Source organism: Ranitomeya imitator, chromosome 7, assembly GCF_032444005.1.
Source record: "Ranitomeya imitator isolate aRanImi1 chromosome 7, aRanImi1.pri, whole genome shotgun sequence".
NCBI classification, from domain to species: Eukaryota; Metazoa; Chordata; class Amphibia; order Anura; family Dendrobatidae; genus Ranitomeya; species Ranitomeya imitator.
In genome coordinates, this window is record NC_091288.1 from 36,955,776 (window position 1) to 37,244,133 (window position 288,358).

General features: G+C 42.0%; 1 protein-coding gene across 1 annotated transcript; it reads right to left on the reverse strand.

Moving 5' to 3' along the window:
• Window positions 1-3,248: 3,248 nt before the first annotated feature.
• On the reverse strand, window positions 3,249-222,487 carry LOC138644540 (sodium channel protein type 2 subunit alpha-like). The gene is made up of 27 exons (XM_069733064.1): window positions 222,252-222,487; window positions 171,760-172,074; window positions 142,893-143,011; window positions 136,864-136,953; window positions 136,645-136,773; window positions 130,632-130,723; window positions 129,093-129,356; window positions 124,892-124,955; window positions 120,366-120,507; window positions 118,505-118,711; window positions 116,917-117,219; window positions 115,623-115,997; window positions 107,325-107,457; window positions 100,988-101,226; window positions 83,184-83,357; window positions 80,949-81,308; window positions 78,473-78,958; window positions 42,949-43,072; window positions 33,608-33,762; window positions 30,251-30,424; window positions 26,437-26,559; window positions 15,918-16,199; window positions 15,041-15,094; window positions 12,055-12,192; window positions 10,568-10,672; window positions 10,200-10,470; window positions 3,249-8,072 (listed from the first exon to the last, which is right to left on the reverse strand). Exons 2-27 carry the CDS (start codon window positions 172,024-172,026, stop codon window positions 6,877-6,879), a joined length of 6,066 nt encoding a protein of 2,021 aa, XP_069589165.1. The 5' UTR covers window positions 172,027-172,074; window positions 222,252-222,487; the 3' UTR covers window positions 3,249-6,876.
• Between the last annotated feature and the right edge of the window lie 65,871 nt (window positions 222,488-288,358).

Sequence of the window (288,358 nt, forward strand, 5' to 3'; positions counted from 1 at the left end):
GTGCCACCACCCTCCCATTTAAAGGGGTTGTCCACTCCCCTTCCTATTCACTTGAATATACCAAGATCAGCTACTGTACGGCTCTGTACACTTTATATCCTGTGACCGGCAGAGTTGGTAACAGCTAATTAGTAGGGGTGCCAGTTATCAGATCCCCACCGATTTAATATTGATGCTATATCCGACAAATACAATAGATCATCATAAGTAATTATGTTGAGAATAAAAAGCCAAAAGAGGAAAAGAAATAACACAATGGGATAGATTTGAAGAATCCTGAATGAGTGTAAAAATGTAAACTAAATTTACACATACATTTCCAGAAAGTTTTCCCCCTATTAGTGCATTCTGAACTAATATAGGTAGGAGGTCCCTATTCCAGGACCCTCATCAATCAGCTGGAACCGTAAGAGGCTACAGCTAGATCTATCTCTCCGGAGGACCTGACGTGTCCATTAATTATAAAGACATTATTACCAATGAGAACTGTTTTAAGTTATGTTTCCTCTGTTGTGGAGCTGCAAGAAAATGAATCTCACTCCAGGCTTGTTGCCTAGGAGACCGACCGCTTTTGCTGTCTAGCTTGTAAGCACTGCACTAAGGCTGGTCGCGATTAGGAGGTACCAGCAAACGTCAGTGATCTTAAAAAAACAACAACCAAGCAAACTGTTCTTTACTCCCTCCCCAGGTCCATCGCTGAGTCTCCACCTCTGCTTCTGGTGTCTGTTATCATTTGCTGACTTTATATTGACAGTGGTACATCCAATAAGTCAGCTCAGTGACTCTGAGCATCATGTGCCGTCAACTTGGGCAGAGCCGCTGAGCTGAGCTATTGATTGCAGCACTGACCATGTGACATCAGCCCTGCAGACAACAAGAGACACCAGAATCAGAGGCGGAGACTCATTGATGGACCTGGGGAGGGTGAGTAAGGGACAGTTTCAATTTTGTTTTTTTTAAACAAACTGTAGCTGGGAAACAGGGTTTTCCCCAAACCATACGATCCTAGTAACGGCCAGGGTCAATGGGTGTAAATTTACAATTTAACTGAAGGAAGCGCAGACTGCACATATATTCATTTGAAGGCACACAATTTCACCTCTATGAAGACATCTTGCCTTAGCTTAAACAGATTTTCCCTGGTAACAGTTTCCCTTCAACCACAGTTCTTCACATGCCTGTTTAATTAGAAGCGGGTATGTAATAAATAATGAACATATGTCTACGAGCAATAAACTGCATGAATATTAAATCATTGACTTGTTTCAGTGAGAATGTTATTTGAAAAGACAGAATTTATTTTCTGAGCCCAGTGCATGGAGCTTCTAACGGGAGGCTTTATGGCTTTTTCGTTTGGAGCCATACTAACCCTCCGTGCACGCCAATACAGGCTCCGTTGGGTGCTGTATGTAAGTGGATATTCTCTTAGAAGCAATGCCTTGTTATATTTTCATACATACGGAATTCAATGCCATGATTTTTTTTTTTTCCTGTATCCAACAGAAAATAACAGAAAAAACTCCATATGCCACAGTATGAAATCAAAGGCATACAGAGGTAGAGTGGAGGCCTCATGCATCTCATGCAGCCCTGTTATACTGTAATACATGACAAGTCTGTGTCTCACACTTTGTCCTGCAAGGTTATGACAATTCTGATTTATTCTACAAGTTGCAAGAGAGTGGTCACACTATGCAACTCCATATAGCTACTAAGTAGATTGACTGATATACTGATGGCTGCCTCTTTATTATACCATAGCCTTGCTTTATAGCAAATGAAGAGCATTGCTGAAATAAGGAACCGATCCAAATCCAAATATATCCAGCAATCCAAGTAATCGGCACGACCATAGCTATAGAGCTAGCAATCGTTCCTGGGCACTGGTGCCACTGTATAACATAAGAATAATACAGTTTTATAATCTGAATATAGTAGGTGGGGGCTGATTTTATTACTGATTTTGCATTGTGACCCAGAATCTTCAAGGTATACTGTGATTTGACCATATTAAAGGGGTATTCCCATCCTAAAAAATGATGGTATACTATTAGCAGAGGTGTCAAACTGCATTCCTCGAGGGCCGCAAACCATGCGTGTATTCAAGATTTCCTTAGCTTTGCACAAGGTGCTGCAATCATTATGTGTGTAGGTGATTAAATTATCACCTGTGCAGTGCAAGGAAATCCTGAAAACATGACCTGGTTGCAGCCCTTGAGGAATGCAGTTTGACACCCCTGCTATTAGGATATGCCATCACATAATGATAAGTGGGGGGTCTGACTCTTAACTACTGGGACCTTCATTGCTCCTGTGAATTAAGAGCCGCAACACTGATTCTGTGCTGTGACACCTGTTTTTCTCTGTGCCTCCGTCATACAGCTATGTAGGGTACTGGATCCCACCCCATTCACTTCAAGTACCACTTAAGTCTATATTTTTTTTAAATTTTACCATTTACTAGATATCTGTAATATATGCTTAGTGAATGCATTAAAATACTTAACAGTTGCCACCTTCTGCCGTTTTCAGCGCTGCTCCAGTCCTCTTCTGGATCCTGGGATCACAGTTGTAACCTGCCGGCTTACAACAGAATTTTTCGGTGGTTGGAAAGTCACTCTTAGTGTAAATTTATGAGAATCAGAATGAGATTGTCATAGACTTACATTGGGAAAGAAACGAATGGTCCATGGTGTGAGCCGGCATAGAGGAGCTGCGGTCAGATGATGCAGGAGAAGCAATGGAGCAGCGCTGGAAACGGCAGAAGACAGCGACGAGAAAGTTTTAATGAATACTCTGAACATACATTTCTGTTAGCTGCCAGATGGAGTAACAAAAAAAAAATCATTGTGATACTTTAAATGGAGCAGTGCTGTCCTGCCCTTGCATTGAGGGTGGTTAGGGTGCAAGTACCAGGAAAATGTGTAAGAACCGTAGAACTACTTAAGCACCGCGGCCGCTTCATTCTCAGAATCGACAGACATTCTAGAGGTTGATCATAAAGTGATGGCATCTTTTAGTAATCCACTATCAGATTGTCAGATGGGAATATTCCTTTAATGCACTGACAGCTACATTTCTACAAAGTAATAAGAGGGACTGAATTATTAATGAGGCTGCACAGCTAATTACATGGATCACTGCCCAGTCTGTATAATTCTTGATGTACAGTATAATAGTGCAATGAAATGCCAGATAAAATATATATAAAAAAAATGAAATAATAAAAGAGAGCCAGAACACAAATATACAATACAAAATGTAATCTTTATTCTTTTGGCTTGTTTGTAATGTAGTTAGCTGTAATTTTAGGTAATAGCATTTTCCTGCATGCAGTTCACAGTACACTACAAGTCATTATTCCTGGAAAGCAACGGATTCTACATTAAACGTCTGCATGTGTCCGAAACAGAACTGAAGTTGAACATGGTGTCATAAGCAAATTCATTTTTTTTTCTTTGGAAAAAAAAAAAAAATGAAGGATGTGGATCCCACATATTGGCTAAAACATTCCAGTGCAGCATGAACAATAGAATGAGTAATTTAGACTCTAAAAAGGAAATGTAAACCAGGCCTATACAACTTGTGGCTTACCAGCGACTGATCCACTACAATCCTGAGAATGCCGTACCAGCCAGTTAACCGATGACGCATGCTGGAAGGTGCAAACGTTGAAGCATACGTAAGACATTTTGTGGGCTTAAAGGAAATCTCCATAAGTGTAGAAATCTACCTATGGCTAAGTTCACGCAAGCGTGTCCAAGTTTCATCCAGGAGAAATGGATAAAACGATCATCTGAACAGCCCAATTGAATAACCTTGGTCCGAGTGCTGTCAATTTTTTTCCATGAGCAGCATACGAACTGAAAATCCGGTCGTGTGAACATAACCTTAGGAGTATATAACATTTCAGCAGGCATCCGTACACAACTGTCTGCCATCAGTTCTCACTGTATTACTGATTTAGTTGAATGCACTCATTTCATTGTTAATGTTTCGGCTTCAGAACTGCCGAAAACAGAAGAACTAGTACTCGAAGTCTTAAGGGGTATATCCACCATTGCAATCAATTTTTTTTGCATTATCCCCAAATATATAATATAAAAAGAGAAACTACTTTGCCTATGTTTACAGCTTTTATGAAAAACAGATTTCCACGTTTCCATGGTTACAGACTACAAACAGACCCAATGTAGTCGGATCCTACTAAACTCCCTTCTAGCTGTTCACTACAGATCACTCGAGTGTGTATATAAGCAAGAACTGAAGAAGAAGCGAGAGGTGGCATGACTAGAGGATCAGACCACGAAGATTTTATCTGTAGTCTGTTACCGTGGAGACACATAGGTTTGCATGGGAGCCGTAGACCCAAAATGTTAAAAAGCTTTTTATTGAACAAAGTAGATCCACTTTTTTTCATTTTAGATGCTTGAAAGCTATGAAAAATAATTGTAATAGTGTATTCCACCCTTGCTAATAATATAATCACAAGGTAGTAGTGTTCCTTAAACTGATATTTCAAAGAAAGTAGATTACCAAATCCATTAGTCACTTTAGATATCACTCAGGAAAAGAGGGTTTTTTTGTGCTCAGTCTTAGAAGTGCCTCTTACCAATTGGTATATAGGTCTTTACTCGACCTCTCGTAAGACCGGTGGAAAAGGTGACATCAAGCAGCACTTAGGAAATCGGTAGCCTACAATTCCCTGGATGCCGGAGTTGCCCACAAAATGACCAACGTGCCCAACGTTTGCTGTTTAAGACAGCTGCCAGAAAGCAACAATATGTCTAAGCCTTATGTAAATGAATGGAAAATAAAATATATATTTATATATATATATTTAACCCTTTCAGCTAGCCCTTCCTGAAATAACTTGCTGGTCAAGCATTTTTGGGGGAATCTGTGTTGAAAAAGGTAAATCCCTGATGCAGGTATTTCTCACAGTTCCTGTAAAATGTTTTGCCCGGTGTTACATCTGTCATCAATATTCATATGGTTTCATTGTGCGAGCTGTGGTCCCAGACTTTACACATTTACTACCGCAATCAGTGCGGGTGCACCCAGAAAAAAAAAAGAAGTAAATAAAGCAAAAAAACAACAACAAAAAAAAACAGAATTATAATAAAATAGCAAATTTACAACTCAGTTTGTCATTTTTATTTGCAAAGGTCTCCAATTTAATAGTGCTAAGCATGGGCAAGTAACAAAAGTGACCACAACATTAACCCCTGAAGTTTAGGTTTTGTTTTTTTTTTTGTGTTTGTTTTTTTTTTTTCAATCTCTTCTCTTATGTACAAAATGCTGAAAAATAAAGCTAAATGAATATTTACAGTATTTATAGATTCTTATTTTTTTTTTCCCCTAAAAACTCTGTATCCTTTTATGCAGTTTGCAACACGTCCAATCAAATCTGGATTAATACGATTAACAAAATAATGCCACGAAAAAAAAAAAAGTGAACGAAAAATAGCTGCAAACTATTCCTTAACCCTTGGAAGACTGCATAGCAGAAACAAAAAGGGTTAATAAAGAAACGAGGTCTTTTGAAATATTTGTCTTACTGAACCATTGACATATGGCTTTCCATAATATACTGCTGGACAGTGGGGAAATAAAATATCATAAGCAGCCCTGGCAATACAAACATGCACCAGTGACAGCGTCCAAACTATTTATATTGGTACAGAATATTTCTATATTTTTTTTTTCCAAAAGCTTGCAAACTACACATATTGTGGTACATATTTGATGCAATAAATACTGTGCCCAAATCATTATTTTCTTGCTCAAACATCCACCAACGTAGTAAAGGAACTATTTACACACCATAACATAGGCATTTCCATTGGCTTGTACAATGTCAACCTTGCTGACAAGCTGAAGATGGCCAAAATAATCATAACAATGCAGGAGAAAGCCTAAAAAACTGTATTTCTGGGGATCAACCTGTACTACCGGTTAAAGAAGTTTTATATCGATCATTGATACCTTCTGGCACTGATATTTCTGAATTCTCGCTGATCTGTAACTGGTGGTTGCATAAAAAGTGAATCCATCTGTCTTTTGATGTGGGATTTCGAAGGGACAAAACAGGCACATATTTTTTTTTTCCCGGATGTGACACAGCATGAACAATTAAGCACCCCAACAATAAGTGTCACTTGATAATGAATTTTTTTTTTGTATCGCTATTTTTTTAATTATTTTTTTTCCCATGCATGACCTATGAGCCTGGCATGCTTTCATGCAATCAGTTTTCTTCATATATGTAATAGAGAAAGATATTGAAGAACACCTGGTCCTCATACCTTTAAAGTGGTAATTATCAGCTCCTTCCCAACATAAAACCCATTTACAAAAATAGTTCGCATATAATCGTAGAGAACCTATGAATTCAAAAAAATGATGAATCCATAAACATAGAACTTGTAAACATATGGCAAATATGGCAGTTGAAATGCAAACAGTGGATACAAGTAGTTTACTAAAGTGTTCAACACACAAAAAAAACAAGAGGTTTTTTGTATCCCACAAAATGGTCCCCATTCCGGACAGTCTGAGTAGCCATTTTGACTATCCCCTTCAGCAGTGTCAGCTGGGAAATTAACCCCTTTACTTCCGCAGGGACCGGCAAAGCATCCATGTGATGCCTTTGCGAGCCTCTATAGCAGTGAAGTGGTTAAAACAGTAACCTCCAGTCAAGGTTTGTTGAGCAGTCTTCGGAATCCGATCCTGACAGGGGGTCACTGTCGAAATTGTAGGCACTGACCAAAAGTACATAATTTTAAGAACTGTCAGTTTGGCATAAATCTCTGAAAGGAGTCCTGCTGACATCAAGAATGTTCACAGGCTGTAAACAGTTTGCCACGTTAAAAATTACTTTTTACGCTCCCTGATGTCTTTTCCCCTGTCTTCTTTCTCTATTTTGTCTTTTTCATGTTTTTCTTTGTCAGGTTTTGTAACACTGTCATAGGATGGGGGAGAAGTAGTGGAGGGAGTGATATCTACTTTATCTGTGGTGGAGTTTCCATTGAGTCGGTCACTCAGCATGTCTTTCCGTGTTATTAAACTATCTCCATCTTTTCCCTTCTCTTGATTGTACATAAAGGAAGCACGTTTTAAGGTTTTCCTCAGAAGGTAACTCCGGAAAGCTCGTTGGATAACAACGGCAGACTGTTCCTCTTGTTTTCTACGTAATGTAGAAGTGATTGGTTCGTAAGAGGCTTTGGAAGGGTTGGAGGCCATAAACCTTTCTTCCATCGGTTGTCTGAGATTATCCATTTCATCTCCTTCACCCAACACACGCTTTGTAAAGGCGAAAAGGACGTCAAGGCAGTGAATTCTGTCACCGCTTACCATGGGAAGATCCATTGCAATAAGCTGTACATAATTTGGTTTTGGTATACGAAGAGGTGGATCCAGTGCATCCGCAAAGTCAGTTAACTTAACATATTGAATAAATTGTGTTGCACCCGGATCAAACTTTTCCCAAACTTCGTAGAACATCTCAAAGTCATCCTCCCCTAGAGGTTCTGCGCTTTCCTCAGTAGCAACACCAAAATTCTCCAAAATGACAGCAATGTACATGTTTACCACCACTAAAAATGATATGATGATATAACTTACAAAAAAGAAAATCCCAACAGAGGGGTTACCACAATCACCTTTGACAGAACTTCCTGGATGTTCTGCTTTTGGGTCACAGTCTGGTGCTTTACTATTAAGAATTGGCGCTAATAGTCCATCCCACCCGGCAGAAGTTGTGATCATGAATAAACAAATCATGCTGTTGCCAAAAGTTTCAAAGTTGAACATGTCATCGATGCCACTTTCTTTCTTCACATAAGCAAAGTTGGACATTCCAAAAATGGCATAAATGAACATAACCAGGAATAGCAATAAACCTATGTTGAACAATGCAGGAAGTGACATCATCAATGCAAAAAGCAAAGTACGAATCCCCTTTGCTCCCTTAATAAGACGTAGGATACGACCTATTCTGGCGAGTCTTATGACCCTGAAGAGGGTGGGTGACACAAAATACTTCTCAATTAGATCAGCCAAAAACATTCCTGTGGGTAAAGAAGAAAAAGCAATGAGAAATTTCAGTGAGCCAATTGTTTGCCATGCTTAGATATTTATTCCACTTCCAATCAGACAAACTGAAACTGACTTAAGCCCATCTGGATTTCTAGGTCATCACAAAGTCAGTCTTTCATCTCATATTTGAATGCATTTCAAAATATTTCTATGTAAACTATTACAACTCTTCCTGAAATGGTTCATGTTACATTTTACCTAAATTACCAATGTTAATATTATCCTTCCTTTTACTTTACACAATTTACAATGTTTATAAAATAGATACAATACATTATAGATACATTTACACATATGAGATTAGTACTTTATTACCTGTTAAAAGTCAATAGGTAAAGGACCACCGTACCGGCCCTGCTCAAGAACCCTTTAGAGGGTTATTCCAAACTTCATAGGTGTAAAATAAACACTTTTGCAATTTACTACTTATTAAAATTTACAGCCATTCTGAGATATTTAGTTTACTCTGTGCTCAAAACAGTGCTTACAAGTTCAATAGAAAAGAGCTTGTAAGCACAGCACAAGTTCCGCTGTCTAGCAGTGGTCAGTCTCCAAGGCAACAAGCTGTAAACAAAAGAAATGTGTTGAAATCTGAAGAATGGCTAAAAATTGTAATAAGCAGTAAATTGCTTTCTTTGCAAACACTATCCAACAATATTCATATATAAAGGTGGGAACAACCTTTTAAGAGCAAACTAACCAATTACCAGAAAAGCAGCGATATTACGGAGTTCTTTGATGATGATCAATTTTTTTAAACAGTGATCTGGATGATTTGCTTGAAAGATATCATACAAATTAGTGACTAGAGATGGGTTGTTGATGTTGGATTATTTTTGCCCCTAATATTGGGCAAGTCTCATAGGGATTATTTTTTACACATTAAATTTGATGGTCTTTTTTTGCTGCCTTAATGTAATGAACATTTTATCTAATCTTAATCAGCCCACTTAGCTATTGAACTCCTTCAATAGCATTTTTTTTATTATAGTCCATATATGTTGGGCAAAAATAAAATAAAAAATAGAAATAAAATAAATAATGAGCATGTTTTGATGTCTGATGATAAACTTTATCTGTCCTGAATAATCTCAGCAGATTTGAAAGTTTAACTTTTAATTTGATCATAGATAAAGCTTAAGAAATAGTTCAGGGAAGAATAAGGGTTAGAAACCCTGCCATCAGGGCAGGTCAATGATGGATCCACTATTTACTCATTTTGTAGTCTGCCATGACCAAGGATACATAGAGGTTATAGAAGTCAGAATTATAATGCAACACTCTAGCCAAAATGCATGCATTTGAAGAGGATCTGTCAACAGTTCAAAAATGGCCAGTTTTCCTTCTATTTTGTTCCCACTGCTCCTCTTCATATTCCTTTGTTTTTTAACTCCACCATGCATTTTATGAGATATTTAGTTCAAATTTTTATTGTCTTTAACAAGAGTGCATGACTCACCGGATCCTCTGGGGCGTGTCTTTATGCTATTATGCTATTATTATCACCCTGTGAGTAAGGCACGCCTTGTTAAAGGGCAACAAAAGTAATTCTAAATGAAAAGGTCCATATCTCTAGAACTGTATGGTGGCTTTAAAAAAACAAAAAATGGAATACTCAGGGCAACAGCGAGAATAAAATCAGGGCAAAAACTGAACTCCTTTGACTTGGTGACAGGTCCTGTTTAAAGTCGTTGTTCGGGACTTTAACTTTGATGGCCTAGGCTTAGAATAGGTTATCAATGTATGATCGGTGTAGGCGCGATACCCAACACCACTGTCTATCAGCTATTCCGGTGCCAGAAGTGGCTGGAACTGCTCAGTTGTGGAAATGGATGATTGGTGGCCGTGTTGGGCAATAAACCCTCACCAATCAGACATTGATGACATCTTAATAGGCTAGGAATGTTAAAATCCAGGACAAACCCTTTAGGTACAAAAAATCTTGCACCTGAATGTGTCCAAAATTAAATACCCTTCACTCTGTCTTATTATATAGTATATACCTATTAAAATGTTTTGTCATTTTTATAATTCTTCAGGAGGCAAAAGTAGCTTTCTGAAGTCCTACATAGAATCTTATATATAGAAGATATACCTACCTACTATAGAAAGAATGACAACCACAAAGTCAAATATATTCCATCCCATTGTGAAGTAATAATGCCGTAGAGAAACAAGCTTGAGCACACATTCTCCAGTAAAAAGAACAATGAAGACTGCATTAATCCAGTACAGGTTGTTCTCCATATCTTGACTTTGGTCATCAGTTTCAATCATCATCGTTACCATGTTTAGGCAGATAAGAACCATGATGGTGATGTCAAATGGTTGCAGGGATACAAAGTCAAAGACTGCACCTTGAAATTTGTTCTGAAATAAGCAAAATGTTGTAGAATGATTATCACAGATGGAAAATAATATACTGTAACGTTCTGACTTTCTATGTTTACAGTGGTGGAAGCCGCACCTGAGGTCTTGGAACAGGCTTTTGTGGTTTTTTTGATCCTAACTTTTTCATGGCATTGTAATATTTCTTTTGTTCTTCTGTCATAAAGATATCCTGACCTCCGAATTATAGGAAAGAAAATCAAACATGGTTATGACAAAAGAAGCCCTTTGTAATTTGGCGAGTTAACTATGTAGCATGCACAATATTTGTTACAATGTAGTCTCTCAGCTCTCACTCCACATTCCGACATGGGTAATACATTAGGTTAAAAGGATCTGCCAATTCTTTCTGACACATCTGTTTTTAATAAATGTTTGCCTTCCTCGCAAAATAAAAATTCTGGAGCATCTATTCTTAGAACTCTGCATTGACTCGTTCTTCTCACATTGCTCCTGGAAATGACAACTAGGAGTTAACATTATCCCTACACAATCTGACACGGTCAACACTGATTGGACTTTACCAGTAAAAAAACACTCCCTTTTAAGAAGTGAAATACCCAGTTGTCAATTTATTCAAAAACATTTATGAGGAAAAACAATGGAGTAGCACAATGCAGAGCTCAAAATTCAAAGCTAAGTAATTTTCAAAATAGTTATTAAAAATGTTCTACGATTTTTGTGCTGTTGCAGAGCGTCTGTTAGTAGGGATGAGTGGACACGTAGAGGTTTGGGTTTTGGTACCCAACCCGAACTTTATTCCAAAGTTCAGTTTCAGTACTAGAACTGTACCTAAACTTTAAACAGGATCCGAACCCTGTTGAAAAGAATGGAGACCGGAACTTTTGAGCTGAACAATTCTATCTCTTCCTAGAACTCCAAACGTTGCAACGAAATTCTGGTATGATCCCCAAACTTTTAAGTTCGGGTTCAATCATCTCTATTTGTTAGTCATTGATCTAGCTGAGTGCTTTGCAAATCCATCAGAGCCTATGTCTGGGTACAGGAAATTCTCAAATGATGTACAGTATGTCTAAAATTTCCATGACCAAACCTATACTAAAACAGAGAAATGTTGGTATTGTGTCAACACTATAGAAAATTGTTGCTGACTTCACGTTTCAATGCTACTGTGTGCAGAAAAGGTATTTTTTAATGGATGTCAATGACATACTGTGCTTGGAAGGAGTATTTGAAAAGTCGGAATGCAGCGTAAACATAGGCTTGATTGTAGGGGTTTGTGATGATATTTGGTAGTCCCAAAAACCCTCAAACATTTGGACAGTAATTAGTAATGCTATGGCCAGTCATATTCTATGCATAGGATATACAATGTATTTCCCCATTATATGCTTTTTTTGCCTATTAATAATCTTTCATATATTTTAAGTCATACATTGAAAGTGTTTTTAAACTTGGGCTAAGTGTACGGTTTTTGGAAATAACAGCCTAATTAAAGTGAGGAGGGTGTGCAGTATATTCATGTACGGGAAAAGGTTGGAGAAACAGGAATTTAAGAACTGGTAGAGTTCAATAAGAATAATATGTTAAGCATGAAATACTTATCTTCTTTTTCTGTTGATTAAAATTATCAATGATGACACCAATGAAGAGGTTGAGTGTGAAGAAAGATCCAAAGATGATAAAAATAACAAAGTAAAGATACATGTACAGATTGTCTTCATACAATGGTTGCTCTTCCACCTGAAAAAAAAAAACAAATAAAGGAAAAAGTGAAAACTGAACACATGATGTAAAAGCTGGAAAGCTTTATGGGGAAGCCCCCGCAGTCACAACAGAGGTCATATGATCCTTCCCCGGTTCATGCAATCTTCTAGTTTCTGTAAGGTGGAGGTGGGCATTTTTGGAGCAAATCAAATTACAAATTGTTCAGTTTCGCTAATTTCCTAAAATGTGGTACAAATTTGATTGGCATTGAATCAATTTTCTCATCATATCTGCTTGTGCTTGCTAGGGTAAATATGACTTTACTACTTTGCTATTTCACTATCTTAAACACACACATACATATTAAGTCCAGTCACCCATAGACACTCATGTAAAAAACAACAACTATGCCTTAGCTCAGGGGTGGACAATTAATTTTCTTGAGGGGCCACATGAGAGACATGACTGTTATTGAGGGCTAAACGGTTGAAATTAATTCTGCTTAAAATTAAAATTAATTGTATAACTTAAAATCGAACAGAAGTAAGTATGCTGATATCCCCTATATACTTTAAGAACCTATGCACAGCCCCATACTGTATATACATTATGAGCCCCCACATAGCCTCCTATATACCATGTAAGCCATAATATAGCCCCCTATATACAGTATCAGCCCTCGCATAGCCGTCATATATACAATATGAGCCATCACATAGCCTCCAATATACAGTATGAGCCCCCACATAGCCCTTATATACAATATGAACCCTCACAGACTCATGTATAACGTTTCAATTGCCACAATGGCCTCCTACATTCAGTATAACCACACATAGCCTTCTGTTTACAGAATGATCCTCACATAGCCTCATACATTCAGTATGAGCCCCATATCCCCTCTTATATTCAGTCTGAGCCCCATATAGCCTCCTATATACAGCATGATCCCTCCACATAGACTTCATATATACAGTGTGAGAACCACACACCCCTCCATATATACAGTGTGAGCCCCATATAGCCTAAATATATACACAAGTATCTCTTTGCTCCTTGTTTCTACATATGTTTCCTCATGGTAGTGCTGCCTTCAGTCTGAATCTACAATGAGCACATTACAATAAGAAGAAAGAAAACCATTGTATCAACACATGTCAAAACTTTTGACCAGTACTGTATGTTAAAGGATTTTATCTTTTTTTTTCTACTGAAGTGCACAATTCCTCCCGACTCCTTGTGTGCTGGGGCTGGGCGTTCCTGATGATTGACAGTTCAAACTGGAAGCGAGGCTGCACCGCTAGCTCTAACTATTTACTCTCATGGTGCAAATGTGTATGCTTAGGCAATGCATCCTATCGAAGAAGCACATGGGCAGTTAAACTGGCTGGTGTTAAGTCTGTGGCCGGCGCCCCCACATAGTTCCCCCCTTCCTCTATGCAGGGACCCCTATGTACTCACCACCCTCCCTAGTGGTCCTCATCCTTCCTCAGTGCATGCTGCACTGTCTACTGGTCGCATGTGCTCACCTGCTCTTAAAGGGGAAGTGCACATATATGGCAATGCCCTAAGAGTTGGGAGGAATTTAGTTAAGTAAATACCTTGAAGGCATCTTGTATAAAAGGCACCCTCCAAAATATGGATGTGCCTGAGCAACCCCTATAGTTTAGTCTTAGTGGCGTTAGTGTGTGCAATTGAGTGTTGTCCTTAGTCTGTTAAAGTTATTCCCGTATCCTGTGTTCCCTTTAGTCTAGTTTAGTTTGTGTTCCTCTGACCACTTTGGTGGTATTTTAATCCTGAAACTGCATCTGCGGTACATATACTCAAATCCCTGGTACTGGTGTGGCCAGTGTCCTGAACCCGAATCCTGGGTCCTGGTGCAGACAGCTCCAGAACTGTTTTCTGTTAGTGCAGTATGTCAACAAGAACCTATCTACTTGATCCCAGTTGCCCGTACTGTTTGTCAATCTCCATATCCTGCCAGTCAATCACCTCGGTCACGTTTACTTGTGTCAGCTAACCCGACCCTGGGATCGGCAGCTGCAGTACCAGGATCTGCTTAGGAGTGGTACCTGGCGGCTACCTGCAGTACAGTCTGTCTCCACCATCGGGAGCTCCAATGAACACCAGGTAACTGCTTATCTACACCCCGTCCTAGGCAGAGCCGGCCCTGTGGCACAGTGCGCCACCTGTGAGCGTGACAGTGGAATTGCAATCTGTATGCAAATAGTTTGCAAATGTTGCTTTCTTTGCCTAGGAGACTGACCACTGCTAATTTACTACAGAGGTGTTTGGTATTCTAGGCATTGAGCTGTAAATAAGGCAAATAAAAATTATTATGTACTTGAAAACAGAGGATATTTAAGAAGTAAATTTTAAAGTGGCTTGCTTTTAAAAGTACTTTTCAATTCTACCCACATGAGAAGGCTGGGAAATTCGATTTGCATCCAATGTTTTATATTTTTATGATCAAATATGATCTGTTTGCCATTTAAAAATGTGCTTCTTATGCCCTGAATGAATGGCTTGGAAAAAGTTTCAAAAACAATACATCATATTCGCCTCATCTAACCTTTCCCTAGCTCTGCAGCTCCCCACCAGTCCTCCGCTCTCTCCCAAAGTCACCTGCTCCAGTCTTCTCTTTACTATTGGCTGGACAGCACCAAAAATGGCAGCAAAAAATAAAGAGTATCAAGGCCATGTGAATCTACCAAATGGTAACTCAATTGCAGCCATTTTGCTGGATTTGGTCAAATATAATCCTCCAAAATTTGGATTTGCTAGATTAAGCAAATTGTGGCAAAATCAAATGATTTGAATTAGAATTAGTTTGCTCATCCTTAAAATATATAAATTTATGTATCCAAAGTTAGTAAAAACTCACCTTTCGCGAATCAACTGCAGCATACATAATGTCCATCCAGCCTTTAAATGTTGCCTGCAAAAATTGATGTTGCGAATTAAGATATAATACTTTTAAAATATAAAGATCTGAATTCAAACGATGAGTGAAGCATCACCACAATAGTGAACTATAGACTTTTTTTTAACAAAATGTATTTAAAAAAAATTGCAAAAAGTAATAAAAAGAGGTCTGTATGTAGCAGACTTTACAGACATAAAACATAGTACACCAGAAAACAGACTGATCAGTGGGGTCTAAATGCTAGCATGCCCACTGACCATAAATAACAAACAAACAATACCTAAAGTACAAATATGATAAAGTATAATTGATTGCATGCTCAATTTTTTATACAAATTGCCTCTGCAGAGAGGAAGTGGACCAGAACTCTATAGCATCATCTGTTGGAAGCAGTGATCCTACAGTCTATTATCGACCCTTTAACGAGCCTTGCAATATGACTTAGGATAAAAGCCAAATCAGAGTCTCAATTTGCAGACACGGTGTTTTGGGGTATTACCCTTCATCAGTGCAAAGTATGAAATCTGATTTGGCTAGGTGAAAGGCTCTGGACTGAGGTCTAAGGGTTAATGTTTCTCCTTGTGGAGAGTGGCGTACCAGCCATGGCATGCCAATGTAAGGAGGCTTATTCGCTGTGCAATGCTCTTCTGGGAAATTACATATGCAAATTGCCTCTTCGGAGAGGAAGAGGACTAGAACTCTATAGTGCCACCTACTAGAAGCATGCATTGTTCAATTTTTAGCATTAAAGAGGGCACTCCTGTGATGTTTGCATGTTCTGATGTTTCAGAAGAAATGGGGTTATGTAAAGCAAAAAAAAAGAAGGACGTCTTACCACTTGAAGCAAAGAAAGGTAGCCAAAGCCAACATTGTCAAAGTTCACTTTGACGGTTTTCCATCTCGCTGATTCGTTTTGGGCTATAAGTGCGAGACAGTCTGTCATGTTATTAACTATGTCAGTAGAAAAGTATTCCTCTGTAGTGACATTTATGCAGTAGCCATATTTGCCGGAAAACATGTTGACTCCCATAATGCTGAAAATTAGCCAAAAAATTAGACAAACCAGCAGCACGTTCATGATGGAAGGAATGGCGCCTATAAGGGCATTAACAACCACCTGGTATAGAATTGAGAGGGGAAATAGATATTAGTATGGGTTTCCATTACTTGAGTTAAAATGATAGTGGGACAGAAACATAAGTGAAAAAAATATTGAAAAAATGTTTTAAATAAAAATAAAATTACAAGGTTTGATGATAAAATGAAACACGAGAAATGTATAGGCAAACAAATATTTTCACCTAAATCATTCATAGATAAATGAAGAATGTAGAGAATTTGCAAAAAGAGCTAAAAAATATTTTTGATAAAATAATCATTGTTACGGATAATGTTTTCAGAGGAAAACACCACAAATTATTAAAAACAGATTTGAAAACAAAAAAAATCAAATAATGGATGAAAAAATGTTAACACATATGCAAATATATTTGAAAACAAAGTGTAAAAATGAAATAAAGTGATGAAGTAAATAAACATATCTTGTGCTTTAAATACAGCATTATAAGACATGATATGATTGATAGAATATTCTGTAGATGGAATAATAGGTTAAGAAATTAGAGAAACATGCAAGAGATAAAATGTCAGGTCATCAAACTTCCTAGTGCAAGCAAATTTGTAACATAATCCATTTGCAAACCACTAAAACTAGTAGCCACTAATGATGGATTGGAAGCTAGGAAGGCAGCCGTGATATATTCACAAAGACTATTATTCCATTCTGTGCATGGAAACATTCTTAGCAAAGAGAACCATTTCCACTTGGTGACTTATTTCACCAAACTACATTTCAAACTTCAGTCATCAACCATTTTGCCTAAATTTCATTACAAAATTCTATGCAAACGTATTTGATTCTTTTCACTTCCTTTTGTGTCTTGAAATTTGAATTTTGGAATTATTAAAAAATGTGCTCAGTTTACATGAATTCAGATCAAGAGTAACAAAGCTGATCTAAGCAATTATATTAGATATGAAAATGCAAAGGTTAAAGGGGTTTTCCAAAGTTGTAATACTGATGGTCTATCTTTGGATAAGCCATAAATATCAAATCGGACAAGGTCTAACTTTTGGTATTGAAGTGAATAGGACAATGCTGCAGAACTTTTCTATAAGGCAAACCTAGAACTCCACAAAAAAGATGATCATAAGGCAATTTTCATATATCAAAAACCATAATTTTATTAAAGCACTACATGATTTAAAATCATACTGCCAGATTTAGGGAGTGGAACAACGAATACATCCCACACTATTACCATTGTTGACGCGCAGCGCCAAGTGATAGACAAATGACTCGCATATCAAATATTTGGTGGGGGACTAACGATAACCATAATAAATCAATAAATAAATAGTTTTCCTCTTTCACGTTAGTATACAGGTATAGCAAGTCTAAGACAATATGTGCCCTTATATTAAATAATCCTGTATAACACCACCATTGATCAGCCCTATTCCACTACCTTCCATTCTCTATCTGCCAACCCAAACCATACTAGGCAAGCGGTCAGTGAAACGGTATAATTACCTTTAAGAAGCTGAAATGTGGACTACCCGCTATCACCTGGGCCTGCACGTCCGCCCCGACGCGCGTTTTGGACTCTTTTCTCAAGAGGCAAAAAAAATCATTACTGCTAACCTCTCCGGCTCCTCCGCTCCTCAACATCACTCATCTGGTCATCATCAAATTTTCTTATCACTGCTGCATGAGCTAAAATCTCCGCGCCTCTCACGTGAGGTTGAGACTTCTAGTCCTGATGAGGCCTAGAAGGTCGCAATATCTAAACGTCACGGTGTGTGTCAGGAGGACTTTTTGGCAATCAGAAGATGCAAGGACAGGATTGGTGATGAGGAGGAGCAGAGGGACCAGTGAAGTGAGCGATGAGGTGAATGCAAGTATTTTTTTTATTTTACACCATTTGCTGGCCTTTTATGCTTCAGAAAAATAGCATCAAGCGGCCGCCACTTTGGCAAATGGCAGTTTATGTAAAATTCAAGTAGTTCCTCTTGATTATGTTTTCTCATCTCTATGCAGGACCCAAGCAGAAATCATGAAAAGGCTGAAGTTTGAATGATCACCATCTTTCCTTCAATCTGCTGAGTGGGCATTGTTGTATTATACTATGGACGCACTTAGCATTTCCACTGCAGATCTCCAGCAGCGCCAGATATGATTGCGAAGAATGATCAGAGCAGTGACACATCTGATACATTGCATTGCAAAGAGTGAAATTTGCATCTGCATAAATTGACATGCTGCAAACCTGTAGCTCCTGTCGATTACACTTTGGATATATTTTGTAGCAGGAGCATGAGATTTTTTTAAATTTCATGCACTATGTTGGCATTGTAAAATACGCAGTTTTTTTTTTTTTGTTGCTAGTGGAAACTTAGTTGGAAAATCCACCACATTAGTGCATGGTGGGAACTTAGCCTTATTGTGAAAGGCCATCAATATTGTTATAATGGAAAACCCTTTTAATCTATGTCGAGGATTATGATGCCACCATAGAGTGTCCATGTACAGTATTTCCGTATTAGAGTTTCATACTATTTACAGGAATGATGTAATATACTTACTGTGTCTCACGATATGTATTTTATAGAGAGGAAATCACAGAATTCCAGGCTGGCATACTGCATATAAAACCATCAGTCTTAAGCTAAACGGAAAGCCCAGAATTCAAACAAAACAATTCACGTAATAATGTCCGTTTACTTAGGTCCTATGTTTATAAGGAAAAAAAATCTGTTTTGCTTTTTTTTCAGTAGATGTTATTGACTGAACAGAAAAAAATGCAATACTTAAAAATGTGATCATGTGCTTCGTCAGGGATTTAAAAAATAAATTGCATTATCTTATTCTTATTTTTTTAAATCTTTGTTATATGTCAGTAATCATATTAAGTTTACATGTTTACATTACCAATACACTTAATTCACCTTAGTGCGTAATCTTGCACTTTAACCCCTTTACTACCTATGCCAGTTTTAGGCCATGTGCACACGTTCAGGTTTATTCGCGTTTTTTTTACGTTTTTTCGCGCTAAAAACGCTATAAAAACTCATTAAAAACGCATACATTATGCATTCTATCATTTAGAATGCATTCTGCATGTTTTGTGCACATGGATGCATCGCGGTAAAAAAATGAGCTTGTTCATTATTTTTGCAGATTTTCTGCGTTTTTCCCTCAATTCTATACATTTGGGAAAAAACGCACAAAAAAAGCGTCAAAAACGCGTCAAAAAACACGAAAAAAACGCATGCGGATTTCTGGCAGAAATGTCCGGTTTTAGTCAGGAAAATTTCTGCAAGAAACCCTGACGTGTGCACATACCCTTACACTTTCCTGACCAGGTGACATTTTTCAAATCAGACGTGTAATTTTTCTATATAACCAAGTGATTCTGTTTCTTTCATGACAAATTGTACTGTATGTTAATTTAGGTCACTTTCAGATACTTTGTTAAAAATAATATTTTAAATTTGGTGAAAATTTGTAAAAATTTTCACATTCTCATTTTTTTTATTTTTATGGCATTACAACACATACTCAAACCACATAAAATATTTAATAAGAAATGTCTACTGCATGTCTAGCCTACATCAGCATCAATTCTGAATCATCCTTTTAGTTTTGTAGGATGTTAGGAAGCTTTAAAGTTTAGCAGCATTTTTTTTATTTTTTAGACAAGTTTCACAAAACCGTTTTTTTAAGGACAACTTTACATTTAAAGTGACTTTGAGGGGTTTGTATGTTATAAAACCCCTAAACAATACCCTATTTTAAAAACTGCATCCCTCAATGAAATTATAAACTGCATTTAGGAAGTTTGTTAACCTTATAGGTGCTTCACAGGAATTAACACAAAGTGAAATGAAAACATGAAAAATTTAATTTTGTTCCATTAAAATGTTGCTTTAGCCTCAATTTTTTTCATTTTTTTGCAAGAGGTAATAGGAGAAAATTGACAATACAATTCGTCAAACAATTTCTCCTGAATGCGGCAATATGCCATATTTAATCAGACACTACAGATTTGGCATCCAACAGGGTTCGGTAGAGAAGGATCGCTATTTCTTTTTCTTAGCACAAATTTGAATGGATTAGATTGTGGTTGCCATGTTGCATTTGCAAGGCTCCCGACGTTCCAAAATAACCCTCAACGAGTGACCCCATTTTGGAAACTACACCCTGTAAGAAATCTAACAAGTGATGTTGTGAGCACTTTGAACCTCCAGGTGCTTCACAGAATTGTATACTGTCTGACCCCGAAAACAAAAGATGAATGTTCTTTTCATTACATGTTATTTAATCCCACTTTTTTATTTGAACAAGGGGTAATAAGATAAAATAGACCCTAAAATTTCTCCCAAAGTTGACAATAATCCACATTGTTTGAGCATTCAGAAGGGAAGGAACCCTGTTTTACTTTTGGTGCACAATTTGGATGGAATAAATTGTGGACACAATGTTGCATTAGTAAAGCTCCCAGGGTGCCAAAACAGCAGAAACCCTTTAAAAGGGGTTCCATTTAACAAAATAAACCCCTTATTGAATTAATCTAGGGGTTTAGAGAGCATTTGGAACTCACAGTTGCTTTACAGCATTGTATACCATTGGAACATGAAAAAATAATAATGTTTTACACTAAAATGTTGCTTTAGCCCTAAACTTTTCATGTTTTTGCAAGGACTAGCAGAAAAAATAGGTACCATAATGTGTTACACAATGTCTCTCAAATTAGACAAGCCAAATGTGGTCGGAGACTACAGTTTGGGCACAGGTTAGGGCTCTTTTGGAGTAAAGATTTGCCTAGAATTGATTGTGGGCATTATGTTGCTTTTGCAGGGTCCCCAAGGTTCCAAAACAGCAGACATTCTACACCCCAAGGAATTCATCTAGGGGTGTTGTGAGCATTTCGGACCCAGACGTGCTTCACAGAATTATATGGCATTACACTGTGAAACACGAAAAACTATGTTTTTTTTCCACTGAAATGTTGCTCGATCCCCAAATTTTTCATTTTCATAAGGGGTAATTGGAGACAATAAATTCCACAATTTGTAAAACAATTTGTCCTGAGTACGTCAATTCCCCGTATATGGTCAGCAGCTAAAACTTTTGCTGGAATGTTCTATGGGTGCCATTAGCAGAACTCCTAAAGTGCCAAAAGAGCAGAGCAATGACAGTTTAGGAAAAATGTGGGTGGAGCTCAGAAGGAAGGAAGATGGGATCATCTGGCTTTGAAAACATGTATTTTACAAAATGTTTAGATAGAACCATGCCACTTTCTGGAGACCTTGGATGACCAATAATGTGGAATTCCCTGTTTTTCAATTGACAGATGCTACATCTAAATGGTAGTTTGTCTTTTGTGGGATGAGAGGAAGTTTTTATTGGTAATATTTTAGATCAAATTTAAGACCAGGTTCACATTTATCCTGTGTCTATGCAAAGCATTTACAAAAAATGATTCAGGCAGATCTGTTTACTGTAATGAGGCAGCTGAAAACATTTTGGACCATCATTAAGTAGGTGGGTCGATATTTTTGGCACCTGCTTATACAATGAAGTTAACTTTGATTTCATCACTTTAAGTGAGATTGTGCACACTAATAAAAAGTAATAATCTATGGATTAAAATGTCCTGCACTGACTATGTGTAACAACTGTGGAGAGATTTTGTTAAAACTATGGAGAGGTTTTTATAAGTAATCCTATCGTCCGCATACTTCGTGTTTACATTTAATTTAAAGACAAACTGTGGTTTACGTGTTTTACTTTACTGAGATAGGAGATGTAAGTTGATGCTCATAAAGTTTTATGGATAACTGCAAATGTCATTTCCCGTGAACTTGCAGCAGAATGACTCTGTCTGCCTCTAGCTCCTCCCTACGTCCTTGCCCCCTCCCATTTCCATAGAATCTTATAAGTAAGTGCCAACTGTCATCTCCTATCTCAACAATGGGAAAATCTGTCTTCACTGAATACAGATTTCACCCATGAACTGAGAATTAAAGATCATCAATCCAGGAGGAGAAAGAAGCAGATTTCATTAAAAACCTATATTCCAAAATTGCTTATTTTCATGCGCACTATTGATTTAGCAATGAAAAATTAAAACAATGGTTTTTAGCATGTTAGATGTAGGTTAATTCTAAATTAAGCCCTAATGCTAACTACCCATGTTAGGAAGGCTCTACCCTCAAGGCATTTTAACTTCAATTTGTAATACCTCTTTTTATTCGTATAAAATCATGTGTTGAATTAAAATTAGGAACAATCAATTGTAACTTCACAAGTTACAGTCCATATTTAAAAAACAAACAAACACATCATTTACATTAACACTCAAGGGTTGGAAATGCATTTTTGTTACAAAGGTCTCTTGACAGCAAACTAATCACGGGATGTCCTAATGCTGTAACGTGCAGCAATCAGTTGTAATTTGTGCAAAGTCTTCACATTCAACACCACCACATGATTGAAACATTACACAGTTCTTTTTTTGTCCTCCAGATCAAGAGATGTTCTCTGTAGACACTCTATTCTAGATACTAAATAAGGCTCCTACTCAAGAACCTCAATAGTAAGCCAGAATTCCCTAATAGGCCCTTGAAAATAGTTATTTAGACCAGACATTCTCTTCCTTTGGAGTACATTTTTTATATTTGTCTTAAAGGAATCAGTATGTCAATGGGCCAGTGTTCTAACATCTCAAGCCAGTGGTTTTCAGTAGAACAAATCACATATTTGTTCCCAAGAAGAACTCATACATTGTGAAGGACATCACCTCTGGTGAAAATACAGCTCTCTGCTAAATATACTTATTTCTCACCACAATACATCTATGTGATCCAAGACAATAACACAAGATTTCTTCAATATTAAAAATAACGCCTATAGTTATCATATATGAGTCGTTGGAAAATACTTATTGTGATTGGATTGTCAAATGGACAGGAAGTTTGAAATACCATTTAATTTTGAGTGCAATTCAGTGAGCATGCATATCTGACACGTCAACTTTAATTTAATTTTTTTTTTTTTAAAGTTGAGTTGTCTGTTCTCTTTCAATCCAAGCAATGTGTGACATGCTTACGTGTCTTACTGTTAAATGCATGCATTGAAATATTGTTGATTAAATCAATGGAGACTTTTGCTGCACAGTCAGATAGAACTACACAAAAATCAAAAAATATACAATCCTATGTCACATATCCCTTAGTGTGTTTTGTTGTTTTATTTGAGGTTTAACCTAAATTCCTTAGTAACTATGTCATACAGATGCAGCGTTTCCGAGCATATCTTTATGCAGGAAAGTCTAAGTCGACGTACTCCTTGACATGTTCACTTGGTTGTGCAAAGTGAAAGACCTGACAAGAGGCATTATTATCTATCTTTTTTTTACTTACGTAAATGCCCTTGTTCTCCTGAATTTGGCATTATTTTTCTTTTGTTTCTGCACCTGTCAGTTCCTTAGATATGGCCCTGTATAAAAATATAGTTTTGTTAGCCAAAGGAGTGTGGTCCTCAAGTAGATGCCTACAGAGAAAACTTGAGGATCACGCCCCCTTTGTTAACAAGAATCGATTTACATACAAGGTAGAGGAGGCCTTATCTGGAACAGAGAGACGCAGGAGAAAAATAAAACAAAGAATCAGGAGAACAGCGGAACCAATTTTAACAATTACAGAACGAGTTATTGTCAAGTGACAGGTTCTCTTTAATGCTAAGTTGCATGTTAGGTTAAAAAATGCTACATCTGGACAATTAGTTTTATCTGTTATTTTGTTTTCTAATTTTCCTTGTACAAATAAATTTATAGGTAATTTTATCAGAAACTGACATAGCATAAAATATTTGTATTATTAATAATAATATGCCTCCACTAATATTACTAAGAGAAAGAAACATTATTATAATAAAACAATTCACCTGTTAAAGTACTTTAAACTTTAAAAAACATTTTTTCTAATATAATATTGCCGTACTTAACCCTTTTATTTATTATTTATTATACGTTGCTTATATAGCGCTATCTTATTCCGCAGCGTTTTACATGCATTATAGCATATACGGTATGTATATTATATAGTGTATGTAAAAAAAACAAACTGTAAAAAAAAAAATAACCTCGCCATAGTCCAATGTTCTAAAACAAATGTCTGACATTTTTATCACTTAATAATTTTAAATATTCTTAAAGGAAATGCTGTATATTTATTCTTTCTATTTTTTTGTTGTACAAATTTGGAGAAAAATAATGTGATTTTTTTTAAGATTAAGTAATATTCGCATTTAATTCTACCTTCGCTTAAAAAAAAAAAATAACCCAAAATAAGTGATGTCAAGGCAAAGAATGCAGTAACCTATATCTCAAGTCAATTTGCAAATAAGTTCACACCTATGGGAAATAAAAAGAAGAGACTATATGTATTATGTATTTAATATTGAATTTATATTCTTAGTATTATATATATATATATATCTATATATATCTATATATAGATATATATAGATATAAATATATATAGATTGTCAGTCATCAGATATTTACAGAGAATGAAAAAATGAATTAACGTAATAGTTATTTGATCAGTTTTAAACTATACCAACAGTGATTCACCACATATGACATGGCGACAGACAGTGGTCTGGGAATATTTTCATGTATTTAGGAGCCATTCAGGTTAACATCAACGATGTATCCATGCTTTGGATGAAATACATTTACTTTCTGATAGCTGGAAGACTTAGATATTGAATTTAAGGGTCTATTAAACAGAAATGTTTGAAGATATGGACCTTACAATCTACTCTTAGGACAAACTGTATTTTGTGCCATTTATCAGAATGTACGGCTCAAAGAATTTTTGCAATACAACCAATGATTCTTGCGTAAGCATAATACAATATCCTCGTATGGACCTGCTACTGGCACACGAAACTGGGAAGTTTCATATTTTTAAATACTATTAATAACAGTTTTATCAGCTCATCAACTAAGTTATTATTAAGTTGTATTTTATAAATTAAAATACTAATCAGGGCTTTAAAAAAAAATTTATCTGAAATATTCCTTTTTTAGGGCTATCTGTTCATACTACAAAAAATATAACTAAGATATGTAAAGTAACTAATTGTTCCCCTTTTTTTCTATGCAGTGAAATGTTTTTTTTGTTTTCTTTTAACAAAATACCAATATACTGTATCTGCTGGGAATCTCACTGGCACTATGAATGGCAGTGCTCCGGCCAGGGACTCACAAGCACTGTTACGGTATGTTCACATTACGTTTTTTTACTGATGATTTTTGAGAAGGTACTGCTCCTAAAAATGCTGGAAAAAGCAATCACAAAACGCTGAAAAGAGCTTCCTCTTTTTGTCCTATTAAAAACGATTTGCTGTTCACATTTTCAGGCTTTTCAGCATTTTTTTAAATACTTCAGATTTTCCAAAACACCAAACGTTTTAAAGAAGTGACATGTTCATTCTTCAGGTATTTTCCGCTAAGGAGCCATTCCATACTTTACAATAGTCTTTGTAAAGGCTTAAAAAAAATTGTCTGTAGGCTTTTACGATTCAAAAAAACACCAGCGTTTTATCCACTGCTTAATGGAAGTTAAAAAACATCCAAAAAAGAGCTAAAAAATTTACTGGAGAAAAAGATGTTTACAGAAACCACTACGGAAATATTAACAAAATGTTAACAAATACATCGCAATGTATGTATTTTCTGCAGTGGTTTCCCCATGAAAAGTTTGACCTTTTTAGCTGCCGTAATAAATTGCAGTGTGAACATACCCTACTCTCAATTCTAGTACATAGGTCCATGTAATATAAAAACAGCCAAGACATGGCCATATCTCACAAGGAGGAACAGGTCTAAGACAACCTTTCATAAAAAGAAAAAGGTGGTTGTCTCTTTGGATGAATTGTTGGCTTCTGCAATCTAAAGTGTGCCCAAATAAACCAAACTAACAACAATATTGTCTATTTTCTATGGACTGTTAGATTTAACATAAGTTGTGTGATTGAGGAAAGAAATAAATACTATTTCTGTTGAATAGACTCAATCATGAGCAAAGCCGGTACATGTGGTAGCATATGATTTTTGCGATGTGTTGAAGCATCCTGTCCAATATCTATTAATAGCGAACAGTACTTATGAGGTTATCGCAGCATCTCTGCATGGATTTATCATTCCTTGTGCTTGTTCTCACATGCATGATTTATTTCTATGCATGCATTAATTTCAAGACCTTTAAGGTTATCTTACCCTCATCCCTTCAAACCGTGACAGGGCCCTCAGAGGTCTCAATGCCCTTAGTGTCCTAAGGGACTTTATAGCCCCTAATTCTGAGTAGCCCAAGGCATTAGCTATTAAGCTAACCAAAGATACCTATACAAAAACACAAAAGTAATAAACTCATTGGTTTTCCCAAATCTTAAATCATTCAGTGCGTCAAACACAGAAGATGATGCCGGTAGTCCTCTCTGCTAGATACCTAAAATCTTCAAAAAAAATGAAATATTGTGAAAATTACAGCCCACCTGTTGGTGAAATATTGGTTAGTATTCTTACCATATTTTGTAAATTGAATCTTGAATACACTAAAACAGGAACCTAGAGAAAAAAATAATGTCCCTATCTGTGTATTCGATCTTACCCTTATGCCTTCAAATCTTGATAATGCACGTAGAGGTCTCAGTGCTCTCAAGGTCCTTAGAGACTTAATAGCGGCTAGTTGATCATACCCGAGTGCGACCGCCAAAAGGGATATGATTGAAATCTGTTCAGAATTAATGGCATTATTAATCACGGCCTTACGGAATTGTTATAGTTGGCCTGAGTAATATATATATTTTTTTAAATATATGGCATATTTTGTTGACTATTTTGATATTTGTTTTGTATCATGTTAGTCATAAAATAAAAAAGGTTTATAAGGAAACTAAGTAAAACCAGCAAAGGTTTAGCGTGAAAGAGGCAAAGTAATGAAAAAGCTTATTTTTGTTTTAATATAGCCACTAAGTAAATTTAGCTACTATTTTTTTACTTTGTGTGCCTCACCATACCCCTCAATTTTAAGATTTTTTAAATTTAGTAAAGTTAAAATGTAAAATATCCCACTGACAGTCCTGTTTTAATCTGTTAAGATGGACTCTTTCACTGTAGTTTTTTAAATTTAAACTGAGTACTTTCTCCATTTGGTGCTGCTCCATTAATTCTGTAACAGATCTTGTTTTGTACCCCTCCGTTCCAAAGATAAGCCATTCCCCAGTAATAACAAGCTTCCAATATCTGAATTTTCCATTTTACTAATTAGATGTATAAAACAGAACTTCTCTGTTGGCATTTGCTTTTTCGACTCTAAGACATTGATCAATTTAAATATGGCTGCGTCGTTAAGGAGAAAAAGCAAAAGTCCGCAGAGAAGGTCAAAGCTGCAATCTGTCTCATTATGCTCTCCCTAGATGAGACTTGTATCAGGTGAATATTCTGAGAACTCTGAAGTCATTGTGTTCCTTACTGGTATTGGAGCACCGGAACCCTGGACAGCAGCTGTTCTGGACACCCGAGAGTGTTAGAAGATGCTTCTCAACTGTGCCACGGCTCTACAGTGTTGCTGCTGTCCTGTGCTCAGTACTCCAACAGAAGGAGTGCACAGCAACTGTGGTATGAGAACAAGCTGATCCAGCCTGCAGCTTTTATCTTCTCTTTAGGTATTTGCTTTTCCCTTCTATGCTATGGCTGTATTTTGATTGGCCAGCAATGTAGAGGAGAAAAAGGAAATGCCCACAAAAAAGTTGTGTGGTATATGCACAGTTGTTGGAAGGAAAATTTACATATTGGACATTCTTAATGGCTGTGAAGCTTAACTTTGGAATAAAGGGTCACCAAGAATAAGAACAATTTTTACAGAATTAGTGGCCAGCGTCAGTTGAAGGAGGTATTCACTTTAAATTAAAAAAAAATCAAGAGAAAGATACCCTAAATATATTGTGGTCAAAACTGTTTTTCAAAATTATTTTTTAATGAAAGGTTCCCGTGCATGTATCTTACTAAGGAGTAACTATTTGGGGCGTTTGATAAACGTGATTAGACTAGATATAATTTTAAATTATTCTACTAAACCTTTTTTTTTCTGTATAAGAAAATGAGAGATAATTATTCAAAAGGAAAGAAAATTTGTCCTTTAAGGTTAAGACACCATATTATTTAAAATCAATAAAATAGTGGAAAAATCTGATTTACTTTTTAATGCCTGGATAAGATAGTGGGAAAGATGACCCATCTAAAACCTTTAACTAGGAATATTTATTGGGCAATTCTACATTATTATTTTATCCCTATCACAAAAGCAATGAAAGCAAGCAGTATGAATTCTAAAATCAAATGATATAAAGATAATATTGTTTTTGCAAAAAAAAAAAAAAGAAAACAAATTATTTGCGTATTTTCACAGAAAAAAAAAATTCAATTCTAATGAAAGATTTGGTTTTACAGATGGAACACAAATCGGAAAACAAAAATAATAATAAAAACAAAATATAAATAAATGAGGTGCACCACAATAAAACCACATTTTAAACAAATCACAGCACTCTCATAGTTCCTTTCATTAGAATCATACTGCAAGCAGTGATCGAATGTGCAACTAATATTTTACAGAAAAACATATTTCAAAAAAATAAAATTCTCTCCTTATGAGATAATTAATATTAACTTTTTTATATATATTCTTATAAGTTATATGTTCTATTATTTTTTGGGTTGAGTAATAGTCATAATAATGTGAAATAGTAAATATATATTCGACCACTGCTTGCCACATACAATGGTTTAGGGCCAATAATGCAGCTGATTAACATACCCGCTACTGAAAAATTTTAGCACCATTGATTCCTTTGCAACTGGCACTCAACCTTAATGTTTCTGATTACCCTTCAGTCTTCTTCATATAGCCTTGATGAAAAAGTATGTGTTGTTAGTCACAGTACTTACCATGTACTGTTGATGCAAAGGGGGGAATACCTGAAGTATTTTAAAACGTAATTTTCTTTATTTTTTTAACCAAAACATTTATAGCTTTTTCTTGTCAAACCTTAAATCCCACAAAAAACAATATAAATATCTTATAATTCAGAAAACACCGACTGACCATATCTTCTAGGCCGTGCTTAGTTTTTTTGGTTAAAGAATTCAGTTATGAAATGCTTTTTAAGTGCTCAAAAATTTTACTTTTGTGCTTTGTAGTTTATTTGCTCTCTATAAAATGCTTTAAAAGAAACATCCCAATGAAATCTAAGAAAAGGTGCAGATGGCAAAAAATCTTTCAATGGTAAACCCAAGGAATATCAAAGATTTCAATGTTAAACCCAAGGAAGCCCCTTTAAAACTATTTGTGGCATCTTTCATTTGGCAAGTAAGGGAAGATTTATTAATCTGGTTACAAAATGTTAGCATCTAAACCGATATAGTAAATTTTCATTTCATAATCAAATTCATGTGAAATCTTTTTGCCATTCACAGAAAAGGACATCAAATCCAGATCTTTTTGGTGTACATCACTATAAATTGTTGAAAAGTGGATGGTGATCAACTGTAGCAGTGTACAAGAGTGGGGAGAGAGCTGCCTTATAAAAATTTACATAAATGTAAAAAATATAAATAGAAGCAACAAAACTAGCAGAGAAACATAAATTTCCAAATAAAGGGTCATTTAAAACCTAAAAATTGAATTTAGAATTTTAAGTATTACGTGCGCAAAAAAAGGTCACGCGTGAAATTTTGTAGAAATAATAATCAAATTCTCACAATGTGACAAATAAACAAAAACAATAAAAAGTAGTGTACCGTGTACATTGCTACATGTATATAAAAAATATCTATCAAAATCAGATTAGAGATATAAAACTAGTTTACACTTTTTATAGATTCAGGTCTATTCTATGCATTTTTCTAAGCATTATTCCTATAAGCATTACTTTTTAAATTAAATACAACATTTATTTTCAATATCTTTTTATTTGGTTATCATACGGATTTGATAAAGTATTTGGTGTAATTATATATTATTGATACCTACATCAACAATCAGGAAGTCCAGCCAGCACCAGGCATTGGTGAAATATTTGGCAAATCCATAGGCTACCCATTTCAGAAGCATTTCAAGAATAAAGATATACGTGAACACCTTGTCAGCATATTCCAGCATGGTCTTAATTGTTTTCCGCTGCTCAATGTAAATGTCTTCAAAAGCCTAAAATTTATAAAGTAACAATAAATTCCGCTAAACGGCATGAACTATACTTTACGTACATAAAAGTGAAACTTCAGACAAAAATTAAAAAGTCCACTTTTAGGCTATGTTGTGTTTTCGATGTTGTAGATTGTCTGCACCATTTCTGCACCCATTTAGTAAAATAGGTTAATGGCATTTTTACGAAAATACGCAACTCATCAAAATGTCCCATAAAATGTTACTTATCTTTTAGGGGTTGTCCCCTACTTATATATTGTTGACCTATGCAATAGCATAAGTCATGATTTTCAGATAAGTAGGGGTCCAATTTCCCCAACAATCAGCTGTTTGCAGCTCTGGTGGCCTTATGTACACAGTGTATGGAGCCAGAACATCACAGTTTCACACACTGTTTATATACTACATCCAGAGCTGTAAACAGATCGGTGGGAAAGTTGGACCCCTACCCTGTCATTCTCAGGTGCTACAACTCAACTACTTTTGAAATGAATTGGAGCGGAGTTATATTACCTGAGATTGGCCACTACACAGTGTTTGGAGCTGTGCTGTGTCGTCTCTGAACACTGTGTACATGCGGTCACCACTTGATAGTTGTAGTTAGAGTTAGTGTGAACCGTTTTGCAGGACCCAATCCATTGGCCACAACAGTGATCTATGGCCAATGGACAGGAGTCTATACAACCGTCTCCTACTTGATAGCATACACAGATCTTCTTATGAGTAGCCGGCCAGGAACAATTTCATATGTGTGTCATGCCACAACAATGACGTTGCACCAAATTAATCAAAAGAAGAGCTGTGGAAGTCTTCAAGTAGAAGGCGGTTCTCATTACTCCCATCCAGAGACCCAGAATACTACTGAGGCCAATCAGCAGGTACTGAATATCCATCTGCACCAAGTCTATATGTATTATTTTCCATGGTGGCTGCTCAAGTCAGCTCTGTGCAGTGGTGAAGTTGTCCTGGTCAGCTGAGGCCTTACAGAAAACAAAACGTCATGGTGGTAAAAACTTTCATCGACTGTTTTAGGTAGAACCAGACATAGAATGTAAGGTCACCGACACAAAAAGAGGACTTAGAAATCCTCAAAAAAATTGAAAAAAGTCACAGAGAAAAAAGTAGAGATGTTTACCTGCTGAAGCCTCCAACCCAATGCACTAGCAGGGCGCAGCGGACCCGATTAATGATGGCAAACACACAGGTGCAAAAAAATACCGATGAAACAACCACTTTCAATCCAGTGTTGGCTGTTTGGTATTAGTGCACAAAAAGATAAGAGATAATAGTCTGTATGTGGCATTGTTCACACAGGCAATGCAGAGCATCTGGTGTACAGCCTATTACTAACGCACATACAGGCGGGCCGCCCAGTGCTACAAAATGCATGTTGTGCGAACAGAGGCCAACAGTTTACAGAGCCTTCATTGGTCCAACTGCACCCTGCAAGATAAAGTGCAAAAAAAAAAACCCACGTATCAATGTATGTAAGGTATTAGTTTATATTGGGGCCTCAATATGTAAGCTGGCAACCACGTCAAGGGCCCTTACATTTTGCCAGTCCTAACGCTAAACATAGAATAAAAGATCACTGACACAAAAGGAGGACTTAGAAATCCTCCAAAAAATTGAAAAAAGTGGGTGGGGGGGGGTTTGCACTTTATCTTGCAGGGTGCAGTCGGACAAATAATGGCTCTGTAAACTGTTGGCATCTGTTCGCACAGCATGCATTTTGTAGCACTGGGCGGCCCGCCTGTATGTGCGTTAGTAATAGGCTGTACACCACATGCTCTGCATTGCCTGTGTGAATAATGCCACATACAGACTATTATCTCTTATCTTTTTGTGCTCTAATACCAAACAGCCAACACTGGATTGAATGTGGTTGTTTCATCGGTATTTTTTGCACCTGTGTGTTTGCCGTCATTAATCGGGTCCGCTGCGCCCTGCTAGTGCATTGAATTGGAGGCTTCAGCAGGTAAATAGCTCTGCTTTTTTCTCTGTGACTTCAGACATAGAATGTACTAGTGGCTACAGAGCGGAATAAAACATTTTCATTTTTTTCCTTCTATAACTCTCCTGATTACGGAGTGTGTTAATATCATACTTATGCCTGTTGTGTTCAAACAACTTGTATTCATTCTGCAGTACTATCAAGCTGTCATATGTCCCACACAGGCCGATAGAAGGGTTTTTAATATGACAGCTAAGCTCAGCTGCACTGTCTTTTGCCTCGCAAGGACCTTATCTGAAAGTCTTAGCCATCTTTACTTTCTAATCATGTAGGAGGTTAGACCCGGGGATCAGGGCTATATCATTCCATCTTCCACAGTAGAATCTTGCTCTGGTGGGGACCGAGTTCTTAATTTGAGTGTTGCTGCCTGATTATGATTTGTCAGCCTCAAACAAAGAGAAGACGAACATGCCACTCCAGAGAAAGCTGTCAAATAGCACCCACTTGGACTTAAAAAAAATGAATTCCTTAGATGCCAAATATTTTAATTACTAATATCTCCGCAACGGAAATGCAAACATAAAAAAAGTGTTTCATTATTTTATTCTGCTCTGCAGCCGCTATTACATCCTGTGTGCAGTTCAACATAAAAATTTAGTAAAGGGCCTCTTTAAGCAAAAGATTAGCTATCGTTTTACTTAAAAAAAATGTTAATTAATTGTACACATTAAATTATTTGTACACATGGAAATAAGAAACTGATTTTGTAACTGAATGATCAGATCAGGAAGCAAAATAAACAGATTTCTTTAAATCTATCTCACAAAATGTCTTATTTTTACTGATTTTATGAAAAAAACAGTTACTTTTTAACAATTTGTGAAGATGTAAAACAACATGTGACTGGCCAAAAACTGAGGCGTTTTTGCCTGTATTTTTGCTTACAACAGAAATCACTGTGAAATACATTGTGCATGAATACATTTTATTACGAAAAAATATGAATATTAAAACATGACTCCAAAAATATCCTCTAGTGAATAATCAGTATTTATTAAGCAACGCAAAGGGTTGAAATAAAAAGCTCATGTTTTCTCGTTACAATAAGTGGAGAAAGACTGCTTCCCAGGCTTTAAAGACTCTTTGGAAATAACAATTAAAGTAGATAATTAAAGTGATATACTGTAGATAGAATAGAAACCACATGGGGGAAGGTTGTAGACACTTACCAGAGCCCCGCTGCTAAGCAAAATCATGAAGATAATGAAAGTCTCAAACCAGTTATGCTCTACAATCCGGAAGCATGTTTTCCTGAGGTTCCACCACTGCTTTCCTCTTCCCTCTAATGTACTGACATCGCAACACGGGAACTTCTTTATACACCCTGCAATCACAAGAGGCAAGTTACATATTCATCTGTGACTTAATCTGTTTATGACACTCAATCATATCTATATATCTCATATCTATCTTCTGTCTATCTATCTATCTATCTATCTATCTATCTATCTATCGATATTTCTTGCTATCCTAAAATAACTTCCCATAACTGTGATCCTTACAGATTCTAAGAACAGTATGTTTTTTGTGGGAAAAGTTTCAGAAAAACTTGCACTTTAATCATGGAAATCACTGGTGTTTGTATGCATATGAGTCCAGTGGGCGGTCCTACTCAGTGATTGACAATCTTCCCTCTGTGACTTTACATGCAGTGATAACTGCCAATCACTGAGTAGGTCCACCCTACTGGACTCATATGCATACAAACACCAGGAATTCCAGTGAATAAAACCCCAGTTACACTGGTTATAAAGAAAATTTTCCAATCAACTGCTCAGTTTTCCCTTTTCTATACATTGCTGTCCAGTACCCTTCAAGACCCATTTAGTCAGGCAGATCATTGGGAACTAGAAATTGTAGGATAGCTTGTTTTCAGATTATTGGCCCGTCAAAATATGTCTGACATAAAGCGGGTAAAATAAGTATTAAACGCGTCATTAATTTTTAAACTAAATATATTTCTAAATGTGTTATTGACATGAAATTGTCATCTGATGTCTTTAACAACCCATCTAATCTACACAGGCAAAGAAATCAAACCATAGACATCCATAAATTAAGTTATGATTAATAATGAGAAATGATACAGGGAAAAAGTATTGAACACATGAAGAAAAAGAGTTGCAAAAGTAATGGAAAATCATGACACTGGCTGAAATCTATAATTAATTAGAAAGCAATCTTGCCCCTTAGAGAAAAATAATATCAGCTGGTTCAACTGATGGCTATAAAAGAAGTGTCTCATTACCAATATGCCACACAAGAAAAATCTCAAGATGGGTAAAACCAGTGAGATGTCTCAAGACGTTTGCAACCTTATTGTTGCAAAACATACTAATGGCATTACTTACAAAAGAATTTCTAAACTATTGAATGTTTCAGTGAGCACTATTGGGACCATGATCCGGGGAAGTGGAAAGAAATTAATTTTACATTTAACCTGCAATGACCAGGTGCTTCAAGCAAGAATTCAGTTACAGAAGTGAAAATAATTATCTAAAAAGTTGTCCAAGAGCCAAGGACCACCTGTGGAGAGCTCCCGAAAGACCTGGAATCAGTAGGTACGATTTTTTCAAAGAAAACAAAGATGTATATTTGTGTACTGTGTTAGCAAGTAAATAGAATAATATTAAGATTCGAGAGTCCTCAGTGGTTGATACCTTTTAATGGCTAACTGAAAAGATAATAACAAATTGAAAGCTTTCAAGACTACTCAAGCCTCTTCATAGATGATGCCTGATAAAGAGACATGAGTAGTTTCAAAAGCTTGAAATTTGTTATCAGCTTTTCAGTTAGCCATTAAAAGGTATAAACCACTGAGGACTCTTGAATCTTAATATTTTTCAAAGAAAACAATAAGTACTGCACTGAACCTCCATGGCCTGTATGCACGCTCACAAATCAAGATTCCATTGCTGAACAAAAATGATTTTCAATCATGTTTAAAGTTTGCTCAGCAACATTTAGACAAGCCTGTGAAATACTGGGAGAATATATTCTGATCAGATGAGACCAAAATTGAACTCTCTGGATGCCATATTACACACTATGTTTGGAGGCCAGAGGGCACTGTATATCTCCCCTAAACACCATGTCAACAGAGAAATTTTGGGGGTGGAAGCATCATGATATGCGGTTGTTTTTCAGCATACATCACTGGCAAGCCTCATATGATTGAAGGAAGTCGAGTTTCCTCTGCTGCACAGGGGGAATCTCGATCCGTCTCCGCTGCGGTCTCCCATTCTCCTCCAGCCGCAGTGGAGTCTGCTCAGCAGGGACGTCGCTCCCAGTGTCTTGCTCGCTCTCACTCTGTACAGAGAGTTACTGCTGCTTCTTCAGCTCCTGCCATTAAAGTCAGTGCTGGTCAGCGGCGAGCGGACTTCCCTGGGACTAAGTCCTTGTTTGCGCACACTGAGCATGCCCAGAGCAAGATCTCCCGTTGGAGATCGAGGGTCATGTGCTCTGGCTCTGCAGTGCATTCCATTGGTCCTCTTGGCAGGTCTTGGAAGGGCAAAGTTTCTGTGGCCACTTCCTGTCCTGCAATTATATAAACTGCACATGACCGCACGGCCATGCGCTAGTGCACAATTGAATACGTGTGTTTGTTGTGAGTGCAAGTCGTTCATTAAATACCCCTACCCTATTGTATGACTGTTCGCGTATGGAGTATGGCTGCTATCTAGCGCCCGACAAATCACTCAACGTGTCACACACGTATCAGCGTCTATTGCTGTGACCGCCAGTGCGGCGCCACGCGCCAGCAGTGCGCTTCCTGACCCACGTCTGGGTGCTTAGTGGTGCCTGCCAGCACGGCACAGTTCGCACTTCGGTGCTCTAATTATAAGAGTTGCCTAACACACCCTGTTGCGGTGTTGTGCCAGCAAGGGTCTAATCGGACTTCAATCCTAGTTGGGGTTAAGTTCGCTGACTGCTTGCTCGCCTTCTATGTGCGGTACCGCGACCCTGTGACGCAACAGGATCGCTTCCTTCATGTTGGGTGAAGTTTAACCCACGCGATTATACTTATGAGTACCGCCATATAGTCCGTTATTACTCAGCAGCAGGTTCCATCTCTGCACGGTGGACCCCGGGCTACGAACGCACCGTACACTATCAGTCTTATTATTTGGTGCGTTCCGCTAGCCCTAACATTACACTAGCGCCAGGGTCTGGCTAGTGATGACGGACAAACAGCAATCCCTGCGGTATATACAGCAGCTGGAGGGTAGGTTGGCGGCTCTCGAGAGCGCAACTTCAGCTGTGGATGTTACCGCAGTTGCTGTACAGGCTGCCAGCGTGGCTGCAGCAACTTTGTCCATTGCCACCCCTGTTTCGACATTTTCTCGCCTCCCGCTGCCAGAAAAATTTTCTGGTAATAGCAAATTTTGTAGGGGATTCGTGAGTCAGTGCTCTATTCATCTCGAGCTTCTGGCTGCACGTTTCCCCACAGAGCGGGCTAAGGTGGGATTTATTGTGTCTCTATTGTCGGACAGGGCGTTGGAATGGGCTACGCCGCTGTGGGAGCGTGGCGATCATGTGGTGCAGAGTGCTCCTCTGTTTTTGAGCACTTTAAAACAGGTCTTTTTAGGACCTCAAGTCACCCATGACACTGCACTCCAACTGCTGGCATTAACTCAGGGTGAGTCCTTGGTCAGTCATTTTGCCGTCCAATTCTGCACTTTAGCATCTGAGCTGGAATGGTCGGATAAAGCTCTTATCCCCATATTTTGGAGGGGCTTGGCTGACCATGTAAAGGACGCTCTGGCCACTAGGGAGATTCCTGCCACACTGGAGGAGTTAATAACAGTCTCCACTCGAATTGACCTCCGTTTTAACGAGCGGAGGTTAGAGCGAGCCCAGTGTAGGCAGAGGTTTCGGCTGGCTCCTACTTTCGCCAAACTTCTGGAATCTCCGGTCCTGGTTCCTGAGTCACATGAGGCCAGGGAAGAGTCACAAGAGGGACCTAAGTCCCGGACCGCTTGTGCACTCAGGGTCTGTCATGTTTGCCAGCAGTCTGGACATTTAGCCACCAGATGTCCTCAGCGGTCGAGGAAACGTCAGCGTCTAGTGGTCGTAGGTGGAGGTACACTAGACACGGTGACGTTTGCCTCTAAATTGTCCTTTAAGGGGACAATTACTATAGGCTCATTCTCCCACTCGGTAGAGCTCTGCGTGGATTCTGGGGCGGAGGGCAATTTTATGTCTTCTGCCTTTGCCCAACGCCACGCAATACCTCTGGTTATGCTAGCTCAACCTGTAACGGTACGAGTGGTGAATGGGTCGACTCTGCCCTCACAGATAACTCACCAGACCATCCCTTTTACTCTGTCCATGTCGCCATCTCATCAGGAGATTATTTCCCTGCTCGTCATTCCAGAGGGAATTGATGAAGTCCTGTTGGGAATACCTTGGCTACGGTACCACTCTCCTCATATCGAGTGGTCCTCAGGCAGAATTCTGGGATGGGGTGAATCTTGTGGGGGTAGGTGTCAGAGGGAGTGCGTTCAGGTAGCTACAACTGAGGTACCCGCAGATCTTTCCTCTCTCCCCAAGCAGTATTGGTCGTATGCAGACGTATTCTCCAAAAAGGCGGCGGAGACCCTTCCGCCCCATCGCCCCTATGACTGTTCTATTGACCTCTTGCCTGGTGCTGAGCCTCCCCGGGGTCGAGTCTATCCGCTATCTCTCCCGGAGACGGAGGCAATGTCACAGTACATCCAGGAAAATCTGGCAAGAGGGTTCATCAGGAAGTCAGTGTCACCTGCTGGGGCAGGGTTCTTCTTCGTGCAGAAGAAGAGTGGGGAATTGCGTCCATGCATAGACTACAGGGGTCTTAACGCCATCACCGTTAAGAATAAATACCCTTTGCCTTTGATATCTGAACTGTTCGATAGGCTTCGGGAGCAAGGGTATTTACTAAATTAGATCTGCGGGGTGCTTACAACCTGATTCGCATTCGTGAGGGGGACGAATGGAAGACGGCTTTTAACACCAGGGATGGGCACTATGAATATCTGGTGATGCCCTTTGGGCTCTGTAATGCCCCAGCCGTTTTCCAAGACTTTGTGAACGATATCTTCCGGGATATGCTTTCCACCTCGGTCGTAGTCTATCTGGATGATATTCTCATCTACTCTCCAGATATTGACTCCCACCGGAGAGATGTTTGCAAAGTCTTCGACCTCCTACGGGCAAACTCCCTCTATGCCAAGTTGGAGAAGTGTATGTTTGAGCAGGAGTCCTTACCTTTCCTAGGCTACATCATCTCAGCCCAGGGATTGGCTATGGATCCTGCCAAACTACAGGCTGTGATGGACTGGCAGGAACCCCATTCTCTTAAAGCGGTGCAGCGCTTTATGGGGTTCATCAATTATTATCGCCAGTTCATCCCGCATTTCTCAACTTTGGTAGCTCCCTTGGTTGCCCTCACCAAGAAGGGGGCGAATCCCAAATTGTGGTCTGAGGAGGTCTCCAAGGCTTTTATCTCTATAAAGTCACACTTCGCTAGCGCTCCCATTCTTCATCGCCCCGATGTTGATAAGCCATTTATCATGGAGGTAGATGCCTCTTCTGTTGGTGCTGGAGCAGTCCTCTTCCAAAAGGATGCTCAAGGTCGGAAGCATCCTTGCTTCTTTTTCTCCAAGACCTTCGCACCAGCAGAGAGGAATTATTCCATCAGGGACAGGGAGATGCTAGCCATGAAGTTGGCTTTCTCGGAGTGGAGACATCTCTTGGAGGGAGCACGTTTTCCCTTCCAAGTCTTCACAGATCACAAAAATTTGGTGTATCTGCAGACAGCTCAGCGGTTGAATTCTCGCCAGGCCAGATGGTCCTTGTTCTTCTCCCGATTTCATTTCACCCTCCATTTCCTTTCTGGGGAGAAGAACATTTGGGCTGACGCTCTCTCTCGCTCCGTTGTGTCATCTGCGGAGGAGGAGGAGGAGCCTCGGCTTATTGTCCCCACCGAGAGTTTGAGAACCGTGGCCCCGGTTTCGCTGGAGTCTGTGCCTCTGGGCAAGACTTTTGTTCCATCTAGTTTGCGACCGGAGGTTCTCTCTTGGGCGCACTCGTCCAGGGTGGGTGGACATTTTGGTACTAAAAGGACATCAGAGTTACTGGCGAGGACATACTGGTGGCCGCATATGGCTCGTGATGTCGCGGAGTACGTTCGGGCGTGTGTCTCTTGCGCCAGGAACAAGACTCCTCGGCAACGGCCAGCTGGGTTGCTTTATCCTCTGCCCGTGGCTGACAGGCCCTGGGAGATGGTCGGGATGGACTTTGTGGTTGGCTTACCCAAGTCTCGTAATTGCACCATTATCTGGGTGATCACCGATCATTTTTCCAAAATGGTGCATTTGGTGCCTCTTCCACGGCTACCATCTGCACGGGCGTTGGCTGTCTTGTTTATCAAGCATATCTTTCGCTTACACGGTATGCCAGCGGTATGCCAGACAAAATTGTTAGTGACCGGGGTCCCCAGTTTGCGTCTCGATTCTGGAGGGGGCTATGTCGTCTACTCAGTATTGAGTTAAATCTCTCTTCGGCATATCATCCCGAGACGAATGGGTTGGTAGAAAGGGCCAACCAGACCTTGGTCACATATCTGCGACATTTTGTTTCTGCCAGACAGGATGACTGGGCATCCTTGCTACCGTGGGCAGAGTTTGCACTTAACAATGCCGTAGCCGACTCTACCGGTCAGACTCCATTCCTCTTAAATTACGGCCAGCATCCGCGTGTTCCTGTGCCCATGCCTGTGTCTTCCGCTGATCCCAGGGTGGCAGACTGGGCTGTGGAGGCACGGGACATTTGGGATCGCACGCAGGATGCCATTCGGGCCTCCAAGGAGAGAATGAGGTCCTCCGCCGATGTTCATCGGCGCCCCGCTCTGACTTTTGCCCCTGGCGACTTGGTGTGGCTCTCCGCCCGTAACATCAGGCTGCGAGTTGAGTCCACTAAGTTTGCTCCTTGCTACTTGGGTCCCTTCAAGGTTCTCGAACAGGTTAATCCTGTGGTTTACCGCCTGGCTCTTCCTCCACGCTTGGGTATCACCGACACCTGTCATGTGTCCCTCTTGAAACCCGTATACATGTCCCGGTTTTCCGAGTCATCTGCCGGGACATCAGGTTCGTCTACGGACGATTACGAGGTGAACGCTATTTTGGGGTGCAAGGTGGTACGCGGCAAAAAGTTTTATTTGGTGAATTGGAAGGGTTATGGTCCAGAGGACAGGTCTTGGGAGCCTGCTGAAAACATTCGGGCCCCACAGCTCATTGCTGCCTTCGAGCGTAGCGAGGCCCAAGGAGGGGGGGTAATGTTAGGAGTCGAGTTTCCTCTGCTGCACAGGGGGAATCTCGATCCGTCTCCACTGCGGTCTCCCATTCTCCTCCAGCCACAGTGGAGTCTGCTCAGCAGGGACGTCGCTCCCAGTGTCTTGCTCGCTCTCACTCTGTACAGAGAGTTACTGCTGCTTCTTCAGCTCCTGCCATTAAAGTCAGTGCTGGTCAGCGGCGAGCGGACTTCCCTGGGACTAAGTCCTTGTTTGCGCACACTGAGCATGCCCAGAGCAAGATCTCCCGTTGGAGATCGAGGGTCATGTGCTCTGGCTCTGCAGCGCATTCCATTGGTCCTCTTGGCAGGTCTTGGAAGGGCAAAGTTTCTGTGGCCACTTCCTGTCCTGCAATTATATAAACTGCGCATGACCGCACGGCCATGCGCTAGTGCACAATTGAATACGCGTGTTTGTTGTGAGTGCAAGTCGTTCATTAAATACCCCTACCCTATTGTATGACTGTTCGCGTATGGAGTATGGCTGCTATCTAGCGCCCGACAAATCACTCAACGTATCACACACGTATCAGCGTCTATTGCTGTGACCGCCAGTGCGGCGCCACGCGCCAGCAGTGCGCTTCCTGACCCACGTCTGGGTGCTTAGTGGTGCCTGCCAGCACGGCACAGTTCGCACTTCGGTGCTCTAATTATAAGAGTTGCCTAACACACCCTGTTGCGGTGTTGTGCCAGCAAGGGTCTAATCGGACTTCAATCCTAGTTGGGGTTAAGTTCGCTGACTGCTTGCTCGCCTTCTATGTGCGGTACCGCGACCCTGTGACGCAACAGGATCGCTTCCTTCACGTTGGGTGAAGTTTAACCTACGCGAGTATACTTATGAGTACCGCCATATAGTCCGTCATTACTCAGCAGCAGGTTCCATCTCTGCACGGTGGACCCCGGGCTACGAACGCACCGTACACTATCAGTCTTATTATTTGGTGCGTTCCGCTAGCCCTAACAGGATGAATGGACAAATATACTCAGACATTTAATTAAAAAAATGCTGCCATCTACTAGGATAATGAAGATTAAATGAAGGTGGACATTTCAGCAAGACAGTGATCCCAAACACACAGCTATGAAGTTGCTAGAATGGCCCAGCCATTCTCCTGAACTGAATAAAACAGAAAATGTATGGAAGGAACTAAAGCTCAGAGTTCAAAGAAGGAGCCCATGGAACTCTCCACATGTGAAGAGGGTCCGTGTGGAAGTATGGGCCAACATCACACCTGAGCAATGCATGCGACTAGTTTCTCCACACAGGAGGCGTCTTGAAGCTGTCATCACAAACAAAGGATTTTGGAAGAAGTAGTAATTACATTTCAGTAAGCATGTTCAATACTTTTTCCCTGTGTCATTTCTTGTTATTACACATAACTTAATTTATGGAAATTTATGTTTTGATTTCTCTTCCTATTTGGATTGGATGGGTTGTTAACGACATCTTGTGAGAAGTTTATTTCAATAGCACCTTAGAAAATTGGTGATGAGTTCAATACTTATTTCACCCACAGTTTGAGCAAAATGGGATAGAAGATTTGAAATAAGGCCCCATATAAGCAGCTGATGTGGTGCCAATAACATGATATTCAATGCACACAGAACAATTGCATTAACAATTATAGTTTCTGTAATAGATACTTGCAGAGGTTAATGTGAAGTCTGATTTAAGGTGTTTTTTTCTATTTGAATATAAAGAAGGCTATTTGGAGAATTAATTGTTTTTACTCCTTGTCATATTTTAAGAATTAAAATAGATAAATAAATACAAAATCCAAATGCACATGCAAATATGATATATAAGCCCTATCTAGACTTAAAAAATGCAAAATTACTGCAAAAATAAAGTGATATCACATTACCCAGCAGGCACAAGTAGACAAATGTAAGGCTTATAAATGTTAATACTGGGAATTTTGTATTTCTTTCAATCAGAATTTTACAGCTTTAGATTTTTGTTTGCATTGTTCAGTTATGTTCCTTAAGTTGTAGTTGTTTTTTAAGCATCTCATGGGGAAATGTATAAAACACATGGAGGGCAATTATAGTTCTGTAATATACCTATTGAAATAGTAAACGGCTAATTGAAAGATTAATGTTTTGTGCTGTGAGTAAATGCATAGAAAATGACAAAACTAAAAGCGTGGAGGACAATACTGTCCCAGCGTGAAGAAAATACCTTCTGTGAAGCAAGCATCTGGTTCCATGATTTCCTCTTGCTCTACTAAAGCTACGGGTTCTCCTTCCCCTACAGGCCTGATATCAACAGTACTGCCTTCTGACGAGCTTGATAGGGTCAACTTCTGCAAAAGAAATGATTAACAAGTACCGTTAAAGACACATTATCCCTTAAGTTGTAGCTCCTCTTAACACAAAATTGTAATTCATGATTTGATTACTTGCAGTAAAGCTATATCGTAACACGACTATTGACCATGAGGGCCGTCATCTTGACCAACAGTCTCAAACCACCATCTCTGGCCTGCATACTACCACGGCACTGTGATAATGTCTTAGTGGGTGCCTCAATGCTCAGTTTGTTAAAATCATGGTAGTAAACATGCCATAAATGTCCGATAAATGTGGGTACAACCTTTGGGATCTGCTCCTTTCTTGAGAGAATGGTCAAACGACCCCCTTCTAGCAGCAGCTCAGATGAATGAATGACTGAGCAACATACTTCAAAGAGAGTTCAAAAAGTAGCTGAGCAAACTGGCTCAATTTACTCCTGCTGTAATTAAGCTGCAATTTACATTGCAACCGTGCACACATTGACTCATATAGCGTAAACACCTCCAAACAGAATATTACAAACCATGTTTTTTCTAAACAAATGACAAACATCTCAAGATTTTTTCAGCCAAGATGAAATGTTAGTAAGGCCACATCTGTATCTAGTAGAATTGGTGCAAATTAATTTGTAGGACCCGGGTCATTGACCAATCAGCACTTTGATTTAGGAGCAGAATTTATTCCACACAATGACATAACTTGAGACCCATTACAAAATCTCCAACGGGGCCACCAACTAACATGGGACTTTAATTGAATTGTTCTTCTCATATGTGCCAAAGGGATCTTTTGGGTCCCTCTAGGCTTTAGAGCATGGGTGCGCAGAAGCGCCTGAACCTGCGATAGTTACGCCTTTGATACCTCTAGGACCATCTTGGTCATTAGGTTTTCTTAGTATTGTGATTGAAAATAATATGTCACTAATAACTCAGAGCGTGAGTGTAAGTTGACTTTTGAGTATTCAGGTCTTAACAGTCATCTTCTTTCTTTTCTACTGTCTTCTCTGTTCTTCGATACACAGCATGAAACTAGGCAAGTGATCAGCCACAGTTGTCACATGACTGATCGTGTGATCGCTGGGATGCAATACAGCCCTAGCAAAGCTCAAAAAGTAACAATCATCACTGAAACTGGGCTGATTTCCTTTACAATACAATCTAAGTTACTGTGGAAATATGCACTTGAAAAGTGTTTTTTACCCCTTAGGGACAGACCATAAAAGTAAAATATTAAAAGAAAAAAATAATAAATAAATCGAAGGAAAAATATATATGAAAAAGAAAATTTGGAATATAAATTAAAAAAAAACACCATGGCCCCATCCTAGTTACCCTAAAATAGACATGTAATATATCAAAATTATTGATATTCAGATGCAAACAAAAATATTCAACCCACGTAACAGAATAAGTTTGTTTCCTACTGTGTGATATATAACATGTTATATAATTAGTGGTTTCTTCAAAATGCCAATTATAACTCATCTTTTGTTTCATGGTCCATGGAACAGAATCCCAAAATGTTTGTACCTCATTTATGCGGTTTTGAGCATATTGAAGCTGACTTTCCTTGTGCTTTTGGGGCTGTAGAGGTGACATCTTGGAGATCAGGCATAGAGGCCTTCAGTGCTTAGCAATTGATTTACTGTGCAAACTGAAACCTCAGAGTCTGCTGCCACAAAATCTTGCTGCAGGTTTTTTAAGACAAGATAGGACAAAAAACGCTAGGACTGCTAAAGAGATGATGAAGAGGGTCCAAGGTGAGTATGCATATAGAGAGTATACATATATTCACCTTGGACCCTCCTCATCGTGTATTTGGCAGCGCTTACTCAGTCTGTGTTTTTTTGTTATATCTTGTCCTTCAACAGTCTTGGCACTGGGGGGCCCAGAATTCGGTGGACGCAGCCGCAGCCCACTGACAGGGACACTCTTATGAGAGCAACGGTGTTGTGCCTGATCTGCACAACATGAGTAGATGAGGGCAATAGCTCACATTTTTCTATACACCCCTTTGACTTTCTCCACTAGGAGCGCTTTTGAGCACTTGAGGGTAGTTGACCACTTGCCTCCTCAAAAAAATGGTGGCAAACCGTGATAGTATCCTCTTTTTAGCATGTCTGATTAGTACAGCCAGGGTTTCTTTAACTTTGATCTTGTGAACTTTGCTTCTAACTGTATCTACACTGTGCAGAATTATTAGACAAGTTGTATTTTGATAACATGATACTTTCTATACATGTTGTCCTACTCTAAGCTGTTCAGGCTTGAGAGCCAACTACCAATTAAGTAAATCAGGTGATGTGCATCTCTGTAATGAGGGGTGTTGTCTAATGACATCAAAACCCTATATAAGGTGTGCTTAATTATTAGGCAACTTCCTTTCCTTTGGCAAAATGGGTCAGTAGAGAGATTTGATGGGCTGTGAAAAGTCCAAAATTGTGAGATGTCATGCAGAGGGATGCAGCAGTCTTGAAATTGTCAAACTTTTGAATCGTGATCACTGAACAATCAAGCGTTTCATGGCAAATAGCCAACAGGGTCGCAAGAATCATGTTGGGCAAAAAAGGCGCAAAATAACTGCCCATGAATTGAGGAAAATCAAGCGTGAAGCTGCCAAGATGCTGTTTGCCACCAGTTATGCCATATTTCAGAGCTGCAACGTTACTGGAGTAACAAAAAGCACAAGGTGTGCGATACTCAGGGACATGGCCAAGGTAAGGAAGGCTGAAAAACGACCACCTTTGAACAAGAAACATAAGATAAAACGTCAAGACTGGGCCAAGAAATATCTTAAGACTGACTTTTCAAAGTTTTTATGGACTGATGAAATGAGAGTCACTCTTGATGGGTCAGATGAATGGGCAAGAGGCTGGATCAGTAAAGGACAGAGAGCTCCACTCCAACTCAGACGCCAGCAAGGTGGAGGTGGGGTACTGGTATGGGCTGGTATCATCAAAGATGAACTTGTGAGACGTTTTTTGGTTGAGGATGGAGTGAAGCTCAACTCCCAGACCTACTGCCAGTTTCTGGAAGACAACTTCTTCAAGCAGTGGTACAGGAAGAAGTCGGTATCGTTCAAGAAAAACATGATTTTCATGCAGGACAAAGCTCCATCACATGCCTCCAACTACTCCACAGCGTGGCTGGCCAGGAAAGATCTCAAAGAAGAAAAAATAATGACATGGCCCCCTTGTTGACCTGTTCTGAACCCCAATGAGAACCTGTGGTCCCTCATAAAATGTGAGATCTACAGGGACGGAAAACAGTCCACCTCTCGGACCAGTGTCTGGGAGGCTGTGGTGGCTGCTGCACGCAATGTTGATCGTAAACAGATCAAGCAACTGACAGAATCTATGGATAGAAGGCTGTTGAGTGTCATCATAAAGAAAGGTGGCTATATTGGTCACTAATTTTTTTGAGTTTTGTTTTTGCATGTCAGAAATGTTTATTTCTAAATTTTGTGCAGTTATATTGGTTTACCTGGTGAAAATAAACAAGTGAGATGGGAAAATATTTGGTTTTTATTAAGTTGCCTAATGATTCTACACAGTAATAGTTACCTGCACAAACAGATATTCTCCTAAGATGGCCAAATCTAAAAAAAAACCACTCCAACTTCCAAAAATATTAAGCTTTGATATTTATGAGTCTTTTGGGTTGATTGAAAACATAGTTGTTGATCAATAATAAAAATAATCCTCTAAAATACAACTTGTCTAATAATTCTGCACACATTGTATAGGGACATTTAATGCCTTTGCATCTTTTTTGTATCATTTTCCTTGTTTGTGCAAGGCAATGATCTATTCTTTTTATTTTTCGGAACATTCACTTGACAACTCAAGAATATTTTTGAATTTCATGTTGGAGCAGGCTAAGACTCCTCATTATTGCTGTGAGAAGCTAGTGTCTGATGCATCATGTTTGCAGCAGGTTACAACTGCCAAAAATTCTCTACTAAGTGCTAAAGACGCTTGTCATGAAGGGGTAATTATTAGACTGCAGAAGTCAGTAAAAGTGGTATTTTGTGTTCAATTTGGAGAAACCACTTGTTGTATCTTTTGTTTTAAGATATTGAGATTGTTCTTGTTTCATTGGTTTATTGCAAACAGCAGAAAGTTTGTTATTTTTACTAATAACCTTAATAATCTTAATTTGCAATGGGGGTTGAATAATCTTGATTGAAACTGTACAATTACAAACATAAAAAATGTATATCGCTAGAGCAACACTATATAATTAACTGAAAAATTAAGTAGAATTTTTGGCATTTGATTTAAGACTTTGAATCATCACAGCAGGATGATATATAACTAGGACTTCATGAGTTACTTAATTACTGTAGATGAGTAAATCAAGCAAAATTGGAATTTCTTTTGCCTCTACAGATCCCAGTGCATAATAGATATAAGAAGTAAAAAATAAAAAAATCCATATTCTCATCTTACCCCTTAACTTTCCAGCCCCTTTTCTCCTCACCGTCACCTGCTCAGCCCTTGCCATATCTTCAGACAACTGGCACTCATGATGAAATTCCCCGGTCTTTGACACAAGACTTTCAGCCCTGAGAGGGTTTTGGGTATGCATACGGTAGGTCACGGCACATAGCATCATGACACTGTAACCTTTCACACACTTGCACAAAATCCTCTTTGGCTTTATCAAAGCTGGAAATCCCAGGGAAATCAGCGCGAGCGGTAGCGATCTCAGTATGTGACAGAGATGGGCAGCGGTGAGGAAGGGGGAGAGATGAGTATAAGGAATTTTTTTTTATTATTTATTTATTTTTATTATTATTATTATTATTTTTTTTTTTTTTAACATTTTGATGGCTTTTAATGGTTCAGAAAATAGTGGCCAGTGGTCGTCATTTTTCTGAATCATTGCAGAAACAAATGACAAAATAAATCCACATTTATTACTAATGATACCGTAAATGCAAAGTCTGGATCCAAATGATTTTCTACAAAGATGTATCACTATGATCACACAGAAGTGTTATCATGAGATCACTGGAACATCGCAGCTGCAGATCTGGGCTTGTATTTACAAGCACTGGTAACACAGTGTTAGGGCTAGCGGAACGCACCAAATAATTAGAGAGAAGGTATGAGGTGCGTTCGCAGCCCGGGGTCCACCGTTCAGAGATGGAACGTGCTGCTGAGAAATGATGGACTATATGATGGTACAATGTGGATACACACATGGGTTAACTTCACCCTGTATGAAGGAAGCGAACCCTGTTGCATCACAGGGCCGCGGTACCGCACAAAGAGCGTAAGCAAGGAATCACAGAACTCGAGTTCGTGTAGACCTCTTGCGCTCGACACCACAATTGGGTTATCAGAGTAACTGAGAAAGTAACTTAAATGCACAAGAGTGCGTGCTGTGCCACTCTGGCGGATGCCACTAACCACCCAGACTTGGGTAAGGAAAGCGCTCTAATAGTGCACGGCGCCACACTGGTGGTCACAGCAATTAGACACTGTTTTGTGTGTTATTGTGCTGATAGCTCAGCCGGGTGCTAGATAGCAGACATCCACCTTACATGGGCAGTCATACACAAGAGAGGAGATGTTTAAAGAACGACTTGCACTCATCAACACACACGTTTTCAAATGTACACTAGCGCATGGATGAGTGGCCATGCGAACCTTTTATAGTGGCAGTGCAACAAGACCTTCCAGATGGACCAATAGGAGCAGCAACAGGACCTGAGCATGTGACCCTCGAACTCCAATGGGAGGTCGTCCTGTTGGCATGCTCAGTATGAGAAAAGCAGGACTTAGTCCCAGAAAGACCTGCTCACTGCTGTTCACTGCTGGCTACAAAGATAGAGCCTGGAAGGGCAGCAGTAACCAGTCGTCCAGTATCAGAGCTAGACACTGGGACTGATGTCTCCGCTGAACAGGCTCCACTGCGGCTGGAGAAGAATGGGAGACCGCAGCGGAGATAGTTTGAGACTCCCCCTGTGCAGAGGCGGGAACTCGACACCTAACATTACCCCCCCTCCTAGGGCCCCCCTCCTTGGGCCTCGCTACGCTCGAAGGCAGCAATGAGCTGCGGAGCTCGAATGTGCTCAGCAGACTCCCAGGACCTGTCCTCTGGGCCATAACCCTTCCAATCCACCAAGTAAAATTTTTTACCACGTACCACCTTACACCCCAAAACAGCGTTCACCTCATAATCGTCCGTAGACGAACCTGATGTCCCGTCAGATTACTCGGAAAACCGGGACATGTGTACGGGCTTTAAGAGACACATGAAAGGTGTAGTTGATACCAAGATGTGGAGGAAGGGCCAGACGGTAGACCACAGGATTAACCTGTTCGAGGACCTTGAAGGGACCCAAGTAGCGAGGTGCAAACTTAGTGGACTCAACTTGCAGCCTGATGTTACGGGCGGAGAGCCACACTAAGTTGCCAGGAGCAAAGGTCGGAGCGGGGCGCCAATGTTCATCGGCGGAGGACCTCATTCTCTCCTTGGAGGCCCGGATGGCATCCTGAGTGCGGTCCCAAGTGTCACATGCCTCCACAGCCCAGTCTGCCACCCTGGAGTCAGCGGAAGACATGGGCATAGGCACAGGAACCCGCAGATGCTGGCCGTAATTAAGGAGGAATGGCGTCTGACCGGTGGAGTTGGCTACGACGTTTTTTAGCGCAAACTCCGCCCACGGTAACAAGTACGCCCAATCATCCTGCCTGGCTGAAACAAAATGTAGCAGGTATGTGACCAGAGTCAGGTTGGCCCTCTCTACCAACCCATTCATCTCGGGATGATATGCTGAAGAGAGATTCACCGCAATGCTGAGTAGATGACAAAGCTCTCTCCAGAACAGAGATGCAAGGTGGGGACCCCGGTCACTGACAATTTTGTCCGGCATACCGTGTAGGCGAAAGATATGCTTAATAAACAATGCTGCCAGAGCATGTGCAGAAGGTAGCCGTGGAAGAGGCACCAAGTGCACCATTTTGGAGAAATGGTCGGTGATCACCCAAATAATGGTGCAGCTACATGACTTGGGTAAGCCCGCCACAAAATCCATCCTGACTATCTCCCAGGGCCTGTCCACCACTGGCAGGGGGTAAAGTAACCTAGCTGGCCGTTGTCGAGGGGACTTGTTCTTGGTGCAGGAGACACACGCCCGAACATAGTCTCTTACATCACGGGCCATATGCGGCCACCAGTATGTCCTCGCCAGCTGCTCAGATGTCATTTTGGTCCCAAAATGTCCACCCACTCTGGACGAGTGAGCCCAAGAGAGAACCTCTGGGCGCAAATTAGTTGGTACAAAAGTCTTGCCCGGGGACACAGACTCTAATGAAACCGGAGCCACGGTTCTCAGGCTCTCAGAAGGGACAATAAGCCGAGGCTCTTCTTCCTCCTCATCAGATGATACAACGGAGCGAGAGAGAGCGTCGGCACGAATGTTCTTCTCCCTGGACAGAAAATGGAGGGTGAAATGGAACCGGGAGAAGAACAGGGACCATCTGGCCTGGCGAGAATTTAGCCGCTGGGCTGTCTGTAAGTAGACCAAGTTTTTGTGGTCTGTGAATACTTGGAAGGGAAAGCGAGCCCCCTCCAAAACGTGTCTCCACTCAGAGAAAGCCAACTTCATTGCTAGCAACTCCCTGTCCCCGATAGAATAATTCCTGTCCGCTGGTGTGAAGGTCTTGGAAAAGAAGCAGGGATGCTTCCGACCTTGAGCATTCTTTTGGAAGAGGACTGCTCCAGCACCAACGGATGAGGCATCCACCTCTATTATAAATGACTTATTAACATTGGGGCGATGTAAGATGGGAGCACTAGCAAAATGAGACTTAATAGAAGTGAAGGCTTTGGAAACCTTCTCAGACCACAATTTGGGATTTGCTCCCTTCTTGGTGAGGGCTACCAAGGGAGCTACCAAAGTTGAGAAATGAGGGATGAACTGGCGATAATAGTTAATGAACCCCATAAAGCGCTGCACCGCTTTAAAAGAATGGGGTTCTTGCCAGTCCATCACAGCCTGTAGTTTGGCAGGATCCATAGCCAATCCTTGGGCAGAGATGATATAGCCCAGGAAAGGTAAGGACTCCTGCTCAAACACACATTTCTCCAACTTGGCGTAGAGGGAGTTTGCCCGTAAGAGGTCAAAGACTCTGCAAACATCTCTCCGGTGGAAGTCAATATCTGGAGAGTAGATAAGAATATCATCCAGATAGACTGCGACCAACGTGGAGAGCTTATCCCGGAAGATATAATTTACAAAGTCTTGGAAAATGGCTGGGGCATTACAGAGCCCAAAGGGCATCACTAGGTATTCATAGTGCCCATCCCTGGTGTTAAAAGCCATCTTCCATTCATCCCCCTCACGGATGCAAATCAGGTTGTAAGCACCCCGCAGATCTAGTTTACTAAATACCCTTGCTCCCCGAAGCCTATCAAAGAGCTCAGATATCAGGGGCAGAGGATACTTAAGGTACCTTCACACATAACGATATCGTTAACGATATCATTGCTTTTTGTGACGCAGCAACGATATCGTTAAGGAAATCGATGTCTTCACTGGTAACCAGGGTAAACATCGGGTAACTAAGCGCAGGGCCACGCTTAGTAAACCGATGTTTACCCTGGTTACCAGCGTAAAAGTAAAAAAAAAACAAACACTACATACTTACCTAACGCTGTCTGTCCCCGGCGCTCTGCTTCTCTGCACTCCTCCTGTACTGGCTGTGAGCGTCGGTCAGCCGGAAAGCAGAGCGGTGATGTCACCGCTCTGCTTTCCGGCCGCTGTGCTCACAGCCAGTGCAGGAGGAGTGCAGAGCACAGCGCTGGGGACAGACAGCGTAAGGTAAGTATGAAGCGTTTGTTTTTTTTACTTTTACGCTGGTAACCAGGGTAAACATCAGGTTACTAAGCGCGGCCCTGCGCTTAGTTACCCGATGTTTACCCTGGTTACCCGGGGACTTCGGGATCGTTGGTCGCTGGAGAGCTGTCTGTGTGACAGCTCTCCAGCGACCAAACAGCGACGCTGCAGCGATCCGGATCGTTGTCGGTATCGCTGCAGCATCGCTTAATGTGAAGGGGCCTTTATTCTTAAATGTGATGGCGTTAAGACCCCTGTAGTCTATGCATGGACGTAGCCCCATTCTTCTTCTGCACGAAGAAGAACCCAGCCCCTGCAGGTGACACTGACTTCCTAATGAATCCTCTTGCCAGATTCTCTTGTATGTACTGGGACATTGCCTCCATCTCCGGTAGAGATAACGCATAGACTCGACCCCGGAGAGGCTCAGCAGCAGGCAAGAGGTTAATAGGACAGTCATAGGGGCGGTGAGGCGGATGGGTCTCCACAGCCCTTTTGGAAAATACATCCGCATAGGGCCAATATTGTTTGGGGAGAGAGGATAGATATGCAGGTACCTCAGTATTAGCAACCTGAACGCATTCCCTCTAACATCTACCCCCACAAGATTCACCCCATCCCATAATTCTGCCTGGGGACCACTAAATATGAGGAAGTGGTACCGTAGCCAAGGTATCCCTAACAGGACCTCATCAATTCCCTCAGGAATGACTAGCAGAGATGTAATCTCCTGATGAGATGGCGAAATGGACAAAGTAAAAGGGATGGTCTGGTGTGTTATCTGTGAGGCCAGTGTCGACCCATTCATTACTCGTACGGTTACTGGTTGAGCAAGCATTACCAGGGGTTTTGCGTGACGTTGGGTGAAGGCAGAAGACATAAAATTGCCCTCCGCCCCAGAATCCACGCAGAGCTCTACCGAATGGGTGGATGAGCCAATTGTAATTGTCCCCTTAAAGGACAATTTGGAGGCAAACGTCGCCATGCTAGTGTACCTCCACCTACTACCACTAGACTCTGACGTTTCCCCGACCACTGGGAACATCTGGTGGCAAGATGTCCTGACTGCTGGCAAACATGACAGACCTGGAGTGCACGAGCGGTCCGGTACTGAGATTCCGCTCGTGACACTTACATGGCCTCATGTGAGTCAGTGGCCTGGACCAGAGATTCCAAAGGTTTGGCGAAGGTGGGAGCCAGCCGAAACCTCTGCCTACACTGGGCTCGCTCTAACCTCCGCTCGTTAAAACGGAGGTCAATACGAGTGGACACAGCTATTAGCTCCTCCAGTGTAGCGGGAATCTCCCTAGTAGCCAAAGCGTCCTTCACATGGTCAGCCAGCCCCCTCCAAAATATAGGGATAAGGGCTTTATCCGACCACTCCAGCTCAGACGCTAAGGTGCGGAAGTGGACGGCAAAATGGCTGACCAAGGATGAGCCCTGAGTCAATGCCAACAGTTGGAGCGCCGTATCATGGGTGACTCGAGGTCCTAAAAAAGACCTGTTTCAGAGTGCTCAGGAACAGCGGAGCACTCTGCACCACATGATCGCCACGCTCCCACAGCGGCGTAGCCCAGTCCAACGCCCTGTCTGACAGGAGAGACAAAATGAATCCCACCTTTGCCCGCTCTGTGGGGAAACGTGCAGCCAGGAGCTCGAGGTGTATTGAGCACTGGCTCACAAAACCCCTACAAGATTTGCTATCACAAGAAAATGTATCTGGCAGCGGGAAGCGAGATAGTGTCAAAACAGGGGTGGCAATGGACAAAGTTGCTGCAGCCACGCTAGCAGCCTGAACAGCTACTGCGGTAACATCCACAGCTGAGGTTGTGCACTCGAGAGCCGCCAACCCACCCTCCAGCTGCTGGACGTACTGCAAGGATTGCTGTTTGTGCATCATTACTAGCCAAACCCTGGTGCTAGTGTAATGTTAGGGCTAGCGGGACGCACCAAATAATTAGAGAGAAGGTATGAGGTGCCTTCGCAGCCCGGGTCCACCGTGCAGAGATGGAACGTGCTGCTGAGTAATGATGGACTATATGGCAGTACAATGTGGATACACACATGGGTTAACTTCACCCTGTATGAAGGAAGCGAACCTGTTGCATCACAGGGCCGCGGTACCGCACAAAGAGCGTAAGCAAGGAATCACAGAACTCTATTCCAGGACATAGGATTAGAGTTCGTGTAGACCTCTTGCACTCGACACCACAATTGGTTTATCAGAGTAACTGAGAAAGTAACTTAAATGCACAAGAGTGTGTGCTGTGCCACTAACCACCCAGGCTTGGGTGAGGAAAGCGCTCTAATAGCGCACAGCGCCACACTGATGGTCACAGCAATTAGACGCTGTTTTGTGTGTTATTGTGCTGATAGCTCATCTGAGCGCTAGATAGCAGACATCCACCTTACGTGAGAAGTCATACACAAGGGAGGGGATGTTTAAAGAACAACTTGAACTCATCAACACACACACGTTTTCAAATGTACACTAGCGCATGGCTGAGCGGCCATGCAAACCTTTTATGGCGGCAGTGCAACAAGACCTTCCAGATGGACCAATAAGAGCCGCAACAGGACCTGAGCATGTGACCCCCGACCTCCAATGCGAGGTCGCCCCGTGGGCATGCTCAGTATGAGAAAAGCAGGACTTAGTCCCAGAAAGACCTGCTCGGTGCTGATCACTGCTGGCTACAAAGACAGAGACTGGAAGGGCAGCAGTAACCAGTCATCCAGTATCAGCCTGAGCTAGATGCTTGGACTGACGTCTCCGCTGAGCAGGCTTCACTGTGGCTGGAGAAGAATGGGAGACCGCAGTGGAGATGGTTCAAGACTTCCCCTGTGCAGAGGTGGGAACTTGACACCTAACACTCAGCATTGAAGTTTTTCCCATTTTAATGCACTGAGGGGCATTTTCTGCATCACATTTAATAATTCTTATTTTCAGATGACTCTGCTCTATCGAGAACACTTGAGCATTCTAATTTTGGCATACAGCTGCAGCATTTTCTGGTCTCAGACTGTACAGAGATTAAATTACTAACATACGGATCATGTTTTATTTTCTTCTTGAGTCTTTTCTTTATTCGTTGCTTGTATATGAAGACATATTACTTGGCAGTCATTGATGATACAGATTTCCTGTTGTCTTGTCTTTATAGTGGACCTGTCACTGAGTCAAAGTGGCCAATTTTTGCTCTTATTTTATTCCTGCTGCTCTTATGAGTAAGTCATTTGTTGTATTTCAGAAAACTAAAATATGGTTGCTTGCAGATTGGCTGGGGCTACATAGCCTATGCTTTATACTGAATCTGTAAACCACTCTGTGTGCACGCTCAGACAGGAGCTGTGTGCTCCTGTCTGCTAGGCTGTACAATATTTGGAAATTTATTAAGCAATTGGTAGGGGTCTATTGGTATGTTTAAAGTTTAATTAATCTAAGAGCTGAAGGAATATTTTTAATTTTGTCTATCCACATTCTAACACTTTGGACCTGATTTATTAAGGTGGTCATGCCAGAATTTGTAGGTAAAACAGTATGCAAAGAAGAGGCAATTTGCATATTATATATCCCAGAGGAGCATTGCACAGTGAATAAGCCTCCTTACCTTGACAAGCCAGAGATTGTATGTCACTCTTCATAAGGAGAAACGTTACCCCTTAGATCCTAGGTAAAACAGAATATTTTTGTACAACTCGGAAATTGTTCAAAAATATTGTGACATTTGGCATTTACATGCCAGTCTCCAAAAGCTACACCAATATGGGTGTCACATGGATGGTACGTAGCCACGTAAGCCCATCAAATTCATAAAAGGTTCCGCCAGTGGTGCAACTTACTACAGAAATGCACTTCAGTCCCCTACTGCCGTACATTTCCAGTTTTGCAAGTTAGTTAACAGATGTACCTAATTCATTAACTATTGTGAGCCTCTTAATAAAGTACTTCAGCCAGCTTATTCACGAAGACTGGTGAGCACAACACCAATCTTAATGAATCAGCTCCTTGGTTTTTAGGTGCCATTTTGGGATACTTTAGAGTGTAATTTTTTATAGTGGGGGGAAAAGCCTCTTTAAGCTCAATGGTGTTTAATTAGACACAATGGCAGCCATGGACTAGCACAGGTCATCAAGTCATCTACCATGTTTGAAATTGTTGCTAAGAGAGAGTCTAATAGGCTGCTAGTGCATTTTATAGAAATATTGCAGTGTGTTTTGTGATCAACCAAGGGATAACATGCTAAAATCCCCTAATCGGACTGAAAGTATCATGGAACTCAAAACTGTACTGCATGCTGAGCAAAAAAATAATGTACCCAGAGATGCCATTACAGTGTATGTCACAAATAAAATCAATTAAGGGGAAGTTATCATCAGAAAATAATTAGGGATGAGCGAACATGCTCGGTGATCACTCAAGAAGCTGGGTGCTTGGATGTGCTCGATGCGCATAAGCCACTGCTCAAATTTGAAATTCGTATCCCTGCCCCCATGTTTGGCACCTGTTACATAACCAATAAGCATGCAGGGATTGCCTAAGAGGCATTGTAATGCCATAGCCATCTTGGTAGTGGCATTACTGTGATTGGCTGGCTATATGACATCATCAGGGGTGATAAAAGGACAGGTGCCACCATGCTTGGCACACTGATGACATTACACAGCTCAGGGACAGTTCTTATTGGAGGGAGAGAGAGGGCTGTGTGTGCTCAGTTGAATGAATCCAGGGCTGTGTGTGCTCAGTTGAATGAATCAGAGTCCTCTAGCATTGAAACTTGTGCTTATTCTGAAAAATCATACTAACTTCTAACTGCATTGTGGAACATTTTGGTGGTATATAATACTCCAAAAAAGCATTGAAAAAAAATCTGGATTCAATTCCTCATGAATACAGTATTACATGCTTTGTGGTACATTTATGTGTTATGTAACACTCCAAAAAAAGCATTGAAAAATTGATGGGGGTATAACAAAGAGTTTGGGACTTGTCATCAGATCTCGTTCAACCATCAGGCAGTAGAGATGGAACACTTGCCTTGAAGGCTTCAAGAGCTGATGGCTGGAACCAGGGTCATGTTCCTCAAAATGGAGGGGCAACATTGCTGCTATGCGGTGGGTGTGATCCAAGAAGGAAGGGAGCAGGATGAACCTTTCTTGAGGAATGAACTGGCCTGGAAGAGGATTGCACTTTGCAATCTGTGCAGAGCATTTATAAGTGTAGGAGTACAGCAACTACACTTTAAAAATATTTGAATGGGGTCTGCCAGTTCTTTCCTTTCTAGGGTCTATAGATGACTGGATGACCCTTCTTATATTTTTTCCTGGCTTTGCACTTTTTGAAAAGCCTTTATAAGTGTAGCAGTACAGCAACTACACTTTAACAATATTTAAATGAAGCACGCCAGTTGTTGCCTTTCAGGAGTCTATGGATGACTGGATGACTCCTTATAATTTTTTCCTGGCTTTTCACTTTCTGCAATGCTTTTATAAGTGTAGGATTACAGCAACTATACTTTAAAAATACATGAATGAGGCTTGCCAGTTGTGGGTCTATCGATGACCCTGATTATAATTTTTTCCTTCCTTTGCACTTTCTGCAAAGCCTTTATGATTGTATGCATACAGTATAGACCAAAAATTTGGACACACCTTCTCATTTAAAGATTTTTCTGTATTTTCATAACTATGAAAATTCTACATTCAAACTGAAGGCATCAAAACTATGAATTAACACATGTGGAATTATATACCCAACAAAAAAGTGTGAAACAACTGAAAATATGTCTTATATTCTAGGTTCTTCAAAGTAGCCACCTTTTGCTTCAAGAGTTAGTCACCGGGAATGGTCTTCCAACAATCTTGAAGGAGTTCCCAGAGATGCTTAGCACTTGTTGGCCCTTTTGCCTTCACTCTGCGGTCCAGCTCACCCAAAACCATCTCGATTGGGTTCAGGTCTGGTGAATGTGGAGGCTAGGTCATCTGGCGTAGCACCCCATCACTCTCCTTCTTGGTCAAATAGCCCTTACACAGCCTGGAGGTGTGTTTGGGGTCATTGTCCTGTTGAAAAATAAATGATGGTCCAACTAAACACAAACCGGATGGAATAGCATGCCACTGCAAGATGCTGTGGTAGCCATGCTGGTTCAGTATACCTTCAATATTGAATAAATCCCCAACAGTGTCACCAGCAAAGCACCCCCACACCATCACACCTCCTCCTCCATGCTTCACGGTGGGATCCAGGCATGTAGAGTGCATCCGTTCACCTTTTCTGCGTCGCACAAAGACACGGTGTTTGAACCAAATATCTCAAATTTGGACTCATCAGACCAAAGCACAGATTTCCACTGGTCCTTGTGTTCTTTAGCCCAAACAAGTTTCTTCTGCTTTTTGCCTGTCGTCCTTAGCAGTGGTTTCTTAGCAGCTATTTTACCATGAAGGCCTGCTGCACAAAGTCTCCTCTTAACAGTTGTAGAGATGCGTCTGCTTGTAGAACTCTGTGTGGCATTGACCTGGTCTCTAATCTGAGCTGCTGTTAACCTGCGATTTCTGAGGCTGGTAACTCGAATAAACTTATCCTCAGAAGCAGAGGTGACATATAAGACATATTTTCAGTTGTTTCACACTTTTTTGTTAAGTATATAATTCCACCTGTGTTAATTCATAGTTTTGATGCCTTCAGTGTGAATGTACAATTTTCATAGTCATGGAAATACAGAAAAATCTTTAAATGAGAAGGTGTGTCCAAACTTTTGGTCTGTACTGCATATCAACTAAACTGTCAAAATATTTACGTTCAAAGATTTAGTCATCCATACAGTTTAAAATGGTTCTTGTTACATTACAGTGGTATGTAACACTCCAAAAAAGCATCAAAAAGTTTTTCTGGATTCAATTACTCACCATACATTATTACAAGCTTTGTGGTACATTATGGTGGTACATCACACCCCAAAACAAGTTGAAAAATTTGTCTGGATTAGTCATCCATAGAGTGTTAGACGCTTTCTGACACTCTGAAAAAGCATTGAAAATTTTTTCTGGATTCAATTACTCATCCATACAGTGTTATGTGCTTTATGCTAACATTTGGTGGTATGTAACACTCCAATAAAAGTTACAACATTTTTTTAAGGATGCAATTAGACATCCATACAGTTTAACTTGGTTCTTGTTACATTACAGTGGTATATAAAACTCCCCAAAACACTTCAAAAAAGTGTTATGCATTCAATTATTCATCCATACAGTCTAACATGGTCATTGTTACATTACGGTGGTATATAAAACTAAAAAATGGTTACATTTTTTGTGGATTCAATTACTCATCCGTACAGTTTAACGTGGCTCTTGTTATATTATGGTGGCATATAAAACTAAAAAAAAATTACGGTGGGTTAAAATTTTTCAAAAACACTCGAGCTGGTGCAGTTCACAAAATATTTTTGTTAAAAAAATTGGCTATTGTCATATATACTGTAGAACCTGCTTTGTGTTCAATTTTGTTAGTTTGAAACAAAAAAATTGGCCGCCTACAGGTGTACAAATTTGGTTGTTAAAAAATGTACTACTGTCATACATACTGTTGCACTTGGTTTGTGTGCAATTTCATTTGTTGGAAATAAAAACAAAAATTGGCCTTCTACAAATTTGGTCCCTCGATACTCAATCACCAGCCGCCCCTATTTCTCCTGGTGTGGCATCCCCGCCTTGTACCAGCACATGCCCAGGAACATCACCCATGTCTTTACCAATGAAGTTACTGGGATTATCCACTTAACGGCTGACAATTGGACAAATGCTTGGGGCCAGAAATGCTACATTTCACTTACAGCACACTGGGTTAATAATGTGGAGGTCGGAGCCGAGTCCCACCCTGGCACGTCACACGTGATACCGATGTCGAGGATTGATGGCCCTACTTCTATTAGGGCTTCCTCCATCTCCTACACAAGTTCCTGCAACCACTCCTGCTCCTCTTAATCCTCCATTTCCGGCATGCTATCTCAGAGCACACATCAGCTGGAAGCTCTGCAGCACTGCTTCAGCGAAGTGGCAACAAGCTCTACTAAAGCTAATGTGTCAAGGAGACAAACTGCACACCACAGCACAGTTATTGAATGGAATAACAGACCAGGCAAATATGAGAGACCTGGAGCAGTTTGCAAAAGAAAAGTGGTCCAAAATTCCAGTTGAGAGGTGTAAGAAGCTTCTTGATGGGTATAGGAAGCAATTGAATGCAGTTATTTATTCCAAAGGGTGTGCAACCAAATATTAAGTTGAGGAAGCCAACAATATAGTCCAGACCATTTTTGGAGTTTTGTGTGAAATTATGTCCAATTTTCCTTGTTTTTTTGTGTTGTTTCAATACATACAAAGGAAATAAACATGTGTATAACAAAACATGTGTAATTGCAATAATTTTCTGAGACAAATATCTTATTATATAGATTTGCTAATATCTCAAGAACGGTTGAACAATTTATTAAGTAGTAAACTGGAAACATTGCTTGCATTTACAAGCACTATTCTACATTAGAACCACAAGAAAAAAATCTCCACTGAAAAACATGTAATTTTATGAGTTATGCATTAAAAATATCACAAAAGCAAATAATGGCACCCCCCCCCCCAAAAAAAAAAAAATGAGCAGAGTTTGGTGTACATGCATCCAAATTCAGCATATACAGGACATTAAAGGGGCAGCTAGGGCAAGAAATAAAAATTAATAGGGTCATAACCCCAATCTCAGCAAATTAGCAATACCAGTCAAAGATACACTGACATACGAGATGTTAATTGTGCAATTGCTATTAAAAAGTATTATTATTGCCCCTGGCTAGGTAGATAGGACTAAAGATGACACACTTGATAAAAATGCTGTCCCTGCTTTGCCCTATCGGTGCTCTAGAAAGATGTCACTCTTCTTGCCTATTCTTTTGAGGAGCATTTAGACTTGGTGCCTAGAGCAACACCAGCTGTACATTCAACCTTGTGAAGGTGCGATTTCTAACAAAGGACTGGCAGGGTATCCTGTAGCCCATAAATTAAAAGGGATCTGCCTTGGATAAAAAAAAACACCACAGGAAAAAAACAAAACCTGCAAAATTGGATTATAACTAATCAGCAGTTGCTATCCTACAGCCAACACTACAAGACAGACAGTAATTACCTTATAATACAACAGCATTAAAACAGCTCAGAAAATGTGCTCAGAGGATTTTATATTAACTTGGCAGAGAGGATAGAGCAGTAATCCACTTAGAACTATCTTATAGAGTCCCCCGGTCTGGGTGTCTGACATACTCTACACATATATCTATTCGAACTCAAATGGGTCAAAGTAAAAAGGTAAAGGTCAGAAAAGTCTAAGTGTACTATTACCCAGTTTGACCAATAGGTTTACTAATAGTAAATATACTGTTTATGTCATGGAGAACTGTGCGTGGTAGCTTGTCAGCCTGTACATGGATTTGAACTTTCACGGGGGCCACTGGGTTGGGACTACAGAGTAGCTGCTGGCCGGTAGAGCAGGCTATCAAAAGATAGTCAGGAAATCGAGTCAATACCAGGTCAGAAAAAGGAACAAAACTTTCAAGCAGCAGAATAGTCAAAAACTTGCACCAAGGACAGAAACAGCAATCAACCCAGTAAAGCTGAAGCAAATAAACCAGTAATGAACCAGAATAACATGAACATGCACTGGAAACAAGAAGCTTGTGGTTTATATAGTGTGAAGCCTCTCCTAAGGTTCACAAAAGGGAGGAATTAGAAATCAAAATGAGTAGAAAGTGGATCTAGCTCAATGCATACAATTTTTTTTTACATTTTGTTAACACATTAAAACATTTTCACAGGCATCTGTGGTACGTAAATTGGAATCTCAAAACATTAACACATAAAGAGTAAAGGCCCCTTCACATTAAGCGACGCTGCAGCGATACCGACAACGATCCGGATCGCTGCAGCGTCGCTGTTTGGTCGCTGGAGAGCTGTCACACAGACAGCTCTCCAGCGACCAACGATGCCGGTAACCAGGGTAAACATCGGGTAACTAAGCGCAGGGCCGCGCTTAGTAACCCGATGTTTACCCTGGTTACCATGCTAAAAGTAAAAACAAACAAACGCTACATACTTACCTACCGCTGTCTGTCCTCCAGCGCTGCGCTCTGCTTCTCTGCTCTCCTCCTGTACTGGCTGTGAGCCGGAAAGCAGAGCGGTGACGTCACCGCTCTGCTTTCCGGCTCACAGCCAGTACAGGAGGAGTGCAGAGCACAGCGCTGGAGGACAGACGGCTGTAGGTAAGTATGTAGCGTTTGTTTTTTTTTACTTTTAGCATGGTAACCAGGGTAAACATCGGGTTACTAAGCGCGGCCCTGCGCTTAGTTACCCGATGTTTACCCTGGTTACCAGTGAAGACATCGCTGGATCGGTGTCACACACGCCGATCCAGCGATGTCAGCAGGAGTCCAGCGACGAAATAAAGTTCTGGACTTTATTCAGCGACCAATGATCTCCCAGCAGGGGCCTGATCGTTGGTCGCTGTCACACATAACGATTTCATTAACGATATCGTTGCTACGTCACAAATAGCAACGATATCGTTAACAATATCGTTATGTGTGAAGGTACCTTAAGGGTGCAGAGTGCACCAGAAACATGTTAATGTTTTAATATTCCAATTTGAGGACCACAATGCTTGTAAGCACTGACACATGTGAAAATCTTTTAATAATGTGTTAATAAAATTGAAGATTTTTTTTATCCGTTAAGCTGGATCCCCTTTCTAATTATTTTCATAGCTTTCGTCTTTGGCAGTGATGTTTGTTCCAAGCTCTGGAAGGATCAAGCAAATACAGTGAGCTTCCTTTTTGTTTTTCCTTCTTTTTAGTAATTAGAAACCCAAATTCAGGAAATACAAGAATACATAAAGGTTATATAGGTGCGCTGCCAATGATGTTAGTGAGGATGCGGTAATTAAAATAAGTACCTTTTATTTAGGATCAAAATCACAAACCAATTTTCGGCTCCGGAATAGAGGATCATCAGATGTAATCAATGATAACACCTGATGAAGGCTCCGGTCCGGATCTGAAAACTGGTTTGTGATTTTGATCCTAAATAAAAAGGTACTTATTTTAATAATCGCATCCTCACTAACGTCTTTGGCCGAGCACCTATATCAGCTTTATATTTTTTTTTCTTTCCCGGTTCCCTTTGGTGTACCATGGATATTGCTGGTGTTGCACCTCACTTGGTGTTACACTCCAAGTCCTACAACCCAGCACCACTTGAAGTAACAAGCCATTTTAGCTCCACCTTCCCAACCTGATTTCATATTCATGAATTACCGTAACTATCAAGCTCCCTGTCTGGAAAGCACCATAAGTCCCAGAATATAAAACAGAACAGCTGCACTGTCACAGTGATAGACCTGCAGCAATGTTATAAAATACAGTAAATGAATGTGAATGAAATACAGTAGTCACTTGTCAAATGACGACAGACCCTTCTTCAATGAAAGCCACCCTCCAGAATGGTCAACAATGTAATCCATTATCTTGACCTTTCGGCCTATGTCGGGCTGGTACTGTATATGGTGGATATAAAATGGTATGAAATAGCATAACAGACTACACTAATTTTAAGGACTATATATGACAAATAAAATTTTTTTTTTACAAAAGATATATATGGTCAAAGTATCTAGCTGTATTCCTATACAATGGGACTAATTACAGCCCTATATGGGAGCACATAGGTAGAATAGAGAGCAATTGCGTGATGTCAACAAAGTCTTACTTAGCAAATGATGAAGCCCCCTTTATACGGTACAGTCATATTCATGGGGACATGGACTGTCTTGATGAATGTCCAAGTCAATTTATCGATATTAAACAAAAAATTTAAATATACACATATTTGGTAGTGCCGTGTTCAGAATTGCCCGATCTATCAATATAAAAAAGAATTAACCCGATTGCTAAACAGTGTAACAAGAAAAAAATTTAAAACGTCAGAATTACGATTTTTTTGGTCGCTACTACATTGCAATAAAATGCCATAACAAGCGATCAAAACACTGTATCTAAACCAAAATTATATCAGTCAACTCAGCGGCAAAAATAAGCCCTCATTCAGTCCCAGATGACGAAAAATGGAGACACGACCGGCCTCGAAAAATGGCGCTTTTTTTTTAAACTCAAACACTAAACTGTAAGCTTGCAAGCAGGGCCCTCATTCCTCTTGGTATCTATTTTGAACTGTGATTTCTGTTATGCTGTAATGTCTATTGTATGTACAAGTCCCCTCTATAATTTGTAAAGCGCTGCAGAATATGTTGGCGCTATATAAATTAAATTATTATTATTAATATTATTATTTAAACAAATTTTGGAATTTTTTTTTCACCACTTAAATAGAAAGAACCTAGACATGTTTGATGTCTATGAACTCGTAATGGCCTGGAGAATAATAGTGGCAGGTCAGTTTTAGCATTTAGTGAATATAGTAAAAAAAAAAAAAAAAAAAAACAACTGAGGAATTGCACTTTTTTTTCCAATTTCACCGCACGTTTTCAAGTACATAATATGATAAAACCAATGGTGTTGTTCAAAAGTCCTCACAAGGCCATACTGACCAAAAAAAAAGTTGGCTCTGGGAAGAAGGGGAGCAAAAAACGAAAATGCAAATATGGAAAATGGCAACGGGGATAAGGGGTTAATACTTTAATTTTTACTCCCTTTAAAGTACAGATCTCTTGATTGCTTGTTCTGTGTACTGCAGTATGACAGTTTTGCAGTGTATATTGTCATCCGTGATCTTCTATGAAGCCCAGCATATCTCTGAGCTTCACAGGAATACTAATACTAATACTAAGATAGCAGTCATGGGGACCTTCAGAAGCACCTCAACTGCAAAGGTAACCCATTGCTACCCTTTGATCGCATTGTTGAGCACTTTATTAAAAGTCAATGTCAGAAATTGAATCTACATGGTTAAACATTAGCAAGTGGAGCAGAGACATGTGGAGCAAGATCAGCTCCTGAGCCTCTTCCACACTTGCAGACCCCAGCATGGACACACTGTTAAAATTATTTGCACTAAGAGATTAAGGAGCTACTTTTTCACCTTTTCACCCTTCTTCTGCACACTTAGAGTACTCATGGACTAGTGACACAGGATTGGGGAAAAAAATAAACAAGCCAAGAATCACTAAAAAGGGCAAACCCAAACTCAAGAAGGCTAAGCCTGAATGGGATGCTGACCGCTTCAGCCATGATCCTCCTAGGTTTCGTTCCAACCCCGCCAAGATGAACCGAAGAGCGGCAAATGGCAATGGAAAGCAATGTAGGAATGTGGATAGGTAAGTTGGTATGTTTTATGGCATTTTCACATACACAAAGGTATGCGGTTTATAAACTTAAGCATACAGAACTTACATAAGCCTGGCGAAATACCTGATCTCCAATTAACAGCTGCTACAGCAGAATGTTGACAATGTGATGCAGCTGGCACCCACTAATGACGGGGTGAGCACAGCGCCTGTGCTGCTTTACCACTATCAGCTATTTTTGATACTATTATGGTACAAGGCTTGGATGCGTTAATCATTGTTAGCGATCCACTCTTGCTCCTATGCAAACATTAGGCTATTTTAGATCTCGGAAGAACATCTCAGTCACATGCTTGGTTGCTAACTCGATTGATAGTGCCACACGATAGTAGACTTTCTCTAAGAATGCCATACTTGGTGCTGTTGGTGCGACACAAATTGATCCTTTAGTGCCACTGTTGGAAAAATACGTGTGATTTATGAAGTTTTGCTGAGCTGTTTGTCGATTTTATTGTGTTAGCACAGAATGACTCAAACCTCCAAAGCAATCTTGCAGAGTTTTATGTTCAAACCCCAAACCAGGTTTGGTAAATTGTGGCAGCCATTTGACTTTGTTTGTTAAAGTTCATTTTCCCACAAGTAAAAAGAGTTCCCATGTTTACTAATCTCTTGTAATCACAATTATGAGATTACAGGAGATCACATTTCCACGAATCTATCATTTATGATACAGGTGGTAGCAGCTTTTAAAGAGGACCTTTCTTTGGATTTTTTTTAATTTAAACTGGGGTCCTCCAATTTGAGTTGCACCACTGATTCTGGAATATATTTTCTTTTTTTTCTGTGACCCTCCATTCCAAAGTTATGTCTCTTGGTAATAAAAATGCAAATTTTGGTACCAACCAATTGAGCATACACCACCAAACTTCTCTTTGTTTTGATTGGTCAACGTCAGAGAATAAAAAGCAAACGCCCACTGAAAATTTCTGTGGAATATCCCAATTGGTTGGCGGGAAAAATGACATCTTTTTTTACTGGAGAAGAGTAGCATAAATTTAGAAGGAGGCACACTAAAAAAGAAAAACTGTTCCAGAATCAGTAAAGCAGCATTAATTGGTTGAGGTATTCAGTTTAAATGAAATATCCATTGAAAAGTCCTCTTTAAAGGAACAGTAAACAAAAAAAAAATTTCCAGAAATTCCTCCCTTGATCTTCTAATTTTCTTGGATTTCTAAAAACTGAGAAAGTTTTGGAGACATCTTATCTGGTCTGTCTGTCACAAGAGATCAGCAATGTCTCTCTCCTCTACCTCACAACCTTATATTTAGCTATAACATAATTGTCTGCAGCAGGAACCTCCCCCTTTCTATCCGGTCATACAATAGGAAAAAAAGATTGCTAAACCGAACCCGCCTTTAACAAGCCTCACCTCGCAGTTGGTCTGCAGTGTTGTGAATTCTGTGGCAGAGCTCCCTCCTGTGGTCACAAGTGGTACTTCGGCTGATTCTCTCTGGGAGCTTCCATTTGTGGAGGAAAGTGGTACTGCGGCTTCTGAGTTTCCTCCCTCAGGTGATCTGGTGAGGTCGTTAGGTGCTTCTCTACTTAACTCCACCTAATGCTTTGATCCATGCTTCCTGTCAATGTTCCAGTGTTGGACTTGTTTTTCCCTGGATCATTCCTGTGGCCTGCTGCTCTGCATAGCTAAGTTCTTCTTTGCTATTTGTTTGCTATTTTTTCTGTCCAGCTTGTCTAATTGTTTTGCTGGAAGCTCTGGGACGCAAAGGGTGTACCTCCGTGCCGTTAGTTCGGTACGGAGGGTCTTTTTGCCCCCTTTGCGTGGTTTTCTTTAGGGTTTTGTGTAGACCGCAAAGTTATCTTTCCTATCCTCGCTCTGTTAAGAAAGTCGGGCCTCACTTTGCTGAATCTATTTCATCCCTACGTTTGTCTTTTCATCTTAACTCACAGTCATTATATGTGGGGGGCTGCCTTTTCCTTTGGGGTATTTCTCTGAGGCAAGGTAGGCTTATTTTCTATCTTCAGGCTAGTTAGTTTCTCAGGCTGTGCCGAGTTGCATAGGCAGAGTTAGGCGCAATCCACGGCTGCCTCTAGTGTTGTTTGGAGAGGATTAGGGATTGCGGTCTGCAGAGTTCCCACGTCTCAGAGCTCGTTCTATTATTTTGGGTTATTGTCAGATCACTGTATGTGCTCTGACCGCTATGTCCATTGTGATACTGAATTGCCTATCACAAGAGTACAGGAAGCCCAAAGTGCTAATGATTCTCAATAGAGGGAAAAAAGAAGTTCTGAGACCATTTTTTTTTCTTTGCACTGTGTTTTGCCTTTTTTTTCCCCTAGACATTTGGGTGGTTCAGGACACAGGTGTAGCAATGGACATTAAAGGTCTGTCTTCATGTGTGGATCAGCTCACGGCAAGAGTTCAAAATATTCAAGATTTTGTGGTTCAGAATTCTTTGTTAGAACCGAGAATTCCTATTCCAGATTTGTTTTTTGGAGATAGAACTAAATTTCTGAGTTTCAAAAATAATTGTAAACTATTTCTGGCTTTGAAACCTCGCTCCTCTGGTGACCCAGTTCAACAGGTTAGGATCGTCATTTCTTTTTTGCGTGGCGACCCTCAGGACTGGGCATTTTCTCTTGCGTCAGGAGATCCTGCATTAAGTAATATCGATGCGTTTTTCCTGGCGCTTGCATTGCTGTACGATGAGCCTAATTCAGTGGATCAGGCAGAAAAAAATTTGCTGGCTCTTTGTCAGGCTCAGGATGAGATAGAGGTATATTGTCAGAAATTTAGAAAGTGGTCCGTTCTCACTCAATGGAATGAATCTGCGCTGGCAGCTATATTCAGAAAGGGTCTCTCTGAAGCCCTTAAGGATGTCATGGTGGGATTTCCTATGCCTGCTGGTTTGAATGAGTCTATGTCTTTGGCCATTCAGATCGGTCGACGCTTGCGTGAGCGTAAATCTGTGCACCATTTGGCGGTATTACCTGAGATTAAACCTAAGTCTGTGCAGTGCGATAGGACTATGACCAGAGTTGAACGGCAAGAACACAGAAGTCTGAATGGGCTGTGTTTCTACTGTGGTGATTCCACTCATGCTATCTCTGATTGTCCTAAGCGCACTAAGCGGTTCGCTAGGTCTGCCACCATTGGTACAGTACAGTCAAAATTTTTTCTGTCCGTTACCTTGATCTGCTCTTTGTCATCGTATTCTGTCATGGCGTTTGTGGATTCAGGCGCTGCCCTGAATTTGATGGACTTGGAATATGCTAAGCGTTGTGGGTTTTTCTTGGAGCCCTTGCAGTGTCCTATTCCATTGAGAGGAATTGATGCTACGCCTTTGGCCAAGAATAAGCCTCAATACTGGACCCAGCTGACCATGTGCATGGCTCCTGCACATCAGGAGGTTATTCGCTTTCTGGTGTTGCATAATCTGCATGATGTGGTCGTGTTGGGGTTGCCATGGCTACAAGCCCATAATCCAGTATTGGATTAGAAATCCATGTCGGTGTCCAGCTGGGGTTGTCAGGGGGTACATGGTGATGTTCCATTTCTGTCAATTTCGTCATCCACCCCTTCTGAGGTTCCAGAGTTCTTGTCTGATTACCGGGATGTATTTGATGAGCCCAAGTCCGATGCCCTACCTCCGCATAGGGATTGTGATTGTGCTATCAATTTGATTCCTGGTAGTAAATTCCCAAAAGGTCGACTGTTTAATTTATCCGTGCCTGAGCACACCGCTATGCGCAGTTATGTGAAGGAATCCCTGGAGAAGGGGCATATTCGCCCGTCATCGTCGCCATTAGGAGCAGGGTTCTTTTTTGTAGCCAAGAAGGATGGTTCGCTGAGACCTTGTATAGATTACCGCCTTCTTAATAAGATCACTGTTAAATTTCAGTACCCCTTGCCATTGTTATCTGATTTGTTTGCTCGGATTAAGGGGGCTAGTTGGTTCACCAAGATTGATCTTCGTGGTGCGTATAATCTGGTGCGAATCAGGCGAGGCGATGAATGGAAAACTGCATTTAATACACCCGAGGGTCATTTTGAGTATCTAGTGATGCCATTCGGACTTGCCAATGCTCCATTTGTGTTTCAGTCCTTTATGCATGACATCTTCCGAGAGTACCTGGATAAATTCCTGATTGTGTACTTGGATGACATTTTGATCTTCTCGGATGATTGGGAGTCTCATGTGAAGGTCAGAAAGGTTTTTCAGGTCCTGCGTGCTAATTCTTTGTTTGTGAAGGGATCAAAGTGTCTCTTTGGTGTGCAGAAGGTTTCATTTTTGGGGTTCATCTTTTCCCCTTCTACTATCGAGATGGATCCTGTTAAGATCCAAGCCATCCATGATTGGACTCAGCCGACATCTCTGAAGAGTCTACAAAAGTTCCTGGGCTTTGCTAATTTTTATCGTCGCTTCATCTGCAATTTTTCTAGTATTGCCAAACCATTGACCGATTTGACCAAGAAGGGTGCTGATTTGGTCAATTGGTCTTCTGCTGCTGTGGAAGCTTTTCAAGAGTTGAAGCGTCGTTTTTCTTCTGCCCCTGTGTTGTGTCAACCAGATGTTTCTCTTCCGTTCCAGGTCGAGGTTGATGCTTCTGAGATTGGAGCAGGGGCTGTTTTGTCGCAGAGAGGTTCTGATTGCTCAGTGATGAAACCATGCGCTTTTTTTTCCAGGAAGTTTTCGCCTGCTGAGCGAAATTATGATGTGGGCAACCGAGAGTTGCTGGCCATGAAGTGGGCATTCGAGGAGTGGCGTCATTGGCTTGAAGGAGCTAAGCATCGCGTTGTGGTATTGACTGATCATAAGAACTTGACTTATCTCGAGTCTGCTAAGCGTTTGAATCCTAGACAGGCTCGTTGGTCACTGTTTTTTGCCCGTTTTGACTTTGTGATTTCGTACCTTCCGGGCTCTAAAAATGTGAAGGCGGATGCTCTGTCTAGGAGTTTTGTGCCCGACTCTCCGGGTTTATCTGAGCCGGCGGGTATCCTCAAGGAAGGAGTAATTGTGTCTGCCATCTCCCCTGATTTGCGGCGGGTGCTGCAAAAATTTCAGGCTAATAAACCTGATCGTTGTCCAGCGGAGAAACTGTTTGTCCCTGATAGGTGGACGAATAAAGTTATCTCTGAGGTTCATTGTTCGGTGTTGGCTGGTCATCCTGGAATCTTTGGTACCAGAGAGTTAGTGGCTAGATCCTTTTGGTGGCCATCTCTGTCGCGGGATGTGCGTACTTTTGTGCAGTCCTGTGGGATTTGTGCTCGGGCTAAGCCCTGCTGTTCTCGTGCCAGTGGGTTGCTTTTGCCCTTGCCGGTCCCGAAGAGGCCTTGGACACATATCTCTATGGATTTTATTTCAGATCTTCCCGTTTCTCAAAAGATATCAGTCATTTGGGTGGTCTGTGATCGCTTTTCTAAGATGGTCCATCTGGTACCCTTGTCTAAATTGCCTTCCTCCTCTGATTTGGTGCCATTGTTCTTCCAGCATGTGGTTCGTTTGCATGGCATTCCAGAGAATATCATTTCTGACAGAGGTTCCCAGTTTGTTTCGAGGTTTTGGCGAGCCTTTTGTGGTAGGATGGGCATTGACTTGTCTTTTTCCTCGGCTTTCCATCCTCAGACTAATGGCCAGACCGAACGAACCAATCAGACCTTGGAAACCTATCTGAGATGCTTTGTTTCTGCCGATCAGGATGACTGGGTGTCCTTTTTGCCTTTGGCTGAGTTCGCCCTTAATAATCGGGCCAGCTCGGCTACCTTGGTTTCGCCATTTTTCTGCAATTCTAGGTTCCATCCTCGTTTCTCTTCAGGACAGGTTGAGTCTTCGGACTGTCCTGGTGTGGATGCTGTGGTGGACAGGTTGCAGCAGATTTGGACTCATGTAGTGGACAATTTGACCTTGTCCCAGGAGAAGGCTCAACGTTTCGCTAATCGTAGACGCCGTGTGGGTCCCCGACTTCGTGTTGGGGATCTGGTTTGGTTGTCTTCTCGTCGTATTCCTATGAAGTTTAAACCTCGTTTCATTGGTCCGTATAGGATTTCTGAGGTTCTTAATCCTGTGTCTTTTCGTCTGACCCTCCCAGATTCTTTTTCCATACATAACGTATTCCATAGGTCATTGTTGCGGAGATACGTGGCACCTATGGTTCCATCTGTTGACCCTCCTCCCCCGGTTTTGGTGGAGGGGGAATTGGAGTATATTGTGGAGAAGATTTTGGATTCTCGTGTTTCAAGACGGAAACTCCAGTATCTGGTTAAATGGAAGGGTTATGCTCAGGAAGATAATTCCTGGGTTTTTGCCTCTGATGTCCATGCTCCCGATCTTGTTCGTGCCTTCCATGTGGCTCATCCTGGTCGGCCTGGGGGCTCTGGTGAGGGTTCGGTGACCCCTCCTCAAGGGGGGGTACTGTTGTGAATTCTGTGGCAGAGCTCCCTCCTGTGGTCACAAGTGGTACTTCGGCTGATTCTCTCTGGGAGCTTCCGTTTGTGGAGGAAAGTGAGGCAAGGTAGGCTTATTTTCTATCTTCAGGCTAGTTAGTTTCTCAGGCTGTGCCGAGTTGCATAGGCAGAGTTAGGCGCAATCCACGGCTGCCTCTAGTGTTGTTTGGAGAGGATTAGGGATTGCGGTCTGCAGAGTTCCCACGTCTCAGAGCTCGTTCTATTATTTTGGGTTATTGTCAGATCACTGTATGTGCTCTGACCGCTATGTCCATTGTGATACTGAATTGCCTATCACAACACTGCAGCTAAAAACAGAACAAATCAGCATGCCATTATCACTCTCCTGGATAGTTGAACCCCTCCAAACTTTAACATGTAATTTACAGAGTTAAGCAATAAGATTTGCAGGACTCTAGTACAGTGGCCGCAACATTAGTTCGTGAATGCTGGACCAAAGCTTTGCAAACCTCATCCTAGCCGCCAGCATTCCTGGCACTACTGAATAGTAGGCTTGGCGTAACGCCTTGCTCGCATCATGCTTCAATGATGACCCCTTACCAAGTCTGCAAAAAAGTGTGGGAACCCCTCTATTCTTGATAACCAGCCTTGCTAAAACTAACAGCTGAGGGTTGCAGCCCGCAGCTGTCAGTGTTGCCTGGCTAGTTATCAATAATACAGGGGAACCCACATACAGTATATCAATGTCACGATAAAAGACACCTTTATACAACAACTTTTCCATTATGGCACATCTCTAAACAAAACTCTTAACACACGAGCGCTATGTGGTGCATTTCATCCACAATTATGGAGGTAGAGCTGTACACCATATTTTACTTTAGGGCAGTTGCAGGCAAGCGTATTTACTGACCACATCAACAAAATGTTGGATTGCACTTGTCCCTGTGTTATTCTATTTGGCCGAGCACATGTCCGCTTTTTTCCTTTGACAGAGTTGGTCCCAAGAAAAAGATCACTGCAATCTGATCTGATTCACATCACGCTTGGCCATGCAAGTCAATCAGTGAGTGGGAAACATCAGACTGCATTATTATGACATCTGAGTGCTGTCCAATCTCCATACACTTACACACTGTGATCACACTCTGATTAAACTCTGATCAGAGTGTGATTTGCTTAATTGATCCAATTTTATCTTGTTATATTAGCCTTAGTCAAAGGGTTTGCTGACATCTGAGTATAAAATAAATGACGTGGGGTCCTCTCTATTTTTGATAACCAGTAAAGATAAAGCAGACAGTCGTGATCTGATCTTATCAGGCTGCGAAGGTCCCTTATTATTGTGCCCTTCCCACCCTAGAAATACAAGCCGGCAGCTGACCCAGAAGTGACACATCACATGAGATGAGCCAACTCTGATGCTTTGCCTTCCCGATTGCCCTGGTGCGGTGGCAATCAGGGTTATGGTAGTTGGGGTTGATGTCAGCTGTGAATTGTCAAAAATAAAAACATACACACAAAAAATATTTTATTTGAAAAAACACTCCCTGTCTTTTTCCCTGGTTCACCAATTTCTTAAAAGAAAAAAAAAAGCTGGACTGCGTTGGACCTGCGTGGGAACTTATTTTCTAATAAATTGGTGAATAAGGGACAGTGTCTTGTTTATATTTCTCTCTTTTTATGTTTTAGATGTTTGAAATGATTTTAAATTATTTTTAGCATAAAATACATGAATTTAAGTAAATAAAAAGCCAAAGTAGTTTATATCATTTAAGTCACAGAGTAATTCCAGACTTACCGTATTTTTCGCTTTATAAGACGCTCCGGATTATAAGACGCACCCCAAATTTTGAGAAAAATAGGAAAAAAACATTTTTAATAAAATGGTGGTGCTTCTTATAATCCATGCATCTTATTGCTTACCGGGGTGGTGGCTGTGGTGAAGTGGGGTCTCAGCATTGCTGCTGCAGGAGGTGGGTGTTGCCGTCGCACTCTGTCCCATGCTGCCGTGTGCTGCCGCCATGCTGTGTCCCCGAAGCTTGCCATTGCACTCTGTCCCTTGCTGCCGGGTGCTGCCACCATGCTGTGTCCATGATGCTTGCTGCCACACTTTTTTTTTACTGGATGCTTCTGCCATGCTGTATCCCTGATGCTTGCTGCTGCGCTCTTTTACCGGGTGATGCTGCCGTGCTGTGTCACCGATGCTTGATGCCATGGTCTGTCTAATGCTGCCGGGTGCTGCCGCTGCTCTCTGTCCCGTGCTGCATGGGGAAGCCATCAGTTCCATCCATGCTTTCCTGTTCGTTGGATTCCTTCTGGGAAAATGGCCGCCGGGAGGTGGCGCATGCGCAGATGAAGATCTCAGCAACAAGATCTCGGGAGATGAGATTTCAGCACTGAGATCTCATCTCCCGAGACCTCCCGGCGGCCATTTTCCTGGAAAGAATCCACTGCACAGGAAGGCATGGATGGAACTGGAGAGCCCCCCCATGCAGCACGGGACAGAGAGCGGCAGCAAGCACCTGTGACACAACGCGGCGGCAGCAGCACAGAGGACACAGCACGGCAGCAGCACAGGGGACACAGCGTGGCGGCAGCAGCACAGGGGACACAGCGCGGCGGTAGCAGCAGCACACGGCAGCATCGGGGATAGTATGGCGGCAAGCATCGGACACCCGCAGCGGCAGCACAGATAAGGTATGTCCGCATTGTAAGACGCACCCCCCATTTTCCCCCCAAATTTTGGGGGAAAAAAGTGCGTCTTACAAAGCGGAAAATATGGTATATTAAGGGCTCATACCCATTACTGTAAAAAAAAACCTGGCTGATATCAGTCCAGAAAAATCGGACAAGTGTCAGTGATTTTATTGCGAGTACAATGCGATTTTTATCACCTAGCATCCAAATGACATCCAATGTACATGAAAATATGATTCGATTGCAATGCGATTTTCACATGAGCTTTTACATAGAGTAATTCTCCATGTCATTTAAACAAAGTTTTCAAAGGAAATATTCTTTATATATATATATATATATATATATATATATATATATATATATATATATATATATATATATATCAGATACATACAGTGGGGCAAAAAAGTATTTAGTCAGTCAGCAATAGTGCAAGTTCCACCACTTAAGAAGATGAGAGGCGTCTGTAATTTACATCATAGGTAGACCTCAACTATGGGAGACAAACTGAGAAAAAAAAATCCAGAAAATCACATTGTCTGTTTTTTTATAATTTTTTTTGCATATTATGGTGGAAAATAAGTATTTGGTCAGAAACAAAATTTCATCTCAATACTTTGTAATATATCCTTTGTTGGCAATGACAGAGGTCAAACGTTTTCTGTAAGTCTTCACAAGGTTGCCACACACTGTTGTTGGTATGTTGGCCCATTCCTCCATGCAGATCTCCTCTAGAGCAGTGATGTTTTTGGCTATTCGCTTGGCAACACGGACTTTCAACTCCCTCCAAAGGTTTTCTATAGGGTTGAGATCTGGAGACTGGCTAGGCCACTCCAGGACCTTGAAATGCTTCTTACGAAGCCACTCCTTCATTGCCCTGGCGGTGTGCTTTGGATCATTGTCATGTTGAAAGACCCAGCCACGTTTCATCTTCAATGCCCTTGCTGATGGAAGGAGGTTTGCACTCAAAATCTCACGATACATGGCCCCATTCATTCTTTCATGTACCCGGATCAGTCGTCCTGGCCCCTTTGCAGAGAAACAGCCCCAAAGCATGATGTTTCCACCACCATCCTTTACAGTAGGTATGGTGTTTGATGGATGCAACTCAGTATTCTTTTTCCTCCAAACACGACAAGTTGTGTTTCTACCAAACAGTTCCAGTTTGGTTTCATCAGACCATAGGACATTCTCCCAAAACTCCTCTGGATCATCCAAATGCTCTCTAGCAAACTTCAGAGGGGCCCGGACATGTACTGGCTTAAGCAGTGGGACACGTCTGGCACTACAGGATCTGAGTCCATGGTGGTGTAGTGTGTTACTTATGGTAGGCCTTGTTACATTGGTCCCAGCTCTCTGCAGTTCATTCACTAGGTCCCCCCGCGTGGTTCTGGGATTTTTGCTCACCGTTCTTGTGATCATTCTGACCCCACGGGGTGGGATTTTGTGTGGAGCCCCAGATCGAGGGAGATTATCAGTGGTCTTGTATGTCTTCCATTTTCTAATTATTGCTCCCACTGTTGATTTCTTCACTCCAAGCTGGTTGGCTATTGCAGATTCAGTCTTCCCAGCCTGGTGCAGGGCTACAATTTTGTTTCTGGTGTCCTTTGACAGCTCTTTGGTCTTCACCATAGTGGAGTTTGGAGTCAGACTGTTTGAGGGTGTGCACAGGTGTCTTTTTATACTGATAACAAGTTTAAACAGGTGCCATTACTACAGGTAATGAGTGGAGGAAAGAGGAGACTCTTAAAGAAGAAGTTACAGGTCTGTGAGAGCCAGAAATCTTGATTGTTTGTTTCTGACCAAATACTTATTTTCCACCATAAAATGCAAATTTTTTTTTTAAAAAAACAGACAATGTGATTTTCTGGATTTTTTTTTCTCAGTTTGTCTCCCATAGTTGAGGTCTACCTATGATGTAAATTACAGACGCCTCTCATCTTTTTAAGTGGTGGAACTTGCACTATTGCTGACTGACTAAATACTTTTTTGCCCCACTGTATGTATACAGACACATAGATAGATACAGATAAACAGACATAAATATGTAATTGAGCTATATAGTCAGTGCTTTGCCAGTGTAGCTTACTGTACATGTATTTTATTAATAAATTATTTTCTGAAAAAAATGACGTGCGGTCCCTCAAAATTTTATTAACCAGCAGAGGGAAAGTGGACAGCTGGAGACAGATTTTTATAATACCCATGGAGCTTCCCTGGCTATTAATATACGTTCATAGCTGTATACTAAGCCTTTTCTGGTTATTAAAATGGGGACACCAAATAAAAGATGATATAGTTTACCTGTATCATTAATAACCAGCAAAGGCTAGGCATACAGCTGATATTAATAGCATAGGAAGTTGCCATGGATATTGGCCCAGTCCCAGACTAAAAATATCTGCTCTCAGCCACCACAGGAATGTATGTTTAGGATTAAATTTACAGGGGTGCCTGGCTTTGGGGTACAAGTCTGCAATCCCTCTATGTGACTGCTCACTTGCGAAACCTCACATCATGTGCACTGTGCGCTGTGAGGATTCCCCGATCACAGCATTGGGAGCAGCGGGCACGAAACTGCAAGTATGTGATTTGCACACATGTGGTCATGTTCCAATTAGATGGTCGTGGCCTCACTCACTGCAAGTGCATTGACGTAGGCCGGACACAGTCTAGTAGGAATGTGGCCAGAAGTATGCAAATTGTGTACTTGTGGTCACATGACTGCCCGCTCTTGGCACTGGTGCCGGAGAATGCTCACATAGAGTGACTGCAGACTTGTAACCTAAGACTGGACAACCCATTAAGTCTGATCTATAAAAGATTGAAAAATAAAAGTTTAAAAAAACAACGTAAGAAAACAGTAGTATTTCAACCAAAATAGTTTCAATAGGTTAATGTTATTAAACGAGCACTGACTGCATTAGTATATGATTGATCACCGCACATTGGGTGCAGTATATGTGTCTATAAAAGGATTTGGATGTGACATAAGTAAATCCAAGGCAGACACCGATATAAAGACAGACTTCTATCAGGCTCTGGGGTCAACATCAATTACACAGGTAACGGAGGAAGAGAACTGAACACATCCTATCAACTATGGAAACCATCCTCACAATCCAACAGAACCCTAACAGTTATGCCCTCTACACTGGAGTCTACTTCCTTCCGATCACATGTGTAAGCTGGATGCCTGTGGCATTATGCCCTTAGTGTGGACTTGTGGAAATAGCTATGGATGGACATAAAATTGGTGTAACCTTTGAAGCCGCCCAAAGATCAACAACCAAGAGGGCCCACTACCACCTCCAAAGGATATGGAATAGCATATTATGATAAGCTATTGGACTGCTAAAGACCCATATAGTGTTCTTGCACATGGGCCCTCTTCTGTCTGTGTCCATTCCTCATAATACAACAACACTAGCAACATCGCTAGTACTACCAGGCCACATGGTTAAAAAAATATCTGGAATAAAAAACCATGGGCTCCCAAGGGTGATAATATGAACTGCTCACCACTGCACACAACCTTTTAACAGGCCAAAACGGTGCACGGTGAAGGAATGCAAATCTGGTCAACACACAATTACCTCTAACCTCCAACAAATCATCTATGAAGGAATATTCACAGACCCTAACCCAAAGAGCAGAAAAAAATCTACAGAAGCACAGTGGGAATCCCTCAACTGGTCAATGAGGTGCACCCTGAAGCAACCCAAAAATGATATTCAGGAAGAAGAGGAGGAAGTCATCCTCCAATCTGACCTACAGAAAAACCAACAATTCAGTGAATCATTGAAACCTTGCAAGCCTGGATATGACATTGATCACGTGTCAAGACAACAAACCCTAAAAGGCCCAAAAATGAGGTTCAGGAAGAAGAGGAGAAGATCAGCGCCCAGTTGTTTCACCCTTCTTTAAGCGTAAAAAAAAAACCCATCCAGTAACTAAGAATCAGCTTTGGAGATTAACTTACACAAAAATCATTGGATGATTAAACATGTCTACTGAAAACTGCATATAAGAACATAAAATACATTACAATAGGATTGTTTCAAACTAACCACTATAAGAAAAAGAAAATGCCAGTCTTACATCTTTGCTCTCTTCCAGATCTGACTCGCTACTAAATTCCTCTGTATTCAGGTTTTCAAAATCCGATTCTCCCACAGCGATAGGTACGGTTACAGTGAGGCTTGGGTTGTGTATGAAGGACATGTAATCACTTTCATCAATGATGTATTTCTCAACGCTGCTACCGATTCCACTTGTGGCAGTAGTTCCATTCCCGTCTTTCAAGTAGTCGAAATCTTTGCTGATTTCCACAGTGGTGTGATTGGATATGCAGCTGTCTTTTTGGTTTTGCATGTCATCTAGGGGTTTGTTTTCCTCTAATTCCTTCTTCTTTTTGACAAATGCATTTTGGATAAACTCGCGTACGCTCTTCTTGACGTAAGCTATCCCAATGTGCATTCTGGCCACAGCAATTTGCAAATTATTCATTTCATTATCATCGTCTGTAGCAGCAAGATTGTCAGAGCTAAATGAGCTCAACAGCAAAGCTAAGAACAGGTTTAACACCTACGGAAGCAATTAAAAGATAAGACAACACATCAGGAAATTGCTAAATCATTATGAATATAAACTAAATGCTACTTTTTCACTCAGGTATTGAAATTGGAAAAATTACCCTTTTTAATTTAAGGCCCAACAAAAGTTGTGGGGATTCTTCAGTTGGCCCTACTCACACCTGATAATTTGGACCTCTTCTAGGAGATTGACATAATCTTAAGCCCTGTTCACATTAGATTTTTTTCTTTGTTTTGCGCTACTATTGTACAGTGCATGTTAAATGTATCCAAAGAGTTGTATTGCCAGACAGAGGCCAAAAGTGTGTCCTTTTAACTTCCATATATATGTTGGCATAGTGCAAAAAAAGTCCAGCAAAGAAAAAAGTATATGCTAAAGAGGATCTTTCACCAAATGTTTCATGTTGAGGTGGACAAAGTATGTAATACTGGCTGCAGAGTAGAATAAAGCTTTTATTTTTTTAATTTCACCTATAGATATTAGCAATCAAAGTATTTGCACCTAATGAGTTAACTTTAGTTAAGTCCAAGGAGATGTTACAGATAGTTTTCACTTGGGGCTTGCACTTTGATGAGACCCACTTGTTAGCAGCTCATACAAAGGTAAAAACTGCACGCACCAAGTGAAAACTATATGTAAAACCCACTTGGCCTTAACAAGGGTAAAAAGTGCACAAACCAAGTGAAAAGTATATGAAATACCCACTTGGACTTAACTAAAGTTAACTCATTTGGGGGCCAATACTGTGATTGCTAATATCTCCGCAACGGAGAGGTGAAATTAAAAAAAGTTTTATTCCACTCTGTACCCACTATTACATCTTGTATCCAGCTCAACATGAAAAAATTGTTGAAAGGTCTTTTAAATGCATATGCCATTTTAGAAAATTCGCTGTAAGCATTGATTGAATTGATGCCACTTTAGACTATCTGGATCCATTAATTGACAGTGACATGCATCACCCATAGACTTTGATGGTATCTTTTTAATGGTTTTGTCATGAAAAATTCACCGAGCATCTGGTAAATGGATCTCACATAAGCCCCATTTCAAATTATGGGAAAGCTTCCAATATATGTGTTAAACATGTCTATTGGATTCTATTACCAGATAGTCTTAGGCTGCTTTCACATTAGCGTGGGTACTGGCCCGTCGCAGTGCATCGGGCCGATGTACCGACGCATACTGTGAAATAAAATCACAACGGGGGGCAGCGGATGCAGTTTTTCAATGCATCCGCTGCCCCATTGTAAGGTCCGGGGGGAGGGTGCGGAGTTCCAGCCGTGCATGCCCGGTCGGGAAAAGCGGAACCGACGGACAAAAAAACGTTGCATGGAACGTTTTTTTTGTCCCGACGGACTGCAAAAACACGACGCATCCATCGCACGACGGATGCGACATGTGGCAATCCGTCGCAATGCGTCGCTAATGAAAGTCTATGGAGAAAAAACGCCTCCTGCAGTCAACTTTACAGAATGCATTTTTTCTCCAAAACGACGCATTGCGACGGAGGCCAAACGACGCTAGTGTGAAAGTAGCCTTAAAGGTGATTGGCTAAGCAGCATGCCACCAAAAAAAGTATGGAACAGTGTAGTAGACAATGATTTTCTAGTAACGATAAGTATCTGTTAAAGGGTAATCTCATGTTCATAAATGGGTAAATTGTGTAATGCTTGTAAAACAAGCTAATTTGCAATGTACCCTTGCTGACCCAGTGTGGCCGGTTACTTAGGCAAGGAGTGCATAGCACAGGGAGACTCTATGTCAGCCTGTTACCAACACTCGGAAGCTAGCTGGATCCGGCCAACTTCAGTCTCCCTGTACTTTAAAATCACATGCCACACTAAGACATAGAGTTACTTCTCCTCCCATGGCTTGCTCACTGGAAAGTTGATACAGAAATAACAACTTTTCACATGCACAAGCATACCTAAAGCATCCCATTACATTTTCAGGAATATTCGTCAATGACATAACTTACCACTAAATTTCCGATGACCATCACCATTAGAAACACTGTTAAACACATAGATTGTCCTGCCACCTCCATACAGTCCCACATGGTCTCGATCCATTCTCCACATAGCACTCGGAATACAATCAGGAAGGAGTGGAAGAAGTCATTCATGTGCCAGCGAGGAAGAGTACAAGTATCGGGAGCAATCTTACAGACACATTCCTTGTAGCTTTTACCAAACAGCTGCATGCCAACTACGGCAAAGATGAACACTATGATGGCCAATACTAAGGTCAGATTTCCCAAAGCTCCCACTGAGTTACCGATGATCTTGATCAGCATGTTGAGGGTTGGCCATGATTTTGCCAATTTGAAGACACGAAGCTGAAGGAGAAAAAGAAAAGTGTTACTCTTAAGTTTTACTTGCTTTCAGCTGCATTGCTTTCATGTCATAAGTAATGTCTACATTGAATTACTTTGGCCAAGAAATAAAATATTCCGAAAAGGATTCAGAAAGGTATTAAATTAGAAAAAAAGTTATTACTGTTCTTACACCCAGGCAATCCCCCACAGCTCCAGCTCTGATGCTTACCTTGCCCGCACGGGTCTTTACTTTCGGTACTATCTTACCCATTCAGCAAAACATTAGCTGAAAAAAGTAACTGATTTATCCAGTGATTACAAGCAGAGATCAGTGGGGGCTGGGTAAGTGCTGAAATGGGATCTTGTAAAGGGAGGCATTGGTGGTAAAACCCCTTCAAAAGGATTGACTCACATCTGACCTGTCTGCTGAGGCGTGTAATTGGCTGCAGAGTTTAAAGGGAACCTGTCAAACCCAAAATCGAAGATGAGCTAAGCCCACCGGCATCAGGGGCTTATTTAAAGTATTCTGTAATGCTGTAGATAAGCCCCCGATGTATCCTCAAAGATGAGAAAAAGAGGTTAGATTATACTCACCCAGGGGCGGTCCCGCTGCGGTCCGGTCCGATGGGCGTCGTGGTCCGGTCTGGGGCCTCCTATCTTCTTACGATGATGTCCTCTTCTTGTATTCATGCTGTGGCTCTGGCGCAGGTGTACTTTGTCTGCCCTGTTGAGGGCAGAGCAAAGTACTGCAGTGCACAGGCGCCGTGCCTCTCTGACCTTTCCCGGTGCCTGGGCACTGCAGTACTTTGCTCTGCCCTCAACAGGGCAGACAAAGTATGGCTGCGCCAGAGCCGCAGCATGAAGACAAAAAGAGGACGTCATCCTATGAAGATGGGAGGCCCCGGGCCACGACGCCCATCGGATCGGACCACCTCACAGGTGAGTATTGTGAAGTGAAGATAGGAGGCCCCAGGTGAGTATTGTGAAGTGAAGATAGGGGGCCCCAGACCGGACCACGACGCCCATCGGACCGGACCGCAGCGGGACCGCCCCTGGGTGAGTATAATCTAACCTCTTTTTCTCCTCTTTCAGGATACATCGGGGCTTATCTACAGCATTACAGAATGCTGTAGATAAGCCCCTGATGCTGGTGGGCTTAGCTCATCTTCGATTTTGGGGGTGACAGGTTCCCTTTAAGTGACTAGCACATGAAGTCATCAGGTGAGCCTCGGATGGCATTATGTTCCAGTTACCTGACCACTGCAGCCAATAACAGAATTTAGTGGTCAGGTGAATGAACTTCTTTGCTTCCTGTCCAGAAGTAGCCTTCACAAGATCCACAGAAATTGATGTGGGTGAGTATGCATCATTTTATTGCTTTAAAACCATTCATGCTGTTTCCAAAAAGTTTTTAGATATCAGAAAACTCCTTTAAATTAGTTTTACAAACATCAAAAATGCAATATGTCATCCTTCTAACTAACAGAAATGTCAGATCCTAGATTTGCATTCTTACATCCTCACAATGCCCAATTTTGGTCTTATTGGAGTATTTTATTCAAATTTGATGTCAGAAATTAGATGTCATATGTGTTTTTAAAAACGATTACTTTTTCTTTTTTCCACTCTCCTATAAAACTCTGACTGGTGAAGTACCCTAAGGACATTTTTTCTCCAGTCTCTCTAATAACAGCCCTGGACTTTAGGGCTATAAGACTTTTATTGGTGGCCACCTCAATACTGCCCTTCTTGAACAGTCTCTCAATTTTTAAGGATTACTCTCGCAAATTAATGACTCTGCCTTAGTCTTTACATTCATTTACATTTCCATCATATCACTAGTAACTGTTTGATAATTATTCCAAACAATCATTTGCATACATTTGATACACTTACCAATCTGAATGATCTGAGAACTGACAACCCTTCGACGTTTGAAAGACCGAGTTCCATCAAACTGAGGGAAACAATAATACTATCAAATATGTTCCATCCGACTTGGAAATAATAATATGGATCAAGGGCAATCAGCTTAAATACCATTTCAGCCGTAAAAATACCTGTAAAGACCTTTGAAGGAAAAAAAATGGCACATTTAAATATACAAATATATATATATATATATATATATATATATATATATATATATTTCATACATTGATCCAAACACTTATAAAGCCTAATAAGCAAAAGCAAGATTTTACTATGACTCTACTAAAAAAAATGTGACTGTGTCTTTTGTAGCAAAGATGGAAAAAAAGAAGCAATAAAAACAGAAAAGAAAAGCAATCTCTGCATTTTCTGTTCCGCACTGTGCCAGAACATAATGTTAACACCGTGGTCTCTTCTCAGTTCTAAAAATGGAAAATGCAATGTGAAATTGCATAATGAAAGTAGCACTTGGACATAGATGGATTTATTATGGCTAGGGTTAGTACAAAAGAGAAAATCTTATATTCCATGTATAGCGTCAGCCTTTGGTAGAGTTGTACTGATTTCTAAAAACTCTATGGGACTGGTGGAGGTAGGAGAACATTTTAGTCGCCTAGTCCCACAGATTTTGAATGGAGTGGTGATGTGTACATATGTCTACTCTATTCAAACTGGGACATGTGTCCCATGTTCTAGTGACCGTGGTGGTGGCCACAGAAGACTGTGTATCAGCCAAACAAACAGATATACCCCTAGTCCCTGCGGAGATCATAGGCTTGAACAAGATAGCCTTGTAAAAAATACACCCTCGACAACCCATCGGCACACCAAAAACTCATCGTTGGAGAGTCAATGAATATGGGAAGCAACAACATCCCCCATTCCTATCCACCTATATTCTGATGTAATGATTGACAGCGGCATCTCATAGGTTAAACTGTTGTGATCGGCCCAGTTATTCTCAGATACAATAACATAGCTCCAACCTGCGCATGATGGATCGGTCTTAATTACTGAGCCCACTCCTGTGCACACATCCTTCCTAAATATATATTAGATTTTGACAAAAGATTGAATACTTTATTCACATTGGCAGTAATATTCCATTATTACAATTCAACCTAAATAAAATTCCATTTTTCTGGGTACAGGTCCAATGCAGAGCTATGTGTCCCCATGGTAACAAAATATGAACACATTGTATAATTAGACTCCAGACATGTGTTACTCAACTTTCACAGATGCGTCAATCAGCCAATCACCAGTAGAATTTCACCTTGAAAATGGAATGTTATTTATCTGACAGCCTATTTCAAAGGGTTGACTCATGTACTGAAGCTAACCCATTATCGGGTATGAAAAGTGAATTAAAGAGGCCATGTCACTTGCTCAAAAAATTGAGTTAACTGCCTTGTAAAAATCCCTGAGCTCTCCTGATCATGCCATGCTTTTCCATTTTGCGGTGTGTCACTCCATTGCAGAGCTATTCACATTTTTTTAATCTGTAGCGCAGTATGAGAAATCTCTGCTTTGTAGTCCAACAAGGCATTTTTTTCAGAATCTTCTCTGGGGGCGTGCACTTTCACCACACTCTCCCATATGCTGCCAATCACAGCTCTGCAGCTAATCTAGCAATCTATCAGTCTCAAATGCTGCAGTGTTGTTATTGGCAGCATCTGGAAGGAAGGGGAAAACGCGCAGGCCTCTAGAAAAGACGGTGAAGAATCTCCAAGCAGAGATTTCACATAGTGCGCTCCAGAAGAAACAAATGTGAATTTCTCTGCAATGGAGCAATGCAACGTAAAACAGAAAAGTGAGACAGAATCCGGAGCTCAGAAATTTTTTACAAGGTATTTTTTTTAAGTATGTGACAAATTCTCTTTAAAATTGTAAGATAAATGTTTAAAAAAAGGGATTCCAATATATGGGGCACTCTATAAATATTTCTTTGATTCAGAAGTCTAAAAAAGTTCTGCAATTGTAGCACAGGTCACTTAAAGGGAACCTGTCACCTGAATTTGGCGGGACTGGCTTTGGGTCATATGGGCGGGGTTTTCGGGTGTTTGATTCACCCTTTCCTTACCCGCTGGCTGCATGCTGGCTGCAATATTGGATTGAAGTTCATTCTCTGTCCTCCATAGTACACGCCTGCACAAGGCAAGATTGCTTTGTGCAGGCGTGTATTATGGAGGACAGAGAATGAACTTCAATCCAATATTGCAGCCAGCATGCAGCCAGTGGGTAAGGAAAGGGTGAATCAAATACCCGAAAACTCCGCCCATATGACCTAAAACCAGTCCCGCCAAATTCAGGTGACAGAGTCCCTTTAAGTATTTTGTGATTGTACAAAAATAGAAGAAAATGTAAATTTTTTTAAATACCGTATATACTCGAGTATAAGCTGAGATTTTCAGCCCAAATTTTTGGGCTGAAAGTGCCCCTCTCGACTTATACTTGAGTCAAGATCGGCGAGTGAGGGGGAGAGAGGACTGTCATATACTCACCTAGTCCCGACGCTCCCCCTGCCCGTCCCATGGTCTTCGGTGCCGCAGCACTTCCCCTGTTCAGCGGTCACGTGGTACCACTCATTAAAATTATGAATATGGACTCCAGTCCCATAGGGGTGGAGCCGCATATTCATTCCTCTAATGAGCGGTAACGGTGACCGCTGACAGAGGAAGAGGCTGCGGCACCCGGAGACCAGCTGTCCGGGGGAAGGAGCCAGGGACGCCGGGAGCAGGTAAATATGTCATAGTTACCTGTCCACATTCCACCCGCCGGGCGCCGCTCCGTCTTCCCGTCCTCTTGCTCTGACTGTTCAGGTCAGAGGGCGCGATGACGTACTAGTGTACGCGCCGCCCTCTGCCTGAACAGTCAGTGCGGAGAGACGCCGAGACGGGATGCTGAGGAGCTGCGGGCAGCAAGAGAGGTGAGTATGTCATTTTTTTTATTGCAGCAGCAGCATTCTATATTGCACAGATTTATATGGAGCATCTATGGGGCCATAATGAATGGTCCAGAGCATTCTATGTGGCACAGCTTTATGTGGAGCATCTATGGGGCCATAATGAACGGGGCAGAGCATTATATATGGGGCAGCTTTATGTGGAGCATCTATGGGGCCATACTGAACGGTGCAGAGCATTATATATGGCACAGCTTTATGTGGAGCATCTATGGGGCCATAATGAACGGTGCAGAGCATTATATATGGCACAGCTTTATATGGAGCATCTATGGGGCCTTAATGAACGGTGCAGAGCATTCTATATGGCACAGCTTTATATGGAGCATCTATGGGGCCATAATGAACGGTGCAGAGAATTCTATATGGCACAGCTTTATATGGAGCATCTATGGGGCCATAATGAACAGTGCAGAGCATTATATATGGCACAGCTTTATGTGGAGCATCTATGGGGCCATAATGAATGGTGCAGAGCATTCTGTTATGAACAGGTAATTCAGAACCACAATAGACCTTGAAGTTCAGAGCACACAAAGTGACCTGACAATTACCAAAAAACATAGGACGAGCTCTGAGACGTGGGAACTCTGCTGACCGCAATCCCTAATCCTACCCAACCACACTAGAGGTAGCCGTGGAGCGCTCCTGACCAGTCCTATGCGCCTCGAGCACAGCCTGAGAAACTAGCTAGCCCTGAAGATAGAAAAATAAGCCTACCTTGCCTCAGAGAAATACCCCAAAGGAAAAGGCACTGTGACTGTGACTGTGAGTTGAGATGAAAATACAAACGCAGAGATGAAATAGATTTAGCAAAGTGAGGCCCGACTTACTGAACAGACCGAGGATAGGAAAGATTGCTTTGCGGTCAACACAAAACCCTAAAAACAACCACGCAGAGGGGGCAAAAAGACCCTCCGCACCGACTAACGGTACGGAGGTGCTCCCTCTGCATCCCAGAGCTTCCAGCAAGCAAGAAAAACCAATATAGCAAGCTGGACAGAAAAAATAGCAAACAAAAAACAACACAAGCAAAACTTAGCTTATGCAGAGCAGACAGGCCACAGGAACGATCCAGGAGGAAGCAAGACCAATAATAGAACATTGACTGGAGGCCAAGATCAAAGCACTAGGTGGAGTTAAATAGAGCAGCACCTAACGACTTAACCTCAACACCTGAGGAAGGAAACTCAGAAGCCGCAGTACCACTCTCATCCACCAAAGGAAGCTCATAGACAGAACCAGCCGAAGTACCACTCACGAACACAGGAGGGAGCTTGGCCACAGAATTCACAACAGTACCCCCCCCTTGAGGAGGGGTCACCGAACCCTCACCAGAGCCCCCAGGCCGACCAGGATGAGCCACATGAAAGGCACGAACCAGATCGGCAACATGGACATCAGAGGCAAAGACCCAGGAATTATCTTCCTGACCATAACCTTTCCACTTAACCAAATACTGGAGTTTCCGTCTCGAAACATGAGAATCCAAAATCTTCTCCACTATATACTCCAACTCCCCTTCAACCAAAACCGGAGCAGGAGGATCAATAGATGGAACCACAGGTGCCACGTATCTCCGCAAAAATAACCTATGGAATACGTTATGGATGGAAAAAGAAGCTGGAAGAGTCAAACGAAAAGACTCAGGATTAAGAACCTCAGAAATCCTATATGGACCAATGAAACGAGGCTTAAACTTAGGAGAGGAAACCTACATAGGAATATAACGAGATGACAACCAAACCATATCCCCAACACGAAGTCAGGGACCCACTCAGCGCCTGCGGTTAGCGAAACGTTGAGCCTTCTCCTGGGACAAAGTCAAATTGTCCACTACATGAGTCCAAATCTGCTGCAACCTATCCACCACAGTATCCACACCAGGACAGTCCGAAGACTCAACCTGCCCTGAAGAGAAACGAGGGTGGAACCCAGAATTGCAGAAAAACGGCAAAACCAAAGTAGCCGAGCTGGCCCGATTATTAAGGGCGAACTCAGCCAAAGGCAAAAAGGACACCCAATCATCCTGATCAGCAGAAACAAAACATCTCAGATATGTTTCCAAGGTCTGATTGGTTCGTTCAGTCTGGCCATTTGTCTGAGGATGGAAAGCCGAGGAAAAAGACAAATCAATGCCCATCCTAGCACAAAAGGCTCGCCAAAACCTCGAAACAAACTGGGAAACTCTGTCAGAAACGATGTTCTCTGGAATGCCATGTAAACGAACCACATGCTGGAAAAACAATGGCACCAAATCAGAGGAGGAAGGCAATTTAGACAAGGGCACCAAATGGACCATCTTAGAGAAGCGATCACAAACCACCCAAATGACCGACATCCTTTGAGAGACGGGGAGATCCGAAATAAAATCCATAGAGATATGTGTCCAAGGCCTCTTCGGGACCGGCAAGGGCAAAAGCAACCCACTGGCACGAGAACAGCAGGGCTTAGCCCGAGCACAAATCCCACAGGACTGCACAAAAGAACGCACATCCCGCGACAGAGACGGCCACCAAAAGGATCTCGCCACCAAATCTCTGGTACCAAAGATTCCAGGATGACCAGCCAACACCGAACAATGAACCTCAGAGATAACTTTATTCGTCCACCTATCAGGGACAAACAGTTTCTCCGCTGGGCAATGGTCAGGTCTATCAGCCTGAAATCTCTGCAGCACCCGCCGCAAATCAGGGGAGATGGCAGACAAAATTACCCTCTCTTTGAGAATACCCGCCGGCTCAGACAAACCCGGAGAATCGGGCACAAAACTCCTAGACAGGGCATCCGCCTTCACATTTTTAGAGCCCGGAAGGTACAAAACCACAAAGTCAAAACGGGAGAAAAACAGCGACCAACGAGCCTGTCTAGGATTCAACCGTTTGGCAGGCTCGAGATAAGTCAAGTTCTTGTGATCAGTCAAGACCACCACGCGATGCTTAGCTCCTTCAAGCCAATGACGCCACTCCTCAAATGCCCACTTCATGGCTAGCAACTCTCGGTTGCCAACATCATAATTTCACTCAGCAGGCGAAAATTTCCTGGAAAAAAAGGCGCATGGTTTCATCACCGAGCAATCAGAACTTCTCTGCGACAAAACAGCCCCTGCTCCAATTTCAGAAGCATCAACCTCGACCTGGAACGGAAGCGAAACATCTGGTTGGCACAACACAGGGGCAGAAGAAAAACGACGCTTCAACTCCTGAAAAGCTTCCACAGCAGCAGAAGACCAATTGACCACATCAGCACCCTTCTTGGTTAAATCAGTCAACGGTTTAGCAATACTAGAAAATTTTTGATGAAGCGACGATAAAAATTAGCAAAGCCCAGGAACTTCTGCAGACTCTTCAGAGATGTTGGCTGAGTCCAATCATAAATGGCCTGAACTTTAACAGGGTCCATCTCGATAGTAGAAGGAGAAAAAATGAACCCCAAAAATGAAACCTTCTGAACACCAAAGAGACACTTTGACCCCTTCACAAACAAAGAATTAGCACGCAGGACCTGGAACACCATTCTGACCTGCTTCACATGGGACTCCCAATCATCCGAGAAGACCAAAATATCATCCAAGTATACAATCAGGAATTTATCCAGGTACTCTCGGAAGATGTCATGCATAAAGGACTGAAACACTGATGGAGCATTAGAAAGTCCGAATGGCATAACCAGGTACTCAAAATGGCCTTCGGGTGTATTAAATGCTGTTTTCCATTCATCGCCCCGTTTAATACGCCCAAGATTATATGCACCATGAAGATCTATCTTGGTGAACCAACTAGCCCCCTTAATCCGATCAAACAAATCAGACAGCAGCGGCAAGGGGTACTGAAATTTGACCGTAATTTTATTTAGAAGGCGGTAATCAATACAAGGTCTCAGCGAACCATCCTTCTTGGCCACAAAAAAGAACCCCGCTCCCAATGGCGACGATGACGGGCGAATATGACCCTTCTCCAAAGACTCCTTCACGTAACTCCGCATAGCGGCGTGCTCAGGTACAGATAAATTAAACAGTCGACCCTTAGGAAACTTACTACCAGGAATCCAATCGATAGCACAATCACAATTCCTATGCGGAGGTAGGGCATTAGACTTGGGCTCATCGAATACATCCCGGTAATCAGACAAGAACTCTGGGACCTCAGAAGGGGTGGATGACGAGATAGACAGAAATGGAACATCACCATGTACCCCCTGACAACCCCAGCTGGACACAGACATTGATTTCCAATCTAATACTGGGTTATGGACTTGTAGCCATGGCAACCCCAACACGACCACATCATGCAGATTCTGCAACACCAGAAAGCGAATATCCTCCTGGTGCGCAGGAGCCATGCACATGGTCAGCTGGGTCCAATACTGAGGCTTATTCTTGGCCAAAGGAGTAGCATCAATTCCTCTCAATGGGATAGGACACTGCAAGGGCTCCAAGACAAACCCACAGCGCCTAGCAAACTCCAAGTCCATCAAATTCAGGGCAGCGCCTGAATCCACAAATGCCATGACAGAATAGGAAGACAAAGAGCAGATCAAAGTAACGGACAAAAGAAATTTCGACTGTACCGTACCAATGGTGGCAGACCTAGCGAACCGCTTAGTGCGCTTAGGACAATCGGAGATAGCATGAGTGGAATCACCACAGTAGAAACACAGCCCATTCTGACGTCTGTGTTCTTGCTTTTCAGCTCTGGTCAAAGTCCTATCGCACTGCATAGGCTCAGGTTTATGCTCAGATAATACCGCCAAATGGTGCACAGATTTACGCTCACGCAAGCGTCGACCGATCTGAATGGCCAAAGACATAGACTCATTCAGACCAGCAGGCATAGGAAATCCCACCATGACATCCTTAAGGGCTTCAGAGAGACCCTTTCTGAAAAAAGCTGCCAGCGCACATTCATTCCATTGAGTGAGCACGGACCACTTTCTAAACTTCTGACAATAAATCTCTATCTCATCCTGACCCTGACACAGAGCCAGCAAATTTTTCTCTGCCTGATCCACTGAATTAGGTTCATCGTACAGCAATCCGAGCGCCAGAAAAAACGCATCAATATTACATAATGCAGGATCTCCTGGCGCAAGGGAAAATGCCCAGTCTTGCGGGTCACCACGTAATAAAGAAATAATGATCCTAACTTGTTGAACTGGGTCACCAGAGGAGCGGGGTTTCAAAGCCAGAAATAGTTTACAATTATTTTTAAAATTCAAAAACTTAGCTCTATCTCTAGAAAATAACTCAGGAATAGGAATTTTAGGCTCATTCTGAACCACTAAATCTTGAATATTTTGTACATTTATAGCGAGGTTATCCATCAAAGAGAACAGACCCTGAATGTCCATGTCCACACTTGTGTTCTGAATCACCCTGATGTAAAGGGGAAAAGAAAGACAGAACACAGTGCAAAGAAGAAAAAAATGCTCTCTCTTTTCCCTCTATTGAGAAGCATTAGTACTTTAGGCCTCCAGTACTGTTATGAACAGGTAATTCAGAACCACAATAGACCTTGAAGTTCAGAGCACACAAAGTGACCTGACAATTACCAAAAAACATAGGACGAGCTCTGAGATGTGGGAACTCTGCTGACCGCAATCCCTAATCCTATCCAACCACACTAGAGGTAGCCGTGGAGCGCTCCTGACCAGTCCTATGCGCCTCGAGCACAGCCTGAGAAACTAGCTAGCCCTGAAGATAGAAAAATAAGCCTACCTTGCCTCAGAGAAATACCCGAAAGGAAAAGGTAGCCCCCCACATATAATGACTGTGAGTTGAGATGAAAATACAAACGCAGAGATGAAATAGATTTAGCAAAGTGAGGCCCGACTTACTGAACAGACCGAGGATAGGAAAGATTGCTTTGCGGTCAACACAAAACCCTAAAAACAACCACGCAGAGGGGGCAAAAAGACCCTCCGCACCGACTAACGGTACGGAGGTGCTCCCTCTGCGTCCCAGAGCTTCCAGCAAGCAAGAAAAACCAATATAGCAAGCTGGACAGAAAAAATAGCAAACAAAAAACAACACAAGCAAAACTTAGCTTATGCAGAGCAGACAGGCCACAGGAACGATCCAGGAGGAAGCAAGACCAATACTAGAACATTGACTGGAGGCCAGGATCAAAGCACTAGGTGGAGTTAAATAGAGCAGCACCTAACGACTTAACCTCAACACCTGAGGAAGGAAACTCAGAAGCCGCAGTACCACTCTCATCCACCAAAGGAAGCTCATAGACAGAACCAGCCGAAGTACCACTCACGACCACAGGAGGGAGCTTGGCCACAGAGTTCACAACAGCATTCTATACGGCACAGCTTTATGTGGAGCATCTATGGGGCCATACTGAACGGTGCAGAGCATTCTATATGGCACAGCTTTATGTGGAGCATCTATGGGGCAATAATCAACAGTGCAGAGCATTATATATGGCACAGCTTTCTATGGAGCATCTATGGGGCCATAATGAGTGGTGCAGAGCATTATATATGGCACAGCTTTCTATGGAGCATCTATGGAGCCATACTGAACGGTGCAGAGCATTATATTTGGCACAGCTTTCTATGGAGCATCTATGGAGCCATATTGAACGGTGCAGAGCATTATATTTGGCACAGCTTTATGTGGAGCATCTATGGGGCCATAATGAACGGTGCAGAGCATTATATATGGCACAGCTTTATGTGGAGCATCTATGGGGCCATACTGAACGGTGCAGAGCATTATATATGGCACAGCTTTATATGGAGCATCTATGGGGCCATACTGAATGGTGCAGAGCATTCTATATGGCACAGCTTTCTATGGAGCATCTATGGGGCCATAATGAACGGTGCAGAGCATTATATATGGCACAGTTTTATATGGAGCATCTATGGGGCCATACTGAACGGTGCAGAGCATTATGTATGGCACAGCTTTATGTGGAGCATGTATGGGGCCATACTGAACGGTGCAGAGCATTATATATGGCACAGCTTTATGTGGAGCATCTATGGGGCCATAATGAACGGTGCAGAGCATTATATATGGCACAGCTTTCTATGGAGCATTTATGGAGCCATACTGAACGGTGCAGAGCATTATATTTGGCACAGCTTTCTATGGAGCATCTATGGAGCCATATTGAACGGTGCAGAGCATTATATTTGGCACAGCTTTATGTGGAGCATCTATGGGGCCATAATGAACGGTGCAGAGCATTATATATGGCACAGCTTTATGTGGAGCATCTATGGGGCCATACTGAACGGTGCAGAGCATTATATATGGCACAGCTTTATATGGAGCATCTATGGGGCCATACTGAATGGTGCAGAGCATTTTATATGGCACAGTTTTATATGGAGCATCTATGGGGCCATACTGAACGGTGCAGAGCATTATGTATGGCACAGCTTTATGTGGAGCATGTATGGGGCCATACTGAACGGTGCAGAGCATTATATATGGCACAGCTTTATGTGGAGCATCTATGGGGCCATAATGAACGGTGCAGAGCATTATATATGGCACAGCTTTATATGGAGCATCTATGGGGCCATAATGAGCGGTATGGAGCATCTATTTTTATTTTTGAAATTCATCGGTAGCTGCTGCATTTTCCACCCTAGGCTTATACTCGAGTCAATAAGTTTTCCCAGTTTTTTGTGGCAAAATTAGTGGGGTCGGCTTATACTCAGGTCGGCTTATACTCGAGTATATACGGTAGGTTTCCTCCAAATCTTTGTAAATCATCATAAAAACCAGTAAAACATATTCAGAAAAACGATAGTCTGAAGAAAAGAAGAATCTCATACTGTAAATACTGTAACTGCTAAATTTTGCAATAAGTGTGTTGATCTGTCATTTGGATATTTTCGGAGGTACCGTACTAAATGACAATCTATTTAATAATTCATCTCTTCAAAGTACACGAAAGGGAGAATAAACAATGAAACTGACAACCTCAGCCAAAGTGTGGTTGCTAATTACTCGGCACACAAAGTGCACTGCGGTCTATTAATTTTTCATGCCTTTGGTATAAAAGGATAAAACATAGCGCAAAATATTTGCTGGCAGATGAGGAAATGAAAACTTTTAGAGAGGATTCTGGATAATCCGGAGACATGATCCAATATTACAGGGGTCGGAGCTCTGCTTTACTACTTTTGTGCTCCATTACCCACACAAATAAATAGCAGAATTTTAGGAGGACGCAGTAACTAATATAGAAAAATATTTATAATTGAGAGTCCTCAGTGGTTGATACCTTTTAATGGCTAACTGAAAAGATGGTAACAAATTGCAAGCTTTCGAGACTAGATACGTCTCTTCATCAGGCAAAGTCTTTGCCTGATGAAGAGACGTATGTAGTCTCGAAAGCTTGCAATTTGTTACGATCTTTTCAGTTAGCCATTAAAAGGTATCAACCACTGAGGACTCTCAATTCTAAATATTTTTCTATCTACTGGCTAACACGGTACCAAGATATATTTCTTTCCTGTAACTAATATAGGTATTGATCTCAATTAAGTCTCTAAAGATATCAATAAGAGCAGCATACACTTCAATGGATTAAAGGACCTTATACAAAAGCAACCCTTTTTCGAATGTGCCGATGCCGGTGATCAGTGGATCTCTGTGGGCAGTGGCGTAACTTCAAGCTCATGGGCCCCAATGTAAAAACTCTAACGGGAACCCAAATAATTATAAGTCTTTAATAGTATTATTCTTTTTATATAGGTTCCCTAGGCTCCAGGGCCCTGGTGTGAACCTCTGCACCTATTGTAGTTACGACTCTGTGTATGGGTCCTCTCCTGGTAACCCCCCGGCACACAGGTTATTCTGCCAGTGGAAGCTAAATAAATGGGTGTCTATATAATTCAAAGATTATTTGAACCTGCCAGAGTGGGAGCTTTGAATCCAGACAAGATCTCTGGGCTCATAAATGGGTTCTTGAGTTGGGACTTATTGTGTCCAGCTATCTGTATAGCGGAAGGGGAGTGCGATCTCGGTTCTCTATTTGTCCATAATGATGATCTGAAGTGTATACTCTTATACTTCAGCACGAATCACCAATATACACAGCATCTTAGCTAAGCAGTATGATCGGGATACAACATTGTGCTGCATACCAAAACTTGTGGCAAGCAGGTAAAGGATAGGTAAAAGCTCATGGTAATTTGAGTCAGTACTTTTATCCCATATATTCCACCTATTCTTGATATACTACCCATCTGCCTCCAGCCCCTTCTCTTCCCTTTCATATTTTTCTATAACCACAATCTGTCACTCAGCTCTAAGCGGAGGCGGGTCCATTTTTTCTGCTAAGCTTGTAACACAAGCTATAGTTACACCCCTGAATAAGCCACAATCAGCAATCGGAAAGCATAAGATACAAACATAATATCCCCAGTCAGAGCTCAAACAACCAAGTACCAAACTTCTTCTAGCAACATCAGTATTAGAAATAATTTTATTGCAATACTTGGTGAATTTTTGGAGAAACATAGGGGTATTGCTCTAACATGACATATTTGGGAGCAATGAGCCTCTGTACTGTTTACTTTGAGTTCAGTCAGCGCTTGTTCTGGGAAAGTAAGTGCTGCCAAACAGAAGCCAATGCAGTTCCCAAAATGCTAATTGATTGGGGCATAATAATCAATTGAGCCCTTAGTCATCTCAAAGGTTTCCCGATTGAGCCCTTGTCATCTTAAAGTTTTCCCGATTGTGCCCTTGGCCCTCTCGAAGGTTTCCTGATTGAGCCCTTGGTCATCTCAAAGGTTTCCCAGTTGAGCCCTTGGCCACCTCAAAGGTTTCCCAGTTGAGCCCTTGGCCATCTCAAAGGTTTTCCGATTGTGCCCTTGGCTATCTCAAAGGTTTCCCAGTTGAGCCCTTGGCCATCTCAAAGGTTTCCTAGTTGAGCCCTTGGCCATCTCAAAGGTTTCCCAGTTGAGCCCTTGGCCATCTCAAAGGTTTCCTGATTGAGCACTTGGCCATCTCAAAGGTTTCCCAGTTGAGCCCTTGGCCATCTCAAAGGTTTCCCAGTTGAGCCCTTGGCCATCTCAAAGGTTTCTCGATTGAGCCCTTGGCCGTCTCAAAGGTTTCCCGATTGAGCCCTTGGCTATCTCAAAGATTTCTCGATTGAGCCCTTGGCCATCTCAAAGGTTTTCTGAATCCCCTCATTTGCATGTGGGTTAAAAGTGATTTATTTTTCAAGCACTCTACCACTGAAGTATAAAGTGCTACCATGATTGTTTTAAGTCATAAATCCCCTATATCACCGCACAGAAAGTTTAATATGCATTGTGGGGGTGACAAACTACCTTTAAACATGTAAGCCAGTGTGAACTGTGCACTATGCAATATTACATGCAGACATAAAGTATTGTAGAACAATATTTTGCACTGGCGATACATGGATTTGCTGTTAGCTGACATTTCTCTGTGCACAGCATCAAGAACTGCAGGATCTGCCATATAAGCACTTTGTGCCTTTCTACATGTCATAATTAAAGGTGACCTCTGCCATCCCAATACAGCCACTGAAATAAATTGGGCAATATTCTAGATAACAGAGCTCATCCAGTGCTGCGCATGCAATAGAGAGTAAATCTGTATCATTCCCTGTTATATCGGAACATTTAAAAATGAGCTAATAATTTGCCAAGACAGCAGTAAGAGATGCTTAAAAGGGTATGGGTGATTGTGTTTTATCATTGCTCCAATGCACCTAAAACATAAAGCGTACGCTAAATTGCATCTACAAAAAGAAGGGAGCTTTAAAAATAGTTTTATTTATTTCTAATATTTTACAGTTTGGGGTATTTGGCTCTTGTGCAGTTATGTGTCTCCGTGCCATGTCTGATTTTGAAGTCCTGTGTTTCTCTGTTCTGTTTGCCCCTCCTGTCTGTAGGTTAGAACAATAGGGCAGGCAGAAGTCAGTGAGTTGTGAGTTGTCAGACTACATTTAGCTTTGTTTGTAGTCTGTAACCATGGAAACACAACGAGCAGAATAGTAGATGTACACACAGTAGAATGTTATATATCACAACTATTTGCAAAGTTGATTAATTCTTTTTTTTACTTTTTATTATTATTGCACTGGAACAAAAAAAAATTGCAAAAATACTCAAATCCTTAGCAGTGACGGACCCGGAAATGCTGCAGCCCGCGTCTCAGGGTCCATCACTCAATGATGGCCCATGGCTAGCGCATGCCCATTGTGGGAGTGCGCTAGCGATGCGTCCTGCATAGGAATTAATGGCGGCGTTAACGGACTGCATTACACTGCATTATGTCGCGGTGTAACGTAGTCCGTCTAACGGACGCCAGCAACGCAATGTGAACCCGGCCTTATCTTCAAGTTTTGCATCTAATTACCGGTATACTGCTGATTCTATTTTATTACATGGGTAGGTGCTAGAGCTTTAGCGCAAAGGCAACCTTTATATCATATTTGACAACTTTTCAGGAACATCGTATAGGCCTCTGTAAAATGAGAAGATCTTCTAAATTCTTGGAAGAGTTGAAAATCTCTGAGTCATTGCAGGAGCCTCTAAAGTCAGAACTCCCTGACTGTGTCAGCAAACTCAACCCTGGCATCCAATCACACAGTTAGGGGGTTGGGAACTGGGCATGGTTTGAAAAAGGGGAGTGTTCATGCCTTAAAAAAATGTTAATTTTTCCATAGGAAAATGTTTGAAAGTTGGATAGTATGCTTTATGTTATGGCAAATTTGCACATAGTGATGCATATAGATCACTCTGTGAGTTCAAATAATGGGTGCAATTCACATTGAATTAAAGGGTTGATCCCATATTGGGAATCAATGGAATATCTACAATAAATGTGGTTTCATAATCTATTTTAAAAATGGTGGTCCCATCTTGGTTCAATCCTCTTATATGGGAAGCCAGCATGCAGGGTAATTTTCGGAACTCCCACACAAATTAATGGAGACCTGCACAAGCACTGAAAAACTGACCATTCTTAAAACCTGGCTCCATTTTTAAACCAGATGCAAGCCCCAACAGACACATATATCTGCTATGGATGAGTTATAAACGTCCCAGAAAAAAATACAATCCCATGAAGATTTTAGTGCATTTGACATCATGGTGGCTCAGTGGTTAGCACTGCAGGTTTGCAGCGCTGCAGTCCTGGGTTCAATTTCCACCAAGGACAACATCTGCAAAGAGTTTGTATGTTCTCTCTGTGTTTGCGTGGGTTTCCTCCGGGCACTCTGGTTTCCTCCCACATTCCAAAGACATACTGATAGGGAATTTAGATTGTGAGCCCCATCGGGAGACAGCGATGATAATGTCTATAAACGCTGCGGAATATGTTAGTGCTATATACAAATAAAGATTATTATTAGTGATGAGCGAATATACTCATTACTCAAGATTTCTCAAGCATGCTCGGGTGTCCTCCGAGTATTTTTTAGTGCTCGGAGATTTAGTTTTTCTTGCCGCAGCTGAATGATTTACAGCTATTAGCCAGCATAAGTACATGTGGGGATTCCCTAGCAACCAGGCAACCCCCACATGTACTTATGCTGGCTAACAGATGTAAATCATTCAGCTGCGGCAAGAAAAACCAAATCTCCGAGCACTAAAAAATACTCAGAGGTCCCCCGAGCGTGCTCTGGAAATCTCGAGTAACGAGTATATTCGCTAATCACTAATTATTATTTATTATTATTACATCCCAATTTAAAGGAGACAAAGTGTATTTTTTTTAAAGTGAAATCAGTGATGGAACAAACACATACATGGCTTCCATATAAGCACATAGCTCCTTCACAAATAAAAAATGCATCTCCCCCAACCACATTGACCAAGACTAAGGGTACCGTCACACAGTGCAATTTTCATCGCTACGACGGTACGATCCGTGACGCTCCAGCGTCGTAACAATATCGCTCCAGCGTCGTAGACTGCTGTCACACTTTGCAATCTACGACGCTGGAGCGATAATTTCATGATGTATGTGCGATGTAGAAGCCGTTGGTTACTATGCGCACATCGTATACGATATATGTTACACCATGCAATCATGCCGCCACAGCGGGACACTAGACGACGAAAGAAAGTTTCAAACGATCTGCTACGACGTACGATTCTCAGCGGGGTCCCTGATCGCAGGAGCGTGTCAGACACTGCGATATCGTAACTATATCGCTCGAACGTCACGAATCGTGCCGTTGTAGCGATCAAAATTGCACTGTGTGACAGTACCCTAACATATCTCAAATATCTCAACCCAGGCACAATGAATAGATGGGATCCACAGGCTTTCCATTTCTATGTAAATGAAGCCTTTATTTGAAATAAAAGATGCCTGCTTTTCATTTGTGCCAGCTCAGCAGCGTCCATTCTGCAGAGTCAGAGCTTCCACCCAGTAAACAGCGCACCGAACCTGCCCATACTGCAGTATTTGCAGCTTTTTAGACAGTAGATCAATGTACGGTATGTTCTCTCATTTTTATTGGCAAATAAAAACGAAGTTTGCCGTCGGTCCTTACTCTTTAAAAAAAAAAAGAATATTCATTTACTTTGTTGATTGTCATAAGCTATCGAGAGGTAACATAAGCAAAGTGCCCAGGCCTTACAGTTCCTGAAGTGTAATTGCTTAAAAATATAATGTAGCAAAAATGTGTATTTATAAGCAAAAAAAACAGTAAAAAAATGACCCCTAGATTTTTTTTTATATTTTTATGGTCTCTGCTGAGGACCATGATATACGGTAATTTAGCTGAAAACAAGTCCAGGCTTCTGGTTCTCTTTTGTTTTCAAGGAAAAAGGGAAATAAACAGAACTTGTCTGATATGATTGATAATTGACATGACAATGCTGACCCTGTCCCAGTCTACACAGTAAATCTGAAAAATAAGATGCAAAAAGCCAGAAATTTCATCCAGGCCAGCAACATATCTTTCTGTGGAGACTTCCTGAAGAAGAAGCCATGAGCTTCGAAACGCGTTGAATAAACCACCTGAACATCCTATAACTATATCTGGATCCATTATTTGTTGCAGCAGCGCGGATTTTATCCACATTCATCTATTATAACAAAAATTACGGATAAGACATGAATGAAATAAAATGTGTGAAATCGGCCTGAGCTTGTATCAGTCTGTGTCATAGTGAAACAGATCACAAGGTATTAGGTAAAGGAGTATGCAAAAACATGTTTTAAAATAAATATAGAAAACAGTAATATGCTAATGGTATTAAAAATGTAATAACACATATAATCAAAGTATTGAAAAAATCTACCAAGAATAAAAAAAAAAATAATTAACAATTTCAGAAATAAAATAATTACTAGGTTTCCACAGAACCGTAGTAACTTGAAGAAATAATTTACCAGGTTATTTAGCGTGAAATCTAAAGATGTTGTCTGCAGAATTAAACAATCTGTCACTCTCTAAAGTCTAATCAACCAAAAACCTTTATTTTACCGTCATTTTTTTTTTACCCTTATACTCATTTATTTTATTACTTTTACTGTTCTTTGAAATAAGAATTCCCTGGCGAATTCCTTTGTCTTGTTTCCATGACAACCTGTCTAGTATCAAGATAAAGTTTCGCACTTCCAAGCTGGAGATGACATCTTTCTTTTCTCTGGCTGAATCCTGGCCCATAATGAGACTGATTTGATCTCTGGTTCAATTGTAGCCTGAGAATAGGACTTCCATGATAGGATACACCTATGGTACATCTTGGTGGTTTTATTAGACTTCTCTAGAGAAATGAAAATTGCACAAATGCTTTATTTTATCAAGTAAAGATGTTCATTAACGCAAGAACTTACCAGATTTCCAACATAGAGCACATCGTTAAATTCTGGAGTGATGGGATAGTGTTCCATGGCCATAAATAATGTGTTTAAAACAATACAGATTGTAATCGCGAGGTCGACAAATGGGTCCATGACTATGACATTGAGTACATGCTTTATTTTTAGCCATGTGTCACAGCAGTCCCATATCAAAAATGTGTTGGCAAATTTGTTCCAACATGGTGGGCATTTTTGCCTGGATTCTTCCAATTCTGTAGAATACATAAAAACAGACATTGAAACATAAAATTAACTATGGGCCACTCTGCAAACTAAGAATACACCAGTATTGTTATTATTATTATCCAAGTGTACCTGAACATTGCTGACAAACTGCACATTTTTTTCAACACTCCCCATTAGAACATATAAAGTTATGACATGTATTATTAAATTGGACTCCATTGTATTCGTGAAGAAATCCCTTTAAGCAACAGTTCATTTTTTGATGACGCATTCCTCTTAAAGAGGATCTATCACTAGCTGAAAAAAATCAGTTACATTATAAAATTTTCTGAGCTCCCCTGATTCTGCCTCTCTTTTCCATTTTTTCCTGCTCTGCTTTATTGCTTTTGCAGCGCAATATGTGAAATCTCTGCTTGTATTTCTCTGCTTTGTATTTCGTGGGCATTTCTCCAGAGTCACCCTTCAATCCGTGATGCTGCCAATCACCTCACTACCATTCTCAGACACTGACAAGCTATGATTATCAGCGTCAAGGAGGGATGGGTGAGAGCACACCAACCATGAAAAAACTCCAGTGAAATGCCCAGTTGCGCTACAAGCAAAGATTTCACATATTGTGCTCCAAAAGCAATAAATATAAATATCTATGCTAAAAGAGCAACGCAGCACAAAATGGAAAAAAAAAAGCAGCAGAATTGGGGAGGTGTCATGGACTCATGGATTTTTAAAAAGTATTCAAGGGAAACCTGTCAGCAGAAAAAACACTATTATCCTGTAGATATGGGGTTAATCTGCAGGTTTATAGAGCTACTAACCCGCACTTAGCTGAGCAATGTGATGAGAAAATTAACTTTATTCCCCCCGACATCGTTCCGGTTTCATTCAGAGGGGCGGCATCGGCGATGGTTCAGTTCCCACTCTGAGTATACAGAGCGGCCACTGTAACCGCTCCCCTGGCCCTGACTGATACTCGCTCTGCATTGGGGCCAGCTGTCAGTCAGGGCCGAGGGCACAGGTTACAGCCACCACTATCTATACTCAGTGGTGACTCAGAGCGGTGACTGAACTCGCGCCGACCCCGTGACTAAAACCGGAATGCTGCAAAGGGGGAATAAAGTTAATTTTCTCCATGCAGCGATCATCTAAGCGCGGGCGTTGGGCAGGTTAGTAATTATATTAACCTGCAGATTAACCCTATATCTGCAGGTTAATAGCATTTTTTTCTGGTGACAGGTTACCTTTAATTTAATTTTTTGTAGCAAATGACAGATCCTCTTTAATGCTTCACGTATCAGATCATTTTCAATCCATCCTTGCCCTTATTGTGCTGAATGTTCTTTTTATCCTGATATTTCAATAAGGAAGATTATCTAATTTGCATGAACTTGAGGGCTGTGGTTCTCTACGACATGGGCTTTGGATGTTGACCCTACCATATTGCACGTTCTTTGCCGATAGCGCCTACTTCTACACTCCTGGTGCCTTGGTTATGATGGTGTTAAACTGATATATTCCCACATTACCTGAAGGTTCTGGTCATCAAATTATGGTTCGGTTTGTAAGGTATATTTGTAGTAAAGGGTGGAAACAAAATTATTTTAGAAGCTAAAAAATATAATATTAATTTCCAGAAACTCTTTATTTGGAATTATTCAAGATTAAATGAATGTAGAGGATCGTAAATGAATTAAGGATTTTATTGTATAGGGTCATATACTGTATATATTTTGTTTCCATTGATGACAACTTTCCCTATTTAAATATGTGTGAATGTTTGAGGAAGGCAATGCAGCTGAAATATAAATCCAGAAGCTAACATTTAAGACACCTTTGACCAATCTGGCAAATAAGAGTAATAGTAATAATAATGAAATACTCCCTATTGGAGTAATGCAGGGAAGGTGAATGTTCAAAGATTCATTAGTGTCTACATACTCTGTATTATTAGAGAAGTGTGATTTTATAGTCTGTGGGGTCCAGTAGTTTAGCTGAGTAGATTAGGTGAAACCTACATAAATCAAAAACCTTTGGGAGAGTTGTAATGGGTTCAGTTAAATTCATATATAAGTAGTAATGCCTCAGATGAGATAAGAGTCTTTAAGAGTCCATAAAAAAAAATAAAAGTTAGCAAATATGTTTTATTTTTTGTTCCTTTAATTGCAAGCAGATTCATAGGGTTCCGTGTCTTGAGACTCAGATCAGTAGAAAGTAGCACAGATCAGTAGACAGGAGCACAGATCAGTAGACAGGAGCACAGATCAGTAGACAGAAGCACAGATCAGTAGACAGGAGCACAGATCAGTAGACAGAAGCACAGATCAGTAGACAGAAGCACAGATCAGTAGACAGAAACACAGATCAGTAGACAGGAGCACAGATCAGTAGACGGGAGCACAGATCAGTAGACAGGAGCACAGATCAGTAGACAGGAGCACAGTTCAGTAGACAGCAGCAGTGATCAGTAGACAGGAGCACAGATCAGTAGACAGGAGCACAGATCAGTAGACAGGAGCACAGTTCAGTGGACAGGAGAAGTGATCAGTAGACAGGAGCACAGATCAGTAGACAGGAGCACAGATCAGTAGACAGAAGCACAGATCAGTAGACAGGAGCACAGATCACTAGACAGGAGCACAAATCAGTAGACAGAAGCACAGATCAGTAGATAGGAGCACATATCAGTAGACAGAAGCACATATCAGTAGACAGAAGCACAGATCAGTAGACAGAAACACAGATCAGTAGACAGGAGCACAGATCAGTAGACAGGAGCACAGATCATTAGACAGGAGCACAGATCAGTAGACAGGAGCACAGTTCAGTAGACAGCAGCAGTGATCAGTAGACAGGAGCACAGATCAGTAGACAGGAGCACAGATCAGTAGACAGGAGCACAGTTCAGTGGACAGGAGAAGTGATCAGTAGACAGGAGCACAGATCAGTAGACAGGAGCACAGATCAGTAGACAGAAGCACAGATCAGTAGACAGGAGCACAGATCACTAGACAGGAGCACAAATCAGTAGACAGAAGCACAGATCAGTAGATAGGAGCACATATCAGTAGACAGAAGCACATATCAGTAGACAGAAGCACAGATCAGTAGACAGAAACACAGATCAGTAGACAGGAGCACAGATCAGTAGACAGAAGCACAGATCAGTAGACAGGAGCACAGATCAGTAGACAGAAACACAGATCAGTAGACAGGAGCACAGATCAGTAGACAGAAACACAGATCAGTAGACAGGAGCACAGATCAGTAGACAGGAGCACAGTTCAGTAGACAGCAGCAGTGATCAGTAGACAGGAGCACAGATCAGTAGACAGGAGCACAGATCAGTAGACAGGAGCACAGTTCAGTGGACAGGAGAAGTGATCAGTAGACAGGAGCACAGATCAGTAGACAGGAGCACAGATCAGTAGACAGAAGCACAGATCAGTAGACAGGAGCACAGATCACTAGACAGGAGCACAAATCAGTAGACAGAAGCACAGATCAGTAGATAGGAGCACATATCAGTAGACAGAAGCACATATCAGTAGACAGAAGCACAGATCAGTAGACAGAAACACAGATCAGTAGACAGGAGCACAGATCAGTAGACAGGAGCACAGATCATTAGACAGGAGCACAGATCAGTAGACAGGAGCACAGATTAGTAGAAAGAAGCACAGATCAGTAGGCAGAAGCACAGATCAGTAGACAGAAACACAGATCAGTAGACAGGAGCACAGATCAGTAGACAGAAGCACAGATCAGTAGACAGAAGCACAGATCAGTAGACAGAAACACAGATCAGTAGACAGTAGCACAGATCAGTAGACAGGAGCACAGATCAGTAGACAGGAACACACAGCTCTTTCCTAAGCACACACACAGAGTGGAGGAGTATAAATTGTATGGCCCCGATTCATTAAGACTGGTGATTTATACACCAGTCTTAATGAAGCGAGTACTCGAGTAAGACGTGCCGAGTTCATAAAAAGATGTGGCTCTTTAGTGAATTACACGAATCCTTTAAACTGTGGTGTGCCACCGCCAGAAATGTCTGGATTCCAGGGTATGTTGTAAAGTACAATTATAATACATTTGTATTTGTTGTAAATTCTAAAACATTTGTAAGGAGTTCTTCATCATGCCTAAACTCTGCCACTCTTTTCAAAAGTTAGTGACTGAAACTGGATTAAATACACCAAAAGTTGCACAATTTTTGCTATATTTCAAGTAATTTTACTCCAAAAGTCTCAAGTAAAAATACTTGATGAATCAGAGCCTCTTATTTTTTTCTCAGAGGAGGGATATGTATGGTATATTGTCTTCTAAGCTGTGTATCTCTCAAGTGATTTTTGTGCAACTCGTATTGGTTTCATGACCAGGACTCCCGAGTCCCCACCCATCTGCCAGCAATTATGGGGACAAACATTTTTTGCAAACATTTAGTTACTTATTACAGGAATAGACAAACTCTGTTCACAATCATACTAAAACTATTTTAAAACGTATGTACGGTATACAATATATATATATATATATATATATATATATATATATATATATATTATAATCCTATAAAATGTATGCAATGGTGAAATGCAGAATTTCGATTAGAATTCCTTTCCATGTTCAATGGACAGAAAGCTTCAAAAATATTTTTTTCTGGATACTACTAACATCAAAAGTATAACTAATTCTAAAATTAAAGCCATATAAAGAAAGTGACAGAATTTTGTAGGGCAAGCATTATAATTTGCCTACAGCAGTCAAAATCTAGCTTCTAAATGTCTACATTGTGTAAGTCAATGTGAGTGACAATGGGCCACCGTCAGCAAATATCCTGGACAAACACAAATGAACGAGTTAAAATAAAAACAACAGGATACTAGCCATTAATCCTAGAAAATGAAATAAAAAAAAGATGTAAAAAAGAGAGTGGTGACAATTAAATAAAAAGAAATGAAAATGAAATAAAGAAGAATAGAAAAAAAAGAAGAAAGAAAAAAGGATAAAATACTGTGGAATAATTAATAATAATAATTATAATAATAATAATAAGAAGAAGAATTGTATTTATATAACATCTACAAATTCTGCAGCACTTTACAATTAAGTAGGGACATGTACAAACAATAAAGGCATCTGAACAGTTACATGAGGATTGAGAGCCCACAAGCTTACAATCTGTAGGAGTAAGGGAATGAAGTAAAATAAAATACATGCATAAATAAGTATAAATAATTAAATGAATTTAAAGAAAATTAAATAAAATTAAAAAAAAAAATAAGGTGGAGTAATTAGTTCCATGAAAACATAAGCATTGTAAAATTTACATAGATGAGTTTACCATACTGTGAAAAATTGACTTTGTGGTTCTCCCCCAAAACTGGGGAGCTGTAAACAAAAGTGTTAATATCTCAAGAATGGCTGCATATTTTAATAAGCAATACATTGCAAAAATAATTGTTTTTCCAAGCACTATCTAACAATACCCATCTATGAAGAAGGGAATAACCTTTCACATTTTAAGAGAGTCCTACATTGTATGAAAAATTGCCAATTTTTCGTAGATGTGTTATTAGTTAAGATAGGTACATTTTTAGGAAGTGACAGTTTTTAAAGATAAAGTTTATAAAAAAAAAAAGAAAAACGTGTCCTAAAATAAATTAAATAAAAAAAGGTTTTTCACTTTCAATCCCACTCTGGTCCACAATAAATGTTCCAGTGCCGGTGATGACATGTTGTACCAGCAAATGACCACTGCAGCCAATCGGTGGCCTCAGAAGTCACATGACTTATGATATCACAAACTTACTTCACAACCTGCTTTTTTTTTTGTTAACCCCTGCCATAAACCAGAATGTCCGATCATTCCATAATAATCTCATATTGCTTATATTTTACTGGTGGGGATTGAGGCGTTCAACAATATGGCTACTCATATATATCCGAACCCAGATGAACAAAACACAAGCTATGTGTCCGATGGCATCAGATTTGAAATCATATGTAAAGCCAGTCAACCCATAAAACTTTAGTTCAGGTCATAATAGTTATCTTACATGTAAATACATTGACATTTAACTTAAAAAATTAGCGAAAAATGCATTTAAATGGTAGAGAGTACCTTCCATTGTGTTGGTGAGATTGCTGGCTATACTCAGAGCTCGTTGCCTTAATATAGGATCTTCCAATAAGTCCATGGAAACATGATATGAACTTAATCTTCTTTTCCTCAAATCATTTTCTGTGTTTGTCCCCTAAAAAAAAACCAGAAGTTACTAGAGAAGATTGAAGGGTCATCTGAGAGGTGGCCTTCTATTGTGCTATCATGCATCAAGCAACTTAACGTAGCTAATCTGCAGTCTCAAATGAAAGGTATTAAATTATAATTGGCTTCTATTTCAGCAGTTGCATTGCTCACTGCATGCACTAGCATTTTATATTTTTTTCTCGAGTGCTTTTCCCTATGGTGCCGCATTAACATAAAATACGGCATGCTGCACCTTTATGCCAAACAATTGCAAAAAATGACTGTAAAATTAGAAAAAAATAAATAAATGTCTATTAGTATTTTATTGGGAACCTACATCCACCGCACTGGGTAGTTGGCTATTTTCCTGGAAAACTGTGTCCTATAAATACACTGGCATATTGCAGTCAGAGCACATTTTCTATCTTTTCGTGACAGTACAAGCAAAATAATAAATGAAAAATTATTTGCAGGGTCCTACGATATTGTTATTAATAACTGGTTGATGCTGCCCTTGCCAGTGCTCTAACTTCTGAAATATTTAGGGTAATTCAGCTTGAGAAATAACTGGGCCCAGGGAGAAGTGTCTGGGCAAGGGGAAATGAACAATGGCTGCTGAACGTTGCCCCTGTGAACTCATACATCTTGGCTGACAGATCTATCATTATAGGGAGAGACCTGTCAATCAAGCTAAGCCAGGAGGAGAGAAGCTGAAGGGAATCCGCCCAATAGACACTTCCCATGTGACCAATTCTTTTCTCAGTCGTGTTTTCTCTTATACACTGCAGCATTTTACAATAAAACATCCTGCCTTTATATTATGCTGCTTGTCATTAGGGCAGAAAGAAATTGTTAATAATTTCCAGATAATTGTTATTGGTTGTCAGCTAGAACAGTTGTCAGCTACTGTTAGGTGTCTAGTTCCCGCCGCTGCACAGGGGGAATCTCGAACCACCTCTGCTGCGGTCTCCCATTCTTCTCCAGCTGCAGTAGAGTCTGCTCAGTGGAGACGTCAGTCCCAGCGTCTGGCTCAGGCAGATACTCTGCGCTTGGTTGCTGCTGCTCTTCCAGGCTCAGCTATTGTAGCCAGTACAGGTCAGCGGCGAGCAGACGCCTCTGGGACTAAGTCCGGCTTTTCCCCTTCTAAGCATGCCCAAAGGAAGACTTCTCATTGGAGGTCGGGGGTCACATGCTCAGGTCCTGTAGCAACTCACATTGGTCCTCTAGGAAGGTCCTGAAGTTGCTGCAACTATAAAAGGTTCGCATGGCCGCACGGCTAGTATCATTTGTGTATGTGCTTGTCGCCAGTTGATACACTACCAATCTCTCCACATGTGGTGTGTGTTCATCTAGCTTTGGGAATACTCTGAGGCAGGCAGTTAGTGTCAGTGGGGGCAATTAGCTGCTTGGCTTTGCATCAGGTTCCTTCCTGTGTGCAGTTAGCATGGAAGAGTTCCTGAGCAAGCACAACCCTAGTTAGGTATTATTCCCATGTGGAATCTTACAACTCTGTGTAGCAACAGGGTTCATTCATATTCAGACCGAGTGACAGAACTCATGCCTATACTGCCAAATAGTGCCGCCATCTATTAGCAGCAGGTCTCACTCCTGCACGGTGGACCCTGGGCTACGAACGCACCTATGCTACTCTACTAATTACTCGGTACGTTCCACCACCCATAACAGCTACTTTTCCAAGTAGGATTCGTAATATCTTCAACTAAAGACCAAAATTTTCTTGAGCTGAGTACAGAAAAGAATGAAGGGTTGTGCACCTTGGTGTTGGGGTGCTCAAAATGGCGTGAAGCTTGTTCTCCACCTTCAAAAATATAAGTAATATTACAAGGATCTATTTATTGAAAAGTATTCAATTCTACCAAGTCTCATCTTATGACCTTAATTTAGTTGCTGTTTAGCCCATGCTAAAGACCTGAGCAGTCCAAAAACTGTTAGGAACAATTGTGTCAGACCGCATTTGTTTTCCCCAAATTTCTGAAAATTAATGTAAGTACTGTAAATGTCCTTCTTAAATTCCATAACTTGCTTTGTCCTGAGTTGGATTAGTTTTTTTATAGGAATTTTCTGTGTTAGACAACCCCTTTCATTTGCCCTATACGGTCTTTCTCTATATTAACCAGATTACTGAGCTTCTGAAAAAATATCTCTCCCTCTAGAGAACCTGACTCATCCATGTTTCATGAGGATAGATCATTTTCTAAATGATCACCATCACTTTAGCAACAAAGCAAAGACTCTCGACAAGTTTCCTCTCCGATAACAATATCCAGCATCTTTGCAATCAACTCACTTTTGAAGAACCTAAATTGTAAACAAATACCTTTCTGGACTTGCCCCTGATTAGTTCTCCATGACTTTATCAGTATTACGTCACGTGACCTAATTGACTCATATATAATGCTGAAGGCAGGAGCTCTAATGGAGTAAGTCTGCAAGCGCAATCTTAAAAACTCATAAAAACTCATTGAGAGATGGATAAATCCATTACATTCATTTTCACCGAAACAGATGTGAAAAACGTTGCAATGGGAGATGTCATAGATAAACTTTCTTTTTAGCGTTAAAGCATAGTTGGATCATGTTCTTCTCCAACATAATTGGAGAGGTGAGACTGCAGAATCAGGGCTCCATCTAAAATATATATATATATATAGAGAGAGAGAGAGTGCAGACCAAAAGTTTGGACACACCTTCTCATTTAAAGATTTTTCTGTATTTTCATGACTATGAAAATTGTACATTCACACTGAAGGCATCAAACTAAGAAATAACAGATGTGGAATTATATACTTAACAAAAAAAGTGAAACAACTGAAATTATGTCTTGTATTCTAGGTTCTTCAAAATAGCCACCTTTTGCTTTGCACACTCTTGGCATTCTCTTGATGAGCTTCAAGAGGTAGTCACCGGGAATGGTCTTCCAACAATATTGAAGGAGTTCCCAGAGATGCTTAGCACTTGTTGGCCCTTTTGCCTTCACTCTGCGGTCCAGCTCACCCCAAACCATCTCGATTGGGTTCAGGTCTGGTGACTGTGGAGGCCAGGTCATCTGGCGTAGCACCCCATCACTCTCCTTCTTGGTCAAATAGCCCTTACACAGCCTGGAGGTGTGTTTGGGGTCGTTGTCCTGTTGAAAAATAAATGATGGTCCAACTAAACGCAAACCGGGTGGAATAGCATACCGCTGCAAGATGCTGTGGTAGCCATGCTGGTTCAGTATGCCTTCAATTTTGAATAAATCCTTAATATTGTCACCAGAAAAGCACCCCCACACCATCACACCTCCTCCTCCATGCTTCACGGTGGGAACCAGACATGTAGAGTCCATCCGTTCACCTTTTCTGCGTCGCACAAAGACACGGTGGTTGAAACCAAAGATCTCAAATTTGGACTCATCAGACCAAAGCACAGATTCCCACTGGTCTAATGTCCTTTCCTTGTGTTCTTTAGCCCAAACAAGTCTCTTCTGCTTGTTGCCTGTCCTTAGCAGTGGTTTCCTAGAAGCTATTTTACCATGAAGGCCTGCTGCACAAAGTCTCCTCTTAACAGTTGTTGTAGAGATGTGTCTGCTGCTAGAACTCTGTGTGGCATTGACCTGGTTTCTAGTCTGAGCTGCTGTTAACCTGCGATTTCTAAGGCTGGTGACTTGGATAAACTTATCCTCAGAAGCAGAGGTGACTCTTGGTCTTCCTTTCCTGGGTCGGTCCTCATGTGAGCCAGTTTCTTTGTAGCGCTTGATGGTTTTTGCCACTGCACTTGGGGACACTTTAAAAGTTTTCCCAATTTTTCAGACTGACTGACCTCCATTTCTTAAAGTAATGATGGCCACTCATTTTTCTTTAGTTAGCTGCTTTTTTTCTTGCCATAATACAAATTCTAACAGTCTATCCAGTAGAACCATCAGCTGTGTATCTACCAGACTTCTGCACAACACAACTGATGGTCCCAACACCATTTATAAGGGAAGAAATCCCACTTATTAAACCTGTCAGGGCACACCTGTGAAGTGAAAACCATTCCCGGTGACTACCTCTTGAAGCTCATCAAGAGAATGCCAAGAGTGTGCAAAGCAGTCATCAAAGCAAAAGGTGGCTACTTTGAAGAACCTAGAACATAAGACATAATTTCAGTTTTTTCACACTTTTTTGTTAAGTATATAATTCCACATGTCTTAATTCATAGTTTTGATGCCTTCAGTGTGAATGTACAATTTTCATAGTCATGAAAATACAGAAAAAAAATTAAATGAGAAGGTGTGTCCAAACTTTTGGTCTGTACTGTATATATATATATATATATATATATATATATATATATATACACTGTATGTATGTATGTATATATATATATATATATATATATTTCTGTATTGCTTCCACAGAATACATGCACCTGTAGGTTGTAATGGTCACTGTCTGTTTTTTTCTGCATTGTGCATTCAATTGTGTGGTCACCTACAAGGCTATGCACCCGATTATCCACTCATCTTTCTCATATGTGTGGCCACTTACAAGGCTATGCACCCTATTATCCACCCATCTTTCTCATATGTGTGGCCACCTACAAGGCTATGCACCCTATTATTCACCCATCTTTCTCATATGTGGCCACCTACAAGGTTATGCACCCTATTATCCACCAATCTTTCTCATATGTGTGGCCACCTACAAGGCTATGCACCCCCATTATCCACCCATCTTTCCAAACACTCCCCGGAAGAAGGCAACTATCGCTGAAACGTACGTAGGGACGCCAGGCGCCAGCACACTGAAAGGTATAAGCCATATCACATTGCTTTTTTGCACAGTCTCTTACACTTCTAACATTTTTAAGGGTTTCACTAATACTATGAGATTATAGGTTTGCACATGTGCACTTGTTTTATTTACCGGTATTTATATTCATTTTTTTTGTTTTACCTCAGGTTAATGCAACTCTGCTGGCTATTTTGCTGTAGCGCCATCTCAAGGCTAACTTTGGAATAATATTTTAATTAACTAATTATTTTCTGTGATTTATCTTTTATCTATCTAACAATAAAGATTTATATATTTTTCATATCTCTCTCTCATGTGGGTTCATTCTTACATCTATTTTTATGTGAATCATGCTATTATGGTGTAGAACCATTTTTTGTCCAATATCTTAATAATTTTTAACTTTTAATTTTATTGAGTATTTCATTTTTGTTGCTTTTATTTTTGATTCTCATCTTTCTCATATGTATGGCCACCTACAAGGCTATGCACCCTATTATCCACCCATCTTTCTCATTTGTGTGGCCACCTACAAGGCTATGCACCCTATTATCCACCCATCTTTCTCATATGTGTGGCCACCTACAAGGCTATGCACCCTATTATCCACCCATCTTTCTCATTTGTGTGGCCACCTACAAGGCTATGCACCCTATTATCCACCCATCTTTCTCATATGTGTGGCCACCTACAAGGCTATGCACCCTATTATCCACCCATCTTTCTCATATGTGTGGCCACCTACAAGGCTATGCACCCTATTATCCACCCATCTTTCTCATATGTGTGGCCACCTACAAGGCTATGCACCCTATTATCCACCCATCTTTCTCATGTGTGGCCACCTACAAGGCTATGCACCCTAATATCCACCCATCTTTCTCCTATGTGTGGCCACCTACAAGGCTATGCACCCTAATATCCACCCATCTTTCTCCTATGTGTGGCCACCTACAAGGCTATGCACCCTATGCATGTTTTTAATTACAGCAAAGTATAGTTGGATCCTGTTATTAATTGTAGAGTGCTGCTGCATAGTGTTTGTATATATATATAGGTTAGAATCTAAGTTAATACTAGCTGAAAAATAAATGTAGTCACTCAAATCTATATTTGTCCTTCCTGATATCATTTTGAGATCTCTATATCCTTACCAGAGAGCTCACAACCACAAAATCTACTGTATATCTTGTTACTGCTATGGACACGCGCAGATGTCAGTTGTGATAGTAACGAATCATTTCCTACTTTACGGGCGAGCGATCTTCAGAACGTTCATTTTTTTAGCCATGAAATTTGAGATCTAAAATGTATAAATATTTGATGTCACTTATTTTATGTGCCATAACCAGTAGAGTTCTGCTCAGACCCACATCGGAAGCTTTGACTAGGATTCCTACTTGTTCATTTGAACATTTATGACTGGAAAATTAGTGTTGCATGTGGCACTATTTTTCCTGACAAAATGACCCTCAGTGCCGTAGTCAGTCATTTCCATTAGAGCAGATCTGGGTAAGATTCACCAAGACGTAGGACATTTGGACTAATGGTGAAAAAAAAAAATGATGTCTAGAATCAATGATGTCAGATGTTTTCTGTGAAGTCATATTGATGAAGCGTACAGTAGATTGCCCAATATTGTCTAGGTCTGTATCATTATATCTTGGTCTCAGCTAAGAGGAAATGAATTGGTTTTGGTGTGGAAATTCTGCATTTTTTCCTTTACAGGGAGTCCTGTGACAGTTATATTGCTTATCGGTCTATCTTTAAAAGAGTTTTATTGCCATCTGGCATATCAACAGAATAAATGTCTGATAGATGCATGTGCCTTCTTGGGGACCCACATTTATTGGTACGTTAGTCACCTAATGTAGTGATGGGTTCACTGGTCAATGCTGCCAGACAGTGAATATATAAAAGGGTGGCTGAGCATGTGCATGACATTCACTTTTATAGGAGTAATAGAAATAGTGGAATATCCATCCTCTCCAACTCACCGGTGACCTCTATTCCCCATATAGGTGGGTCTCAGAGTTCTGACCCGCCACTATCAGTTTAATGTCCAAGTTGGTAAAGTTGATTTACCATATTAAATGCTATGTCCCTGATTCTTCATGACTAGAATTTTATTCTCCAGTCTTGATGAAGAATGCATCTCTTATTGAATTTGTTGGATCTCAGGTTGCCATACACCACCTCAAGAAATGTAATCTGGGTAAAGACTGGAGTATACTTTTTCATAATTTACACCACCTTTGTGGCGTAAATAATGGTAAATTTGTCCATTGCACACAGCCACACCCCAGCCAGCTAAGCTCACCCACTTTTTTTTTTTTTTTAAATGGCAGAGCTAGTAGTGGACTCAAAATTCCAAGTCCAATTTTTTGGGTAACTTTTCAAACAAAATTTCCCCAGAATTCTGAAGCAAACTGATGAATTGGAGCCTATAAAAATATTATTTATGAGGAACCAACTCCTAGCTCTCCCATTAATTGGCTATATAAAGGTGCCCTAATTGTCTACCCATGCACATCACATACTTTTGGCTGTGGCGGTCCCTAGTACTGCAACTCATTGAGCTGTTTGATGAGAATACCGGGGGTTGGAATTTGCTTTTGCTAAGAATGGGTCTTAAATATTACAGTTCTAGAAAACCTCTTTAATTAGAACAATAGAAGGGTTGTCCAGTCTGAAGATATTAATGAATTTCAGATTGATGGGGTATGACACCTGGTACCAGTTGTTATAAGCGCAGGCAGCAGCAGGATGTAAACACATGGAATGGGGCTGCACTTTCCAGCTCTATTCAGAGTGTAGCAGCCGCTACCAGGTACTACAGAACAGCTGTCTTGCAAGAGAATATTAGCTAGTCTGCAATTCTCTGCAGCAGCCACTACACATTGAATGGAGCTGGGCAAAGACTCTCCATTCGATATGCTTAAATCTGACTTACTCCTGAGCTTACAACAGCTGATCAGTGGAGGTGCGGGGTGCCAGACCCCACACTGATCTAATGTTGATGGCCTATAAGGATAGATCATTAACATGTTTAGACCAGACAAACCCTTTAAGGTAATACATGAAAGGAGGAAGTACATTTTTAATATAATTAAACAAATAATCATCAAGCTACGCCTACATGTAACCAGGCTGTAGAGATGTTCCAGTGTTCTCCTCTAAGTACTTCACTATACTTTATATGCGCACTCGCGTGATATGTGAATGTACTGTAGGATTAATGTATAATAAGGACGATGTATTGATAAATTATGAAGTTAGTACATTATAGGCCTTGCAAAAAGCAGTCACATTCAAAGCTTGACCAACCAAATTATTTGTTCCTGATGGAAGCACCCTACAAAGGCTACCATGCCTTAACTATTTGAAACTTCCTTACATTGTCATCAGAAGCTGGTTTATCTATTATCACCTCTGGCAGTAGTAGTCCAGCAGGCGATGTTGGGGCAGATGGACCACCGAACAGAGAGACCACTCCGTTGCAGTCCACGGTGCTGTGCATCTTGCCATTCACTGGGAGCACTGGCAGGGTTCTTGATGCTTTGCTGGCTTGACTTAAGTTACTTCCCCGTCTTTGTCTGTGTGGTACAAACAAGGATCCTCGTCTACTCTCATTGTCTTCAAATGTGCTGTGTTCATCGTCTGCAAAATCGTTTTCTGATGCCACATCCTTCCCACGGCCTAGGAACATGCTGAACATGCTGGTCTTGCTGTTGCGCCTTGGTGTGACATCGTTGCGGATATCCAACAGAGACTTGGAAACAATAAGAGGAAACATTAAACATGCAATTATACACCATAGCTAGATCGATGCCCAAAACCTTTAGCCTATGCTTTCCAGCAACAGTCAATCGAGTACTGGGCTTTGGGCCCTTGCCAATACAGAGAAAGAGGGTTGCAAATTTAGCTTTACGTATGCTTGAAACCACTACCAGGTGATTGATCTCTATCTCTGTCTGTCAAATGGGAATAAAATACAGTGGTTATTAACCATGTACATTACTAAAATATGGGCTCCCCATCTATTCAGAGAAAGTATTCCAAAGTCTAGTAGTACACTTGCTTGACAGCATTCCATTCACTTATAATGACTGTTACCTCTGGAAGTCCCATAAAAATGGAGTGGTGACAAACGTGCCATACTGAACTATGGGTCTCCCAACGATCAAGAGAAAGAGGGTACCAAACATAACATTGTGCATCTTTGGACACCACTCTATTTACTTCTATGGGATTGAAGGTTGTCTGTCAAGTGACCTGTAAGTGAATAAAGTGGTAGTCATTCATGAAAATCATTGCCCTTGTTGCACAGTGATACCAAGTTCTACGGACCTTTAGGGGGTCCCAACAGTTGTTCCCACAGTAATTATACACTTATCACTTATTTTGTGATTAAGAGGCTTACACTGGGTGAGCATGGTGGACTCAATGCCGTCCAAGAAGGTAATGAAGCATCACATAATTATGAAGATCACTATATATCCTGAAGCACACTTATATGACAAGTCCCATCTAGTACTTGGCCACTGTGTATCAGTAAATCCTGCTGAAATACTTCTATAACATAAGATTCCTATAAAATATATTCTATGTAACCTGACTATTCATGTCCAGTCGTTTATATATTATAGACAAAAGTTAACATGAAAATATTCATATAAGTAATCAACTACCTCGTGAGGCGATGATGTCTTCGTCAATCTAATTCCATCATAGAGGAACTTTTTTAGGTTGCTTTCTGATGTGGACTTGTGAAACTTTTCGTCATCACCCTTTTCGTCTCCGTCCCCTTTCTCTTTTTGATGCCGTTTCTTTCTTCTGTTTCTCCTTTCCTTAGCACTTTTTGAACTTAATTTGGTACTTTTCGAGCTTAACTTTGAAGCTTCAGATGAACTCTCAGAGAGTCCGCCATAACCGGTCCCTCCACTAAACTCTCTAGAGCCAAGGGCTACCTCGTGAGCTGTTAATGCCGCTGCCTATAGAAGGACATGAAGGTACATGGGGATACTGCTATTAGTTTACAAATGTGATAGATGGATAATAGATAGATAGATAGATAGATAGATAGATAGATAGATAGATAGATAGATAGATAGATACAATAACCAATACTTGTAATGAAATCAACTTTTCATCTTAGTCAGTGAAGCCGACTGCGTTAATGAACTCTAAGATAAAGTTTTATAAGTAACAAAACTAATAAGCAAGACGATGCTTACTACTTCATCATTAATTAGAAGAAATAGTAGAAATCTTAGGATGAACGGAGGGATATTGCAGTTCCTACTATCCAGGGGAAAACTTGTGAAGTCCCTTCATTCTTAAGATTGTTGGAGGTTTCTGTAGTCAAATTCCCACTGCTCAACTTCATCACTTTCCAAGATCAGAAAAACCTTTTCAGATTTTGTTTAGTCCCTTTGCTTTTTCCTCTCACTCAAATCACAGCATTTACTTACTATTCCCCCAAAACTAATATGAAGTCCTAATTAAAAAGTTGATTTCTTGACTATTTTTTTAATATTTCCCATGAAAGAGGTATTCTGGTAAGAAGAAGTTATCTGGATAATTGAGAAATTCTTTATTGCTGAGAGTCCAACCACTTTATCCCCACGAATTGCCAGAATCAGGGAAATCCGTCCCTTGTTTTCTTGGTATGAGAAAATATGTATAAATTATGCATTTGCACTTTCATTTATATGAATTTGTCTTATCTGGTTAAAATTACTATCTATAATTATCTTATTATAATTCAGTTTATACTGAATAGTTATTATTAGGATTATCAACCTACAAATCCCTTTTCCTTCTCCCAATATCCGGTTATTGTGGTCACTACTTCCCTGGAATTTTTAAACTAAGTTATTTAATAAATGATGTATTTTTAACTTCCATTCAAGTGTGGCATTTCTTCTTGTCAGCTATATAACTCTTTCAAAGTGTTATTCCCCAAAGGTCAGAAATAGCTAAGCATTGTATTCAGCAGTCCCATAGACAATGAGTGGAGCGGAGGTCGAGCATGTGCACCTTTGCTATATTCAAGACAAAGCAGCAGATTCCCACTCTTCGACTACCAGAGCAATGATCTTGCAATTTCTTGGAGTTCTCATCGGTTGGATCCCCAGCAATCCTCAATTTATCCCTTATGAATAGATGATAACTTCTTTTTTTGGAAATAACCCTTAAACGCAAAATGCAAGCACTACCAAGTTGATGAAATATGTCTATTTCAAACTCGTGTAATGTTGATGCTTAATATATCACCTGCATGTCTTCTTGGTGCTTTCTCAGCTGTTCCATTATTTGCTGAAATTCGGCTTCCTTCTGTTCGGCTTCTTCTAGAGTTGCCTGGTTCTGCTCTTCATAAGCCATGGCAACAACGGCCAAGATCAAGTTAACTAGATAGAAGGAGCCCAAGAAGATCCCCATTACGAAGAAGATCATGTAGGTTTTCCCAGCAGCTCGAAGGGTCTAAATGAAAAAAAAAACATTACAGAAATGGTTATTAATTTTTTTGAAAATTTGCTCTGGATTACATTTTTTTTTTAGTTCATTAATGTTTTTAAAGAAGCACTCCTCCCATCAACATTGTTATCCTCTCAATATATTTCAGTCATCATATTATATAGCACTGTGTACTTACAATTGCTCATTTTGCCTTTCTACCCAACTTCTCTTTTCTCTGCTCTATGTAGAAACAGGAAGTCTCTAGTCCCTGCATTTATCATTCCCTCCTTCAACTCCTGACCCAGCTGCTTCCTCCTCCCAGGGGCTTTTGCAATGACTAATGACTCATGCAGGGAAATTGACCTCCTGTTTCTACAAAGAGCTTAGAAGGGTTCAGCTACTCATTTTGTAATCATGTGATGTCATAGACATAATGGAAAAGAGAAGAATTAGCTGGGTAGAAAGGCAAAATGAGCAATTGTAAGTAAAGAGTGCTATATAATGTGATGATTGCAATATATTAAGATGATAAAAATTTTGATGGGAGTAATTCTTTAAGGATACAAATAATCTGTATTTCTATGTTATGGATCCAGTACAATTATCTGTACGGTATTCCTAAATTAGATGATTCATGGAGTTATCCCATGAAAAAATATTTATTATTTATATACCAGATAAATACCGTAACAAATGTCTCTGATTGTTGGGTCCCAACCACTTGGGCTCCAATTGATCACTAGAACTCAATTTCTGATTTCCCCTTTCCACTCACTTCACAACCATAACGAGGAGGAATTTTAATAAAACGTTAGTCATACATACACACTGTGAAAAAAACCTCTGGTCCCCTGGTCTAGTGATGAAACAATCATATATTCATCACTCATTCTGTATAAAAGGTATTTAATGTTTTCTAACCCTAAAGGTTAAAAAAAATGTAATTAATTAATCTAAATAGAAAAAAAGGCAGCAACACATACCAGCCCAGATCTTGGAACAAATGCACTGCAGGGTGCAGCCAGCCCATAAAGCAAGATGTTATACCAGATCAACAGCCACTCTCCACATACCCACTCCTGGAGGGCGTGACTGCCCAGTATACAATTGCACAATAACGGCACACATAGGGCATTGTTCACACAATGGTACTGCATAGTGTCTGGTTCACAGCCTATGAGTCACGGCCCTACTTTTCGACTAGGCGGGCTGGCCAAAATACGAGCTTGCGTATTTTGGCCAAAATATCAACCAATACCTCACTATTTTTGTATATTTTTTGCACTATTTTTTTCGGGGTGCAGCCAAGCCCAAACACGTTCGGTCTCACGTGAGGGGTGTTCGCACTGGGATGCATTGAGAGTGTGCTGGCCAGCCCGCCTAATCGAAAAGTAGTGGGGTGACTAATAGGCTGTGAAAAAGACACTATGCAGTACCATTGTGTGAACAACGCCCTATGTGGGCCTTTACTGTGCAATTGTATACTGGGCAGTCACCCCCTCCAGGAGTGGGTATGTAGATGAATCTAAATAGGCCAAAAATGTGGTGCGTAGTACAACTTAGGGGTCTTGAGCCAAGACGAGAGGGAACTCAGGAGTTCAGTGAATGCAGATTTACAAAGCAAGCATAATTTCGATCACTTTAGTAACAATATTGTGTCTCCACATCCATTGCTCACCAGTTGATAAAGGTTCTCCCAGTAATCCTGTGTCATCAGTCGAAACAGAGAAAGGAAGGCCCAGCTGAAGGTATCAAAGCTTGTATAGCCGTAGTTTGGGTTCCTTCCAGTTTTCATACACTCAAACCCTTTTGGACATTGGCTGAAATATAGATTATTTACAAGTAAGTGGCAGGTACTGTGTCGTCATTCCGAAAATTAGCACAATTATTTGGATTAAATGGGAATATCCTATTCTTTAAATCAGCTTTTTATGCTAAATGCATTTATTTTCTTATTTTTTTAAATCTTTCATATAATGATTTGTATTAAATAAATCATCAGAAATCTTCCAATTTGCACACTGGCTATTTTGCCTAATTGTAGACTCATTTTCTGTTCTTTCAGAAACGTCACATGGACATATGCAACAATAGACTGACTGATAACCTGCTTAGTTGTATTGAATTACATAATGACCATGTTCTGATTAGGGCTAGGGTTATATGAAAGGAGAGGGAGGAGGTGAGCTGTGACATCACCTATTGTAAATGGTGGATCCTGTGTTATCTACTGTATATTGAGTTGCTATGATAAGGAGACTGCAGAGAAACTCATCTGTGAAGAACAGGATATATGATTCTAGCATTAAGCCTAGTCTATATAGCATACTATATGTATATATATATATATATATATATATCAAAAGAAAAAAAGAGATTTATAAAACGGCACTGCTTTTGGGCTAGACCTCATCATGCACGGTTGTTACCCTCTGTGTTGGATTTTTGTTGTACCGCATTTCTAGACTCCGGGTGCTCATCCAGAAAAGCAAGACATTCCATGTGCAAAAAAGAAAAGATTTAGATAGCACTCACCGATCCTTAAAACATTATGCTTTATTCAGATACTTAAAACATCATGGCTTGGAGAACGGGTTAACAAGGTGTGCGAACCAGTGCTCATGACGGCTGTTTCGCGCTGCACAGCGCTGACCCGTTGAAGCGCCGTGCAGCGCGAAACGGCCATCGCACACCTTGTTGACCCATTCTCCAAGCCATGATGTTTTAAGTATCTGAGTAAAGCATGAAGTTTTAAGGACCGGTGAGTGCTATCTAAATCTTTTCTTTTTTGCATATATATATATATATATATATATATATATATATACATATATATGCACACACACGTTATAATCCCATGATGACTCAATCATGTTTAGATCAGGGCTCTGGGGGCCATATCATCACATCATCACTTCCAGTGCTCTTTGTTGTTCCTTATGCTGAAGATAGTTCCTAATGACATTGTCTGTAAGTTTGGGATCAATGTCCTTCTATTAGAATTAATTTGGAGCCAATAATATGACTCCCTGATGGTATTGTATGATGGATAAGTATCTGAAGCCATTTGTCAGCACTGATGACACCAAGAAATGAGCAGCGTTGAGGGCCACAGAAGCACTGGTCAGCAAATAAACCAGTACAGGAGATGAAAGACACCTCATGCTTATATTCCTTTAAAATCAGAAATTGGAAAATATCCAGCAGTGCCAACAGCTCTGAATTGGCAGCAACCAATGGAACCCAACTATATCCACCTACAGTTCACAGAAGTCTGGCCAGAAGTGGTCTTCATGGAAAAATGTAAGCTAAAAAGCATAATTTTGACATGAAAGCAAGGTCAGGGTTTTCAACTATGCACAAAAACATAGGAAATGTGGTGCAGAAAAATGGCAGCAGGTGCTATGTAAAGATATGTCAAAATGTGAAATATTTAGCCATAACAGAAGGTGGTTTGTTCGCTGAAGAGCTGGAGAGCAGTACAATGAAGAGTGTCTGTGGAAACAGAGAAGCATGGTGGAGACTTCTTGGACACTTGGAGCAGAAGTTCAGCAAATTGAATTGGGAATTTTGTCAGGAATAATGGTGTCCTCAGTGCTGAGAAATGCGGGCAGAAACGTATCCATCATGCAATTAGGTGTCTGATTGCCTTCAAGTTTGTTCTGGAGTAGAATTACCCAAACATACTGACAATGCCATTAAGAATTGTCTTCTGCGTAAAGAAGAACAAGGAGTCCTGGAAGTGATGATATGACTCTACAGAGCCCTAATCTCAATGTCATTGGTTCTGTGTGGGAATACGTGAAGATATGAAGATGAAATTCACCAAGAACTCCAAAATGTTTCTCAAAAAATAAGAAAAAAGGATGAAGCATGCTCACTGAACCATCAGATTTATTCGGACATAACTTATGTGCTGCAGGGAGGGTTGTGAACACACACGGACAATGGCTGTTTCGTGCTTAGAGCACTTCAACAGGTCCTGTGATGGGAGGAAGTGAGGTGGGTCTTTTTACCTGTGAGATCTTCTGACCGCTCCCTCCTCCTCACACGTCACCGTGGCTGAATAACCACAATTCGGGAAACATGTGAAACGGCCGTTGTCCGTGTGTGTTCACAACCCTCCCTGCAGCACATAAGTTATGTCCGAATGAATCTGATGGTTCATCACCGGTGAGTGCGCTTCATCCTTTTTTCTTCTTTTTTGAGATTCTTCATGAACTGTTGCATTAGCAGCACCCTGGTGGAACTTTTTTTGTAAAAAAAAGGCTATATACGGCATAATATTACAGCATAAGAGAGGAATAAGGGTCTAACTAATAACGGTGGTGCAGACGTGTATTTTCTTTTTCATTACATTGACTCCAAAATGTTTGCTCCCTGCTATGTACAGTACCTTAAAAACTGTGCATATTTGCCTAGAAAGACTGATGCTGTTTTGAAGGCAAAAGGCGGTCACACCAAATAATGATGTGACTTAGATTTCTCCTTCGATCATTTTTTTTGCTTCATAAAAACAAAAACTCTCTATATATAGTTTCCAGACCTTAATTAGATTGGCTTGTAGTTATAGTTATGGCTTGTTCACTATCATCATTAGAAAGGGTCAGGTGATACCCATTTCCCAGCTTTATAAAAACCCAGACTCCTCTAACCTTGTGCCAAAAAACAGCAGCCATGGGTTTTTCTAAGTAGTTACCTAGCCCTCTGAAAATGAAAATGGTGGAGGCCACAAAGCAGGAGAATGATAGAAGAAGATAGAGAAGCGTTTTCAAGTTGCCCTTTCCTCCGTTTGAAATGTAATTAAGAAATCTCAGTTAACAGGAACAGTGGAGGTCAAGATAAGGTCTAGAAGACGAAGCAAAATTGACAGCTGCTCGTAGGATTGCTAGAGAGACAAATCAGAACCCCCGCTTGACTGCAAAAGACCTTCAGAAAGATTTATCAGACTCTGGAGTTGTGGTACATTGTTCTATTGTTCAGAGACACCTGCACAAATATGGCCTTCAAGGAAGAGTTATCAGAATAAAACCTCTCCTCTGTCCTCACCATAAAATCAGAAGTATGCAAATATACATCTACACAAGCCTAATGCATTTTGAAAACAAATCCTGTGGGCCAATGAGCTTAATATAGAACTTTTGGCCCCAAGGTTAAAGGTATGTATGGAGGAAAACGGGCACAGAATTTCAGGAAAAAAATATCTCACCAACCATTAAGCATGGGGGTGGATCAATCATGCCTTGGGGTTGTGCTGCAGCCAATGGGATGGGGAACATTTCACAGGTAGAGTGAAGAATGGATTCAATGAAATTTCAACAAATTCTTGATGAAACATAACATCTTAAAAAAAAAGCTGAAGATAAAAAGAAGTTGGCTTCTGCAAATGGATAATGATCATAAACACATGTCAAAATCCTCAATAGACTAGCTCAAAAGACGCAAGCTGAAGGTTTTACAAAAGCCTTCACAGTCCCCTGATCTGAACATCATTGAAAATCTGTGGCTAGAGCTAAAAAAAGCAGTGCATGCAATATGACCTGGGAATCTCACAGAACTGGAAGAATTTTCCAAGGAAGAATGTATGAAAATCTCTCAAAAAAGAATTGAAATACTCTCGTCTGGCTGCAAAAAGCGTTTACAAACTGTGATACTTTTAAAAGGGGGTGCTAGTAGGTACTAACCATGCAGGGTGCCCAATTATTTGCATTGGCCCATTTTCCTTTTTGTAATTTTTAAAATGTATTAAATAATTTTTTTTTGCCTAAAATACAAAGTAAATTCATTAACTTTAGGCCTTTTAGAGATATTTTATCACTGTTGAAAATAACCGTGTTTGCCCCCTTCCTGATTTCCCATTCTTTTGCATATTTGTCACACTTAAATGTTTCAGGTCACCAAACAAATTTTAATATCAGACAAAGATAACACAAGTAACACTTTTTCATACAACTGTATATATTGATATTGATATGGACCATTAGAAAAAATTTGCAAATATGGAAATGATATACTTTTAGCATAAAAACGTGATTTGAACAGTAGGTCATTTTTTGATGTCACATTCTACTTAAAGATAGAAAGAAAATGCTTTTTCAGTAGATTTTCGGGATTGCAAAATTCATATATCTGTACCGAAGCAGGTAAGAAACTTATAGAAACACAAAACCATATGTTAATGACTACAATTTTGTCATCACTTACCCGGCATCTGTACTGTTGCCACATAGAAGGGCATCCCTCTGCCCAGGCAAGAAGTAATAATTTCCTGTTTATAAAGCAAAAACATCTATATTTTAACAAATGTGAGATAATTTCTAAATGAGAAAACACATTTATCTATTCCATGCTGAGCAATTGATGCAATTCTGCCTTAGAACATTTAAACTAAAATTAAAACTGTAAAATTTATGGTTGACAACAAGGTTTGAAGAGTCTGGATTCGCTAATTAGGATGTAGGGAGATATTTTTTTTCTGGTAAATGCAACTCAAGAGTACTGTACATTCTGTAATCACTGGTTTTCACCAGATATTACATGTTTAATTATTTATAGCTGATCTTTTACAATATCTCACAATGCAAACTGCATATTAAACTGATTTTCTAGATCTGATGATACTGTTGTGTTTGCCTTAAAAATCCATGTCCAGCTTTAATATTAAGAGGGTGCTTTCAAAAAGAATTGCACGGCAATATTAACATACATTTTTATGATGAGTTCATGGGCTGCAAAGGGCCCATATACTGTTCTTGCATAGAGGTCCTCTTCTGTCTGTGTCCACTAATGGGTTATTCCAGTCGGAAAGGGACAATTAAAGCAGATCTACAAAATCATGACCCAACTAAAAATCCTTGTGCTCCACTATGAGAAAAATGAGTGTGATATTGAAATTGGAATTTTAAAGTTCTGGGAAGAGCTGGGCTTTATAGAGGATTTTACTTGTGATCAGCGGAGAACAGTCGAGACCACCACCGATGTAAAGCCCTGGATCTTTTCATAGAGCTGGTAACTCAGGTATGGTCACTCTACAGTCACAGAGGACCTAGAAGGCCCCAATCACGACATGCAATCCACAAGAAGTAAGAATATTAGAGCATCCTTCAATAGAATTGTGTACTGTGTTTTAAGTCTGGTATTTCTCCTGGTATCACAAATAATTTGACCAGTGGGCAAAGACGTGCTTCCCTAGACAGTCTGCCATGGATTGGATTGTGTGGAAACATACCATCAACTGGTAACACCCATAAAGGTATAGTAGGAATAATAGCAAAACAGAACAATGTACAATTCTATGAGAAGATGCTCTCAAATCTTTATTTCATGAAGAATATATGTTTTTACTAAGTTTAGAAAGAAGATAAGTCCTCGGTGATTGTATTTTTAAGACTTGGATTATATTGACTTAGTAGCTGCAATGCATCATTTTTAAACATATACAGGCTCAAAATGGCCAATCTGTTCTCTACTGATGCCTTTGAAGAAAAAGCCCATGAAGAGCTGCACAAATATAGCAGAACAGTCAATTAAAAGACACATGCCATTATAGTTAACTTTTCAACATAAGCTGTCGTGTGTGTACTTGAGCAATTCCACTATATCTGGCCAGTATATGACTTGTATACTGCATTATTTCACAAGTTTCCCCCCTCTACAGGCTTTATAGCTAGTGTTTAGTTGTCTCTGAGCTAGAGGGTGGAGACTGCATCTAGCTTTATTCTCTGTTTAGCACATGTTCAGAAGTATCAGTAGCATGAAAGACATTATACAGCAGTGTATATGTGAATCCAGCTTTGGAATTAACTAAATCACTCTCTAACATCAGCATGAACTGCCTGTTATTTATTTTTTTATTTCTACTTGATTTTTCACTCTGTTCTTCTCTCCGCTTTCCTTTAAATAGAGTATAATAGGAGCTGTATTCTGACCCCTCACTTTTATTCTGACCAATGAATATTTGAGCTGTTTTTGCTCACAGAATGGTGGTGAGTTAAAGACATTGTCCACTACTTTTACATTTATGGCCTATCCTTATGATAGGTCATCAATGTCTGATTGGCCAGGGTCTGACGCCCGGTAGCCGCCGGGCGGAAGTGCTTACTTGAGGACCTGGCCATATATTTGTAGTAGCCGCTGCTGGGTACTACACATCGGCCTTCCATTCATTAGAATAAGAGGCGGATATGCATTACCAAGCCCCAGCCACTACAAGTAGACGACCAGCTTCACAAGTGAGTACCTCCGTCTGACGACCGCCCATACCTATAACAGCTGATCGGCAGAATGCCATGCGGTGGACCCCGGCCAACCAGACACTGGATAATTCATCAATGGAATAGTAGTGGATAACCTCTATAAGGAGACAGAAGAGAGGGAAAGAAGTGGCTCCTAAGTGAAGAAAGTAGCAAAATTCTCAGATAAGGCATATCATGAAGTGTCTTACTGTACAGAGTGGGCCATTTATATGGATACACCTAAATAAAATGGGAATGGTTGGTGATACCAACTTCCTGTTTGTGGCACATTAGTATATGGAAAGGGGGAAACTTTTCATTATAGGTGGTGACCATGGCGGCTATTTTGGATCCAACTTTATTTTTTCCAATGGGAAGAGGGTCATGTGACACATCAAACTTATTGAGAATTTCACAAGAAAAATAATGGTGTGCTTGGCTTTAACTCAACTTTATTCTTTCATGAGTTATTTACAAGTTTATGACCACTTATAAAATGTTTTCAAAGTGCTGCCCATTGTGATGGATTGTCAATGCAACCCTCATCTCGCACTCTTGACACACTGATAGCAACACCGCAGAATAAATGAAATGCTAGCACAGGCTTCCAGTATCCGTTGTTTCAGATGCTGCACATCTCGTATTGTAAGGCAATTGTCTATGCTGTGAAGATATGAGATGTGCAGGATCTGAAACAACGGATACTGGAAGCCTGTGCTACCATTTCTTCTGCAGTGTTGCTATCAGTGTGTCAAGAGTGGGAGAAGAGGGTTGCATTGACAATCCAACACAATGGTCAGCAACTTGTAACTAACTCATGAAAGAATAAAGTTGTTAAGGCTAGCGGAACGCACCAAGTAAATACAGATGTTTATTATTATTGGTACGTTCGCAGCCCAGGGTCCACCGGGCAGGAGGAACCTGCTGCTAGTGAATGGTGGCACTATTTGGCGGCATAGGCTAGCTCTGTTACTTCACAGAGTAGCCGTGAAAGGAAAGCACTGCGCCCTGTTAGACTCACAGGAGCACAAGCTTACTACCGAACTGATAGCAGTCAGTGGTCATGCAAACACACAATCTCCTCACCAGTGGTGCCGGTATTCTAGGGGCTTATTTCAGCCGGGTCCCTGAATACAATCATACAATCTCCTCACTGGATGTGCCAGTATTCTAGGGTCTTATTTCAGCCGGGTCCCTGAATACAATCACACATAACCACACTGGCGCAAGGCACGTAACTTGGATTGATACTAGCGCATGGCTGTGCGGTCATGCAAACCTTTTATAGCTGCAGCAAGTACAGGACCTTCCTAGAAGGACCAATGGGAGGCTGCCACAGAAGTTGAGCACCTTCAGGACCTTCCTAGAGGACCAATGGGATTAGCTGCAGTATCTAAGCATGTGACCATTGATCTCCAATGAGAGATTTTACCCTGGGCATGCTCAGAAGGGGAAAAGCAGGACTTAGTCCCAAAAACGTCTGCTCGCCGCTGCCCAGTACTGGCAACAATGGCAGAAGCTGGAAAGGCAGCAGTAACCCTTTGCACAGAGTCAGACTGAGCAAGACGCTGGGACCGATGTCTCTGCTGAGCAGACTCCACTTCGGCAGGAGAAGATTGGGAGACTGCAATGGAGATGGCCCGAGATTCCCCCTGTGCAGAGGTGGGAACTTGACCCCTAACAAAAGTTACGTTAAAACCAAGCACATCATTGTTTTTCTTGTGAAATTCCCAATAGCTTTGATGTGTCACATGACCCTCTTCCCATTGGAAAAAATAAAGTTGGATCCAAAATGGCCAACTTCAAAATGGCCACCATGGTCACCACCCATCTTGAAAAGTTTCCCCTCACCCACATACTAATGTGCCACAAACACGAAGTTGATTTCACCAACCATTCCCATTTTTTTAGGTGTATCCATATAAATGGCCCACTCTGTATATTCGCTGGTATTATTGATTCGTTCAAAGTTTGTTAAAACGACAGTGACCATTCAATCATATAGGCAATTTGTTTAAATAAAGAATCCAAGTCATACAGATGCAATGCCGATTCCATTTAAAGGTAAATCATCACCAAAATCCCAGAAATCCCCGAAAACATTTATAAAATCGCCAACATTTCAGTAAGCTATTGGGCAGTTATTATACATTTGTAATGCACATACTTACTTTCATTCTTGATATATTCTTCTTTATCGAATGGATTTAATGTTATATTTATGTAGGAACCATTAAAGCCAGCCGTGGCATTATAGTAAGAGGTAATATTTGCTTCGTAATCTGGGGGCCACCTAACACACTTATTTCTCAAGTGTCCCATAAAAAGTTGCAATCCTATTAGTGCAAACACACTCAGACAAAACACCGTGAGGATCATCACATCTGAAAGCTTCTTCACAGACTGAATCAGGGCCCCAACAATGGTCTTTAGACCTAGAAAAACAGGCAGGCGGTTATTGTATGCAAAAAAAAACAACAACTATGCAATAAAAAAAATAGAAAATGAGGCCTATAGTAAGATCTAAATCTCATGCAACAGCCTAAAGAAACTTTAATGTATGTGCAATTGTGGAGAATGATGGAAACTCAGCGGGTGAACAAGATAGCAATAGTCATATCGAATATGTGAAAAAAAGTGAATGAAGGATGGATAATGAACTTTTTGTGTAAGAATTGAAAAAAAAAATAAAATAAATAAAACCCTTGTTTTTTAGGAAAACAAGTCATTTCGCACTTCATGCTATAGGTGAAGTCTACTGTAGGCATATAGATTGAATAAGTGCTGCAATCTAAACAATACAAATGCTGACAATTTTATAACATACTGTACAGTTTTTGATGAGGTAGCAATTTCTGGAAAGAAGATCATCAATGATTTTCATTGTCGTATATTATAAAACTGTGTCCGATTCATAAAAGTCAGTCAAATTTTTTCAAATTTTTTTAAAAAAATATTTCAGTATCCCATGCAATGCCCTTGCGTCCAGGAAATACCATGTTCACATTTCAATTTATTTCTTTTTTTTTTACTTTAATTGTTTCTTTAAAAAAAAACAATTTAAAATTGTAATTAAAACAGTAACTTTTTTTTCCCCTTGATTTAACATATAATTAAAGCACATAGCATTGTTTGGGATGAAGATAACGAGTTATGACAAAAACAACCATAAAGACATTCACATATAGGGTTAGTTGGATGTGAAACATAAAAAAAAAGGAAACAAAACAAACATCACGCAGGCTGGGTATACTGCGATGCCCCATGCAAAAAATTTGTTAAACTCTAAGGCTGATTAAAAAAAAAAATAAAAAAAGCTTTAACATGACACAAGAAAAAAAAAAACACAAAATCGTTTGGAAACCAAGCATTTGCCAAGTGATTTGTGCTTTTTGTACTTTTTCTTTTTTTTTAGATATATATGCTGTAATGCAAGCAACAAGGCTTTATGCTCAAAATGTGATTATAGTTAGATGGAGTAAAAAAATGTAATCAGCCTAGGTGTTTAACCTGTCTCTCACCTGGAATGACTGAAATTGTTTTCAATGCTCGGAGAACTCTGAATGTTCTCAATGCTGAGACATTGCCCAGGTCCACAAACTCTGTCACATATCTGCAATAGGGGAGTTCACACACAAACACAATGACAGACACAAAGAAACAGTTGGATGTACAAAGGGGCCTAACACCTCACACCAATTACTTCTTACCTGGGATTACAGAAATAGTTTTCAAAGCTCTTAATACTCTGAAAGTTCGAAGAGCTGAAACATTGCCTAGGTTTACAAATTCTGTTACATACCTGTAGGATTAAATCAGAGTTATTCAGGATATTTACTTAGGTCTTTCTTTAAAAGACCTTTTTTTTTTAGACTTTTTTGGTGTTCAGTTCAAAATTTCTATTGACTATTTTTATAGAAAGTGAGCATGGGCTTTTCCGCCATCAGTCGCTCACAAAATTTGAAGGCCAATCAAAAAGTTATCGGTTGAGAATTGGTGGGAGTTGTGTTGGAGTATGTCCTTTTTTTTAAAAAAAAAAGATACTCCTGGTCAATATTCATCTACAATTCAAGGTTTTTGTTGTTGTTTTTTTAGCATAGAGAGAACCCAGTTAAAAAGCAGTTGTTTTAACTAAATTCTGTAACGATACTTTCTAATTTCAGCAAAAGTTTTTCATCGTATACGGACAGAATTTCAGTTTTAGAAATCACAAATACATAGATCAAAGCTTAGTTTGTTAATTTTAGAGATTTACAAATCCATAATATAAAGTAAAATTCTAACATCGTACTATGGGCACTATTTACTACCAGATTGGAACATTTATATGTTATTACTTCTCTTGTGTTTTAATACTAAGTTTTCAAAAAGTTACCATTTGAATGGTATCTTATATTTTCTCTCTCTATAAAATTTATTAATCGTGTCTGCGAAGTGAGATACTGATTTGGCTTTTATCCTAAGTCATATTGCACGACTCGTTAAAGGGTTGATTGTGACTTGTAGGATCGCTACTTCCAACAGGTGGCGCTATAGAGTTTAAGTCCTCTTTTTCTCAGAAGAGGCAATTTGCATATTAATCCTGATCAGTAATTCTGATTTGCTTTTCCCACACTGATCTTGAGTTACATTACGTCTTATAACTTAAACTTATTTAGAACCCCATTTAGGATTCTGCCGGTTGCTTCTTGGAGTCCACCAGCACTGTTGGAGAAACCTTACACATCTCAGCTGACCTCAAAAATCTAAAGTCCTTTGTATTGCATTTAGTGAACTTTTCTATTTTCTTCACGTAAGCTTCTTATATAAAAAGTAAAACTTGTTGGTTCTTTACTTAATAGAAAAAAACTTTTTGAGGAGCTACCATAAATCCTAAAAATCTTTGTGGGGTACTATTTTTTTACTAAGGAAATCTAGTTGAAGTATTGAGTTTTACTGGCAACAGTTCAGGGGGGAAAGTTTATAAATTAGTTCTCCACCAGAAGAAAGACAAAGACTGTCTCTCTATGGCCACCTATTCGAGGTAACAACTGTATAAGTCTGTATCTTGGCCGAGACTTCCAACGTAAAACAAAAGGAATTGACTCTAGCAGAAAGTAACTGGCTTCAAATGAGTTTTAAGTGTGGGTAGTCTTCTGCTTTAGCTTTGGTCCCATTATTGTGTTGTACTCCTGGGACCAACAAAAGTACTTTTGAAAGCCAGTCCAAATTGGTTGCCAAAATACAAATACACAAAAAGCGATCTAGCAGAAACGGTTAGGCGATCAGAGCCAAGTAGAAACTAGCAATTCTATAAAATACTGTAAATCCTTTGCAAATCAAGATCTTTCCCAAAAAATTAAAAGATATATTTTCAGAACACTATATCTTTATATAAACTATGGACAGGCGGACCTACGCCTCAGTGTAAAAGTGAGAACTTAAATGTGGTTCGTAATCTGATCAACTATTCTCTAGATTATTGTTCAGTAATGCCTGAGACCTATATTGATAAGGGCTTCAGAGTTTACGGTTGCACCTGATCCCAGAGGCTTGAAGGGGTCTGAAGGGTCTTTCTGACACGTTTAAGCAAGCCAGAACTATAAATGAATGAAGAGAGGTAAATGATACTGTTTTGGATTTTGATTTAGGGTCCAAGAGAATTAGGCTGTGCATTGAAAGGCATTGTCTGGGTTAATGGTATTGATTTATCCATGGGATAAATTATCAATAACAGATTGATGGGGATCCATCATCCTCTGGTGGCAGCCAGATATGACCATTGAACAGCACAGCTCCATTCACTGTTGAAAACTACCAGTCTGATCCTATTCTCTTCAAAAGTGGTTGACTGGGCTAATGAAGGGTCATCAATATCAATTGGGTGGGTGTCTAACAACCAATACCCCACCAGTCAGCTGTTTTCAGCTTTGTAGCTTTGTAATCCGTGAAAGGAATTGGAATCGCACAACTCCGTTCACTGTTTAATGGCCGCTGCCAAGAACTGCAGCTCAGCTCCTATTCTCTTGCGTAGAAGCTGAGCTGCAGTTCCTTGAATGAAGCCGTCCTATTCCGGGTCTGTGCACTGTTTACACCAGAGCTGTCATCAATATCATTCCCATGGACAACCCCTTTAAGTAAACCATGCTACAAATGTATTTGAGACTAGGTGGATAGACACTTGCCTAGGGAAGCAATGATGATTCAAACCCCAGAAAAGTAAAGCTCACGAAAGTATGTCCCTCACAACTAGCTCCCTAGTTACCAACAGCAAATAAAATTGTAAATGTATTTTCATTTCAGTTTTTCTATATAGTCTCTGCAGACATTGAACACAATTCTACCGTATCATGCAGTTAATGGAAACAATTTCATGTCTTGCTTCTTTAGACTGCAATGTAATTAATGAGTTCTCAACCTCAGTGCATCTAGTAAAAAAAAACATGGAAACATAGTTTTGGAAAATAGAAAGCTATAGGATCTCATTTATATAGGAATTTGATGAGCAGGAAGCAGTCCCTTCTACTGAAAAACTAATTTCGGAATTGCTAGAGATAATAAACACAGTAAAAAAAAATACAAAAACAAGAGAAATCACATTTTCCACTTTGACCTGACTTCAGGAGGACTCTTTCTGAGCTATATTAGGAGTCCGAAAAAGAGAAATGGCCAAAACAACTAATGATTGGTTCAAAGTTTCTAAATAATGAAAATGTCAAAATGTATTTTCTTCACAAAGATCTAGCACATTTCCTAGTAGAACTGCTGTATAGCAGGTTCCAGATTGTCTGGGAAGAAAGCCAGATACAAGTGTAGAATATTTATGGTATCCCATATTAAGATAAGCCACAAAGGACAACAACATTTGCAGCCTCTTAAAATACTTTTAACAACATTTTCAACAGGAAATTGTAAAATTAATTATCCATTACCTGTTGAATTTAAAGATCAACCTAGATGAATTTTTGCAATCTGTTTTCCATTATACAGTACAATGAGCCAACTAAAAATACTATCCAAAATTAAAGTAGCAGTCCAATGATTTTTTTTAAAATTCATCCTATCCCTAGTCCTTCAATGTACGTAATTATGCTCCTTAGCTCTTCAGTTAGGTCATATGATCTCATGGTGATTCTCTGGGAAATACATGGCTCTCTGTTCTCTGAAGATGGCCACCATATCAGCCACCAGAACTTCCTCTCTCATGAAATACAACAAAAAAGCAGAAAATGTAGGACATGGGCGCTGCTGATAATGACTGTCGACAGAATACAAGACACAGATGAGGTTCCATTATTGGTAAAATATTGAGCATACATGTTTTGTAAATAAATTGGTGTCTTCATCATCCAAGTATGTGAGATAATTAGTGGGATATCACATGCATAGGCACTTTTACCATACATAGCTTGATAAAGATGCCAATTGGATATCAAAACGAGCAACCTAAATATTTTAACAATTAATGAACCTTGGTAACATCTTACATTCTCTGGACGGTCATTATCAGCAGTAATCATGATCTGCATTTTCTGCTTTATTGGTGCATATCCTGCATTATTGTTTGATGATCATTGCTTAAGAAAGTTGAAGACACTGATAAACCATAGTTCTACAAGCCTTTATCACAGTTGTGCCCGTAATGGCATAACTCCAGAAAGAGAACACATACAGCACCAATCTACCTATAACTCAACTTTGTAAAAGATTTATTGTACTAAGAGGTGCCATGTCCCATTTTTATCTTTTTGGAGAAATGATTTTGCATGGACTGTTTCACACAAGTTTTCCCCAGAGAAAAGACAGAAAGCTCTATCACAGTTAATGATGATTACTGCTACATTTATAATGTAGGAGATCACAGTTTAGCCTCTAAGTCTGTTTATGAGTGTACTTATAATATATTTGTCTATTTAGGAGAATATAAAGGGAAGAATAATCACAATATTATCACAGCGGGCAGAGATGATGCAAGTTTTTCTGCCCCTGTGATTCTGTGCTGATGCTTCTGTCATGAGAGTGTCACATCACCCTGGAAGACTTGGAGTTAGATGATCATATTGGGTAATGAATCGCAAGTCTTCTTTAGAGATGGTGTCATTGATTTGTGTCCCATATTAAATGGATTTTGCTTCTTCTGGTGCTGAAGAGGTTAACGACCCTTTCTATGCTGATCAGAAAGATGCAGCTCGATTTTAGCCGTTTCTGATGTGGTCATTACTTCTTCCTATTTAAACTGGTCAGACCTTGTCCCTGGCGGTGAAAGATTCTTCTACCTGTGCTGTGTGCTATAGTGGTTAGAGTAGAGTTGTTGTAGAAGTGTTCTATGGTTTGCTGTAGAATGTTGTGTGTTTAACTCCTCGTCCCTGTTCCCATTTAGTTTATTCCTCCCTGTCCCTATCCTCATCAATATTGTTGGCTAGTGCTTTTGTATGATAAAGACTTTCTGTTATCCTTGTTTTGTATTTGTGTCTTATTTACATTACATTTCTGCCCCATGCCTCATGGGGTAGGGGAGGGGACAGATTAGGGTCTAACAGGAGCATAGCAAAGTCAGAGACTCAGGCCTCTCTACCTCCAAGAGTACCCCTGGCACAGGGATAGTTAGGGTCCCAGTTCCAGGGACAGTTTGAGTCCCTCCTACCTTACCGAAGACCATCACAGGGTGAGGATTAACAGCAGAACATAGATGGGGAAAAAAGCAGACGGAAATCTTGGAATCAGAATGGACACTAAAGTGAAGTAAAGATTGAACCACATGGATGTAACTTCACCGTACTGTATATTAAAGAAATGCATAGTGTGACAGACGATCTTGCGAGGCGATGGAAAAAAAATGAAAGGACTGCTTCTTTAAAAACAGATTAGGGTATGATAAAAGTGGTTAAATTAGTTGATCAAATTGTTGTTTATTTAAATGTTATGAATGACCCCAAATTTTAGAGTATTATTTTTTTTGCCTAATAGATATTAAAAAAAACCACCATTTTGGGTGCTTCAAACAAAAAAAAAAGAAGAAAAAAATAAAATTTAGCTCTATTTACGCAAAGCTGCTTTTTTGTTCCTGGTTGTTGGAAAAGAGTTGATTATTCACAAATACATTGCAGTCAGTTAACTCTCAAGATCATATAGATGTTATATTTTTTAGCTTTGTTCATCAATTTGGATGCCCCAGTTCTTTTAAATAAATGAGCTTGATATCATAGAAGCAGATTTACTGACAAATAAATGAATGAATTCACCAATGACTCTTATACTATTTGAAATGTATAGAAGATTGTGGATGCACATCAACATAATTAACTCATTAAAGGGTTGTTTAGTTTAGAAGGCATTAATATAGACCCTAATAGGGTATGTAAGTTAATATAGAGGGGTCTTATTTTTAGGAGACTCATCTCTTGGCCGGGTGTGGCAAAAGCAACTCTTCTTTTGTAAGCCCTGTCCTGTATCACATAAACAGTTTCCCGATGTAATGTTTTATTTGCCGCTCCAGGGAAATTAACATTTACTATTGAGAATAATTGCAAAATCCTGATAATCACTGGGGATCCAAGTAGAGGAAACTTTAAGATCGGCTTATTGTCATGGAACCCTTCAAACAGTAGGGATTGTCCAAAGTGGGGAAAACCATCAACTGGTATTTATATTTTAAGGACTACTAAGCTAATCTAAAAAAACAGTGGCATACCTAAACCGGGTATATAATATTAAGCACAATCTTAAAATAAATGAGATACTTACGCCATGACAATGACGCTGAAGTCAAGCCAGTTCCATGGGTCCCGCAGAAAAGTGAAACCTTCTAAGCAAAAACCTCTTGCCAGAATTTTTATTAGAGATTCAAAGGTGTAAATCCCAGTGAAGGTATATCTGTAGTTCACAATAACATCATCTCATGATGGGTTACAAAATATTGTACGACCATGATAATAATGGTCTTTTTTGAAGTTTATCACTTACTCTACATTCTTGGTCCACTCCGGGGGATTACTCATGGTCATGAACACACAGTTGGTCAAAATAGTGCACATTATGAGCATGCTGAATAATGTAAGCAAGAGTTAAGGAAAAGTACAGACTTATCTTCTTGGTTATTAGGTTACTTGCATGTATTATTCCAGAAGCGATTTAACAAAAAGTTCAAATAAATTACAGGACAGCATTTTCTGGCACTTTTTAAATCAGGTTACAGAAGGAATCAGCCTAAAAACATTGTATGTACTTAAAAAAGTTTTAGAATTTTTTTTTCCCTGAAGCACTGTTTTTGCAGCCTTGTCATTAGGGTATGTTTCCACGTTCAGGAAACGCTGCGTTTTTGACGCTGCGTTGGGCCGCAGCGTCAAAAACGCAGCGTCCAGATGTGACAGCATAGTGGAGGAGATTTCATGAAATCCCGTCTCCACTATGCATTAAAAGACGCATGTGGCATACCCGCAAAAACGCACACACGGCGCGTATTTTAAGAACGCAGCATGTCCTTACATTGCAGAAACAACGCAAGGACAACGCAGGTGACCTGCCAGTGACCTCAGGTGCAGATTTGGTCAGGATTTTAACTGCGTAAAATCCTGACCAAATCCTGATGCAATCCTGAACGTGGACACGTACCCTTAGACAGTGCCTAGTTTGGAGAGGTTTCCTGTAGGATCTTCCTCAAAGAAGTGACAGGAACTTTATTTTTTCTACCAGGCATTCTCAAAACCTCTGCAGGAAAGAAAAAGTAAAAAAAAAACCTCCTGATAAGAAAAACAAAGTGCATTTCTCATAAAAATGAACTGTGAAAATTTTTAAAGAATTTTGGGGAAGGATTTTAGATCTGCTACAAATAAAAAAAATCATGAAAAAAATTCAGTGCGAACTCTCAGAGCTAAAAAGAACAGTAGAATATTAATCTTTTGCTTCATTACTCTATACGTATCACAAATCATTTTGTAAACCAAGAACCTTACAATCATATGAGTGATTGATTAGTAAAATTAAAACTAGATTAAAATAATATGTAATGATAACTATAATACATAATATATGAAACATACATCAGCTAAGAACCATAGTAACATACAGCATATTAACAAAAGTATTGAGACATGCGTCACAATCATTGAATTCACATTTTGCATTCCGTCCCATTGCCTCAGGTGTAAAGTCAAACCCTTCACCATGGAGTTTCTAAATATATGAAAACTTGGGTCATTCTGAAGAGCTCACTGATACCACCATGCTCCTTTCACTGGAGCCACCATTGGAACAAGTGGGGTTCAAGAAATGTCTTCCCTTGTAAATATTCCCCCATTACCTGTGAGTGATATTATTGAGAAGTGGAAGGAACTGCAGCAACTCAGCCACGAATTTGAGACCATGTGAAGTTACAGAGTAGGGTCACTGAGTGCTGAGGAGCAGAGGGCCGAAAAGTCAGCAACATTTTGCTGACTCCAACAATACAGCGTCCAAACCTCCTCTACCCTTAACATCACTACAAAAACTGGGCTCAAGAAGCTTTATGACCAAGCAGCTGGGTGTACGACTTACATCACCAAGCACAATGTCAAGTATTGGAGGAGTGGTGTAAAGCTGGACTCTGCAGCAGTGGAGTGATGGATCATGCTACTCTGGTTGACATCTGATGTTCGAGTCTTAGTTTGGCAAATACCAGGAGAACATTACCTGCCTGACTGCATTGAGCCAGCTGTAAAGTTTGGTAAAGGAGGAGTAATGGTGGGCTTCTTTTTCAGGGGTCTGCCTTGGTTCTTTCCTTTGATGGGAAATTTTAATTTATTTAATATAAAGGACATTTTGGACAATAGTAGCTTACAAATTTATGGGAACAGTTAGAGGAAGGTCCTTTTCCTTTTCCCTATGACTGCGACCAGTGCACAAGGTCCATAAAGGCATGGTTGGGGATGGGGGAGTACGGTGTGGAAGAACATGACCAGCTGCAAGACCAGATTCCCGACTTCAACCCCAGCCAACACCTTTAGGATGAACTACAATGGAGATTGTGAACCCAGCCTCTCATCCAACATAAGTGGCTTATCCCACAAATGCTTTTCTGGAAAAATGAACAAAAATGTCCACGGATACCTCCAAAATTTTGTAGAAATCTTTTCCAGAAGAGTGGAAGCCGTTATAGCTGCAAAGGGGCCGACTCCATATTATTGGCTATGGATTTAGTATGGGAGGTCATAAAAGCTCCTGTAGTGTGAAGGTGTCCGGATTTTGTCCGAATAATGTACGTGGCAATAGAATTTTTGGGAAATTATATAAATATACCGTAAGTCCGCAAATAAGACGGCAGTAAAAATAGAACAATAAAAAAAGCCTCACGTCAACTATTTCAAATGCAAATTTGTTCCGGTAATTTAGAGTTTCCCAAACTGTGGTTTTTGGAAAGGTAACACCCCCAGTGAACTCAGGATGGAGAACACAGCCACTCCAGATCTACTTATTATCTTGCAATTTGCAATAAAAAAAAATGTCAATGGCTCTAAAATAGGTCACACTTTTAATTCAAAACTGGCTAGACAAGTATTTTATTTTTGTGAAATTCAAGTGATGATAACGAATATAAATGATTTAAAACAACAGCTTTCCGTGATTGAAAAAAAAAATCAATTAGATTTTGGGCAGATAATCAGCTGTAAGAAAAAGGAGGATTCAGTTCTCAGCCATCAAAATATCAAATATCAGCATAGGAGAATAGAGAGAACGCAGCATTGTGGTATGAATAAATTAATATCTGGGTGTGTGTCTAGCAAAGCCCAATCAGTGATGACAGGGCGAGACTGCATACGTAAATGTCCCTTATATTCCGTGGGCAAGACAAATGGAAACTTTAATGATACCATTCTGCTGCAGATACGATCTTTTGATTGTCCGTTATTGCATTTTAACGCAATGTTGCGGCGACCAAAAAAAACGTAATTTTGGCATTTTGATTTTTTTCTCGCTACGCCGTTTAGCGATCAGGTTAATCCTTTTTTTTATTGATAGATCGGGTGATTCTGAACGTGGCGACACCAAATATGTGTAGGTTTGATTTTATTTCTATTGTTTTATTAAGAATGGGGCGAAAGGGGAGTGATTTGAACTTTTATAGTTTTATAATGCGATCACCGGTGGGCGTACTTCCGTCACGACTGCCAGAAGCGCTATTTAAATGCCGCTGTCAGTGTTTGACAGTGCCATTTAACTAGTTAATAGCCGAGGGAGGATCGTGATTCCACCCGCGGCTATTGCAGGCACATGTCAGTTGTTCAAAAGAGCTGACATGTCCCGGGAAATATGTGGGCTCACCGCCGGAGCCCGTATCAAAGGGAGGGTGTCCAACATCGGCATACAACTTCACCTGATGTTGGAAATGGGTTAAAAAATAATTTTTGTACATAACATAAAGGTGCGATAATTTATGCAAATGTAGAAGTAAAAATTGAAATATTCCATTCAGCAGGCATCTTCTCATGCTTTAAGTGATGTAAACTCTAATGAGTTTCCTGAGTTGACTTTAGAATATGAATTCTATGAACCGTGACCAAAAACAGGAAAGTGATATATTTGAATGCAAAAAGTATTTGACCTTGCAAAAAAACTTTTTGATGCAAATTTACACATATATTATAAATTGCAGTCTGTAGATTTTTTCTTAGCCATAACTGGCCTTCTATTCAACAGGAATATGTTATAGATATATAGATATAATTTTTGCCAATTTTTTTTATTGCCATATGTCAATATGTATTAAAACTAAAAGTGTAATATCTTACTATTTTCCCACTGGCCATTGGTGCTTTTTTTATACTCTAACTTCTTGTTGTTTCAGGAAACAACACATGCATATTATTAGCAACAGTCAGACCCTGACCCTGTCTTTTGTATTGAAGCATCTAATGAGAATATGCAAATATCATTATAAGGGAAAAGGAGCAAGAGGAGCTGAGATGTCACCTATTGTGATTGATTGATCCTGTGTTATCAGCAGTGTATAGAGGTGTTACTTGTCATTTTAATGCTGCCTCTGATGATAAGGAGCCTGCTGAAAACTCTTCCTGAAAGAACAGGAAGTAGGAGTCTAAAAAAAGCTCCAGTGGACAACGTGAAAACTAAAAGATTGCTAATCTTGTATATTTAATAAAGATCATGATATGAAAAATAAAAAGGGCCAAAATGGATAATAATAATAGTAATCATAAGAACAACAATAATAATAACAATCATAATAATAAGAGTAATAATAATGACAATAATAATAGTAATTATAATAATTCTGGCAATGAAACCTGATTTAAACAATAAGTAATTTTTTATTATATTAGATTTGGTATATTAATGTATTAGCGGAAAGATTTATAGTACTGGTTACTTATGAATCAGGACATTTATCAGCTAGTTACTGCGGCTTAGTTAGGCAGACATCTAATGGAAATAGTTTTTCAAGATCATTAGGTCAAATTGTATGGAGAGGACAAATACATATTAGCTGGCTTGCCATTTCCAACCACATAACAATAATGACTACATATTAAAAATGGACAAAAAAGGAAGAGTAGACAAAATAAAGAAAAAAAATAAAGAATAAAGAAAGAGTAGATAACCACAACAAAAAGGTAACCTAAAAGCTACGGTATATAAAATAGAATATTTTATACCAACTTCTTTTGAAAAACTGTATTGAAATTGTACAATATCAGAGTAGAAAATGTTTTTACAATTTTATAAATAAATCAAGAAATTTAGGCAGCACTAAACCATGGTGATATGTTCACCGATGTTTTGCCTCCTTGAGCCTTTGTCCAGTATTATTCTACACATTTTCACTAATTCTTTCTTTTGTTTTTTACATTTTGATTCAAATTATTTATTTCATATTTGTCACTAGTCAAAAAAGTGGTAGAATATATTTTAAAGAAGATTTTTCAGTCATCCTGCCATTCCTCGAAAACTCCTGGAATGTATGAAAAGTTGACGGTCCTGGTAGGAGAGTGACTCAACCCTTAGACAAGGGAGAATGGTAACACCCAGTTGTCAAATTCATGAGTACATTTCCAGAAGGGATAAAAGAGGAACAACATAATGTACAGTGTCTAGAATATTTCAAGTGGAATACAAGTATTTATTGAAACAAACATTGTGTAATATCGTTTAAGAGCAAAACTTTAAAGGGTTTGTCCAGTCTACCTCTAGAGACATTTTTTGTTACTTAAATGCATATAATTGGAGCTATAAATAATTTTTACAAATGGGTTTCATTAAAAATGTTGGACATTTTGGCTTTTTACAGGTCTTTTGCTACTTTGATGTAGTCTGTGGTTATAGTTCAGCTGAGAGGAGCTCAGAAAACGAAAGCTAAAAAAGTAACAAACTCTCCTGTTCGACCATCATCGTGGGCTGACTGACAGATGCTCATTTATCTCATTCTGCAGCCAGCAATGCACAGTGCATCGCCAAGGCTGTAGGAAACGAACAGTGCTAAATTTGTAATGAGGCCCAATTGCAAAAAATATTTTTTAGGTACAATTACATGTATTTTAGTAAGAAAAAACAATTGTCCCCAAAGGTGGGCAACCCATTTAAATGGGTTGTCTAGGATGAAACCAACCTTTCTTTAAAAAGGTTGATTTGCAATACTAGTTAGACATACAAACTACATCGAAAGCTTTATGTGTGAATCAAGCCATAGGGTATGTTCACACATAGCTATTTTATTCTGCACAAAAAACTAAGGTTATTGCCAGAAAATTAAATTTGTTTTGCAGACCTTTTATGCTTTCTTGGTGCAAAGCAAATTTGATCTCAATGGCAAAAAGCTGCAACAAACACTGAAAGAAACTGCACCATGTAAATGAGATTTTAAAAATCTCATTCATTTTTGCCATTATGTAAAATAATGCAAAACATAAGCTATGTGTGAACAAGCCTTGAATGCCAAAAACCTTATAGTTACATAGTTACATTTTCAGAATCATGAATGAATTGCAATAATTAGTAAAGGATATGAATGTACCAAAATCTTTATTGAATATCTTCTAACGGGGTTGAAGGGAGTTAAAATGTACAAGGCAGACGTGGCACTAAAGCGGAAGAGTGTCTTCCCTCTATTCAATACTATAAAGGTCTAGACAGAAAGGAAACAGAAATGTGTTAGTTTTAGGGTTACAGAAGTAAAAAAAATCAAGCAACAAAGTGAGCAGCAAATATCATAAGATAAAAAATAGTACTCATCTCAGCACTGATCATTGATGTCAGTGACTACGGCATGTGACTACTGAGTGAGGACAGTGATTGGCTGCAGTGGTCACACGGTAGTACAGAACAACATCACTGACAGACCAGCGGAAAGCAACTGGCGCATCTGCACTGAATTGGCAGGGGATGCAAATAGAATTTATTTTATTATTTTAGAACATTTATTTTTTGTGCTCTTTAGAAAAGGATTAAAATAATGCAAAAACTTGTAAAAGTTGAACCATGATGGACGGTAGCTGAAAATATGAAATGTTATACAAGACGTTACAAAAGTATATTAACAGGTAAAGAAGAAGAAGACAGCTGTTTATTTTTCGTTAACCTTGTGAATGTACATTAGTAAGAAGATGGATGGAAATAGGAAAGTAGGATCAGACTATATAGGGATTGTTTGTATATTGTAACCATGGAGACACGGAATACTGCATAGAAACTGTACACACAAAACTTCAGGACATTTCAAATTTGCTTTATTTTTTATTTGCAATGCATCCTAGCAAAAAAAAAAATATTGCTGTAAAAGTGGGTGAAGATTTTAAGGGTGTCTTTTAGACATCTCAAGAACAGGATTTATCCATCTCTAGTCTGGGGCCACATTGCATATTGTCTGTAATGGAGAGGTGGCCGGCTGGCCGCGTATTCAAGGTTCTTCAAGTTTGCTTGTATTGGAGTTGAAAAAATTGTCATGTAAGAAATTGGGAAATTTGGGAACTTCAATACCTTTATATTCCCATTCTTGAGATACATCTGGGTCTTACCCATGGGACCTGCATATATCAGACATTGATTGCCTATCTTCTGGACAAGACATAAATGCCCCAGACGAGATAGATACATTTTTTGAATTGTATAAGAATAGGTTTACAAATTTCAATTAGAATCATAAAAAAATATTTAGAATTGAGAGTCCTCAGTGGTTGATACCTTTTAATGGCTAACTGAAAACATGGTAACAAATTGCAAGCTTTCGAGACTACACAGGTCTCTTGATGAAGAGACCTGTGTAGTCTCGAAAGCTTTCAATTTGTTACCATCTTTTCAGTTAGCCATTAAAAGGTATCAACCACTGAGGACTCTCAATTCTAAATATTTTTCTATCTACTGGCTAACACGGTACCAAGATATTTATCTTTCCTGTAATTAGAATCATAGAATCATAGAATGGTAGAGTTGGAAAGGACCTCCTGGGTCATCTGGTCCAACCCCCTGCTCAATGCAGGATTCAAAATTAGCAACAGTAACAGGGACGTCATCTACAATTCCAAAGAAAGAAATTCTAACGATGTAAATTTTTCCACAAACTTTCCATAACATCAAGAATCTTGTGCTAGAAGTAATTTCTGGAGTACCCAACATGCTGAAAACGTATGAATGACTGTTCCAAGTGGTCAATTGGTATCTCCAACATTTTGCTGAGGTTAACTTGGCCAATAAGCTACAATAGGAGGTACTACGTACAGTATATCAGGTGGAGACATTTAACGTATATATAGACTTTTCTAGGGAACTAACAAGGGAACACCTAAGCTTCTAAGGAGGTATGACTTATCTGAAGCCAGGTGGGAATTGTCATTTTTCCACTTATGTAAAGTTTTCTTAAGGGGCCAAAAGTTTGCTTTAAATGGTTGAAAAAAAAGGTAAATTGCGTACAACCAGCATTAAATGCTGTTTTGGAAACCTTCAAGCTTCTCCCTTTCATGATAATAATTAGACTCTTTTCGCACCATGCTTGAGCCTTCTCTGCTGTCTCCTTCAGTGAATTCTGTCTGGAGATCAGAAAAATAAGATGCAGAAGGAACCCTGACAGAGCCATTAAATGCAAAGAAGCCAATAGAGTACAAAGTCTGCAACAGGTGTGTGTTTTATGCAGTACACAATAGCGCAGCATATATACAGTGGGGGAAATAAGTATTTGATACACTGCCGATTTAGCAAGTTTTCCCACCTACAAAGAATAGAGAGTTCTGTAACTTTTATCGTAGGGACACTTCACCCGTGACAGAATCTAAAAATAAAAACCAGAAAATCACATTGTATGACTTTTAAATACTTAAATTGCATTTTATCATATGAAAAAAGTATCTGATCATCTACCGACCAGCAACAATTCTGGCAATCACAGACCTGTTAGTTTTTCCTTAAGAAGCCTCCTACTCTGCACTCATTAGTCATTACCTGTCTTAATGGCACCTGTTTGAACTTTTTACCTGTATAAAAGACACCTGTCCACACAATCACACTCCAACCTCTCCACCAGGGCCAAGACCAAAGAGCTGTCTAAGGACACGAGGGTGGGATGAGATACAGGTCAATAGACAAGCAGCTTGGCGAGAAAGCTGAGAAGGCAACAACTGTTGGCACAATTATTAGAAAATGGAAAAAACACAAGATGAGTGTCAATTACCCTCAGTCTGAGGGTCCATGCAAGATCTCGCTCCGAGGGGTGAGGATGATTCTGAGAAAGGTAAGGAATTAGCCCAGAACTACACGGGAGGACCTGGTCAATGACCTGAAGAGAGCTGGGAGCACAGTCTCAAACATTACCGTTAGTAACACACTATGCAGAAAAGGAATATACGGCACTCCTGGTAAGTGATTCAGGTGCCCAAGTAGGGGTCCAACCCGTAGTGCAATAGTAGCAACAAACATGGCAATCAGAAAATGTATAGACGTGTGAAAAAGTATTGGCAATCCATAATATAATGTTTCAGTCTGTTTAGACCTTCATCAAAACTGACTGTCGTCTGGGGGAGACTTGAGATGGATGGAAGCAGCGCTATGCCAGAGCGCGATACATGCGCCATACCACAGCGACATAGACATGGGGACTGCACATGATGAAGTGTGTCTGAAGGGGGACTGTGACGGGGTGTACGGCAGAGCAAGAAGGGACAACAGGCCGAGGGATGATTCAACAGATTTATTATCAAGAACGCTGGAACAACACATGCAGGTAGATCTACAGAGTCCACAATTAGTCCAATGGAACAGGTTCGGGGGCACCTCCCGATAATCCTTGTGCCAGCTAACAAAGCAATAGTCCACACGAGTCCAAGGGATCCTAAAACAATCCCACGAGCGACGAGATATGTCCTCAGCTCAAGTCTCGCCCCATTCGCTTCCGCAGTCACAGATGGACATGGGGTCTTGCCTCAGCTAAGAATCCCCACTCCTTCTCCTTCAAGGATCAACTCACATCTGATCTCAAAATAAGAATGGATTGTCTGAGCTCCTGGGATCCGCCCATGAAGGGGGTAGGGGTTACACCTTCTATTCAATGGTTGGGTCCACCAGAAGATTCTAGACTGGTGGGCTCCAGGCAGTCTATGTAGTATGTACATTTGACTAGCCACCTGCTGTGAGGAAGAATGGCTATTCCTCCACTAGTGATGTTGACAAAGCTTAATTACATTAGAGCTTAGGGCTGCAAGTATTGGGGGAAGGAGACATTGTTACAGGTGAACTCCCAGCCAAGAAAATACATAAATTACAGCTAATAGAAACCAGAGAACAGTTACATACATCAAATGGCGTATTATTCAAATACAGGACAGGGCAAAAGTACATATCATGACAGGGACTGCAAATGATGAAGTGGGTGAGGGGGACTGGAAATGATGAAGCGAGGGGGGAGGGGGACTGCAAATGAAGAAGTGAGGGGGATAGGGGACTGCAAATGATGAAGTGAAGGGGTATGGGAGACTGCAAATGACAAAGGGAGGAGGACTGCAAATGATGAAGTGGGGGGTGAGGGGGACTGGAAATGACGAAGTGAGGGGGAAGGGGGACACCAAATGAAGAAGTGAGGGGGATAGGGGATTGCAAATGATGAAGTGAAGGGGTATTGGGGACTGCAAATGATGAAGGGAGGACTGCAAATAATGAAGTGGGGGAGGTGGACTGCAAATGATGAAGTGGAGGGGTGAGGGGGACTGGAAATGATGAAGTGAGGGGTATGGGGGACTGCAAATGATGAAGGGAGGAGGACTGCAAATAATGAAGTGGGGGGAGATCGGGGGACAGCAAATGATGAAGTGAGGGATGGGGACAGCAACTGAATTGAAGGTGGGAGGTGGGGAGAGCAAATTATGAATTGAAGGTGGGGGGTGGGGAGAGCAGATAATGATGAACTTGGAGAGTGGGGGAGTAAATGATGTATTGAATGTGGGGGAGAACAGCTGATAATGAATAGAGAGTGGGAGAGAGAGAATACATGATAATAAATTAGGGCATTAGAGGCATGTAAATATATTGAATCGGGGGAGTGGGAGGTACATATTGGGGGGCATTGAGGATGCAGTGAATGAATTGAGGGAAAAAGTACATGTGCTAATTAATTTATATATTTATTAGGTGGGGAAAGTGGCCATTTGTAGTTAGTGGCGGCACAGTGGTGGATTATAATTTATATTTGGATAGGTGAGTTGCATAACAACTAATTTTATATTAATGGTTGGTGCACATCTGTATTCAGCTGTGTAGTGTACAAAAAAGGGAAAAAGTGGGGAATTTTGCCAGAATGGGGCCCTGAAATTCCTAGTGGCAACCCTGATTATGCAAAAACCATACAAAATTATTTTCTGGATTTTTTTTTACGACTCTGTATCTCACATGTGAAGTGTTCCTACAATAAAAATTACAGACCTATCCATTCTTTGTAGGTGGGAAAACTTGCAAATTCGGCAGTCTATCAAATACTTATTTTCCCCACTGTGCTAATGCAAAATGTACATTGGGGAACCTTCTCTCACTCTACCCAGGTTATACAGATGAGTATTGTTGTGATGTGTGTCCTAACTTATTGAGATATACTCTGATTACCTTACCATATGTTAACCTTGGGAATGGTTTTCTCCATCCAAATAGCTGTCCATGCTAAATACTAAGGTTTAAATATACTCTTTGACTACTTAATGGGTTATTTCAGATACATGCCAGTGTTATATGCCTAAGCTGTGAAGGTTATCTGTAGATTATTACAAACTTCTGTGGTTTCTAGATTATCCCACATGGGGATATAATTGTCTATCAGACCACAACAATATGCATACTTAGATATACTGTATACCATAAGTATACCTCGATATACTTATTTATATTATTTTTGAGCTTCAGTACAATTTGATATAAAACTTTGCATATGTTCTGGATTATACCTACCTCTGCTATCTGGATATGTGGGGTATCTTTGTCCCTTCTTCCCCTTTGTTTTAGTATGTGATTTTTAGTGGTTGTGTTGTTATAATAAAGTCATACCATTTGAATATATAGCTGATTCAGCTTCCTTTTCTCTATGCGTCTTCTATTGGATTAGACAGCCTGACATGATGTCATGTGCGTGTTAATCTGCAATGATAGTGTTGTGTCAGGCTGCTAACCAAAATGGGAGACAAGGATGCTAACAGGCAGTAGGAGGTTTGTAAGGGGCCTGCAAATTGATTAACTTATCTCTGATAACACGGGTGCTTATCCCTACATGAAGTATAACATGGCTTTCTGTCACTAAATTATATATAACATATGGCTTCCTTTCTCCAGATGATATATAACATAGTTTCCTGTCTCATGGTGATATACAACATGGCTTCCTTTCTCGAAGTGATGTATAATATGGCATCTTGTCTCTAGGTGATGTATAACATGGTGTTGTGTCTCTTGGTGATATTTTGCATGGCTTCCTGTCTTTAAGTGATATTTATCATGGCTTCATGTCTCTGTGATATATTACATGGCTTACTGTCATTAGGTGATGCCCAACATGGCTGCCTGTTTCTAGGTGATATATCACATGGCTGCATGTCTCTAGGGGATGTATAACATTGATTCCTGTCTCTAAGTGATGTATAACATGGCTGCCTGTCATTAGGTTATATATAACATGGGTACCTGTCTCTAGATGATATGTAGCATGGCCACCTGTCTCTTGGTGATATATAAAATTGCAGCCTGTCTTTAGGTGATGTATAACATGGCGGTGTGTCTCTGGGTAATATATAACATGGCTTCCTTTCTCTAGGTGATACTTGACATGGCTTCCTCTCTCTAATTGATGTACAAATGGCTTCTTGTCTCTAGGTGATGCACAACATGGCTGACTGTCTCTATGTGATGTATAAGATGGCTGCCTGTCTCTAAGTGATCTATAACATGGTCACCTGTCTCTAGGTGATATATCACATGGCTTCCTGTCTCTAGGGTAATATATTATGGTTTCATCTCCAGATGATGTATAACATGGCTGTCAGTCTCTAGGAGATGTATAACATAGCCATCTGTCTCTAGGTGATATATCACATGGCCACCTGCCTTTAGGTTAAATATCATATGGCTTCCTGTCTCTATGGGATGAATAACATGGTCACTTGTCTCTAGGTGATATATCACATGGCTTTCTGTCTCTAGGGGATGTATAACATGGTTGTCAGTCTCTATGGGATGTATAACATGGCCGCCTTGCCTTTTGGTTAAATATAACATGGCCGCCTGTCTCTAGTAGGCAGTCTAGTAGAATATAATGGGCAATTATTAGTTACTAGATGGTGGCCTGATTCTAACGCATCGGGTTTTCTAGAATATGCATGTCCACGTAGCATATTGCCCAGCCACGCAGTATATTGCCCAGCCACGTAGTATATTGCACAGCCCACGCAGTATATTGCCCAGCCACGTAGTATATTGCCCAGCCACGTAGTATATTGCACAGTCACGTAGTATATTGCCCAGCCACGTAGTATATTGCCCAGCGATGTAGTATATTTCCCAGCGACGTAGTATATTGCCCAACCACGTAGTATATTGCCCAGCCACGTAGTATATTGCTCAGTCACGTTGTATATTGCCCAGGCACGTAGTATATTGCCCAGCCACGTAGTATATTGCACAGCCCACATAGTATATTGCCCAGTCACGTAGTATATTGCCCAGCCACATAGTATATTGCACAGTTACGTAGTATATTGCCCAACCACATAGTATATTGCCCATTCACGTAGTATATTGCCCAGCCACGTAGTATATTGCCCAGCCACGTAGTATGTTGCCCAGTGACGTAGTATATTGCCCAGCCACATAGTATATTGCTCAGTCACGTAGTATATTGCCCAGTCACGTAGTATATTGCCCAGCCACGTAGTATATTGCACAGTCACGTAGTATATTGCCCAGTCACGTAGTATATTGCCCAGCCACATAGTATATTGCTCAGTCACGTAGTATATTGCCCAGTCACGTAGTATATTGCCCAGCCACATAGTATATTGCCCAGTTACGTAGTATATTGCCCAACCACATAGTATATTGCCCAGTCACGTAGTATATTGCCCAGCCACGTAGTATATTGCCCAGCCATGTAGTATATTGCCCAGTCACGTAGTACATTGCCCAGCCACATAGTATATTGCCCAGTTACGTAGTATATTGCCCAGCCACATAGTATATTGCCCATTCACGTAGTATATTGCCCAGCCACGTAGTATATTGCCCAGCCACGTAGTATATTGCCCAGCCACGTAGTATGTTGCCCAGTGATGTAGTATATTGCCCAGCCACGTAGTATATTGCCCAGTTATGTAGTATATTGTCTAGTGACATAGTATATTGCGCAGCCACGTAGTATATTGCACAGCGACGTAGTATACAGCACAGAGCCACGTAGTATATTGGCCAGTCATGTACTATATTGCCCAGCTACGTAGTATATTGCCCAGCCAGGTTTGTCACAGTTTAAAAAAATAAAAAAATAAACATATACTCACCTTTCCGAGGGCCCGTTGTAGTCCACGGCAGCTTCCGGTCCCAGGGTTGGTATGAGCGCAGGACCTGTGATGATGTCGCGGTCACATGACCGTGACGTCATGGCAGGTCCTTCTCGCGCTGGCGCGCAGGGCCTGTGATGACGTCGCGGTCACATGACCGTGATGTCATGGCAGGTCCTTCTCCCATACCATCTTTGCCACCGGAACCTGCAACGGAAGATGGCGGCAGGCGCGTGCGGCTTGGCGGACTACGGAGGTTGAGTATAGCAGGTTTTTTTTTTAAATTATTTTTTACATTACATTTTTTACTATTGATGCCGCATAGGCAGCGTCAATAGTAAAAAGTTGGGGACACACAGGGTTAATAGCGGCGGTAACGAAGTGCGTTACCCGCGGCATAACGCGGTCTGTTACCGCCGGCATTAACCCTGTGTTAGCGGTGACCGGAAGTGAGTATGTGGGCGACAGGCACTGACTGCGGGGAGTAAGGAGCGGCCATTTTCTTCCGGACTGTGCCCGTTGCTGATTGGTCGTGGCAGCCATGACAGGCAGCTGGCGAGACCAATCAGCGAATGAATAACCGTGACAGACAGACAGAAGGACGGACAGACGGAAGTGACCCTTAGACAATTATATATTATTATTATTATTATTTATTATTATTATTATTTATTGTTATAGCACCATTTATTCCATGGCGCTTTACATGTGAGGAGGGGTATACATAATGAAAACAAGTACAATAATCTTAAACAATACAAGTCATAACTGGTACAGAAGGAGAGAGGACCCTGCCCGCGAGGGCTCACAATCTACAAGGGATGGGTGAGAATACAGTAGGTGAGCAGATTTGTTTCCCCTTCTCTATGTAAAGTTTTTCAAAATCCCAGAAAACCCTTTAATGGAGTACCAGTGTTATAATTACATGTTGGGGTTCGCAAAATGAATGTCTTATTCACAACTCTCAGCCACCGGTTGCTTTTCTCTGATCTGATCTGTGGACTATCCTTTTCTAGACATAGGCTATTGACATGAGAAATTTCTGCTCAGAAAATATATTTTCTCTTTCTCCAGCTTTGTTGAGTCCATTGGAATAATTGCATAATTCATCCCAATTAGTAATTAATAGGTTTTATTTCCCATTACCTCACATAATGACAATTAATTATCTTCACAAAGAATCATTCTACAAAGAGGTTACACGCTACTCATTACAAAAACAGGAATCCATGTAATAGCATTTTGGCCGAAATTCAGAAACATTCAAGCAAAACCGATGGCGAAATAGAGGGAGAGAGTTAACGGGATGTAATTGTCTTGCCTTAACCCCTTCATGACCCAGCCTATTTTGACCTTAAAGACCTTGCCGTTTTTTGCAATTCTGACCAGTGTCCCTTTATGAGGTAATAACTCAGGAACGCTTCAACGGATCCTAGCAGTTCTGAGATTGTTTTTTCGTGACATATTGGGCTTCATGTTAGTGGTAAATTTAGGTCAATAAATTCTGCGTTTATTTGTGATAAAAACGGAAATTTGGCGAAAATTTTGAACATTTCGCAATTTTCACATTTTGAATTTTTATTCTGTTAAACCAGAGAGATATGTGACACAAAATAGTTAATAAATAACATTTCCCACATGTTTACTTTACATCAGCACAATTTTGGAAACAAAATTTTTTTTTGTTAGGAAGTTATAAGGGTTAAAATTTGACCAGCGATTTGTCATTTTTACAACGAAATTTACAAAACCATTTTTTTTAGGGACCACCTCACATTTGAAGTCAGTTTGAGGGGTCTATATGGCTGAAAATACCCAAAAGTGACACCATTCTAAAAACTGCACCCCTCAGGGTACTCAAAACCACATTCAAGAAGTTTATTAACCCTTCAGGTGCTTCACAGCAGCAGAAGCAACATGGAAGGAAAAAATGAACATTTAACTTTTTAGTCACAAAAATTATCTTTTAGCAACAATTTTTTTATTTTCCCAATGGTAAAAGGAGAAACTGAACCACGAAAGTTGTTGTCCAATTTGTCCTGAGTACGCTGATACCTCATATGTGGGGGTAAACCACTGTTTGGGCGCACGGCAGGGCTTGGAAGGGAAGGAGCGCCATTTGACTTTTTGAATCAAAAATTGGCTCCACTCTTTAGCGGACACCATGTCACGTTTGGAGAGCCCCCGTGTGCCTAAAAATTGGAGCTCCCCCACAAGTGACCCCATTTTGGAAACTAGACGCCCCAAGCAACTTATCTAGATGCATAGTGAGCACTTTGAACCCCCAGGTGCTTCACAAATTGATCCGTAAAAATGAAAAAGTACTTTTTTTTCACAAAAAAATTCTTTTAGCCTCAATTTTTTTCATTTTCACATGGGCAACAGGATAAAATGGATCCTAAAATGTGTTGGGCAATTTCTCCTGAGTATGCCGATACCTCATATGTGGGGGTAAACCACTGTTTGGGCACATGGTAAGGCTCGGAAGGGAAGGAGCGCCATTTGACTTTTTGAATGAAAAATTATTTCCATCGTTAGCGGACACCATGTCGCGTTTGGAGAGCTCCTGTGTGCCTAAACATTGGCGCTCCCCCACAAGTGACCCCATTTTGGAAACTAGACCCCCCAAGGAACTTATTTAGATGCCTAGTGAGCACTTTAAACCCTCAGGTGCTTCACAAATTGATCTGTAAAAATGAAAAAGTACTTTTTTTTCACAAAAAAATTCTTTTCGCCTCAATTTTTTCATTTTCACATGGGCAGTAGGATAAAATGGATCATAAAATTTGTTGGGCAATTTCTCCCGAGTACGCCGATACCTCATATGTGGGGGTAAACCACTGTTTGGGCACACGGCAGGGCTCGGAAGGGAAGGCGCGCCATTTGACTTTTTGAATGGAAAATTAGCTCCAATTGTTAGCGGACACCATGTCGCGTTTGGAGAGCCCCTGTGTGCCTATGCATTGGAGCTCCCCCACAAGTGACCCCATTTTGGAAACTAGACCCCCCAAGGAACTTATCTAGATGCATATTGAGCACTTTAAACCCCCAGGTGCTTCACAGAAGTTTATAACGCAGAGCCATGAAAATAAAAAATAATTTTTCTTTCCTCAAAAATGATTTTTTAGCCTGGAATTTCCTATTTTGCCAAGGATAATAGGAGAAATTGGACCCCAAATATTGTTGTCCAGTTTGTCCTGAGTACGCTGATACCCCATATGTGGGGGTAAACCACTGTTTGGGCGCACGGCAGGGCTCGGAAGGGATGGCACGCCATTTGGCTTTTTAAATGGAAAATTAGCTCCAATCATTAGCGGACACCATGTCACGTTTGGAGAGCCCCTGTGTGCCTAAACATTGGAGATCCCCCAGAAATGACCCCATTTTGGAAACTAGACCCCCAAAGGAACTAATCTAGATGTGTGGTGAGGACTTTGAACCCCCAAGTGCTTCACAGAAGTTTATAACGCAGAGCCATGAAAATAAAAAAAAAAAATTATTTTCTCAAAAATGATCTTTTAGCCTGCAATTTTTTATTTTACAAAGGGTAACAGGAGAAATTTGACCCCAAAAGTTGTTGTCCAGTTTCTCCTGAGTACGCTGATACCCCAAATGTGGGGGTAAACCACTGTTTGGGCACATGCCGGGGCTTGGAAGTGAAGTAGTGACATTTTGAAATGCAGACTTTGATGGAATGCTCTGTGGGCGTCACGTTGCGTTTGCAGAGCCCCTGATGTGGCTTAACAGTAGAAACCCCCCACAAGTGACCCCATTTTGGAAACTAGACCCCGAAAGGAACTTATCTAGATGTGTGGTGAACACTTTGAACCCCCAAGTGCTTCATAGAAGTTTATAATGCAGAGCCGTGAAAATAATAAATACGTTTTCTTTCCTCAAAAATAATTATTTAGCCCAGAATTTTTTATTTTCCCAAGGGTTACAGGAGAAATTGGATCCCAAAAGTTGTTGTCCAGTTTCTCCTGAGTACGCTGATACCCCATATGTGGGGGTAAACCACTGTTTGGGCACATGCCGAGGCTCGGAAGTGAAGTAGTGACGTTTTGAAATGCAGACTTTGATGGAATGCTCTGTGGGCGTCACGTTGCGTTTGCAGAGCCCCTGATGTGGCTTAACAGTAGAAACCCCCCACAAGTGACCCCATTTTGGAAACTAGACCCCGAAAGGAACTTATCTAGATGTGTGGTGAGCACTTTGAACCCCCAAGTGCTTCACAGAAGTTTATAATGCAGAGCCGTGAAAATAATAAATACGTTTTCTTTCCTCAAAAATAATTATTTAGCCCAGAATTTTTTATTTTCCCAAGGGTTACAGGAGAAATTGGACCCCAAAAGTTTTTGTCCAGTTTCTCCTGAGTACGCTGATACCCCATGTGTGGGGGTAAACCACTGTTTGGGCACACGTCGGGGCTCAGAAGGGAAGTAGTGACTTTTGAAATGCAGACTTTGATGGAATGGTCTGCGGGCGTCACATTGCGTTTGCAGAGCCCCTGGTGTGCCTAAACAGTAGAAACCCCCCACAAGTGACCCCATTTTAGAAACTAGACCCCCCAAGGAACTTTTCTAGATATGTGGTGAGCACCGTGAAAATAAAAAATCATTTTTCTTTCCTCAAAAATGATGTTTTAGCAAGCATTTCTTTATTTTCACAAGGGTAACAGGAGAAATTGGACCCCAGTAATTGTTGCGCAGTTTGTCCTGAGTATGCTGGTACCCCATATGTGGGGGTAAACCACTGTTTGGGTGCACGTCGGGGCTCGGAAGTGAGGGAGCACCATTTGACTTTTTGAATACAAGATTGGCTGGAATCAATGGTGGCGCCATGTTGCGTTTGGAGAGCCCCTGATGTGCCTAAACAGTGGAAACCCCTCAATTCTAACTCCAACACACCCCTAACCCTTATCCCAACTGTAGCCGTAACCCTAACCACAACCCTAACCCCAACACACCCGTATCCCCAACACACCCCTAACCCTAACCACAACCCTAATTCCAACCCAACCCTAGCCCTAAGGCTATGTGCCAACGTTGCGGATTCGTATGAGATTTTTCAGCACCATTTTTGAAAAATCCGCGGGTAAAAGGCACTGCGTTTTACCTGCGGATTTACCGCGGATTTCCAGTGTTTTTTGTCCGGATTTCACCTGCGGATTCCTATTGAGGAACAGGTGTAAAACGCTGCGGAATCCGCACAAAGAATTGACATGCTGCGGAAAATACAACGCAGCGTTCCCGCGTGGTATTTTCCGCACCATGGGCACAGTGGATTTGGCTTTCCATATGTTTACATGGTACTGTAAACCTGATGGAACACTGCTGCGAATCCGCAGCGGCCAATCCGCTGCGGATCTGCAGCCAAATCCGCACCGTGTGCACATAGCCTAATTCTAAAGGTATGTGCACACGCTGCGGAAAACGCTGCGGATCCGCAGCAGTTTCCCATGAGTTTACAGTTCAATGCAAACCTATGGAAAACAAAAATCGCTGTACACATGCTGCAGAAAAACTGCACGGAAACGCAGCGGTTTACATTCCGCAGCATGTCACTTCTTTCTGCGGATTCCGCAGCGGTTTTACAACTGCTCAAATAGAAAATCGCTGTTGTAAAACCGCATTGAAATGCGCAGAAAAAACATGTTAAATCCGCCATAAATCCGCAGCGGTTTAGCACTGCGGATTTATCAAATCCGCAGCAGAAAAATCCGCAGAGGACCAGAATACGTGTGCACATACCGAAACCCTAACCCTAACCCTACCCCTAACCCTACCCCTAACCCTAACCCTACCCCTAACCCTAACCCTACCCCTAACCCTAACCCTAACCCTACCCCTAGTTCTTACCCCAACCTTAGTGGAAAAAAAAAATTATTTTTTTTTATTGTCCCTACCTATGGGGGTGACAAGGGGGGGGGTCATTTACTTTTTTTTTTTATTTTGATCACTGAGATATAACCTATCTCAGTGATCAAAATTCACTCTGGAACGAATCTGCCGGCTGGCAGATTCGGCGGGCGCACTGCACATGCGCCCGCCATTTTGGAAGATGGCGGCGCCCAGGAAAGAAGACGGACGGTCCCCGGGAGGCCAGGTAAGTATAAGGGGGGGGAGATCAGGGCACGGGGGGGGAGATCAGGGCACGGGGGGGGGCGTCGGAGCACGGGGGGGTGGATCGGAACACGGGGGGGTGGATTGGAGCACGGAGTGGGGGATCGCTGTGCGGGCGGGTGGATCGGAGCACGGGGGGGTAATCGCTGTGCGGGGGTGGGGATCGGAGTGCGGGGGGGTTTGATTGGAGCACGGGGGGTGTGATTGGAGCACGGGGGAGTGGGCAGCAGGACGGGGGGAGCAGACCACAGATCGGTGGTCTGGGGGGGGCGATCGGAGGGGTGGGGTGGGTGCACATTAGTGTGTCCAGCCATGGCCGATGATATTGCAGCATCGGCCATGGCTGGATTGTAATATTTCACCATTTTTTTAGGTGAAATATTACAAATCGCTCTGATTGGCAGTTTCACTTTCAACAGCCAATCAGAGCGATCGTAGCCACGAGGGGGTGAAGCCACCCCCCCCTGGGCTAAACTACCACTCCCCCTGTCCCTGCAGATCGGGTGAAATGGGAGTTAACCCTTTCACCCGATCTGCAGGGACGCGATCTTTCCATGACGCATATGCTGCGTCATGGGTCGGAATGGCACCGATTTTCATGACGCAGCGTATGCGTCAAAGGTCGGGAAGGGGTTAATGCACGAGTCTACGATATAAACACTTACAAACAGTCTATTAAATATGAAAACAATGGGAGGCGAATACAAGAAATTGCTCCTAATATCACGACGCTTAGAGAAAAGGAATCACATTCAAAATTTTAACATGACGTGGCCAATCTCTGTCTGTGAAATTCAGCATGACAGCAGTCAGGCAGCCAATCTAACCTTCACCACCAAAGCAGTAGTGCTCTATTTATTAAATAAAAAAAATTAAGATTATTTTTTAAAAAATTTACACCCCCTTTTAGAAAAGTTTTATGCACTTTCTATTTTTTGATGCTGTTATAAATATCAATTATCCACTTATTCTTTGCACTGATGATCCAGCACCAACTGTCCAGTGATGCTCTTGGTAATAATTTACATGCAGCTGACAAGTGACCGATGCAGTCAATCAATAACTTCAGCTGTCACAAACCATATTACTGACATCACCACTGGCCATGGTGGTCACATGATGGCCATACGTAAACAAAGACAAGGAGCATTGATGGAGGGTTAGCGCCGGATTATGGAGAGAGCAAAAAAGTGAGTAATGTTTCATTTGTTTTTAAACCATCTACAACTGTTTTTTTCTTCCTAATTTTAAGTTTCATAAACCCTCTAAAGGGGCATTACATCTTAAAGAGTTTGTGCACATGACTAATTTATGACACTGGTGGAGCCCAGATTTTCCTAGCGGCTTTGCTGTCGATTTTGTATTTTTTTTTTTCTGTGGCTCTTTTTCCAGTACTGTTAACCCAAAAAAGTGGGCAGCTTTGATGAACATGTTGCTTCTTTTAACCAATTCTCGGTTTCCGAATCCTGAAGCAATTAAAAGAAGTAACAAAAACTGAACATGTGCACAGCAATGTGGTTTTTCCATTGCTGTGCAATATATTCACTTTTACAGTGGTTTTGCAGCATTTTTTCAGGCAGGTTCCAGGCAGAATGCACGTTATAAAAATAATACCCTATAGCAATACCCTAAGCAAGTTCCTCTTGATAGTCAATGATACTAAATCGGTATGGGTCCGACAGCTGAGACATGTACGATAACCAAGAGCGTCTGTGATACTTATTGGCAAATTTAGTTATACAATGAACCCCCACAAGACTTCTCCAACCCAATGGAAAATGGGAAAGGGGAAACAAATTTGTAAAAATTCAGTAAATGCGCAAATTGAAGAGTGAAAACAGAATTTCAAACATTACTATACACTATATTGTGTTCATTGTTAATTGCTTGTTTTCGGTCAATTACATTTTTCAATACTATTCTTGTTATAAAGCAATCCTACGAACAATAAAAGCAACAACAATAGTCTACAAATCTAAAAAGCGGCACAAAGCCAATTTATGAAGGACTAAACATTTTTAAATGCAAGCAGGGAAGCAGGCTGGTTTAACACGTCTGACATTCACGGTCTGATTACGGTGCAATTTCCGGCCTCAGGTCTCCTGACAGTATAATAGGCGTATATGAAGCTGATGAGAAGACCAGAGGCTGGTCCGGACATCGCTGGCTGTACTTTGACTGTGAATGTTGGATGTGGAAAACTGACCTAACTGTAACATAGCCCTTTTGCTGTTGTTAGGGCTAGCGGAACGCACCGAGTAAATATAGATGTTTATTATTATTGGTGCGTTCGCAGCCCGGTGTCCACTGTGCAGGAGGAACCTGCGGCTAGTGAATGGTGGCACTGTATGGCGGAATAGGCTAGCTCTGTTACTTCACAGAGTAGCCGTGAAAGGAAAGCACTGCACCATGTTAGCCTCACAGGAGCACAAGCTAACTACCGAACTGATAGCAGTCAGTGGTCATGCAAACACACAATCTCTTCACCGGAGGTGCCGGTATTCTAGGGGCTTATTTCAGCGGGGTCCCTGAATACAATCACACATAACCACACTGGCGCAAAGCACATAACTTGGACTTATACTAGCGCATGGCTGTGCGGTCATGCAAACCTTTTATAGCTGCAGCAGGTACAGAACCTTCCCGAAGGACCAATGGGAGGCTGCCACAGAAGTTGAGCACCTTCAGGACCTTCCTAGAGGACCAATGGGATTGGCTGCAGTATCTAAACATGTGACCCTTGGTCTCCAATGAGAGATCTTACCCTGGGCATGCTCAGAAGGAGAAAAGCAGGACTTAGTCCCAAATATGCCTGCTTGCTGCTGCCCAGTACTGGCTACAATGGCAGACTGAGCAAGACGCTGGGACCGACGTCTCTGCTGAGCAGGCGCCACTGCGGCAGGAGAAGAATGGGAGACCGCAGTGGAGATGGCCAGAGATTCCCCCTGTGCAGAGGCGGGAACTCGACCCCTAACAGCTGTATAGTTATTTTTGGAAACAGTCTTTTTGTGCACCATTTTCTCAAAATGTAGGAAACATTGCACATTAACAAGAAAGACATTTTTCTAGCTAACTCTACGCTTGCAATCAAAATTGTTCAATCCCCATTGCTAATTAGGTTCATTAGCCAAATTTACAAACTTTCTGCTGTTTGCAATAAACCAATGAAACAAGAACAATATAAAATGGCTCAAAACAACTAATGCAAGTGATTTCTCCAAATTCAACACAAATTGCCACTTTTTATAAGTACTGCAGTCTCAGAATTATTCACCCCATGATGAAATCATGACAAGTGTCTTTAGTATTCAGTAGGATTATAGTAAAAGGCGGTTTAGTAGTGGAGCGCCAGGAGGTAGACCCAGAGAGGGGAGAAGGAAGAAAAGGTGCAGAGTCCCCCGCAGCTTCCAGCCGAACACCTCCAGTGAAGGACGCGATAGCAGGGAAAATGAAGATCGGTCTCAGGAGCGCAGAAAGAAGACTCGAACACCAGGTTGTATTTGAACCACAACGCGTTTCAATGGATAACACTGTCTTCATCAGGTGGGCAGTTAGTATTCAGTAGAGCACTCCTGGCTGTTATGAGCTACTGAAACATGACCAGCAGCCAGATACCAGCTCTGTCAGGTAAGGCAAATTAGCGGATGCAAAAGTTTGGGCACTCTTGGAGATTTGTGTGCTAAGTTAACTTTGACCAAGGTTTCAGACCTTAATTAACTTATTTCTAATATTTATAAAAACCCAGCCTCTAACCTTATGCTAAAAAATAGCAGCCATGGGTTCTTCTAAGCAGCTGCCTAGCACTCTCAAAATGTAATGGTGCAGGTGCACAAAGAAGGAGAAGGCTATAAGAAGATAGCAAAACGTTTTCAAGTTTTCCTTTCCTCAGTTTGAAATGTAATTAATAAAACAACAGTCAACAGGAATAGTGGAGGTCAATATAAGGTCTGGAAGGTCAAGCAAAATTTCTGTGAGAGCTGCTCGTAGGATTGCTGGAGAGGCAAATCAGAACTCCTGCTTGACTGTAAGAGACTTCAGAAAGATTTAGCAGACTCTGAAGTTGTGGTACATTGTCCTACTGTTCAGAGACACCTTGTCACAGTCAGCTGCAGCTGCCAATGTGGCCCAGCCCGTAAAACGCCCCCACGCTGACCGACCACGACGGTGTGGGGCGCGCGTCCCCCGGGGATGCAATACGGACCCTTTATACTGCAGAGGGGGACCCGGGCCTACCCGAACTAAGGGAGGGCAGAGACTGGGGTTCTGTGGCAGATGGGGAGGACAAGGAAAGAGACACGTAGGACTTGATTACACTGCACAACTTCAGGTATAGAGAAAGTAAAGTTTACTAAAGTAAAGTAAAGTCACACAGTACATAAACCAAACATGACTATGCCAGGCTCCAGATTCCACATCTCCCAGAAGGGTACCACCCAGTGGACCCCAAGGCACCAATGGATCACATAGGTGGGACATCAGGACACAGGCAGGACATCAGGGTGCACGAGGTCATCAGGGCGCAGGCAAGACATTAAGACATCAGGAGACAGGCTGGATATCAGGACATCAGGACACAGTCTGAACATCAGAACACAGGCTAGACATTAGGACATCGGACACAAGTAGGACATCAGGACTCAGGCAGGGCATCAGGACCAGGCAACGATCATAAGGTCCCTAGCTATGGCTGTTAGGCTCTGGGCATCAGACCTAGGAAGGAACTCAAGCGGGATGGTGCTAGAACCGCAGGATTGCTGGGCCTGCCAGGAGCTAGCACCGCATGGTAGTCAGAGCACAGATTAGTAGATGTGTTTTTGCTTTTAATACATTTAGGAGGCCATAACGGCACAGCGAATATAAAAAACGTAGAGTAGGACTGCCCTATTTGAGAATGCCTTGGCGTGGCTGTGTGGCTCAAAGAATTGATCTATTGTTTGCTAAATGTCTCAATTTGAAATACAGTTAGAAATTAATATGCGCATATGCACTTTATGTATTGCGTTCTGACCATAAGCAGCGCTGGCTTCTCCCCTTTTTTATTCGGATTAGTAGATGCTCAGAAGATACACCAGTTACAAGAGACTCAAAGTCACTTGGTGTGAGGCTCAAGACGCAGAGGGATTCCAGGAACATAACACAGCAGACACAGTTCAGACAGGGTCAGGAACAGGACAGGAACATGATCAAGGATTCAGGCCTAGATATACCGCCTCCAGGACAGGCGCCAGAACAGGCCATAACAGGAATCAAGGCAAAGACTTTGGTACCAAAACATATACAGGAGAGGTGCAGGAACACAAAACACACATAGCAAAGTTCAGGAGCTTTGTAAGTAGCTCAGGCCCCACCCATAGGGCAGGGGAACTATATATAGGAGCTGCCCCTCAGCACATGGCTGGGGACAGCATTTCAAGTACACACACTAACCCTGATAAAAGCAGGGGAGGTTTGGCCGCGCACGCGCTTAGCACAAACAGAAACCATTACAGCACAATCAGTGCAGGAACTGAGGCTCAGGGCACCTGGCAGCGGCCGAACACCCAGACACACGTGGAAAGTCATGCACCAGCTGCAAATGACCTTGCAACCCGCGGACAGCTTCCACAGCAGCAACCAGGGACCGCACAAGCGGATGTCCATGCGGAATAGCAAAGACCTAACCACACATGTACGGCTACGCAGCAGAGCAGGGAACTAAGCAGGCTCCATACAGGTAACAGCCAACAGTATCCCAGCTCAATTAGGGGGAAAGGAGCAAAGGGTTAAAGCAAAGACATGCATTGTCATGCCGAAAACCAGATACAGACAGAACGGCGTGACACACCTGCACAAATATGGGGTACATGAAAGAGCCATCAGAAGAAAACCTCTCCTGCATTCTAAACATAAAATCATCAGAAGTGTGCAAAAGAGCATGCCTGATGCATTTTCAAAACAAGTCCTGTGAACCGATGAGGTTAAAATGGAGCTCTTTCTCCACAATGATCAAAGGTATGTATGGAGAAAAAAAGGGCACAGAGTTTTAGGAAAAGAACATCGCATCAATCATTAAGAATGATTGTGAATCAATCATGCTTTGGGGTTGTATGCAGCCAATGGCAGGGGAACATCTCAGGGGTAGAGAGAAGAATAGATTAAATGACATTTCAACAAATTCTTGATGAAAACATAACACCATCTATAGAAAAAAGTTGAAGTTGAAAAGAGGATGGCTTCTACAAATGGGTTTAACAATCCTAAACACGTCAAAATTCTCAATAGGTTACCTCAAATAACACAAGCTGTAGGTTTTACAATGGCCCTCACAGTCTCCTGATCTGAACACTATTAAAAATCTCTTTCTAGACCTCATAATAGCAGAGAATGCAAGATGACCCTGGTATCTCACAGAAATGAAAGAAGAAACAAGAATTGACAGACTCTTGGCTGGCTACAAAAAGAATTTCCTAGCTGTGATACTTTCACAAGGGGGTGCTACTAGGTACTAACCCTGCAGGGTGCCCAAACTTTTTCATCCGCCTACTTTCCTTTTTGTAATTTTTAACATGTAAAAAATAAAAAATATATATATATTTGACTTAACTACAAATGAAATGTGCCCTCTTTAACTTTAGGTCTTTTAGAGATCATTTCATCTTCAACTTGCTTAACTGTTCACAATAACAGGTAATTTTGACCAGGGGTGCCCAAACTTTTACATGCCACTGTATGTCTTGGAGTATGTGAATGGACGCCACTAGTGCTTTATGTGCCTTACTGTGAAAACTAAAACCTCAGTGCCTGCTACCCCCAAAACTTGCTGCAGGTCTTTTGCCGTCAGTCGTTGGATTTTGTCCACCTGCCTCCTTAGGAACCTGAATACAGACGGTAATCGCGTCCTGTTTCTACCATGTGCATCTAGTGTTCCTTTAACTATAATCCTGTAAACTCGGCTCAAAACTGTATCTCCTTTGTTTGTCAAAAGTAATGATCTCTTCTGCTAACTGTTTGGACCACTCTCTTGACAACCCGAGAATATTAATGACTGAACTACAGGCGATTAGCCATGAGGATTGGCTATGATTCCTCAAGAACGCTGCCAGGAGCTGGTTTCTGGTGATGGATCAGGTATTCCGCAGGTCACAACAGCCAAAGGGGCTCTACTAAGTACTAAAGATAATTGTAATGAATGGGGTCAATAATTCTGAGACTGCGATCGTCAGTACCAGTAGTGTTTTGTGTTGAATTTGGATAACCCACTTGTTATATTAGTTATATTGAGCTATTAAACTGTTCATGTTTGTTTATTGTAAACACCTGAAAGTTTGTAATTCATGCTACTAAATCGAATTTCTAACGAGATGACTAAAAAAATGTGATTGCAACTGTAGCTCTACTGTGATACTTTCTTTTAGCTATAGGCACAGATACTGTATATATACAGACGTAAATAAAAAATTAATTTTGGAACCCCTGAAAATGGAGATTGAACTTGGGCAGTAAAGGGCTGGAGTTCTCGTACGAGTTAACATCTCCAATGAATTCAGTATGCCGCACATACTTGTTCTATGCTTACAAGTGGCAGTATAAAAAAAAGGCATGAAAAATGGTGATCTTATGAAAATACTTCCAATACAGAATACTCCTAGCTTAATTGTGTTACTATAATAGGTATAATAACATTATAAAATAAGTATAATTGTGCGACATAACCCCTGGGAATACAGTATACCCACAATAACAGTTTTCAAAAATGTCTGCAACTAAATTACTAGGTAAAGCAACGCTTATTACTGTGTGTTACAATGTTCTTCAGAAACCAGAATATCTAGCGAGTCTAGGAGAACCACATCTCTTCCACTTACATATTTATTGCCTGCAAATTGTGTAGGAGTCTCACGAAACAGAGCAGGTATGTCTGCAAAGATTTCTGGCCGTGACCTTTAAGGCTATATTCACACTTAGCGGTTTTTACCGCGGAACCGCCGCGATTTTGATGCTGCGGGTCCGCAGCAGTTTCCATAGCGTTTACAGTAACATGTAAACCCTATGGAAACCGCAAACCGCTGTGCACATGCTGCGGGAAAAACCGCGCGGGAACGCAGCGGTTTACAACCCGCAGCATGTCACTTCTTTGTGCAGAATCGCTGCGATTCTGCACCCATAGGAATACATTGAACCGCTTACTTCCCGCATGGGGCTGTGCCCACGTTGCGGGAAGTAAGCGGATAATGTGCGGGTGGTACCCGGGGTGGAGGAGAGGAGACTCTCCTCCAGGCCCTGGGAACCATATTTGGGGTTAAAAAATAAAAAATCTGGTTATACTCACCCTCTGATGTCCGGAGCTCCTGGGCGCTGCACGCGGCTGTCCGGTCAGAGTTGCTGTGCGACCAGGACCTGCGGTGACGTCGCGGTCACATGACCGTGACGTCACGAAGGGTCCTTCTCGCACAGCATCTCTGGAACCGGACCGCCGGGTGCAGCGCCGAGGGATCGGGACGTCAGAGGGTGAGTATAACCAATTTTTATTATTTTTAACATTACTATTGATGCTGCATATTGCTGCATATGCAGCATCAATAGTATAGGCGGAAACCCGCAGCGGAAAACGCGGAACAAACCGCGATAAATCTGCAGGGAGAACCGCAGTTGTTTTGCCCTGCAGATTTATCAAATCCGCTGCGGGAAAACCCACAGAGGGACGCCGCAAGGTGTGAACATAGCCTAAGAGTGAGACGACATTGTTCGTTTGGCCACGCATTAGAAACTCTGCCGCCCTTGTTAGAATTTGGTTCATAATTATGTGGTTATTGGCGGTCCCAGGAGTGCATAGTTTCTGACATACGGCTACCTGAACTGTGTGATCTCGCCTTTGATGATACATCCTGACTTGATGCCCTAAATAAGATCAACATGTCACATATTCATGCAAATGAACAGATTTCTTGAAAAGCTGACCAAAAAGCTGCAGCTGCATCCCCCTCCTTCCCTACAGCAGGTGTATTATTTACTATTTAACAGAAAGCGGATATATTGGTGAATAATGACGTTTGTCTAAAATAGAGCCTGAAGAATGAAAACCACAGACTGCAGGATGGTAAGAAAAATGACAATTTTCCCTAACGATATACAAGTCTGTACAGTGGCTTGTGAATTCACCTTCTTGGCTTTTTACCTATTTTGTTACATTCCAACCTGTGTTTACATATTTTTGTAAACCGATTTGTGTGTGATGTATCAGCACTAAATGGTCTAAGTTGGTGAAGTGAAGTAAGAAAACTTCAGGCATAAATTGAATTAATGGTATCGAATAACTAAAAATTGTCATGTGCATATGTATTCACCCCTTTTGCTATGAAGCCCCGAAAAACCACCTGTGTGCAATCTAGGTGTCACATGTCTGTCAGTATATACGCTTAGCCTTTTCTGAAAGGCTGCAGAGGCTGCAACAGCATTAACAAGAGGCACCACTGACCAAACAACATCATGAAGACCAAGGAGATCTCCAAACAAGTCAGGGACAAAGATGTTGAGGAGTACAAGTCAGAGTTGGATTATAAAAAAAAATATCCCAATCTCTGATGATCTCCTGAAGCACCATCAAATCCATTATCATCAAATGGAGAGAACATGGTACCACAACAAACCTGCCAAGAGATGGCTGCCCACCAAAACTCTCAGCCCCGGCAAGGAGGGCATTAATCACAGAGACAGTACAGAGACCAAAGGAAACCCTGAAGGAGGTGCAGTTACCAAGCAGAGACTGGAGTGTCTGTCCACATGACCACAGTAAGCTGTAAACATAGAGGTGGCCTTTATCGAAGAGTGGGCAGAAAAGAGCCTTTACTTACACACTAAAATTGTAAGGCTCAATTTGAGTTTGCCAAAAGGCTTGTGGGAGACTCCCCAAAAGTATGGAGGAAGGTTCTGTGGTCAGATGAGACCAAAATTGAACTTTTTGGCCACCAAGGTAAACGTTATGTCTAGCACCAAACTAACACAGCTCATCACCCCAAGAACATCATCCTCACAGTGAAACATGGTGGTGGCAGAATCATGTTGTGGGAATGCTTTACAGCAGCAGGAACTGGGAAAATGGTCTGAGTCGAGAGGAGATGGGTGTGTGAAATACAGGTATATTTTTGAACAAATCCTGTTTCAGTCTGTCAGTGATTTGAGGCTGGGACGAAGGTTCACCTCTCAACAAGATAATGACCCAAAGCACACTGCTGAAGCAACATTCGAGTGGTTTAAGGGAAAATGTGTAAATGTTTTGGAGTGGCCTAGTCAAAGCCCAGACCTTAATCCAATTGAGAATATGTGGTAAGACTTGAAGATTGCTGCGCATGTTCACCAGGAAAAAAAAATCTAACGTGAAGAAGCTGGGATAGTTCTAAATGAGGAACGTGCAAAAATCCCAGTGGCAAGATGTTGAAAGGTCAAAGAGACTTATCCAAAGAGACTTACAGCTGAAATTGCTGCAAAAGGAGGCTCTACAAAGTACTGACTTTACGAGGTAAATAGATATGCACACTGAAGTTTTCAGTTATTTTGCCCTGTTTGTTATTTGTTTCACACAAAAAAAGAAAACTAAATATTCACAGTTGTAGGCATGTTCTCTACATGAACTGATGCAAACCCTCAAAAAAAATTTCAGATTATTAGGTAGTAAAACACACAAAAAATGCCAAGGGGTTGAATACTTTTGCAAGCCACTGTATATTATAAAATTTCATATACTCATTCACTGACATCTGCGTTTCAATTTTGGGAGCAGTTTTGTTTGTGTTGAAAGGTTCAGGTTGCCCCCAGTGCAGTTTTCTACAGTATGTTGTTTTTAGTAGGACAAACTCTAATTTTAAAGTGTCTGCATATGGGACAGATTTGTTGTCACCTGTCAATGTTCAGTTTTTTAACACTTAGTATTTTTAATTACATGTTCTGCACTAATTAATTTCTTTTTATAGATTGCAGTTCATTATTATGTAAAGCTTCAAATCGTCTGTATAAAACAAATAGTTAAAAGCATTTTACCAGAACTTCAAAATTGAATGGCCTTAGCTCTACTGTTTTTAGATCCGGCACCCTTACCCATCAGCTAACTTAAGGATACGTGCCCATGATCAGGAACAGCAGCGTTTTGGACGTAGAGTATTTTCACTGCCTCCAAAATGTTACTCTCTAATCAAGCAGTTAAATCTGCATGTTCTTAGTGAACTATGCGGATTTAACGCATCTAATGACTGGCTATGGGGGAGACTATGCAGCGGCCGAAACTAACATGCTGCATCTCGTAAACCCACACCGCGGGTGAATTTAGGCAGTGGTAACAAGAAGCACAGTGGGCATGGGATCTCTATAGATCCGATCCACTGTGCTTGTAATGTACGAGAATAGAATGCAATGTTCTGGATGCAGCGCAAATGCAATGCTTCCGAAACGCTGCTATTCCTGATCGTGGGCACGCAGCCTTACAGTTAAAACTTAGGATAAAAACAAAATAAACAATTACCCTTTAGTAAGTAAATAAATAGTAATAGTAAATAACATAGGACACTTAGTTGATAGTATTTTGTTAAAAAATAGTAAAAGTCATCCCACCATGACAAGGTGAACCCAATCAGGGAGTTAAGGGGTCGGCGGCAGGAGTCAGGCAATTTTACGGGCCCTGGGCTGGGAGGAGGGTTTGTTCGGCGGTGCAATGCCGAGAGTCCCATTCTGGTAGAAGCGGGGTGTTTGGCGGTGTACGGCTGTGCTGGGACTCAGCCAAGATTTTGTGAAAGCTCGGACCCCCGTGCTTCCATGGTTTCAATGCGGTGGACCCTGAGAAAATGGCCCCCAAAAGCGGCGCGTGCGCAGATTGAGATCTCGTGAGCTAAGATCTCATAGAATCATAGAATGTTATATTTGAAAGGGACCTCCTAGGCCATCTGGTCCAACGCGCTGCTCAAAAGTCACTGAGTCCATCGTATTGAAACAATGGAAATGCAGGGGCTCCGTGCTTTCACATAATGTTGGCAGAGCCCCTGCAACATTGAGCACCTCTGAGCACCCCCTTCAACCAGCCTGGGATGGGACTCGCAGCATCACCCCGCAGCATTGCACCTCCAAACACCTCCTGTGACCCTGCTCCAGCACCGCCGCCGGCAACCTGAATTCGGACTGTAAAGAAGGACCCCCATTTGACACATTACATTTTTTCCCTATTTTCCTCCGGAAAATTTGGGGTATGTCTTATAGTCCAGTGCGTCTTATAGTCCAAAAAATGTGGTACTTACTACAGAGTTTTGCTCATCTGAGAGCAGCATAATGTAGGGGCTAAGATCCTGATTCCAGCGATGTGTCACTTACTGGGCTTTTGCTATCATTTTGATAACATCACTGTTTTGTCTACAGCAGATATAGCAGTTCTCTGAATGTAAGACTCTGTGCAGCCCTCCCCTCACCACCGATTGAAAGTTTTCTGCCTATGCACAGTGCATACAGAAATCTGCCAATCAGTGGTGGGGCAGGGCTATACAGAGCTCATGAATGAGGAAGATTATATGGCACCAGATGTACTAATCCTATAGTGATAATCGCCTGCTAATAATAATAACTAAGGAGCCCAATAAGTGACACATCACTGTAATCAGGGTCTCTGTCTCTAAATTATGCTGCTCTCAGATTAGGTGATAAAAATCTGGTGACATTCCCTTTAATTCAAAGAGACTGAGCTGCTGTACCAAACACATCTATTATGTAGCTGTGCCTGGAAACAATGAAGGAGATGAGATTGTTGGGATTTCTGTGGCCACATTGGTGTCTCAAATATTTTTTCCATCACACATAGGTACTGTACTTATAAAAACATAAGTAGTGAAATAGGCGCACTTTTCACTTTTCCTTACAATGCAGGAAAAAGACCTATTTTACAGATCAGTAGTCCAAATTGTTGCTCCAAGCATCATGCTTATGATGAATGCTTTAATGTCCACTTCATCAGGCTGCCAGATGAAGCTTAATCACCCTTCCCCCAAACCAGTGACTGCATTGTGGGGGTCCAAATGGCCTGTGGGATTCAATGGTTTTTCTCACTATTTTAAATTCTCCACGGTCTCCAGGAAGAAAGATAAACGTGCGTCCACCTGTCTCCATGGTTACAGACTACAAGAAAATCCAGTGTAGTCAGATTCTACTGTCAAACTGTTTTATAAATTTCCCTTATGTATGATAATCTACCAAACATATGTTAGCATAAATAGATGGATTGGAGGTATGTCTAGAGGATCAAACTATACAGGATTTCACAGCAATTTGTATTAAGCCCGTAGACACAAAACGGGAGGTGATTTTTTTTTTAAATTCAAGTCGATTTGCAAAGCTGCTCCATTTTTATAGATACTTAAGAAAATAATTTATATACAGTAGTAAACACATTTTGAGGGTAACAGATAAAAGAAATGCATGTGATGTGGACTATTAGTTCTGATTCTATCTGTCCAACCCTATGTGACTCTCCAGGTCAGTTCTCGCCATTTTTCTATTTTCAATGACTTCTTTTGATTGCTGGATGTTCACTCTTGTGTCATTCTTGATGGTGTCCAGCCAACGGCCTTCAGACTCACCAGTTTCCGTTTACCCCTCCCTGATCATTCCAAGTATCATTTCCCTTTATAGTGAATTTTTCCCTCACCAAATATCTAAAATAGGTTTGAAGATTTTGCCATCCTGGTAGAAATGAACTAATAAATTTGAGTGGAAATGAATTAAAACCAAATTTTTCAAATATCCGTAATTGCCAAAATGCAGATTTGTTTCCATTCGGATTCATTAAAAGAGCCATAAAAAGGTTAAAACAAAGTTTAAAAAAAGACTTCTACTCGATTTACTGCTCTCCTCTCCGACTGCTCTCCTCCTCACCATCACCGCATCTTCTGATCCCACTGTGAGCACTGACAGTCCACACTGGCTCTGACGAGGCATGGCTTGGCTCGGCACAGACATTCAAAAGGTCACTTCAGGGATTTCAGCGCAAGCGGTGGTGATCAGAAGCTACGATAAGACCGACCAGGTGACGGTGAGGAGCGGAGGGGCTGGAGAGGTAAACGGTGAGGTGGGTATAAGGTTTTTTTCTTGCGAATGAGAGAGAATCTAATAAGGGACATTAAATTTTAGAGGAAAAAAAACGCGAACAGGTGAATTAAAATTTTGTCTGATCTACCCATCTCTACTTTTTAGTACAACTATGGGTTTATATGACTAGCAAGATCAATGTTAATGGTTAGTGATGAGCGAGTATACTCGTTGCTCGGGTCTCCCCGAACATTCTCGGGTGGTCTCCGAGTATTTGAATGTGCTAGGAGAATTAGTTTTCCTTGCCTCAGCTGGATGATTTACAGCTGCTAGACAGGCTGAATACATGTGAGGAATGCCTGTTTGTTAGAGAATTCCAACATGTTTTCAGGCTGTCCAGAAGCCGTAAATCATGCAGCTGAGGCGATAAAAACTAAATCTCCGAGCACATCCAAATACTCGGAGATCACCCGAGCGTGCTCGGGGAGACCCGAGCAACAATGCTACTCGCCCATCACTATTAATGATCCAAGATGTACACTGGATTCATAGATGTCTAATGCTAAAAGGTCTAAAGAATGTCCTTACAATGTTACCAAAGAAGAAGGAAAAGCATACAAAAATATACATTTTATAGGATGATATAATAACAATCACAACATACGCGACAGAACATTTGATTATAATTAATCACCAATTACACATACCCTTTTGTTACTGTAAAATGGGTCAAGATCCTCCATTGGTTCCGTGACCATTTCTGGAGGTACGTCTCCATATATAAAAGGCAAGCCTTTGCCTGCTTCCAAGTCCGAAGTGGGCTTGGGGCCATTTTCATCATCATCATCTCTTCGATCCTTTGCTGGTTTTTTAGCCTTTTCTTCAGCAAAACGCTTCTCGATAGCAGCAAGAGATTCTCTAGTGAGCAAGCGAAGGCTGTCAGGTCCTCGTGGGGGTAAAAGTGGCTGCTCCATCTTCTCATCCTGCACTAATTACCAATCAGCCTCTCACACATGAAGGTGCTAGGGAATAAAAGAAAGGAAAATTAACTTCAATGGTGCAAATAATCAACATTCCAACCATTGTGGATGTAAACGAATACTATTTACACCAAATTGTACAAAATGATGCAAAATGTACACCAAATAGAAGGTAACAAGGGAGGACAAAGAAATCTCATCAAAAAGAAAACACTAATTATTTTCACAACCAACCAGTCCTTAACCTATAGAAACTTTAGGGTATGTTCCCATGATGAGTTTTTGGTGAGCTTTTTACATTAAGTATTTTCAAAAAAATGCAAGTAACCTATAGATGAAGAAATTGGGCAGAAAATCTGCAACATCAAAAACTCACCAAAAGCTCATTGTGGGAACGTAGCCTTAACCTGGTTCCTGCCTCACTTAGTAGGATGATTAGTGTGCCACTGATTGAATTTTTGCATGATCTTTACATCCAGAGGGTAAGTTATTGTGATAGAGTGGAGGGGGGAATCAAATTATTTTTCCACTGCATAATTAGAAATTAAGTTCAAACTGCTTGATTGTTGTTAATGGTGGCATAGTTTTACAGATATCAACAATAAATAAACCATTTATGATTAATTTCTTTAATTTAAGTTTATGGGGGTTGGTAAAAGAGGGGGTGTTGACAACAGATCCTGCCTATATATTATCTGAGTATCGGTGGGGGGCTTTAAATTTGCATGAGGCACCAAGAGTAAAGGTCCTTTCTTCCCAACCTTTTATTTGGGGGTTCAAGTAATTTTGAATTATGGAAAATGGAGGCAGGAGGTTCCGTTGGGTCACTTCGGCGAGGGGTGGTGTGGGCGTTCTTGGAGTTGGTGGTAAAATTGTGGAGGGGGTTGTACATTGGGTGGATTTTGGTTAATTGCCTGGTGGAAATTGGTACTCTTCGGGGTGGGGTCCCTGGGAATCAGTGTTATGAAAAAGGTTCTCTGGCAATGAAGGTGCCCCCGAGCCTGTGGTTGAGGCCGGGGGTAATGCCGGATGGTTCATTATTTATTGGTTTCTACCAGGTTTCAGAGCTCCAGGAACCTCCTTACTGACAAGTTATTTATTGTTGTAATGTTCATATAATAAAAGGCTGATTTGGCCAATTAATCCAAAGCAAGGAGGTACGAGTGCTATTGGGTCAGGATCTGTGGGAGTGTGGTGGTGGTGATGTGAAATAGTTGGGTGGCAGTAAGGGGACAGCCGGAGGAAAGCCTCTACAATACTGTAGTCATAGAGCAGTGATTTTTTGGTTCTGTTTACTGTGCACATCTGGGAGCTCAAAGAAGCTTATCGGTGGGTGTTCGTGAATCTGGACCCCTATTGATCTGATATTAATGATGACCTACCCTAAACAGCAATTTCAAAGTCATTGAAAACTTCTTTAAATAGATTCTACTTCAAAACCCCCACCCGAAAAAACCATGGTGATCTTAATAATACTGTGCATACTGAAAGGAATCTAATACTCTCTCGCAGTTCTCAATGGCGACTGTAATCTTCCAACAAGCAGCACAAAAGAGCAAATGAAATATAACATATCACTTAACAAGTTCAAAGGAGGATCTGCAGACTCAGAAACGGGGCGCATGACGCCCTCTGTTCACTCCCTTGACAGCAGAACAGCAGGAGTCGGCTTTTTTCACTTTTATTCGTCTTGTTATGAAATATAGGTCGCGAGTTTAGATTTCTAAACCATTTTAATGAATGGAACTTTGCCACTTTGCATTGGAATTTGGCAAGAAAGGCCGGCATGATCGTGCTATGCTGCTCGCAACAATGAAAAAAGACCCTGGCTACTGCTCAGTCTGTCGGTCAAAAAGGCGACTGCAAAAAAACTGATACCCTATGTGAAATGAGGCGGGTTGGTTTGGAAAACCAATGTGTCAAAATTTGACTTATTCCCACATTATTCCCTAGAGTGACAGGTCTCTTGGAATACATACAGTTAGGTCCATATATATTTGGACAGAGACAACATTTTTCTAATTTGTTTATAGACATTACCACAATGAATTTTAAACAAAACAATTCAGATTATTATTTAGTATTATAACGCCATTTATTCCATGGCGCTTTACATGTGAGGAGGGGTATACATAATAAAAACGGTGACAATAATCTTGAACAGTACAAGTCACAACTGGTACAGGAGGAGAGAGGACCCTGCCCGCGAAGGCTCACAATCTACTGTACAATCTACAGATGCAGTTGAAGTTCAGACTTTCAGCTTTCATTTGAGGTGATCCACATTAAAAATGGATAAAGGGTTTAGGAGTTTCAGCTTCTTAACATGTGCCACCCTGTTTTTAAAGGGACCAAAAGTAATTGGACAGATTCAATCATTTTAAATAAAATGTTCAATTTTAGTACTTGGTTGAAAACCCTTTGTTGGCAATGACTGCCTGAAGTCTTGAACTCATGGACATCACCAGACGCTGTGTTTCCTCCTTTTTGATGCTCTGCCAGGCCTTCACTGCGGTGGTTTTCAGTTGCTGTTTGTTTGTGGGCCTTTCTGTCTGAAGTTTAGTCTTTAACAAGTGAAATGCTGCTCAATTGGGTTGAGATCAGGTGACTGACTTGGCCATTCAAGAATATTCCACTTCTTTGCTTTAATAAACTCCTGGGTTGCTTTGGCTTTATGTTTTGGGTCATTGTCCATCTGTAGTATGGAACGACGACCAATCAGTTTGGCTGCATTTTGCTGGATCTGAGCACACAGTATGGCGGCTCTGAATACCTCAGAATTCATTCGGCTGGTTCTGTCCTGTGTCACATCATCAATAAACACTAGTGACCCAGTGCCACTGGCAGCCATGCATGCCCAAGCCATCACACTGCCTCCTCTGTGTTTTACAGATGATGTGGTATGCTTTGGATCATGAGCTGTACCACGCCTTCGCCATACTTTCCTCTTTCCATCATTCTGGTAGAGGTTGATCTTGGTTTCATCTGTCCAAAGAATGTTCTTCCAGAACTGTGCGGCTTTTTTAGATGTTTTTTAGCAAAGTCCAGTCTAGCCTTTTTCTTCTTGATGCTTATGAGTGGCTTGCACCGTGCAGTGAACCCTCTATATTTACTTTCATGCAGTCTTCTCTTTATGGTAGATTTGGATATTGATGCGCCGACCTCCTGGAGAGTGTTGGTCACTTGGTTGGCTGTTGTGAAGGGGTTTCTCTTCACCATGGAGATTATTCTGCGATCATCCACCACTGTTGCCTTCCGTGGGTGCCCAGGTCTTTTTGCATTGATGAGTTCACCAGTGCTTTCTTTCTTTCTTTCTCAGGATGTACCAAACTGTAGATTTTGCCACTCCTAATATTGCAGCAATTTCTCGGATGGGTTTTTTCTGTTTTCGCAGCTTAAGGATGGCTTGTTTCACCTGCATGGAGAGCTCCTTTGACCGCATGTTTACTTCACAGCAAAACCTTCCAAATGCAGCACCACACTTCAAATCAACTCCAGGCCTTTTATCTGCTTAATTGAGAATGACATAATGAAGGGATCGCCCACACCTGTCCATGAAATAGCCTTGGAGTCAATTGTCCAATTACTTTTGGTCCCTTTCAAAACAGGGTGGCACATGTTAAGGAGATGAAACTCCTTGTTAGGGCTAGCGGAACACACCAAATAATTAGAGAAAAGGAATAAGGTGCGTTCGCAGCCCGGGGTCCACCGTGCAGAGATGGAACCTGCTGCTAAGCAATGACGGACTATATGGCGGTACAATGAGGATACACACATGGGTTAGCTTCACCCATTGTGAAAGAAGCGAACCCTGTTGCGTCACAGGGCCGCAGTACCGCACGTAACAGAATTAATAATTAAGTAGCAAGAGAGTGCATGCGGTGCCGCACTGGCAGACACCACTAACCACCCTGACTTGGGTTTGGAAAGCGCGGTGATAGCACACGGCGCCGCACTGGCGGTCACAGTAATAGATGCTGCTTGTTTACCAGTGTTGGTAACAAGTCGGGCGCTCGATTACAATCACCCTCCTTACGCGAGCATTCAAACACAAGAGTGGGGATGATTAAAGAGCGACTTCCACTCACAACACACACACATAAACAAGTGTATACTAGCGCACGGCCGTGCGGCACTCGCTCTCCCTGGGCCTCCTGTGCGGTGTTGTTATTTAACTGTGTTTATTGATTTTTACAAAAATTTAAAGATGAGGGATGAGGATGGGGAAAAGGAAGGAAACAAGGAAGTGGGAGGGGGAGGTAGGGGAGGTATAACTAGAGGGGAGGAAAGGAAAAGGGAGAGAGGAGGGGATAACAATAAAAATTAGAAAACTCCGTAGATACAAAGTTCCATCACATTAGTATATGGAATTAAAGCAGTTGTAGAGTGTATCTTCCTTAAAGTTATATTATGATTTGGAAGTTCTTATAAAGTATATAAAGGTAAACCAAGAAGAATGTAAAAATTGTGTGTTGACCAGATCAATAAGTAGTATCCATCAGCCAGACACTGACTCCAAGAGTCAAGAAACAGTTTAAGCACCAAGATATTTCTTGAATTTAGGAAATAGCAGAAGTTGATTTCCACTTATCCCATTTCTTAGAGTGTTTTTTTTTTAAAGTTGCCATTAATAATGGCAAAGCGTTGTTCTAATGAGTAGTGTAATGATATTTTTTCCAAAATATCTGAAAATTTAGGTGCATCTACTCTTTTTCAGTATGGTGCCAGGGAAATCCTAACCACCAGGAAAATATGAATGATAACAAGTCATGTCGAAGGATCCAACTCTTCCAGATTGATTGAGAGAAGAGAAGCTTATGGGGTTAACGGAAGATGTCTCTTAAAGAGAATCTGTCACCTCAATTTTCGCATATCAGCTATGGCCACCCATTAGGGACTTATCTACAGCATTCTGTTATGCTGTAGATAAGCCCCTGATGTAACCTGAAAGATAAGAAAGACAAGCTAGATTTATTTTAGACCTGATGCAACTGGTGTACTTATAATGAGAACTCTAGTCAAAATGGCTGTAAAATTCTGATACAAAAATAAAAAAATACTAATTTTAATATAAAGTGGTAAAAAAAATCTAAAATAGGATTATACAGCCATTGTGACATTGATTATCAAAGTAAGTAGACCAACCTCATCAGGTCTGAGACATCTATTAATAATATATACATATAAACCAAAATTCTGAATGCATATTAACAAAATCTGGGAAAAAGGAGAAATAATCTCTATAGTAACCATCCAGATTATATATCCGCTCCAAAAACTAATTATAAAGCAAGGAGAAAACAAAGGAGCATATAGTAAAGGTATCAGTAAAAAATCTTTATTATTACAAACCAGTAAAAATAGTCATTAAACATCAGTAATTGTACACATAACCCACAACCACAAAAACAAAATGTCATCGATATCCGGTGCGGTGTGCCTCTTCGGCCCCCGTGCTCGGCTGGGCGCCGTGTCTTCCTGTCGGGCTGTGCCGCCGCAATGCGCATGCGCCGATAGCGCTATTCGGATTGGCAGTTTCCGGACATGTGACCAGGGTCAGGGGGGTTATAGACAGGTCCTATCTCACCGCACTACACTTCCCCTTGAGGAAGCGGCGTGTATACGCCGCGAAACGCGCGTCGCGGCGTTTCCACCGGTGGGATCCCCCCCTCATCTTCCTCCCCTCCATTCATACGGGTAAGCAATCATTCTTGGGCCCCACTATGGTCGCTGGGGCTATCCCAGCTGACACTGTATGCCGGTTTGTACCTCTGTTTAGGACACTTTTTTCCTGCTGTGACTTTTCCATCTCTCCATCGTTCCCCCATCCTGTTGGGCTTTTTGATAGGTGGCATTCCTTTGGGGTATATAAGGGCCACTATGGCTGTTACTCTCGATCTGCCCCATTCTGCTGATTAGGTTATGTGTATGCCTTGGGTGGGGGTATGTTTGTGGTCACAGAGGTTACTCGAGCTGACATTATTGATTTTTCATTTACTTTCTTGGCCCTGTTTTGGTTGTTTTCCCCTCTATTTTCAGCATATATATTGTGTGACGTTTTTTACATTGACAGTATTTTGTACTGTAGGTTGGGGTTGTTAGTTGGGGGGGGGGGTTTCCTTCCCCCTTTCATGTGCATGGTTGTGGGTTATGTGTACAATTACGGATGTTTAATGACTATTTTTACTGGTTTGTAATAATAAAGATTTTTTACTGATACCTTTACTATATGCTCCTTTGTTTTCTCCTTGCTTTATAATAATATATACAGTTTGCATTGTGAACTCTGATGACAGATCTGCTTTAAAAGGTATTATTTTCCAGGAACAGCCCCACTCCTGACCATGGGTAGTGTTGGATATAAAAAGATATTGAAAAACTGGATTAGGTTCAGAGAAGAGCTGCCAGGATGGTGAGCGGACTGCAGAGTATGTCCTACAAGGAATGGTTAAAGGATCTGGGAATGTTTAGCTTGCAAAAAACAAGGCTAAGAGGAGACTTCATAGCGGTCTACAAATATCTGAAGGTCTGTCACAGTGTAGAGGGATCATCATTATTCTCATTTGCACATGGAAACACGAGAAACAATGGAATGAAACTGAAAGGGAGAAGATACAGATTAGATGTTAGAAAAAACTTTTTGACAGTGAGGGTGATCAATGAGTGGAACAGGCGGCCACGAGAGGTGGTGAGTTCTCCTTCAATGGAAGTCTTCAATCTGAGGCTGGACAGACATCTGTCTGAGATGGTTTAGTGAGTCCTGCATTGAGCAGTGGGTTGGACACGATGATCCTGGAGGTCTCTCCATCTCTAACATTCTATGATTCTATGAAGACTTGAAACATGTAGGTCCCAAAGGAAAATCTCCATCAGGGCCCCAGCTACTCTACAATGAGGTCCATATAAGTATTGGTTTTCTCATATAAGTATTGGTTTTGTTATATGAAAAAATGGGACTTTTTGGGCTCCCACAGGCTCCAAGGCCAACCCTGCAATCATAATATTGCACAAAAAGTCCACCTCACTCACAAGCCTGACTGGTACATGGATCACGAGGCAATGCAATCAAGCAAAATGAAGAAGAGATTTCCAGCACCAGTGATCTGATTACAACTCTTGCTTGGCTTTATTAGAATCCTCACATATTACATGCAGCAAAATATACAAAGTACAGCTACTGACGCGTTTCAGATTCTTTATGATTCTTGTCATAACAAACTAAAGCACACAGATCTGAAAGGCAGCGAGCACTGTACCTTGTGTCTTCCTCTGGGTGTAATATGTGGATATTCTAATAAAGCCAAGCAAGCATTTTAATCGGATCGTTGATGCCATAAATGTTCTTCTCTCTGCAATCACTATAGTTACGTCCCTGTCCACGAAGAACACTCAACATGTCCTGGAGAAAGACGACCTGAAGAACTATTGATAAATATGCATCCAAATCAAGAGGATGCTAATATTGCCAAAAGTGTATCATGTTTAGCCTAGATTTGCACGGTAATAAATGAGATAATAGCGATATCATATCTGCACTGTATTAGAAATCATCACAACCATGCTATCTGGAAACACGCACAAACCCTTTTCATCTAGCTACTTCATGATTTATCCATAACTGCTGCATTACTAAAGACTGCGGAATCCAGCCTCTCTTCTGCCGCAGCACTTGTCAGCCCTCGAGCATGGGCAGAACAAGAGCTGTAGCAGCCATAGCATGCATGTGTAGTGGTTGAGAAGGCACATTAAGGTGTAAAGGCTCCCCATAAAAATTAGACATAAGTTGACCAAACCGCCTATATTGGCCGACAGCGCCTCATGTCTCTCTCCCGATATCATCTGTAGGGAACGGTAGTTTCAATTATAACTCCAAACCCCTTTGCTCCCCTTTGAATGCGTATAAACGCTTGGCGTACCCATATTATCATGTGTATAGGGGGAGAAATAGCTGAGAAATGAGCTTTTGACTATCACCTATGTTATGTATATGGTCAGCTTGCAGATACATTGTTCCTTTTTGGCACTGCTATGAGAGCTGTCTGATACATGGCACTATTATCTGTACCTATAGAGGGGTTGTCCAGTGTGAGGGCTCAGCGCCAATCTGGTCACTTGTGCGGGGGTGAACTAGTCTTAATTATGCCAAATGTATTATTCCTTGTTCAGTAAGTCAAGGGTCAAAAGCCATTGTTTCATGTAAGACTGTCCAGACCCCATTTTGTATGCTAATCTGTGGAATGCCTGTTGATTATAGATTGCATCAGCCCCCTGCGGAGAACTAGTCTGCATCATTTGGAGGACATTTATGAAGTCTAATTGAACTAGCGAACAATGAGGGAACGGCCATGATTATCTACTGCCAATCCTGTGGGACACAATGCCCTGAAATGAGAGCTGAGGGATATAAAAAAGGGGCTTGCTCCTGTCAAGGTATGATTCTACAGGACTTCAGCCTAGGAACCATGGTTCAAGCTTGTGAATTAGAGAACTGCTCCACTGCCCAATACTGAGCCCACAATTTTGTTTGGAGAACCCAGGTTGGGACAATCTGGTCACCTGGCCACATACCTCGTTGTGCTCGGTCAGCTTCCTAAACTTGCCGCTATCGCCTCTTAGTGGGTGGCACCAAAAGTGGGTGCTGGTGGAGGGGTAGTTGGCCCTGGATGCCACAAAGTTGCGGAGGTACTAATCCATGGTGAGCCAATGAAAGGGTGATACTCTATGAATTGCACCATCTTGTATCCTTACTGGGAATTAACTTTATGCTGTTGATTGTTGGTGACAAAATAAAGTCTTACCAGAGTGTGGAAGCCTCACCTTTTGTCTTAGTAGTGCTGATCTGTGTGGGTGACATGTGTCACACATACATGCCAATCTGATACTGAAGACTTTTCTAAAGGATAAGTTATCAAAATCTAAGATCTCATACGCATTAAAAAAAATAGCCATAAATGAGTATGGGAACTTACCAACTCAGATTCAACAGATGATGTCGGGGGAGAGAAGGATCCCATCTGTTGAATGTCAATGGCCGATTCTATTTTATTCACAAGGCAGAGGAGTCTGGCAGGAGCTCTCTCATAGAGAAATCGGGAAGTTGGGGGAGATGCCACACGATCATTTGTTCGACAGTTATCTAATATGTATGGTCAGCTTAAGTGCTTGACAACCCATTTTAAATTATTGCTATTTTGCTGCTTTTCTCCTTCCCTGACATTAGGCAATGGGAAAGTATTTGATTTAGGGTACTAGGGTGCCCTATTAATAATAGTTATGCTCCTGCCCTTGAATGACAGATATCATGCCCACAGACATGGTTATATACCATGGTTATAGAATCCATCCTTTCCTCAACCCTCACTCTACCAAAATGCTTGTGCATGCCCTAATCATCTCCCGCCTCGACTACTGCAACATCCTCCTTTGTGGCCTACCTTCTAACACTATGGCACCCCCCCAGTCCGCCCTTAACTCTGCTGCCTGACTAATCTCTCTCCTCGCTACACTCCTGCTTCCCCTCTTTGCAAATCCCTTCACTGCCTCCCAATTTCCCAGCATATCCAGTTTAAACTACTTAGACTGACCTACAAAACCATCCATAACCTTTCTCCTTCGTATATTTCTGAACTAATCTCTCAATATCTTCCCTCACGTAATCTCTGGTCCTCCCAAGCCCTCTTTTTCTCATCCATGCGTATTCGCTCCTCACCCAATCGCCTCCAAGACTTCTCCCAAATATCCCCCATCCTCTGGAATTCTGTGCCCCAACACGTCCAGTTATCCACCACATTTGGATCCTTCAAATGGAACCTGAAAACCCATCTCTTCAAAGAAGCTTACGACCTGTAATGACCACACGACCACCTCAAGACCATCGGAGCTACTGCAACCCCCGACCTACTGTCTCCTTCCCCATAATCCAGTAGAATGTAAGCCCGCGAGGGCAGGGTCCTCTCCCCTCTGTATCAGGCTGTCATTGTTAGCTTTGTTTACTGCAAGTGATATTTGTATTTTGATGTAACCCTGTCTAATGTACAGCACCATAATAATAATATACTGTATATGGCTTGAACAGAATAATTGTATATTAAAGGGGTGAGAAAATATTCTAGGTGATTGTTCTCTCAAATCTCTGAATTTTTGAAATGCCTTGTATAGCTGTCAGATTCAGAATATATCAGCTAACAAGATGACCTCAGTCCCGAATATACTGTATAGCTTTTGTGAACTGTCATAATGACAGAGGATTTAGAATTTGATTCACTTAATGTTTTTAAGTGAGAAAATCATGAACACCTTCCTGTCTTCTACATTTTGGGGAACAGGCATTTGTTCTCAGTGAATTTTCATTGCTTTTTCTTAGAACTGCAAAATGTAATATTTCTGCATCCTGATTCTCTGGTGGGGATCACTTGATCATCAATGTCCTGTGCAAAAAAACACCCAGCATCAGGCTGACAGATCAGGGACATTGGACACTAACTGTTATTTATTTTATTATTTTACTTACCGTACTTACTTACCGTACTTACCTATATAGCGCCATCATGTTCCGCAGAGCTTTACATACATTATCGGCACTCTCCCCATTGTGACTTACAGTCTAGATTCCCTATTAGTATGTAACACAGGGAAAACATACAAACTCCTTGCAGATATTGTCCTTGGTGGGATTCGAAACCAGGACCCCAGCTCTGCGAGGCGACTATCCTCATGGATGCCTTGATGGCTTTGTCAGTTATAAGAGAGCCTTTCATTAGACTCACTGATTCACAATGTCGATTACTTCTTGCGCTGGACATTGCAGTAGCTCAGATATCAATGGTTATGATGACCACTAACAGCTAGAGTGGTCGTAACCATGGATAGACAAGCTGTTGCAATGTTCTGCACATGGGGTAAGCAACTACATTTCTAATTGCCGGTATTTGTTAATATTGTTATTAATACACCTACTGGATTTTGGGATTGGATTTTGGAGATGGGAATAACCCTTTGCAGAAAACAAGTGACCAGTAATAAAGTAGGCAGTTGTCACTCTTTTTTAAATCAGCCGTACAGCTCCAGAGATATGAGCCTTTTTATTTACTGTGTCAAAATATGCAAACTTTTATGTTCCTTTCCAAGGCAGCGATGCTCATAGGATTCCACAGGGCCGTGTCTTTAGGCCACTCATCATTAGATGATTCCACATACTGTATTTCACATGATATTTACCATGCAAAAAAAAGAAGTGCGATTCAAAAAAACAATACAATAAGAATTATCTTTATTAATAACATTTAACATATAAAACCATTTAAAAGGACAGTGTATAAGCCTCCAATACTATAAATCAACTATTGGAGGCTTATACCCTGCCCTTTTAAATGGTTTTATATGTTAAATGTTATTAATAAAGATAATTTTGTTTGTATTCTTTTTTTCAATCGCACTTCTTTTCTTGCATGGTAAATATCATGTGAAATATGTGGAATCAAAAATTTCTGAAGTGATTAATCGCCTATACAATTAAAGGGAACCTGTCACCCCGAAAATCGCGGGTGAGGTAATCACACCGGCATCAGGGGCTTATCTACAGCATTCTGTAATGCTGTAGATAAGCCGCTGATGTTACCTGAAAAAGGAGAAAAAGACGTTAGATTATACTCACCCAGGGGCGGTCCCGCTGCTGGTCAGGTCGGATGGGCGTCTCTGGTCCGCTGCAGCGCCTCCCATCTTCTTTCCATGACGTCCTCTTCTGATCTTCAGCCACGGCTCCGGCGCAGGCGTACTTTGCTCTGCCCTCTTGAGGGCAGAGGATAGTACTGCAGTGCGCAGGCGCCGGAAAGGTCAGAGAACCGGCGTCTGCGCACTGCAGTACTTTGTCTGCCCTCAACAGGGCAGAGCAAAGTACGCCTGCGCCGGAGCCGTGGCTGAAGATCAGAAGAGGACGTCATGGAAAGAAGATGGGAGGCGCTGCAGTGGACCGGAGACGCCCATCCGACCTGACCAGCAGCGGGACCGCCCCTGGGTGAGTATAATATAACGTCTTTTTCTCCTTTTTCAGGTTACATCAGGGGCTTATCTACAGCATTACAGAATGCTGTAGATAAGCCCCTGATGCCGGTGGGATTACCTCACCCGCGATTTTCGGGGTGACAGGTTCCCTTTAAGGACTATGAAAATAATCGCTCTGCATCATTACTCTGTATTCACTCCTATTGTAAATCCTGCACACAGTGTGTCACCAGGAAGACTCACCATGGCAGAAGACTTCAAGAACAAGTTCTGAAGCCCAAGTATGAAAGGGTGACCATCAAAACCGATCCTAGTCAGCTTCTACTGCCTGCAGGTCCGAACATCCTTTTTTATCACCCACAAATCCCATACCGTCCCGAGTCGGGGAGAGTTCAGCGGACGCAGAATTACCAAGGAAAACGTGACTGTTATGGGATCAGAGCCTGAAAGTCAAGAGTTGGGAGTCAATAAGCGGATCCCTGTAGTACACACTCATTCCAAACTAGAAACAAGATCACCGTGATGGTAACATATGACTAGATGGATCACCTTAGGCTACGTTCACATTTCCGTTGCGTCGGGCGCAACCACGGCGATGCATGCGTCATGCGCCCCTATATTTAACATGGGGGGCACATGGACATGCGTTGCACTTGCGTTTTGTGACGCATGCGTCACTGCAGCGCATGCATCAGGGCGCAGAGGACGCTGCATGATGCAGTTTTTTCTGCACCAAAAACCATGAAAAAGTGAACGCATGCATCACAAAACGCTGTGTTATGCATGCGTTCACATTTGCGTTGTGCGTTGTGTCGCCGACGCAGCATCGCACAACGCAAATGTGAACGTAGCCTTACTGAGGTTTCCAGAGTAATAAACCCTTATTTCAATGGTATGTGGCCACATTTCCCCCCTGTAACCGCAAGTCTTGGGAGTAATGTGCATGTGACTGGTTGTGGTGTTAATCAGGATGCTTTAGCCCAATTTTCTATTTCAGGTAGTGAGTTGTCATTTTGTGCTTTAGGGCCTACTAGTAAAACTAGTTTTCGCAATAAAAAGCTTTTTTTAGTGTGTGACAGCAGCCAAACATAAAAACCAGATATAAATCTGGTATCTCTGTAATTGCACCGACCCGAAGAATAAAGTCGTCTAATTACTTGTACTACTAGCAGATATCCCTACACTATATTGTACAGCTAACAGCAGCATTAGAATGGATTACATGCAGCCCTAATAAGGACTGTTGGTTTTAGATTTCGGCAGCATGGCCTGTAATGCACTACTAGCCCTTCTCCAGCAGCTATTCCTACAGTAATTACAGGCAAAAGCGGTATGAAATAGATGTAGGCCTGATAAGGAGTTTTGGTTTTCGCTTTCTGCAGCAAGGCCTGTAATGCACTCCTATCCCTTCTCCAGCAGCTATCCCTACACTAAATAGTACAGCTAACAGTGGTATGGAACAGAATACATGTAGCCCGGATAAGGACTGCTGTCTGCAGTATAAACAGTGACTAGGCCTGTAATGCTAACTTTCTCTTCTGCAGTAACTCTCGCTAGTCGGTTTCTTCGGCCCTGCAAGGAAAGGGTGCTGACTAGTGTTGAGCGATACCGTCCGATACTTGAAAGTATCGGTATCGGATAGTATCGGCCGATACCCGAAAAATATCGGATATCGCCGATACCGATATCCGATACCAATACAAGTCAATGGGACATCAAGTATCGGAAGGTATTCTCATGGTTCCCAGGGTCTGAAGGAGAGGAAACTCTCCTTCAGGCCCTGGGATCCATAGGGATGTGTAAAATAAAGAATTAAAATAAAAAATATTGATATGCTCACCTCTCCGGCGGCCCCTGGACTTCACGCTGCTAACCGGGAGGCTTCTTTGTTTAAAAAGCGCGCCTTTCGGACCTGTGAATGACGTCCCGGCTTCTGATTGGTCGCGTGCCACCCATGTGACCGGCACGCGGCCAATCAGAAGCCGCCACGTCATTCTCATTAAAAAAACTGCTAATTCTAGGAATTGAGGACCTGCGAATGACGTCGCGGCCTCTGATTGGTCGCGTGCCGGTCACATGGGCGGCACGCGACCAATCAGAAGCCGGGACGTCATTCACAGGTCCGAAAGGCGCGCTTTTTAAACAAAGAAGCCTCCCGGTTAGCAGTGTGAAGTCCAGGGGCCGCCGGAGAGGTGAGCATATCAATATTTTTTATTTTAATTCTTTATTTTACACATCCCTATTGATTCGATACCGATACCCGATATCACAAAAATATCGGATCTCAGTATCGGAATTCCGATACCGCAAGTATCGGCCGATACCCGATACTTGCGGTATCGGAATGCTCAACACTGGTGCTGACTAGCTGAGGACACAGACGAGGGAAGCAATTCTAGGAGTGTGCCTTGTGGGATCATAGACTGCTGGGTGCAGGGTTCACAGTGTACCATATCGACCCGTGTGTCCCTGCACCAGGAAGATGGAGTTTTATCTTATTTGCTCAGCTTGTTTACCGACCATATGTAAAGTGCAGTCACCCGAAACTGATAAGAACGTACTTCTCTATGAGACATAAGTTGTTAAGTGTGCTGCCTGCTGTCTTGTGTGCTTAAGTGTGTTGCCAAGCAAAGAGTGCCTTGTTTTTAAGAATGTGCCTAGTGTCCTTGTCTTATGGACCTGGTGAGGAGTGGCTTGATGGTGAAGGTACCAATAGCAACACTGCCAGCATACACTCACACACCCAGAACTCTCATTTTTTCCATAAGGTGCTGGGGTGTCGAATCCATGACACTCACCCATGGCTACAGAGCACGCTTGCTCATCACTAATACGTACAGATCTTTGTCTTCCACAGTTTCCAGCACCGCTCTAGTCTTCTTACTGACTTGACTGCAAATCCGTCTCACCGGATCACAGTGGGGTTTACGCGTGACACTCCATAGCATTACATGGTAAAAGTGACTTCCAGCTCACACATAAACCCCGAGTCACCAGAGAGGAGGACTGGAGCAGGGATGGAAACTGGTAAAGATGGCAATCAGTAAATATATTAACGCACATACACTACATTACTGTACATACACAATTAGACAAGCTTAGGGAACGAAAAATGCAATGGGAATGCTTCAAGTTTGACTTTTTTTAGTGGACAACCACACCTAGAATGTATCTAATTAGTAGATAAGGTTTGACTACCGTGAGCTCTCCAAAATTTCTTTATAACTTCAGACCAGATAAACTTTGACTTATGCACACATTTGATGACACCCAATGTTAGAGAATACTGGACTCGATTAGATAGGTTCTTGATATTGATTAATATTAGCAAATTAAATCAACAGAAGATGTTCCATCCAGTTGGACTAATGATCATAAACATAACACTAAAGATATCACTTAAGGGAATGAGGATGTTGAGTCCATATGGGTCGAAATGCATGGAGGGAAAAATAGTAACAAAATTCTCATTAGGATCTGTTACAAACCCCAAAATATAACAGAAATCATGGAAAGTCTACTACTAAGGCAGATAGATGAAGCTGCAACCCATAATGAGGTCCTTGTTATGGGGTACTTTAACTACCCGGATATTAACTGGGAATCAGAGACCTGCGAAACCCAAAAAGGCAACAGGTTTCTGCTAATAACCAACAAAAATTATCATTCACACGATAAGCCAGCGGGTAAGGAAAGGGTGAATCAAACATCCGAAAACTCCGCCCATATGACCCAAAACCGATCCCACCAAACTCAGGTGACAGGTTCCCTTTAAAGGTCACCAATCTAACCCAAAAAGAGGTGCGAAACCGGCTAAATATGATTAAAATAGATAAATCTCCAGGTCCGGATGGCATACACCCACGAGTACTAAGAGAACTAAGTAATATAATAGACAAGCCATTATTTCTTATATTTAGGGATTTTATAGCGAGGGGGTCTGTTTCACAGGACTGGCGCATAGCAAATGTGGTACCAATATTCAAAAAGGGCTCTAAAAGTGAACCTGGAAATTATAGGCCAGTAAGTCTAACCTCTATTGTTGGTAAAATATTTGAAGGGTTTCTGAGGAATGTTATTCTGGATTATCTCAATGAGAATAACTGTATAGCTCCATATTAGCATGGGTTTATGAGAAATCGCTCCTGTCAAACCAATCTAATCAGCTTTTATGAAGAGGTGAGCTATAGACTGGACAAAAGGTTGGTACACAAAATAAGAATGCTTGGTCTGGGGGAAAATGTGTGTAAATGGGTTAGTAACTGGCTTAGTGATAGAAAGCAGAGGGTGGTTATAAATGGTATGTTGTCTAACTAGGCCGCTGTGACCAGTGGGGTACCGCAGGGGTCAGTGTTGGGACCTGTTCTCTTCAACATATTTATTAATGATCTGGTAGAAGGTTTACACAGTAAAATATTGATATTTGCAGATGATACAAAACTATGTAAAGCAGTCAATACAAGAGAAGATAGTATTCTGCTACAGATGGATCTGGATAAGTTGGAAACTTGGGCTGAAAGGTGGCAGATGCGGTTTAATAATGATAAATGTAAGGTTATACACATGGGAAGAAGGAATCAATATCACCATTACACACTGAATGGGAAACTAGTGGGTAAATCTGACATGGAGAAGGACTTGGGGATCCTACTTAATGATAAACTTACCTCGAGCAGCCAGTGCCAGGCAGTGGCTGCCAAGGCAAACAGGCTAATGGGGTGCATAAAAAGAGGTCTGGATATACAGTACATGATGAGAGCATTATACTGCCTCTGTACAAATCCCTGGTTAGAACGCACATGGAGTACTGTGTACAGTTTTGGGCACCGGTTCTCAGGAAGGATAATGTCATGACTCCCAAGTATACTGCTGCGGGGAGAGCTGCGCGCCACAGCAAGGGAGCTGAAAGCTGAGTGGTGGGGAACTCACCGGGTAACAAACAGGACCTGAGCCATGTGACAGGGAAGGAGGTGGTCGAGGGCGGCACCAGACACCGGAGTGCAGAGGAGAGGATGTACCCTGGAGAGTAGTTAAACGTGCCAAGATCAAACCAGGAGATAACGAGGTAACCAAGGGTGAGGCGGAGGGATAGTCAGAAAGGGAGCCAATGGTCAGAAAACTAGCAGAACAAACAAGCAGAGTAAAGCACAGAGCACTTAGCAAGCAAATGCCAACTGAGCACAAACTCAAGGGGTCAGACACACAGACTAAACGAAAGTATAGCTGACAGGGAATCCTAGTCTGGAGTGTGTATAAATACCTCTCCCAGATCTAAGGGGAGGCCAGCAATATTAACCCTGAGAGAGCAGGACATAAACCATGTCCTATACCATGACAGTACTCACCTCTTAACAAGGGGCCACTGGACCCCCAGGCTTCTCAGGGTATCTGGCATGAAAAGCCCACACCAGTCGATCAGTGTGCACAGAACTGGCCGGAGCCTCAAGAAAATATCCCTTCCAATGTATTAGGTACTGAAGCTTTCGGCACAACGACCGTGAATCACTGATGCGCCCTACCTCATACTCCAGCTGACCGTCTACCAACACTGGCAGAACATTAGATGAGGAATCTTCTCTAACCGTCCCGACAGGTTTTAATAGGGACCTGTGAAGACATTAGAAATTTTGAAGGAGGTGGGCAACTGTAATCTATAGGCCACTGGGTTGATCACCTCCACAATCTTGTACGGACCTATAAACCTGGGGTCCAGCTTCATAGAGGGTATCTTACGCTTGATGCTACAGGTGGAAAACCACACGTTTTCCCCCACTGTCAACACCGGAGCTGACCCCCTCCTCCTGTCTGCAAATTGTTTGTACCTTCTATGGGCTTTAGAGATGTTTCCCTGGACCTCCGTCCAAAGGGTTCTCAAATGTTGTACCATGGCCTCAGCACCAGTACAACTTGAATCCATGCGGGAAAATTCAGGTACCGTCACACTCAGCAACTTTGCAAAGAGACCGACAACAATCCGTGACGTTGCAGCGTCCTGGATAGCGATCTCGTTGTGTTTGACACGCAGCAGCGATCTGGATCCCGCTGTGTCATCGCTGGTCGGAGCTAGAAGTCCAGAACTTTATTTCGTCACCAGGTCGGCGTGTATCGTCATGTTTGACATCAAAAGCAACGACGCCAGCAACGAGCATAGGGCCCCTAGATGTGTGTCGTATTGGTACACTACGGCTGTTTGACATGGAGCTAACAACCAGCGAGAACGAGAAGTGAGTCGCCGTTACGTCACTGGATCGCTCCTACATCGTTCTGGAGTTGCTGTGTTTGACGTCTCTACAGCGACCTAAACAGCGACGCTCCAGCGATCTAGTTAAGGTCTGCTCGTTGTCTATATTGCTGCAGCGTCGCTGAGTGTGACGGTACCTTTCCCCAAACTGCAGGATAAACCCATAATTGACCTGAAAGGGAGACTTTCCAGTAGACTGATTAATGCGACAATTGAATGCAAATTCTGCCATGGGTAATACCTCACACCAGTCTTCCTGACTGGACGAGGCTAGGCATCTCAAAATTTGCTCCAACGACTGATTCGTGAGTTCAGTCTGTCCGTTATTTTCTGGGTCATAAGCAGAGGAGAATGATAACGTGACCCCCAACTTCTTACAAAATGCTCTCCAAAGCCTGGCCACAAATTGCACACCCCTGTCCGACACTACATTCACTGGTACCCCATGCAACCGAACTATGTGCTGTATAAATAAGTGGGCCAAGGTTTCAGCAGCTAGTAACACGGGTAACGGTACAATATGGGCTTATTTAGAAAACCTATCAACCACCACCCATACCACTGAGTTGCCCTTGGAAGAAGGAAGATTAGTGATAAAGTCCATGGACAGATGTGTCTATGGCTTATCTGGAATTGGCAAAGCATTTAGAGCGAGCACATACCCCACAAGTATTCACAAACTTTTTTATATCAGCAACCATACAGTAGAGGACCACCAAAAACCCCTAGCCACTGCCCCCCGGGTAGCTGCTATCCCAGGATGTGCACTTAAAACATCATCATGAAACTCCTGCAGGAGTGTGAGACTGAAGTGTGCGGGTACAAACAATTTATTGGGGGGTTTATTCCTGGGAGCTCGTGCTTGTGCTTCCAGAATCTCTCTCTGTAAGGCTGCCGTCACACTAGCAGTATTTGGTCAGTATTTTACATCAGGATTTGTAAGCCAAAACCAGGAGTGGGTGATAAATACAGAAGTGGTGCATATGTTTCTATTATACTTTTCCTCTATTTGTTCCACTCCTGGTTTTGGCTTACAAATACTGATGTAAAATACTGACCAAATACTGCTAGTGTGACGGCAGCCTAACTCAGATGAGACTTCTGCCACAACCACTCCCAGTTGAAGAATGGAGGAAGGAGGTTCTGGAGAAACAGAATCAAAACTTTGGGATAAGGCATCCGCCTTTACATTTTTAGACCCTGGTCGGAACATAATGGTAAAATGTCTTGGGGTCAATCTCTTAGCAGACTCGATATAGGCCAAATTTTTATGACCAGTGATGACCATAATGGGATTAACGGCCCCCTCCAAAAAATACCTACATTCTTCGAAGGCCAATTTAACGCCAACAATTCCCTTTTGCCGACGTCATAAATTCTATCGGCCTAAGAGAATTTTATTTAGAGAAAAAGGCGCAGGGTTTGATGTTAGTAAGGGTGGGGATAACACTGCCCCCACCCCCACCTCAGAAGCATCAACCTCTACAATAAAAGGTCTCGGCGGATTGAATTGTGCCAACACAGGGGCTGAAGTAAAACATTTCTTCAATGTTAGGAAGGAATTTTTTGCAGCCATGGACCAATTTTTTACATCCACCCCCTTGAGAGTGAGGTCCGTCAAGGGTTTCACCACCTGCGAAAACCCTTTAATGAACTTCCTATAGAAGTTAGTGAAGTCCAGGAATTGCTTCAACCCCTTTAGGTCATGAGGCTGCACCCAATCCATAATGGCCTAAACATTCCCAGAATCCATGCGGAACCCCTCCCCTGATATAAGTAATCCCAGAAAAGACAGTTCCTGCACAAAGAACGATCATTTCTCCAGTTTAGCGTATAAATGGTTCTCTCTGAGTCTACTAAGAACCATAAGCAGATGGTGTAAATGAGACTGACTGTCCCCTGAATATATCAGAATGTCATCCAGGTAAAAGACTACATAACGCCCAATCAGGTCAGAAAAAAATAACATTAATAAAATTCAGGAAAACAGCAGGGGCATTAATGAGACCGAAAGGCATTACCAGGTTTTCAAACAGACCCTCAGTCGCCAGGAATGCTGTTTTCCATTCAACCTCCTCCTGAACCCTTATAAGGTTATAAGCCCCCTGTAAATCGAGCTTAGAGAACCATTTGGCCCCCGTGAGTTGGTTGCATAAATCGGGAATCAGAGGGAGAGGGTACGTGTTCTTTACATTAATTTTGTTCAGTTCCCGAAAGTCGAGGCATGGTCGCAAACCACCATTCATTTTCTTTACAAAGAAAAACCCAGCTGCCACGGGTGAGACAGAAGGCCGAATAAGCCCCGTGCAGAGGCTCTCTGAGATGTACTCTTTCATGGCTTGGCGCTCAGGCCCAGACAAATTAAACATACGAGCCTTGGGTAATTTAGCTCCTGGGACTAAATCAATGGCACATTCAAAAGGTCGATGTGGTGGAAGCACCTCAGTCTTGCTTTCGGAGAACACGTCTTCGAAATCCCTAAGGTATTCCGGAATACCCTCCAGACAGACAGACGACACAGATGCAGATTTTACCGGGTTGACAGAAGGTCCCAGGTAACAACATGGACCATTATCCTACATCCCCATTGAGTCATCTCCCCCGTCACCCAATCAATGACAGGATTGTGGTGTTGTAGCCAGGGCATCCCCAATACCAGTCCTGCAGGCAGATTATTCATAACGAAACAACTCAATTTTTCCACATGAGTGGAACCCACTTTCAGAGAAAAGACATCAGTCATGAAACAAATTCCATCGCGGGTAAGAGGGGACGAATGAACAGCCACAATTTTAACAGGGTCTTTCAGCCTGACTGTCCCTATCTTATTAAGTCTCACAACTTGGGCATTAATCAGATTAATGGAGGAAACACAGTCAACAAAGGCGGTGGTCACGACAGGACCGCCGGCAAGTTCCAATTCCACCTGGAGCACAATTTTAGCAAGCGAGGAAAAATGTACCTTGGAGTCTTGATAACCTCCTCGATTGATGCCCAGACTCAGTTGTTTTCCGATGGTTCAATGCAGAAGTGCAGAAGGGACAGTCACTTTTCCAATGTCCAGAGGCTCCATAGTAAAAGCATGGTAGGATTATTTAGTCTAGAAAAAAGATGACTGAGGGGCGATCTAATAACCATGTATAAGTATATAAGGATCTGTTTATACCAAGGAAGGTTCTGGGAATCTCTCCCAGAATTTGGAAATAAACTAAGTACTGAGGTCAGTAGCGTAGCTACCATGGGGGCAGAGGGTGCGGGCGCCCCGGGCCCGGTGCTCTGAGGTAGCCCACCCGGGCTACCCTACTGTACATTATGCCGTGGAGCAGGGAGAATCGATCTCCCTGCTCTGCTGCTATGTGGCCCCTGAGCAGGCGGGAGGCCCCAGCGCCAGCAGTGGGCCCCCCGCCATCATCGGAAGATCAGCTGTACCAGCATTTAGCCAATACAGCTGATCGCATTAATGGGAGAAGGAGCGCCACGCTCCTTCTCCCATCATCCCCCTGTCAGTGTTGGCGTCTGACGTCGCCGACAATGACAGCGGGCGCGATAACGTCACTGCCTGGCGCCCGCTGTCAGGAGATCAGCGGGAGCATTGCAGGAAGCAGGAAGAAGAGAGGTGTGTATTTATTCTTTTTTTTTTAGGGGGGCTGCTGCCTTATTACAGGGTCTGCCTATGGGGATCTGCCTCCTTATTACAGGGTCTGACTATGGGGGCTGCCTTTTTACAGGGTCTGCCTATAGGAGTGCTGCCTTATTACAGGGTCTGCCTATAGGGGTGCTGCCTTATTACAGGGTCTGACTATGGGGGCTGCCTTATTACAGGGTCTGCCTACAGGGGTGCTGCCTTATTACAGGGTCTGCCTATAGGGGTGCTGCATTATTACAGGGTCTGCATATAGGGGTGCTGCCTTATTACAGGGTCTGCCTATAGGGGGCTGCCTTATTACATTGTCTGCTTATAGGGGTGCTGCCTTATTACAGGGTCTGCCTATAGGGGTGCTGCCTTATTACAGGGTCTGACTATGGGGGCTGCCTTATTACAGGGTCTGCCTACAGGGGTGCTGCCTTATTACAGGGTCTGCCTATAGGGGTGCTGCATTATTACAGGGTCTGCATATAGGGGTACTGCCTTATTACAGGGTCTGCCTATAGGGGGCTGCCTTATTACATTGTCTGCTTATAGGGGTGCTGCCTTATTACAGGGTCTGCCTATAGGGATGCTGCCTTATTACAGGCCCGAGGAAGCCGAGGCGAAACACGCATTGGGGCGTGTTTTATCACTAATGGAGACGGAGAAGGGTAAGATCGCTACATGAGGAAAACAAGTTTTGCTGCATATATGGGGACTGTGGGTCACTAGATTTTGGGATATTTCCCTGACATGTGTCCGCAGCATTAGGAGATGTTTGTAATGCCCTGATAGATATTAAGCACTGGCACTTTAGGTTCTAATAAGTTAATACAGGGACTTACTACCACTTTTTTCAGAACTCATGTCCTCCTCCCCTCCTTTAATGTGATAGTGGGTATTGTGGTGCACCTTGTCCTTATACTCAAATATCTCTGTATATGATATTTCTATTGTTATATTATACTTTGTTCTTTTTAACATCTGAAATAAACTGATAGTTTTATGTATAAATTTGAGGTAGTATACTTCATTTTTCTTGTGGTTGGTTATGTAATGGGAAGTATCTCAAGGTAAAACTCCATTAAGTTTTGTCAACCTTTGACAGGACCAATTTATGAGTATGGTCTCTGGACCTGAGTTTTTGTTTCTCCCATATGGTGCAAGAATGGTCAAAGGAGGTACTGCAGTAGCTTGGGCCTAAGCGGCTTTATGATGCTGAACCTGCTTTGCAAGATCTTGGACCAACTGAGCCAAGTCTTGCATTTGATTGACCACAGCTTGGAAGTGATTCATGATTTGACCATTTATACTGTAAGGGAGCACAATGTGATTCAAACAGGCTGAACAACAGGAGTGAACAAGAGCAAGTAAAAACTAAACCTGACAATTCCCAGCAATACACTTGTAGTTTAAATAAGGTGTGGTACTGTTCCATTGGCCACAACAGGGAGCTGATAATTCCTACTGGGCGGCACACACACCCATACCGCAAGCCTGGTAGGCCCTCCAGGTCTCAGCCACACTAGTATCTTTTCACAGACTGAGCTTGTGCTTTTGGTCCTCCTCCATCACCAGATGAATACTGTGGCTCCAAATGACAGAAGCAGACATCGCAGGGGTAAGTTTAGATGAAAATGTGTCAATACAATGGGTAGTTTTGGAGCTGTCATTCTGTACCTGCCTTTAATGTTTACTGTAAAGTCTGTGTCTCTCTACCCGGCCTCCACATTTACTGTAAGATCTGTGTCTCTCTACCCGGCCTCCACATTTACTGTAAGGTCTGTGTCTCTCTACCCGGCCTCCACATTTACTGTAAGGTCTGTGTCTCTCTACCCGGCCTCCACATTTACTGTAAGGTCTGTGTCTCTCTACCCGGCCTCCACATTTACTGTAAGGTCTGTGTCTCTCTACCCGGCCTCCACATTTACTGTAAGGTCTGTGTCTCTCTACCCGGCCTCCACATTTACTGTAAGGTCTGTGTCTCTCTACCCGGCCTCCACATTTACTGTAAGGTCTGTGTCTCTCTACCCGGCCTCCACATTTACTGTAAGATCTGTGTCTCTCTACCTGGCCTCCACATTTACTGTAAGATCTGTGTCTCTCTACCCGGCCTCCACATTTACTGTAAGGTCTGTGTCTCTCTACCTGGCCTCCACATTTACTGTAAGGTCTGTGTCTCTCTACCCGGCCTCCACATTTACTGTAAGATCTGTGTCTCTCTACCCGGCCTCCACATTTACTGTAAGATCTGTGTCTCTCTACCCGGCCTCCACATTTACTGTAAGGTCTGTGTCTCTCTACCCGGCCTCCACATTTACTGTAAGGTCTGTGTCTCTCTACCCGGCCTCCACATTTACTGTAAGGTCTGTGTCTCTCTACCCGGCCTCCACATTTACTGTAAGGTCTGTGTCTCTCTACCCGGCCTCCACATTTACTGTAAGGTCTGTGTCTCTCTACCCGGCCTCCACATTTACTGTAAGGTCTGTGTCTCTCTACCCGGCCTCCACATTTACTGTAAGGTCTGTGTCTCTCTACCCGGCCTCCACATTTACTGTAAGATCTGTGTCTCTCTACCTGGCCTCCACATTTACTGTAAGATCTGTGTCTCTCTACCCGGCCTCCACATTTACTGTAAGGTCTGTGTCTCTCTACCTGGCCTCCACATTTACTGTAAGGTCTGTGTCTCTCTACCCGGCCTCCACATTTACTGTAAGGTCTGTGTCTCTCTACCCGGCCTCCACATTTACTGTAAGGTCTGTGTCTCTCTACCCGGCCTCCACATTTACTGTAAGGTCTGTGTCTCTCTACCCGGCCTTCACATTTACTGTAAGGTCTGTGTCTCTCTACCCGGCCTTCACATTTACTGTAAGGTCTGTGTCTCTCTACCCGGCCTTCACATTTACTGTAAGGTCTGTGTCTCTCTACCCGGCCTTCACATTTACTGTAAGGTCTGTGTCTCTCTACCCGGCCTCCACATTTACTGTAAGGTCTGTGTCTCTCTACCCGGCCTTCACATTTACTGTAAGGTCTGTGTCTCTCTACCCGGCCTTCACATTTACTGTAAGGTCTGTGTCTCTCTACCCGGCCTTCACATTTACTGTAAGGTCTGTGTCTCTCTACCCGGCCTTCACATTTACTGTAAGATCTGTGTCTCTCTACCCGGCCTCCACATTTACTGTAAGATCTGTGTCTCTCTACCCGGCCTCCACATTTACTGTAAGATCTGTGTCTCTCTACCCGGCCTCCACATTTACTGTAAGGTCTGTGTCTCTCTACCCGGCCTCCACGTTTACTGTAAGGTCTGTGCCTCTCTACCCGGCCTTCACGTTTACTGTAAGGTCTGTGTCTCTCTACCCGGCCTCCACATTTACTGTAAGGTCTGTGTCTCTCTACCCGGCCTCCACATTTACTGTAAGGTCTGTGTCTCTCTACCCGGCCTCCACGTTTACTGTAAGGTCTGTGTCTCTCTACCCGGCCTTCACGTTTACTGTAAGGTCTGTGTCTCTCTACCCGGCCTCCACATTTACTGTAAGGTCTGTGTCTCTCTACCTGGCCTCCACGTTTACTGTAAGGTCTGTGTCTCTCTACCCGGCCTCCACATTTACTGTAAGGTCTGTGCCTCTCTACCTGGCCTCCACATATACTGTAAGGTATGGCTCTCTACCTGGCCTCCACATTTACTGTAAGGTCTGTCTCTCTACCTGGCCTCCATATTTACTGTAAGGTCTGTGTCTCTCTACCTGGCCTCCACATTTATTATAAGGCATGTCTCTCTACCTGGACTCCACATTTACTGTAAGGTCTGTGTCTTTCCACCTGGCCTCCACATTTACTGTAAGGTCTGCCTCTCTCTACCTGGCCGCCACATTTACTGTAAGGTCTGTGTCTCTCTACCAGGCCTCCACATTTACTGTAAGGTCTGTGTCTACTCTACCCGGCCTCCACATTTACTGTAAGGTCTGTGTGCCTCTACCTGGCCTCCACATTTACTGTAAGGTCGGTCTCTCGCTACCTGTCCTCCACATTTACTCTAAGGTATGTCTCTCTACCTGGCCTCCACATTTACTGTAAGGTATATCTCTGCCTGGCCTCCACATTTACTGTAAGGTATGTCTCTCTACCAGGCCTCCACATTTACTGTAAGGTCTGTGTCTCTCTACCTGGCCTCCACATTTACTGTAAGCATACCTCCCAACCGTCCCGGATCCAGCGGGACTGTCCCAATTTTGACAGTCAGCCCCGCATTCCCGGGCGGGACATTAGTTGTCCTGCACTGGTTGGGAGGTGTGTAAGGCTACTTTCACACTAGCGTCGGTACGGGCCCATCGCAGTGCGTCAGGCTGATGTACCGACGCATACTGTGAAATAAAATCACAACGGGGCAGCGGATGCAGTTTTGCAACACATCCGCTGCCCCATTGTAAGGTCTGGGGAGGAGGGGGCGGAGTTCCGGCCGCGCATGCGCGTTCGGAAAAAGCGGAGCCAACGGACAAAAAAACGTTGCATGGAATGTTATTTTGTCCCGACGGACTGCAAAAACACGACGCATCCGTCGCAATCCGTGGCAATGCGTCGCTAATAAAAGTCTATGGAGAAAAAACGCATCCTGCGGGCAACTTTTCGACGCATTGTGATGTGCGTCAAACGACGCTAGTGTGAAAGTAGCCTTATATCACCCGATCAGCTCCCTGAGTCCCTGTGCAGAGCAGCACACCACATATTGGCTGCTCTGTGCGCACAGGACCTGTGATGAAGTCACAGGATGAGAAGAGTCAGGGGGGTCACATGATCGGGAGGACCTCTGTGTACAGGACTCTGCTGCTTGCCATGGCGCCGGACGAGGGTAAGCGTATGTGAGGTCAGGAGGTGTTTACAGTGTGGATGTAGCAGAGCCGTATGCGTACGAGGTGTATGGATCGGAGCAGCGTGTGAAAGGTGTATGGAGCGGAGTTGTGTGTGTAAGAGGTGTACTGAGCCGTGTGTACGAGGTGTACGGAGCACAGCTGCGTGTGTACGAGGTGTACGGAGCGGAGCAGCGTGTGAAATGTGTATGAAGCGGAGCCGTGTGTGTAAGAGGTGTACGGAGCCGTGTATACGAGGTGTACGGAGCACAGCCACGTGTGTACGAGGTGTACAGAGCGGAGCAGCGTGTGAAAGGTGTATGGAGCAGAGTCGTGTGTGTAAGAGGTGTACGGAGCTGTGTGTACAAGGTGTACGGAGCACAGCCGCGTGTGTACGAGGTGTACGGAGCGGAGCAGCGTGTGAAAGGTGTATGGAGCGGAGTCGTGTGTGTAAGAGGTATACGGAGCCGTGTGTATGAGGTGTACGGAGCACAACTGCATGTGTACGAGGTGTACGGAGCGGAGCAGCGTGTGAAAGGTGTGTACGGAGCGGAGTCATGTTTGTAAGAGGTGTGCGGATCGGAGCAGTGTGTGTACGAGGTGTATGGAGCAGAGCCACGTGTGTACGAGGTGTGCGGAGCAGAGCCATGTGTGTACAAGGTATACGGAGCAGCGTGTGCAATGTGTATGGAGCAGAGCCGTGTGTGTGCGAGGTGTACGGAGTGGTGCCGTGTGTGTACGAGATGTATGGAGAGGAGCCGTGTGTGTATGAGGTGTACAGAGCGGAGCCATGTGTGTGCGAGGTATATGGAGCGGAGCAGCGTGTGCAATGTGTATGGAGTGGAGGCGTGTATGTACCAGGTGTACGGAGCAGAGCAGTGTGTGTGTACGAGGTGTACGGAGTGGAGGCGTGTGTACGAGGTGTACGGAGTGGAGCCGTGTGTGTACGAGGTGTATGTGGAGGAGCCGTGTGTGTATGAGGTGTACGGAGCGGAGCCGTGTGTGTACGAGGTGTACGGAGCGGAGCCGCATGTGCAAGGTGTATGGAGCGGAGTCATGTGTGTATGAGGTGTATGGAGCAGAGTCGCATGTGTACGAGGTGTACGGAGCAGACGCTGGCTGTGTCGGATCGGAGCAGATATTGCTCCTCACTCTGACACTGACTGGCACAAGAGACATGGAGAGGTCTTTATCAGTGGTGTATCACAGCTGCAGCGACGTGAGCAGTCAGCGGCGCAGCTGGATGACACCATTCAGCGCCGTGGGAGTGGAAGCTGCCGGCTGCTGCGAGGGTGCGCGGTGAAAGGTGTGTGTGTAGTGATGGAGAAGGCAATGATGGGGGTGGGGGTAACCATGTGTGGCCATTATACTGTACCCAGCATCGTGTGGGGCCATTATACTCTGCAAAGCATCATGTGGGGCCATTATACTGTACCCAGCATCGTGTGGGGCCATTGTACTGTACGCAGCATCATGTGGGGCCATTATACAGTATGGAGCATAATGTGGCCATTATACAGTATGGAGCATCATGTGTGGCCATTATACGGTATGGAGCATCACATGGGGCCAGTACACTGTACGCAGCATCATTTGGGGCCATTATGCAGTATGTAGCATCATGTGTGGCCATTATACAGTATGCAGCTGCAGCGCATCAGAGACCTGGTTGTTGCAGTATGGCACTCTGCCGCTAAGGAGAGTGGCGGTACGTCTGATGGCACTAAAGAGTTCTCCTGACCAGGTATCACCAGAACACATTACACTTCACACTCCGGCCACTAGGGGGAGAAAAGGGTTTTATTTATTGGGCCACTCCTCACACTGGTAAAACTAGGGGCTGGGGAGGAAGTTAGTTAGAAGCTGACTGGGTTGGAACCAGGCAACATCCCATGGCAGGGGGTGTTGCAGGGAGAAGGCACAGGGGAATCCCTGTCAGGCGTGGGAACCTAGCAGGTGCCTAGCGAACAGAACAGAACATAACGGAACCGCGCCTGCACACCCTGCGGCGGTATCCAGGAGAGAGACACGAAGGGAAGGATATTCTGGAACAGTGTAAACGAGATCAAGCACAAAAGAGAGCCAGTAAGAGTCATGCCGAGAGAGAGAGGCAACATCTTACTGAGGCGCGTAGTCGGTGGCCGGATCACCGTAGGAGTAACTGACATCAGGCCTTACTTCAAATTCCGCTGGACAGTTAATTGTAGATGGGCTGTCTACCTACTCCACCTACGAAGACATAGGGGGCAACATTGGGAGAGGGGCGTCTCTAGGGTCCCGGAAGACCTCCAAGCCTTCAAACGGGTGGAGTCCTAGCCATAACATATCTGGGGGACGTTAGAAACTAGTAACATCTGGAACCAAAGAACGAGAGAGAGAAAGAAAGCTGTAGAGAACGAACGAGAACAGCAGTTGTGAGGAATATTCCGAATGCTCAGCAGGGTAGGACTACAACACACAGGCGCTATTGGTAGGCAACGATTTCCATCTGCGAGGGAAACTCTGGATGTGCCCATCGGACCGGCCGGTCTCTGATAGCCCGGTTGAACGTGCTCTGGACTGAGGATCTTGAAGCCTTCAGTAAAGAGGTAAAGAGACTGCAACCTTGTGTCCTCGTTATTGCCTGCACCTCACACCATCACCATCCACCTTAATGGGAAGCCCTGGGGACATACTTCACCTGTGGGAAGTTATACCATCCAGCTGCCATCCCATCACCCCAGCGATCCCCACAGCAGCGTCGGTCACCCTGACCGAACACCACAGGTGGCGTCACGAACCTCTGACAGACTGTACTATCATCTTTATTGGACGCCCCTTAGCAGGGTCACGACCAGGTCCAGCCACCGTGACAACCCCAGAACCGAGAAGAAAGGACCGGTACTGAGTAACCTGTGGCCCTGTGTCTGGGGGCGATCCACAGCATCATGTGGGCCCATTATACTGTATGGAGTATCACGTGGGGCCAGTACACTGTAAGCAGCATCATTTGGGGCCATTATACAGTATGGAGCACTGTGTGGCCATATTTTTTTTGTTTATAATTATTGTTTATGAAACATTGTGATCAGAAGTGCTAAATGGGTGTAGTTGGGGCATGACTGGTTGTGAATGGGTGTGGTCAGAGGTGTGGCTTAAAATTTGCCCCTCCACACTTACTGTAAGGTCTGTGTCTCTCTACCAGGCCTCCACATTTACTGTAAGGTCTGTGTCTCTCTACCCGGCCTCCACATTTACTGTAAGGTCTGTGTCTCTCTACCCGGCCTCCACATTTACTGTAAGGTCTGTGTCTCTCTACCCGGCCTCCACATTTACTGTAAGGTCTGTGTCTCTCTACCTGGCCTCCACATTTACTGTAAGGTCTGTGTCTCTCTACCTGGCCTCCACATTTACTGTAAGGTCTGTGTCTCTCTACCCGGCCTCCACATTTACTGTAAGGTCTGTGTCTCTCTACCCGGCCTCCACATTTACTGTAAGGTCTGTGTCTCTCTACCCGGCCTCCACATTTACTGTAAGGTCTGTGTCTCTCTACCAGGCCTCCAACTTTACTGTAAGGTATGTCTCTCTACCCGGCCTCCACATTTACTGTAAGGTCTGTGTCTCTCTACCCGGCCTCCACATTTACTGTAAGGTCTGTGTCTCTCTACCCGGCCTCCACATTTACTGTAAGGTCTGTGTCTCTCTACCCGGCCTCCACATTTACTGTAAGGTCTGTGTCTCTCTACCCGGCCTCCACATTTACTGTAAGGTCTGTGTCTCTCTACCAGGCCTCCAACTTTACTGTAAGGTATGTCTCTCTACCCGGCCTCCACATTTACTGTAAGGTCTGTGTCTCTCTACCCGGCCTCCACATTTACTGTAAGGTCTGTGTCTCTCTACCTGGCCTCCACATTTACTGTAAGGTCTGTCTCGCTACCTCCCCTCCTTTTGTAGAGCGGGGTCTGTATCTCTCTACCTTTTCTCCCAGCCAGGAAATTATAAAGTTCTGCAGCTATGAAGTCTCCTTAGGGTTTATTCACACAGTCGTAAATGAGACTATCATAAGGACTTTAATGTTGCACCCATAGAATTATAGGGGTCCATACTACTAAGTCTATATATCACCTTCTTGTAGCTCCAAAAACATGCACTGTTACAAAGACAACTTCCCAAGAAGCAATGTCTTCAGGGGAGAATTCAGTGCTCCCTAGATGCGCCATACATGAAGTGCCTACTGGATCATTATATAGACACATAATACACCCATATAGGCCAATCCTACGGCACGACGATGAAATCCAGTTATGTAGCATTTGGAATATTTCACCTCCTCCCTAAGTGAAAATGATCACAGAAGATAAATCAGAACACGTTACAACAAAAGCTTTTCAGCTAAGAGCCCACAAAAAGTCAAAGGTTACGTAGCTACATTATAACCCTAAAAAGAATTAATTGCATTTACTCATGTTACAAAGTGTAAAAGCTATTCAGCCTAATAGATAAAATTGCTGTTGATCATAAACAGAGGGACTAGAGTGAAAGTATTCATTATCCTCAATTACAGACATTTCCTGTATTTAACTATTGAAGTTTGCGGTGTCCATCGGGAAATTGTGCTCTCAATCCGAATGGCATTTCTGGTAAACTCCATCCATTATTAAATCATTACTAGTTTCGCAGGATATTTATGGGCCATTCTGTATTTATCAAATCCCGTGCATTACACTAACAGGAATGCTAAAAATTAATGGAAAAAAAAAAGGATACCACAACAGCTGTAAGAAAATCCCAACTAGTTTTTGGTCTTATTTTATTCTTCTTGATCCCCTGAGCTTTCCGTCTTTTTTTTCCTTTTACCTCTTCCACACAGCTCTAAAGATGTAGGCCTTTTTATTTAATTTTCATTTTGATGGCCTTCAACAAGGGGGCGTTGCTCACAGGATCCTCTGGGGTGTGTCTTTAGCTCTGTATTTATACCCTATGAAGCATGCCCCATCAGCAAACACCATAAAAAGTAGCAAATAAATATAATCTCTGGAACCGAAACAAGCAAAACAACTATGTACTTAGGAGAGCAGCAAGAATAATATAAAAGCAAAAACTGCCCACTTTTGACCTGGAAAAAGGACCTCTGTAAAGAGAACTGGTCACTTGCACATCTTTTCTCTGGTGTTTATCATATATATTTTATCTTGATGTTTATCTGGTATAAATTCCAATGTTCTCTAGAATCTGGCCTCCTTTTTTGTTTGTTCTAATAACATTTTTAGGAACAGAAAAGCTCCTCTCCTAAGGTATGGCCCCTTCTTCCCTGTATGTAACTGCAGTCTTGATAGCCAAGGGGGCTCATGAAGATGTCCACAGAGAAGAGTTGAAGACCACTCCCCCTAGGATAACAAAAACAGATTTACATACAAGGAAAAGAGGTGGATTGCTCAGGAACAAAATGTATTTAAATATTTAAGCAGCGCCCCAGAGATCTGGTCGTTGCGGTAACGTCGCTCTGCCACTAATGGGAGTGATGGTACGTCTGATGGTACTAAAGGAGTTCATCTGACCAGGTATCACCAGCACACATTACACTTCACACTTCGGCCACTAAAGGGAGCAAAAGGTTTTATTTATTAGGCCACTCCTCACACTGGTAAAACTAGGGGTTGGATAGGAAGTTAGGGAGAAGCTGACTGGGTTTTGTCCAGGCAACATCCCGTGGCAGGGGGTGTTGCGGGGAAGATTCAGGGGGGTCCCCGTCAGGCGTGGGAACCTGGCAGGTACCTAGCGACAAGGAAGAACGTTACGGAACCGCGCCTGCACTACCTTGCGGCGGTATCCTAAGAAAGAGATACGAAACGAAGGATATTGTGGACAGTAAGAAACGAGATCAAGCACAAAGAAGAGCCAGTAGGCGTCGTGCCCGGAGAACGGCAACATCCTACTGAGGCGTGTAGCCGGTGCCCGGAACACCGAGGAAGTAACTGACTTCATGCCTTACTTCAAATACCGCAGGACAGTTAATTATAGGTTGGCTGTCTACCTTACATAACCTAAGCAGACATAGGGGGCAACGCGTGGAGAGGGGCGTCTTTAGGGTCCCGGAGGAGCTCCGAGCCTACCCATCAAACGGGTGCGTCCTAGCCATATCATACCTGGGGGACAGAGAATAGAAAGAACTAGAAAGAACTGGAACGAATTAGAACGAACGAGAATAGAAGTTGTGAGGACTATCCCGAATGCTCAGCAGGGAAGCACTACAACACACAGGCGCTAGTGGTAGGCAACGATTTCCACCTGCAAAGGGAACTCTGGATGTGCCTTCGGACCGGCCGGTCTCAGACAGCCCTGTTAACTGTGCTCTGGATTGCGGATCCCGAAGTCATCAGTAAAGAGGTAAAGAGACTGCAACCCTGTGTCCTCGTTATTGTCTGCACCTCACACCATCACCATCCACCTTACTGGGAAGCCCTGGAGACATACTTCACCTGTGGGAAGGTTTACCATCTAGCTGCCATTCCATCACCCCAGTGAGCCCCAAGCAGCGTCGGTCACCCTGACCGAATACCACAGGTGGCGTCACTAAACCTTGACAGACTCGTATCACCTTTCATTGGACGCCCCTTAGCAGGGTCACGGACCGGGTCCAGCCACCATGACATCCCCAGAACTGAGCCAGCAGAGGACCGGTACCGAGTAACCCGCGGCCCTGCGTTTGGGTACGCTCCATTTATTTATTCTTTGTGCATAGTTATGACAAGTGTCAGATCCTTTTTATGCCTTTTCTGGAATTTGCTTATGATGGCCTATATTTTGAGTGAATAATGAGTTTCGACTTCTGACACTCCTATCAGTCAGTCACATGACAGGCGTGGCTGCATCCCCTTTGTTGTTTATTAGACATAGCGCCATATATTTGGTAGTGGCCGAGCTTGGTATTGCATTCAGGACGCCACTAATCTAATAAAGATACCCGAAGCATAAGCCATTAGTTTCATAATCCCTGAAAGCTCCCTTAAATAACACTCCAGCTATCAATGGACATACTATGAAGTTCCATAACATGAAGTTCATATATGGTGCTATGGGTCCTTTAGACAGCCGGGGCTTAGCCAAGGATATTTTATCTCCATTGCTTCTAGGTAGCTAACAGGATACTCAAAAGAGCTCTAAACCAGGGAGTGAGGAATTGACACAAGAGTCATTGGAACAAACCTTATACAATTCACTTAGGCGCAAAAAAGTAGCCAAAAAGCCCATCATGATGTTTTATTGCAGGGCACCTATGTATGCTATAGACCACGGGCGGACATATCATTGGTGTAAGTTGTGCAGCCACACGGGCCCAGGAGGTAAGGTGCCACTATCACCTCCAAAGTAGGTGGAATTGTGTATTTTGATGAGCTACTGCATTGGGCCCATGTATTGTTCTGCCTGTATCTATCTGCGCCATGGACAATATTTTAACACCAAGGTTTTGCTAAAATTTTCTGTCAACCATAAGGCACAGTGATAAAAAGCCTGGACTTCAAAGATAAAACATCAACCTGGCTATCAATCTAACAAATCCAAACCCAATAATGTAGAAAATAATGGGCTACTTTCCAAGAAGATTTAATGATTGACATTCATAAACAGAACTTGAAATAAAAACTCGAGTATTAAACCGGTGTGGTGGTCAACTGGATTCCTAGAGGGCACATCCACTTTTAATCACCATTAGATAACCACTTTTCCACCACTTACTGACATCTGGGATTACATCCGATACAACATGACCAGCATGAAACATTTGCCAACTTTCAGGTAAGCCCTTTGCAGAAAGAGCATAATGGAGCATTCAAAACTAGCGTCTATTTTTCCCATAGCCATGCCCCCTCAACGTCCATACCTTGGAAGAAATCTTCCAGGAGGTTTTGGAAGGATTCAACGCATGCCCGAAAGATTTGCTGAAATAAACAACACTGGAGTCTTTCATCACTCCAAACTCCCTCTACGGGAGGTAGAAAGTCCTAAGAACAGCACAAAGGAGCAAAAAGGAATGGGCGAGAGTCGGCTTTCCATATGTCACTGCCTGCACAAGAGGGAGATGGAGAAAGGGAGGGAAGTCTGCTCCTGTGCAACCAAAAAACAAAAATAAACCCCACTGTAATGCTCGTTGTTGGGACATAGGGGCACAAGACCAGAGCTGGACTATGTTCAGTATATATATTTCTACTCTGCAGGAAATGATAGTGTAGGTGTAAAACAGGATATAGGTGTAAATAGAGGGGGTGGTCTTCTAGGGTCTGCTGTATTACAAGCTGGAGCTAGTGATAGGGAAACGTGCTCGAATAACGTCTTATTTGAGCTTGCTTGGGTGTTCGTATATTATGTTCGAGTCCCTGCGGCTGCATGATTTGCAGCTGTTAGACAGCCTGAACACATGTGGGGATCCCCTAACAGGCAATCCGTGCATGTGTTCAGGCTATCTAACAGCTGCAAATCATGCAGCCACAGGGACTCGAACATAATATACGAGCACGCCCAATATACTCTGATAACACCCAAGAATGCTCGAATAAGACGTTATCCGGGCACGTTCACTCATCAATAGTTGGTTCAGTATTTCTGGGGGTAGCAGAATAATGGAGTCTAGGTATATAACAGAGTAGTTGAGTATTTGGCACAGTTTTAGCACATGGAAGTAGCTGTAAAATACAATGGCGTTCATCTTCAACAGGAATTTTGACCAGGGGCGGCACAAACTTTTACATCCACTGTAGATTGCGGCTACATGTACATATCGGATATAGCTCGATAATAGCTTGCAGGGAGTATCTGTATATAAGAGATAGCTGTATATAAGGTGTGGCTGGATAGAGATTGTGGCTGTATATAAAATGTAGCTGTATATAGACTATACTGTAGCTGTATATAGGGTGTAGCTGTATATGGGGTATAGCTGTATATAGGCTGTAACTGTATGTAGCATGTGGATGCATATTGAGTGTAGTGGTATATAGGGCATAGCTGTATATACAGTGTAGCTGTTTACAGGGTGTAGCTGTATAAAGAGAGTTGACTGTATTTAGAGTATAGCCGTATATAGGTTGTAGCTGTATATAATGTATAGCTCTGTATATACTGTAGCTGTATATAGGGGAAGCTTTACATGGGCTGTAGCTGTATATAGGGTGTAGCTGTATATACAATATGTCTGTATATAGAATGTAACTATATAGACTGAAGCTCTGTATAGAGTATGACTGTATTTAGGGTGTAGCTGTATATTGTTGTGGCTGTACATAGGTTATAGTTGTATATATGTGGTGGCTGTATATAGTGTATAGCTGTATTTAGGGGGTAGATGTATATAAGGTGTAGCTGTATATATTGTTTAATTGTATATAGTGCGTAGTTGTACATACTCTAGGTTGTGTCTGCATATATTATATCATTCTGTAAATAGAGTGTAGCTCTATATAGGTTGTAGCTGTATATAGGCTTCAACTGTATATAGGGTGTAGCTGTATATAGGAGGTAGCTGTATATAGGGGGTAACTGCATATAGGCTGTAACTGTACATAGATTATAGATGTATATAAGGTGTACCTGTATATAGGAGGTAGCTGTATATAAGGGGTAGCTGCATATAGGCTGTAACTGTACATAGATTGTGGATGTATATAAGGTGTAGCTGTATATAGGGTGTAAATGTATATAGGGGAAGCTGCATATAGCCTGTAACTGTATGAAGGTTGTAGCTGTATATAGGCTTTAACTGTATATAAGGTGTAGCTGCATATAGGCTGTATCTGTATATAGGCTGTAGGTGTATAAATGGTGTAGCTGTATAAAGGGTATAGTTGTTTCCAGGCTGTAGCTGTATATATATATAACTGTACATAGCATGTGTATATACTGTAGCTGCATATAGGGTGTAATTGTAAACACGGAGAAGCTGTACATAGGCTCTAGCTATATAAAAGGTGTAGTTGTATATAGGGTGTGGATATATAGGGTGCAGCTATATATAGGGTATAGCTGTATATAGGGTGTAGATGTATATAGGGTGTAGATGTATATAGGGTGTAGCTATATATTTAGGGTGTAGCTATATATAGGGTGTAGCTATATAGGGTGTAGCTGTATATAGGGTATAGCTGCATATAGAGTATAGCTGTATATAGGGTATAGCTGTATATAGGGTGTCGCTGTATATAGGTTATAGCTGTATATAGGGTGTAGCTGTATATAAGGTATAGATGTATATAGGGTGTAGCTATATATAGTGTATAGTTGTATATAGGGTGTAGCTGTATATAGGGTATAGCTGTATGTAGGGTATAGCTGTATATAGGGTGTAGCTATATATAGGGTATAGCTGTATATGGGGTGTAGCTATATAGAGGGTGTAGTTGTATATAGGATGTAGATATATAGGGTGCAGCTATATATATGGTATAGCTGTATATAGGCTGCAGCTGTATATAGGGTATAGCTGTATACAGGGTATAGCTGTATATAGGGTATACCTGTATATGGGGTATAGTTGTATATAGGGTGTAGCTGCATATAGGGTGTAGCTATATATAGGGTGTAGCTAGGTATAGGGTGCAGCTATGTATAGGGTGTAGCTGTATATAGGGTGTAGCTATATATAGGGTGTAGCTATATATAGGGTATAGCTGTATATAGGGTGTATATATAGGGTGTAGCTATATATAGGGTGTAGCTGTATAGGGTGTAGCTGTATGTAGGGTGTAGCTATATATAGGGTGTAGCTGTATATAGAATGTAGATATATAGGATGTAGCTATATATAGGGTGTAGCTGTATATAGGGTGTAGCTATATATAGGGTGTAGCTGTATATAGGGTGTAGCTATATAGAGGGTGTAGTTGTATATAGGGTGTAGAAATATAGGGTGTAGCTGTATATAGGTTATATAGGGTGTAGCTGTATATAGGGTGTATCTATATATAGGGTGTAGCTGTATATAGGGTGTAGATATATATATAGGGTGTAGCTGTGTATAGGGTGTAAATATATATAGGATGTAGCTATATATAGGGTGTAGTTGTATATAGGGTGTAGCTGTATATAGGGTGCAGATATATATAGGGTGTAGCTATATATAGGGTGTAGCTTTATATAGGGTGTATATATATAGGGTCTAGATATATATAGGGTGTAGCTGTATATAGGGTGTAATTGTATATAGGATGTAGCTGTATATGGGGTATAGCTGTATACAGGGTGTAGCTGTATATAGGGTATAAGTGTATATAGGGTATAGTTGTATATAGGGTGTAGCTGCATATAGGGTGTAGCTATATATAGGATGTAGATAGATATAGGGTGTAGCTGTATATAGGGTGTAGCTATATATAGGGTGTAGCTGTATATAGGGTGTAGCTGTATAGGATGTAGCTGTATATAGGGTGTAGATATATATAGGGTGTAGCTTTATATAGGGTATAGCTGTAAATAGGGTGTATATTGTTATGATCTGGTGGCCTAGGAGCAGCATGAGACGGACTGTGGAGAAGGTGGTCCCTGTACTGACCGTAAACCCTGAACCTAGCAGCGCAACTAGAAGTAGCCGTGGGGGGTACCTAACACTCCCTAGACCCCTAGATTCAGCCGTTTGGCAGACTCCAGGTAAATCAGATTCTTATGATCGGTCAAGACCACAATACGGTGCTTGGCCCCCTCAAGCCGATGACGCCACTCCTCAAATGCCCACTTCATAGCCAACAACTCCCGATTGCCGACATCATAATTGCGTTCCGCAGGCGAAAACTTCCGAGAAAAGAAGGCACACGGTTTCATCAAGGAACCATCAGAATTCCTCTGAGACAAAACGGCCCCTGCCCCAACCTCAACCTGAAATGGAAGAGAAACATCCGGCTGACGCAACACAGGGGCAGAAGTAAATCGGCGTTTAAGCTCCTGAAAGGCAGAAACAGCCACAGAGGACCAATTCGTCACATCAGCGCCTTTCTTCGTCAAATCGGTCAGAGGTTTAACCACACTGGAGAAGTTGGCAATGAAACGACGATAAAAATTAGCAAAGCCCAACAATTTCGGAAGGCTCTTCACAGATGTGGGCTGACTCCAATCATGAATGGCCTGAACCTTAACCGGATCCATTTCTATAGATGAGGGAGAAAAAATGAAGCCCAAAAAAGAAACCTTCTGCACTCCAAAGAGGCACTTCGACCCCTTCACAAATAAAGCATTATCACGGAGGATCTGAAATACCATCCTGACCTGTTTCACATGAGACTCCCAATCATCGGAAAAAATCAAATTATCATCCAAATATACAACCATGAATTTATCAAGATAACTCCGAAAGATATCATGCATGAAGGACTGGAACACAGATGGGGCATTAGAGAGTCCGAATGGCATCACTAGGTATTCAAAATGGCCTTCAGGCGTATTAAATGCAGTTTTCCATTCGTCACCTTGTTTAATACGAATAAGATTATATGCCCCTCGAAGGTCAATCTTAGTAAACCAGCTAGCCCCCTTAATCCTAGCAAACAAATCAGTAAGCAAAGGCAAAGGGTATTGAAATTTGACCGTGATCTTATTCAAGAGGCGATAATCAATACACGGTCTCAAGGAGCCATCCTTCTTGGCAACAAAAAAAAAACCTGCTCCCAATGGTGAAGAAGATGGCCGAATATGCCCCTTCTCCAAAGACTCAATATAGCTCCGCATGGCGGCATGTTTTGGCACAGACAGGTTGAAAAGTCGACCCTTAGGGAACTTTCAACCTGGAATCAAGTCAATAACACAATCATAGTCCCTATGTGGTGGAAGGGAACTAGATTTAGGCTCATCGAATACATCCTGGAAATCTGACAAAAACTCAGGAATTTCAGAAGAGGGGGAAGAGGAAATTGACATCAAAGGAACGTGATCATGAACCCCCTGACAACCCCAACTAGTCACAGACATGGATTTCCAATCTAACACCGGATTATGTAGCTGTAACCATGGAAAACCCAGCACAATATCATCATGCAAATTATGCAACACCAGAAAACGACAATCTTCCTGATGGGCTGGTGCCATGCGCATGGTCAGCTGTGTCCAAAATTGAGGTTTATTTTTAGCCAACGGTGTAGCATCAATCGCCCTTAAAGGAATAGGGTTCTGCAAAGGCTGCAAGGGGAAACCACAACGTCTGGCAAATTCTAAGTCCATTAAATTCAGAGCGGCGCCTGAATCCACAAATGCCATGACAGAAAATGACGATAATGAGCAGATCAAGGTCACAGATAACAGAAATTTTGGTTGTACAGTACTGATGGTAACAGAACTAGCGATTCTCTTGGTACGCTTAGGGCAATCAGAAATAACATGAGCAGAATCGCCGTAGTAAAAATACAACCTATTCTGACGCCTAAATCCTTGTCGTTCAGCTCTAGACAAAATCCTATCACACTGCATAGACTCAGGGCTCCTCTCGGAGGACAACGCCACAGTGTGCACAACTCTGCGCTCGCGCAAGCGCCGATCAATCTGAATGGCCAGAGGCATAGAATCACTCAGACCAGCAGGCGTGGGGAACCCCACCATAACATCTTTAACGGATTCAGAAAGACCCTTTCTGAAAATTGCCGCCAAGGCATCCTCATTCCATTTAGTCAGTACAGACCATTTTCTAAATTTCTGGCAATACGATTCTGCCGCTTCTTGACCCTGACACAGGGTGAACAAGATCTTCTCAGCTTGATCCACAGAATTAGGCTCATCATACAATAACCCCAATGCTTGAAAGAAAGAATCAACATTAAGCAAAGCAGGATTGCCAGATTCCAGGAAAAATGCCCAATCCTGTGGGTCACCACGCAGCAAGGATATGATGATTTTAACCTGCTGAATGGGATCACCAGAAGAACGGGGTCTCAATGCAAAAAACAGTTTACAATTATTTTTGAAACTCAAAAATTTGGATCTGTCACCAAAAAACAAATCAGGAGTGGGAATCTTAGGTTCTAAGGCAGGAGTCTGAATAATAAAATCTGAAATACCCTGTACCCTAGCAGCAAGCTGATCCACCCGAGAAACTAACTCCTGAACATTCATGTTATTACTAGGTTCCGTAGCCACCTAGAGATTAAGAGGGAAGAGGACACAAAATAGACTGGAGAAAAAAAAATGGCTCAAGAGCTTCCTTCCCTTCTTCTTAGATGCATTTAACTCATTGTTGGCCAGTTGTACTGTTATGATCTGGTGGCCTAGGAGCAGCATGAGACGGACTCTGGAGAAGGTGGTCCCTGTACTGACCGCAAACCCTGAACCTAGCAGCGCAACTTGAAGTAGCCGTGGGGGGTACCTAACACTCCCTAGGCCCCTCGACACAGCCTCAGAACTAACTTCCCCTAAAGACAGAAACAGGAAACCTATCTTGCCTCAGAGAAAATCTCCAAAGGATAGATAGCCCCCCACAAATATTGACTATGCGGTCAGTATAAAAACGCTAGAAAATAGCCACCACAGAAAATACAAATCACCACATCTGACTAAAGACATGGAGGGTATATCTGCATCTCCAGAGACACAGCTTGGCTGCAAAAAATCCTTCAGAGACAAAGCTGGACAAAACAAAACATGAAAATGCACAGAACTATATGGTCCACAGCAGGTGGACAGCAAAAACAAGGCCAGAACTTATCTTTGAAGAAATGAACAGCAGACCAGGAGAGACCAGGTATGGATGAGAATCCTCCAAAAACAATGGACAACTGGCACTGACTAAAGAATAAAGCAGGACTTAAATAGCCCAGCCCAGATTGCAAAGGGTGAAGCTATATATAGGATGTAGCTGTATAGGGTGTAGCTGTATGTAGGGTGTAGCTATATATAGGGTGTAGCTATATATAGGGTGTAGCTGTATATAGGGTGTAGCTATATATAGGGTGTAGCTATATATAGGGTGTAGCTATATATAGGGTGTAGCTATATATAGGGTGTAGTTGTATATAGGGTGTAGAAATATAGGGTGTAGCTATATATAGGGTATAGCTGTATATAGGGTGTAGCTGTATATAGGGCATATCTGTATAAAGGATATAGCTATATATAGGGTGTAGCTATATATAGGGTCTAGTTATATATAGGGTGTAGCTGTATATAGGGTGTAGCTATATATAGGGTGTAGCTGTATATAGGTTATATAGGGTGTAGCTGTATATAGGGTGTATCTATATATAGGGTGTAGCTGTATATAGGGTATAGCTATATATAGGGTATAGTTGTATATAGGGTGTAGCTGTATATAGGGTGTAAATATATGTAGGATGTAGCTATATAGAGAGTGTAGTTGTATATAGGGTGTATCTATATATAGGGTGTAGCTGTATATAGGGTGCAGATATATAGGGTGTAGCTATATATAGGGTGTAGTTGTATATAGGGTGTAGCTGTATATAGGGTGTAAATATATATAGGATGTAGCTATATATAGAGTGTAGCTGTATATAGGGTGTATCTATATATAAGGTGTAGCTGTATATAGGGGGTAGATATATATAGGGTCTAGCTATATATAGGGTGTAACTGTATATAGGGTGTAGTTGTATGTAGGATGCAGCTGTATATAGGGTGTAGATATATATAGGGTGTAGTTTTATATAGGGTGTAGCTATATATAGGGTGTAGCTGTATATAGGGCATAGCTGTTTAAAGAGTGTAGTTGTGTATAGGCTGTAGCTGTATATAGGCTCTAGCTGTGTAAATAGTGTAGCTATAAGCAGGGTGTAGCTGTGTATAGGTTGCAGTTGTATAAAGGGTGCAGCTGTATATTATAGGGTGTACCTGTATCAAGGATGTCACTGTATACTGCATGTAGCTGTATACAGGATGTAGCCATATATAGGGTGCAGCTGTATATAGGGTGTAGCCGCATATGTAATGTGGCTGTATGTAGGGTGTAGCTGTGTATAGGTTGTAGCTGTATATAGGTTGTAGATGTATAAAGTGTGTAGCTGTATATAGGGGGAAGCTGTATATAGGGGGAAGCTGTATATAGGCTGTAGCTGTATATAGGGGGAAGCTGCATATAAGCTGTAGCGGTATGTAGGGTATAGCTGTACAAAAGATGTAGCTGTATATAGATTGTAGCTGTATATAGGCTGTAGCTGTATAAATGATCTCACTGTGTATAGGGTGTAGCTGTATATAGATTGTGGATGTATATTGGTAGTAGCTGTATATAGGGGGTAGCTTCATAAAGGCTGTAGCTGTGCATAGATTGTGGCTGTATATAGGGTGTAGCTGTATATCAAGTGTAGCTGTTTGAAGGCTGGAGCTGTATATAGGGTGTAGCTGTATATAGGCTGTACCAGGTACAGACTGGGGTTGAAATTCAGCCCTGGCACTTGAAATCCCACAGGCCCATGTTGTCCCCGTCCCCAAGAACCAGTTTGGAATATATTACTAATATTACCCTGGATGGAGGAAAACAAGATTTACTACAAGACCAATATTTCTAATGATACCCGTGCTCTGCTGGGGTAAGTGACGGAATCAGCAACTTTGTGCTCATCACTAGTCTTAACACTATGGATGTTTTGAGAACATTGATTCTGCCAACAACGTAGCAGACAAGGCGGCCCATGACCAGACAGGCTGTTCTGGCGTTTGCCACAATTGCCAGATGGCCAGTCCGGCCCTCGCTGTAACTGTATATAGGCTGTAGCTGTATATAATCTGTGGCTGAATATAGGATGCAGATATATATAGGGTGTAGCTGTATATAGGCTGTAACTCTATATAGGGTGTAACTAGATATAGGCTCTAGCTGTATATAGCATGTAGCTCTATATGGGGTGTAGCTGTATATAGGCTGTAGCTGTATATAAATTGTGGCTGTATATAGGATGCAGATATATAGAGGGTGTAGCTGTATATAGACTGTAACTGTATATAGCCTGTAGCCGTATACAGCTGATAGCTGTATATAGTCTGTAACTATATATAGGGTGTAGATTTATATAGGTTGTAACTGTATATAGGGTGTAGCTATATATAGGGTGTAGCTATATATAGGGTGTAGCTGTATATAGGGTGTAGATATATATAGGGTCTAGCTATATATAGGGTGTAGCTGTATATAGGGTATAGCTGTATGTAAATTGTGGCTGTATATAGGGTGTAGCTGTATATAGGGTGTGGCTGTATATAGGATGTAGCTGTATATGGATTGTCGCTGTATATAGGTTGTAGCTGTTTGCAGGCTGTAGATATGTATAGGCTGTAGCGGTATATAGGATGTAGCTGTATATAGGGTGTAGCTGTAAAGAGTGTATAGCTGTATGTAAGATATAACTGTATACAGGATGCAGCTGTATATGGGGCGTAGCTATGCATAAATTGTGGCTTTTTATAGGGTGTAGCTGTATAGAGGGTGTAGCTGTATATAGGATGCAGCTGTATATGGGGTGTAGCTGTATATATGATATAACTGTATAAGGATTATCGCTGTATATAGGCTGTAACTGTATATAGGGTGTAGCTGTTTGCAGGCTGTAGATATATATAGGCTGTAGCGGTATATAGGGTGTAGCTGTATAGAGGGTGTAGCTATACATAGATTGTGGCTTTATATAGGGTGTAGCTGTATAGACGGTGAAGCTGTATATAAGATACTAGATTGTGGCCCGATTCTAACGCATCGGGTATTCTAGAAAAATGCATGTCCCTGTAGTATATGGACACTGATGATTCCAGAATTCGCGGCAGACTGTGCCCGTTGCTGATTGGTCGAGGCAACCTTTATGACATCATCGTCGCCATGGCAACCATTATGACATCTACATCGATACTGTGCCGCCAGGCCGCCAGGCCTCGACCAATCAGACGCGGGATGTCTACGTCCTTTATGACATCATCGTCGCTGTGCCCGTCGCTGATTGGTCGAGGCCTGGCGGCCTCGACCAATCAGAGACGTGGGATTTCTACGTCGATACTGTGCCCGTCGCTGATTGGTCGAGGCCTGGCGGCATCGGGTATTCTAGGATATGCATGTCCCCGTAGTATATGGACAATGATGATTCCAGAATTCGGCATCGGGTATTCTAGGATATGCATGTCCCCGTAGTATATGGACAATGATGATTCCAGAATTCGCGGCAGACTGTGCCCGTCGCCGATTGGTCGAGGCAACCTTTATTACATCATCGTCGCCATGGCAGCCATTATGACATCTACGTCGATACTGTGCCCGTTGCTGATTGGTCGAGGCCTGACGGCCTCGACCAATCAGACACGGGATGTCTACGTCCTTTATGACATCATCGTCGCTGTGCCCGTTGCTGATTGGTCGAGGCCTAGCGGCCTCGACCAATCAGAGACGCAGGATTTCTACGTAGTCCATATAGTAACGCATCGGGTATTCTAGAATATGCATGTCCCCGTAGTATATGAACAATGATGATTCCAGAATTCGTGGCAGACTGTGCCCGTCGCTGATTGGTCGAGGCAACCTTTATGACATCATTGTCGCCATGGCAACCATTATGACATCATCGTCGCTGTGCCCGTCGCTGATTGGTCGAAGCAACCTTTATGACATCATTGTCGCCATGGCAACCATTATGACATCATCGTCGCTGTGCCCGTTGCTGATTGGTCGAGGCCTGGCGGCCTCGACCAATCAGAGACGCAGGATTTCTACGTCGATGCTGTGCCCGTCTCTGATTGGTCGAGGCCTGGCAGCCTCGACCAATCAGAGAGCCGGAATTTCCAGGACAGACAGACAGACAGACAGACAGAAAGACAGACAGACAGACGGAAAAACCCTTAGACAATTATATATATAGATAGCTGTATATAGGATGCAGCTGTATATGGAGTGTAGCTGTAGATAAGGTACAGCTGTATATAGGATGCAGCTGTATATGGAGTATAGCTGTATATAGGGTGTAGCTGTAGATAAGGTACAGCTGTATATAGGAAGCAGCTGTATATGGGGTGTAGCTGTATATAGGGTGTAGCTGTATATAAGATACTAGATTGTGGCCCGATTCTAACGCATCGGGTATTCTAGAATATGCATGTCCCCGTAGTATATGGACAATGATGATTCCAGAATTTGCGGCAGACTGTGCCCGTCGCTGATTGGTTGAGGCAACCTTTATGACATCGTCACCATGGCAACCATTATGACATTATCGTCGCTGTGCCCGTTGCTGATTGGTTGAGGCCAATCCTGGCCTCGACCAATCAGAGACGCGGGATATCTACGTCCTTTATGACATCATCGTCGCTGTGCTCATCGCTGATTGGTCGAGGCCGCCAGAATTCGTGGCAGACTGTGCCCGTCGCTGATTGGTCGAGGCAACCTTTATGACATCATTGTCGCCATGGCAACCATTATGACATCATCGTCGCTGTGCCCGTCGCTGATTGGTCGAAGCAACCTTTATGACATCATTGTCGCCATGGCAACCATTATGACATCATCGTCGCTGTGCCCGTTGCTGATTGGTCGAGGCCAATCCTGGCCTCGACCAATCAGAGACGCGGGATATCTACGTCCTTTATGACATCATCGTCGCTGTGCTCGTCGCTGATTGGTCGAGGCCTGGCGGCCTCGACCAATCAGAGACGCGGGATTTCTACGTCGATGCTGTGCCGGTCTCTGATTGGTCGAGGCCTGGCGGACTCGACCAATCAGAGAGCCGGGATTTCCAGGACAGACAGACAGACAGACAGAAAAACCCTTAGACAATTATATATATAGATAGCTGTATATAGGATGCAGCTGTATATGGGGTGTAGCTGTATATAGGGTGTAGCTGTAGATAAGGTCTAGCTGTATATAGGGTGTAGTTGTATATGGGGTGTAGCTGTATATAGGGTGTAGCTGTATATAGGATGCAGCTGTATATGGGGTGTAGCTGTATATAGGGTGTAGCTGTATATAAGGTATAGCTGTATATAGGATGCAGCTGTATATGGGGTGTAGCTGTATAGAGGGTGTAGCTGTAGATAAGGTATAGCTGTATATAGGATGCAGCTGTATATGGGGTGTAGCTACACATAGACTGTGGCTTTATATAGGGTGTAGGTATATAGAGGATGTAGTGTGTTGTGCACTAATCTATCGATATGGCGTCCCCTCCTCTCACACATCCATGCAGTTCCCAGTTTACGGTAACTCTGCCCTGACTACTATGTTGTCTTGGAAGTGATGCCCTCTTGGTTCGTCCTTGTCCTTACAGCTGCATGCCTGTCACAAAACGTCTGGGAAATATAATTTCAGTTTGGCTTTTTCCGCTGACACTCTCTAGAATCCATTCTATCCATGACGTGTCTGGCTGTGACTCACCCCCGCTTTGGTGACAGCTTGTCCCATTGTTATCGATGCTCTCAAACACTGAAACCCTTTTCATCTTTGGAAATGAAATCATGGAATAAAAGGAGAGTCTGGCAAGAAAGCCGCTGATAGTTATTAATTAATTTTATATCTTCTTATACGCCCCCTACTGGTGAGAGGTTACCTCGCAAGCAGTAGTGGTTGTTTACATGGGGTTCAGCGAGATGCTCAATGACTGATTTGGGGTTGTAAAGTGTCATTTGCAACATTTTCAGGACTTTTTCACTCAAAAAAATGGACATGATTCTGATGTAGAGGACGTGTGTGTGTTCACTTCTAAGCCTCTGTATACACAGGACATTACCAATAAGGCCTACAAGGTTATTTGTCACTAGGCCATGGTGACAAGAGACTAGTGCCAAAGTTAATTACAAATAGGGATAAGTGTCCATTATTATCCCATGCCAACCTAGTGCTATGGTAGGCAGGTACAACCCTGGTTGAACTATGGAGCTGGCCATAGACTGTCCGCTTAACATTTATAAACATAAAAAGCTGAATATTAAAAAAAACAACAACAAACATCTGATCAGATTATTGCACCATAAACTACTGATTATGGTCTAACTTTCAAGAATTTATGAAACTTTTAAGAATTTATGAAATAGTACAAACATTAAAGAAATTAATTACCGGGTTGTTTTAGTATACCTTAGCATGGCACAAACATTAGGCCCATTGTGGTCCCCTTACATCTAAAATGAGATATTTTAATTATCCACAATATTGGATAAAAATCAATATACAAAGAGTTTCTAATTGCAAATGTAGCATTTCTGCATTTTATAGCAACTTCAGGCAATAGATATGCCACATATACCATAGTAGCAAGCAGGCTACACCCTCGGCTTCCCTGCCTCGGTGCAGATCTGATGGTATCACTCACTACAACGCTTTGTACAATGTATCCATATATGTGCCCACACCTCTACATCCCCAGTGCTTTGTGCAAGCTGAAAATGTCCAATAAAACTGCAAAGCGCTTGTGCATTACTTCTGATATAAATATATTTATTTTATTTTATTTTATAGAGGTAAAATTGGATAGAGAAAAGAACTGGGAACCAGCTGGAGGATTTCTGTACCAGGTGTCTTGTAACGGCGGCGTGCCATAGTTATCAGTCATTTCGGGCTGGGGAGAGGCTGGCTGCAGTGAGACTACTTTGTATACTTCAACCTCCTCTACAGAAAGATCGGGATCTCAAATAACATTATCATATTATTATATGTAAATCTTATTACTATGATTTTGAAAATGGGTCAGAATGGATTTTGGGATTAATTGCCCTTTATATCATGGACATAAAAGGGTGTAATATTGTCTAGTGGGATACAGTTCTGGATTGTAGGTACAGTATATTTGTAAATATGATAAGGTTCACATAACTATCTAGAGGATACGGATACATTGTATCACATATGGTATAGGTGTAAAGACATTCCGAGACCATAAGGTGAGTAACAAATGGCCATTTCTAATCCATCCACATAAAACCAACCTTATATGAGACCTTGTGTTATGCTAAGGGATGCTGACAGGAACCGCTCTATAATTAATGACCATTTCGAAGGAAGTGACCGCTTCTGATGAGTCAGGTGAATTCAGTAATGTAGACGACTGCAGCGAAAAGGGGGGTAAATAAAAAAAAAAAATGGAGATTCTCCGAGGAAGCACAGTTTCTTCCTCAGAGACGTAACAAATCTGATGTTCTTTTTCCCCCATCTGATAAATGATCTTTTTGTTGTGCGCGCCAATGATCAGGTCCCGCACGGCTGCACATTTATATCATGGTGCTCTTTTCATGTTTTGAAAACAAAGGGGCCCCTCTGGGAGATGATCCTGCACCAGGCCCCCGCCCGGGACGCAAATCAATGAGAAAGGGATGTGCAAGGTGATGAGAACTTGAAATTTTAGGGGACGATCCCAAGGCCGAGGACGTGATCAGACCCAACGTATGACCCTTCTCAATGCATTTATACACTGCTACATTAGAGCCATCGGTGCAGATTTTTTTAACGCCCAGGTTTAGGGTTCATCTCATCGCATCTACCCGTCAAAAGCAAATTCCACCAGGTAATCACTACGTAGTGATCTGACGTCCATTAAAAAAAAAAATGCAGATATAAATCAGTCCTGTACATTTTGGGGAAATGCGCAAAAGAAATCAATGGTGTCACATTAGTTACAATATGCAGCATAGCCGGAGCTTCCGAGACCAAAGAGTGCCATCTAATGGAGCAAAACCATGATGACACCGGAGGCATCGGCAGGCATGGTGATGGTGGTCTGCATCCTGATGTGCCTCAATCTGTATTATAGAAAGTGAGAAAATCCTCCTTATCCCTTCTCATCCCTAAAACTGGAAAGGATCAGGAAATCGCCTATATGCCACCGGCCCCGAATAGACACATCCACCATTTGTTTCACTGCATTATCCTTCCAGGGCAAATCAGCACGTCCTAAGAGGTCATTAAAAAAAATAATATTCTATTTATTGATTTATTTATTTTCGGTCTTCTGTTATTTCCATCCGACGTTCAAGTCTAAATCCCTAATTGGCTGTCACAAATTAGGGCCTTGCAAAAAAATGGAAAAGCCGGACCAAGTAAGTCCCATGGACAGGGTAAAAAAAAAACCAAAGGGATGGTTGGGATCTAGCCATGTTCTCCTGCAGACGGTGCCCAAATTCTAGCAACAGCCTGAGTCACGTAAGGAGGAGACCATTGGATAACGCCAGCTCTGCATTGTGTCTACACCAATGTCCCGGGGTACCGGGAACCACCACCCTGCCGTATGACCTTTATTGGAGACACTAACTTCAGATAAAGGGAAGATGTGATTTTATTTATTTTTTTTTTTTTTACAACCTCCATTTTTCCCTCCCATTTTACCTAGTCTGCATCATTTATTCACCAAGCGTCTTCACGGCGGCATCAGGACCAGCACAGGCCACTAAATCAAGGTGGCACCAAATGCAGCAGTGCCAGCACACAGCATCACAACTGTCCTCATACATTGTAGCAAAACACAGAGGTGTTACAGTAACCCCTCCAATCTCATGCACTGCAGCAAGCATTATTACTAGTAAACCAGGCAAGGGACCTGCCATAACAGCAATGCTCAAAAAAAAAAAAAAGCTGCAGGCTTACCTGATGTGGGAGAAACTCTGCAAATCATATCAGAAGAGGGACCTGCACCAATAAAATGATCAAGATGGAATGCTGCTCCTGCTCAAGAGGCTGAAATCCCTAGCCACAAAAGCTGACAAAGCTTGTACCCTTAATCCATTATGCCTGAAAAAGACCGTGAAGCTCCTCCACAAGCTTCTTCATTTCTCTCTCTGCTTCCTGCTCTGAGCATCACCCTACAGTGGCTAATATATACCAAGAAAAGGCTTACAGAAGCAGAGAAGGCTGCGAGCAGCAGTGGACACCAGCGCCATCTGCTGCACCGACCACTAACTGCAGCATGCAGCTGGCACACGCTTACAACGAATATTCTGCCAAGGCTTTGCCGCATGGCTGACAGTACAAGGGGGGAATAAATATTTTAGAAAAAGGGGCAGTGCATACACTAAAGTGACCAATGCATGAAATGGGTAATGGTGATGCATGAATATTCTCCTGGCTTCTACTGTTGGAGTCATTTTTTATTTTTATTTTTTTAACCAGGTGCCTTTGATGTCTGGCACAGAAACTTGGATTTGCATTCAGAGTGATATATGGTGACGCGGAACGCGTGGCGGAGCCGTGACGCCGTGCTGTATGGATCCATGCACAGCGCTGCGGTGCTGGGCTGCAGGAGGCAGCGTCTGTGTAGGATGATGTCACGTAAGGAGTGGGCTCCGGGGGAGACGAGAAGGATCAGGTAGATTCTAGAGGGTCAATGATACGTGTCACAGTAGAAGCGGCGTTACGGGTTTTTTTAACGCTAAAGACATTTTTTTTTAAAGGGTTACAGACAGTGGCGTAAATATGGGAGGAGGGGGGCCCAGACACATTTCTTACACCGGGGCCCAAAGCTGGCAGCGTCCGCCCCTGGGGACAGGGATGGTCATTCTTCAGGGGGCAACATTTAAAAAAAAGACTTTTCAGCTGTGTTGGCATCTACATGACACCTTTCCATGTAGATCCTGCGGTACCGCCATCGCCTCTGCGTCTCACCACTCCCCATCCCGCAGGCCACCGTTTTGGCCGAGGCGGCGGATTGGCATCGCTTGTGCCTGTTTGACTCGGTCACTCGGATTATTTATTTGTTTTTTTTGCAGTGGTTGGTACTTTATTACTTTTTAAATGGACTTTTTAAATATACCACTTAGGGCACATTGTTTTAAGGGGGCACCCAGTAGGCATTATTACTGGTTTAAGGGGGACAGTACCTGTCTTTCCCTGAGCAATGGTGACCCACATTACACCACTATATATAGGACTCACTTAGCGGTCTGAGCATACCACATGATATTGGGCATAAGCTATGGATATTTTCAGTGTAAACTTAAAGAGTTTTTTTTGCATACTCACCCTCCCCAGGTCCGGCGCTGGGTCCCAGTGTCTATTATTGGCTGCGGCGTTCATGTCGTGTCCACAGCACTGCAGCCAATCTGTGACATCATAGGCTTTGAGTGGCTCATGCTGTCAACGTTGGCAGAGCCATTGAGCTGACTGATTTGCTGCAGCGCTGGTAATATGATGTCAGCAGAAGAGGTGGAGACTCAGTGATGGACCCGGGAAGGGTGGGTAAAGGACATTTGGTTTTTCTAATACAAACTGTAGCCTGGGGAGAGGGTTTTTTTCCAAAATGCTTATAAATAGGATCGGCAGCCAGATTTCACATTGAGGCCATGTTCACACCTTCAGTATTTGGTCAGTATTTTACATCAGTATTTGTAACAAAAAACCAGGAGTGGAACAATTAGAGGAAAAGTATAATAGAAACATATGCTCCACTTCTGTATTTATCACCCACTCCTGGTATTGGCTACAAATACTGAGGTAAAATTCTGAACAAATACTGAAGGTGTGAACATGGACTAAAAACTGCATACACTGGTAAGAAGATCTCCTAGACCTGATGATATCCTGGCTTTGAAAATGCAAATCATAGTCTGAATCTTTGTATGTTTTCCCATCCAATGTTAAAATGAATTGGTCATCAAATGGTTGGTTTAAAAGAAGACGGGAATACTTTCAAATTGGATGGTGCAGCCATTCTGTCATGGATTTTAATAGTAAGTACAATGGCCTCACCAGGTCTAAGACATCTATTTAGCAATCTATGCAGTTTGTAGTCTGAAATCTTGTAACAGATCATTTTTAATTAAGCCTATCAGGCAAGTATGCTTTACACGCATTGTCGTCATCCAACATGCTGGTGATCTTCTCCTTGGGGGGAGACTTCTGGATCTGGTTCTTTTAGAAGGTGCCAGTTACATTTGATGTGTGTCCACGCTGAGGTCCTGCAATGTCTACTCTTCCATAATATCAAACTCCTGAGAATTTCTTTACTTGTATACGTAGAAATATTGGTGACATTTCAGTCCTGATGACACAGTCGCTAGATGCTAGAGATACATAAAGACTGACATTTGATAAAGTCGGACTTTTTTAATGTATTGATGACTGGTTCTGTTTTATCAGCAAATTGCATTTTTTCAAATTATAAAAATTGTATGGAACGGTCTTGAATTTCAACATCTTGATATCAGCCCCTGTCAAGCCCTCCGACATTTTCTTTGCCAACAGGTAAGTGGTAATTCCAAAAATGGCTGATGGGATTGTGGAGTCTGACCAGAGCATAACTTGTCCTATTTGTAACACTGGTGGCTTCTTATGTGGAAGAGAGGTCTTTTTACACCAACCGATGTCGGAGTCTGGGGGCTGCTGCAGCTTTCCGTTCCCCATAGCTACAACCCTCTGTCTGACAACCCCTGAGATGAGTGTAGGTGGGATTCTTGGCAGCCAATCTGTCATGAAATGGATTGGCTAACAGCAAAGAACCATATCTTAAACTGGAACATTAAAGGAGTTGTCTTCTTTTAGAATCAAATTGGTAGAGTTGGAAGGGACCTCCTGGGTCATCGTGTCCAACCCTCTGCTCAATGCAGGATTCACTAAACCATCTCAGACAGATGTCTGTCCAGTTTGAAGACTTCCATTGAAGGAGAATTCCCCACCTCTCGTGGCAGCCTGTAACACTCATTGGTCACCCTCACTGCCAAAAAGATTTTTTAAATATCTAATCCAAGGAACAGATCATCAATATCAGATCGGTGGGAGTCCAACCATTCAGCTATTATAAGTTCTGGTGGCAGCCAGGTGTAAGTATGGCGCCCCGGGGTCCTGGTGGTCAGAGTAGCCTTGCTTTCCTCATGGGGAGAGTGATGTTACGTTTGGAGGCAGCGTCGGTCTCCACTGACCGAATACCACAGGTGGCGTCACGAACATAAACTTCATTTCCTTTAAAGACCTTCCCCTTTTACATGGGCACCCAGGGCCACGGACCGGGTCGCCACCATGACTTACCCCTGTGAAACACTGGACCTGGTACCGAGTACCCCACGGCCCAGGCGGGGCGACTCATAAGCACATTAAACAAAGCTGCACTGCGCAGCTCCATTCAATGAGTAGAAGCCACTGCAGAGTACTGCGGAACAGCTCCGGTCATAATATATTGATGGCCTATGGATAGATCATCAATATAATATGATATGACTACTAGTGATGAGTGAATGTGCTGGGATAAGGCATAATCTGAGCATGCTCGGGTGCTAACCGAGTGTCTTTGGCGTGCTCGAATAATATGTTCTAGTCCCCGCGGCTGCATGTCTCACAGTTGATAGACAGCAACCAACAATACAGGGATTGGCTGTTTGTTACATAATCCCTACACGTGTTGCTGCTGTTGAACAGCCGAGAGACAAGGAGCCGCGTGGAATCGAACATATTAATCGAGCACGCCGAAGACACTCAGTTAGAACCTGAGCATGCTCAGATAACACCTTATCAAAGCACGTTCACTACTAGTGACAACCCCTTTAATTAGGCTTTTCTAAAATAAAAAAATACATTAAAGCATACCTGCAATTTAACCCCTTAAGCCCCAAGGGTGGTTTGCACGTTAATGACCGGGCTAATTTTTACAATTCTGACCACTGTCCCTTTATGAGGTTATAACTCTGGAACGCTTCAACGGATCCTCATGATTCTGACAGGTTTTTCTCGTGACATATTAAACTTCATGATAGTGGTAAAATTTCTTCGATAAAATTGGCGTTTATTTGTGAAAAAATGGAAACTTTCACAAAAGTTTATTAACCCTTCAGGTGTTTCACTGGAATTTTTGGAATGTTTAAATAAAAATGAACATTTAACTTTTTTTCACACAAAATTTAATTCAGCTCCAATTTGTTTTATTTTACCAAGGGTAACAGGAGAAAATGGACCCCAAAAGTTATTCTACAATTTGTCCTGAGTATGCCGATACCCTATATGTGGGGGTAACCCACTGTTTGGGCGCATGGCAGAGCTCGGAAGGGAAGGAGCGCTATTTGACTTTTCAATGCAAAATTGACTGGAATTGAGATGGGACGCCATGTTGCGTTTGGAGAGCCCCTAATGTGCCCAAACATTGAAACCCCCCACAAATGACTCCATTTTGGAAAGTAGACCCCCTAAGGAACTTATCTAGATGTGTGGTGAGCACTTTGACCTACCAAGTGCTTCGCAGAAATTTATAATGCAGAGCCGTAAAAATAAAAAATCATATTTTTTCACAAAAATGATCTTTTCGCCCCCAATTTTTAATTTTCCCAAGGGTAAGAGAAGAAATTGGACCCCAAAAGTTGTTGTGCAATTTGTCCTGAGTACGATGATACCCCATATGTGGGGGTAAACCACTGTTTGGGCGCATGGCAGAGCTCGGAAGGGAAGGAGCGCCGTTTGACTTTTCAATGCAAAATTGACTGGAATTGAGATGGGACGCCATGTTGCGTTTGGAGAGCCACTTATGTGCCTAAACATTGAAACCCCCCAAAAGTGACACAATTTTGGAAAGTAGACCCCCCTAAGGGTGTTGTGAGAGCTTTGAACCCCCAAGTGTTTCACTACAGTTTATAACGCAGAGCCCTGAAAATAAAAATTATTTTTTTCCCCACAAAAATTATATTTTAGCCCCCAGTTTTGTATTTTCCCAAGGGTAACAGGAGAAATTGGACCCCAAATGTTGTTGTCCAATTTGTTCTGAGTACGCTGATACCCCATATGTGGTGGGGAACAAACGTTTGGGCGCATGACAGAGCTCGGAAGGGAAGGAGCGCCATTTGGAATGCAGACTTAGATGGAATGGTCTGCAGGCGTCACATTGGGTTTGGAGAGCCCCTGATGTACCTAAACAGTAGAAACCCCCACAAATGACCCCATATTGGAAACTAGACCCCCCAAGGAACTTATCTAGATGTGCTGTGAGAACTTTGAACACCCAAGTGTTTCACTACAGTTTTTTAAAGCAGAGCCGTGAAAATAAAAAATCATTTTTTTTCACAAAAATAATTTTTAAGCCCCCAGTTTTTTATTTTCTCAAGGGTAACAGGAGAAATTGGACCACAAAAGTTGTTGTCCAATTTGTCCTGAGTACGCTGATACCCCATGTATGGGGGGGAACCACCGTTTGGGTGCATGGCAGAGCTTGGAAGGGAAGGAGCGCCATTTGGAATGCAGACTTGGATTGGTCTGCAGGCGTCACATTGCATTTGCAGAGCCCCTGATGTAACTAAACAGTAGAAACCCCCCACAAGTGACCCCTTATTGGAAACTAGACCCCCCAAGGAACTTATCTAGATGTGTTGTGAGAACTTTGAACCCCCAAGTGTTTCACTACAGTTTATAATGCAGAGCCGTGAAAATAAAAAATCATTTTTTCCCACAAAAATGTTTCTTAGCCCCCCCAATTTTTATTTTCTCAAGGGTAACAAGAGAAATTGAACCACAAAAGTTGTTTTCCAATTTGTCCTGAGTACGCTGATACCCCATATGTTGGGGTAAACCCCTGTTTGGGCGCACAGGAGAGCTCGGAAGGGAAGGAGCACTGTTTTACTTTTTCAACGCAGAATTGGCTGGAATTGAGATCGGATGCCATGTCACGTTTGGAGAGCCACTGATGTGCCTAAACAGTGGAAACCCCCAATTCTAACTCAAACCCTAACCCTAGCCCCAACCCTAACTCAAGCCCCAACCATAACCCTAGCCCCAACCCTAACCCAGCCCCAACCCTAGCCCTAACCCTAGCCCTAACCATAGCCTTAACCCTAGCCCTAACCCTAACCCTAGCCCTAACCCTAACCACAGCCCTAACCCTAGTCCTAACCCTAGCCTTAAACCTAGCCCTAACCCTAAAGGAAAAATGGAAATAAATACCTTTTTTTAATTTTATTATTTTTCCCTAACTAAAGGGGTGATGAAGGGGGATTGTTTTACTATTTATAGTAACATAGTAACATAGTTAGTAAGGCCGAAAAAAGACATTTGTCCATCCAGTTCAGCCTATATTCCATCATAATAAATCCCCAGATCTACGTCCTTCTACAGAACCTAATAATTGTATGATACAATATTGTTCTGCTCCAGGAAGACATCCAGGCCTCTCTTGAACCCCTCGACTGAGTTCGCCATCACCACCTCCTCAGGCAAGCAATTCCAGATTCTCACTGCCCTAACAGTAAAGAATCCTCTTCTATGTTGGTGGAAAAACCTTCTATCCTCCAGACGCAAAGAATGCCCCCTTGTGCCCGTCACCTTCCTTGGTATAAACAGATCCTCAGCTAGATATTTGTATTGTCCCCTTATATACTTATACATGGTTATTAGCTCGCCCCTCAGTCGTCTTTTTTCTAGACTAAATAATCCTAATTTCGCTAATCTATCTGGGTATTGTAGTTCTCCCATCCCCTTTATTAATTTTGCTGCCCTCCTTTGTACTCTCTCTAGTTCCATTATATTCTTCCTGAGCACCGGTGCCCAAAACTGGACACAGAACTCCATGTGCGGTCTAACTAGGGATTTGTACAGAGGCAGTATAATGCTCTCATCATGTGTATCCAGACCTCTTTTAATGCACCCCATGATCCTGTTTGCCTTGGCAGCTGCTGCCTGGCACTGGCTGCTCCAGGTAAGTTTATCATTAACTAGGATCCCCAAGTCCTTCTCCCTGTCAGATTTATATCGTTTTTTTTTTGTGGATTTTTATGATTGGCAGCGGTCACACGCTAAAAGACGCTTTTTATTGCAAAAAATAGTTTTTGCGTCTCCACATTTTGAGAGCTATAATTTTTCCATATTTTGGTCGCCTTGTACCGAGGGTCTCAGGGAAGCACACAGGGAGCCCCCTCCCTGCGCGATGCTTCCCTGTACCGCCGGAACACTGCGATCATGTTTGATCGCAGTGTTCTGGGGGTTAATGTGCCATGAGCGGTCCGTGACCTCTCCTGGCACATAGTGCCGGATGTCAGCTGCGATAGTCAGCTGACACCCGGCCGCAATCGGCCACGCTCCCCCCGTGAGCACGGCTGATCGACCTGGACGTGCTATCCCGTCACTGGGAATTAAGTCCCAGGTCACCTCGACGGGATAGTACGTCCAATGGGATTAAGGGGTTAAGGTCACTTTCCAAAGTAAGGTGTCGTTTGTACATGAGTAATAACACCATCTGTCATTACACGTGTCCAGCTTCACTCGTGTATGCAAATCATAGAGTGACCGCAGACTTGAACCCCAAGCCTAGACAACCCCTTCAATTGTCATATAATGCAAATACAGATTTTTTTCAAACATATGCTATTGAACAAATATTTAAAAACAAGTGGGGCAGTGATTGAGAACAATTTTTTTTTAATAGAGCGGCGCGGTGGATGTTTAAGTTAAATACTAGGTCTCCGTATGGCTTGAATTTACATAGAGAAGCCTTGTTACTCTACAAAATATAAAATAATATTTAATATGATATTTTCATTACATTTAGCATTTGTATCATCTTTGTGGGCTTTTTGTGCGATTCTGAATGTTTTTGTCCATATTTTTGTGTGTTGTTTGTGCATTTTTGTGGGCATTGCATATTACTGTGCATTTTTGTAGTTTTTTTGTGCATGGTTTCTTTTACGTTTTTGAACGTTTTGTGTGTTTTTAATGCATTTGTGTATTTTGTGAGTTTGTGAATGTTTTGTGAGTTTTTGTGCAGTTTTTTGTATGTGCGTTTTTGAGCTTTTGTTTTCCCCCAGATTATTTGATGCATCTTTCTCCCATCTACCTAAATATGTTATTTATATTCATATTAAAAACTGTTGTTTTCTCATGTTGATGTTAATGATTTTACCTCCTCGAGTTTCAATACCACTGGGTGTCCTCGTGATTTGATTCTATTAGTAAATATAGGTAAACTGACTGAACAGCAATCTAGTCTGAACTGGTGCATAACCAAAAATGACTTACATAGCAAATAGATGAATGGCTGCACTCAACTGTACTAAAGCAAGGAAATGTGCGATACATGAAATGTGAATAGCATAATGGCTTGTGAAATCTATGAAAAAACATGAGATGCTTAGTACAAGATTTGGCCAAAAAATGTGAGCCCATCCACCAAACGTCAAGGTAATCTCAGATCGGATGGGTTCCTGACCTGTCTACCTAGTGTGAACACTTACCTATGGCTAATAACATGATAAAGCCTGCATTTATAGGAAGGTCGGAACCAACTGTTCACACTAGGCAGTCAGGTCAGGGACCCATCCGATCTGAGATTACCTTGACGTTTGGTGGATGGGCTCACATTTTTTGGCCAAATCTTGTGCTAAGCATCTCATGTGTTTTTTCATAGATTACACAAGCCATTATGCTATTCACATTTCATGCATCGCACATTTCCTTGCTTTAGTACAGTTGAGTGCAGCCATTGATCTATTTGCTATGTAAGTCTTTTTTGGTTATGCACCAGTTCAGACTAGATTGCTGTTCAGTCAGTTTACCTATATTTACTATGTACTATTTTTCTGACTTGAACGCCCCGCCCTTCACCATGCTGTGATTTTAATTACATCCAAACACAGTTGGTTCCGACCTTTCTATAAATGCAGGCTTTACCATGTTATTAGCCAGAGGTAAGTGTTCACACTAGGCAGTCAGGTCAGGGACCCATCCGATCTGAGATTACCTTGACATTTGGTGAATGGGCTCACATTTTTTGGCCAAATCTTGTGCTAAGCATCTCATGTGTTTTGTCATAGATTTCACAAGCCATTATGCTATTCACATTTCATGTATCGCACATTCCCTTGCTTTAGTACAGTTGAGTGCAGCCATTGATCTATTTGCTTTGATTCTATTAGTGTTACACATCTGTCCCGGGTATTCTGGCCTCCGTTTCCTTCCTCTATGTCCGCTGCCCTCTCCTGTGTCCCACATCGGGTTTTGTATATTTCCCAGAGTGGATCAATGAGATACCAAGGTACAGTGGATTTATGATATGTGCTGCTGATTTAAACACAAGGGATGTTATGAAAAGGTGATTTAACATCAACGCATTTCAGAGTCCATCTGACTCCTTCCTCAGGACAACTACAAATGAAAGTTTCGCCTCATCAGTGGTTGTGTCTTACACAACGTTATCAGGTGAGTTTATACCTATTTTATTCTCACCAATTTACTTGGATAAGATCCTATTGCTCTTTGCATTTTCTTTTTTTTAGCAGAGTGTATCAATGACATCATCTCCTTATACCTATTTAAAGCGAACCAGTCAAGAGGTTTGACCGATAAGAGATACAGCCACCAGCTTTCAGGATTGATATACAACATTCTATAATACTGTACATCTGCCCCCAACCCAATCTGAAAGTGAAGAAAAAGACCTTTTATTATACTCACCAGCGGGGCAGTCCAGTCAGAGGGGTGTCGCTTCTCTTGGTCTGGCGCCTCCCTACTTCTTGTGATGCTGTCCTCCTTCTTGCTTTGTGTGGATGACGCATCCCTACATCATCCACACAGTCTCCCCGGTATCACCCTCCTGTGTAGGAGTACTTCTCTGCTCTAACTAGGGCAGAGCAAAGTACTGCAGTGCGCAGGCACCGGGAAAGGTCAGAGAGGCCCAGCGCATGCGCACTGCAGTACTTTCCTCTATCCTAGTCAGAGCAGAGAACTACACCTGCGCAGGAGTGCAATGTCGGGGAGACTGTGGCTGTTGTAGGTTCAGATTTTTTATGGATTTGTTGTTCCTGTTTTAAACATTTTGGAATGAAGCATTGAATACATTTTAGTATACTTTGGTTAAGCTTCATCAGTCTTTCTTGGACTATTCTTATTATTTATTTATATAGCACCATTAATTCCATGGTGCTGTACATGAAAAAGGTATTACATACAGAGTTATTGATTTCATTTACAGTATACAAATTTACAATGGCAGACTAGTACAGAGTGGAGAGGACCCTGTCCTTGCGGACTTACGTTCTATGGGTAATAGGGAAGAGACAAAAGGTCGGGGGTGCAGCAGCTCGAGTGGTGGTGAGGCGGCAGCTCGGGTTTTGGTGAGGCGGCAGCTCGGGTGGTGGTGAGGCGGCAGCTCGGGTGGTGGTGAGGTAGCAGAATGGTTATTGCAGGCTGTAAGCTTTCCTGAAGAGATGGGTTTTCATTTTTCAGTCTGAAGGATTCGAGGGTGGTGGATAATGTTGAGGTGTGTTATTCCAGAGGATGGGGGATATTTGGGAGAAATCTTGGAGGCATTGTGTGATGAATGAATAAGTGTGGAGGAGAGTAGGACTGCCATTAGATATTTCAGGGGGACTTCAGACTCCAGAGATATGAATGTAATGCAGACAGCATAGCAAAATGCATAGAGAAGAATAAGTGTGGTGTCATTACAATCTCATTGATCTAATTCTGTGCAGTTTATGGACAATCATGATTCCTCTTTCCAGTAAACCATGCCCCCAGCTATTACATAATGTGACTGTATTACCTCAACTCATCATGAATGACACTTCTGAGTTCTGGGGACAAGGAGATGATGGGAAGAGACAGAGTATGACTGACCCTGACCTAAACTGAGGGTTATTGGAGCAGAGATACTATATCCTCAGAACTATGTGCCCTCATCTATTAATTTTGTGGATAAAGACACAAATATCTGCCCGCCTGGCACAAATGTTTAATGTCTGAACCTATTTATATTTTTAATATCCATGTATCTAGTTCCCTGTAATCCAGACATGGAGTAAAATCATTCAGGTCATAGCAAAGAGCAGGATCTTTATGGATGATGACAACGAGCCTCACACCAAGAGCGTAGACAACTTCTAGACAACTCTTGACCGCTTTGTGTGTTTAAGTAAAAATGGGTCCTTCGTTGGTCCAGCTTTGTCCATTTATTTATTACATCAGGGGCGATTTCTGCAGGAGAAATTTCCAGGTGGTCATATTGGTCGGGGGTTGATGGGAACCAAGATTGCCACATATAAAATGTGGTGGCCATCATCAGACATCCTCCTAAAAAGGGTTATTCTCATCTTATTAAATTGATGCATTACTAGAACATGCCATCAGTGAAGATGACTTCTGGGACCTCCACAACCTATCCTGAGAATGAAGGGGTCATAGCACTGGATTAGCGATACATCCCCTGATAAATGTTCTGTGCACAGCAGTTCTTCTGTCCAGGGGGAGGCAGCATGGCCGCATTCACATGAATAGGGACGTGCCACAAAACAAAGCGGTCAGGGGGTCCTGATTCTAAGTTGTTCAACTGTTGCAATATATTTTCCCCGGTCAGTATCTCTGTTAGTAAGTTCTATAGGTTCCGACACTGAACTGCTTCCCATCTGCTGTCATAGAGGATACCATCAGCTGCCAATAGGGGGTTTAATGTATACAATATTTGCAACTATTTCTATTTAATACAAGCTGTGTCACCTGTCACTGAGTATAATACTAGATGTATCAAATCCTTACAAAGTAACTCCCACTAATGGCCAATCACTGCCTGCAGTGGTGACACGCCCCAGCTGCTGATTGGCTGAGTGAGCATTCCTGACCACTTCTAGTGTGTAGAGAAAGGAGCAGGAAGTAGAGATCACCATAGATCAGGTAAGTGCCAGAACTGCAGATGGGGTGGATCAGCAAGGGTGGGAATATTTCTTATTTCTTTTGGGGTTTTTTTTCTTTTGTTTTTTTTTTTAAACAAGCTTTTTAAAAATATTTTTTTTCTCCCCTGGACAATTCCTTGAAGTCATAAAATCAGTGCTCAACTATACAGGTGAATACATTTTTGTGCCATAATAAATTGACATGTTTGTCACTGCTGATAATAAAATACTCTAACAATTGGATGAAAGGTTTAGCAATGAGTGCTTGATAGTTTTACAGCTAGTGCTTGCTGTAGCTGTAAGCCTCGCTTTACGTCTTAGGCTACGTTCACATTAGCGTTGCGCCGCCGTGCGTCGGCGACGCAACGCGCGACGCACGCTAAAACGCGCGCAAACGCGCGCAAAAACGCGCGCGTTTTGCGACGCGTGCGTCGTTTTCCGACGAAAATCGGACGCACAGAAAATGCTACATGTAGCGTTTTCTTGCGTCCGACGCTAGCGTCGGAAACGACGCACGTGGCGAAAAACGCCACCAAAACGACGCACGCGTCCCCTATGTTAAACATAGGGGCGCGTCGCCGCTGCGTCGCCGCTGCGTCGCCGGCGCAACAGCGACGCACATTGGCGGAACGCCAATGTGAACGTAGCCTTATCTATGCACTGACAGTACCAAACTAAGTAGATTGTTTGCATTAAGGACCGGACACCGAGGAATTGTTGCAGTGTTAGGAAGATGGAAATGCAGACAATACGTTTGATAAGTAATGCACCTACTTTAGCAGTGGCACTTGGGTTGAGATTTCCCAGGTGATTGAAAGCACTCATCCTGCTAATGATGTATAATGCACACATTATCTGTGGTGGTTAATACAGTACCATTTCAGGCCATGCTTTTTGCTCTCTTAATTTCCTCCTAAGTGTGTCTGCTCAACTCAGCCCCCATTCTTTACGTCCATTCAACATATATCATCCCATTTGGCCTTCTTAAATGTTTAAATCCACATTTTTACAATATAATATTTTACAATCCAGGCCATTTTAGCACTGAAGTAGAATTTTTAGTTTGCTAACAGCACGACGTGTAGGTTAAACTTTGATGATCCTGCATGTAAAGCATGTATAAGAATATTTTATATATAGACATTTTCTAATATACTCTTATTACCGGAAATGCTTTGATTTTTAGCAGGACAATAATTTGCTGGGCCAGATCCATAGCATGAAGTACATCACCGGCACGGCATCTGAGGGACGTTATTGAATTACAGTGGAGTTCGTTGAGTTTCCCTGGGGTGTCTGTACACCATTTTGATATTGCTGCTACATGCAGTGCTTTTTCCTTGTAAAAAAAATGCTAGAATCTGCCTTACTACAATAACTTTGTTTATGGATACAATGGAGGTAAGTATTGGGATGTATACCACCCACCGTGGGCCAAAGAGGAGTCCTTTTGGCTTATGCTTGGCTAGTATACATCAGAATACTTTTTTTGAACTATAAAGGTAGTCTACTACACTTTCTCGTGATGGTCTTAGTAAGGGGAGGGGAGCCTCAAATTGTCCCTGGAACTGGGACCCTAACTATCCCTGTCCTGGGGGTACTCTTGATGGTAGAGAGGCCCAAGTCTCCGACCTTACTATGCTCCTGTTAATCCCTGGTTTGTCCCCTCCCCCACCCCACATAGCCTGGGACAGAAATGTAATGTGAACAAGACACAAAAGACAAAGCAGGGATAACAGAAACCCTCTATCATACAAAAGCACTAACCAACAATTGGGAGGAGGATGGGGACAGAGAGGAATAAACTAAATAGGAAATAGGGACCAGGAGATAAACACACACGCACAACAAAACACCTCTACAACTAGGGTTGAGCGAAACGGGTTGGCAATTTTCAGAAGTTGCCGACTTTTGGCAAAGTCGGGTTTCATGAAACCCGACCCCTGTGTGGGGTCGGCCATGAAGTCAGCGATCTTCTGAATCTGGAATCGGAATTCCGATACCGATTCCCGATATGTTTAAGATATCGGGAATTGGTATCGGAATTCAGATTTAAATGTAAAATAAAGAATAAAAATAAAAAATATCGCTACACTCACCCTCGGACGCGGCCTGGTACTAACCGGGAACCTTCTTTCCTTCGAAAAATATCGATATTTGCAGATGATACAAAACTATGTAAAGCAATTAATACAAGAGAAGATAGTATTCTGCTACAGATGGATCTGGATAAGTTGGAAACTTGGGCTGAAAGGTGGCAGATGAGGTTTAACAATGATAAATGTAAGGTTATACACATGGGAAGAAGGAATCAATGTCACCATTACACACTGAATGGGAAACCACTGGGTAAATCTGACAGGGAGAAGGACTTGGGGATCCTAGTTAATGATAAACTTACCTGGAGCAGCCAGTGCCAGGCAGCAGCTGCCAAGGCAAACAGGATCATGGGGTGCATTAAAAGAGGTCTGGATACACATGATGAGAGCATTATACTGCCTCTGTACAAATCCCTAGTTAGACCGCACATGGAGTCCTGTGTCCAGTTTTGGGCACCGGTGCTCAGGAAGGATATAATGGAACTAGAGAGAGTACAAAGGAGGGCAACAAAATTAATAAAGGGGATGGGAGAACTACAATACCCAGATAGATTAGCAAAATTAGGATTATTTAGTCTAGAAAAAAGACGACTGAGGGGCGATCTAATAACCATGTATAAGTATATAAGGGGACAATACAAATATCTCGCTGAGGATCTGTTTATACCAAGGAAGGTGACGGGCACAAGGGGGCATTCTTTGCGTCTGGAGGAGAGAAGGTTTTTCCACCAATATAGAAGAGGATTCTTTACTGTTAGGGCAGTGAGAATCTGGAATTGCTTGCCTGAGGAGGTGGTGATGGCGAACTCAGTCGAGGGGTTCAAGAGAGGCCTGGATGTCTTCCTGGAGCAGAACAATATTGTATCATACAATTAGGTTCTGTAGAAGGACGTAGATCTGGGGATTTATTATGATGGAATATAGGCTGAACTGGATGGACAAATGTCTTTTTTCGGCCTTACTAACTATGTTACTATGTTACTATGTTACTATGAATCAGCGCTTCCAGGACCTTGCGGTGACGTCGCGGTGATGTCGCGGCTTGTGATTGGACGCGCGACCGCCCATGTGACCGCTCGCGCGACCAATCAGAAGCCGTGACGTCACCGCAAGGTCCTGCAAGCGCTGATTCTTAGGAAGGAAGGCTGCCGGAAAGAAGCAGGGCGCGTCCGAGGGTGAGTATATACCTAATAGGAATATACTCACCCTCGGACGCGCCCTGCTTCTTTCCGGCAGCCTTCCTTCCTAAGAATCAGCGCTTGCAGGACCTTGCGGTGACGTCACGGCTTCTGATTGGTCGCGCGAGCGGTCACATGGGCGGTCGCGCGACCAATCACAAGCCGCGACGTCACCGCGACGTCACCGCAAGGTCCTGGAAGCGCTGATTCGAAGGAAGGAAGGTTCCCGGTTAGTACCAGGGCGCGTCAGAGGGTGAGTATAGCAATATTTTTTATTTTAATTCTTTATTTTACACTTAAATATGGATCGCAGGGCCTGAAGGAGAGTTTCCTCTCCTTCAGACCCTGGGAACCATTGGAAACCCAATGCACTGCATTGGGTTTCGAGTTTCGGCCGACCCCGACCCCGACTTTTTTATAGGATCGGCCGATTTCACTCGACCCGACTTTTGAAAAAGTCGGGTTTCGTGAAACCCGACCCGATCCTATAAAAGTAAAAGTCGCTCAACACTATCTACAACATCTTCTCTACAAAAAAAACTTAGCTTAAGTACACTGCACAGGAAGATGAATCTCCAATAGCAACAACGAACTTCTATTCAGCACCGCATCTCCTAATAGCAAGGAAGCAGAGCTTTCACTGGCAAGACAGAGAGGGTCTGGGCAGGTTTTATAGGAAGATCTAACAACCAGATTAGAAGCAGCTGAAATGGAGCTGCATGTTTCGAACCAGCATAGAAAGGCTCATTAACATCTTCAGAACCAAAAGAAACCAAATTAATTTAATATGAGATTCAAACACACAGGCTAAATGGAAGACCTGTGATTCACAATACGCAGTGATCTTCTACCCCCAGATCTCCCAAGTTGGCGTGACACACTCGTGACTATGCACTTCATGTTTGTTTTTTACCAAAAGGAAGTCAGTGATCAACTTAAGGTACCTTCACACTAGACGATATCGTTAACGATATCGTTGCTTTTTGTGACGTAGCAACGATATCGTTAAGGATATCGTTCTGTGTGACAGCGACCAACGATCAGGCCCCTGCTGGGAGATCGTTGGTCGCTGAACAAAGTCCAGAACTTTATTTCGTCGCTGGATCTCCCGTGGACATTGCTGGATCGGCGTGTGTGACACCGATCCAGCGATGTCTTCACTGGTAACCAGGGTAAACATCGGGTAACTAAGCGCAGGGCCGCGCTTAGTAACCCGATGTTTACCCTGGTTACCAGCGTAAAAGTGAAAAAAACAAACAGTACATACTTACCTACCGCTGTCTGTCCCCAGCGCTGTGCTCTGCACTCCTCCTGCTCTGGCTGTGAGCGTCGGTCAGCCGGAAAGCAGAGCGGTGACGTCACCGCTCTGCTTTCCGGCCGCTGTGCTCACAGCCAGAGCAGGAGGAGTGCAGAGAAGCTGAGCGCCAGGGACAGACAGCGGTAGGTAAGTATGTACTGTTTGTTTTTTTCACTTTTACGCTGGTAACCAGGGTAAACATCGGGTTACTAAGCGCGGCCCTGCGCTTAGTTACCCGATGTTTACCCTGGTTACCCGGGGACCTCGGGATCGTTGGTCGCTGGAGAGCGGTCTGTGTGACAGCTCTCCAGCGACCAAACAGCGACGCTGCAGCGATCGACATCGTTGTCGGTATCGCTGCAGTGTCGCTTAATGTGAAGGGGCCTTTACTTACGCTACTGTATGCCTATTCTTTACATAATTACATAGGATGAAAGAAGACTTAGGTCAATCAATTTCAACCTTTCTCCACCAATTGTGAATTTTGTCACTAAATAACTATAGCCCACAATGTTATGCGTTTTGAGGAAATCATCCAGCCCTTTCTCTCTTTTTATACATCCCAAAATCTTGCATTTGCTTTTGTGGCTGCTGCTTGATATGGAGTACTGCTTCTCCAAGTCCTTCTCCTGATTTGTAGTCTCAGGTACATTCCCATTTAATTTATATGTAGCAATAGGATTACCCCATCCCAGGTGCTTTACTCTATGTTTATCTACATTAATCCTTATTTGCCAAGTATTTTCCCATTCAGAAATTTTATATAGATCGTTTTGTAATATTGTAATGTCAAGGTCAGATTTTAGTATCCTACAGTTTGGCGTCTTCAGCTAAGACTGACACTTTACGCTCAATCCCATCCACTAGATCATTAATAAAGAGGTTAAAAAGAATTAGTCCTAGTACAGATCCCTGTGGTCCCCACTGCTGACTATATCCCATTTAGAGAACATACCATTTATGACAACTTTGTTTCCTGACATTTAGCATATTCCTTACCCATCTGCATTTAGTTTCCCCCAGTCCTTTCTTCTTTAGCTTCAGTTTAACCCTAGAACGCGTACCTGGGGCCTCGCAGGCCTGCTAGGTTACTTGTTTTCTATTATCTGTAAAACTACATTAGTTAGAATTTTGAAACTCAAGGTAATCCTCAGGTATATAGTTGTTAGTAATATCCAGTTGTTCATATATTTTTATGTTATAGGCATCTCGTATAGCAACGCTTTTTTTGTGACTACCCCAGATTCACGTACCCGGGGCCTTTGAGGCCTGCTTTGGTTTACATGTACTCCTCAGTCTTTTTGTCTGTACTGTTGTTGGGGAAGAACTTATGACTCAGTCTTTATGACTATTGGTCGATGGCTGTTGCTGGGAAGAGTGTGGATTCTGCCTGACATGGTAATGTGATCCTGGAAGGGAGTTTCCCCTCACAAAGTAACGTGATTATGATGTCAGTACAGGTCCTTTAGTCCTAAATCCTAGTTGCTGGAGAGACTTTGGAGGAAGAAGTCAGCTTTCTTTGGTCTGTAACAAAGAACCTTTCTGAGCTCCAAAACCAGAGGCTTCTACTGCACTTACAAGAAAGTGATCTGTTGAAGGTAAGAGTAGGGGGGCTGTACTTTACCCTAAGCACACAAACACTAACAAAGTCTTAGCACACACAATGTATAGTGCACAAGCCTGATTGTAATCTTTATTTTTTACTTTTCATTTTAGTTTACTCACATCTAAGATTACAATGGCATAGTCTACATCAAGGGGATTGACTGTCCAAGAAATTGAGGCGATTATTTTCAATAGTGATGAAGACAATGACATTTCTTTGTCGGATGAAGAGTATATTCCACCAGCTAATGTATCAACTTCATCGTCCAGCGATTCCTCAGATGATGAAGAAGTAATGGATCCAGCAGAATGTGCAAGTAGAACATCTAAAACAAATGTTTTTTGGAACAGTACTGCTGTGGCTCATGCACGCACCCCATCACATAACATTATTAGAGTTCCTCAAGGAGCTGTCGGAATTTCCCAATTCATGTCCAAAAAAGATGTTTTCAGTAAATTTGTTTCAGATGATATTGCAGATGAGGTAGTTTTGTGTACGAATGTGAAAGGTAAACGTATTGCTTCGGAAAAAAAAAAAACTTGGAAAAATTTAACTAAAGAGGAACTATATGCCTATATTGGCCTTACTCTTCTGGCAGGGTCGACTAAATCATATGATGTGCCAATCAGAGAGTTATTTCTGAACCCATTTGCAGATCCACATTACAAAGCCACTATGTCCGTAGATAGATTTGAGGCTATTCAGAGATGCATTCGTTTTGATGAAAAGAGAACTCGGCCTGTGAGGTTGGCAACCGATAAATTAGCGCCTATTAGCTATATATGGAATCTTTTTATCAAGAACTGTTACAAACTTTACAATTCTAGCGAATATGTGACAGTGGACGAACAACTTCTTGCCTTTAGGGAACGTTGCAAATTTATCCAATATATGCCCAGTAAGCCAGCTAAATACGGCATAAAAATTTTCTGGATGTGCGATTCAGCAACTTATTATGGGATGAATGGCATGATTTACTGTGGAAAAGAAGCTGACGCTCCAGTCCAGAAAGATCTATGTTCCAACGTAGTGAAAACACTAGCTTTACCAATTTTCCATTCTGGCAAAAATATCACTATGGATAATTATTTTACTAATTTAGAACTGGCCAATTTTTTGCTTCAGAAACAACTAACACTTGTTGGTACAATGAGACCAAACCGCCGCGAAATTCCACCAATAATGAAGCACAATGCACAGCGACCAATCTACGAGAGTGTATTCGGTTTCTGCAATGAGGCAACAATGGTGTCCTATAAAGCCAAGAAAGAAAAATCTGTGATATTACTGAGCACAATGCATCACGATGAAAGTATTGACACCAATGACAGGAAACAAAAACCTGAAATTATACTTCATTATAATAAGACAAAAGGAGGTGTCGACAAGATGGACGAAATGATTACTGAATATTCGTGTAAAAGGCAGACTAAACGTTGGCCTGTTGCCCTTTTTTCCAATATCCTTGATGTGTCAGCCCTCAATAGCTATATTGTTTATTGTCAAACTAATCCAGAATTCCATGCCAACAGGAAGGACAATAGACGTATATTTTTGACAGAACTTTGTTATGAACTTTTGATGCCTACTATGCTAGAGAGAAGCAGCACAAAATGCTTATCAAGGCAAATTACAGAGGCAATGATCCGATGTGGAATATGCTTTCAGGAACAGCCAGAGCAAAGAGAAAAAAAAAGAAAGCGCTGCTGTATTTGTCCAGCAAAGAAAGAAAGAAAATCGGAGCGTTTCTGTTCTACTTGCGGACAAAATGTATGCAGGGAACATTCTGAAGAAAAAATAATATGCAAGAATTGTCGGGGGGAATATGTAAAGTGGAAAATAAATATTCCTGCACCAAGTTTGCTACAGACTTTATGTAAAAACTTTTTATAAGAAAAAATGTATCCATCATAAAAAATTGTACTGAGTGAATATATTGGGCGTGCCCGTTTAGTTACATTTTTGTTGTTTTATGTACATAATTTTTTTTGGAATTATACACATCTTAGGCTATGTTCCAAGTAGCGCTGGGGCTCACCAGAATGGGATCCATAATGGATCTGACCTCCTGGTAACTCCAGCTAAGGCTGATGGAATGCCGGGATTCCACCAGCCTTAGCTGAGGTCACCAGGAGGTCAGATCCATTACGGATCCCCTCCTGGTGGACCCCAGCGCTAGTGGGAATGCATCCTTACTTTGCAAATTTAAAATAAACTTTGAAAAGTATTTTTATTTGAGTTATTCCATGTTAGTTGCACACAGGCCTAAAAGGCCCCAGGTACGTGAATATGGGGTAGTCACAAAAAAAGCGTTGCTATACGAAATGCCTATAACATAAAAATATACGAACAACTGGAAATTACTAACAACTATATAGCTGAGGAATACCTAGAGTTTCAAAATTGTAACTAAAGTAGTTTTACAGAAAATAATAAAAAAGTAACCTGACAGGCCTGCGAGGCCCCAGGTACGCGTTCTACCAGCCTTAGCCGGGGTCACCAGGAGGTCAGATCCATTACGAAATCCCGTCCAGGCGGACCCCAGAGCTAGTGGGAATGCATGCTTACTTTCAAATAACTTTGAAAAAAAAAATTTTTTGAGTTATTCCATGTTATTTGGAAACAGGCCTCAAAGGCCCCAGGTACGTAATAGTGTAGATTTCTATGGTCACGCATTCTAGGGTTAAGACTATTGTGTGGTACAGTATCAAATGCCTTTGCAAATCACATCGGCTGCATTGCTAACATTCCAATTTGCACTTAGCTCCTCATAGAAACCCAACATGTTAGTTAGACATGGACTGATTTCATGAATCCATGCTGGCTGTCATTTATTATATTATTCTCTGCAATATATTTCTGCAGGGCATCTCTTATAATGCCCTAAAAAACTTTGCATACTACTGATGTCAGGCTTACCGGACGGTAGTTGCCTAGATCCACCTTCTTACGTTTCTTATATATCAGTACCATATCAGCCATCCTCCAATCATGTGGCACCACCCTTGTTACAAGAGAGTCTAAGAATATAAGATACAGTTAGGGCCAGAAATATTTGGACAGTGACACAATTTTCGCGAGTTGGGCTCTGCATGCCACCACATTGGATTTGAAATGAAACCTCTACAACAGAATTCAAGTGCAGATTGTAATGTTTAATTTGAAGGGTTGAACAAAAATATCTGATAGAAAATGTAGGAATTGTACACATTTCTTTACAAACACTCCACATTTTAGGAGGTCAAAAGTAATTGGACAAATAAACATAACCCAAACAAAATATTTTTATTTTCAATATTTTGTTGCAAATCCTTTGGAGGCAATCACTGCCTTAAGTCTGGAACCCATGGACATCACCAAACGCTGGGTTTCCTCCTTCTTAATGCTTTGCCAGGCCTTTACAGCCGCAGCCTTCAGGTCTTGCTTGTTTGTGGGTCTTTCCGTCTTAAGTCTGGATTTGAGCAAGTGAAATGCATGCTCAATTGGGTTTAGATCTGGAGATTGACTTGGCCATTGCAGAATGTTCCACTTTTTGGCACTCATGAACTCCTGGGTAGCTTTGGATGTATGCTTGGGGTCATTGTCCATCTGTACTATGAAGCGCCGTCCAATCAACTTTGCAGCATTTGGCTGAATCTGGGCTGAAAGTATATCCCGGTACACTTCAGAATTCATCCGGCTACTCTTGTCTGCTCTTATGTCATCAATAAACACAAGTGACCCAGTGCCATTGAAAGCCATGCATGCCCATGCCATCACGTTGCCTCCACCATGTTTTACAGAGGATGTGGTGTGCCTTGGATCATGTGCCGTTCCCTTTCTTCTCCAAACTTTTTTCTTCCCATCATTCTGGTACAGGTTGATCTCTGTCTCATCTGTCCATAGAATACTTTTCCAGAACTGAGCTGGCTTCTTGAGGTGTTTTTCTGCAAATTTAACTCTGGCCTGTCTATTTTTGGTATTGATGAATGGTTTGCATCTAGATGTGAACCCTTTGTATTTACTGTCATGGAGTCTTCTCTTTACTGTTGACTTAGAGACAGATACACCTACTTCACTGAGAGTGTTCTGGACTTCAGTTGATGTTGTGAACAGGTTCTTCTTCACCAAATTAAGTATGCGGCGATAATCCACCACTGTTGTCATCCGTGGACGCCCAGGCCTTTTTGAGTTCCCAAGCTCACCAGTCAATTCCTTTTTTCTCAGAATGTACCCAACTGTTGATTTTGCTACTCCAAGCATGTCTGCTATCTCTCTGATGGATTTTTTCTTTTTTTTCAGCCTCAGGATGTTCTGCTTCACCTCAATTGAGAGTTCCTTTGACCGCATGTTGTCTGCTCACAGCAACAGCTTCCAAATGCAAAACCACACACCTGGAATCCACCCCTGACCTTTTAACTACTTCATTGATTACAGGTTAACGAGGGAGACGCCTTCAGAGTTAATTGCAGCCCTTAGAGTCCATTGTCCAATTACTTTTGGTCCCTTGAAAAAGAGGACGCTATGCATTACAGAGCTATGATTCCTAAACCCTTTCTCCGATTTGGATGTGGAAACTATCATATTGCAGCTGGGAGTGTGCACTTTCAGCCCATATTATATATATAATTGTATTTCTGAACATGTTTTTGTAAACAGCTAAAATAACAAAACTTGTGTCACTGTCCAAATATTTCTGGCCCTAACTGTACATTGGTCTGGCAATTACTGAGCTCAACTCCACCAATATTCATGAATTAATGCCATCTCGGCCCGGTGATTAGTCAATGTTTAATTTGCTCAGACGCAGGTGTACTTTTTTGTGTTAAACTAGTTATATCAGGTGGAGAACTTTGATTTTTGCCATTTGAACGATCCCTAGAATAGTCAGTTCATTGGTGAACAACACAGACGAAAAGTGCCTGTTTAATAGCTCAGCCTTTTATTTGTCCTCTATAATTGTTTTATTATTGTCTTTTAAGGGGCCTATACCATCTTTTTTTTCTTTTTGGCATTGATATTGGTATTTATAAAAAAATTGGGGATTTATTTTAATGTCGTTGGCGATTTGTTTTTCTATAGATAACTTAGCTAGCTTAATTTCTTTTTTGCACTTCTTATTGAGATCTTTATACTCCTGAAGTGCAATTTCTGTTTTCTCAGCCTTCAAGATTTTGCCTTTTGTTTTAGTCTTATTAAACTTTTTACTGTCCTATTTATTCATAATGGTTTCTGTTTATTCCTGGATATTTTATTGCTTTGACCTATTTTGATTACATTTGCACAATTCACGTATTGATGTGACATGGCCCACACTTAATGTACCCTACCTTCCTCTACATGCCTGTAAGATGCCTCCAAAAGAAGCGAGGTGAAAAGCGCATCGGGGTGAAGGGACACAATGCCAGAGATTCTCCATGCCTGTATGACTACTGCAACATTAGGAAATATTAACTAATCTGTATTTTTGATAATCTGAGGGCATGATGATGATAATGATGATGATAGATGATCTTCGGTTGTAACAGGTGTCTGTGAAGGGTAACTATAGCATTTAAGCATCAATGAACATTTGGTCTATTGTAGGATTATCCTCTTTGTCTTCTAACACTATGCTGTATCTTGACTTTTGGATATGGGATGGACCCCACTCCTTCTTAAAACCACCATAACTACTGTAAACCTAGGTACTAAAATAAATACACAAAACACATTATTTTGGTTGTCAAAATGGCCACAGCTTTTATTCAAATCACAGGATTAAATAATCACAGTAGGAGTCAGGTGGAGTGCTAATACATTGGGATTCACAAGTACTGCGATATCCCCAGCTGTCTGACATACAGCACCAGGACAGACAGCCATAAAGGGGCGGCACGCACTGGCTTGCCATTCAAGCAGAGCCAGTAAACTTTCAGGGCACCAATGACCCTATTATCCTCACCCTGTGCTTAACCACTGTGCCCGCCCCTGATTGATGTTACCATTACAACGTCCTTGAGGCTGGCCACCAAAGCCGAGCCTGCTCACCACCATGAGGTTTTACATCCTCTATTAGTTAAAATGAGTCCACCTTAACTTGTCTGCAACTTCCACCTGACTCCTAAACCGCAAAGCCGTGACGGGTTATAAATTCCAAGTCTCATTTGACACTTTTTTTTTTTTTTTTATAATTAAATCATTTTTGCAAACTTAAAAATTAGGAGTCCCTGCAAAAGCATTAATGGGACTAAACTTGGCAAACCCCCGACTCACAAAGAGTCATCCTACAGCGCTCAGGAGAGGAAAAACCCCCTGTGGAGGAAACCTCCAGGGAACCATGGCTGAAGGATTGCCCTTCCCTTGGGCTTAGAAGGTTGCCACAAATAATAACTCTTTATAGCCAATATACAATTGAACCTGGTACAAGATATACAATGACAAATTCAAAAATACAATAAAGCATTTATCATTATACAAGCAATAATTAAAAAGTGTAAGGACAGAGATTATAAACAGGGCGGGAGGGCGGGTAATGTTTCCTCCTGTCCATCGTGTGAGAGAAAGAGGGAGAGCCAGAGTTGCCTCCCCTATATAAGCCCCACCCTCCTCACAGTAATACACCAGGCACAAACATCTAAACTCCTTCCTCTTAAAGCAACATCACTCTTGTTTAAAATCTACACTGCAATACAAACAAAGGCTGCAGGAGTTCTCAGTCCACCCATCCCCAAGTCATGTCCACCTCCGTCTAGTCTCCGGTGGTTTCTTGACTTTTGGATATGGGATGGACCCCACTCCTTCTTAAAACCACCATAACTACTGTAAACCTAGGTACTAAAATAAATAAACAAAACACATTATTTTAGTTGTCAAAATGGCCACAGCTTTTATTCAAATCACAGGATTAAATAATCACAGTAGGAGTCAGGTGGAGTGCTAGTACATTGGGATTCACAAGTACTGCGATATCCCCAGCTGTCTGACATACAGCACCAGGACAGACAGCCATAAAGGGGCGGCACGCACTGGCTTGCCATTCAAGCAGAGCCAGTAAACTTTCAGGGCACCAATGACCCTATTATCCTCACCCTGTGCTTAACCACTGTGCCCGCCCCTGATTGATGTTACCATTACAACGTCCTTGAGGCTGGCCACCAAAGCCGAGCCTGCTCACCACCATGAGGTTTTACATCCTCTATTAGTTAAAATGAGTCCACCTTAACTTGTCTGCAACTTCCACCTGACTCCTAAACCGCCACCAGCGAGGCCATTTGACACCTTGAATGGACTCGACCCCCATCACCCATGCCTAATAAAGTCATCAACCAGATCTGCATGCTATGGAAAGACTGTGCATATTAGGAACAAAATTCCAGGACTGCAACAGATTAATTTTAACAATGCAACACTACCAAATTATGATCGATAATATGGTAACTACAGCAAAATAACAGCCGCTAAACACCCTGCAATGTGGATCCTATAATAGGGAATGCAGAAACTAAACCATAACAAAGGGGTAGCCACAGTCTGACTACCTGTATAATGACATCTGTGATGCCTCAAAAACTATTATACTGCATGTATTGTAGCCAGCTCTAATAACTCACTAATTCACAGATTTCAGTTCAAGAAACCACCATTACATACAGTAGCTGGGCTGTGCAGTAACCAATTCTTAAACCCACTTACTATTACTACCCAAAAAGTGATGAGTGTATATAAAGAGAAAGATACTATAAACAAGGAGTAATTAAAAGCCATACACAATATAAAATCGACATTATAACCGATCATTAAATAATTTAAATAATTTCTGCAATATTTGGACATGGTAAATGAAATAAGCCTATTGCAGAAAAGTCTACAAAGACATTATTAATAACCTTGCCACGTCATTGTTAATTGCTTTACAGGCACTTGATAACATATACCATTAACCTTCTCCAACTGGGACAAAGGCATTGGGAATAGGCACATTGCCCTTCGTGTCAATGCACTTGATGTCTTCACCCCTAGCCGCTCCCACTGGCTAAAGGGCATCGGGATGCATTTTATTACTTTTCTCTTAGTCACTCCCACTGACTCCAGGGCATCCATATTAGGTACATTGCTCTTCAGTTTGATGCTCCAGATTACTGCATTCTCCAGACAACAACCTTGAAAGAAATAGGAGTTGGTCAATATAAACAGTCAAAATCAGTGCCTCAGCATTCTCAAGTCACAGGTACTATTCAGGACCTCGTCCAACACACCAGGCATATGACCTGTCCAGGTGCTATTCAGGACGTCAGTCCAACACCCCAGGCATATAACCTGTCCAGGTGCTATTCAGGACATCAGTCCAACATCCCAGGCATATGACCTGTCCAGGTGCTATTCAGGACGTCAGTCCAATACCCCAGGCATATAACCTGTCCAGGTGCTATTCAGAACATAGTCCAACACCCCAGGCATATGACCTGTCCAGGTACTATTCAGGACCTCGTCCAACACCCCAGGCATATAACCCAATTTGTATGCATGTAGAATATGATTGCCATGACCACAGGGACTTTACCCTAACAGGGTCTTGTAAGATATAAATGCTTCTGGAGACCAGGGGGCCATACCGTGATGGTCACTCCTCCACACCAGGGGGCCATACCAAAGATGGTTACATCTCCATTCCATGGGGTCATACTATGATGTACACCCCTCCATCCAGGGGCCACACCCGAGATGTTTACTCCTCCACACAAGGGGTGATACTATGATGAACACCCCCCCCCTAAACAGAGGGTCCATACCTGAGATGGTTACCCCTACTGACCAAATTATAATTAGCTTCAAGGACCCACTAAAAAAGAAACAAATAAGTGCTTTTTTTTTTTTTTTTTTTAATACACACCTTTATTAATACAAACATACAATAACCCAACAAAGCATAAATAACCTTAGCTAGCTGGGAGGAGTCCTTGAAGCTCATAAGATCTGGAGATTACCAAGCATAAAGTGAACATAAAATGTACCAACAATTACTCCCAGCCGTTACCCCACTGGCTCGGGAGCACCATAACCACAGGGTTCCAATGTTCACTTGAACTTCCTGAGGATCCGACAAACCTTTGCCGAAACTCCCCTCCACATTTCACCAGATCAGAACCATATTTAATACCAAAAGGAAGAATCCATATCCCAATGGATCCCCCAGACCAATTTGTAACGAACTTCAAGGAACCCCCCAACTGCCCGGCTCCAGGTAATCCACTTAGTCTGTGCTATCCACCATCTTAGGTAATATAAAATTTAGCACTCAGTGGATATACACCATTCCTGCAAATATATGAAGGGGACAATATAAGAATTAAAAACAGCATACAATAAAACATCAAAGCATAAAGAACATTAACATGCTGGGAGGAGTCCTTGAAGCTCATAAGATCTGGTGATTACCAAACAAAAAGTGAACATAAAATGTACCAACAATTACTCCCAGCCTTTACCCCACTAGCTCGGGAGCACCATAACCACAGGGTTCCAATGTTCACTTGAACTTCCTGAGGATTCAACAAACCCTTGCTGAAAATCCCCTCTACCATTCACCAGATCGAGAACCAAATTAAATTCCAAAAAGAGGAATCCATATCCCAATGGATCCCCCAGACCAATTTATAACCAACTTCAAGGACCCCCCCCCCCAACTGCACAAGATGTGGGATAAGTGAAGATGAAAACACCATGTAAGTTTACAACCAAGGTATATTACAGGTTGATCCTGGAAAATGTCCCATCATAAGGTCAGATACATTCGATGATGGGCAATGCTGTTATATGCTGTAACAATAAAGAAGCCGCCTGCTCCTCTACAGCAGTTACAGACAGGCTCTCTAACCACCAGCTGCACATACATCATAAGAAAATATAATATGTAGATCTAGTATAAGCTGCCTGCAGCCATAAGTGTATGTGCAGAAAATGGCAAGGTCTGTGTCCCCAGTCAGTCACACTACCTACATACAATAGACGAGAGACAGGGCTGAAAACTGGGCCCATGATGTGTTCTCCAGAGCAAGGTGCAGCATCACACTAGGAGTGCCCACTCACTGCCCGCCATGTGCTGAGTTATTAGTGCCCACTCACTGCCCGCCATGTGCTGAGTTATTAGTGCCCACTCACTGCCCGCCATGTGCTGAGTTATTAGTGCCCACTCACCATACCGCCATGTGCAGAGTTATTAGTGCCCACTCACTGCCCCCGCCATGTGCTGAGTTATTAGTGCCCACTCACCACCCCACCATGTGCTGAATTACTCCCCGAATAATTATTGACACCTGATAAAATATATATAGTAAGGCTCCAGGTAATCCACTCAGGCTTCAGGCTTGTGATAAGCTGCCTGCAGCCATAAGTATATACAGAAAAAGGGGTGGATATATCAGGCAGGACAGCATGCAACATAATAGGACTAAAGGCTGCCTTATCTCCAGAAATAAAGCACAGATTTGGAAGTCATGTACAGATTATATGTGCAGCAAGGAAAATAACCTGGAGACCCAGGATCTAACATGTACTCAAAGTCTGTATACATGATAAGCATGCTGCGCAGAGATGGAGCCTTTTCCCATATATCACATATAGATAGTGAGAGTAACCTGGTTATCACCCAGCATCATCAGACTGTACTGCAGCAGAGATGAGGTCACATACAGGTCACCAGACTCCATAAATGGGAAGAGGGGAATCAGCAGACAGCAGCATGCAATGCACAGACATGAAGTGCAGCCTCTTACCCTCATATATACACGGTATATATATACCATCCCATTACTGCTCCCTCTCACCAGTGACTAGTCCCTGTAACTGCCCAGCTCCATGCTACCAATAGCAGACACTGTATGTGTCAATGCTCTGACCCATCACACAGATACACAAAACTCATGAAGACTCTGCACAATACAGCAGAAATAAGACACAACAGCCATGTCTGTAAGCAGGTCACACAGGAGCTTTCTCTGCAGTGTGTGAGGCAACTTGTAACAGACCCATGAGGGAACATGGCAGCTACATGAATCTCTGAGGTAATATTGCTCCCAAATAAGATGTAAGAGCTGAGACTACACTAATACATGATGAATGTGGATAGTATATCAGCCATGTCTGCAGGGAGGTACACATGAGGGAACATGGCGGCTACATGAATTTCTGAGGAAAAATTGATCCCATATATGATGTAGGAGCTGATACTACACTAATATATGATGTGTGAAGTGAATGTGCTCCTATCAGCTATAATGTGAGGTGATAACCCCAGTATTATACTCCCTGAGACTGCAGACATGTTTCCTCCTGTCCATCGTGTGAGAGAAAGAGGGAGAGCCAGAGTTGCCTCCCCTATATAAGCCCCACCCTCCTCACAGTAATACACCAGGCACAAACATCTAAACTCCTTCCTCTTAACCCCTTAGTGACCGAGCCAAATTTTTGAAATCTGACCAGTGTCACTTTATGTGGTAATAACTCTGCAACGTTTCAACAAATCCCAGTGATTTTGAGATTGTTTTTTCGTGACACATTATACTTTATGATAATGGTAAATTTAGTTCAACATTTTTTGTGTTTATTTATAAAAAATATAAAAAAATTTAGAAAAATGTTAAAAAATTAGCAATTTTCTAAATTTGAATGATTATCCCTTTAATCCAGATAGTCATACAACAGCAAACCATTAATAAATAACATTTCCCACATGTCTGCTTTACATCAGCACCATTTGTAAAATGTTATTTTATTTTGTTAGCATTTTAGGAGGTTTAAAAATGTAGCAGCAATTTTCATTTTTTCAAAGAAATTTACCACATTTATTTTTTTAGGGACTTATCCATGTTTGAAGTGACTTTAGGGGTCCCATATATTGGGAAACCCCCAAACATGATACCATTTTAAAAACAGCACCCCTAAACATATTGAAAACTGCTGTCAGGTAGTTTATTAACTCTTTAGGTGCTTTACAGGAATTAATGCAAAGTGGCATGACAGAAATGAAAATGTGTATTTTTACCACCTAAATGCCGCTAACTTCTAAACAGATTACTACAGCCGTCAGACTCTAAGGCCGCTATTTGGTCATGAATTGCCATCGCAAACATCAGTACCACACAATCATGATCTGAGGGCACCAATTGGGATAAAGAAGAAGCCCCCACACTCTGTTAACCATTTATAATGATGTAGTCACTATTGACAGCAGCATCTAAGGGGTTAAACAGATTTAGAAGGTGCAAATACTGATCGTGGCTGATACAGCAAGTTGTCAGCTATAGTGTACAACCGACAGATGCTGGATTGTCATCTGTATGGGGAGGCTATTCTCTTATATCTCAGGTCAGTTAAAAGACGTATTGGCGGTCATTAAGGGGTTAAAGCAACATCACTCTTGTTTAAAATCTACACTGCAATACAAACAAAGGCTGCAGGAGTTCTCAGTCCACCCATCCCCAAGTCATGTCCACCTCCGTCTAGTCTCCGGTGGTTTCTAAAGCGCTCATTATAATCGATGTCAGGCATGTAATGTGTCCCTTTTTTAAGGCATTCCCTATATTTTAACAAATGTTTTGTTTATTTGTCTAATAAACTATTTACATTTTAATTTTCATGGCTCTTTTCTATTTTTTGGGTAAAAAATATAACCCTGAGGAAAATTTTAGATTTATCAAGCAAGTGAGCGATAAAACAAAATATGCAAAAGTGTGTACATAATAAACACTAGTGTTTGACCCCTAAGGAAGCAACCAACTCTAATGCACACTCCACAGTCCAGGAGCTATCCATTTATTTTTTTTTATGGAATACACTCCTTTCCAATTTATCAATATGTATTCATTCTTATGAGATTATTGGATGTTGAGTTATTTATATGTCCTTAATGAATCAAAAGAGGGGCAAAGACTCCAATTGACCTGAATAGATAACACTCCGAGGTCTCCTAGTATCCAAATATAAGTAATGTCAGCATGACCTCAGCACAGAGTATATGGTTGTGGGTAAATGGATGGTAAGTGGTAGTAGCAAACAGCCTGTTTGTGTTTTTTTTGCGCTCCGTGAGTCATGGATCAAAATTACCTATACACGTCTATGAGTCTGGGATCATCATACACAGCACCTCGAAGAAATGTGTATGTAATTAGTGTGCTGTTTATAATTAATATTTCAATGGCTAGAGGAAGCTTTGTAATTGACTTATTTATTTATTTTATCATAAATGAAAAGCACTAATGAAACTGGTAAAAACTGACACACTGAAAAAAAATCACTGATGCAAATCAGTTTATGTACATAAAAAATCTAAATAATCCCATATCTTCATACCAGTAAGTAGGGTTGAGTGAAACGGATCGGATAAATTCAAAAATCGCCGACTTTCGTCAAAGTCGGGTTTCATAAAACCCGACCCGATCCTTTTGTGGGATCGGCCATGAGGTTTGCGATCTTCACGCCAAAGTCGCATTTCGTATGACGTGTTCAGCGCCATTTTTCAGCCAATGAAGAAGGACGCAGAGTGTGGGCAGCGTGATGACATAGGTCTCGGTCCCCACCATCTTAGACAAGGGCATGGCAGTGATTGGCTTGCTTTCTGCGGCGTCACAGGGGCTATAAAGGGGCGTGCACGCCGACCGCAATCTTACTTCTGCCGATCGTAGCATAGAGAGAGGTTGGTGCAGCTTCATCAGAAGAAGGGATATAGTTAGGGAGGGAAGATTAACCCCCAAACGGCTTGTGCTGTAGCGATTTCCACTGTCCAACACCACCTTTTCTTTGCAGGGACAGTGGAGTTTATATTTTTTGTGCATCAGCTCTGTAGCTTATTAGGCTGCCCTATAAGGCTCCCTGATAGCTGCATTGCTGTTTGCACGCTGCTGTGCAAACCAACTGCTTTTTTAAAAGCAAAAATCCTGTTGCTATTTTCTACACAGTTATCTTGTTTATTTGTCCACACTTTTGTGTGCAGCAGTCCTTTTTATTGCTGCCATACTTGTCCTGAGATCATTGTAGGGAGATTGAAATTGTACTACAGTCCTTATATTTTTTCATATATCTTCCAGCCACTTTCTGCCACTTACATTGTGTTGTTTTATGCACTGGGCCTGAGTTTTGGTTCAGTCTCCCAAAAAAAAAGGGAGATTTAAATTCTCACAAAGTGGATATACCTCAGTCCTGTTAGTTTGTCGTATCTTACTGACTTCTCCAATTCCTCCATTTGCAGCTGCTGAATGTCTACCATAGGCCATTTTTATACCTCCCTAAATGGGCTGACTCCCCCCACAGGGCCGTGGTCACCACCTGGCGCAAGCACCCGTGTGAGTGCCGTTTGCCTGGACAGGTGGGTGTGCCCACTCTTGGGCGATGGCACTGGCACAGGGTCCCTCATAGTACAATGAAGTGTCTCTGATGGTGGTGGTGCACAACCAACATCAGACACGCCATCGTAATATGAGGGGCCCTGTGCCAGTACCGCCGCCCACAAGAGAGTGTTCCCCCCAGCTCGAACAGTGCTCTACCACTTGCAATACTTACCTCTCCCTGCTCCACCACTGTGTAGTCTGTTAAATCCTTCAATGGCATTGCCAATACAAATTTGTTGAAATGATAGATGATAGTTAAAATGTACAGGGGCCCTGGCCTCCATTTAGACCAGTTAATACTTTACGCCTACTACCACTGTCTGCTACTCAGCAGAGGAGCCCACCCCTGTACTTAGCTATGCCACCTGTTTATTTATGAACAATTTTTTGGCAGACATTTAGCCCACTTTCTAATTTGGGCCTACTAACTGTGTCTGCCAGTCATTACAGTTGTCCTCCACTGAACAAAGCAATGCCACCTGTTTAGTCCTGTTACCAATTTAGAACTGCATTTAGCCTACTTTCTTATTTGGGCCTAATAACTGTGTCTGCCACTCATCACAGTTGTCCTCCACTGAACAAAGCAATGCCACCTGTTTAGTCCTGTTATCAATTTTGAACTGCATTTAGCTCACTTTCTTATTTGGGCCTGCTAACTGTGTCTGCCACTCATCACAGTTGTCCTCCACTGAACAAAGCAATGCCGCCTGTTTACTCCTGTTACCAATTTTGAACTGCATTTAGCCCACTTTCTTATTTGGGCCTACTAACTGTGTCTGCCACTCATTACAGTTGTCCTCCACTGAACAAAGCAAAGCCGCCTCTTAAGTCCTGTTGCAAATTTTGACCTGCATTTAGCCTACTTTCTTATTTGGGCCTACAGTACAGACCAAAAGTTTGGACACACCTTCCCATTTAAAGATTTTTCCGTATTTTCATGACTATGAAAATTGTACATTCACACTGAAGGCATCAAAACTATGAATTAACACATGTGGAATTATATACTTAACAAAAAAGTGTAAAAACAACTGAAATTATGCCTTATATTCTAGGTTCTTAAAAGTAGCCACCTTTTGCTTTGATGACTGCTTTGCACACTCTTGGCATTCTCTTGATGGGCTTCAAGAGGTAGTCACCGGGAATGGTTTTCACTTCACAGGTGTGCCCTGTCAGGTTTAATAAGTGGGATTTCTTGCCTTATAAATGGTGTTGGGACCATCAGTTGTGTTGTACAGAAGTCTGGTGGATACACAGCTGATAGTCCTACTGAATAGACTGTTAAAATTTTTATTATGGCAAGAAAAAAAGCAGCTAAGTAAAGAAAAACGAGTGGCCATCATTACTTTAAGAAATTAAGGTCAGTCAGTCTGAAAAATTGGGAAAACTTTGAAATTGTCCCCAAGTGCAGTTGCAAAAACCATCAAGCGCTACAAAGAAACTGGCTCACATGAGGACCGCCCCAGGAAAGGAGGACCAAGAGTCACCTCTGCTTCTGAGGATAAGGTTATCCGAGTCACCAGCCTCAGAAATCGCAGGTTAACAGCAGCTCAGATTAGAGACCAGGTCAATGCCACACAGAGTTCTAGCAGCAGACACATCTCTACAACAAATGTTAAGAGGAGACTTTGTGCAGCAGGCCTTCATGGTAAAATAGCTGCTAGGAAACCACTGCTAAGGACAGGCAACAAGCAGAAGAGACTTGTTTGGGCTAAAGAACACAAATAATTGACATTAGACCAGTGGAAATCTGTGCTTTGGTCTGATGAGTCCAAATTTGAGATCTTTGGTTCCAACCACCGTGTCTTTGTGCGACGCAGAAAAGGTGAACGGATGGACTCTACATGCCTGGTTCCCACCGTGAAGCATGGAGGAGGAGGTGTGATGGTGTGGGGGTGGTTTGCTGGTGACACTGTTGGGAATTTATTCAAAATTGAAGCAGCATGGCTACCACAGCATCTTGCAGCGGCATGCTATTCCATCCGGTTTGCGTTTAGTTGGACCATCATTTATTTTTCAACAGGACAATGACCCCAAACACACCTCCAGGCTGTGTAAGGGCTATTTGACCAAGAAGGAGAGTGATGGGGTGCTACGCCAGATGACCTGGCCTCCACAGTCACCAGACCTGAACCCAATCGGGTTTGGGGTGAGCTGGACCGCAGAGTGAAGGCAAAAGGGCCAACAAGTGCTAAGCATCTCTGGGAATTCCTTCAAGATTGTTGGAAGACCATTCCCGATGACTACCTCTTGAAGATCATCAAGAGAATGCCAAGAGTGTGCAAAGCAGTCATCAAAGCAAAAAGTGGCTACTTTGAAGAACCTAGAATATAAGACATATTTTCAGTTGTTTCACACTTTTTTGTTAAGTATATAATTCCACATGTGTTAATTCATAGTTTTGATGCCTTCGGTGTGAATGTACAATTTTCATAGTCATGAAAATACAGAAAAATCTTTAAATGAGAAAGTGTGTCCAAACTTTTGGTCTGTACTGTATATCTGTGTTTCCTCCTCATCATGCCCATTGCCCAGCCACATTCCCCTTGCACTCTACACAGCCAGAATCTGACACTGCTAAAAGTCAGGCTCCTCTTCCCGCATACTATACCACCTTACACGGGGACAAAGAGGAAGGTGCAGATGAAAGTGCAGGTTGGTTCATCAGGTGGAAGGGCATACTCGTTGGCGACGTCACTGGCACAGGGCCCCTCATAGTACGCAAAAGTGTCTCTGCCAGTGGGAGGCGCCACCCACCGTCAAACACACCGCCGTACTATGATGGGCCCTGTGCCAGTGCCACTGCTAACGAGTGGGCCCCCTCTGCTTGCTCAGGATCACAGCACTTGCAAAGTTGAAATACTTACCTCTCCCTGCTCCACCGCCGTGACATATTCCGCGTTTCCTGGGCCCACGAAAATCTTGAGCCAGCCCTACCCCCCCACAACTTTAGCCAAATGACCCCCAGTTTTCAATGCCTTACTATTATTATAAAGTAAATTAAGATTGACAAGCTTAAGTAATAAGAATTGATGTTTTTGGCATTAAAATGGGCACTGTAGGTGTTTTCCTGTCCTCCACTCACTGCCGACTTTGATTCCCCATTGACTTGCATTGGGTTTCGTGTTTCAGTCGGCCCCCGACTTTTCGCAATAATCGGCCGATTTCACCCGACCCAACTTTTGACAAAGTCGGGTTTCGCGAAACCCGACTCGATCCTAATAAAAGTAAAAGTCGCTCAACTCTACCAGTAAGACCTTCTATAACCTTATTTCAGTCATGCTATTTTTTATAATTAGTATAATTAGGAATGATACTTTTATATTAGGCCACTTCAATGTAAAATCATTTTAAAGGGAACCTGTAATAAGGATTTAATACCCCATACTAAGGGCATTTATGTAAATCGCTTTAATGTTGATTAAATCCTTACCTTCCTTGTAGAAATCAATTTTGGTGCTTTAGGTAAATCCATAGTTGACATTATATGGTAATAAGCTTGAATACAGTGAGATGGGCACTGCACTTACAGCTCTGCTGCCTCTCTGCTTATTCCCCGCCCGCTGCCTGCCTCCTATCTTAGATTGACAGGTCACTGAAATTGCAGTAGAAACTACGGTAATTATTTTGATTATTAAAAAACTGTAGCAAAAGTAATAAAAACTATCAGAATTTTTTATTTTTCTGTGCAAATTTGGAATTGCTTTATTTTCTTGAGGGCATTATTTATTTAGTTTACTTTTTGTTTTTTACACAAATCAAATGGTAAAATCTTTTGATCTACCATATTTACTCGAGTATAAGCCAACCCGAGTATAAGCCGAGACCCCTAATTTTGCCACAAAAAACTGGGAAAACTTAATGACTTGAGTATAAGCCTAGGGTAGAAAATGCAGCAGGTACTGGTAAATGTCAAAAATAAAAATAGATATCAATAAAAGTAAAATTAATTGAGACATCAGTAAGTTAAGTGTTTTTGAATATCCATATTGAATCAGCCACCGTGACATCCCCCTGTGAACCGCAGGACTTGGCACCGAGTACCCATGGCCCCACGGGGGCGCTCCAAACTTTGGCGTCACAAACAGGATCTACTAAGGCCTGAAAATCGGGTCATGTGCGCCTAGAGACTGTGCCAGAACTGTGCCTAACCGTGATTTATGCTAAAAGACTGTATGACTAATGGACAGTGATTTGCCGCCAAAAATTCCCGCCAAAACTGCCACCATTACAGCGCCACGAGGAGCACCGGAGAAGAAGGGGGTGACATCATGGGAGGAGACTACCAAAGCGGCGCCAAAAGTGATGAACGCCCCCTCCGACTGCTGCTACGTGAGGTGGACGTGCCCATCAGCCAGGGGGCCCGCTACCTGATTTGCAATGGCGGGAACAAGGAGAAGAAGAAGTCCCACCCCCAGAGAATGGAGGAGCAGCGTGCATGTGCGGCCGCAGATCCAGGAGCAGGGATGGTGACCAGCGGGTACCTGAATGACGACGAAGTGACCTAGGACTATCCCAGGCGACCGAAGGCAAACCCGGACTCGTCTCTACAGGAGGATCCAGACTTCTTGGAACCGCAGGAGGGGGAGCAGAACTACCAACTCCTGGACGCAGAGCTGACAGTGGTGAAGAAATGAAAGTCGGCCCTGTGCAGGAAGATCGTGTTGGAAGAATCGCGGTCTGGGCAGCAGTGGACTCCAGCATCCTTATCAGCGGAGCAGACCAGCATCAGTGGAACCACATCAGATGCAGGTACAGAATATGCCCCTGCCCCAGTGACCAATCCCGCTCCAGCGAACGCTCTCCCCCCAGCCACTGATCGCGCTTCAGTGACCGTCCCTCTCCCAGACTACGACCGGACCCAGCCTTCGCTACAGCTCCGGTGACTCCCCACACCACTGACGAGACACTACTACCGCTCCTAGTGTCCATGGGCATACCATTGGATGTGAGCCCTGAGGGGGCGATCTTCCGATTGGATGCTTCGGGAGTCAGGATCAACGGGTACCTGGGAGAGGCCCAAAAGAGAGAATCCTATATCGGAGCCCTCACCTGGGAGGAGTATAGACAATGCCTGCTCTTACAGTGGAAAGACATAAAGGAACAGGAAACCCAACGTAAAGTGCAGAACCATAAAACCAAACGCTGTAATAGGAGTCCAGCGAAGCGGGGGATATTCGGAGCCTTTCACCCGAAAAGGGGTTGGGGCTTCATTCAGGAACCGGACTGCAGACATAATTCGTGGAATCCCATCTCCAGGAAGGACATCCTGACCGAGATTTGTGCCGAGGGGATCTTGTGACCTACACCCGCCACTGGAGCGAGAAAGGCTGGTACGCCAGGAACGTTAAGCGATGTGCACCTGCAATAGCGCCACTTGGTGCCAAAACTAAGACCACCAGCTCCAGTCTCTGAAACAGCAACTCCTCAAACCAACACTACTACAACCGTGTGCATAATCACCACCACTGAAACTGCCGCTGTGGCAAATGCTATAGCTGACATCCATACTCAGACGGCTAATGACTTGACCATACACGAGAGGCAAACCACTGACGTTGATATAGTATCAGATGAGGACTCGGATACAAACTTTTCCAGGCCAGGAAGTGTTCATTATCGGCTGATGCCTTGCAAACTATTATAAAAGAAACAAAACAAATCTGAAAATGACTGTACATAGTTGTTCAACTCTTTTTGCTACTTAAACCCGACCTGGGTAATTCTTTAAAGGGGTCCCATGTTAAAGGGATCCTGTGTTTTGCACAGCTATCTTCTATTTAAAGAACATTTGGATCACGGACAGTGAATGGTCCACAAACTATCCGTTGCACATAATTGGTGCCTCCAAGGTGCACCCTGGTTCTTCCCACTTGCCGGCGTGGGTAGGGCAGGACTTGCTTGTAAATAGTTTTCACTTTCTTAGAGGTGCTTCCTGCTGGTTTTACAAAAGGAAGCTTTTACAGAGAACTGCTTCTGAAAGAGATTGCTGCTAATCTTGTTGTGAGAACTGCTTTGTTTTACAGAGACCTGAAAAAAAACCCGTTGGTGTGGCAGAATTCCGGGTCTGGATACACGCCTTGAAGCCCACCCAAGACCAACGTTGGGGGTTAATAACGGGTCCCTCGCATTGTTCCTGCTGTTACAAACTGACTTGAGGATTACTACTTGGCACTACCTCAGAAAAGAGACTTGAGTTCACCCTTAAAGGGAATGTTTGCTTGTTGCACTTTTTCTTCCTAAAAGGTCATAGTGTTTGAAAGAATTAAGAGAAGTTAAATAAAATTATATTCTTCCATAGTGAGTTGATATGCAGAATAAGACTGAACTGAAAATTTGATAAATGATGTACTTTGATGAGCTGAAGACGATATAGTAAACTCATGGGGGTTGGTTGAAATTTTGCACTGTGACTTGAATAAAGAAAAATGCTTGATTTGCACTTTAAGGTTTGAAGATAGTATACCCGTAAGGGTCATTGTATTTCATAGTTAGTCAACTGTTGCACTGTTCCGTTAGATTGTTCTTAGAAGCGGATCCGTGATGTAAATATGTTTTTGTTATGCAACGTTCAAGAGTCCTCACCTCCCATAAAGGGAAACACCAGTTATATTAACTTGTTTTATTGCATTTAAAAATTTGTATGTCTTTTGCTAACCTATAACTGTTGTTTTCTTTTCCCAGTCCGGGAGTACTGGATTTAACGGGGGGAGTGCGGCGCCCCATGGTCCTGGTCATCGCAGTGGTATTGCTTTCCTCTCGGGGAGAGTGATGCTACGTTTGGAGGCAAAGAAGGATAACTGCATCCAGGTATCACAAACATGCAACACATTTCACACTCCAGGTCACCAGGGGGAGCTCTTGCTCCTATTTATTAGGTCACTCCCCACATTGATAAAACTGGTCACTTGTAGGGAAAGTTAGTTAGTTGCTGGCTGAGCTCCGCTCAGTTAGTTGGTCCGAGGCAGGGGAGGGATCCTGTCAGAGAGCAAAGGAGAAGGACACGGAGCTGTGCATGCCCTCAGAGCTGCAGCTCTTAGAAAGAGACATAGAAGGCACAATTGTATTGCAGCAAGCATGCAAAAGAAGTTGTAGCAAAGGAGTGGATATCAGAAGGGGACTAGCCCTACACAGGCTGCCTCCTTCTGAGGCGCAGAAGCCCTGTAGCCGGAACACCGAGGGAGTAATGATCTTTATGCCTTGCTCCAGAGACCCAGGAGGCACGGTGACCCCCTTAGAGGCTGGGGCATGATAGAGTCCCTATAAACCACCTCAAGCCACTAGTCATACGGGTTTGTCCTATCCTATCCGGGGGTTTGCCCTATCCTATCCGGGGGACAGAGAAAGACAGAACATCTACAACATTTGTGAGGACCTTATATGAAGCCTTAGGCAGTAAGGAACTACAACACTGCAGCGCAAGGGAAGGCTACTGATTTCCACCTGGACAAGGGGACTCTGGACTTGCCTCCAAACCGGACGGACTCTGCCTGCCCTGGACTGTGGATGCTGAAGTCTTCAGTAAAGGTAAAGAGACTGCAACCTTGTGTCCTCGTTCTTCTCTGCGCCTCTCACCATCCACCATATACACACTGGGAAGCCCTGGGGACATACTTCACCTGTGGGAAGGAATACCATCTAGCTGCCATAACATCACCCCAGCAGACCCCTTAAAGCAGCGTCGGTCACCCTGACCAAATACCACAGGTGGCATCACGAACATTTCCCCTTTAAAGACCTTTACCTTTTTACATGGGCATCCCAGGTCTACGGACCGGGTCAGCCACCATGACATCCCCCTGTGAACCGCAGGACCCGGTACCGAGTACCCAACGGCACCCTTGGGGGCGCTCCAATGCTCCATATAGACATGTGCCCCATACAATGCGGCACAAATGTTGAATATGGCCCCATATGATGCTCCATACAGACATTTGCCCCATATAATGCTGCACAAATGCTGATTATGGACCCATAAGATGCTCCATAGACACATTTGCCCCATATAATGCTGCACATGGCCCCATAGGATGCTCCATAGAAATATTTGCCCCATATAGTGCTGCACAAATGCTGATTATGGTCCCATAAGATGCTCCATAGAGATATTTGCCCCATATAGTGCTCTGCAAATGCTGGTTATGACCCCATAAGATGATCCATAGAAACATTTGCCCCATATGCTGCTGCTGCCATTAAAAAAAAATCACATACTCACCTCTTGTCGCTCAGGCCCCCGGCACTTGTTATAGTCACCTGTCCACGTTCCACCGCTGGGTGCAGCTGCATCTTCTGCGTCCTCTGCACTGACTGTTCAGGCAGAGGGTGGCGCGCACACTAATCGCGTCATCGCGCCCTCTGACCTGAGCGTCACTGCAGAGGACGCGGAAGACGGAGCGAAGCTGACGGTGGAATGGGGGACAGGTGAATATCGTGCACTGCCCCGTCATACTCACCTGCTCCTGGCATGGTCCCTGCAAGTCCCACGCCGGCAGCTTCTTCCTGTATTGAGCGGTCACATGGTACCGCTCATTACAATAATGAATATGCGGCTCCACCCCTATGTGAGTGGAGTCGGGTCCATATTCATTACTGTAATGAGCGTTACCATGTGACCGCTCACTACAGGAAGAAGCTGCTGGCGCCCAGAGAACCAGGGATGTGCAGGGACCGCACCAGGAGCAGGTGAGTATTATTAGACAGCTGCCGCTCCCCCTCCCCTGCCGACCCCTGGGAATGACTCGAGTATAAGCCGAGAGGGGCAATTTCAGCCTAAAAAAAGGGCTAAAATTCACGGCTTATACTCGAGTATATACGGTATATACTTTATAATCAACAAATTATAAGAAAAAACAAGGGTCAGCAATTTACAGGTGCACAAATACAGTGTGGCAATTAGTAAACAAATGTAACCTAGAATAAAACAATAAGTAGAAATAATGCAATAAGTAAATAAATATATAGTAACATTTGTAAAAAACATAGGGTACTTGGTTAACCAACCCACCACGAAAAGATACCCAATTAGGATAATCCTATCACTGCTCCCATTTATTTTGAGGCATGCTGGCACATAGTGAGCTGAGAAATTAGAGTCAGAGATGATCCTGTTGCGGTGGGATGACTTAGTTTTAAGCTTTTTTTATTAAAAAAATGTTAAGAAAGTTCCCTATGTTTTTTACATGTATTTGACTCTGATGTCCTTGACATATCCTTGACTCTGATCTCTCCTTCATACCACATTTCAAGGCCCTTTCCACTTCCTGCTAACTTCAACTCAAAAACTTCTCCCAGATCAGTACATTCCTCAAACTAGAATCTACAAAAACTCTAGACAGGTGTCTTTTATACTGATAAAAAATTCAAACAGGCACCATTACTACAGGTAATGAGTGGAGGACAGAGGAGCCTCTTAAAGAAGAAGTTACAGGTCTGTGAGAGCTAGAAATCTTGCATGTTTTTAGGTGACCATGCAAATTGTCTCTTCAGAGAGGAAGAGGACTAGAACTCTAGTGCCACCTATTGGAAGTAGCAATCCTAACAGTCAATGTTGACTCTTTAATGAGCCTTGTCACATGACTTAGGATAATAGCCAAACCAGAATCTCAATTTGCAAAGGTGACCAAATACTTATTTTCCACCATAGTTTGCAAAATAAATCTTGCCAAATCAGACAAGGTGATTTTCTGGATTTGTTTTCTCATTTTGACTCTCATAGTTGTGGTCGACCTAAGATGTCAATAACAGGCCTCTCTCATCTTTTTAAGTGGGAGAACTTGCACAATTGATGGCTGACTAAATACTTTTTTTCCCCACGCTATATACATATGTATATATATATATATATATATATATATATATATATATATATATATATATATTTAACAAATTATGTAAGATCATGCTGACAATGGTGCTAATAATACTTATGTATTAAGATATCACGTGTTCATTATTTAACTGTTACTATTAATATGTTTGCCACTTCCTACACTATAAAAAATGGGTGGGAATGTTTTGAAGAAAACAGCTAGATAAGATATTGTAGTTCTGAAAATGTAACTCAGTGCTCGAAAATAGCAATATAAATTTGCGTCAGTAAGTGACGTATAAGGTAAGCTAAAGAGGATGATGCTAGGTTCGGAAACAAGCTGAGCAGGTAGAGGCTCGGAAGTGCCCTGCCACATCCACAGCCCCTTTTATGGACACCTTTGCATATGAATTAAATTGCTGATTGCTCAGTCATGAATGCAACAACAGATAAAAGATATAAATGTGTGGATGGATTTGACTTTCAAAGACCTGCATGTCCATATGTGCAGATTCCCTTTAAACCAGGATATATGGTGGTTACTCTATTGGAAATAGCTTAAAAGTGGAAGTAGTTAAAAAAAACTAAACTATAGTATTGTTATATTAAAATATGCACATATTTTATAGAGTGAATAAGCTTAAGTTCTACAGGTCTACATAACCCACGTCAGCACATTTTGAGTGATATTATAGTATAATACATTAATCAAGATTTAGTCACTGAAGTGCAGAATCCTTCAAGGGATACAGATTACAATGGGGCTGGATTCAAGATGTGACTTTAAACTGGGGATTTAATACAATTTATAGCTATGCAATAACATAGTAACATAGTAACATAGTTAGTAAGGCCGAAAAAAGACATTTGTCCATCCAGTTCAGCCTATATTCCATCATAATAAATAAATACCCAGATCTACGTCCTTCTACAGAACCTAATAATTGTATGATACAATATTGTTCTGCTCCAGGAAGACATCCAGGCCTCTCTTGAACCCCTCGACTGAGTTCGCCATCACCACCTCCTCAGGCAAGCAATTCCAGATTCTCACTGCCCTAACAGTAAAGAATCCTCTTCTATGTTGGTGGAAAAACCTTCTCTCCTCCAGACGCAAAGAATGCCCCCTTGTGCCCGTCACCTTCCTTGGTATAAACAGATCCTCAGCGAGATATTTGTATTGTCCCCTTATATACTTATACATGGTTATTAGATCGCCCCTCAGTCGTCTTTTTTCTAGACTAAATAATCCTAATTTCGCTAATCTATCTGGGTATTGTAGTTCTCCCATCCCCTTTATTAATTTTGTTGCCCTCCTTTGTACTCTCTCTAGTTCCATTATATCCTTCCTGAGCACCGGTGCCCAAAACTGGACACAGTACTCCATGTGCGGTCTAACTAGGGATTTGTACAGAGGCAGTATAATGCTCTCATCATGTGTATCCAGACCTCTTTTAATGCACCCCATGATCCTGTCTTATGCCCTCTTGTGGCAGAAGGTTACTATACAACACAAAAGCCGAAGTTTATTGCAATGTCTAACTATAAAGGAATTAGGAAGTTTATAAGTCATTACTCTCCGTGTAAGGGAGAAAACACTGACTTAATGACAATTACATGAGTATATAAGGGGACAAAACTATATCCAGAAATTAAGTCAGAAAATATCATCGATTCTCTTTATATTTGACATATTATATAAAAAATCATTCCAGTTTTCATAGAAAAAAAAATAAGGCTATGTTCCCGCTTTTGTTTTATTCCTGCGTTTTTTTACGCAGGCAAAATCTACGCTCTTGGCAGTTAATAAGCGGCTTACAAAAAGCAGGTTTTGCTTTGTTTTTGTTGCATTTTTTGCTGCTGCTGTTGTTGTCTTTTGTGCATGGTAATAAAGTTTAGTGGCCCCCCCCCAAAAAAACACATGATGCAAGTTCTTTATGTTTTTGCACCAAAAGCAATGGGTAAGTGGAAAAATGCAGCAAAAACACAGCAACAAAGCACGTATCAGGTTTGTACCGCATTTTTTCTCTTACCCGCTGTTTTCTATGGGTGAAAAAAGCGCTGAAAGCAGCAGTTTTCTAAATCAGTCAGGAACAAACCCAAGCTGTGTGCATGATATTTCTGAAATCTCATAGCTTTTGCTAGTACTGTGAAACGCAGCTTAAAATGTGCATTAAAAAAAGTGCAGCAAAAATGCAATATGTGAACATAGCCTTAGGGGCTGTTTTACTTTTGTTTTCTAGCATTTTTTAACCATTTAACGACATGGCATTTTTTTTTCTTAGACTGGAATCCCTTATCCCATTGTGAGCCTTTTTTTTTTTTAATCAAAAGCAATTATGAATAAAAGAAAGTATAGTTTAAAGAAAATACTGGTTCCTGGATCCAGCTTTGGCTGCAGATGAAAAATTGCATCAAAAATTGCAGTGATGTTTTTCCAATAAACAGTTAGTGAAACCAATTCAAAGATAATAGTGGAGGACAGACTCATCTCTTATCACCTCCAGATGGGAAATCAAGTGCTCCTTGAGTTCTGGAGAGCAGGGAGATTATGTTCTGTAAGAACAAAAAACTAAATTTAATTTTAACTATGAGCAAGAAAAACAAAAAAAAACTGCAATGCCTTGGAAACCCCTCAGTGGTTTACACCCAGGAGCGTTATCATCAGCTCTAGGTGTAATTTCCTCACAAGGTGTTCATAAAATGGGGTAACTCCCCAAGTGATGCTACGGCCATTGGTCATCTATCACATCCATGCCTGTTTCTGATGCTTCTGTCACCGGGTAGTGCCGTGCCTAAGCTGCCGGTGACGTTGGGCAACAGTGCTGGTGCTCTGATCGTTTTCGGGAACTTTTAGTGCCTTTCAGGCTGGTAGCTTGAGGATAAATCCTGGATAGGGTTCTCAGTAACTTCTTTCTTTGAACATTGGGCAGTGCTCTTGCCATATAGATCCCCAGCTTTCTGTCTCCAGTTATAAGGTTTAACTTAAGACTAGTACATGCCCTACATTGTTCTTGTCTGCCAAGGTTGAGTTTTGGTTCTGACCACTGCTCATGTTTAGAATATTCCTCTGCCTGACGATTCTGTTCTTGTCCCTGTCAGTCTCCTGACCATCCTCTACCATCCTGCTACACCGGCCAGCAGCCACTCCATGGACCCAACCCGTGAGCATAAGTCCAGATCCCTCCATAGGGGTGAATGGGTGAAGACCTGGGATCTGCTAAACAGGGTTGCTAGCACAAAGCCTGTATCTGGAAGCCATATTAAGAGCTGCCAGACTACCATGCACAAAGCCCTTTTAACTAGTGATGAGCGAGTATACTCGTTGCTTGGGTTTTCCCGAGTATTTGTTAGTGCTCGGAGATTTAGTTTTCGTTGCCTCAGCTACATGATTTATGGATGCTGGACAGCCTGAATACATGTGGGAATTCCCTAACAAACAGGCATTCCTCACATGTATTCAGGCTGTCTAGCAGAAGTAAATCTTCCAGCTGCGGCAACGGAAACTAAATCTTCGAGCACTAACAAATACTCGGAGAACACCCAAGCGTGCTCGGGAAAACCCGAGCAATGAGTATACTCGCTCATCACTACTTCTAGCATAATGAAACTGATAGTTCTGAGAGAAAAAAAAAGGAAAGTGGCGCTGGTGATCCTCTGTTCTATTTGGCGCTTTGGCCTGTGCCTTCTGTATGTGTCCGAATCCTGGTATTCTGCCCCGGTGCTTACAGCTTTCCACATCTTCTCAAAGGTGAAGTTGCTCTACATTTAGTGCTTCCTCTCTTTGGTATAGCTTTTTGTCCTCTCCCTCTGTTCTCTCAGCTATCATTACATGGAACAAGTTTTGCCTCCTCTTAACCATTTTTCTGGTTGCCAAGTCCTTAATCCTTCAATGCACCACTCACAATGTCCAAGCAGGCCTAATCTGGTCTGTCTCTCGTCACTATATCTTTCCAAAATTCTTTTTCTATTGCTGTTCCAGTAATGGATGTAGAGGTACAGTATAATCTTTCAAATGCTGAAATAGGACAAAGATTGATACCTTGAGGGGCACCCATTCTTCAGGGTGTCCGCTTTTCGGGATATTGGTGTATTTTCCAAGGATTTCCTGCTCACTGTCCACCCTGGGTTTTTTTCACAAAAGTTCCCTCCACTTTCGGAGGCCTTGGCCTTGGCATAGTAGGGAAAGTATATGAAGATTTCAATCATAAACTCTTTGAGCAAAATGGTGAACACGACCACAATTCCAGCTGTTAATGCTGCTGGTTGAGCCATATGGATATACCGGACTTTGTATGAAAGTTGATCCACTTTCTCATTTTTCAATACGGTCCTTATAATTTTAAGTCCCAGACCAATTATAATCCATTTGGCTTTTGGCTGTTGCAGCTGAAAGGAGGACATCGATAAGGCTAGGTTCACATTAGCATTCGGTGGCTTTGCGGATGTCTGTGTACGTCCTCTGATAAGCCCCTACTTCCGCATACTTCTGCATGTGTCCTGCGTATGTATCTTTAACACTGGGTATGCACAACATGTGGAAGTATGCGGATGCATCGTTTTGACGTGCCCACCATTCACACAAAGCGCAACTTGTTGCGTTCCCGTGCGGTCAGCGGGCACATCAAAAAACCACATCTGCATGTCCTGCGTACCCAATGTTAAAGATAGGTAGGAAAAGTCCCAAGGAGAGAGTTTGCATATTCCCAGTGCCTTCTGGGATAAGTAAAGAGTTTCCGCAAACTCAAAGAACACAGGATTTTGGCCCGTGCAGCTGAAAGGAGGACATCGGTAAAGCAGGGGAAAAGTCCTGAGGAGAGAGTTTGCATATTCCCAGAGCCTTCTGGGATAAGTAAAGAGTTTCCGCAAACTCAAAGAACACTGGATTTTGGCCCGTGCAGCTGAAAGGAGGACATCGGTAAAGCAGGGGAAAAGTCCTGAGGAGAGAGTTTGCATATTCCCAGTGCCTCCTGGGATAAGTAAAGAGTCTCCGCGAACTCAAGGAGCACTGGATTTTGGCCGCTGCAGCTGAAAGGAGGACATTGGTCAGGCTGGTTTCACATTTGGGTCTGTGTACGCAGGGTCTTTTCTGCAAACGCATGCAAAAATGCATGCTAACGCAGCATTTTTAATCCTCATCAGCTTTCGCATGATGGCAAAAAAATGCTGCATTTGTATGTGTTTTTTGCCTGCATTTGCGTTTATTCTCATGCATTCGATATTTCCAGGATGGCGTGTCAAAATCGGTTCCTGGACATGCACAGTCCGAAGTACGCAAGCGCATCGAATGCATGCGCATGCAAGGACATGCATACACATGCGTTCCCATAGACAGTAATGTGTTTTCTAGCGCACTCATCCACATGCGCATGTCTGCTCATATTTGATTAATTTTTGATGCTTCCAAAAATGCAACATGTTGCGATCGCCGGACCCCGCCGCACATCGAGAAACGACGCATGCGTATGCATCTGCAGGCGAACGCATGCAAACGCATGTCCCTGCGTATACCATGTTAAAGATATGTACGCAGGACGCATTCGGATCTATGCGGATGAAATGCTGCGTACACGGGTGCAAATGTGAAACCAGCCTTAACCAGGGGAAAAGTCAATGAGGAGAGAGTTTTCATAGTCCCAGTGCCCTCTGGAATAAGTAAAGAGTCTCCGTGAACTCAAAGAACACTGTATTTTGGCCATTGCAGCTGAAAGGAAGACATCGGTAAACCAGGGAAAAAGTCATGAGGAAGGAGTTTGCATATTCCCAGTGCCTTCTAGGATAAATAAAGAATCTCCGTGAACTCAAAGAACACTGTATTTTGGCCGTTGCAGCTGAAAGAAAGACATCGGTAAACAAAGGGGAAAAGTCTTGAAGAGACAGTTTGCATATTCTCAGTGCCTTCTGGGATAAGTGGAGTCTCCGCGAACTCAAAGAACACTGGATTTTGGCCGTTGCAGCTGAAAGGAGGACATCGGTAAAGCAGGGGAAAAGTCTTGAAGAGAGAGTTCGCATATTCTCAGTGCCTTCTGGGATAAGTAAAGAGTCTCCGCAAACTCAAAGAACACTGGACTTGGGCCATTGCAGCTGAAAGGAGGACATCGGTAAACCGCGTGCCTGCTGGCGCCCGACTTTTGGCACATTTTTCACTGCTTTGATATCTCTTTAACAATAAGAGCATGGAAGAGGCCAGGAGCCATTTGGTGAGCTGCATTTCTTGCTACATGTTCACAGACTTACCATTGGAAAAGCCATACTTCACATGCCAGAAATGCAAGCTTGTGTCCCTGTTGGAGGAAAAGTTGGAAAATCTAGAAGAGGTTAGCTACATTGAAAATCATTAAGGAAGGTGAAGAGTTCTTAGACAGAGCAGAATTATCTCTTTATGTTACAGAAAGAGAAGAAATTCGAAGTGCACCTGAAGAAACAGAGGAATGGAAGCATGTCACCCAGAGAAGCAGGAGGATCAAGATGCAGTCAGCACTCATACTGCTCAGAAACTAGTACCAGGCTCTCACGCATAGGAATGATGAAGAAATACACCAAGATAAGACTTTGCCTACAAACAACAACCTTGTATGCCCTCAGAGTCCTCCTGGTTGGAGAAAGAAAAATGTTGTGAAGAAGTGGTCTTGGAGGATTCCCTGTTGAGAGGAACAGAGGCCGCAATCTGCAGACCGGATATAACCTCAAGAGAAATGTGCTGTCTTCCAGGTGCAAAAATTAAAGATGTGTCTGACAGGATATCAGGACTCTTCAGACCTACATATGACTACCCATTCCTGCCAATACATGTGGGGACAAATGACACCGCAAGAAACGACCAGGAAACCATCTGCAGTGACTTTGAAAACTTAGGTAAGAAAGTGAAAGAACTGGGAGTGCAGGTGGTCTTCTTTTCCATCCTTTCAGTGGATGGCGATAGAACAAGGAGGTTGAGTAAGATTCTGCAGGTGAACAACTGGCTACGTCAATGGTGCCGTCAGCAAGGATTTAGATTTCTGGATCACGGAGTGAATTATCTATACGATGGACTACTTGTTAGAGATGGGGTGCACCTTACGAAGACTGGAAAACATGTATTTGGAAGTCGCCTTGCCACACTCATCAGGAGAGCTTTAAACTAGAACGATATGGGAAGGAAAGCAAAAGGCCAGAAAAAGCCTTACACATGACAAATACTATTGAGAACTCTGATATTAGAAGTGGAAAGGAAGAACAAAGACAAAAAAATCTAAATAATAAAAATATTGGAGGAAGAGAAACCAATCACAAACTAAAATGTTTCTATACGAATGCAGAAAGCATGGGCAACAAACAAGGAGAATTGGAACTACTAACCCAAGAGAAGAAATATGATGTCATTGGAATAACTGAAACTTGGTGGGATGATACACATGATTGGAATACAAGGCTAGAAGGATACTACTTATTTGCAAGAGGCAGACTGGATAAATAAGGAGGAGGTGTCGCATTGTATGTTAGAAAGCATATATCTGCACAGAGATTGAAGCTTCAGAGGCTGGGAGTTCTGTGGAAACTGTTTGGGTAAGAATACAAGGAGAGAACAACGGAAAGGACACCATTGTAGGCATTTACTACAGACCATCTGTGCAAGCTGAATATATGGATGAACTCTTTATGCATCAAATAGCCAAGTTCTCCAAACAATATTACATAGTAGTCATGGGAGATTTCAACTATCCAGATATTTGTTGGGAATCCCTCTCAGGCAAATCTAACAGGTCAAGCAAATTCTTATTCTCTCTTGCTGACAACTTTATCTTCCAAAATGTAGGTGAGAAAACAATGGGATCTGCTACCTTGGATCTAATCCTTATAAACAGGGAGGAAATGGCTGAGGAGATAAGAGTGGCTGGGACCCTAGGAGGTAGCGGCCATGCTATTTTAGAATTTTGGATAACTAGAGGAGGAAGATCTGTCAAGGTTAGATTTCAGAAAGGCAGATTTTAAGGGACTCCAAAAGAGAATCGGAGGGATCCAATGGCTCCACTCATATGGAGGCAACAAGCTTGATGGTTAGAGAATCTCACAAGAGACACCAGGCTTGCACCATCTTGCGCTTTGCAAGTGACGTACTTTCAATAGCGGCAGACCACGCGGCTGCTATGGGGCTTGTTAGTAGGAAAGGCCCGGTACCAGAGCCGGCACTGCGCCCCCTGCATGCTTGATGTCGAAACAGGTGAAAACAGTGATGGGAGAGGGAGATGTCAGCTGATACTCCCTTTCCCATCATTCCCCCTCTGCATCTGAGCTCTCTGATGTCTTGGCACAGAGGGCGCGATAAAGTCACTACAACACGTCCTCTGTGCGGAGCAGTGCATTGGGCTAGAAGACCCACTGCAGAGATCGGAGCAGTGGGAAACTGGGAGAGGTATTTATTTACTTTGGTGCCCATAATACTGTATGAAGGACTATGTGGTGCCCATAATACTGTATGGAGAGCTATGTGGTGTTCATAATAATGTATGAAGGACTAAGTGATGTCCATAATAATGTATGGAGGACTATGTGGTGTTCATACTACTTTATGGAGGACTATGTGGTGTTCATACTACTTTATGGAGGACTATGTGGTGCCCATAATACTGTATGGAAAGCTATGCGGTGCCCATAATACCATGTGGAGAGCTATGTGGTGCCCCTAATACTGTATGGAGAGCTATGTGGTGCCCATAATACTGTACGGAGGGCTATGTAGTGCCCATTATACTGTATGTAAGCAACTATATAGTGTGAAGCGTGTGGTGGCCATTATACTGTATCGGGAGCTGTGTGGTGATCACAGTTGGGGCATCATCCTGTGCTGGGGTCATCATATTTTGCTGATGAAGGTTGAGGGGGGAGGGGGGTAGAGTAGCGTCATCATACTGTGTATATAGAAGGTACTGTGAAGGTATTCACTGTGGAGTATCATACTCTGTTTCGGGGGATAGTTGGCATCATACCTTATGGGGCTATGAAGGGGCAATCTAGGGGCTTCAATGGAAGGAAGATGACTTTGTAAAGTCGGCAAAATTGTGCGATATTTTCTTCTGTGACCCCGCTGAATATTAATGTTTACACTTTTTTTTGGTGGGGTACAAATAGACCTTCTCTTATGGGGTCCCATGATTGGTATCATGGTTTCTGTCCATATATTATGCTGCTCTCAGATTACATAGCAAAAACGCAGCTCACCAGTGCGCACATAGAAGTGTATGAACACCTTTAGACTTTCTATTGAGCCCGTAAACCCCTATATGTGTGCTAGTGCTGGACTTCAGTGCTAATGAACAGTCTTTTGAGTACCGTATATACTCGAGTATAAGCCGACCCCCCTAATTTTGCCACAAAAAACTGGGAAAACTTATTGACTCGAGTATAAGCCTAGGGTGGAAATGCAGCATTTACCGGTGAATTTCAAAAATAAAAATAGATCATTATTTCCCCATAGCTGTGCCATATAGTGCTCTACACCGTTCATTATTTCCCCATAGCTGTGCCATATAGTGCTCTACACCGTTCATTATTTCCCCATAGCTGTGCCCCATATAGTGCTCTGCACCGTTCATTGTGCCCCATAGCTGTGCCATATACGGTGCTCTGCACCGTTCATTGTGCCCCATTGCTGTGCCATATACAGTGCTCTGCACCGTTCATTGTGCCCCATTGCTGTGCCATATACAGTGCTCTGCACCGTTCATTGTGCCCCATAGAAATCTCTGCCGCCGCTGCTGCAATAAAAAAAAAAACCACATACTCACCTCCCTTGATTGCAGCTCCCGGCGTCTCGTTCCGGCGCCTCCATCTTCCCGGCGTCTCTGCTCTGACTGATCAGGCAGAGGGCGCCGCGCACACTGTATGCGTCATCGCGCCCTCTGCCTGAACAGTCAGAGCGCAGACGCCGGGAAGATGGAGGCGCCGGCCGGGAAGATGGAGCGGCGCCCGGCGGCTGGAACGAGGACAGGTGAATATGCTATACTTACCTAGTCCTGGCGATCCTCGCGCTGTCCCTCTGCCTGGTCTTCGGTGCCGCAGCTCTTCCTGTCAGCGGTCACCGGCACCGCTGATTAGAGGAATGAATAGGCGGCTCCGCCCCTATGGGAGGTGGAGCCGCTTATTCATATCTCTAATGAGCGGTCCCACGTGACCGCTGAAGAGGGGAAGAAGCTGCAGCACAGAAGCCCGTGGGACGGCAGGGACAGCGCGAGGATCGCTGGGACTAGGTAAGTATACCTCAGCGCCCTCACCCCCTCACCCGCCGACCCTGCCACCCACATTGACTCGAGTATAAGCCGAGAGGGGCACTTTCAGCCCAAAAATTTGGGCTGAAAATCTCGGCTTATACTCGAGTATATACGGTAATCAGTGAGGTCCTGAACTTAAAACTTAGGTTTAAGAAGGAAATAAAGATTAAAAGAAACATTGCCACATGACATCAAAACAAAATGGCAGCATGCCGAATTCTGGTAACAAACCGAGCATAATAGACTTGTAAGTGAATCATCTGGTCAAATGTCATGATACCAATTTATGACCCATTGTTTGAAGTGAACCTGTCAAGTGATTCATGCTGCCCACACTGCAGACACTATGAATCGGAGCCTTTGGGGAATTAGGAGGAACAACTTGTCACCACGCTCCATTAATAATCCATGCACTAAAAGAGTTTGTCCTTGAAGCATGGAAAACGTGTTCATTTAATGACGTTATGCTGTCCTTTAAAATTGTGGAGGACACACAAAATACTAGATGAAGTAGTTTTGATGTTGGGTGAACACAATTTTGCAACTAATTTGATTACAACTGAAAATTCTGTAATGAAAATTAAGTTATTAACCTTACTTTAAGTTATGGGTTAACAAATGCTCTATGAAACTCATACTTTGCAAAATTTTGAAAATTGTTCTTGTATTCAATGATACTGTATATTGATTAAAATCTTACTTTTCAAATTGGGTGCACTTATTTATGCTGAGCACAGTCTGTACAATCAGTTTCTGTGTTTGTCATGTTTGAAAAAAAGAGTTATTACTCTAGAATGTCACATTTCTAGATGATGATATATATTAATATTTGCATATAAGACATACGTTCTGTATTAATTTGCCCACATGTGAGTCAATGAGCTGGAGTAAACACAGGAGATGAGCATATTATGGATTAAAGTTTATAGGAGAGATGTTGATTTGAATATTCGTTGACTCAAGGTAGCTGCAATGAATGGGAAATGATCAAAAAGTGTCAACTGATTCATTTTAGTAATGGTGATGTCAATAAATCCCAGTGATTTAATGGTTATGAGATGACTGTTTGCGCTGCCTGAGTCTACACAGCAAAGCTTAAGAGTGAGCTGCATTAAACAGGAAATGTGTGTGCTCTAGTGTGTGAATATTGTGATATTTTAGTTTTTTTAGTATGGGTTCACCTAGTGAAATCAATTCTCTAAGCCATTTCTCAGGGTCAGCAACATGGCCTGGGGTTGATGATGCAGCAGAGCAGGATTTATGGGATGGCAGATAGTACAGTGAGGGCCAGGACAACTAGATTTGCAGAAAGATAGGAGAGGCAAATGTACAGTGAATACAGAAAAAATAGAGACGTGAAGTGCCTTGTTGCAGTAATGCAGACAGGAACAGAAGATTTTGGGTGCATAAGAGCCAGGAATAGCTTGCGTTGTGCGGCGCAGCATCGGCGACGCAACGCACAATACATGCAAAACGCATGCACAACGCAGCTTTTTGTGACGCATGCGTTCATTTTTTGCATGATTTTTGGCGCAGAAAAAACTGCATCATGCAGCGTCCTTTGTGCCCTGACAGTTGCGCCAAAATGACGCATGTGTCACAAAACACAAGACAACGCATGTCCATGCGCCCCCCATGTTAAATAAATATAGGAGCGCATGACGCATGCGTCACCGTGGCTGCGCCCGACGCTGCGCCGTACAACGCTAATGTGAACGTAGCCTTAGATAAATTTGTTATCAGTCACCTTGACTCAGCAAGTTTGATGATGGAATTGCAGGATGGAGCTGGTAATAGTACCTGGTTCCTGGACTGCAGTCTGCAATAGCTGAGCAGATAATCAAACCCTTTACTTCAGCATAACCTACAGGGAAGTGTGTCCACTATTACCTGAATACTCAGGCTGCGCACAGTTGCTTGAGCTGGCCTTCAAAGACCATGGATGATGATCAGTGGTACCTGCCTGGTTATCATAGCAACCTAGCAAGGACTAGAACAGATGGAGTCAGTCATAGGGGAAGGAAGCAAAGCCTGGCACTGGAGCCAGGACAAGTGGGTAGAACTTTTTTTTATACAGTCACACAAAAAAAAACAAAAAACATTTTTTTATTTACTTAAAACATAAAACAGATTAAAATAATTAGCAACTTTTAAGGATTTGTTCCCTTTAAATTATGGCACATTACCGTGCTATATATTTCTTGGCATTGGAAGAAAGGAGAAGAAGCCCTTCCATTAAGGGCATATGCTTACAAATGGTGTGGCTACGTTGATTATTTTATTTTAACACACAGTCATTTAACAGCATGAAATTAATATACATGGGACAATTCTGGCTCAGTCTTATAATATTCCGTCTGTTACTGTTTGAATAAAATATGCGGGTGAATAATATTTCATTTTGTTCCCATTTTAAAAAAAAGTTGATATTTGTAATGCATGTACAATATGCTTTCTATGTGCAAAGCAACAGTATGTGAGTGAGGCGATCTTCAGCATAGATAGTTAAAGGAAACCTCTCAATTGAATCATTCTGCCTAAACCGTGGGCAGCATGAATCAAAGCATGGCTGCATGATTGAAAGGTCTTTCACTATGTACACTGTAGCAATGCTACTCACTTAGGAGCGATATGAGGTATCACAGGAACCATTTCGATTTAAAATCCAGCTGGCTTATTTCAGTCCTCATAAACCACATAACAGGAAAACTTAAATTCAGCCTTTTGTCCGGCACAAAGTGAAATAGAAAGTCACAAGTCCATACAATAGTGCTGGTTAGCCCGCCTAGCTTTGAGTCCAGCTTCTTAGCCCTTTAGCAAAGGCACTCAATCCATGAGATCTGCACACCTCCATACACACAGACATGTGTGAGACAAGCAGCTCTCATTTTACAAAATGAACCAAACCCAAATGTGGAGATATGGTGAGATATGGTCATCTCTCCCAACTCTTGATCTGCTCGCAATCAATCTGTCATGGCCGATTAACCCCTTTTTTGTCCTTTATGTACTAAAGCATTACTCCAGATTTATCTCCCATCCACTAGGTGTCCTAGAGCCACCTACAACACACTTTGAAGAGACCCATTAACCAACTGGAGCGGCGTAGGGAAAACCCAAGTGGAGGCGGAATTGGACCAGCCACATCTATCTCTGTAGTTTCTGTATCTTTAAATTGTGCTTTCTCTTAATTGCCAAAGTATTTCAGAGAAAAACATACCTGGCTGAAATATAGCAACAATGCTCAGATTCACTCTACCTGTGATTTGGGCAGCATGAAGCAACTGACAGATTTTAAAGATACATATAGTTTTGCAAACATTTTTACATCATTAAAACCATTTACATCCAAAACCAATATGTAGTGTGACGTTGCACTCATGTGTTACTCTCCTGCATCTGCCATCTTCATCATTCCAATGGCTCATTCATACGTCCATATCAATTGGTCCGAGCACAGACCGCTAATTCACAGACCGGCCATTGCTCTCTCAACCCAAGCGTGAGAGCTTTACATATTTCTATGAAGCTGTCATGCATGGGGGCCCGCGGGACTAATTTGCATGGAAATCTCAATGAGCCCATGAATGTGTTATGCTAGAGCAGTTACTCAGGATAATAGTTAAATACTGTAACTGACCCTGCCGGTCCCTGTACAGACTAGACATCCTGACTCCGCAGTCCCTAGTGGTTCCTGCGAGAACAGAGATCGCCCTAAGCACAGACTGCAAAATGTCAACTCGGACCTATACTGCCTAAATGGTCGTCAAGCGCATCGCGTTCCTCCTTAAGAACTAGAGGGCAGAGCAGAGTGAATACTACCTACATAAAGGGAAAGTGTCCTGAATAAAAGGAAAAGATCCCAGAGTGAGTGAAATAAACCACAAAATAAAAAATAATGTATGTACTGTTAGAAAATATGTTGCCTACTTCCTAAAAAAAAGAAACAACGCAAAACTGACTGGCACATCCAAACTAATCTGAATAGGTGCATACCGGGAGCAGTTACCTCCATATACGATATACAAAAAAAGGTTGCACTCTATCATGCTAAACCATGTCAATGTGAAATACAGGAAATATGAATAGCAATATGGCTTTTGAATATTAGGAAAAAATGAATAAGACGCTTTGCACAAAATTTGGCCAAATAATGTCTGCCTATCAACCAACGTCAAGGTGGTCTCATAAGACTTATGGGTCCCTAACCAATGTGAATACCTCTCTTAGGCTGATGTCTGAATTCCTGGGTGAATGTGGACACCTGTCTCAGCAAAGCCTGCATTTATGGGTAGGTAGGAACCTGCTGTGATTAAAATCCCGACATGGTGAAGGGCAGAGTGCATGGTCAGTAAGGTAATGTAAAAGCAACAAAAAATGGATTGGCACATCCAAACTAGTGTAAATAGGTGCTTACCGGTAACAGCTACCTCCATATACAATATACAAGAATGGTTGTACTCTATCGTGTTTCACATTGACATGTTTTGGCATGATAGAGTGAAACCTTTTTTTGTTCACTGCTCAAAAAAATAAAGGGAACACTTAAACAACAGAATATAACTCGAAGTAAATTAAACTTATGTGAAATCAAACTGTCCACTTAGGAAGCAACACTGATTGACAATCAATTTCACATACTGTTGTACAAATGGAATAGACAACAGATGGAAATTATTGCCAATTATCAAGACATACTCAATAAAGGAGTGGTTCTGCAGGTGGGGACCACATCTCAGTACCAATGCTTTCTGGCTGATGTTTTGGTCACTTTTGAATTGTTGGTTGTGCTTTCACACTTGTGGTAGCATGAGACGACTCTACAACCCATAAAAGTGGCTCAGGTAGTGCAGCTCATCCAGGATGGCACATCAATGCGAGCTGTGACAAGAAGGTTTGCTGTGTCTGTCAGCGTAGTGTCCCGAGGCTGGAGGCGCTACCAGGAGACAGGCCAGTACACCAGGAGATGTGGAGGGGGCCATAGGAGGGCAACAACCCAGCAGCAGGACCGCTACCTCAGCCTTTGTGCAAGAAGGAACAGGAGGAACACTGCCAGAGCCCTGCAAAATGACCTCCAGCAGGCCACAGATGTGCATGTGTCTGCACAAACGGTTAGAAATCGACTCCATGAGGATGGTCTGAGTGCCCGATGTCCACAGATTGGGGTTGTGCTCACAGCCCAACACCGTACAGGACGCTTGGCATTTGCCACAGAACACCAGGATTGGCAAATTCGACACTGGCGCCCTGTGCTCTTCACAGATGAAAGCAGGTTCACTTTGAGCAAATGTGACAGAGTCTGGAGACGCCATGGAGAGCAATCTGCTGCCTGCAACATCCTTCAGCATGACCGTTTTGGCAGTGGGTCAGTAATGGTGTGGGGTGGCATTTCTTTGGAGGGCCACACAGCCCTCAATGTGCTCGCCAGAGGTAGCCTGACTACCATTAGGTACCGAGATGAGATCATCAGACCCCTTGTGAGACCATATGCTGGTGCGGTTAGCCCTGGGTTCCTCCTAATGCAGGACAATGCCAGACCTCATGTGGCTGGAGTGCGTCAGCAGTTCCTGCAAGATGAAGGCATGGAAGGTATGGATTGGCCCACCCGTTCCCCAGACCTGAATCTGATTGAACACATCCGGGACATCATGTCTTGCTCCATCCTCCAACGTCACGTTGCACCACAGACTGTCCAGGAGTTGGCGGATGCTTTAGTCCAGGTCTGGGAGGAGATCCCTCAGGAGACCATCCGCCACCTCATCAGGAGCACATCCAGGCCTTGTAGGGAGGTCATACAGGCACGTGGAGGCCAAGCACACTACTGAGCATCATTTCCTTGTCTTGAGGCACTTCCACTGAAGTTAGATCAGTCTGCAATTTGATTTTGATTATAAGGGGTCCACTATATATGGAACATTATATGGGGCCCATCATACACTGGAGCATCATATATGGAGCCAGGTATGGACTTGGGCTGAAATTCAGCCCTGGCATTTGAGATCACAGAGGCCCATGCTGTCCCCGCCCCAAAGCACGAGATGGGATATATTATTAATGGTGGAAAGCAAGATTTACTACAAGACCAATATTTCTAATGATACCCGTGGCTTGCTAGGGTAAGTGACGGAGTCAGCGACTTTGTGCTCCGTCACAACTCTTAACAGTATGGATGTCTTGAGAACACCGATTCTGCTAACAATGTAGCAGACGAGGGATCCCACAACCAAACAGGCCCTTCTGGCACTTGACAGAATTGACAGATGGCCAGTCCGGCCCTGTATGGAGCCCATTATATATGGAGCACTATACGGGGTCCATCATATACTGGAGAGTCATATACATTATACTGTATATGGAGCATCATTTGGGGCACATTATACTGTATATTGAGCATCGTATGGGTCTTATATATGGAACTTCATATTGGCCCATTATATATGGAGCTTTATATGGGGCATATTTAGTGATGAGCGAGTAGCATTGTTGCTTGGGTCTCCCCGAGCACACTCGGGTGATCTCCGAGTATTTGGATGTGCTCGGAGATTTAGTTTAAATCGCCTCAGCCTGGACAGGCTGAATACATGTGGGGATTACCTAACAAACAGGCATTCCTCACATGTATTCAGCCTGTCTAGAAGCTGTAAATCATGCAACTGAGGTGATGAAAACTAATTCTTCAAGCAATAACAAATACTCGGAGATCACCCGAGCGTGCTCGGGTAGACCAGAGCAACGAGTATACTCGCTCATCACTAGGCATATTCTGTATGGAATATTATATGGGGCCCATTCTGTATGGTGCAATATTTGGTGCCCATCATACTGTATGAAGCATTAAATGGGACTTATTATACTGTAAGGAGCAATATATGGGGCTCATTAAACTGTATGGGGCCCATCATATACTGTATGGAGCATTATATATGGCCCATTATATATGGAGCAATATATGGGTCCCATCATATACTGTCACCAGCCGCCATCTTCAGCTGTTCCCGATGCCACTCCAGTCATGCACCGTCATCTTGTAACCGCAACTCTTGTCTGGCCAGAAGTCAGAATTAGCGCTCACAAGCTCTCAATGTAAGTCTATGATAGCCTCGTTCAGTAGATGAAGGGATATCTGGTGCCGTCTGTATAAGAAGGGGGAGCAGAATTTAGGTTCCTAACTTCAATTTCTCGATAGCTACAGAGACACCATTATTTTTGAAGAACAGTATTTGTCACACAGCAGGTAAAGTAATTGGTGTTAATGGAGAAACCACAGGCACAGGATTGGGAGTAGCAATAGAATATGGAGTTTGTGCACAATTTGGAAACAATGCTGGAAAATGTTGGTCTTTGTCTACTGATTCAGTAACAGTATAGTGATATTATTTAGTAACTATGTAGTTGTAATGATAATGGTCAAGCTGCACTTACATTAATTAGTCCTTAAATGGTAGTAATTTTACCACTGCAGGGTAGTAATATTTGTAATATTTGATGGTTGCATATTGATATTTTTTTAAAATCTATATATGTACAGTACCGACCAAAAGTTTGGACACACCTTCTCATTTAAAGATTTTTCTGTATTTTCATGACTATAATGTTCCATCCTGGACCTCTTCCTTTAATAATGTCCCCAATCCTGGGCCCCTTCCTGGTATAATGTCCCCAATCCTGGGCCCCATCCTGGTACAATGTCCCCAATCCTGGGCCCCTTCCTGGTATAATGTCCTCCATCCTGGTATAATGTCCACCATCCTGGGACCCTTCCTGGTATAATGTCCCCCATCATGGGCCCCTTCCTGGTATAATGTCCACCATCCTGGGACCCTTCCTGGTATAATGTCCCCATCCTGGGCCCCTTCCTTTAATAATGTTCCCAATCTTGGGCCCCTTCCTGGTATAATATTCTTCATCCTGGGCTCCTTCCTGGTATAATGTCCCCCATCCTGGGCCCCATCCTTTAATAATGTCCCCAATCCTTGGCCTCTTCCCAGTATAATGTCCTCCATCCTGGGTCCCTTGCTGGCTTCCTGGTATAATGTCCCCAATCATGGGCCCCTTCCTGGTATAATGTTCCCCATCCAGGGCCTCTTCCTGGTATAATGTCCCCCATCCTGGACCCCTTCCTGGCATAATGTCCCCCATTCTGAGTTTTTTTCAGTAATAATACGCACATCTAGCTGAAATAGGCTCTGGCATCGCTGGGGTCTCCTCTCGCATAGACCCAGTCGTGGATGCACCCTCTGCGACCGTGATCTTTCCACCCCTGTGTATATCTATTATTACAATTCCACTTAAATCAGTGGTTGACTATAAGCTGATGTATATTGACACCCTAATTATTACCTCTTGTCCCATTACATTCATCTTTATTATTAGTGTATTCCAAATCTGCTCTTTACCATGGCTCCATAATGAATATGGCACTATACAATATATTTTTGTGATTTTTAAAATTTCAAGATTTTCTATTGGCCGAAAACTGAGTTCATTTGGAGTAAGCAGTCACTTTCAGCAGGAGACATTGTGATGCTGCTTAATGTTTGAATAATGTCATTCTATAACCTCAGAAGTTTGTTGATATTTCCATAAAATTTCATTGGCGTCATTACAACATTATTTCAATCCCCGCAGGAGAATTGTATATTATATTCTGCAGATATAAATGTCAGAAAACACTCATTAGTTTGGAAAAGTCATTTGCCTCCAGCATTTCATTGGCTCTGCTATTTAATTAGGTATTAATTAGTAGGGTGGAAAAAAATAATATATGTTTATATATACTATTTTTATGTAGGATGCAGCCAGGCCCTTTAATGTTGGCTGGGTGATTTGGGGTGTCAGTCTTGTGGGGTGCACTTATATAGCGCTGGGTGGCCACCCTGATCTAAAAGCATGGGCGTCATCAATAGGTTGTAAGACGGACACCATGCATCACACGTACCTGTGTGATTGGTGCCCTGTGCAAGCCTCATCTGTGTGTATTTTTAATACTAGGCAACCACCCCCTCCATGAATTGGTCGGTTTTTGAGTGGTTGCTCAATCAGCAATTTGAACCTGTGCTGCCCCTGCCTTCATCATTGGGGTCTGCTGCATCCTACCAGTGCATTGGCAATCTGACCTAGTGTTGGTAAGGCTGTTTCTTTTTCCATGGAATACTTGAATGGCATCAGCGGCAGAAAAAATAATTACTAGACAAAGTATCTAAAAAAGGAGTAGGCTAGACTGCTAGCAATTGGGCAATGTATATGTCTGTGTTCACACTTGGAAAATGATTTACGTATCTTTTGTATGGCTGACTAAGCATGGGGGTGGATCAATCATGCTTTGGGGTTGTGTTGCAGCCAAAGGCACAGAGAGCATTTCACGGGTAGAGGGGAGAATGGATTCAATGAAATTTCAACAAATTCTTGATGCAAACATAACACATCTGTAAAAAAGCTTAAGGGGAAAAGAGGATGGCTTCTACAGATGGATAATGGTCCTAAACACACGTCAAAATCCACAATAGACGACTTCAAAGGCGCAAGCTGAAGGTTTTACAATGGCCCTCACAGTCCTCTGATCTGAACATCATTGAAAATCTGTGGATAGACCACAAAATAGCAGAGGATGTAAGACGACCCGGGAATCTCACAGAACTGGAGGAATTTTCCCAGAAAGAATGGATGAAAATCCCTAAAACAAGAACAGAAAAACTTGTGGCTGGCTACAAAAAGCGTTTACAAGCTGTGACACTTTCAAAAGGGGGTGCTACTAGCTACTAATCATGCAGGTTGCCCAAACTTTTGCATTGATTTTTAAAATGTAAAAGATATATATATATATATATATATATGTATATATATATATAAAGCTGAATGTGTGTATGTGTGTATGTGTGTGTGTATGTGTGTATGTCCGGGATTGGCATCTGCACCGTCGCCACTACAGCCACACGTCTGGACCCCGAGAGCATCATAGGCTATGTTGTGAGGTGAAATTTTAACCCAGCGCTTTCCAATTCACCAAACAACTTTGCCCCTATCTACATAATGGGGAAAAAGTGAAAGGAAAAGTGTTGGAGGCGTCACAGCTACAGCCACAAAATTTTGCACAGTCACACGTCTGGACGCTGAGAGCGTCATAGGCTATGTTGTGAGGTGAAATTTTAACCCCGCGCTTTCCAATTCACCAAACAATTTTGCCCCTATCTACATAATGGGGAAAAAGTGAAAGGAAAAGTGTTGGAGGCAAATTGACAGCTGCCAGATGTGAACAAGGGGGACTTAAAGAATGAGAGCGATGGCGCCAAAGAGTATATACCGTACAGTTGCTAAGGTGGGGCCCCGACATGGGATACTCACCACACACGGGGATATGAGCACACACACAAAATGCGCCACACACTGCCACGTGCTTGAACACATATACCACCCTCAGTACACATTTCACCACACATACACCAACCTCACCATATAAAAGTCGAAACACAAAAATCGCCGCTCAAAACTCGCCACGCGCAAAACTCGCCACATGCAAAACTAGGCTCACGCAAAACTCGCCACACGTGCAAAACTCACCTCATGGAAAACTCGCCACACGCAAAACTTGCACACGCGGAAAAATTGCCACATGCACAAAAGTTGCAACACATGTAAAAGTTGCCTCACACAAAACTTGCACATACTCAAAACGCACCACACATAAAACTCGCCACGCGCAAAACTCGCCATGTGCAAAACTTGCTGCACACAACTTGCTACACTAACCTGTCACATGCAACTCAACACACAAAAAGTTGCTACACGCATGTCGCCACACAAAACTCATCTCACAAAATTCGCTACATGCATGTCGCCACATGCAACTCAACACACAGAACTTGACACATGAAACTCGTCCTAAAACACACACAAGTCTGGTATTATCCTTCAAAAATAAAAATCTGATTAATAAGCAGACAAACTACAAGAGCAACAAATGTACCATATAGGAAATACGGCAGCTGTCAGTCACATGACCTGTCTATTATGTGTATGTGTGAACTAATATATACTGCCAGGGGGAGGGCTTCCTGTTGGCTGGGGATTTATCAGGCTGCCAATTTAGCTTACAAATACTGAGGTAAAAATACTGAGCAAGTAACGTGTTAACGAGGTCTAATACAGGAGGACATGACACACAGATATATACTATATACAAGAGGAGATGAAACACAGGTATATACTATATACAGGAGAGATGAAACACAGGTATATACTATATACAGGAGGATATGACACACAGGTATATACTATATACAGGAGCAGATGACACAGGTATATACTATATACAGGAGCAGATGACACACAGGTATATACTATATACAGGAGGAGATGACTTACAGGTATATACTATATACAGGAGGACATGACACACGTATATACTATATACAGGAGGAGATGACATACAGGTATATACTACAGTATATACAGGAGGAGATGACACACAGGTATATACTATATACAGGAGGAGATGACATACAGGTATATAGTATATACAGAAGCGATGACATACAGGTATATACTATATACAGGAGGAGATGACACATGGTTATATACAATATACAGGAGGAGATGACATACAGCAGGTATATATATTTACAGGGGAGATGACATACAGGTATATACTATATACAAGAGAAGAAATAGGTGTATACTATATATAAGGGAGATGACAAACATGTATATACTAAGGTGAAAATGAGGGGTGTGAGGTGAAAATGAAAAGGTGTGAGTGCAAAATGAGAGGAGTGAGGGAAAATAGTGGAGTGATCGGAAAATGACAGATGTGAGGTCGAAATGACAAGTGTTAGGGGGAAATGAGAGGAGTGAGGGGGAAAAAAAGAGGTGTAAGGGAGAAAATGAGAGGTGTAAGGGAGAAAATGAGAGGTGTAAGGGAGAAAATGAGAGGCGTGATGGGAAAATAAGAGACGTGAGTTGCTATAACTAACCACAGATATATACTATGCCCAGGCAACGCCGGGCTCTTCAGCTAGTATATATATATTTTGCTTAAAACACAAAGGAAATTGTGTTATTGTTAACTTTAGGCCTTTTACAGATTATTTCATCTTCAAGTTGCTTAACTGTTCACAATAACAGTCATTTTTATCCGGGGTGCTCAAACTTTTACATGCCACTGTATATACAAACCAAAATGTTGATAGATAGACAGACAGACAGACAGACAGACAGACAGACAGACAGACAGACAGATAGATAGATAGATAGAAAAAATGGAACAGCACTAAAAGTTAAATGGGTGCAAAGTCTCACAGCAATCAATCCATACTTGCCAACATATAGTAGTAAAAAACAGAAGGCAGCACTCCAAAAAGTAGTTTCAAAATAAGGTGGACTTTATTAGGTCCACATGGCATGGCGAAGTTTCCGCTATAAGCCTTTTTCAAGGCTTGAAAAAGGCTTATAGCCGAAACGTCACCACGCCATATGGACCTAATAAAGTCCACCTTATTTTGAAACTACTTTTTGGAGTGCTGCTTTCTGTTTTTTACTACTAGATAGATACAGTATATAGAAATCTTACAGTTGCCTTATTCACTTCTGACACTAGATGGCGCCCAGAGAGTGACACATTCTGTGACTTGACCCAAGGTCTTTTCCAATATGTATAGGAGAAATCACCTGTTAAGGTTTTTACATCATTCCCCAATGTGGGGAAACTGTCCCACAGAATCAATGTGTAGCTGCGTTCACTGCTTCAATTTCATCCACACTGTTTCATAATTCTCCTAAAATTTGTATTTATGATTTGCAAAAGATAGAGCGCAGTGATGAAAAATCATTAGTGATGGGCAAACCCGAACTGTAAAGTTCGAGGTCTGAACTGTACACTTAGTGTCCATGCACAGACTCCAAACATGGACGTCTCCAGGAAGTTCGTGTTACTGTTCAGTGTCGGCAGCCAAAGCATCGGGTGTTTCTTACCAGCTCTGATTGTCAGTAAGTTTGATGCCGCCAGTCAGAGCACTGCAGTTCCTATACTGTCACACAGATGACATCGTGTGAGCCGGAAATTCTGACCAGCCGTAAACCATGGGGTGGGGACCCCTGTATTTTTGATAACCAGCCAAGATAATGCTAACAGCTGAGGGCTGTAACCCGCAGCTGTCAATTTTGCCTGCACTGGTTATCAAAAATAGAGGGGACCGCTCATCATTTTAAAAAAATGTATTTATTTATTGCACAGGTGCTGGCTGGTGAATACTCCCATCATCGTACTCTACCTCTTGATGCTATCAGTGAGACCAGGTGTAAGACGATGAGAGTAGTACTCTCATAAGCCGATGCCTGTGACTGGTGGTAACCTTTTTATGTGGGAACTGTAGCGCTCAGTCTAGTGTTAACAAATTTACCGCCTTTCAGAGCCAGTGTTTCTCGCGCTGTCACACAGATTACAGCTTGGGAAACACCCGATGTTCTGGTCTCCTTTTATTTTGAATCGGTTCCAGGTTCAGGTTCAAGATCCGGTACCATTCTGGTAATTGAACTAAACTTTTTGAAATGTTCGGCC

Coding starts and splice junctions, on each gene's coding strand:
- LOC138644540 (XM_069733064.1), bottom strand. CDS start 172,026: ATGGAGCAGCCACTTTTACCCCCACGAGGACCTGACAGCCTTCGCTTG. Junction 143,012..171,759: donor CATTTTACAGTAACAAAAGG/GTATGTGTAATT, acceptor CTTTCTGTCTAG/ACCTTTATAGTATTGAATAG. Junction 130,724..136,644: donor TTCAGCGTCATTGTCATGGC/GTAAGTATCTCA, acceptor TTAATCCTACAG/GTATGTAACAGAATTTGTAA.